The sequence below is a fragment of the Dermacentor silvarum genome, chromosome 1 (assembly GCF_013339745.2).
Source record: "Dermacentor silvarum isolate Dsil-2018 chromosome 1, BIME_Dsil_1.4, whole genome shotgun sequence".
Taxonomy (NCBI): domain Eukaryota; kingdom Metazoa; phylum Arthropoda; class Arachnida; order Ixodida; family Ixodidae; genus Dermacentor; species Dermacentor silvarum.
The window spans coordinates 302,871,166-303,159,523 of NC_051154.1; the positions used below are offsets into that span (position 1 = coordinate 302,871,166).

A 288,358-nucleotide genomic window follows, 5' to 3' on the forward strand; every position below is an offset into this window, starting at 1 on the left:
TCTGCCCAGAATCTTTATCCCCTGAAGCCGCGGACCGGACATGCAAACTCGACAATTCGCAGGGAAACGCGCAATGCCATTGTTTATTATCGAAACATCATGTTGCCTTGCACGATTGTTAACGCAGCGGCCTGTTTGTCCGATATATGACTTCCCACAGGTCAACATAATTTCATAAACATCACCCATCGCGCAATTCGCAAACGCCTGAGCGTGTTTTTTGTGGCAACCAGCAGTTTTTTTCACCATCAGAGGGAATTCTGGGTCACAGGCCAGCAAGGTCGCTCAGGGCTATCTTCTTGATACTGTGGTAAGTCCGATGCGTATAAGGCGCCGCTTTGGGCCGACTCCTGCTTTGGATCAATCCAGGCTGCTTACTACGGGCACCTTTTGATTCGTCCAGAAGCACTTCCGTGACCACTGTCAAGACGTTGCAAGGGAAGCCGGCTGACACCAAACGGCCTACCTGATCACTGAAACTTTTCCGCATAGCATGAGGAGATGACTCCTTGAGAGCACGTCCCAGGCAGAGCTTTGCAGCCCCTCGTTTAGCTAACTTGGACTGCGCAGAATCGCAGAAGAACAATTCCTTTTGAGCTCTGGGGCTATAAAACCAACACACATGAGCAGGAGTTAAAAGGAGGCGCAAATGTTAAAACCTAAGGGAATCATGGGAAGGAAGCTCCTGTGTATATAAAGGACAGGCCTTTCCCATGTTGCCGAAAAGCGGCTAAAATACAATCAACAGTGTGATCAATGATAAAAACAGGGGACTGTTTTTAAATTAGAAAATCGTCTACATACCTAAAAGCTTTGATTGTAAAAGTTTGAGAATGAATTAAAAAAAGTTCTTCACCTTATTGGGTGTATTCAAGGCAGGTAGGAGCATTGGGTCTCAATATCACACGTGAAATGAAGCATGTTGAAAGCATCTGTCTAGCTGTCAGGCCTGTCCTTGCCTATCTGGCTGACGCCAATTTTTGCATGTTGTATAACATACTGCTACTAATAGTGCTATTACTACTTGAAGTTATCGTTTATATTGGCAGCGGCAAACACATTTTCCCTTGTCATGTCTATTTGGATTTGAAGCTGTGTTATGAACCTTCTTTTTTTCTGTCTACATTAAGCCCTTATTGTGCAATATTGTTCTAATTTAATACGTTTTAGCCTTGCTTGTGATCACGGTACAAAGTTCTATTTTTCAGGTACCATAATACACGAGTCTTCGCAGGGAAAACCAAAGGCAGCACAGCAAGTCATAAGTCTGACGACTATATTTTTCTACCTTTTTATTTTAACCCGCATTCATGAGAAATAAATTGGCAAGTACATGGGCCAATTTCTGCGCTATCTTTTATAGTATGTGACCCACTGCAAGTGACAGTCGCACAGTTGGTCATAATGTATTCTACATTGACTCACAAAGGTCTAAATGAGGCCTGTATACAGTGAAAATCCCCTGGGACATCATATAGACGAATCTATTGTGTTTCAAACTGGCAATGAAAGATCTGAATGACAGCTGAGGGTAAAACGGACAGACGTCAGCCTATCATAACTGACAGCATTTGTAATTCATGTTAGCGTGCCAGACGTAAATATGACTGAACCCACCGTCAATTGAAAATGACTACCTGCATTTACACCGGCTGACAAGCAAGGCGTCAAAATGATCAAACAAACTGTATTTAGAAACGACGACCCGCCATCACATTGACGGTTAAGCTTGGAAATAGAACTGCCAATATATTTCCCATTATTTGACGGGTTTTTTGTCACTATAATTAACCGAATAGCATGCGAAGAGATAAGCACCAATCTGCACTCTTACCAATTACCACCGACACATGTACATATGTAAACCAAAGGATAATAGGCGATAAATGTGCGAGTGTTGCTGCCGCAACAGTTTTTAAATCGCCTTTTTTTTTAAGCTTCTTTCTCAGTAAAATACGTGGCCCGAAACCGTGACATTTGCCTCCGTTAACAAGTCAAGTTCCACACAACGCTGAAGTATTACTCTACATCAGCCAGAAGCTCAGTCATGACAAGGTTATATATTGTGCGTTTAAAGTGTTGTACGAGCCTAGCAATGCCTGAATTTTCAATTTCTATTTTTTTTTTTTTACTTTTCGATGTTTCGTTGCTTGCCCATCTATCAAATTTTTATTACGCAATATTATCTGTTATCTGATATGCACCCCACTACACTATTGCCCAATACGCGATTGTAGAACAATAAAAAAGCGTGCAATAAATGATTAAATTAGTAGGTTAAATTGAGTTTCCATTTGCCTCCGATGAGTGTTGCGAGGTGTAGTGAAGATCAGGCACGAGCAGTAGGCACCGGTACTCGGCTTAGCTTTGTAGTAGAGGAAAGATGCTATAGATCCGCACTCGCCGTAGGTGGAACGGAGAGTAAACGAGCTCAAGGTATGGCGATTCCTTAAATTGTCTTCGGACGAGACAAAAGCGTGTACGAACCTCACGTTGCTGCATGCAGACTGATTCCCTCTCAGGCCTAAAGGTCATCTCCTGCCAAAATGAACCAACGAGAACAGCCGATTGTAAATTTCCGAGGCGGCAAGGCGGCTGATTGCCAACCCTGTCGACCCACCGTCCTGAGGTGGGTCAGAGGAAAAAATGGAGGTGAGATGGCAAAACAGGCAAACAGCCGCGCAATGTCTACGGGACCCAACGTGATTCCTACAAACTTCAGACAATAGAACCATCGCGGCACTTATTTTATGGCGTTCATAAATATTCATACACGCATTAAACCATTGCACGGGTTATGCGGTTCTGGCAGGCCAAGTAATTTCAGGCGAAACTTCATCCAATGAAGCCACCTTGGACTGAGTGCTTTTGCAGGCCCAAATATTGTGTTACGAGTGCGTAAATTCCGGAGCGTCATTTCGAGCCACCCATTTCACATAACCGTATATCCTGTTTACGGCTTGGAGCGTCGGCATTTCCATTTCAGCACACGCGCTCACGCCATACTGCTAAGACAAACAACAGTAAACAAAGAATGTTGAAGGCTAAAGTTGTGTTGTTTCATAACTGTACTGTATTACCAGCATAGGTTCCCCTCGGCCACATGGCATATATTCAGTTTAACAGCGAAGCTGTTATTGCGGCTAGAACCGCTCAAAAACCGGCCGCGGCGATGGCTTAGCGGCTTTTGTGTTGCGCTGCTAAGCGCGAGGTCGCGGGATCCAATTCCGGCCGCATCGGCCTCATTTCGATGGTGGCGAAATGCAAAAACACCCGTGTCCCGTGCTTTGGGGGCACGTTAAAGATTCCCTCGGTGGTCAAAATTAATCCGGAGTCCCCCACTACGGCGTGTTTCATAATCAAATCGTGGTTTTGGCACGTGAAACCCCAGAATTCAATTCATTCAGAACCACTCAAAAACGTTATATGCCAGTTTTCATGGATTTATGAAAAAAAAAAAACTAAATCACTCACGAATTTTGTATCTTGAGTAAATGGTGGAATTTTTGAGCGAAACGAGCAGGAAAACTTCGAAATGTCTGTATCAATTAGAGGTTAAATGCAAATTATTAAACCTCCATTTTTGGCCCATACAGAAGCGTTATGTGACGAACAGAAGCATTATGTGACGAACACAAGCGCAAGGAGCGTTTGTGTTCGTGAAATCCCTCTCCTTCGTCTTTCAGTTTGTGCGCAACAACTATTTATTATGGACAGCTACCAACTCGTCAAACCAGTACCCTTTTTGGTTATATGAAACGCGTAAAACGTTTTTTTTTCTTTTCTACGGGCTCACCATCAATAGCTGAGATTGAATATTTTCAAGCAATGGGGGCCATTTTATGGGTTACGTGTGCGCCGAAACTTTGAAGTGTCTTGGGTAATTAGGTGCTTCTCCCAAAGTATCTTATACTGGTCTTCTCCCAAAGTTTTATACTTTATACACGGCATGTAGTGGCTGTTCTCCGGTCTCCTTGGTGAACTAGGTGAAACACAATGATTTGCTGAGCACGAGATCGCGGGATCGAATCCCGGCCGCGGCAGCCGCATTTCAATGGAGGCGAAATGCAAAAACGCCCGTGTGCTTGCGTTGTAGTGCACGTTAAAGAACCCCAGGCGGTCAAAATTAATCCGCAGCCCTCCACTACGGCGTTCATCATAATCAGAACTGGTTTTGGCACGTAAAACTCCAGAAAGAAGAAGAAAGAAGACGGGCTTATATTTCATTGAAGTAGGAAGCGTTTCGTCCGCAACGAATGATAAATGTTCATTTCCTTAGCTAAATTATGCCTTTCTAGGCAATTACTTATTCAAGCACTACCAGAGCGTCATGCTGCCGTAATTTGCTATGTTTTCCAAAGTCCTAAAGAAACTGCACAAGAAACCAACTTCAATTTCGGTGAAACTATTTTGAATGTTAGGTATAATGCATAGCAAAACTGTCGTGTTCCTTGTATGCATAGGAGCGTTTCGAATAATTACTGAACCGCAGTCGGTAATTTCTGAACCCCGGTCTAAAGAATAAAGAACCCTCGTTTTTTCCTTGTTTTCATGTGTCATACTAGGGGCGTAATTCACTAAGTGAACTTACGAACAAATCTTGTCGTAAGAAAAATCTTATGAAAAAAGCGTATTCACAAAGCTATATAAAACTGTTCGTACGATAAGCAAGCTTGCGAGGCCCACCGCTGCAAAGACGAGTGCTTTAGTCGAAAAAAAAGTGTATGTAATGGTAGCGAAGGTGCGAACTTAAGTACTTGCGCCAATAGTAAGCATATCTGTACGACAATTCACAAAATCTAAAGAGCCGTTGCAGCTGCCGACGTAAAAAGAAATTCCTACGATAGGCGATCTTACAAGACTAATTTCTTACAAGACAAGATTCTTGGCAGCAGCGGCAGCAGTGCTCGCGCACAACTCACGCACTCCTTTCTGCTCGTACAGGCTATCTTGTCAAGCAAGATCTTCACAGAAGACCACCAGAAATTGGCGCTTCTGCTGGATCAACCGCACGTGTCATCTAGCAGGCTATCTCGTCAAGCAAGATCTTCACAGAAGACCACCAGGTGGGGCTGGCTTGTCCCGGCATCGCTACTTAAAGGCCGCCTTCACCTACCATCGACCATTCTTGGCAGCAGCGGCAGCAGTGCTCGCGCACAACTCACGCACTCCTTTCTGCTCGTACAGGTTGGTTGCGACATCATCTGTCGTTTTCTTTGTTATCCTGTTACTGCCGCTGCTGCCATTAACTGTTTTTTAGCTACTTGTATCCTGGTATTGAGTTTCTAGTGTCTTTGTATACTTGAGTGTTGTTAGATATGCCCTCCTGTGCTGAGCTCGCTAAAAGAATTGACGAACTGGAATCAAGGCTTCTTAATGAATCTGATCGTATGACTGATCGCATTGTTGACAAGATTGTCGTGCAAATGCAGACTACTGGGGTTGACGTGCTGGAGCTAAAGAAGCACGTGGACAGTCTTGAGTCCAGTCTAAAATTTTTGAATGATCTGGTTGAGAAGCTGCACAGTGAAAAAGCCTCGCTTGTGGCAGAAAACAAAGCCCTGAAATCTGAAAACTGCTCACTTTCCCGCAGGGTGTCCGAACTTGATCAGTACTCTCGCATTAACAACATCGAGGTCAGGGGTATCCCCTGTACACAGGGCGAGGACTGTGTTGCTGTATTGGAGACAATTGGTAGGAAAATTGGATGTCCCGTTACTTCCACTGATCTCGATGTTGTCCATAGAGTGTCTACTAAAGATAAGGCAAAGAACTTAATTGCGAGATTCTGTTCTCGAACAAAAAAGAATGATTTCATCAGCAAGGCACGAAAGGCAAGGCTCTGCCTGAGTGACATCGGCAGATATGACAGTAACTTCCCCATATTTGTTAATGACCACCTGACACCACAAAATAAGGCACTCTTTTCCAAAGCACTGGCGCTGAAAAAGGCCAACAACTGGAAGCACTTGTGGACGGATAATTGTCAGATTAAGGCCAGAAAGACAAATGAGAGCCGCGTTTGTCGCATTGCTGATGAGTCTGACCTATCTGTTTTCAACTAACTCTCTCTATCGGAACCCTTAAATGTCATTACCATCCACCATGGATTCTTACCTGTCAACATCTGCACTGAATAAGTTCATGTCGCGTGACTACCACTCAATCATTCACTTCAATGCTAGAAGTCTCCGAAAGCACTTCGATGATTATCAGAACTTTTTTTCAACACTTACTAACACCTTTTCAATAATATGTGTGTCTGAAACCTGGCTAAGTAATGATGACAAAGACCTATTCTGTTTCAACTCATACGTTTCTGAGTATTCTCACAGAGAGACGAGTAACCATGGTGGTGCAGCTATATTTGTTTCATCTAACATTCCATACAAACGCCGGCATGACTTGGAGTTAAATATTACTAACTGTGAATCAGTATTTGTTGAATTTGACTCACCCGTCTTCGGTATAGACAACAGGAACTTAGTGTTTGGCTGCATTTATCGCTCACCCTGTTCTTTAGTTACTGATTTCTGTAGTGCCCTCGATCGAACCATGGAAAAGATATCGTGCGCTAACTGCAATGGCATAATTATGGGCGATATCAACATTAACCTCTTGGATACCACTTCATCTAATTCTTCTAGATATTCAAGCAACTTTCATAGTTTTGGGTATGAATGTTTAATTTCTCTCCCTACTCGCTGTCCTAACAATGTCGATGGCACCTTGATTGACCACGCATTATCGAACTTAACAGACCCACCGGAAGCAGGCATCGTTAACACCGACTTTACCGATCACTACCCTATCGTTCTTCGCTTTCGCAATCACTCAAGCTTTGGGAACACTTCATATTACAGAATTGTACTTGACAAAGAAATCTTCCTTACTAGTCTAACTAAAACTGATTGGTCGGAAGTTGTATCAACTAATGACCCCCAAACAGCTTTTTCAGTTTATGTCGACACTTTCATCGCTTTTCAACTCCCATTCTCATAAACAAAAATGCCGAAAAAAGGTAGCATCACCGCAAAACCCATGGCTTACAGATAGCCTTCTGAAAGCAATGCGGTCTCGTGAAAATTTGTACAAAAAAAAACAAGAAAACAACCTTTTAATACTAAACTACTTGCCCGTTACAAAAAATTTTCTAACTCACTTTCAGCTCAGCTGAGAATTGCGAAGAGGAATTATAACGAACATAAAATTGCAGAATGTGGTAATAACACTAGGAAAAAGTGGGAAATAGTTAACACCTTTTTAAATCGTAACACCCAGAACGTCATTTCGAGAATCATTCACAATAACAGGGAATACAGTAATCCGCTTGATATTGCTAATGCCTTTTGTGATGCTTTTTTCAATACCACTTCGGATTCCGCTTCATGCTGTAACATGTCCTTTAACCGCCTACCTCATTCATTTTTCCTTTTCCCAACTACGCCTGATGAAGTAATCTCAATAATTAGGACCCTTAAAGCCACTAGCGCTGGACTCGATAATATTAACGCTTACCATATTAAAATGATTACACAACATATTGGTGACGTTCTCTCTGCTATCATTAACCTCATATTTAAATCCGGTGTCTTCCCACGTGAACTTAAACGCGGTCGAGTCATTCCTGTTTTCAAAAAAGGTGATCGCAGGCTCATGCAGAATTATAGACCTATTTGTGTTCTTCCATTTTTTAATAAGGTTATTCAAAAAATTATCGAAAAGCGTCTAACAAAGTATTTAAATAAATTTAGTACTTTTTCCCCCCATCAATTTGGCTTTCGTTCTGGTTTTTCAACTAATCTAGCACTCATAGCTCTTACTGTTTACCTTAAAAAAGCAATTGATGAAGGTAAATTTGCAGCCTCCATATTTGTTGACCTATCTAAGGCCTTCGACACTATTGATCACACAATTCTTTGCACTAAGCTCGAAGCCATTGGAATAACAGGTCCGCCACTACTTCTAATCCGCAGTTACTTACAAGATAGAAAACAAGTCGTTAACATTTCTGGGTACTACTCTAAAGAAGCTACTACTAATATAGGTGTACCGCAGGGGTCCATATTAGGTCCCCTACTTTTTTAAATTTATATTAATGATCTGCCTAGTTGCCTCTCCTCTTCAAAGTGCATTCTGTACGCTGATGACACTACTATATTTAATTCTAACAATTGTGTAAAAACACTAACAAGTAAACTTACCGAAGATATTCTGTCAATCTCCGCGTGGTGTGAACATAATAAGCTGCAGATTAACCATAATAAGACCAATTTTGTCGTCTTTACATCGCATCATAGATCGCCTGAGCACCTTCAATCCATTTCCATCAACAATCGCCTAATCACTGCAGTTCATCATTGCTCCTATTTAGGTGTGGAATTTGATCGCCACCTTAAATTTCACCTTCACATAGCTAACGTAAAAAAGAAAATGGCATATGGAATACGCGTTCTAATTAAAGCACGGCCATATTTCTCATTTTCTACTCTGATGTCGCTGTATTATGCTTTTGTTCATTCTCATATAAACTATAACATTGAATCATGGGGAAACACTTATAGCAGTCACCTAATGTCATTGCAAGTCATTCAAAATCGAGCTATTCGTCTAATAACATTTTCATCTCGTAGCATTAACGCTAGTGAGTTATTACACGCTCATAATATTTTGAATGTGACTGATCTTGTTAAATACAACCTGGCCATTTTCATTTTTAGGGCAATAAACAATAATATTCCAGTAACCATCATACCACCGACGTCTCTTATGAATACAAATAATACTAGATTTGCAGAGAATATGAACTTTATTTTACCCTGCGTTCGCACCAACTACGGCAAGCAGTCATTACACTTTTCAGCTTTATCTCTCTGGAACACATTACCATTTCCTTTAAAATTGTTAAAATCTCACAGGTTTCATACAGAACTTAAGCGCTTTCTTTTAGCTTTATCCGACTCTCATTTTTTAGTGTAGTATGTTTTTTTTCTTCTTTTCTACCTTTTTTTAAAACTTTAATCATGTTTCTCTATTTCCTGCATTCTTTTCATCTTCTCGGAAATGGACCCTCTGTAGTTCTCCCTATTGATGTCTAAACTGCAGCCTTGTTCTTATGCATTAAACTGCTGCATTTTTTTATTTATTTTTTTTTCATTTTATGCCTTGTCTTTTAAAACCTGTATTATCGTAAACTTTACATGTTGCCATTGTTTGTATTAATAACTCTTGTCATCATGCATAGGAGGTCCCATTTCAGTTTTTAACTACGGGACCTCCTTCTGTATATACTTACCATGTAATTAACCCCGTTTTTGTATTGAATAAACTGATTCTGATTCTAATTATTTTAATCTGCGCCGTGCGAGCAGAGGCGGGTAAGCGTTGGAATGCGCTGTAGCGGCCGATTGGCCTGAGGCCACAAATGATAGCCGAGCATGGCGCGTGCATATTTTTTCGTGGCGCGCTCTGATTTGTTACCTAAAAGTGCATTGGGCAGTTTTAGTGCATAAAAATTATATCGCATGCGCTGTTGTGGAAGGCAGTAAAACATTAATGCTGCACAGCGAACTTCTGATAAATGTCCAATAGGCTGCGTTTATGCGCGCAATAGCCGGACTTTTCATACTCGTCATCACATTCTATTGGGTGGTAGCAAATAGAAGTGTAGTGTCCGTCCGTGACAACCGTCAAGTTTGTCATTAATGTGCTTTGAGCACTTCCATCTCTTTTTTTTTTCTATTTTGAGCTTTCTCTCACTCCTAGCGCTACGGATGATTCTTTTTCCCGACGCTTTTGAGGCTATAATTCTCCATGCGAGATGAAACAAAGAACAAAAAAGGCGCCCCGGGACTCATGCAACACCAGTGAAGAACGGGAACGCGATGGGGCCCCTGCTTACCTGCCCACACTCTATGCCATTTCCGGCGACACATTGCGGAACTGGCGGCTATAAAGATGTGATCGAACTGGAAGAACTCCGGTTAGCCGCGCACGTTGGAGGGGTTCACTGCGGAGCCTGGAATTGAGGTTTCTAGGGCTGTCACGCAGTGTGTGAACAGCGGAGCCGACCCATGCGTCGTAGCATTAGTCAGGCAGTCTCGATCCTAGCACGTGTCAATTGATGGACGCATGGACAATGGCGCTCCTCGTGGCGCCATGCACGCGCTGCCGAGTGGGTTAGTCCGCTGCATGTGGACATTAGGTGAATATGGCGCACCAAGGCAGGAGGAGGTTGAGAAAAATTCACCGACGATTACGATACTCCCTAATGCGAAATTTGAGCGCAGCTCTATACGTGTTTTCATTTCGCGATATATTCGCTGGCGCGGTCAATCTGTCTCGTGCGGCCCGTTGCAAACGGAGCAAAGTGTGGCGCAACTGCCTCACTAATCGGGAGATCGCGAGAGCTAAGGCCAAACTACGCGTACGCGTGCCGGCGCGCGAAAGCTCGCGTCCACGCGCCTTGCGTTTGCCGCGCCTCGCGAGTAATGGCGGTTTGAACAATATTCAAGACGCGCGCTAGCGCGCGCCCACTTGGCTCACATTCGCAGAGGTCAAGTCATCATGACGGCATGAAAAAGCCGGCCACATTGACCTGGTATGGCGAAATGAACACTGTGAAGCGTCCACGACGCTAAGCGCGGTCACTAAAACGCGTCGTATCAGCAAGATCGGCACTTGCGTCGTTGGAATGATGCTGCCTTGTGTGCTCTCCCGGTGGTGCACAGTTCGATCACATAATTCAGTGCGCTTGGACGAAGCTACGAGAATTGTGGGTAATTAGCTGTGCAAGAGCATATCGTATGGATTGTACTTCAGGACTGAACGTACTTCACGTCCAGGCCGCGGTAATTGCAGCATTCGGCTGAAGACTCAAAAATTATTTCATTTGTGTGTAACTTCCATATTTACATTCAGCCACAGCGCACGTATCCGCAACTCCTCAGGCTTCGACTCTGCCTCAGTGATAGTTCCGGCTTCACATGTTTTAATTATCCGCGAGAAAAGTGGAATAATACTTATCAAGATAGCGTACCGGCAAAGAGACACCACCTATCCAATGATATTCACTGCATGCTTAGAAGAAAATATATTCAAGCTGTTAGACTGGGAAGGATTAGGAGCGACGATCAACGGCGAATATCTCGACAACCTTCAGCTTGCCGATGACATTGTCCTGTACAGCACGCTGGGGAGACATTGCAACAAATGATTGAGGAGCTTAACCGAGAAAGCGTAAGAGCAGGTTGAAGATTGCTATGCAGAAGACATATGTAATGTTCAATAATCTGTCAAGCGCACAAGAATTCATTATCGGCAGTCAGCCTGTAGAGTGTGTGCAGGAGTAAGTTTATCTAGGTCAGTTACTCGCAATGGACTCTGATCATGAGAAAGAAATTTACTGAAGAATGAAAATGGGTCAGAGCGCATACGGTCGGCATTACAAAATCATGACCAGGAGCTCAGCGCGGTCGTTGATAAAGATAGTCTACAATCATTCCATTCTTCCAGCACTATCATATGTAGCAACAACTTGGAGGTTAACAATGATACTTGAGAACAAGTTGAGAACCGCTCGAACAAGCGATGGAACAAAAAACGTTAGGCTTAACGTTAAGAGACAGGAAGAGAGTGGTATGGATCAGAGAGAAAACGGGGGCAATGTTAGTTGAAGTTAAGAAGAAAAATTGTAGCTGGGCAGGCCATGTAATTCGTAGGGCTGATAATTGGGGGTTCATTAGAAATACAGAGCGGGTATTGTAGGGGAAAGGAAGCGCTGTCGAGGACGGTAGAAAATTAGGTGGGGTAATAAAATAAGGAAATTTGCCGGCCCAACTTGGAATCAGCTAGCGCAGATAAGGGGTAATTAAATATTGCTGGGAGAGGCCTTCGTCCTGTAGTGAACATAAAAATAGGTTGATGACGTTTTACAACATCCAAACTCCGTCCGGAATTTTAACGCATTGTTGCTCTTCAGCCACAGTTCGCTTCGTACTGCGAGTCCGATTTCGCATGTTCGCAGAACTGTGTCTGGCGCCGCTTGGATACCCCCCCCCCCCCCCCCTTATCCTTGTACTATGTGAAGTGAACGCTCCGAACAGAGTTCGTCAGCGTCGCAAGATCGACGACTTGAACCGATCTAATCCGAAACCAGCCAGACTGTTGAACCGTTATGTGCTTCGTGTACGGTTCTGCGCAGTATTCTGACGTGCACTTCAACGTGTGTTCTAATGAGGCTGTTAAAATTATAGAAACGTTGGCGCTGATAATTGGGGTGATGTTGACTGTTTAGCCTTGACCTCTTAGTGGTGCCACTTGGGCTGTGACACTCAACGTAGTTGGGGGCTCCAGACGCTGACGTCATCAACCTATGATTTATTATCGGTCTCCAAAATTGAAATGTACGCGCCTTTGTGCATTTAGCGTCTGTCGGAATGCGACCGCCTGGACCTGCAAAACAAACTCTTGACCTGGTGGATGGCATCATCGTGTTTTATCAGCTGAGAAGAAGTCAAGAAGAAGCGATGAACGCTGATACGGTGTCAAAGTGTGACAGGCAGCGAAACTAGTACGCGAGGATGTTACGAAGTAAAGTTTTCTGTCATAATTTGGGGATAGTGACGGCTTCTTTCTGCATTTCTCTTTTAGGGCTGCTTCCATAGCTCTCCGTGCCTTGGCAACGCCACCTATATAGCACAAGGCCTACGCACTCCGATCCATGACGTCATGCTACCTGGCCCTACTTCCATAGAATCTACTGCCATAGAATGCTCCTGCGTAAGCAACAGTGATTTTGACGTCACCGCTTTCGTCACGGCAACCTTGGCAATGGAAATTTCGGGCCAGGTAGCATGACGTCATAGATCGGAGTGTGTAGGCCTTGTGCTGTCTAGGTGGTGTTGGCCTTGGACAGGGATCCTATGCGAAGGGGGGGGGGGGGGGCGTTTCGTCGTCGGTTGCCGCTCGACGACATCGTCGACCAGCCCCTTAGACGGTACCGGCTACCGAGAGAGCTGATATTGAGCCTATGCGTGGCATTAGAACCGCACCTGCAACCGCGCGCAGCGTTATCACATACCATATACCGATGGAAACAAGGGGTGCTGGTCACCTTGCCTTGAGGCCATATGACCTATATACTATGCAGCTTTGGTTTTCCCCTTTTCCTTAATTAGTATCGAAATAAAGACATTGAGTCACTTTGTAATATGGTGGTCGTGGTGGTGGTGGTGATGATGATGTTGCTACAGGCGAGGTTAGCCTGGCAGACTTGGCCGACAGCTGGTCCGCTGAGCAACATTTTCTGCGCCAAATGTGCCACCATGTGTCCATTGGTCCTGTGTCTCGCAGAAAGGTGAGAGGAATACGCGACACTTCCACTGCCGTCCTTTTGACGTCGGTGCAGTGAATGGGCTAGCGTGAGTGCGCTTTTCGGCGCTGTAGCAGACGCCCGGAAAAGGAAGCTGCCGAATAGGGGTGTGCAGTGATTTACCGTTACAATATAGCTTAAACTACAGATGCATGATGTGCGATAGTGCTATCATAACCATGCTACTTTCAATTACTGTCACTTAATCTGAGCTCCGTATTCTCCTCGCTCTCATACGATGCCGCAAGTTTAATGCGCTGCCACTTCGATTGCACGCTTACCTTACCCCGTTTTGACCAAGAAATGGCGTACGAACAGCGCAGCTTAGTGAATTCCGCCCAAGTGGTTCCACTGGTGCCCCCGGCGAACTAGGCAAGGCACCTTGTTTATATTCAGTTAAAATAAAGGACATGTTATAGCTAATCTTTGCGCAAAGTTCGAAATATATGGGTTAATTACAGAAGTTCCAATAAATTAGGTATGTAGGTGCTCTGGAGATTTATGACTGCGTTTTAGCAGCGACGCAAAATTTGCCCGCTGCCATGACATAGCTGGATATGCCACCAAGATCACACTCAGCAAAAATGGGCAGAGCTCAATAGCAAATATATGTGCCAATTTAAATGCGCGTGGATTCATTGCAGCTTTTGCTAAATATTCCTTAAGCAAGCGTTCGCAAGTGTAACACTGCCGTTATCAACTAGGCTTCACAATGTCCCGAGAAAACTATGCGTTACACAAACGTAATGTTAAGTAGAAATGCGGGGTATCGGAAATGCCATGTGTCCCGAAATTTTAACTTTATTGGCCTAATAAGGAGCGTTACAAACACTTCATGAACCCTATTTTTTTCGGCATTTCCATGCGTTATACGAAGTTCGCCCGGTGTCCTCGGTGAACTTTATGAAGCACCTTGTCTCTGCTTGTTGAAAATAAGGGCCAGGCAATAGGTCATGTGTAGGCAAAGTTGAAAGTGGGTTAGCTTGTTGCGGCTTTTGCAATAAATTACTTATGCAAGCGCTTTGGAGCGTTATGGGTGTATTTTACGAGCGGTGCAAACTTTAGCCCGCTGCCCTGACGTAAGTACAAACGCTACTAAGATCAAATTTGTCAAAGATGTAGGAAAAGCTCGGCCCCAATCAAGGAGGAGTAAGAAGTAAAAGGAATGTGGATGAAATTTACCCTTTTATAGATTTGTGCTCGAAAGTGTTGTGTGAACTTTTTTACGCTATGTTTCCTCGTGTCCCGAGGGAACCCTATGTTACACAAAGATTACATTTGGCGAAAATACGGGGCACACTATGAATAATTGTGCACGCAAAATTTATAGTGTTTCGCTTGAATACGACCTCTGCAATAACTTGCATAAGCAAGTGCTCCCGAGTATGTATAAATAATTTTTACGAACGGCGCAAAATTTTGCAAGCAGCAGTTGCATAACTACAAATGCTACCAAGGTCAAAGTTAGCAACAATAGGCGGACTGCTATTGGAAATCTGTGTGCGAAGATAAATGCGTGTGGGTAACATACATCTTTCGCAGAAAGAAAATTCTGACAAAAGCGTCTTTAAATATCACGCTGCCGTTATAAGCTACGTTTCCCAATTCTCGGAAAGAATTCTGCATTACACAATTGAAGTTCATTCTTCGCTCGCATCAATTAGTACTTTATGAAATGGAATAATTGTCATCCTGCACTAAGCTACAAAGTAAATCTATTCGCGTTTCTCAGAGAAACCCGTAGGGCTGTTTCTGAGAAACCTGTAGGAGTTTCCTTTGTCGCTTCGTGCTACACTCCAGTGGATGACAATTTCTCTCTTTCATGAACCTTCGTCCACCATGAAGGATTCCTCAAAACTGATTGGACGAGTAGCATTTTACATGATTTTGTCACTGCCGTCCTCACAACGCCCACGCCGTTGGTGCAAATGTGACTGGACGTCCGGAGGCATACGCTATGGCTTCGCTTTCGTATTAGAATGATAAAAATTGATTGCTGCGCATACCACCGTGCAAAAATGGTCCTTGTGTGCAAGCATAACTAACTCACAATGATGCCTGCTCAAATTCTTTTCCAATGTGGGGCACTAAACTTTTCGGGTCTGACTGCCTGTGTTTACTATAGAAAATGTCAATGATAGTAGACGGTCAGGTAAACAGTAAATTTCAGAACGGCAGCGGTTCACTGCCAAGAGTGTTTATTGCTAATATGTTTGTACAGACAATATTCTGGCCTGCTTTCAGTTTTTTTAGGTGCGTTGATCAAGTGTCTGTGAAGTATTATCGATTTCTCTTCCACTTGGTAGTCCACGCAAATTTTTCACGCATGGGAAAATACGGCCAAAAGATGCGCTGTCCTTCGTGCTTTGCCCATCCGGTCAGCCTGGCGGACCTTCCGTTTACCCCTATCTCTGTTCCTTGCGGCGCTTGAAAATATTTATATGACAATAATTATGTGAGGGGATTTTTGGCGTTTAAATGTTCACCTGCTGTGGGTCCCTGGACTCATGTGATATTGCTGACTGACTGCTTTTGGGATACTTTTATGGCACATTTTGTTACATATTCTGTGACACATTTTTTTCTTGGCCAAGCGACGAGGAGTAGCCGGTGCCGCCCATAAAGACGCCAACTCATCATATTGCACCACGTCAATAAAAAAAAGAAAGAAGGAGAACGGGGAAAATACTCGTTTTGCACAAGTTGAAGAGGGTAAGGGTTGCAAACAAATGTATTGTGCTTATATGAAGCTTCGGGTTCACCCTCGGCGCTTAGGGAATTTTTTTTAATTACTTTTATCTCAGTTTGCACGGAATGCTGCCAAAGCAAAATCAGTGCTCGGAGAAGTCATGCTTATGCGCAAATACCCATAATGTAATTTAGGTCCTGCCTGGCATGGCAGGACAATGTTCCCTTGGTGTCGAGAATCCCTGATCAGAAAAATTCTTGCGTAAGCCAAACGCTGGTGGTCGAGTAGTACAGTTTGTTTCATTGCAGTAATGTTTGCCAGCCTCTGTGTTTCGAAGCATTACGGTTCCGAGTTCTTGAATCGCGCACATAAACACACACACACGCGCACGTACACACACACACGCTCACGCACACACACACGCACAAACACGCACACACACACACGCGCGCAGACAAACACGCACACACATTCACGCGCGCACGCACGCACACACACACACGCACATTCACAAACACACGTGCTCACACACACACACGTGCGCACGCACACACACATACACAAACACACGCTCACACACACACACGTACACAAACACACACACACACATACTGACACGCGCGCACGTACACACACGCACGCACACAAACACACGCTCACTCACACACACACGCACACAAAGACGCGCTCACACACACACAAACGCGCACGCACACACACACGCACGGACGCACACACACTTACGTACACAAACACACGCACGGACAAACACACACGCACGCAGACAAACACACACACACGCACACGCACGCATACGCACGCACACGCATACAAACACGCGCTCACACACACGCACAAACACGCACGTACTCGAACACACGCGCACACAAACACGCGCGCACATGCACACACACGCACGCACACAAACATGCCCACGCACGCACACACCTATATACAAGACACGTATTCACAAAAAAGCTATTACGCTAGAAACAATCGTTCGTAAGAACAAATTCCAGCCAATCCTAATGCTCGACATATTATTAGCAAAAAGTCACAGGCCTGCGCGGCACACGCAGCACAGTCACAGCGTAAGCTGGTGGAGCTGCTCAAGAGTAGCTCCAATTTGGGCACCACGCACAATATAACCTTCACGGCAGTCAGTTCGCCTCGTTTTGACGAGAACGATCTGAACTGTCCGCCCGGCGTCGACGGCGAGCTGCGGCTTGTAATGCTCGCTCCACAGCAGTCTGCTGAGCCCGATCAAGCCTTAAAACTACAACTTACATGTCGGGCGCGCCGCGTTGGCAGGCACCTTAACTAGATGGCGCCACCATACTGGCGGAGGCTCGGCAGCTCGGAAGCGCGTTGATTGCGCGCCTCGTCTGAATTGCATACCGTTGTCTGCGCCTGCGGAAGCTGCGTTTGCAGGCATCTTACCTAGATGGCGCCACCATACTGGCGAGGCTCGAGTCGTCTCACCCTGCGTTTGCGTTTTAGGGTACTTTCCGCGGCCCGATAGCAAGCGCTTGCGTGGCTCTGTGGTAGAGTATCCGGCTCCCACGCAGCGGGCGCGGGCTCGATCCCGGCGAGAATCGGGTACTTTTTTCGCGTTTCCCGCGACCGCAGTTACGCGGCCGCCGGCGGCGGCATCATCGCGACCCGAAACAGCTATTGGAATGAGCCCATAACAGCTTCCGCTATAAAATGCGCCGGCCATGGCAAAGGCCACTTACGAACGAAAAGCTATGTGAATTCGATCCCAGAGGCCAAATTCCCACAGCTTTTCGTTCGCACGTGCTCCCGGCCATTGGCTGATCGCATTGACTGACCGCCTGACCTGTACTAATATATCCAGCATAGGGATTGGCTGGAATTTCCTCTCACAAACAATTCTCGCGTTAGAGCTTTTTGTTAATACGTACGGGCCCATGTTCCTTAGAGAGTAAGCTTCGTAGCTGAAGAATTCGTCCGTGTTAGTGGATGTAACCCAGGGCTGCTGCCTGCGCTACGACTGTGCCACCCTGAAGGCTATAGCAGATGTCAGGATGAGAGCGAGTTAGTTGACGAATCGAAGCTCAGAAATATTCAGTAAGCATATAAGTTCGGCGAAAATCTAGAAGGAGGAGGAAGTTTCATGAAAAGGAAAAGTATCCTCCACACGAAACTACCATGAACGTACAAAAGTAACGCACTCGTGCTTTTTTTCTTAGCTTTTTATTTTGGGGGGGGGGGGGGGGGAGTGGGGTGGGTTGGTGGAGTGGCTGGTGAAGGTGCCTTATTTTCGAGTGGGCAACACTGTTTCTTTTCATTCGTCGCGTTACATCGCTAGAGTTCTTTTTATGTGTACAACCTGCGTACGAGCATACTTACCTGTATTGCGCCATCCCTGTCGTGACATGTCGATTTGTAGCAGACTTGCCGCGTTTGCATAAAGAAGGGTGCGGCGTGGCCTGAGGAGCTGTCATGCGCGTTCTCAAGTGCGCGCGCAGGCGACACCGGATTGCCACATTTAGAAGGAAACCCTCGGAAGCGGTTTCGAGGCCTCCTTCGCTGCTCGCAATTTGCAAAGCCTTTTTCAAATATGGCGTCAACGTAACTTTCCTAACATCCCTCCAGGGTATACTGTTCGAAAAAGCCATTACAGGAACTCCATGCGTAAAGCAAGAAGTGGTTAAGACACCACGGAAAAATTCTGAGTTATGTGGACCGAACCATCATTTGCGTAATCTTCGTGGCACAGCCTTGAGCGAAGTATGCAGGAGGCGCGAGACTCGTAATGCTCCCTTTGTCATGTGTTAGCATTAGGAGTGTGAAAGTGGAAAAAATATATGTGTGTGAAGCGTGGGAAGTCGGTCACGTGGTAGAGCCAGAATGGAGATCGGAAAACTTGTATATATATATAGTAACTGGATGTTTCAATGGGCCAAGCGTATGTAGAAAAATGAGTAGTACACCTTCGCGGTTATCTTAGGTCTATTTACCCAACAGTTTGTCAAGGGATGAAAAAGGTCGGTCTTTGGTAAATAAATCTAAGAGAACCGCGAAGATGTGCTTCTCATTTGTCTATATATATATATATATATATATATATATATATATATTGTATCGAGGAAGACTGGCGCGCCCTATGGTAGCACTATCATCATCGGCCCGCCGACGAAGATGGGCTCACGCTCTCGGTATCTGACGCTCGACTGAGACGCTCGCGTTTAAGTTGTCCTTAAACTGCAATTACAATATATATATATATATATATATATATATATATATATATATATATAAGCCTCGAGCAGCCAGTCAGGTGGCAATTTTGCGTGTATGCGCGGGCTTCTTTCACGCTCAGAAAAACATCTCTATGTAGCACCTATTGAGCAACAGAAAGCTGTATGGGGAGTTTTTCATGGTGCTCTACAATTTTCTCATTGTTATTTGATTATTTTCATGCCATCTTGGTCCGGTTGTCGTCATACAGTCGTCGTCATCTCATTGTCGTCATGTCGTCGTCGTTATACGCCTTTGTCGTTCCATCGATGTCATTACTTGTGCCTCATTCCATCGCCACTGTGTCAGCGTCATACCGTCATCGACATGCCTGCATGCTCAATTGAAACTTTGCCAGGCGAGTGCCATAGCAAAGTGGGACAGTATCAGAATATATGGCAAATAACCGAAGCGAACAAGGTCTTAGAATTACCACTACACGTGTTAAATAAAGGTGACCAGGAAAATGTTCTGTCGGTACATTGCTCGATTGATATTCGCATTACCGTCGAGTTATCGTGAGATGAGGTCTACTGTCATTTTTTTAAGAGACAAAAAAATTGGGAACATCAAACTTCCTGAACTATTATTGGGATCTTTGTTTTTTTTTACGCCTGCGTTGTTTGTGGTCTCCCTATTTTCCTGTCACCAAACCTCCAATCACCTTTTCCTAATCTCTATTGCGAACATGTTTACTTTGCCCTTGCTATTCCTGAACCCATGCGCTTCAAGAAAGTCATAGTAGCATACACAGTCAGCTGGGTAGATATATACGAATTCGATTCAAACATCGTTTCCCTAGCTTAACTGCAGCAGGCACACGTTTCTTCTTCCTTGGTGTACATCGCTTTATAACTACGCGTTATAAGGCATCCAGATCTCGCTTCGAAAAGTAAAGAGCTTCCCTTCGAATTACCATGAACTATTTCTTTCCTGATATTGTTTTTATTACCTCTTAGGTAGTCGGTTATAGCCGCTTACTTTTCCACTGCCGCCACCCACGTCTCGGCCTTCCCGACTTCAGTGGTACGTGCGCCATCTGGAGCAGCGCAATTCACTTGCCCTGCTCGTCAGTTACCTTCGCAACCGTATGGCGGCGCGAGTGCTCGAGTCGTGAAAGCAGCCTTTTCGAACGCCGTAGGTGGCAGGCGGCGGTAGTAACTGGGTGTCGAAAAAACAGGTGTATACACAAGATGCGGACGTGCGCGGCATTCCGAGGGTTGTTTACCATGTTGAGCAGTTCATCACTCTGATAAACGTTCGTTTCTTCAGCTCAGGTGAAGAAAAAAGAGGTATCGAGCCTTCTGGAAGGCGAGCAGGGCATCCGCTGAGTGTTTTCAGTGCCGTCCCTCGTTGTGTTGAGTAGATTGAAGTCGTGTAGGAGAATTGTAAGAACTCCTATAGCGCCGTCAATAAAGCACAGAGCACGTCCTCCTCTGCATCGGAGACCCTTTTCTAACGCGTTCTTTTCTCATTCCGGTAAATGTGGCTTCCAGAAACTTTGCTTGTTATGGAGGTGCGCGGAAGAAAGAAACCCATCAGGACAGCCGCAACTTTTATTCTTGCTCCGAGTCGTAGATGATCAATACCGCATCAATCTTGCATGTGTGCGCTCTCGGCGTGTTTGAAAATTATCCCTTTTTAAATATATTTCTCCTGTTTTGCACATTTCATAAACTTCAAGCGTCGTGCTACAGTATAACTGCATATATGTTCTGCCATTTACAGTGTGGTTGCTTGAACATTCTTTGGACTATGCGCAATGGTGCTCGGACATTTATAAAGACATTATTTTATGACCCGCCGCTGTGGATCAGCGTCTATGGAATTGTACTGCCGAGCATGAGGTCGTGGGTTGGATTCCCGGCTGCGGCGGCAGCCGCAATACGATAAGGGTGAAATGTCGGAACACTCGTGTGCTTAGACATTGGTGCACGTTAAAGAACCCCGGGTGGTTAAATTTAAACGGGAGCTCTCTTCTACAGCCTGCCTCATAACCCACTGTTGCATGTTTCGGGACGTTAAACCGTTCTATTAAATTTTAATTTATTATTATTTCTTTCTTTTAAGGCCATCTATGTTCCGCATGCATGTTTGACTAAGTCGACAAAAAGCAAGCGGCATCACCCATCATGCTAGCTAGCCTCTCCTACGTGCATATTTACTTAACAAATGAATAGTACCTGATCGCGTAAGAACTCCCAAGCTGACTACCAATACCAGACAAACGTATTTTCGCGCGTTCTCTGCGTGCAATTTTTTTCCTTCCTCCTGTCTTTTTCCCGTTTCTTACCGCTTCTCGCTCCCCCAGTGTAGGTTAGCAATCCAGGTGCGACCTGGTTAAGCCCTCCGCCTTCCTTATTCTTTCTCTTGCTACCGCCACATTCCAGCGAACAGTGTCCACGCTACTGGTTGTGAAAAAGAAACTTCGCTTCAAATTCAGCGTGCTCGAAGGCGCGAGCGAAATGAAATTTTTATTCAGCCTCAATATCAGAAATCACTCGATCTGTCCAACAAACTGACCTAGCCAAATTCAGCGTTGAATACGGTCATAAACGATAGTGAAAGAAAGCTCCTTTTAGAATCACACGGTTAACCGAGCGAGAAATCAACAAAGCAATAAACAAGCTATATAGCTAAATCAGCACCTTCAGCGATTCCAACTTCATTTAGAGAGAGAGATTTAATGGATCCTGGAGAGGTTTGCCTGAGTCAACCATGCTACTCCAGGTGAATAGGATTAAAAATGAAATGATGTGCACAGTTAACAATAAAGATACACAACAGGCACAAAACACAGCACTTGACACTCAACTAAAGTGTCTCATTGACACCACTGTCTCTAAAGGCTGATTCACACTAGGCCGACACGGCACCGATTTTGGTCTGCCGACTGTTGGCGACAGCATTTTCCTTCCTTTAAACCATTGGCCACAGCGTTTTCCGTCCCGTAAGCTGCTCGCGCCATCAGTCGTTAGACCAAAATTGTTCTCGTGTCGATGTATAGATGTGAATCAGCCTTAAGGAAACACAAAAGTGCCTTCGTTTCGTGGCGCGACATTCATAGGCAGTGATAGTCTATGGGCCAAGGACGTTTCTTGGTTCAAAGGATGACAGGTTGCTGATGACAAGTGCGGACATTAAGGCCATTGTTTGTAGTGTATATAACCTTGCAAGCCCAGATTAAGGGGCTATATCTTCCCGCACTTTGCACGTATAGGGTACAGTGGTGACGTTATCCGTTTGATCTTAAATAAGAAATACTTTGTCTTTGCCACGTTTAGACGAATTCGGTGCAGACCTGGCTCTGTCGCCCCTGGTAAGGTCACATGGCACGCGAAACTTGCGCATAGGACCATAAGTGCGAATAGATCCGCAGTGCTTTTGCGAATCAGTCCAGACCGCATGCACGTTGCACGCGCCACGCCAGACACGATACCAGAGCTGATCCATCACTCCTAGAGAAAAGTATCGGTAGTGTCTCTGTAGTGTTGTGTGCTGGAGCAGCAGTGCAGTCTGCGTGTGCATTGCCCGCTACACCGCAGTGAGAAGGCAGCCACTGCAGAGCAACGATGTGCAGCATGTATCACAGGCTTCGGTGTGGAAGCATTTGATGTCGTGGATGATATGGTCGTTGGCACATGGCAATTTCAGGGATATTAGGGCAACACGTGAATCTGTAAAGACCCAGGAGCTCACTGGCTGCTGCAAGATGTAAGGGAAAGCTACTCGCAGTGCTCCTGTGGCCGAGCTTCGCAGAAATAGTGACGCCTGTTGATGGAACTCACTCTGCTAGGGCGGATGAATCAGTCGTCGCAGAACCATCAGTGTAAATATGGCGACGTCGTTCGTTGCCGCACGAGATGTGTTCTGGCGCGAAGTACTTTAATGCTGGCACGGGGATTTTTTGCTTGCATTTTATACCAGGTACGGTTGTAGTGATAGACGAGGTAGGTAACTTCCAAGGAGGCAGTAAAGGCGCAGAAACTTCTTTGAGATGCAACAACAACAACTTCTTCGAGATCCACACAGTATTGTATACTATAATATAGACTGTTCTGACCTGCGGAATTGACCCAAATTCCGCCGCGTCCTTTCGAGTTCGCGTGACGACGCTATTGATCTATGCACAGTGTTTTACATCGAGCATATTTTATTCAAGTGGATGAATAGTTGCTTTCCGCGTATGGTAAAGGTTAAATAATTGATTGTCTCATATCTGACGAGCCTCGCACGCAGTCACATTATTTGATCTTCACAAAGACTTGCTGAAGAATTGAAAATTGTCAATCCGTTCTGCAGCCGCGCGCATATCATGATCCAGAATGTTAAAACAAATGTGGTGAAATTAAATTTTTAGGGGACAGAATTAATTGGGCGCCAAGAAGGGTTTATAATAGCCATTACATATCCCAATTATTTTAATCTTTCGCACTCTTTTGAGGGGCTGGAGCGGTGTTCCGCAAACGTTATACCACCGGGGTCGGCCTGTTGTGAGCAGTTGATGATAAATGATTAGAATCGAGCGAAAGGAATTGCGACATTACGCCGGCCAAGTTTTGAGTCTCTACTGGTGTCGCAGGCAGCCAAATGGGGGCATGCCGGTTACGAGGTAGAACGTGCCTCTTGCTATAGCGCGTGTAACGCGTGTTGCGTGTAAACAGCTATGACGCATCACTATCCCTCGTCCACTTGCGGAATTCGGAATTTTTCACTGGGACACACACCGCGTGGACACAGCTGCAGCTACCACGTTACTGCATGCAGTCACTGCAGTGTCACGTTGCGCTGCTGAGCTCGAGGTCGCGCGTTTGATTTCGGCCGCGGCGGCCGCATTTCGATGAGGGCGAAATGTAAAAATGTTCGTGTACATAGACTTAGGGGCACGTTAAAAAAGCCATGGTGGTCGAAATTAGTCCCGAGTCCCTGACTACAGCGCGCCTCGTAATTAGATCGTGATTTTGGCACGTAAAAAAAACAGAAATTATTATTATTTTTGTTACTGCAGCCTATAGTGTCACTGTCTCTCAGCTTGGTAAACGACACAGGCGCGCATCGCGCACCACCGCGGACATGCGGGCTTTCTATAATGTCCCCAGCATCCGCGTTTCACTATAGCCGCATTGGTGCGAAGGCGACTTTAGCGCACATCTTTAAACAGAGACCGGAAACAGGAATGTTTAGCGGGATTAATAAATTACGCTTCCGGAATACCCAAGAAGTCTCCCTTGCTGCTTCGTTACGCAGAAACCACACAAAAGTGAAAGACAGCTGCATAGCCAAGCCGCGTTGAAGTTTCCGTAGTAGCTCCCCATAACTACTGACTATTATTTGGCAGAATCTGCTCGGAACATGTTAGCCGGTTCTTGATAAAGTAGTATCGCATTATATAGGAACTGAAGTCTCAACCTGGCGACTTCTGAGACCTTTAGTGCCCAGAAACAGCCTAAATACGAAAATTATTTTGAAATCAGTGACCTCTCAAAGCCGTACCGGCACAGCGGTTTGAGCACAAAAAAAAAGAAAAAAAAAAGAAAGAAAAGAAGTTTGGGCTTTCTTTTGCCGACCCTTTTCCTCAACATATTTGCAACTATAGTGCTATGAAAGAATAATTTACCAGTATAACACCTACACCTAGTTGAATACATACAAGCCGCACGAATGCTACATATATATATATATATATATATAGAACAATCACTCGAGCGACTTGAACACACCACGTTCACATTTGGGTATTTCTGCAACCAAATACAGACATTGCATGTTTATGGTAAAAATAGAATAGTGTTTGCCTGAGCTCGTTGAATACAAATTGTAAGAAAAAAAATGCAGCAGCAAGCACTGACATCGACAGAAGGGAAGACGGCACACGACACACCGTTGGATTATCAAGTGAACCTTTAATATCCTTTTTCACATTCAATAGTCAGTCATATCAGCGTTAATGCCAGTGTTTTCTTGTAGAATCCTTTCTCGAGGACAGTACCTGCATGATAGAGCTTTAATTTAAAGTTCATTGCAATAACATGTGCGACTGAAATGCATTTATTTATTTATTTATTTATTTATTTATTTATTTATTTATTTATTTATTTATTTATTTATTTATTATTTATTTATTTATTTATTTAGTACATACTGCAGACCCTTCGGTCCAAGCAGATAGGCAATAGAATACATATAAACAATGGTGAACAAATTAGGAACAAGCAAGTACAATTTTATTAAATTTTTAGTCTCACTGTGTCTGTAAACTGTCGTTCCAGTCTGATATTGTTTGCGGAAAAGAAGAAAATTTAAACGTACCAGCTCGAGCATAATAGGGGGTTAGCGAGTCAGGATGATGCTGTCTTGTGTGCCGTGCAGGCGTTATGTGAGTCGATGGTTTCATTTCAAGCGTGTTGTTGAGAAGGAGCAAAAGGAGTTCCAGCCTCAGTTGCTTTCGGCTAAGGCTTATGATTTACGATTATAGCACCACATAATCATATTTACAATGTGGCGAGAAGATCTATACGGTGAGGCATGAAGAACATATCCATGTCGTTCACACTGTGCTTTGCGAGGATAAAGTTTACGTAATTTGTGTGCCACTATTTGTTTTTCTTACACTTTCTTGTGTCGTGAAATTGAGTAGCTGTAAAGTACTGAAAGTATGGCGAGTTGGTAGCTGTGTGTTACCTTTGCCCTGTGTGCTCGTTTCTTGTGTGCGCGCTGCAGTTTCAAGATGTAGAGTTAGGGTTTCAAGATTTTCAAGTTTTTCAATTTTTGCCTTGTTGTCGAAAGCGAGCGGTGCCAAATAAACGTGCGCGCTCCCAACAACAACCGGGCAGTTCGCCTTTTCCGTTTACGCGCAACGAATTTCCCGGGAATCCTGGAATAACCTCTGCCGCCGCATAATAGTGGCAAATCGGCTTTGCGCCTGTACTATTTAAACAGGAAACCGCTACGGCATCCTTTTCATGTGAATAAAGCTCATGCCGATTTCCGTTCATGCTAAAGTTCGTGTAGCTTTCAATTATCGCCCACCGCTTTTCGTTTCTCTGACCTGAGAGGAAGAAATATTAATACTAAACTGGAGAGGTTGCATAGCTACTGGTTTGTCATGCTACTCCTGGTGTGGTATGTTATGAGGGATGAAAGAGACAGAGTGGCAGTAAAGCGAAAAAAAAAGAGAACAGACGGACATACGGACATACAAAAACGCACGCGAAACGCACTACCACGCAAACTCTAGGAAGTTCGCAGATATAGAAGAAAGTAGAGAGAAAGACAGGGAAGTCGACCAGAACATAAAATCTATTTTGCTACTCTATACACTGGAGGGAGTTTCATCCAAGACAAGTGTCCCGTAGCTATGGTAGAAGCACCTTTGTATAGTGGGCCATGCTCATCGTCTTATGATTGAAGAACGCCCCGCAAATGAAGCCTCGTGTCATGGTGCATAAGAGTTCATTAATTTTATCTTGTCCTATGAAGCCGACACGCTACAGGGTGTTGACTTGGCCGCATGACGCATGCGCAGATTTTTTCAGGAGGTAGAAGGAATAGGCTCCCTGGCCCATGGCCACAGTAGAAATTTACTCTTAAGCTTTCGCTCCCCTTTTCCCTTCCCCCAGTGTAGGGTAGCCAACCGGGCTCAGTCCTGGTTAACCTTCCTGCCTTTCATTGATCATTTTCTCTCTCTCTCTCTCTCTATGGGGGCATTCGACCTGCTGAACTCTAGACCATTTTCCGAAATGAAGATCCTTGAACCATGGCCGTACGCGGCGATGGCACAGAAAGCGACGAAAGCGTTGTTGAAGCACCTGAAGTCGACAGGTCTTGGCGAACGTGTGCAGACTTGGTGCGAACCTTCAAATGTGCGCACAACTGTGCTCTCTCTATCTCCTCTCTCTCTCTTTTTTCATCCCTATACCCCGTTCCTCCAGTGCAGCAAACCGGACGTGTGTCTGGTTAACCTCCCTGCCTTTCCTTTCTTCTATTTCTCTCCCTTTCTATGGGGACGTTTGAATAGTGAAATTTTCTAATCGAATCGAATATGATTCTTCGAGAAAAACGAGCGTTGAATATCGAATCGAATATGGAATACTCACAATATCAAAAAATAAAACAAAAAATAAAAGTGAAATGCAAAGTGTCGGGGAGTCCGTTCGGCAACAAAAAGCTTGTTTGCGTTATTTGATACATGTACACCAGATGGGATACAATACGATCACATCTGGTGCACAATGACAATAAAAATAATGAGAAGGAGGAAGTGCACGTCCCAGATGCATTTAGTACAGTGTAGTGCGCTGTGAAAGAGCTAAAGGCAATACTTCAGCTCCGTGTATCGTTTTTAAGGAGTCCAGACATGTTGAGATGGGTCAAATAACACATTGCTTTGTCTAAATCGAGACAGCGAATCCATAGGCTGCCTAAGACGAGACATGCTTACTCGACGGCTATTTATGTGCATGTTTCAATTTGCATCAATCTTTTCGCTGTAGACTGTAAGAACGGTTGTTGTCCCTGATAGATTTTGAATGAAACTATGAGAGTTGGCCTTGAGGATGCAGCGTAGATTCGGACGTTGAGATGCCAACAACGCGAACAGCGCCTGCGCGGTTCCGTGCGGGATCCCTTTTTTTTTTCTCGTTGTACACTTTTAGTGCGTTTTTCTTTGTTGGAGAGAGCACGACATTCACATCGTATTACATAAACTACAAACTCCAATCTTCTGGTATGTAGCAAAGAAGCTAGCAATTGACATCTCGCTCAGTTTTCAGCTTTTTTTTAAAATAAAAGCAGGTGAGCACGATGTTGCTTCCGAACGATGAACAAGGACAGTTTGTGCTAAATACCGCAACATTATTTCGTACGCAAATGCACGTTGCGCAGTCTTTAGCTGGCTAAGCGCGGACAAAGAAGTCGACATCACACACATTGTGCCCCGGGAAAGATTTGACAACTCTAACAGCGTTGAAATCTGCTTGGAAACGCCAAACCCATGTTGAACCATGGCACACAACAAAAAGACCATTTGCTGTGCCGTTATGCGCCGTTGTAGCCGTGTGCTGAGATGGTGACGGCATTCATATTAGCGACCGCAGTGTTACTGTTAGAAGAAGCCATACTGATGAACTCGTTGGTTTTCTAATTTTACCTTCTTGAGAACACCGTCAGTGTGGCTCTCCGTGTATCCTAATGTATGTGTTTCGCGGTTTATCGAGTAATAGTAGCAAGTTGACATATAACGGCCGAATTGGGAGCTTGAACAGATAAGGTGATCCTGCGGAGCCACTGAAACAAAGTTTCGGCCGTGGGACAGAACTTTTCGCTGTATGCAGATGTTACCTGCGGCCGTAATGTCCTCGTGTGTGCAGTCTTGCAACTTTCCTCGCTTGCTCTTGCGTAGCGGCAACTGAGGAAGAGATATTCGCGCATCCCTCGACAAAAAAAAAAAAAAAGCAAACTAGCTGAGACAGTGAGCAACACAACGCAAGCTTTGCGTATATATGACGTTACCATTTTTATTTCACTCCATTCAGCGCCACTCAAATGACATCTTGAGGTTGCTTTCGATGACATGAAACCTAGTTGTGTGTCTATTAATGGCGACATCATTTTGAACAATCCTTTTTTTTGCAGGTTGCACAGCAAACAGCACAAGGAACGAAGGAACAGTAGACAGTTACACCAGATATGATTTTTGCCCCTGTTACTCACACTCCATAAATCACCAGGACTGAACATAGAAATTTACGCTTTTGGCACTTCTACACAAGAAATTATTTCTAATTTTCCAAATGTTTGAAAACCCATTCCCAGCAATTCAGAAAACGTTTCTTTTTTAAATACTTGCAGCTTCTTTTAAGCATGTCATCATTACCTCTGTTTGGCACTGTCTGAGGTGCCAGTTAAATTTAGATATTCGACGAAAGGAACACTTTCAAATTGTTATTCAAAGCACAAAACAGAGACGATCTTCGCGATTCCATCGTGCAATGCAGGTGTAATCAGCACAGTGGCTGCACAGAATCCGCCGCTACTTATGTGAGAAGTCGCAGAGGGAAAAAATACAGGGGTTTACATTGTGATTTATTCAGCACACAGTCTGAACGACGGTGAACCTACTGAAACGCGTTTAGAGAGAGCAATGATTACACTGGTGACTGATTATATAAGGGTCCAACGGGAAGTCAATATGTGCGTAAGCCTAGCGCACATGCCGCAGGTATTTTTTTTTCTTTTTTTTTTCTTTTTGCTCTTCAGTGAGCGTTGTTAAGACTGTTTTCGCAAGCACCAGTGTAGGCGTAACAGGAAAAGGAGCAACATTAAAGTACGAAATACAAGATAATGTCGCAAGCCTGTGCGCGCTTTAAAAGGAGTAAATACCTTGTATGAAATTTAGCAAAGCGAATGTGAGTAACGCCCAGCGAACGCAGATATGAGTAATCCCATTCTCGGAACTCGCAGTGACGTGGGACTAGCGCCCTGGTCGGCCTCAGTAAGCGAGCAGTCGCTCCCAACAGGAAGAAAACCTCTAAGTCCGTTTCACACATTTGGGGCATGGTCTCAATATTGTAACCTTATTATCGTTTTTTCTATCAACAAGACTGCTGCCGCCTTGTATACGTACGCGTCTCGAATCCCTCAACACGGAGAGCAGGATGTTCCCACTGGATTGCATGGCTAGAGCTGCTCGCCTGCTACCTTTGCGAAACCAACATGGATGATTCATGTGGAAAACTGAGTCACCTTTACATGATGAACTCGCAGTAAGTACACGATGAATCTACTGCTTGCGTGCAAGCTGTCACCAAACGTGGCTTATCAAGCGGCCAGCCCAATCGTCCCCTATTTCCACAGAAGGTGGACATAGCCATGCCACGCCCACCATTTTTTTTTACCGCTAACCGCAATTTTACCACTTATAATTCCTGTCCTTCCTGTCTGTATTTCTCACACGTGCTGCGAACGCCTACGCCATGACCTACTGTGCATTTTCTGTCACCTGCTCGTTCGCGATGGATGTGGTTTGCCGCGCGAACGATTGCAAATATCCAAAGATCAGAAAGGGTAGCAAAACAAAAAGAAAAGAAAAGAAACACATTAAGACAGTCTGGTCCCAAGAAAAAGAAGCGAACTGGTGAATATGATGGCTGAACGCCTACAGGAGTATACTGTCGCATCATGACAACCAATTCCTTTAACCGGGACATTGTCAGCGCTTTTGATGCGCGGAGACGAATGCATGTTGCAGCTACTTAAATCAAAGGTAGTTTTGTCACGGAAAGCCTTATGTAAAGCCAAGGACGTTGCCTATTATTTAGTTTTGACTAGATGAATTTGAGCGTGAGTGGTCATATGTAATAAAATGAGACAAAATAAAAAGGGCAGAGAGAGCACCTGCGACTTCGTGACATCGTCCTTAATACTTTGTCACTCGCACACGCCTCGAGACACCTATGCAGGTATGACTCGAGCTGTAAGTTACGACTAGAGCAAATTGGCAAGAATCGGCCGTCGTTGATGTTATGCAAGCTTACTTGACGCATGTTCCCACCTTGGATTTTTTTTTCTCCCGAACTGACATTAGCGCGTCAGTTACCGCTCAATTCCCCAGCTGCTTTAGTTAGGTAACTCCAAACAAAATTATCTGTTACGATAAGTATCCGCGTGATTAGGGCGCCTTTCTTTTAGGAAATAAAAAGCCTTCTACACAAGCATTTGCCATATACAGGTGGGGTGTATCTTGCAAGTAATCAAGGAAGTGATCATATATCAGCTGTTTCGCCAACAAAACATGATAACTCGTTCCAAAACGTCAAACTCATCGCGCTTACTATCCTAAGCGGAACATGGGGCGTCTTAAGACAGCGCGAAATGAAGGCTATTGTAACATCTACGATATACGTCGTATGTGACTTCTCGTCGGAAATAAATCGAAGATCCGCATGGATCTCTTTTCTGATTTGAAGGGCGATGGTGGAAAAGTTACAATTTAACACCGCGGTAACGTTTTTACAGCGCTAAAACTTAACAGCGCGTGAATTAGTCATTCACTGTCCGGGATCTCTGTGGAGCGATGTGGGTTTAGCGGCATGGTTAGTGACGCTGCATCTACGAGTTGTAGCGATAGATTTACGAAGGCTGAACTTGTCGTAGCTTCAGGATAACGGAACACTTTATCATTGTAACGCGGAAAAGTAATTCGTGCGACATATATTGAACTTATTTTTGCCTATTATTTGCGTTTTGTCACGATGTTTGATAGCACTCGCTCAGGATGATTAAAGCAAACAGGAAAACGCATTGCTATTTAAAGGAAATTTAATGATTAGGAATTTTCCTTGATTCCTCTCAAGTAGGGGTAATCTTTAGTAAGAAACCACAATATACCGGTCAGTAAGCGGAGCTTAAAGCGGTTCTGCGCACGCGCGCGGATACACACACGCACACAAAACAATAACCATGACATAGTACATTGCAATACCAGACAATCGCAGACCTCAAACAAGTCACAAACTATAGCGAGTGCGTGCATGCTTTTTTTTTCATTTCATCACTACAAATATGAGCAACAGCCTTCACCTTGAAAGCTTGCGGAAATATGTTGCGTTATATTTTTTGCATTTTTTTGCACCACACCATTCACAACTGCGGTGTTGTGTTGAACCAAGGTATTTCCGCCCACTGCGGCAGAACAAGCACTGGCGGTACAGGTAAGCTTGCGATTACGAAAAGGCCATCGAACAACACCGTGCATCAGCCTTGTGAAGGCTACCAGCGACAAAAAAAAGTACAACAGAACGCAACAAAGACGCAACGAATGACGCAGGAGCAAAACGTTAACAAGCACAATCACACAACAGTGTCGCATCACATTGAGCTTTTGCGTTTTGTATGTTTCATACCGCATAACTCTTTTGTTATCGGAAACGGTTGAAATATATATGTATTTACAACATATAGCATTCCTCTTATTGAAATGGAATACACGGTAACAGGACTGTATAATACATGTGTGCTAAGCAACCTCAATGTAGGGGTGGCTGCGAAGAAGTAATCATTAAATAACGGGTTTCAAGCTGCTACGCTCGCTATATAAGCTTCCTCGTATTCACATGCACACAGGAGTTGTGTGGACAGAAAAAACGAAAAAAAAAGAACATCAGCAAAAAAGCTGAACTGGAGTGAATGTCTGGTTCTCCTTAAACATTATGTACACTTCAAGCGCAAGGTATATGTACACTGAAAATCGTAGTTAAGCGTCCCAAAATTTATCCCTGGTTACCGAACAAGAAAGCAAGCCCACATTTTCTTTTGTTTGTTTCCTAGTTCATATCCCCCCCCCCCGCCCAAATAATAAAAAAAACTGTCGTGTTTGAACTGAAATATAGACGACTCCCTTGCTACCTCTAGACGGAGCCCATAATTTCACACCGGTTTATTTTCCCAGCAGAGAACACTCAATTATTTATATTATATATATTTATATACCGTAGTTATAATATCTCATATGAATGTCGTAGTTATATCTATGATGCTTAACTCTGCGTCACTATGGAGGTGTATCTCTCTTCACAAAGCCTATATGATACAAGAGATAACAAGAAATTGGATGGACGATAGTGGTATAGTGCGAGTTACTGGAGTCTAGTGCAGCAGAACTTAATGTGCCGCGAGGAGAAAGGATGTCCGCCCTGCGGGCCTTCGCAGGTTCGGCTTGGAACGCCTCGCCATTTCTCGCCCAAATCGAGACGCACGCCAACCTGGAAGTCGCGTGCGTTTTTGGTTCCTCGACGAAGGCAATTAGGCTTCAGGCGCGTTGGCCCTGCAAAGCCCAGAGTGTTTGAATGACGAAGTGTGTATAACGAAGGGGGCCTGACACGGTCCAAAGGGTAAAGCGCAGGCGCGAGACGTTCGAATTGCCGCGTCTGCGGATGAAACGCCATGCGAACCAAACTCTATGCTGCTGAGGGCAGTCAGGCATTGGTCTCGGACAATGCGATGAATGCGTTGGAAGCGAGTCTGTCTCCTGATTATTTTACCGCTCAAGTAAAGAGTGATGAGGAGTGGCGTCACAACACGTCGAAGTAAAAGAAATAAAAAAAAAAGCCCACGAATGATCGTAGAATTTATGTTGACGACTGATAGTACAGAGCACATTTTTCGTAGTTGCGAAAAAAGAGATGTTCGTGATTTTCGTTCCATGGCTGCGCAACTTGCACGCGGTACCACGTCGCGAAGAGCGCTGTTTGCCGACAAAATTGTATCGTTTCGCGCGTAGTGTTCCCGGATCACCATCTGGGTAAAGAGAACATGAAAGTAATAACAGAAAAAAAAGAAAGTCGCAGCTAGAGATATGACTTTCTCTGAAAGTAATATCGCATCTATATATGTATATATTCCTGCTGGTTGCACAACCCACGTGAATGTTTTGCATTATTATGAATTTCAAAAGGAAATGCCGCTATGCACACAGAGATAGATGATTTGTTATCCCTGCTTACAACTGCGCTCTTCTACACTGTATTGTACGCTATCATTAAGTAAGCAGACATGACTATTTTCTGCTGGGTAGGACACTTGAAGGCCCTCGTTATGTTTTCTCTCGCGCATTTAGAAAATCTAGCTGGGCAAGCCTAGAAGATTAGACACTACCCGAAAGACTCAAATTGCAACGCTATACGAAGCCTTGGCGCGAACAAGGGCTCCGGTATACTGGAACGATAATTACCCGCGATGAACTTGTGATAGAAAACGAATACCACGCAGCTGACCGTACTGAAAGAATTAGTTAAGGTGACCCGGTTCTTTCGGACGATTCACTCTCTATTACATGCATTTGTGATGTTTTGTTTTCTTCTGTCTTGAAGCTTCAATAGTATTGCCGTGGAAGGTAAAATAACGAAAGCATATGAGAATAACGTATGGCCCATTTGCATGGTCTAGCAGAGATGTCCCTCAGAGTGGGTAACTGAGCATGCGCGGTATAGGTAATCGACAGACACGCCGCTAGGTTACAAAGTCTGTCAATCGGGCTGCCAAGGATCCACTTCCGACAGCTACAAATAAAGTGGGATATTAAAAGAGAAGTTTAACAGTCAGCTTCGCTTTCTTTTTCTGCAGTGTGCATTCGACTCTTTCCTTTGTGGAAGCTAAAAGTTTCAAAGAGGCAGTGATTAGGGTAATGAACGTTAAAGAGACATTGAATGATCAACGCCATACCAAAGTAAATGGCTGGACTTCACGGGGTGCACGCGCTGCTCTCGCGTCTTCCCTTCCAAAATTTTGTCGGGAAAACGCAATGCATGGCACGGGAAGCGAAAGATACTTGCGCGAAAGCAACATGTTTCTTTTCGCCACTTTCTCACAACCAGTTATGAATTATGCGCTTGAAGATCGTATTTTGCCCTCGTTTTGTTCCGACAAACTAGTGTCGCTTCACATCAAGAAAAGACAACTTGCTTGTGTCGTACGCAATTCCAGGCGCCGACACAGGCATGGCGCACAATCATAATTTACAATCAGGCTGCCATTCGACTGTGAGCTAATAAAGCGAATGCGGCAATCTTGTAGCGTGTCTGTAGTCGCACAAGCATGCCACGAATTAAATGTACCAATGAATTGTTTGTCTCAAGTAGCCAACTTGAATTTCTGGTTGAATACGTTCCCACGGTGAAGTTTGGGGATGCTTTAAGTAGCCTCACATTTAGGTGGCCCATTCCAGGGTACCAACTTTTCGATATGCCTCTTGAAAGTGCGCCTTGTTATAGACAAACAAATAGAAAACGTTTGCAAGCAACACATCATGCAACAAGATGCAACTAAAGCTTATCAGAAACTGGTGTCTCTGAAAAGATAAGATATTGCGAAGCAGTACGCCTTCAGATGTTTTCTCCACCTTCTGAGCCAAATGGAGCACGTTAGGTTACATATCGTAAATGAAATAAATTGGTAAATGAAGTAAGGCAATACTGCTGGAATTGTGTGCTCATCTCTCCGAACGTACAATATATATATATCTGTATCTCTTTTTTACCTCGGTTTTATTTCCGACTTAGCCTGCCTTGCAGTGGACGCGTGTCCATTCCTGCATAGCGTTAGTCGCAGAGTGTGTCTCTCTGGTCCATGTGCCTGCTCTGTTCGCCTCTATGTTCCGCGTACCGCTGTCCTGTGTTTGGCCTGTGCCTCATCGTGGATTTCGCCTTCCTTGGCATGCGCGGCTTCTTCAGAGTGTGAGGGCCACTCAGCGATTAAGACGGTTTCACAGCAAGCTGCGTCGCCGTAAGGTTCTACGCCCTTGCATACGCCCGCCTCGCAAGTGGCTTTTAAGCGCCGTCAGCGGACGCTTGTGACAGACGGATGTAAAGCTTTCAGAACTGTGCGTCCTTCGAAGCGCCCTCAATTCTCTCATGGCACAGCAGCTATGGGAAAAGAAGTGCACCCAACGAGTGCCCATTTGGAACCACGGGTATACGGGGTGTGCACATCCCAAGGCCGACCTAACGTACCAAGCTGCAGCAAAAAATAAATGTTTGAACTAGGTTACACAGCGATAACCCTCAGCTATGACGTACGTCAGCATAACTCCAGATTGTGCACGTTATTGCCAGTCATTAATATGGCTGGGGGAAACGCGAAGGCCGGCATCACCCAACACGTAGAACATTGAGCTGCTTTTCGCACGCATTCAGTGCAGCACCGGAACTTGTCCGCACGGTGACAACGAACAAGACGATCACACAGCGGAAAACGTGCTCACGCAGAAAGGCCGGCAGTGCTTACACGTCGGGCCTTTCTGCGCGCACAGCTCGCAACAAACGCAGCCATAGCAGCCATGTCACCTACTAACCTGTCTTCACACGCCATCGTAAAATAAACAAAAGACATATTTCTCTTTTTTTTCCAGGGCGCTTCAAAGGACGCTACACACACTCTGTTGCAGGTAGGGGAAAGAGGCGGTTTTCCTTTCGCTGGGGCGGCAGTGCAGGAAGAAGAGCCCGGACTGCTCCCTTCCTGCCCTCTTACGTAGTTCACACGCCGTTTCCTCGGAAGTGAAGGAGGGACGTGCGCCGCCCCAGCTCTCGCCCTCTCTCCCGTGTCGTTCAGCCACGATGTTGCACGCACTGCTGGCGCGAGACCACGGACGCGGGTACGCTCTCTTATTTGCCGGGTACGCTCAGGCGCAGCGGCGGAGGCAGGATAAGCGAGAGCCGCCTCTGGCCCGTCCCGCTCCAGAACAGGCTGTTGGAACGGGACTGGCGGGCCCTCTGCTACGCGGAGGCCTCGAGGTCTTTCTTGACGTCGGCTCCTCCTCCGCCGCCGCCGTGGCCGTGACTGCTCGCGCTGTTGATGAAGCCCGAAAAGAGCTCCATGGGGATGGGGAACACGATGGTGGAATTCTTCTCCGCTGCGATGGAGGCCAAGGTCTGTAGGTACCGCAGCTGGAGAGCTGACGGCGTGTCCGCTATCACCTCGGCGGCTTCTTTCAGGGACCGTGAGGCTCGCTGTTCTCCCTCGGCCGCAATAACCTGCGATCACAAGACGGCAACCCCTGAGTACGCCGGTGGCATATCAAATACATTATAGTGGACCAAACAGATCCTGCCGCGCAGAGGATCATTTGTTCATTGCCGTCCACATCAATAAACGACGGCACGTACTCAGTGCTGTTTGCGGCCCTTAGCTGACGATATGCGAGGAACAATTTTGTTTTGAACAGCAACAGACACGCCATGTTAATTAGCACGACCAACTGAGCGTCCATCTCTTCCACTTACAACGAAATAAACAGGGGCCATATTCACAAAAACCTTTCGTTCGTAAGTGCTGCTTGCGATTGGCAGGCCGCCTTTACTAATAGCATGCCGTACACGACGATAGGCTGCCATCTGTACTTACAAAATGATCTTGCGAAATAACTTTTTTACGCGACGCTTTCTCTACCTAGTCGACCACGGTTTTGCGTCCGACGGTCGGTCAGTATGTCACAGCACATGCTTGAGGATATATATTAGCGCAGACCTTTATTATCACTGCATGTTGACCGACAATGTACTGCGAGTGAGCGCGCCTCCAATATGCATTTTCGTATTATAAATGACTACGCAAAACCTGCAAGCATAATGTCGGCTCATAGGTATCGCTAAAGCACACAGATCTCTTAATGAAATACTGTAGCGCACGATTTTTCAATGCCGCCGTTGATTTCCTTACATTTCTTATATGTAGCCTCCCACATTCTTGGGCCACTGCCATTGTGACAGGAGTGGCATCGAAGCCTTAAATGTATGTACGAGTATAGTCAACCACAGAATATTAGGGACCACGGGATCTCAGAAAACGTTCAATTCCAGAGCAACCTGTAGCAGTACCCAGTAAAACTGTATACGACAATGTTGTTAGCATATTCTAGTCGAAGCCCGAAATGCAAATGCCAGGCAGCGCTGTGAGGCTGCGGAGACAGACAGACAGACAAAGAACTTTTATTCAGGTCCTAAGGAACTGCGTTGGGACGCTCCCTTTCAAGGGGAGTTGGTAGCAGTCGCGGGCCACTCCCACGCAGGGACTGGAAGACCCTCCGCCCTCTCTGCGGAGATATTCAGCATTTTCTCATATTTCATGGTCCGTAATATTTCGTGGTTGAGTGTACATATGTGTCGCCACTTCTGTCTGCCTACACTTCTCCTCATCATTCTTCCCTCGACAAAAATCAAACGTCGCCTTCTTCCTCCTGACATTCCTGCGTCGACACCTTACATTGTGCATCCGCACGAAGTGCTGTTTCTATTTCGGCGTCGCTCGTGTAGTTCGTAAACAAGAACATCACATGACAATGCAGTTGGGACCTGTACGGTGCACGAAGATTGCATGATATTACACGCTGCATCTGGTTAAAATAAAGACAACAGTAACCATCGAATTCATTTACATAGCATTTCATTAACCACTTCACGAACGCATCGCTTCACGTAGGCTCCCTCTGGTTCGTTGGTTCCGCATAATGTTTGTGAATATGGGCCCACATGACAATGCGATCTTGCAGCGGCTTGCACATACGGACGTGGCCTTTCAAGGGATGAAAAAAAAACCATAAAGGGCCGAAATGATGAAAAAGCTGAAGCGTAAAACGTAGAAAACATTTTGCTATTTCGAAATAGAATGTAAATGATATCGTGCCACTTACTTTGGCTCGAGCTTCTCGTGCTGCTTCTGCTTCAGCGGCCATAGCTCTCTGTAGTTGCACTGGCAGTCGTACGTCTTTACTGCAATGCAAGATTTGGAAGCAAAAGTTTCACCGCTGCGCAGAGCTCAGTTCTCATGTTCCGTCCAAAAGAAATAAAGAAAATCTAGTTTCTGCGCCTTGCTGCAGGCCTGCTGCGCATCATTGTTTATCTTTGGTGCCTGCATGTGATGCTTTCGATAGACGCAAGATACCCTTAAAGGCGGTAATTGGTTCACGTATGGCGTCTCGTCTTATTAACCGTCTTCTGGTAGTTCGCATGCCCAAAGAGTATCATTACACTTGGGGTGCTGCATGAGGCGTTCTGACCCGTCAGTGATGCTTCGCGTTTTCTCGAATGTAGGCATCCTCGAGGCAAAATACAAGTATCACAAAGTGAGAATTCATGAAATCGTTTAAGCAGCCGAATATTAACAACAGGAAAAGACTAACTCGAGCGTAGTCGGAATTCCGCTAAAGTAAATCATAATTGCCAAGGAGAAAAAAATGAAGAAGCGTTATACACAAGTTTTCATTGACGATAGAGCTTGTCTGTGATTTGTTCTCTATAGCATAGGCTGGACTGCTGTTGATACGAATAACTAAAGTCGAAACTGGGTTAGCACCTTCATCATCCAGCTCACACAGCTAGCAAGTTCTTATAGTTTAATCCTACAAGACTTTTATTAGCAACTACCTCGCGAACCATGACACTCAATAATTTACCGTATTCAGAAGTCACTGTTCAAAAAAGAAGAAAAGAGAAAATGTACATGTTTGTGCTAGTGCACCTCTACGGGCTGGGTGTGTTGACGAGTTTGTTTTTTACGTCACGTGAAACCTACAGAAGGAAAAGCATATGCACAGATTCCCAAGTGAATGGTAAACTTATGGCACATTAGACTGGGCGCTTTCGAGCGCTCTATAGCGCTCTCGCGGCGCGGTTTACATTTGACAGCTCGATATCGAGCGCTCGAAACACATTCGCTTGTTTCATTCAGAGCGCCGTGCGCCAGATCAGAGCGCTCGGAGACGCTCTTGCCTTCGACCTGGGAGCTCGACAAAAACCCGAAAGAAACGCGATCATGTGGCTACTTCGATTGCCCTGGAAACAGCTAGCACGTTCGGCTGGGACAGTCTTCTTCTGGCTCCCATCTCGAGAGAGATCCGCATCGCTGCAAAACGAGCTTGAGCGCGGTAGGAACCAGTCGAATGTACCATTAGAAATTCTAAGAAGTCAATTCCCACAAACCGGTACAAACACTGCCGATCTAAGTTGTTCAACAAAGGTAGTGTAGAGTACGTACATTTCAACTCTTTCCACTTTTACACCCCAGGGGTCAGTGGCTTCGTCTAAGCTTGCCTGAAAGAAGGAGCGGCAAAGGGCATTCGTTTCACTTTTAACACCGTCAAAAGCCAGCGGTCTATCTACCTTATAGTGTCACTAAAAATAACATGCATGCTCAAGTACAGGTCCCAATACCTGCATAACGTGGGAAATAGACTCCCTCTCGGAAAGGATCTCCGACAGATTCTTGGTGCCGAGCACGTTCCGGAGCGTGGTCGCAGCAAGGAGTCGGGTCGAATGTCCGTAGTCCTCCACGTTGGAAACGGCGATGGTGGCGTTACTGATGCGGTAGTATACCACGGCATCCACCGCTACTGTCACCGAGTCCTTGGATAGAATCTGCATGGAGGCCATTTCATAACGCAGTGAGACTCACCCTCAGTTGGAGAACGCCTCGTTGTGATAAGGACATGAACTCCGTGCATGCTTCTCTATTGAGTGCAACTGTCAAGACGGGCTTCCGGCTTCTTGATAATAGTTTATGACTGATCTTGTGCTGAGTAGGCTACGCAACGATAAAAGTAAACATTCGCGTGCTCTCCGTCTGAAAAAAAAAAGTGTTTCTTTCTTTCTCCGCAAGATGGAGAGAGTATCGCGAAAGAGAAACATTTTTTTTAACCTTTTCATGAAACTTTCTCCACCTACCGGACTTCCGCAGAACTTATTTGCTCATTCAATTATCCTGCGCTTCGAGTCCTGGATTAATTCGCTCTTGCCCTAACATCTCTTAGCCTCCTTGTTAGCTCTCTTAGTAGAGCGACTGCTCACCGAAAGGCGGTGGCGTTCGAACCACGGACCAGAGCGAATTTTTCTTCAACTGCGAATCTGTTTCCAAGGGAACCGCATGAACTTTCTTTGTAGCTTCGTAACTATTTTCTCTTTCCTCCTCCTCCTCCTCGTAACTATTTTCGAGTGGATGGCAATCTATTTCCATGCCAGAGTCATAGTCTTTCACATGTTCCCTGTGTTTGTATATTTACCTAATCTATTGTTAGTGATGCACGTAGTTACGCGGTGACGTTAGTCTCAGAAATTTAACGTCTTGATATAGGTGACACGATTTCAGCGCACTCACACGTCACGTGGAGGCATTTACCAACTGCATCAAACGAATGAGCTGTAAGAAAACGTAACTTTGTCTTAAGATGACCGATAACATCGGAACCATTTCGGCTGTGGCCATTATTTCGTGCAACAGTATACAGCTGCCACCTTTGTATTCTTTGTAACTTTCCTAATTATCGTTCTTGGTAACCTCTATAAAGGCTACCAAGAACGTTTATAAAAATCTTGTGCTTTACTGGTCATATTTATAAAGGTTATCAGAACCTTTAGAGAAAAACGACGGCTTAGTGTCAGTAGATGGCTGCTCGACATTTAAGCTACGTTACTTGGGAGCTACTGATCCAACCTGCTGTGAGTTGAGAGAAGTTTGGCGGAATACGCAAATGCTTATTTTACGTGCGATTTCCGCCGAACAGAGGCACCTCGTCACTGCCACTTTTTTTTTTTTCCTGCCCCATGCTGCGTGCTGCGAAACATCTTACCTCCACGGCACAAAATCGGGGAAGTCACAAGGTCGTCATCAAGATACGCGGTGTGCATGATCCAGGGAATGGTATAGAAGTGAAGATAAACAAACGACAGGCCTATTAATTAATAGCGGACGCAGACTCGTTAGCGTTGTATGGCGGTCACAAGTTTCTGCTTCACCCAGGCAAATGAGACGTGAGTATAGGCACGGCTGTGCGGGTGTTCTATCTTTCCTTTCCAGCTGTTTGCCCACGAAGACGCAAAATCGAAGGGGGCGAAAGCAGGCGCCAGCACCCGTGAGCAAGCCCCGCGATCCCGAGAATCTTCATTGAGAACGAGACCCTTCCGGATGGTGACTCGATCGCACGTGACGCTTGTCTAGGTGAACATCGGTGGTCGCGAGTTGCCTCTTCGTCACCAGTCGATCGCGCGCGCACTTTCATTCGCCGGTTTGGGCACACTATAAAATCGGTAAATTAGCCAATTAGGCTAAAGTAGTACTGGTCAATTTATTACATTTCGCAATTTTTACTCAATACAGCTCTTTCACTACCTACCAATAGATGACAGCATGTCCCGTAGGATTAATTAACAACGTGGTATTCTACACTCCTGAAGACCCGGAAACTTTTCTTCGTTACGCTGGTGAAGTAGATTTAAAGACAGCACCCAAGGTCGATCCAAATGGTCGTGAAGCTTCGGGCGAAAAGCGGTTCAGAACGAATTGTCACCGACATCAGCAAGGGTGGTTATGGGAGCAGCGATTGAAGCACGACTATGTTTGGAGGGAACAAACATTGGGAAAGAAAAAGGCGTTTTTTTCAATAAAGCGAGACACAGTCAGATTCATTCAACGAAAATAAAATTCCTAATTAATTTTATATACGCATGGCGAAAAAAGAACAACTCTATTTTACTTGATCATTATCAATAAATACCTTTTTTCAGCGCCCACCGTAAGAGCGCCCACCGATAGCGGCGGGCGTTGACGCCGCTATTACTTGTAATGCAATGCAGCTCTTGAAGTGGACAGAAAGGCGCTCGTAAATTTCATTCCCCCCTCACATGTTGCGTTGCTTTACTTGTCGACGTTTGTCTGAATTTGGTGACGCGGGTAGTTTCATTGTTTCTTAAGCTGTTCAGTCAAACGTGGTGAGTTACGACCACCAGATAGTTGTTTACTTAAGTTGTTTTCGTGGGCAGCGCTGGCCGACGGGCTTGGCGTCCGACGAAAGGACGAGCACTCTACTCCCAAAACGTTCGTCGGCCTCCAAAGAAAGTATGTTCCATGCAGCGATGCGATTTCGACACCCGTATGGCTGAACTTTTCTTGCATCGGTTTCCGCGCTGAAAGCTCGAAACGCTCATCACGTCGAATGGCGGGGCATTTGAATATACTGCTCTAATGGCAGGCCTTCGGAAACAAATTTCGCGCCTTTGAGAACACAATGACGTCACTTCTGTTTTTAACGGATATGACGTCAAATTATTTTTTCTACCGCCGAAAGTGTTCCCTCCACACACAGATGGCGCTAAGCCCCATGAATCGCAGATGAACCGCCATGTTTTGAACGTATGGGCTTCTATGGAAGCTTCGCTACCAGGTATTTACCTTGCAGCACCTTTCGGTTAGAGCTAACTCCGTTTTTTTTTTTTTTGTTAAGAAAATAACCCCTTAGTTTTAGCAAAGTCCTTCAAGACTTTTTTACTAGTGAAGCAACTCCTGCCAAAGTTCGGCTTAGGGACAACAGCAGGCGTTAGGGGCACGACCAGTGATCGACAGGCTATAATACGCGTTATGCAGATGCAAGGCCTCTTTGGAAATTTACACGGATTGGATTAACTTGGATGCAGAAGCAACTATGGCTGCTATTGTCGACACTCCACATTTCAAGAAAAGGTCAAATCACAGTTTTTGAACTGAGAAATAAAAATAGATGCCCTAGCCAAATGCATATTTCCCGTCTTCCGTCGTATGTCTGATTTTTCTCGATATGGAAAATTTCTCCGCGATTCGATCATACTAGAACAACTTCAAAGGCGTTCATTAAGAAACTTATGGCCAGGAGTGTTCTATTGAAAGCCTTAGATTAAGAGGAAGCGTCACCTCGGCGCCAACTTCGATTTTTGCCATTTCTGCACTTAGAAAACGCAGAAAAAGCTCTCATGAGACAGCCAGCGGACTGATTTCTATTAAATTTACAGCATTTGAGAGAGAAAGTAAGTTTGAGCAACTTTAGGAAGCGAAATTATGTTTTAGGACCTCATACTTTTTTTCAAGAATTGTCGAAAATTATTAAGGTTTAAAGAAAACACGTAGCGCTATATTTACAAATCAGTAAAAAATCAGTCAAAAGAGATTTCGCAGTTTCGTAAGAAAGAACGTTAGAGCATCTAAACTGGACAATGGTGATATTATAATTTTAAAGCTTGCATGAAAATGTTTCAACGTTTACGAGAATTTTGAAAAACTCCAATTCAAAATTTAGTAGTATATGTCAGAGTGCTGTATATTACACCAATTTTGTTGGTTTTGGATGTCCTAATAGGTGCAGTGTAGATGATTGTTTTATCGTTATTAATTACCGACTTACAGATTTCAAAGCTTGTCACGTGAGCTTCCTTCAGGTTTGCAATTTTGTAAGAACAATTGGCAGCCTAAATAAAAAAGCTGCTTCCTACAGACGCTAGATTTACAGACACTAGACCATTTATTTTAAATGGAGCACACCTCACGAAATTCGGTGCAGTGGATGCCGAGCAAAACGATTTCTCCCTTCCCATGTATTTAGATATGAACTCCGGAGCTCAAGCTTCCTCTTGAGCACTTACGTGTTTTTTTCCTATTTCTTTCTTTTTTCTTTTTTTCTTTCTCTCCTGTATTTTTTTCTTTGTCAGGTACCAAAGGACACTCAAATTGTATTAAGACAATATGTAGCACAATTTCTCGCAACTGAGCAAGAGACGAAAGTGACGTAATTTTGGCAAGGTTTACATCGTTAAAGCTTTAGTGACGCAAGTTGCTTAAGACACATGAACCCCCTCCTGCCCGACTGGGTAAAGTGAAAGTTCAAAAATTCCAAGGTGCTACATGAAGCCTCGCCGAGCTGGTTGCTGCTGAACTACGAGACGACGTAGTGCTTACGCAACTCACGGTCCGGCATAGGCTGTGCCTCATTTCTCGCAGACGCTATCGCCGATGCGTCGACGTGTGCCTGAGAACGTCATGTGCTTGTGAAAGCCAGGCACCACAAGAAAGGCGTAGAAAAAGAGATGATGATGCGTAGAGATAGAACGAGTGGCGACAGCGGATTACGCCTGTGATATACTTGCCCTTCAGAATACAAACGAGCATCGTTCCAACATTGGTGTGCGCGTTGTGGGTCGCTGGGGAAAACTCATGCCGGCGTGCATGCGTCAGCCGCCCCCCTTCATTTTTCGTACAGTGTAGTGCCGCTGTTGCCGCGGCTTCCCTAATGACTATCCGAAACCCACCGGAGCCGCATAAGAGGGAAAAGGAAAGGGAGGGGGTAGGAGATAGATCACGGGTAAAGGGAAAGAGAGGGGAGAGATAGATGACGGATAAAAGCAAAGAGGGCGAGGGGGGGACGGATGCGGTCAGACGAGACAGACTTTAGACAAAGAGGCCATGACGTCAGCTTTGTCCCCATCTTGCCAACGCCAGAAGATGATGAGAGAGCGACGGCGCAGGCGACGGGGAAGAGGTAACTTCAAAATGCGGCAGCTCAATTCAGTGCGACAATGGTTTGGGCGGCTAACGAGGTAATTAGCATTAGTTAATGAGAAGCGCACGCAAATGGCCCGCCCGGCGCCCGCCGACACGTTGCTTTTCGCTGCTCGGCGCGCCATGCAGCTAGCTCGCGCGGCGGTCCTCTTGCGTGACTTTAATGTTGGCGCGATACACGATCGTGCAAGAGGCTCATCCGTTTAGCATTCTCGCAAGGCCCATCGCTGGGGATGCAGTTAACGGCGGAGAGAGACGAAAGCAACAAAAAAAAAAAAACGGTCTCCAATCCACGCTGTGAAGGTTGTTGGACAGCGCAGCTGTAAACGACAACTAGAACGATTGCCCATTGCAACGTAGGCTGAAATTATTCACGCGGAGACATTCACATGCACTTTACCTAATTATTGGCCTAAGACGTTTCGACGGCCTGCCACTTGGCTTGCGCCGCTACTTCGTGCACCGACAAAGAGTGGACCAGAGAGAAGAGACATTCGCCCCGCCTCGTATCCACGCTGCTCTTCAGGAGTCCTCACTATGCGTGGCCTTCCCATAGCAGTGTCACAACACAAATCAGTTGCTAGGCGGGCTCTTCTTTTGCGTACGAAAGTGTAGTTACGTCCCTCGCTGCTTGGTATGCTAGAGTCAAGCTGCCGTCGCCACGGCAGCTTGCGCAACAGTAATCTTTACCGGGAAAACTATGCGGGGAGAGTTACGTACTTCGCATTGCTTGTAGGCACAGCAGCGCCTTATCATCAATTATGCGGTTGGATCCTTGTTTTGAGTTTGTTCTTAATTGAAACGTATGCTGTTCGGTATGTTGCATGCGTGATTCCAAAGAATTTATGTACTGTTTGCTTCACTTTGCTCAGTGATTGTAGCCTCTGTCTTACGGGGGTATGAACTATTGCATTTGGGGGTATTAGCCATTGATGATGATAGTTTTCTGTCGACGTTACGCCTCGAAGAAATTCTGGGATCCTAGCCATACACAGCTTCGCTGTAATAATAACAACAAATACTTTCCTATTTTAGGCAACTGTTAAAGCATAAAGATTAGTGCACGATGTTTAGTGTATCATGCAGAACCGCATATGGCTTTGACGGAATTCTCGCACCGACATTACGCGCAAAGAACAGTACAACTCCGCTGTGGTGGCAGCGAGCAGCACATCAGCTACACCTAAGGAATGTGCGCTCACGCATGCACGCTCGAATATAGTTTCTGCGTTCCCTTATGTTTTTGCCAATGACGAGCGAACGAAAGAAGCGAAATAACGTTTAGTAAATAAACATGCGAATTAAACAATATTATCGAAGGCGCAAGGGTTTTGTCTCGTTCAAAAGTTTTTGTTCTTTTTTTTATTTCTCGTCCTGAGCTCGATGGAAAGCCTATACATTGCTAAAGTAATTCGAACATGGATTCGAACGGGAGACGTTGGACTGCTGCTTCCTAGGCTAGCAGCGATGCAGATATTTATTTGTAATAAAGAAAAATATAGAAAAATATGTAGCCAGTTCACTGTATTTTTACCATTTTGCTAATGTAAATCCCGTAAAATAAGCTATAGTCGATATTTTTCAAAATCTATTTCTTTAAGCGCAACCAACGAAAGCTTTTCCACCCATGGGCAGAGCTTTATTAAGCATGAAATGCTCTTAGCTCCCGTTGTCGGCGACCTTCAAGTACCTTGAGCCAATTGCCAAAGCCATTATCCGGGCACTCAAACGAGAACATCCTGGCATCGTTGCGAGAACAAAACGAGATTATCCGGGCAACCAGTCAAAAGTTAAGAAAATGCGCTCTCTGGCCGCCAACCCTTTGTACAGGACCGCATTACATGAGCTAGTAGTTACTGCCCAAACAAGTTACAATAAATATTGCTTCCGAGTTCTTCCTAATGTTTGTTCACAATGTCATTCAAGCTGTAACTTCTAGTACGCTGAAGTTTTATTTGTCATTTCCAATAGCGACGTTCAAAAGGCTGGTACAGGGCATTATTCACTTGGTTGTCATCTTTTGGCGGTGAGACAGGGTTGCCTGTGCTTTTTTCAATGCCAGCGGTCCGTGAGTTCCGCGGTGTGGGTTTTGCGCCGGCTCGAGAGATGGCGCCACACTGCGTGACCAAGCTAGCAGCGTGCGGCATGCCGGATATGGCTGTTTTGGCCGAGACGAGACTTGCAATGAGGTTCTGTCGGTGACAGGAAAAATTGCGTCCTTATGGACCAGTGCACAGTATGGCGTGGTGCGGTGTGGTGTAAGGGGGTGTGCTGTTGCGAACATGCACATCCATTTTAACATCATGGCTGGTATCATCCCCAACTGATCTGCTTTTCCGGTAGCCATGTCATGCTTACATCTACTCTCGATTACGGGAGAGCCAGCATTTTCTAAATTTATTTATTTTAATGTCTCAGATGAATGCAGGGGCTGAGGGACGTCGTAGTAGAGTGCTGCTGGATAATTTTGACCTCGCTGGGCTTTTTAAGGTACATACAAAGCTCGACACTCGACCGCGTTTTTTTTTTCTTTCCACCCTTTTTGGAATGTGGCTGCCGTAGAAGGTAATCGAACCAGCGACCTTGCGCTCAACAGCACAATTTCATAGCCACTGAGTCACCGCCGCGAGCAGCTCGAGACACAGACAGTGGCGAATATTTAACTTTGTGTTCCATAAAGTTTTGTTAGAGATACAGAGCCGCACGCTCAAAGAAGTTTGTGTAAGCCTTCCAGAACGATACAAGCTTACGCGTTTTTGCAAATCATATACAGGTCGAATTGAGTATGAATTTGAATGGATGGATAACGAAAGGATTAAAGGTGAATGAGACAAATAGGCAAGAACAATTTTTTCCTTCCCCGAGACTGGCATGCAGTCCTTGTGCCTAACTGGCTCACGTGAGCCGAAGCTACCATGGCACTTCGCAGAATTGATGAGACGCAGTATAAGCCGGGATGGTTTCAGCTCTTCTCGTGGTTTCGGGGTTCTGAAATCTTCTTTCAACAACTGAACTCACTAAAATGATCGTAAAGTCAACATGATTTTCGAACGAGCGAAGACTATTGTTTTCAGCTGATTTTTTGACCGCGAAGACTCGAAGGCTTCCTTAGCACGTCAAGGAACATGCGAAACACAACATACCCATAGCTGATGGTCGGGAGTGTCATCTTACTGAATTACGTATTCGTTACTTTCTATAAGCGCCCTCGCACCCACCCAACGTGCTTGCGTGAACTGTGGTCGCGGCAGTGGGTAACGTTTCTTGCTGTTACCATTAGAATGTCCCCTGATACGCTCGCAGACGGTGCATTCAGTTCGCGTGACTTCTATAATTTGGATACTCCTGGCGCGCCCCTCGTACGCGCCGGAAATCATATGCTAGGAGGTACGGCATGTGTTTTAATGGATAGATTGCCGGTTTAAAAAAACTTAATTCGCCGCTACGCTTTCAAAGAGAACAGCTTCCAACGACAGGTCCTGTACTTCCAAAGCGAACGCCAACGCTAGGTACGCGTACGAACGAGACATGTCTACAACCACAGTCCTTTGCGGTTATTATATCACATAATCAAAATATGAGGATGTTATTCTTAGGGACGCATGATAGGAAGAAAAGGAAATACAAGCTGGGACGCGGAGAGCCCCCGCGACGTTTGCGGTGTATGTGGGGTAATGCTACACTCATTCCTTTCACACGACATCCTCACAGTAGTGGCGTGTCTCTGGTCTCCTTAAATGAACCGATTGCTTTGCGCCTGCTCAAACAGTGCGTTTCGAAGGCTGCTTAGCGTCTCGTTGCACAGGCTCTATCTCGCTGTCTCTCAGGGGATAGCACGCATAGTGAGGGACAAATGTGACGCACGGGCAGCCGGGCTGGGTCAGGCGAGGGTAAGAGGAAGCCAATGGATGGGGCCAGCACGCACCCAAGCGTAGGTGTATTTGAGCGGCGGCGTCCCGTAGAACACGTCCTCCGCGAGCGGCGGTGGGGGCTTCGTCTTGGACGGCACGTAGGCGGACAGGTACGCCGGAGTCCCCTCCGACCGGAAGGCGTCCGCCTGGCCCTGGGAGGGGACAGCACGGGCCCTTGTCAGCGTCCAGCCGAGGAGACCGCGCAAGACTGCCCGCTCGCTGCCACAAAAAACCACCAACTCTGGCTGCCTTAGAGGACGCGACGCGGCGGCGCGCTGCCATCGGCGACATAGAAGCACGCCAACATCACGCCCGCGCACTGGTCGCGAACGTTTCCGAGACCTCTTAGCGCCACTCGGCTTTCGAGAAATCTTCCGGCGTAGGGCACGAGAGCTTGCTCTCGTCTCTGCTGGCGCACCAGAGAACGTGGCAGTGAATGGGACATCTGTTTCAAGAGGAGCATGCGACAGAGCTTATTGAGCGCGAGTTGATGGGCTAGTTGGTTCGACATAGTAAGGACAGCAGCACAGGGAAGACAAGAAACGCAAAACAGACGCCACGAGTGCCACAAGACAGAGCTCACCTCGCGCAGCAAGCAGAGCGAAGCTACGGCCTTTTTCTCGCTGCGTTAAAACCTGACGTTGTTGGAAGCGTTCAAAGCTGAAAAGTGTGAGTGATCCTTATCAACACTCGAAAATATTTCTTTAGCTCTCACTTTAAGCCTTATATCTGTTGTGAGAAGGCTTGAGATTATTCGAAGCTTTGAAGAATGCGGAACTGTCAGTGGTCCTAATCAATACTCAGCAAGTTTTCCTTAACTGTCACTTTCGGCATTATTGCCGCTGCGAGAAAGCTTGGTGTTGTTCGAAGGCCGGGTTTAAGCGTGATAATTGTTGTGATCCTTAACACAGACAGTCACAGATGGTTAAGGGTGAAATCTTTCTGCAGTTCTTATTAATATTCGGACATTATTCTTTAACAGTCAGTCTTGGTCTTAGTCCGGTTAAGGGAAAGCCTGACATTATTTGAAGGCGCATTATTTGAAAACAGTCAGTAATCAATATCGATACTCGGACATCATTCTTTAGCTGTCTCCTTTGGTCCTAGCACCGTTGCATGAAAGCATGACGTTGCTGGAAGCGTATAAGGGTGGAAAGTGTCCAAGAACCTTATCAATACCCTGACATAATTATTCAGCTGTCACTTTTGGCCTTAGACCTGTTGCAAGAAAGTGTCACGTAACTGAAAGCGGCTGAAAGGTGAAAAGTGTCAGTGATCTTATGAATACTCGAACGTTATTCGCTAGCTGTCACTTTCAGCCTTACACTCATTGCGAAAAAGCCTGACATCATTGGAAGCGTTTAGGGTGCAAGCTTGTGCAATCCTTATCAATACTACGGCATCATTCTTTATCGGTTACTTTCGGTCTTATTGAATTCCGGGATTTTACGTGCCTAAACCAACATTTGATTATGAGGCACGCCATATTATTGGACTCGGGATTACTTTTGACCCCCAGTGCGTCTTTAATGCGCCCCCAATGCACGGGACATGAGCGGTTTTGCATTTCGCCCCCATTAAAATGCCGCCGCGGCGGCCGGGATTTGATCCCGCGACCTCGTGCTTAGTAGCGCAACACCATAGCCGCTAAGCCACCGCGGCGGAGGGCGTTATTACCACTGCGAGAAACCTGATGTTGGAAGCGTTTGAGGGGAAAACTGTTTGTGCTTCTTATCAATAATTGGACGTTATTCTTCAGCGCTCACTACGGACGATAAAACGACTGTAAATTGAGTCAATTCGCAGGTGTTCATGGTACGGACAGGTAGGCGTGCAAACACAGATGCAAGTATAAGACAAGAAACACATAGCTGCGATAGTTTGACTGTATGCGGTTGCTTCACTTTACGATAATGCACATCTGGGTACACATCTGCGACAGGTGTGCATCTACCCGTTTCCCCCGATCACTTCAATAAAAAAAGAAAACCCTTAAAATTTTACGCGTGCTGGTCGGAATCGAACCCACCTCACACGTGTTCCGCGAGCGCGGCAACCCGACGCTTTTAGCCAGATGAGTCAACAATACACTGACTATGTGGTCAACGAACCTCTTTTACACCAAAGCTTTAGCGAGCTGCGCCACGAGTGCACTGGGTATGCGTCGCTCTTCAATGAACCTCTTCCTCGCCAACTTGGGTCAATGTAGGCACGTGCCACAGGGTATGCGGCCAACGAGTGAACAATTCCGAGCCTTCCCACGCACCGGCGCGCCACGCATTTCGGAGTCCACGCGTACACTTCTCGGCAGCGCTGCCAGGTGGCACAGCGTGTCCAGAGGAAAGCGCGAGAGAGGTACACGCCTCGTTTGTCAGCGCTCGCACGTGCCAGTATGCCACGTGTTTCGGAGGCCACGCGCGAGCTTCGCGGAGGCGCTGCTAGAGGTCGCAGCGTGTCTAGAGGGAAGTGTGAGAGAGGAGTCCCGCTGCAGCACACGCCTCATACGTGACGCGCCTCGGCGGTACGTGGCAGTATGTTGTGCCGCTACATTGCTTCAGTGCTAATCGCACTACCGTCGAGAGTCATCGTGGGACGGTTTCTGCCGAAATTCTTTTCTGATCTCACTTTCTGTATAAGTGTTTTCAATATTTTCAACTCTTCAGGCCTCACATTATCCTGACTTCATTCTGTGAATGTTCTCCAAATGTACGAGACGAAGATATGGACTTTTGGGGATGTGCGCCTGCCTCCAAATTTCCCGTCTGTTTCCGATGGACCCACCAATCGGCGCGTGCTGGGAGTTGTGTTGCAGAAAGCGATCATTACAAAGTGCAAATCCTCCTCGCGCGCACCCTGGTACAAGCACACTAGTGTTGCGAAATATCTCGCCATTACGTAAAGCCCAGGAACAGAAAGAAAACCAAGTTGACGAGGAACTATAAGAAAAAGAGCGCAAGAAACGGGCGTTGCTAACAACTATGGAGTTAGAGTTCAGCTGTAGAAATGAGCGCAATAAATCACACCATTGTCGTTTTGTACGTAGTTGGTTTTGTGCACAGATGTTTAGGAGGCACGGTAGTTTGCACACGCCGTTCAGTATTTTCTGCGGGCCAACTGTCGCGGAGGCACATTTTGTCTTTCTCTTGCGCACTTTTAAATAATTCAAATAGTAATACCAGAGCCTATTCCATCCACTGCATTTTGCCTTCTGCTTAGTCTGCTTTCTTTCCATTTGAGTCCTTCTGAAGCACACAATAATACTACAACCATGTACGTAAGCTCACATCTGTGTCCTCACTTCCCGGTGTTTTGTTATACCTCATTCGTGTTCATGGTTAATGATTATATCCGTTTTATGTTATTTTTTGTTTTCTTTTTCGTTACACCAAGAGTATAAGGTGTTGACTCAAGCCAAGAACTCGTCGTGTTTCACTCAGTTAAAAAGTGCTCATTGGAGCACCTGCGTTCACATTTCATCTGGCATGATTCTGCGATGTACCCACAAGGGGTATAAATTTTTCATTCAGCCCGTGAGTCGTAGCAGAGGAAGAAGGTCGCCCGCAGGACGTGCATACTACCGCGTTTTATTTGAAAGTGTGATAGGGGAAATTATGGCACACAGATGTGCGTTTCTTTCGGCGCTGCCTGATTACAGACAGATAATCAAAGAAAATAATGACTTCGGGCAGAATATCAGTGAAGAATTTCATTCGGCAGTAAGAAAAATCACCTGTACGTATCCGTCGCATAATGGAATATTCTCAGGGAAGTTGGCTTCTGCAAATGACTTCATGCATACATCACCGCGCGGATGACGACCTCCCTCTCCTCTAGAACGTACGCTCTCCTTCCAGGTCGGTGGACACTCATTGCCCCCCCCCCCCCCCTCCGCCTTCGTGCGAGGCACCGCGACAGCTCCATCTCGTGAGTTATGTCACCGCGGCCGACTTCAATCTGCGTCCCATGCATTTCAATCTTGCTTCCCTTGCCTAGCCAGCCGTACAGAAAGAAAGAAACCCGGTCGGGACCTCTCTCGAGTTTAGACCAGCCTGCGGAGGAGATATTGGGTAGGTGAACGGAGAGGGGGGGGGGGGGGGCAGCTAGCATGGAAGGACGAAAAGCAGCAAGCGCAAAAGCGAGGCACAAAGTCTCCCTGACACGTAATCACCCCGGGCCAAAGTTTTACGAATCCCATCGAGCAGGCTTCGATAAAGAGATGAGCGTGGAAGAGAGCCGTTCCTGGAGCAGGTACCACAAGGTTGGGAGGGGGGGGGGGGGAGGAGCGCAGATTGCGAGGGCGATCAATACTCATCGCTGCCTTCAACTAGGCAGGTAGTATACTAGGCGGACATCCGGGCCCAGCCAGAAAAGACTGGCCGAGTAAGGAACGCGCGCGGGCTCGCGGCGGCCGCTAAAGGAGGAGGCGGAGGAATATATATGTATATAAAAGGGATCGAGGAAGAACGCCCTGCAAAAAAACATGGGCGCATGGCCGCCCCTGAAGAATGGAAGCTTGTCTCTGCTGCGCACAGCGCGCAAGCGGACCGCCGGTCGGCCAGGCGAGCAGGCGGACGAGTGAGCGAGATCGCGGCGGCGAGAGCCGCCTTCTCGACGAATGGGCGCTCCTTTTGTCGGGTTCCCGGGATAAGACCAGCGGGGCCCTCATTCTTGCGATAAGGGCGGGAGAAAAAAAGGAATGTGCGCGATGGGGAACGCCAGGTGTACGGCGCCGTCGCCGAGCGCGAGGCGTCGCTCCCCTTTCGTTCCGCGCGAAAAAAGCGTCGCCTCTGAGAGGGGCTTTGGTCCTGCGCGGTGCGAACAGCGCGGTCGTTAGACCAGCGGCTGCCGGCCAGAACCGCGGGCAGCGATCTAGCGGCCCTCGTCTTTGCTCTCGATTCGCGGCAGCGCTTATTGTGCTCGGTCGGGCCGCGTGCAGATAAAGGCGGCACTCTCGGCGGTTCAAACTCCTGATGCGTTTCGTCGTTGTTTCCTTGTCTCCGTTAAGAAGTGTGAGACCGAAGAGAAAGAAAACTATGGGAAAAGGCACGGCGTATAAGGTACGGCGCCCTGGCATGTTATTATCGCATTCAGTTCCATCTGTACAGGTACTTCGTTGTATATATATATACTTCCTTATATAAAGAACGGAGCACCTCTCCGGCGTGAAGCTATACCAGATATGGTCACTCGCTCAGAAACTGGCTCTACCAATTTAAGAAAATAAACGCTTACTTGGTCGACAAAGGTGCCCCCGTTTCTGGACCAGTAACAGAAATACTTCCTGTTCAGTTTGCTGCTGAGTGCAATATTCTACTTTTTGTGCAACTTTGGCGAAAACCCGCCGCATCTGGCCAGAAAGTACAACGGCATTTCACCTGCGGCTGCTTACTATGTCGCAGAATCAATTCCAGAGCGCGATGGCCGCAGTTCAATTCAGCTGCACTCAGGCGGCGAGTTTTCCGCGCACCTTAAAGAACCACCGGCCAGTCGGTCAGAGCTGGCCCGCAGCTGTCAAGTACGGCGTCTCTCAAAGTCGCAAATTGTTGCACTTGAATTAAAAAAAAACATAATTCAGTCCTAAGTCGAAAGTTATGCGCCTGAGAGGCTCCATATTTTTGAATGAACGCCGTGAAGATTCAGTTTTTTGTCTGGTTGGCTCCTACAAATCAGGCTGCAGGGTAATGATCATATGCTTATACATGTGGCGACACATTTAGCATTTAGTGCGTGACTTACACCATCCAAGATGGATGGTGTAAGTCAGAACGGAGCACCTCTCCGGCGTGAAGCATTACACCATCCATCTTGGATGCTGTAATGCTTTACAGATCTTCAAGCACAGATCACTGCCATAGGAAAATTTCCCCTGCTGTCTGTACGAGCGCTGCCTGCTGCTTTTCAGATGGGTTGTGCTGTCCGGATATCGAGGCACCTGACACCTCTGCTCCCTGTCACGATCTTCACGCAAGCCAGACCCATGTCATGTTGGAAACGAGGCTTTAAATCTTTTCGCACACAGTTTCCCGCCCCGAATTGTGTCGAAGCATGACGTTCGCCATCTTGACTGTGCCGGAAGGGACCCTCCGAGGAGCCAGCTTTCGGTCCTTTGAAGGTCCTTTGAAGAGTTCTTTAACTGTTCGGTGACCTGGGGGCGCATTTATTGTAACAACCTTGCACGAATATTTCTGCTTTTACATATACCACTGGCTCCTTGTAGCCGTCGAACCTCGCCAAGCGATTGCATTTGAGGCTTGAACTTATAAAGCACTTTTGCCATCAGCACTTCTGTGTTTCGCCTGATATAGAAACGAAGAATCGATACCATTTATCTATGACCGCGACAGGTCAAAAGTGAATTCAGGAAGCCGAGTGGCGGGGCAGTGTCATCTACCTGCGGAGCCTGCCGTCTCTAGATTCGCGTAACCTGTTTAGCTTTGTTGACTACAAAATAGTAACACGAAGTAACACAAAGACATGACAGCGTAACAGCGCCGCGTTCGTGTCGAGGCCAGTCAACTCGGAACGCTGAGCTCGTTTTTGTTGGAGTACGGGGCTCACAGATATATATATATATATATATATATATATATATATAACGTCGGTTGTTTGTTCTAGTTAACGAAACGGGAAAGAACCGATGTCAAATGAGCCGCTGTGTAAGCCACACGTAGAAATCTAATCCCCGTGATAGATACGAGCTTAAGCGGGCCAGCGGTAACCTCCGTATTTAAAGTTGTTAGTGTTAGTACGAAGGTAGCCTAGTTCTTTGCCAAGGACACTGCGTAAAGTGTAAAACAAGAAAAAAAATGCTTTCTAGCACACAGCTCTCCTGTCAACTTAGAACAGTATTTTTTTTTTTTTTTGGTTTACGTCTACTACAGCGCATAATAAGGCACTGAGCTCCCCGTGAATTCGTGTCCCCCCATTGCTTGAAACGGTCACGGAGAGGAGCGTGCAGCGAAAAACTTATATCTACAAACGACATGGTACGCGTACTAGCGTCTCTCTCGCTTTTAGTAGCAAATACAGAAAGAAACAAAGAAGGAAAGACAGAAGCAAACAATAAAATCACAATACATGTACTGTAATGCGTACTTGCCAGTATTTTCTAACCAGGTATATGCAAGCCCGTGACTCTGTTGACCGTGCCCCGTGACATAAGCGATTTGATATCGGCATTGAGCACGAGAGAAAAATGCTTGCTCTCAGGCAGATGTTTACCGTGCGTGACACTGTTCTTTCTTTCTTTCCTTTTTTCAATTCGTAATAATAATGGTTGTACGACATCCCTACACTGCTTTTCACACAAACAACTCCGCCGCTGATCGGCGATCGAGCCCCTATAAAGTACTAGCGGCGTAAAAGCAGCTGTCTGCCAGCTTCGCGCCTTTGTGAACGCTGGTGGCACCGATTAGGTGGACCGTTACCGTTATTTATTTTCTTCTTCAGCAAAAAAAGAAAAAAAAAAGCCGGACATGGCCGAAAAGAAGGCAGTCAGTGGATTATGTGTATATTGATCGAGATCGACGAGTTGGAGCCCGCCATACCGATACAGTCGGCGCGGAAGAATTAAGAATTATACGGTGTCACACAATGGAATAGGGAGTTTTAAGACATTTCCCCCGATGACACGAAATTCTAGGGGAAAAAATCAAAGAAAGAAAAACAGGATGGCGTAGGCCTCCATTTAGTAAGCGGACCTCTGCCGAAAGCTCGCGCGATGCAAGGAAGGAAAGGAAGAAAAGGGAAGAGGGGGGTGAGAAATTCGAAATAGTATCCGCTTTTCCATCTAATGGTACTTTACAGTGTATGGGGGAAAACTCGCGGGAGGAAGCGGGCTCGCAAGGAGGCCCGTTAGATTCCTTCAAGTGCAGTGGACGGGAATGGATGCCGCCGCCGCCGCTTCAGGACGACACCGTACAGGGTCTCGCTCGCGCAAGCACTGCAGCCGCTAAAGGATAAGGCGGCATAGTGAGAGCTAGGACACGGGGGGGGGGGGGGGGGGGGAGTCTGCAACGGAGCAAAGGGACGTTGTAAAAGGGGCCACGGTGAGGACGAGAGGGATGGGATGTGTACGAAACGGGAGCCGACGGGAGCGCAGAGGGTGGCGCACGCGCCGGGCGCCGATGCGGCGCTCGTGCGCACGCGTAATGGGATTTCGTGTCCATTAGGCGGCTGCGGCGGCGGCGGCGGTGCGCGCGAGCTGCTAGCGCCGCGTGGAAACGCTGCTGCGCTCCCGCGTTTGCACCCGGCCCCGTCGCCCTCCCGCTACCCCAACCCCTCCTATTTGCGTTTTCAAAACAAACGGGCCAAAGATCGCCGTCGGCGGCGCGGAGGCGAGCGAACACAAAATGCGTGGCGCCCCCGACGCGCGCAGCAGTGCTGCTGAAACAAAAGCCCGAAACAACGGTTCTCTCTTGCTGTCTCGCTCACACACACACACACACACACACGCGCGCGCGCGCAAACACGCGTGAACACACGCACACACACACACGCAGTGTACGGTATATATATATATATATATATATATATATATATATACGCTAAATGAATAGAAAGGAAAGGGGAAAAGGAAACACAAAGCGAGACAGTGCCCTGCATAGCAACTAAAGAAGGAGTGTCGCCCAAGCAGCGCACTGCATATGCGGCTACAGCTACCACATGCACCATGTTTCTGCCAACTAATGGCGCTGAGCCGCGTTGCGAAATTCTGAGAAGCGTGCGCGGGTGTTGCTTGCTTGCACGGCTATATGCTAACGTATTTCCCTGCGTTTTTTGTTCTCCTCTCTCCACCCCCAAGATTCCTTTTTCTTTCGTTTTGCTGATCGTGTAGGTGCGAACGTTAATGCGCAGCAGCTTACCAACTCAAATGTACATGTACACAAACCAAACAAGACAAAGAGTGAAAGAGGCTGCGGCGGGGGAGCTTGATAATACGACTGGTTCCTATACGTGCATGCAAGCGCCATATTGTAAACATACAATTGTTTTCTCGCTTTGTCGGCCGTGCATTCATACCTCGCGCGTGAAGTTTGAGCGCCTCGTTCATTTAATAAAAAATCCGGTCTTCTTTGTTTTTTTAGCACTCCAGAACAACATTTAGTCCGCAGCAAGGTCTTACCAGTTTCTAATCGCGATTGCCGCTCTTTTGTTTGCATGCGCGAAACTGCCGGCTCGACATTCTAGATGTTGGACACGCATGCTTGGTTTTTAAACATCGCTCCCTTTTCCTTCACACTCCATCCACCCCATCGGTACAAACCAGCATAACCGTATACGACACTCAGAGAGTTGCGCGCGTGGTTGGCGCGCTTGCATTCGAGGACAGTTTTAGCGAGCATAAACATTAGCACCAAAGAGAGCAACGTAGCGTATGGAAGAGGGCGACGTCGGCGAGTTTGGAAAGCGCGGAGAATGGAACGAATCCTCTAGGATAAAGTGCCGAAAATATAGAAAAAAAAAAACGATGCGAAGATAAGTTATTATGGCAAACAAACAGCTTAGTGTGGCCGACGAGGCGCGGCTGTTTCAGTGCGCGTTGGTAACTGGTCGGCACGCCGACGCTTGCTGCGGCTAGGAATGCCTGGAATGCGGTGCGCTGCCGTTGTCCTATAGTATGTTTTAGTTAGTCTCTAAGGCACGAAAGGTGCTCCGCTCTTTCCGCGCGACGAGAAGGCAGGAGAAACTATCGTACGTTAAGCGAGGCAGTCGTTAATTACTCATGCAATGGATATATACATATATACTAAAACAGTGTAGGAGAGACAAGGCAGCACTCACCTCCTGTGGAGGAACATCGAATGATACTGTCCTCAAGTCCACCTTGCAATAGGTGTCGATACAGGGTATGATGAAAAAGATGCCTGCGTGTCGGAGGAGAAACACAAGCGTGAATACAGTACAGACACATTTGTGTTTTTTTTTGAAAGCATACTAAACAAATGTTCCTTTTTATTTATCGTGTCGTTCGTCTGTTTGTCTTCGAGCTGTTGCTACAGGCTTTGTTCTCAGCCACACTCGCCATATTTTAACGTTTTGCCGTTTACATGTTTCCTATTGGGAATGGGCTCACCAATGTCTGGCCACCACCACGTACTGGAGAGTAGCAAAGCGTCCTGCAATGAACGCGAACTATACCATACCGTGTGCTCCAGCTAACGTTACCCAAGCTGTTAACGAAAAAAAAAATATTTAAAAAACAAGGTGCATGATACATTTATATGAGCTAGGGGATTCGGTCGTCAGAGGTAGGATGATCGACCACCATATGTCTTAATATCGTGTCTTGGACCATGTTTTTTAAATCATTTCTTTCATTGAACAACCTGGCTAACGTTAGCCGGGACGCCCTACATAGCTGCTATGGCACCGATGCAGCCGCGCATGTGCAAGCTGCTTCTTCTCAGACCAATTTTATGTTCTTTCATTAGCAAAAGAACGCCGACTCCCTGTGCCGCATCGTAGACAATCGCAACGCGGTACTAACTCGTAATGACAATGTCTATTCCAAAACTATTTATGAGCAAAATATATTTGTGAGCGCTATGAAGGTAATATGATATCGGAGCCGGTTGTATGTAGCCGTCGCTGCCAGTAATGCAAACACTGCGGCAAAATTATATCGAGGAAGTTTTCGGGTTTAATATGGTATTAAATATGAGACAGACCGGTAGTTTTACAGGCTACTTCTATATCGACCATTTTCATCTTTTTACTCTTCGTTTTTTTTTTTAATCTCGTCTCTCCTTCCATAATTTTCGTTTCCTTACCTCCTTCATCAACCCACTATCCGGTCTTTGCATTAGATATAACTTGCCTGTTTTTCCCTTCCCGGTTTTTCTCTCTCACTACTCTGTAATTAGAAATTAAGGTATGCTCTGACTCTAGAGAAGACTTCATCGCCAATCTCGATCAAACCATCGATGATATCCCCATCAGTGTAAGCATATCTATACCATGTGAGTCTTAAATGTCAAACACCAAAAGTAAAATCCTGTAAAGCAGAGTAGAAGGGAACCTATGCAAGGTGTATTTAAGCTACTGCGCTAATTGGTGAGCAGCTAATTATTTTATGCAAATGTGTCCCAAAGACATAATTGGTTTCAAACATTTATAGCTTATGTTTGCATGTCGAGGGCGAAAGCAACCATTGCCCGATACTAAGCCATTTAACGGACTAGTGCAGAATGCCTTAGTCCTGGATCTACCGTATTATGTGAATTCGTAGTCTATTACATCTCCGCAGTCTCCACGAGGCCGAATAATACGGCAGCATCACGACCACCTGCGTACTTTCTGTGCATTTGCTTACAAAGACTTGGTCAGTTATTTTTCTGAAAAACCTATAGCCAGTGCAGGCATTTTTGCAAGAGGGATATAACAGCTAACGCAAAGAAAAGAAGAAAAAAGCCAAGCACCTACTGAATAGCATAGTCACGAGAGTATGGGAGCTGTACACGATTGTAATTTGCTAAAATATACGAGTAAGCGGCTAATTCGCACTTGCGAAAAAGCACATCCTTGCGATAAACAATGGGTTGAGGTTCCACGCCATATTATATTAGGCTTCCATATTTGCCTGCTTGGTTGTGGCTAGGCAGCATGCAACATAAATCAAACGGCAAGAGTGCTTTCTTTTTATGCCTCCATATTGTCGCTAGCGATGCCAGTATTTTATGAGCTCAGATCACTTATTATGCACGCAGGACCAAAAAACTGAGAATGCTACCACTCCGAACGAGTTCTTAATGGCAACGCACTCGTCGACGAAGTGAAAAAAAAAGTGTAGAAATAACTGGTGGCAGCAGCAGACTGGCGAGGCTATAGTGCGGCGGGAGAAATTTCCCAGTCCCCAACTGTGAGCACTCTAATTATCGAATGGCACTTCCTGGTTGGAGGCAGTCATATAAAGGTTGTGACCTCACCTGGGCCTTTGGCTCCTCCGCGAAGCAATCGACCGAGGCGGAAGATGACGGCACGCTCGTATTCTTGAACTACCTGCAAGTTGAAACACACTCAGTTCAGCACCGCGCAGAGAAGCAACACCGTCCGAGAACTTGTGTAACCGCGGTCTGGCCAATCACCTTCACCACCCCTCGACATTTGTAAACGGCGAGGCTTGCTTGATACCCGAGAAGTTGAGAGCGTCGATGATAACCGCATCTTAGAGGAGGCATTGGCAGCAGCGGATGGCGTTTACGCGGCGAAAAGTTGAGTAAGAAGTATGTTTCTCGCAGTCTCAGCATAGTTACAGAAGTGGCTCTCGCACCGGTGGCAACGACGTCGGTGTACTTGATAACATATTTGGTACACCAAGACAGACATGAAGACTCCCTGCCAATGAAAGGTACGAAACAACTTGTTCTCGGCTCAGTGTAATGATTTCTGTGGTTTCGGTAATGAGTAGCCGAGTGCAAGCCGCACCTAAACCACTAGGTAGCATGAGCAAGGTGTTCGTACAGAACACATTGTTCACCCAGCGGATTGTGCAACACACGCATATACCTCACGTTCTATTTTCCACCGCCTCCACCATTTCGAAAGGTGCTCTCCAGCACACATGTGTCGCAAGTGCTACTCCAGGTAGGCGGTGGCTTTTGGTCATTTGAAAGGGATTGCTGTTTATGAATATAGTATACAAACCTTTGAACGCTGCATGTACAGTAAAATTTATCACTGCTGGTTAATTTCAGTGGAAAGGCTCATGCCACGATAAATCAAACATTCTACGTTTCATCCAGTCTATAATGAGTATCGGAAAATGTCGATCGAAGATACCGATGTGTAGATGCAAATGGTATTTGCGCTTATTAAGCTCTGAACGTCTGACGAATGGCATCATTATTGCGTAAAACAATGTAACTTTGGAGAACGCTTCTTGGGGGTAATCGTTGGGGCAATGTATCTCGAAAGTTCTCCAGTCATTCGTTTCCGTAAATATCCTCATTTATTCAAGAAAATCGCACATAAAGCGTAGAGTTGTTCTTGGTTTACCAATAATCAGGAGTCCTCCAACAAGGCATTGTGTTAAAGCAAGTGCCTTCTTTCTCACCGCGTATAATTCCTTCAAGTATTGAGGAAACTTGCGGTTTACTTACCTGTCAGAGAGCTCATTCTTTATCCATAATTGAAGTAAATGTTGTGAGTACATTTTCTTTTCGTAAGCAGGGTGAAATATTTATACGAATACTCGGATCAGTGCTGCCAAACGATGATAAAAGGGGCGAGGTAAAGAAAAAAAACATTTAGGAATATTTGTTTTCTGAGCCAAACCAGGTTACCGCCGAAGCTGCGGTCGCTGAGTTCTCTAGAAACTGTGAAAGTAGTCGCAAATGGGTGGGCAAGTATATGACATTCAAATGAGTATTACCCATGAAAGCGGAGTACATTTCGAGAGCATAGACCAGAATGCAAGAAAATATTTACTGCTTGAGAAATGCGACACAGTGCCACCACCGATCGCAGCATCTAAACCTTCAGACGCCACAAAGCTCTCGCGCGACATCACGTGCGTCTCAACGAACTACTTGGCGTTCGACGAAGAAAGCACCCGTTCAACTAAGAAAAGGGATAGAGGAATCAAAGACAGCATTTTGTTTTTCACTCTAAAATAGGTAAAAATAGTCAGATAAATTAATTCGGTTTATTAAAGAAACGATGCGGGTTTGAAGGCGTATATTTGTTGCAGTGGGTATATCTGATCAAAAATTTATAATCTTTTTTTTTGGCAGCAATTTAGTTAGCTTTTTTTGGAAAGCTAGACATATCATATCTTTTCATTCTTGGAAAGGGTGTTTGCAATCAGGTTTTAAAGTATTGAGAGGCTATTTGTGCAGTTTTTAATGCGAATTAGTGATCGAGCCAGTGTGGGTATCCATTCCCTGTGCCAATTTGCAAATCTCTTTGGTAGTTGCACGCCGCCACGCGTAGAATGGCGGATGCCACGTTGAGACCAAACTCTGGAAAAGCTACTCATTAAGCACATGTTTATAGCGAATTGTTCTGGGAAATTTCGCAGATATATATTACTGTCGGCACTCGAATATAATGATTTCGATGAGGGATTCTATCTAAACGAGTAGCGTATTGCGATTATCAATAGGCGTTAGTGCAAAGGAAAATATTTTTTTTTCTTCTATAAAATTTTAATCACATTCTTGACGCGCGCAAAGTCTGCTAAACATAAGCGAACTCTGAATAACGGTGCTGTATTTGTGCTTCCACTCATAGTTTTAACGTATTACAAAGTACAAGCGCTCTATAGACATTCAGCGATGCGCAGTGTCTTTCTTCGTCTTGTTTTCCGTGCTTCTACGCACTGGTTTGCAATGTGATTTAGATATCTTTACCGAGCGCATTTAGTGTGCGCAGCCCAAAAGAACATCCCATCGGTAGTCCATTACACGTTATGCACTAATGGGGACATTTCACCGACGAAGTTCTTTAGTGTTCACAGTGCAGGCTCCGTTATAACTGCATTGTAAGGTTCCTTGTGGTATGTTCTGTTAACCTAAAATATTTGATTATTATTATTATTATTATTATTATTATTATTATTATTATTATTATTATTATTATTATTATTATTATTATTATTATTATTATTATTATTATTATTAAATATACGCATTTACGAATAGTGTCTATTGAACTCGAACACCGAATCGAATAGTACACTATTCGATTCGTTATTCCAAAGTTTCGAATATTCCCACACCCCTATTTCCCAATCAGCTTCGGAGCTAACCTAGAAGATAAATATACAATTTAAGCAAATCAAGCTCCGACACACTGCAGACTTGTTTGTCCACGCTTTATTTTGATGTCCCTGAATCGGCAATGTCACGTTTGGTTTACTGCTTTTTTTTCCCCTCTCCACTCCGACAAAGCTGCACTTCATTCATTATGCCCCGCAAGGGCAAAAACTAGAAACCAAGATAGGCATGTAATAAGAAACGAATGAAGATGAAGCGCACGGGAGTTATATACTATAGAAAAATATCGTAAATCCCCGTTTAGTTCCGATCTTTCTGGAGGCTGGCATTACAAAAAATATTACGCGCTCGTAAAAGTCCGTCTTGGTAAGAACGAATGGCTATCCGCTGCACTGCTTTTAAATATCCCAGCAGCGCCTTCTTCTTTCCTTCTCTTTATTTGAGTCTGACTCCATTTGCAATGGTTCTCTCGAAGCGAGAAACCGATTGTCGAATCTCTACTCCGCGCGATATAGCATAGAACGTGACAGCTACCGAGTATGCGCCTATAGCGGGATGGTGTCGTGAACTCCAAGTAGGGGTGGTGGTTTCTCTTTCGGCGAGGGGAACGAGAGGGGGTCTTTTACTGCGCATAAGAGCGTGCTCTGTAAGACGCCAGTGAACATCAAAATGCACAAGCGGGGGGGACGAGTATGCGTCAATTAAAACCGGGCCCCTTATCGCGCCTGTTCGCTCGGCTGACTTTGTGTCTGCGATGTTGGCCGCTATTGATTGCCACCAGCGGAGGCGGCGGGGGCCAGAGGTCGATCTTTTCCCAGCGCCGTGAACGGCGTATCGTGCGGTGGTCTTTGGCGATAAGGCCCATTGTTCGCGACCACTCGCCCGCTTTGAATCGTGCATTGTTTTGAAAACAAAACAAGTTAAGAATAGCGAGAGCACGGAAGAGAGCACAGCTTCGGGCTGTGTTTGCTTTGCGGGATGCGTTGTGGAAATCTGGAACGCGCGCGAACGCGAGCGCGCGAAGGGTGCCGCAACTTGCTTATCGGGCCTGAAAAACTTTGGCGCTCCAGGGGCGGCAGCAGACACGGCTCAATGAAAAATAAAAAGAAGAAGGAAAAAGCCTGCCGCCATTGCGCAAGCTTCTTAAATGCAGCTCACAGTAAGCGATCATTCATTTCAAACCGAGTAGCCACGCATCTTTAAGGTTACATGCATGACGATTCATGCCCGGCTTGTCGGAGGACACGAGCTCCGACGCGCTCGTACAGGAAAGAATGAAAGAAAGAAAGGAAAACAGTTAATTAAATTGTGGAAATTAACTTCGCGAAACTGCGCAGTGTTTTATGAAGGACATCGTCAGGGGGAGGGCTCCGGATTAATTCTGGCGCGCGCATGTGCTCTCGCGAATCCGTGCTACGCAATGTGACAAATGTTATATTGGCATGCATTTCTTCAGTTTATTCCTATTTATTTTAAATGTCCGACTCCGCCGTTGTGGGTATGTGCCCTAGTATGGAAATTATAATCGTCATTAACACGCGGCAATCGTCTCAAAGAGCTATAGGTGGCGCTGGTACGATATGTACCGCCGGCTTCGGGGCCAATCTCCCGTTGTGAGCATACGTCATTTTACCGCCCGCCTTTTAGCCAATCCCCCCTTGTGGGTACGGGCCAATCTACAGATATCGTCATCATCGTAATCACTACGCGGACGCGTTTCTTAACCGTTCTCCCGTTGTTGGCATGTGTTATATAGCCTGGAAGTCATGATAATCGCCAAAACGCGGAGATCATGTCAAAGAGCTAGTTGGTAGCATGATACATGCACGATACGAGGAAAGTATTGAAGAAAGTGGGCCGGGCCCGGAGATAGAGAAGTCTAACACGGTGCCTCATAGCGCGAGCTGTCACAAAGAAAGAAGACAAAGATTGCAAATCCTTAATTGGCACGGGCCAAGCGTTTGAAAGAGCTAGCTAGCTTGGGAAAGAGCTAAGTGTGCGTGCGATTGTGGCCGGATAATGCCATATTCTTTTGGGATATATTACAGTGAACTTTAGAGATAGACCTACCCCTCAATCCGCATGGCATTCGTTTTTTACCGCCTGAACGGGATTTTAATCAGATGGACGTTATCTTTTTACTCGGGCTGCATGCAATATGGCATAGTTTGTTGGCATATAGAAACTGTGATGTTAAAAGCCGATCTATGCATCAATACTTAGTGGAAATGTATGTGAAAGTACGTGACGTGTATAAGACGATTGACTGCGATGAAAATGTAATGTCAATGTTGGATTAATTTAATTATGGGGTTTTACGTGCCAAAACCAATTCTGATTATGAGGCACGCCGTAGTGGGGGACTCCGGAAATTTTGACCGCCTGGGGTTCTTTAACGTGCACCTAAATCTAAGTACACGGGCGTTTGCGCATTTCGCCCCCATCGAAATGCGGCCGCCGTGGCCGGGATTCGATCGCGCGACCTCGTGCTCAGCAGCCCAACACCATAGCCACTGAGCAACCACGGCGGGTCGTCAATGTTGGATGCTTTAACACATATAAAACCAGTGTGATCTGTGATCACAAAGACCTATTTAGGCTTGTAGCCAAGCTGGAAAAAAAGAAAAGAAAAACTGGCAGCCCTTCCACTGGGGTGGAGATGGAAGACCAGCGAAGCTGTACTATGGTGGGAATTATCTATTTCCAATTATGACTATTAGGATGTCATGGTGTAATTGGTTGTTTGAACTATTAAAGTATGAGAAATATATATGATCCGGTGGTTTTCATTTATTGAGTGACCACTGGGACCATGGCCTTATGGTCGCTACGGTGCACCGCCATAGGGTGTACGGCAAAGGTTTGCACGTTCTTCATAAACACGTCACCAACGCCGCGCGCGTTCGGTACAAACGCGGGCAAAACGCCGCCGCCGTCGACAACAGTTGTGCGCATTGTTTGTGTGACCTCACACAACCGCTGTCAAAACGCTGGCGCAAACAAGCGCGCCAGCATCAGCGGGCGAAGGTTCATGCGGTCTATCGCTTCACCGGAAACTGAGCGGCGAAAGCACAGCGCATACAAAGGTAGGAGCCGTGTTGTGGATCACTTTCAAGTTACGGTGCGCGCGACCGCCCGGCGCCCAGAGAGAGTCGGCGGCAGAGGCCAGCAGGGCTGCGCGCATGCGCCGCAGTGGGAGAGCGGGCACGCACAGTCTATAGGGTGCCTCGGTGTGCTCCTGGCCCACCACTCCCCTTCCACTGGGAAGTCGCGTTAGCTCTCCCAGTGCAATCGCTCCCCGTGAAAGCGCGCGTCCCTCGCCCTCGCGCGCTTTCACTCGCACATACAGCATACGGCCAATGAGAGTTTTTTTTTTCGATTGCCGGACGCGACCATCGAAGAGTGAGCCCTTAACAGCTCCGCTGTAAAAATATTTTGGCTGAATGAATAGGTCATCGGGTAGCTGTGCTGAAGGCTGAAGTGCAATTCCCTCCACTGGACGCTCTGTCAATGAAAAACCTGTCAATGTGGGCATGATATTTGCTTTCAAAGCAAATAAAGGTGACGTCTTATAAACTACGAGATCATTTGGTTGGACTGTTCAAACAACGCTGCGGGATACCTCCAGATATACTCGCGTCGGCGGTTATGTAAATTTGACGTCAGGAGATTGGAAGAAAATCCGAATAGAATAGTTTTACGTTATAATATATACGGGGCTCCTGGAGTGTGATGCACGATGTGCCTACCTTAATGACCTCTCAGTCATATATATAAGACGCGAGAGCATAAAAGGAGCCAGAACGCACGATATATCAATCGAGTCGTTTACGCATTTCGTTAAGAGAGCGGGTGCTTATGGCAAATCAGTTTTGCGGAAATGCAGCAATTCTGATGAAGATAGAAATCCGTGTGGGCTTCCGCATTAGCTTCGCGCTACACTCATTCTCATTCGCCATATATTCACTGCCCCAGCGCTTCGAGTTGTCGATCAATTCGGCCTCGCCCGGCAATCTGCTATAGCCTCTAGCTCAGATGGTAGACCGACCGCCCCAGAAAGGCAATGGTCCCGGCTTCACTCCCCGGATCAGAAAGATTTTTTTTCTCAGCTGCGAAGCTTTATTTTCGATAAACCTGTAAGGGTTTTCTGTGTGGCTCTATGGTAATCTGCGGTAGATGACAAATTGTGACAATCTTACACGCCAGCCGCGGCAGCTTATTGGTTACGGCGTTGCGCTGCTGAGGTCGCTAGTTCGATCCCGGCAATCTTAGCCGCATTTCCATGAGAACGAAATTAAAAAAAAAAACCACTCGTGTGCGTAGATTTAGGTGCACGTTAAAGAACCTCAGGAGGTCAAAATTAATCTGAAGTCTCCCATGGGACTACGAGCGTGCCCCATAACCATATCGTGGGTTTGGCATGTAAAACCCCAGAATGTTTTTTATGCTATATTTAACAATCGTTTCCTTTGGAGAGTAGGTGTTTCTCTGATCTAACAGATGAAATCAAATACAAATGAAAATAAACAATGCACACTGGACGCGTCGTTGTTCAACCAAAAATTCCATATATACAGGGTGTTTCAGCGAACACTTACAAAAATTCTTAAAGGTTGCCTGTGGATGCTAGCACAATTCTAGTTCATGAGCCGGTCTACTCGACGAGGCGGACATTACTTGCACAAGAAATTGAAATGCATAATGCAATAACTATCAAAAATGCACCAATTAGGTTTTTAACTAATTACTTGATGGCCCATATTCCAATTTACAAATTGTAGCCGTGGAGTTCGCAAGGCGGATCCACTTGGAACGAATTCTCGGAATGACACCAGTTTCGAGATATTAATTCCCGAACTTTGCGGAGAAATGCATTGCCGTTCCAGTTAGTTTCTTAACAAAATGTCGCTTTATACATTGAAGCAGACAATTGGCCCATATTGCAATTTACAAATTGTAGCCGTGGAGTTGGCAAGGCGGATCCACTTGAAGTTCATTCTCAGGTTGGCACCAGTTTCGAGATATTAATTCCCGAACGAAGTTAAGTTTGTGCTTCAATGCAGAAAGCGACGTTTTGTTAAGAAACTAACTAGAACACCAATACATTTCTCCGCAAAGTTCAGGAATTAATATCTCGAAACTGGTGTCATCCCGTGAATTCGTTCCAAGTGGATCCGGCTTGCCAACTCCACGGCTACAATTTGTCAATTCCGATATGGGCCATTAGGTAATTAGTTAAAAACTTAATTAGTGAATTTTTGTTAATCATTCGATTATGCATTTCAATTTCTTGTGCAAGTAATGTCCGCCTCTTCGAGTAGACCAACTCATTAACTAGAATTGGGCTATCTGCCACAGGCAACCTTTATGAATTTTTGAAAGTGTTTGCTGAAACAACCTGTATATATATATATATATATATATATATATATATATATATATATATATATATATATTTTATGGAGAACTATCGCGAAGTGTGGAGAGGTGCTTCAGTCTTTCAAGACCAACTCCTTCAGCGAGGGGAACAAGTACGGTATAAGTTTTTTTTTTTTTTTCCCGTACAGAACATACAGTGTAACTCACCTTAATGGAGTGAGTGCTACGCGCAACTCTTCCGCAGTCCTTTAGGTAATTTGCATTCAACAGAGTCTTCTTAACGTCTTTAAAGAATGAAATCAGCGGTGCATTGACCTAGATGAGCACATATGGCAAGACGAGCCCTCCTCCGGAGTTCGTCGGCGGGCGGCAGTTGGGACGTGCGCGAAGTGCCGGCGTGGACCGCGGTGAACCGCTTCCAGCCGAGATGGAAGAGCCTCGTTCGGTGTAGCCCTGCTGGCGCAAGATCGAGCCCGCGACCGTTGAGGCCCTGCAATCCGTTGCGCATGAATAATGCAGCCAGGCAGGCTAAAATGGCGTACTCGGGCGCAGCTTCTACAGTTTCGCCGGGAACGGTAAACAAAATGATCGAAGCGGGGAGGGGAGGGGGGGGGGGCGACACTCGACCCTGCCCCCTCGACCCACAACGACAGCGTGTTATTCGGTCGTACGAGGCACTCAGGAAGTTTGAGTGCTGGCACTCCTCGCTGAAGGCTGCTGGTCCTTCGTTTCCAGCTATACGAGCACACCACACTGTCGTCAGCGGCGCGTGTAATCGAAGCAAAATCTCGCTCGCGCAAACGCAATAAAAAAAAAAAAAAAGGAAGACGACGCCCGACAGCTAACGAAGTGTGCATATATCCTATGTGCACGGAGGCCGCAAGGAATAGTGGAACAAAAAGTTCCTACTTAACAGGAAGCAACGTTTTGGGGAGCAGAGAGCAAATTCACAGAACGCAGTAAACAAAGAAATATGTATGAAGACAACGAAGCGCAAAATGAACTGCAGCGCAAGAAAAAAAAAAAAAAAAAAAAACGTGTGCGCGCTTAGTAAAGGCAGGAAAGAAAGCAATCAATCTGCGGTTACTTTTTTTTTTTTTTTCTTTCACGGGCCGCGCTTACGGCACGAATGTGAACAAAATGGTGCTTACTCGAATGGCATTCCGTCGCATAGTTTCTTGACCGGTATATCGTCCCGCCTAGAAAGTTGCGCTAGTTTTCAGCATTCCTGGTGAATGAACTTGCCTTCAAGACCGACTCGCTTTTATTCCAGAATCGATGCATGCGTCCAAGCGCGCTATTGTTTATGAAGGCTATCGGCGAATGTTTCTAAATTATTTTGATTATTTACACGTGGCAAGCACCTCCTAGAGACCGTCGGCGCTAATTGTGATTTAAAGAAACACTCACCATCTTGTTTTTATTTTTATATTATTAGTATTATTGTTATCTTATTTTTTGCAGTGATTTAAAAAAATAGCGTAGCTTGCACGGGAGGCGCAATGCTAAAGAGACAGCGGATCTGATGGGCACCTAGCTAGTCCTGACTTTTGGGATAGGCTAAGCACTACCAAATAATCCCCAGCATTATCCAGAATATATCAATTATTGATCGATTATCAATTAGCTGTTGATTCGCTATCGATTGGCTATCGCAAGGTATTGGCCATGTATTTCGGCTAGGCTAAGCACTACCAAATCATCTCCAGCATTTTCTGAATTGATTGATTATTGATTGATTATTGATTAGCTATTGATTGGCTATCGATTGGCTATCGCAAGGTATTGGCCACGTATTTGGGCTAGGCTAAGCACTACCAAGTCATCCCCAGCATTTTCGGAATTTATTGATTCTTGATAGATTATCGATTAGCTATTGATTGTCTATCGATTGGCTATCGATGACTGACTAAGCTTAAGTAGTCCCTACCATGCTTATCTAGATTTAGCCAGGCTCAGCTTCGCTAGTTCATAGGGGTATGTGCCATTGCGCTTGGACCCTTTCTGCACAAACGCCAGGAACGGCCCACATTTTTTGTTCGCGAATCACGGACTAACGACCGGCTTAAACAGCTCCGCTGTTAAAATTCTTTTGCGTCAGTTGCGAGGGGCGGTATGTGGAATTTACAAGCTACTTAAGGCGTGTAACTACACTCAATTGCCATAATTAATGAAGGTATTCTGCAACTAAGGCATGAAAGACATGCACAATAAATATGCGCGAAAATGTCTGCAAGAGCAATAGTCACGAAATATGTAGGAGTCCAGATGGGCTTCCAACAGAGATGCATGAATTATTGCGAGTTTTAACAAGAACAGGGCGTGTCAGCTATTCGTAGAAAAGATAGCGGGTGGTCTTCGAGAGTATCGAAATTGGTACCAAGAGAATGAAAACAAAGCGGGGATGACCCAGAATTCGACGGAGAGATGACGTGAGCAGGTTCGCAGAGATAAATATGGGCGTTGCTGGTACATGTAACAAGAGTAACGCGAGAACGACACGAGGAGGCACACCGGAAAACTTAACAGTGGGATAAGCTACCTGCACAGAAACTAGGTTATAGCAACAGTTGCACCGTTTGGTCTTCGAACGCATTCTTTCTGCATAATTGAACCAAACACTGTTAAGATAATTAACTTATTTAAAGGCGTTTACAACAAAAACTAAAAGTTAAGCTGCGGTGCACGTTAGAATGTTGTACATCTTTTATCTTTACTGTCGCTGCTGCCAGCAACGTTATCAGATTTAACAGCTCGTGTATCCGAAATGCCACTGAAGAAAGCAGATCATAATTATTTTAACATCGCCTGTTTCCACATTCAGCACTGCGGCTCATAATCACTGAATGCGTTTATGCAGTTTTTGATGAGCAAAAATTAGCTTAAGCATTCGCGTTTCAATTCATAACAGTTGGTCACGACAGTGTTCTTCTGAATAGCCATAGGATTGGAGCATTTACAGAAATCAATAACTATAGTGACGAAGAATAGCGCGAGTGAACAAGGGACGAGAACGAAACGCGGCACGAGCGCAACTTTGTCAGAAACACCAGTATATATCAGATAGTACATGTGGTGGTGAAGCCGCAATTACAGGTGTATGTGACCTGATTACTAGTACCTTTCATGCTAAATTCCTCAGAAATTCCAAACGACATTCTTATTGCTCAAAACGGCTCACTGCCTTTTGTTAAGTTAAGCACCGAGGTCCCCGTGTGACGTTGGACGTGCCAACAAGGAAATCAAGCTAGTCTTTAAGCGGCCAATGGCTTGCGTTCTTGCTCGCTATAGTAAGAGGTTCAGTAAAGTGGAAGACTGGGCGAGTTCGAATTTGGGTAGTGTGATACAAAGAGTTATATAATGGCGAGGAGGAGGAGGAAATAAGAGAAAGGCAGAAGGCAGGGAGGTTAACCAGGATAACGTCCGGTTGGCTACCCTACACCGGGGGAATGGGAAGAGGGAATACAAAGATGACAGGGAGAGAAAGGACGGAAGGAAAGAAGAGAAATGAGCGGTTAGTTCGCTGACGCGTGTGTTAGTGCACTAATAGTCACAGACGTTGACACAAGCCCGTCGTCCTCAAGAAGCACAAAAGTGCCTTCACCAAAGCTTAGATTGACACTGACTGCAGGCTGCCTTTGGCAGCTTTCTCAGCGTTTTAGTCTTCAGTGCAATCAAGGCTTTCATCTGAGCGCTGTACAACTAAGAAACTCTAGATACCTATCAAATATCCCTAATCAAGGAATGTTCTGGCGGATTCCTACTTCATAGATTAGTAGGAGAGCAAAGAAAGTGCCGCAGTACAAGACTCAGTTCACTATTGCTAATCTGGAACTTTATAAGATACTGTGGTGAAGTGAAAGAACCAAGTCTGTCTTAGTTCTAAGCTTTCCAAAGCGACGATTTTCATTCTGTGTCGTTCCTAGGGGGTTATCCCAGGCTATGCTTTGCACGCAAGATCGGTCACGTGGCAGGGTGGGTGGTAAAACAGAAAATAAGCGTTGCAATGCTTATTCATCATGCCGGTACAATAATAATAATAAAAACATTGCGTTATGTCAGTAGAGGTGCAGAGTTATCGAATGTTTTCATGCCGATTGCGGATATGGTGACAGAGGCCCCGCCAACCCTGCCGCCAACATTTATTATAGCCAGTTTTTTTATGTACATTAGTGACTTTATGGGAAGTCCAAGAGTTTAGAGTTAAGATGTAAGATAAGGGAGCGGGAACAACCTAATAAGGCGTCGAATACGTGAAACCACAGTGACGAGAAAGACATGTGTGTTAAGACACCGCTCGCCGCTAACGAGCCCGCATGTGGTACCTTCAAACCCCTTTGTAGCCTCAGGGTACGTACTTGTCTTTCACCTGTCGGATTGGCGCCGCTGTCAGCCGTTATGCTCCGCGACAGTGCGGTATTAGGACCCCGGGCATCGGTCTTTGTTCTTTTTGTGGGGATATTTCTTTATTCAGTAGAGCGATCTGACGGTATACTACAGAGACCTGTAAGTTTTCCCGTCTCAGCTTTCCCTCAGTTCTGACTTACCGAGGCCCTCGCAGAACTACACTGCAGACGTTACGAATCACATTTTTGTACGAAGACTGTGGCAGACTTGACTATAAGCTTATCGCGTTCTCGTGTATCTTTAAGCGAAACTTTCTTTGCGAACTCCTTCCAGGACTATCCTGACTGCGACTGTTTGGTGCTGCTGCTGTCTTGTCGCATAGCTTATACGTAAAAAAAAAAGGATTATGTGCCTGACTGGGGGGTTGTGCGGTGGGACACACCAGCCCGATGCTCTAACCATTAAGCCACAATCTTCGTTTTCTTCGTTTGCTTATTAACTAGGCCACAATCGCACGTATTCTTTTATCGTGCCAACGCCAACTACCTCTTTGAGATGACCGTCGCGTGTATTATATTGCGTAGCACGGGTTTGCGAGAGCGCATGTGTGCGCGTCAGTTTCCATTACACGCGAAACACGCAGGAATGAAATGGGCAAACTTATAGCGTTTGATTTAACCGCTTTACGCAAGCTTCGCTTCACATGAAGGCGCAGCGGCAGTGTGCTCCAAGTTGATCTTGATTGCTACTGTAAAACAATAGTACTGACAAAATTCGTTATAAGGTAAACTAAGCTGGGCGATGTTAATTGTGCGCAGTTGACACTATACTATGACAGTTGTTCCCGACCGCCATAGTTGTGCAGCTTAGCAACAAGAGGTATATATTTTAACAAGGACTAAGATGAATTCACATGCGTAGGCGCGCTGTCAATTCACCTTTAAATGCCTAGCCACAATTAACTAACAACATACGGTTAACATCACATATGACGATCCGCGCAAAAGGGGAAAAGAAAGATAAAATAATGTATAGGGTGTATGCACTTCACGTCATCCGCGAGGAGCGCTACCGTCGTCCGCAGTTGCCACCATGTTGGCGGTCGCCGTTGGCGGCCTATATATAGGGCCAGGCGCTGGCAGTAGCGCAACCGACGATTCAGCGGAAGGTTGCACTTCAGTATTTATAGTCAATTGGTGTGTTCGGTGACTATAATGCACTTAAGTGCATACGCACACGGTTTTGGTAAACCTGAGCGATTGCGCTTCGAAGAAAAAGTGCGCTTGTGCGGCGGGCCGGCGGCGTCGACCCACTTGAGCTGAAAGACACTGAACTTCACCGCGTTGTCGGGCTGCTGCCTCGAGTGGCTTTCACCGACATCAAGGACTATCTTGTGCACGAAACAAGTTTTGTGTCGCGCGAGCAACTAAAATCATACAAATCCATGGAAGGCCATAATTATTTGACGAGCGGCTGGGTGCAGCAGCCGTTCGTCAAATTGTTGTTGTCGGAAAGGTGAGCAAGCGTCCGTCGTTTATTTTTGTTCGCGTTTTTCTTTTTTATGTGAAATAGCCGTGTGAATTGTGTGTGCATCCCATAACCACGGTAACGGAATGTCGCGATCGGAGAGGGATTAGATGCAGCAGTTGCCAGCGGTTGTTTTCAAATGTTTTTTTAGACCTCTACAACCGCTGCGTGCCGTGAATGTGTTTTAGTGCTGGTTTGAGACGCGCAGCTTTCGAAAGAAACAAGTATATTGTATTTGTAACTTCTTTCCTTCTTAATGACCGTCAGCATTTACGTAGTCCCGTAAATGCCATTCATTGACGTCGTACAAATTAGCGTTAACATTGTTTTACTTTGAAAAGTAGTAAGTGCTCCAACTCAATCTGCAGCCACCACAATTTTCAAATTGAATTCAAATTTTTAGGTCTCGACGCTTAAGTTGTCTGTTACTCGCAGCTTTGTCATTCACAGTCATTCAATTAAAAGTTGCTCGCACCGTGGCTTCTTATAAAAGAAGACTGCGACACCGCGCAGTTCACCATTATGACGCTGCTGTATTGGCGTACAATCGCGGCACGTATGATCTCTCCGTGCACGCAGATACGCTAATTCAAGTACTTTCTACGTAGTAACACGCACTCACGGCTCCGCGCACAAAACACTGCTGTGTGCGAACTCCCCACGACGGCTTGGACGATAGCGATCTTCAATACTTCCGCGGCACACAGACGAACCGACGACCCTGAACATGGCGCAGCTGCCTGGCGATGCTGTCGCCGCCTCGCGAATCAAGGTTCAGTGCATACCCCCTATAGTAGAAAAACAGGGAGCATTATTAAAACAATAAAGATATTAAATAAGGGCGCTAAATGGGGAAAGAATTCTTTGTTTCTATATTTAACTCCAGACAGCGCTATCCTATTCACAAATACATAAGAAAAAAAAAAACGTTGACAGCTAGAAAATCAACATTGTAAAAAGGTTGCTCTAGCAGTACAGGGTCCAACAGGAGCACCTACTGCGTGCACGTCTGTGGCGTGCGCTCGGACTCCGAGCGATAGCAGGCCCGTTCCGGCCCCCGCTTCTAGGTATACCTTCACGAGCTTCCGTTCGCGTTTGTCGATTTCTTCTAATTACAACAGGCGTGAGCCCCCCCCCCCTCCCCCCGCTCGAACCTTTCCCTTCCGCTCTCCGGCGACCCCCCTCCGAACTCCTTGACGCGTCAATAATTGATTTTCACCAAGCTAGCCAGGCGATAATTGATTTCGCACTCCCTACCCCTCCCGCCCCCTATACGCAGTGCTGGTCCTTTCACCTTCCTAAACAAACTTGGTTCGTTGTTCGGCCGGCGTGCGCATATCCGCGCGGCTTCTTGGGGGTGTCGCGCACCGGGACGGAGGGGGCGGCGCTGTCGCCACGGCGCCCGTCTCCGTCGTCGTCTCCGCGCCCCCAGCAGCAGCAGCCGAAAAGAACCTGGCTTCCTGGTGACAGTTATCGACCTACGCCTGGGCGACGTGTGCCGCCGCTTCTCTCAAGCCGCACGCGCGAGCGCACGCGGCTAGGCATCCCGCTATTGCAATATGCGCGCGTGCCCTTTATACGGCCCCTCTACTACTATCGCCCATCTCCTTTCGTCCCACACACACACGCGCTGCCTTTCTTTTCTTATCCCCCCTCCCTTTCTCTCTCTCAAGCGCCTGTCAGAGACGTTCTGCTCGTGCAGCCACGCCTCTTTCTGGCCTGTTCCTTTGAACATCGTTTCCTTTATACTTTTTTTTTTCTTATATACCTCGTCCTTGCAATTCGCCTCGGCTTTCCATAACCGCCGTTCTTGAATATTGCGTTCCCCTGTTACTCTTTCATCTGTCCCCGTTCCCGTCTTCTTAGCTACCACTCTTTTTTTGTTATTTTTTTTCCTTCTTTCTCCCTCTCTCTCTTTAATTTCGCACAGAACCGCTCTGTTTTGCATGTTTGATCATAGACGAACGACTCCGCGCTTGTTTGACACCGCGGCGCGTGTGTGTGAGATAATTTTCCATTATCGCTAACCGCTGCGCGGCGCGTCGTTGTGAAGCCCAACGTTTGATTTCATTTTTTTTAAGAGAATGATTTACCGCAGAATAAGGAATGCATTTTTCTTCGATGGGCGACTGAATGTCGCGCCGCGCGCTTTAAAGGAAGCCCCAATGCGCCGGTGCCTTCATTTCTGCTGAGTGTTTTATAAGGAAGCGTGTTGGACTATTTCTTGCTTTATATTGTCAGGTACATATATGTACGGGAGATACACAAGAAAGCGTTGCGTATATATTGAATTGGAAAGAGCGAGAGAGAGAAAGGAAACAATCCAATTTGGCGACAGATAGCAACAGAACTTCAAATAAGGTGCTTTGGCGTTTACAAAAGTTGTCTAAAGCCGAAATATTCTTAGGAAAATAGAAGCACCAGATGTTTTCAAATCCTTAAAATTTGGAAGCATATAGCAGATACTTCTGCTCTGTTATTATCACTTGCTGCGGAGAGACAAGTTATTAAAACGAGCAAGTTGCACGTCTCGCGCATGGCTCTGAACTAAACTGGCATTTCGTGAATTGAACTTTTGCAGGAGCTGGCGAAACCGAGGTAACAATACGCGCCTAAACTCCGATTGAAATGTTGGATTTTACGGCTCTCAACTGCATTCATCACACCTTCAAGCTGTTTTGTTTTTCTTCATTTATGCACAGTTATGCAGAAGTACACTTTTCATAATTATTTTTATAATTAAGTAATTAATTAGTTAATTAAAATTCTCGCCATTGCTCGTTCAATTTTTCTGCTCCGCCACCAACGCCAGCGCGCCCTGACGAAAGATAAAATCCCAGGCGCGCTTTTTGAAGGAAATAAGAGCTGAGTCATATTATACATTTCACGTCACTCGGTATTTTGCGACTGGTTTTTCTTTCTTATTAAAATTTTGAGATTTTCAATCGTTTCAAATGCTCAAAGTTTGAAGCCGTTCTTGGACGAAAAAAAAAAATCACCGACGATTGCGGTACTCCTTAACGCGAAATTTGAGCGCAGCTGTATACTTGTTTTCATTTCGCGATGTATTATTGGCTGGCGTGGACAATCTGTCTCGTGCGGCACCTTGCAAATGGAGTGAAGTGTGGCGCGACTGCCTCGCTAATCGGCAGATTGCGAGAGGCGGCGCGTGTGTGACGCGTGGGCGCGATTCACTCACAGCAGCCGCCGCAGACAGACCTCCGCTCATGCAGCGCTTTGTTTCCATACAGACGACGCACGTTACTCTGCGCCATCTCGTGGCCATCGTCGCCGCAAAGCCCGTCTTGCGCGGTACTACGCTTTTCTTCTCACGCTTTCGCCATACCCTCCTCCTCCGCTTTCCGCCTCATGGTAGCGCTGCACCCTCGCGCTCTCTTCGCTATCGCCGTTTTTCACCTCCCGCCGCGCTCCACGTTCGCTTTGTTCGCCTGCAGGAACGGGCGCATAAAAGTTGCACTCTAAAATTGGGTCGCCAAATTTATACCACAGTATACTATATATGACACATGATTGAGCGGTAAATAAAATCCCTGTCCTGTCCCAGGCCACCACCGCCAGCACCACCTCCTTCTCCTCCGCTTCCTCCTATTATATCCCCTACTGCAATTCTTTACGTTCAGCCTTTTGAACCCTGCTTTGCCGGATTCCCCTGACTTGTACTATGACATCGGTGCCGGTTTATGACCACCTCGTGTACATATAGCGTACACCGCTACTGGCGCCTCGCGAGTCATTGCTGCTTTATTTCACATACCACTCGTATTATATGTATATGTTGTTCCGAGGCAGTGTGTGTGAGCCTGCCATTAAAGGACCGGCGAAGAGTAAGAAGACGGGACAAGCCTCGTGAGATGCTGTCAGCCATTCTCTGGCAGCAGCAGCCTGTATATATTGTCTCTCCAGTGTACTTGTGAATCCCCGTGACAATATATATAGGTTGATATCATGGTAATGCAGCTAGTGGAAGTGCGTTTATTATTATTTGTAATGAATATTTCAAATTTTTTACTCCTGGTTCTAAATCAATTGTGATCACCACTACATGATGCTGACTGCTAATCTTAACCGAGAAGTTATCACGACGAAAGCGACAACATAAGCGACGCCGCTAATACAGCTGCAGTGCTCTTGTAAAAAAAGAGGAAAGTTAGAAGTCTGAGGCGATAGCCCCAGTAACCATAAATTCAACTCCGCGTGTTTCAGACTGTGTGTGATTTATTCTGATCACATTGGAAATGTTGGCGTGCTTTAGACCAGCTCCCGATTAGCCACACTTCCGTATTATCCGCACTTCCCTCGACAAGATCTGATCGCCGACTGGTTCATCACTCCTTTTTATGCGGCGCTCAGTGACGCAGTCTGCAAACAGGCCCTGTTTTTGTGTACTTTTGCTGCCTATGTCTCGCCCCCATTTGCGCTTCTTCTCCCTTTCCGAAGGTGAGTTTCTCGCTCATCACGGAACATCACGGGACCTGTGTCGTCTAACGGACGCGACATCAGCGGGCATGCAGCGCAGTCCTGTCGACACGCCCTCTCACAAAAGAACTGTGAACGTGACAACGACAGGTTTGGTCGTGGTAACTGAAGCATACTGTCTTTTTTCGCTTCTTTCTCTTTCTTTTTTTTTGCGTTGACAGAGGGGGCTGTGTGGAGAGAGCGTTTATGCCGTGGCGTGATCACGGTGGGCTGGCGTGCGCGAGTGTTCACCGCTAGCCTTAGCGTGCGCCCGCGCGTCGTGGCGTGCATTGCGGCGTCCACGCCGCGGGCCCAGCGCGGAGGCGTCGCCGACAGGGGGTCGCAGAAAGAGCGCCGGACCGCCGTGTAAACGTATTTGTTTCTCGGGTCGGCCGTCGTCCGCCGCGCACTCGGCGACAACAGGGCGTTGACAGATTTTGCTGGGTGTTGCCGTGCAATTCATATACTGTACTGCCGATGCCGCGCCTACAGAGTGGCAAGCAGCACGCCATCGACGCGCGACAAGCGTCGTTTCCGCTCAACGATCATGCGTGTGTGTGTGTGCTCGTTCTATATACCTTTTAGGCTGAGCGCGCCGGGCGCCGTAGTTGCTCGCCATTGTCCGTCGAGCATCAATAATTACAGCGAAGCTAAGCGCGGTCCCTGAGGAGCAGCGCAAACAGCGGGGTCTTAGCAATTACACGGTTTCGCAGTCTACAGATCAATGATGTCTTGAGCGGCGTCGATTGTGCCTATCTTTACGGTTTTTCTTCTTTGTTCATTTACGTAGATTCTTCTACAGTTTACTGCGAGGGCAAAGGAAAAGAGAGGGTGTTCTGCGAAAGTGTTCTGTAAGAATCTGTTTTCTAAGGTGAATTGTTTAAAGGATTTAGAATGGCTGTGTACTGCGCTGAATATTCGAAGAGCGACCACCCATAACGAAACACGCATAACCACATGTACATACAACACGTACATGTATAACATGACGCCTTTTGTTGCAGTGTCCTGTGAATTGCTCTTGTAAATTTTATTCTGACCGATGTTACATTCGGACATGATGAAAAACGAGCAAACATGAACACCAATGCAGGTATGATTATTATTTAAGGCAACAGCAGATGTGAAATAACGATGCGAAGATGTGAAAATAACGATGCAATCGATTCGGCGCCAATCCAAGAATCAGAAGTGCCCGGGATAAATTCGGGCTCAAGTAAGCCTAGTGCATTTGTTTTTGCTTATTATTGCCCACCATCCTTCGGCGATTTTTTTCAGCTGTGATCAATATAGCATACCGCTTTTGCAGCACTTTATTATTATTATTATTATTATTATTATTATTATTATTATTATTATTATTATTAGTATTATTATTATTAGTAGTAGTAGTAGTAGTAGTAGTAGTAGTAGTAGTAGTAGTAGTAGTAGTAGTAGTATTAGAGCAAAAATACCCTCCCTCATTTGCTAGTCGCATTGTGCGAACGATGTCACTACAACAAGAGTTATTTGCGGCTGATATTGTAGTCCTTCAAACATAGGTATTTACTTCAATTGCGTCGACATAAACTTAATGTGCATGGACATAGACTTCAAGTGCGTCCACGTGATAATTCAGCAAATTTTCAAGCTCTGATTGGGCGGGCCTTTAACCAACACACAGTTTCCGCTCTTTTTAGCATTAACGCCCCACCTCATCTTATCCCTAGTCATTAATTATTTCTCTGAGGATATGTGAGGTACCAAGTGTCCTCCTGTTTAAGCTTGATCGAAAACGCCGTTCACGGTTCTCACAGGCCAGAATTGATCATAACATGTGCTTGCACGTGGGAGAGAGTCGAGCTATAGGCTGAACGTACGTGTCGATAAAGGTTGCTAGCATCGAGGGATTGAAACCTAAATATAGGACCTTTGACTTAAGTGTCGTTATCTATGTTAGTTTAAATAGCGTAGGTTTCATTCTGTGCTTTCAACATCTGAATTTTATCGGGGAGATAATTTGTGCTTTGTTATTAGACCAGTGTTCCTCTGTAGTCATACGGTCTTACCAATGCATAAAAAATCTATTGAGTAATCGTAAACGAAATATAAGCTTCGTGAAAAACGACACAGTGCATCGACAAACCAGGCCAAAGCTTTGTGTCAGAAAAATAATTTTGTGGCCTGTAGATATTTCAGATACATCAAATGCCTGCCTTGAGTCCAGCCTTGAATGCATTTTCCCCTGTTTCTCTGAGATCACAGAACAGAGCCCACGGTAGGTGACTACTCTATGAGTGCGTATTACTGTGGCTACAGCAGTCGAATTGATAATCTTGATTTACCACGAACTCACTTAAGCCTGCGAGCAATTGTCAGAATCAGTTTGCCTCAGTGCACAAAGCTGAGACGACCATGATGGCACTCTACATGCGTGGCCGTACGCGAAGGATTAAACCGCCGCGTTGCATTTTTGTCCCCGTAACTGCGAGCGAACTCTCGAGTAGAAGTGAGCTGATGCCAACTTCCTGTTGAGGTCTCCAGGAAGTTAACACAACGCACCGATATTACGAGAAAAAAAAATCAAATAAAACAAAAACACGAGTCAGCAGCAAAATGTGAACTGAGTAAACTGAAATTTCATTGGCAGTGTTTGAAATTTCCGAGAAAGGGACGCGACTGTCTATAGGAGTAATGGCTTGAATAGCGCAGCAGTGAGTTTAAAGCCATCCTTCTTGCACTCCAACTCAATTGATGTGCAAGCTCGGAAGTTTTGCTTCCGCGGACACCAATCACACTTCACAGGGCGATGTCAATATGCAAATATGCATACTAAGCGTAAGTCACTAGTAAGGGAAGTAGAGACAAAACCAAGTCACGCGTAAAGCCTGAAACCTCATTTCTCCAGTTAGCGACAGCTTTTAGTACAAGCAATAATTCGAACCAAGCTGAGCTTAAACTGAGTTTTTGCATCCGTTATTGGTTATGTTCAGAGCGTAAATAGTAGCATGTTTATTTATTTCTTCTTGCCATGGTGGTCATAAACGTACGCTTCCGCGCACAACGACTGTTCCTCGCATCTGAGCATTCTGTCATGGTTATAAGCTTCAGCCTGAGTGAAGAAAGAACTCGGGCAAAAACTGTTCGCTTACCTTGATACAAAAAATGAGTGATACAGGAAACGTGGCGATGATGATGAGTATCGAGATTGTTGTGAGTATGTAGGCACAGATGTCCAGCCCTTCCGACACGGTGGCTGCAAGAGAAAAGAAAGTCAATCAGTTAGGGCGTTATTGTCACTTCTCCTTAAAAAAAAAAAATCCTAACTGTACTACACAGAATACTGAATTTAAACAATTTAAATTTGGCATCGAATCGCAATGAAATGGCCATTGAACATGGCTTACAGTGCAAAGGTAAATGGGTAGAGAGAGAAAAAAATTACGTTTACTACTAATATATATATATATATATATATTAGGCAACCCTTGTGGTTTTAAGCAAGACTTTATACGCCTTCACACATCAGATCTGACATTTCGATTCCTTTGGAACACCCTTCCGCTTTGATAATTTTGTCAATTGGATGTCTGCAGTTCGCGTCACACACACGCAAGAGCTGCCCTTACAGCACGTTGTGCCACCTCGTAACTCCTTAGCTGTGACTAGAGTGCTGGTAGCTGGTTACGTAGCCAGCTACCAGCAATATGCTTCTGATCTGATTGACACAGTGCGCGGGATGAGCATAACGTTTTCTTTAGTAACCAGCGTAATTAAGTAGTCTTAAGTATAGGCTACTGAATGTAGTATTCGCTGACATTGAACCATTAAATAATAATAAAAAAGACAAGCAAGAAGCTGGTCATTTACTGTTTGAGTACGTGAACTTATTTCCAGCGTTCCATACACAAAGGAGACATTTTCAACAGTACAATGGCTGCCTCGGTTTTTTGTATACGTTTGTTGTGACTGTCCCTCATGTATTTTAGCTATTACTTCTAGAAAGTCGACCGAGAGAGAGAGAGAGAGAAAAAAGAAAGAAAAGACGGGAACACGCAGACAAAGACAAGCGTTCACTTACATCCATTTATATTCAGGAGAGAACGCTTAGTATATTGTTGTTTGAACGGGTGCGAAGAGCAGCTAACACTTGCGTCCTAAAAGGGAGCACATGCAAGCATGCTCCTCAACCAAATACTCGGGATGTCTCGGTTCACTACAGACAAAACAAAGTCGAGCTTATGAGTTCTTTTATGATTCTTCTTGATCATAAAGAGGGCACCTATAGAACTAGTAGCGCGCCCCGAAATGCATGGCCTTTACCTTATTCTTCTTTATTTGCGCATGCTCCCCAACGAGCCGCTCACTGAGATGCTCTGCGCACGCGCCCGAAAGTGGACATGTGTGTTTTGTCCCGACAATAAACTCTTCTAACGTAGCGTTCGTCCTCGCCTCCATGATCAACATGCAGTTGCGCACGTTTGCGCTCAATTCCATCGACTAGATATGAACCAACTCGCCTAGGCCAACAGGTTCTTACAAATTATATTTACGTTTATTAAACCACCAGGTTACTATGCTCTCATTGCTGGGAGCAAAGGGCAAGGAACAATCGGTTCCCACAGACAGAAGGTCTGAGGGTGACTCAACAGGGGCTCGGGTTCCGACTAATAGTTGCTGATGATGCACATTTAATATTTCCGAGAAAGAGTAATCGCGCTTTGAGCCGGAGTTGCCTCCCCATTTAATTCCTTTCTTTCATTTTTCGTGTTTGTGCGAGAAGTAATAATCATCAGTTTGATGGAGGCCTTGCAGTTGCGCTCTAATGAAGCCGGAATATTCCGCAGCTGAACGCATGATGCAAACTCAGCCGAAAGCCGGGGATATGAAAGGAGCGATTTAAAATATCCTTGGCGTCGCGCCCACGAAAACGCTGCGCCGCGCAGCCAGCTAGGTCAGAGGCACAACATTAACGAGAGGCCTCACCAGTGAAGAGAAAGGGTAAGTTTTGGTTCCTACATGTTGGTATATAGCGAAAGGACATACAAAAAATGTGCCTCTGACTATCAGTTGCTTACAGTCTTTTATAAGCAATAATTCATGTGATTTGTACACTTGTCTACGGATTATTGCGTCGTTTTATTCCTCGAAGGCATGTATTCGCCGAATGTAACTCACTTCCAAGATCGTGCTTCCCATATCAGGTTTATTATGTTGGCTCATAGTGTGCTTATCGTCACCATTGATAGCACGCAATGAATGCAGGACTATTGAGTTTCCTTCTTTCTTTTTTGTGCCTTTCTTTGCATTCAGAAGCAATACAATGCGCAAAAACACAAAATATTTACATCAGCGAGAAGAAAAGAGGATCCGAGGGAATTGTTTTTTTTTGTTATTTATAACGATATATGAAGAAAACTTAGTAAAACGTGAAAAATTAGTAAAGCCCCGCACGCACAATGCCGAATCTGTAAGTTCAACTTCCACCTGCGGCAAGTTCTACTTACGTTCACTTTGATTTCTCTTTTCCTTAATGTTTCTACATTTCAATAAAACGTAACGATTATTTCCCTTATGCTTTCGCTGACTTCACTGTCTACTTTCTGCATATTGTTGTAAATTTTACCCGCTAGCGCCCACATAGACAGAAGGTACACCAGATTCCTGTGCTTCTTACGTGCTTTGTTGACTTGCCTGCGTAACTTGAGGGTTTGTCATTTCTTCATTGGTGTAAGAGAATGAATCGGTGCGTGTACCAACCTCTTTCTCATTTTGTTTTCGCAACCGATAAGCAGGCAAGGCCTACGCAGAAGCGATAAAATAAGAAAAGAAAAAAAAGTTTCCTTCGCTTATCCCATGCAAACTTTGGTACAAAAAATTTTGAACAAGAGAGAGAAAGAAGAAAAATGGGGGCGGAGAGCCACTCAGCCTATGGTATAGAAGCAACATACGTAAACCTATAGAGCATTGTTAGCGCTCCCTCTAAACGTATACTTTCCTGTCACTTTACCTGCCCCTCCCCTCTCTCCCCAGCGTAGGGTAGCAAACTGGACCTTCCCCTCTGGTTAAACTCCCTGCCTTTCCCCTTTTCTTCTGTCTCTATCTCTCTCCTCTAAACGTTCTTATATATATATATATATATATATATATATATATATATATATATATATATATATATATATATTTGTAAACTTTCGTGACCCTCTGCGTGCGCGTCCGCTTCTTCCACGCTGCGCGCATTGACCCGTTCGGTGAAACTAATTCGCTGCCAAGTCGAGTAGTAGACGATACTCGGTTCTCTGGGCTCGCTTCCACCCTCGAGATTTGCAAGCGCAGAGCGGGGCGAGCGGAAGGGGACAGCCGGAGCAGGTCGGTAAACAAGTGCCGGCGGGAAACGGGGCCAACACTTTCGTGCCCTGCGTACGCAGGAAGCGCCAGGCTTCAGGGACCGCAGCACGAACAGTTTGCGCGCCGCCAGAGATGGCGAGTGGACGCGGAAGGCTTTCACTCTGTCTTGACCCAGCCTGGTGGTCTTCACCCCCATTCAATCTGAGCCGATTTTTATTGTTATCACTATGGCTGCTATTACTTTGTTTTATAGCGTTCTAGTTTGATAACGCTGTTCGGTATACGTAGGGGGGAAAAAGCGTAAAGAAACGGGACAAAGAAAGAAAGCGAAAAACCGAAGGGAACGACGGGGAGGGGTGCTCGCCGTCTTCTACAAGGGCAACCTTTGCGTTCCGGACCGGTGGGCAGCAGGCTGAAGGGCCTCCTCGCGCTGCCACCTAATGAACCGACCAGTACTGCCTTCGAAATGAGCTGCGAGAAGCCTCAGGTCCCGCCCATTCCGTCTTGCTGCCTGGTCGTATATACGGCGTTGCCTCAACGTTTTTCTCTATCCTCTCCACCCACGCATCCCTCTGCAGCGTTAGCCTAAGGGTAGCTCCCGCGTGTTTCCTGGCCCAGTCATCGAACAAGAGAACCGCAACTACGAGTACGAGAGACAAAAAGAGAAAAAAAAAATTGAGGAATAAGTAAGCGCTGGGAGGGGAACTGGATAAGCAGAGGGAAGAAAAAGGAAAAAAAAACGTGGTGGGATTCCAAGGGAGCCCAGTCGTTCCCCAATCCCGCATCGAGTGTCGCGGCCATGTAGGGATAGCCGTTTCTCTCGTCGAATGCCCCAGCGGCACCATGCTCACGCGGCCGAGATCGACTGATTGGTGCCCATTACGGGGCCAGCAGCAGCCGAACTCGTTCCGTGTAGCCACGGGCTCTCTCCTCTGTTCCTCCGACGTTCGCTTTCCGCGAGTTTCTCCCGAAAAGGAAAAGAACGTCCAGTACACGCGCCCAGACCGCGGCGCGCCTAAAGGGCATCGTCAGCAGCCCGGCAGAAAACGTGCGACGAGGTGGGGCCGCACGCGCGCGTTGCTCGCACTGCCCTCCCCGAAGCTCTGAGAGCCTCGAAATTAACTCTTGCTCCATCCCAGCAGCGCGAGCGACCGACGAGCGCGATGTTCCCTGCACCGTTTCATTTCTCTTACCTAGTTTCATTCGCTATGCTCCCTGCCTGCCGCCTTTCTATTGTGTTTTGGTGGAGACGGTTCCGCGCTAAATGAGGATCCGCGTCCGTCAAAGTTGGTTTCCGAAAGTGCACTATTCGCCCCCCTCTCGCATCTCCGTTTCGGCGAATAGGCAGGGACGTCCGTGTGCATTCCGCGCGTTCGTGTCTCTCGGTAATTGGATTTGCATGCGAGTGTGGCCCACCGCCGCTCGCTATTAAGAACAGCGCTGTGACGATCACGGTGTTTCGAGGAAAGAGTGAGATGGGAAGAAGCCCCCCCTAGTGGCAAGTCCTTCGCCTCCTCGCTGTCTCAAGGATCACTTGAAGCGAACTTTATTGTGCAGCTTCTCTTATATGTATGCGCATTACCCGAGAAAAAGAAAAGGTGGAAGAGAGGGGCTGCTTTCTCGAAGGGATGTCGGTCTGATGTGACCAGTCGTTCCATTTCAAATAGAGGCAAAAGAGATGATTGAATGAGCGCAAGGTGTTCCAGCGCGCAGAGCTTAAAGTTGAAGACCGTGTTGCTGTAACCTTGCGAGGAAATGGCGGCGAGGTTTACGACTCAAGTTCCGGTCATCTCAGCCGTCCGGACGTCACGCAAGCGAAACGGGGAACTCGTACGTCTGTTTTTCTTTCCGTTCCTTTCATGTTTGATGTGCCCGAAGAGGGGGAAAAAATACAATAGCGGGAACAACGGGACCGTGATGGGAAACGATAGCCAGAGAGATCAAGGTTTTGGAAAGCAACGAAAGTGTGCGAGTGTGTGCGTCTCGGTCCGACTTCATCTCAAAGCGCGCCAGCCGAATGGGCGCTCGCCTCACCGACCGTGGTTTCCATCTACGTGACGGTCCTGCCAAGGTGCGGCGCTGGGTGTGCTGGCAGGGTTGAGGGGGTATCGAGAGCGAGGGACGAGGTGATGCGACGAGAAGGGCATCGCATCGCCGACGGAAGCGGCAGCTCGACGACGCAAACTTCCAGGAAAGGCGGCGGCCCGTCGCCTTTCCTATCGTGTCCTTGTCGCGGTGACGCGGACGCGGCTGCCACTATAAATCAGTTGGCCTGATCGATTGATCGGCTGCGCTGGGCGATTCTTCTTCACGGCCGCGAACGCCGCGCGCCTGGCGATAAGGCGTGCTGCGCTGCCCACTCTCCCCATTCCAAGCAAACCCCCTTCCCCCGAAAAGCCTTATCTCTCCCCTCTCTGTACTTCTGGCCAGGCTGTCCCGAGCGCACGGCCCATTGAATATTTCGCCGCCCAGTTGTATGCGCTCCTTTCTCAAGATTTTGCATATACGTCCGCCAAGAGAGGCCGGAGTTTGGTCGCAAAAAGGCGACGGAGAAAAGAGTGAAGATGAAATAGATAGAAATGTGGACAAGCGCTTGACTTTGAAGAACGTGCCGAAGCAGGAAAAAGAAAAAGAAAAAAAAAAGAAAGATAGGCGTGACCGCAATCTTTAAAAAGACAGTGATTGAGTCCTGGTAGATAATCTGGCGCCCAGATTCCCCGAGAAAGCGTTTTTTAATCCGATGCTTTCAAATCCTTTGCACAGGAACGTATGGCGCTTTGAAGCATTGCAATGTGTTCTCTGACGCATTCTATGTTTTTAAACGTTCCTACGAAGTTAATGAGCGTTTTAAACGGCGTAATATTCAGACTGCAGGATCAAAGTGACTCTGTCCAAATGCGAGAAACAAGCATACTAACACGGAGCAGTGTTTATGTACCACTTGCTTTCGGTCGAGCAACAAACATTTCTGGGTGCTTATTCTTGCTAATGCATTAGTCATCTACGACAACATGTAACCGGAATGGCAAATTTACAAGCAATAACTAACACCTTTAACTCTTAATATTACGGGTAAAAACAACGCTGTGCAGCACTACAAAGGTGTTTTCTTTCTTTTTTTATTTTTTGAAAGTACTTTCATAGCAAGACGTGGGAGAGAAGACAAGGAAAACGTAGAGATAACGCATGTAAGTCAGCCTTGTAAACTGCAGAGGAGTCGACGTAGGCCTGACGTCATTGTAACAGACTGTTGTGATGTCACCAGCCAAAATTTTGCACAGTTCTCTGGCCAACTTTGCACGTGTTCGATAAAATTCGACGTAATACACACAGAACTCATACAATAAAGCAAGTACTTGCGATGAACTCCGGGGGCGTTACGTTTTTCAGTTGGTTACTCGTATTTTACGAAATAAGGACAAAACTTGCGTTACAGCTGAAAAAGTACTCCTTATTGTGATATACGGGGTGCGCTTCACATTCCTGCGAATGGGAATAGCGATGAGACAAAGGTAGCGACACAAATGCATATACCACATTGGTCAAACATTGAATGAATAGCATAAAAAAGCACAGCTAGGAAGAATAACGTCCATTTAGGAGACCAATGCGCTATTGCTTCTTAGCCTATATATACGCGGATAGCGTCGCCGGTCGGTCGATCATCTCTTACTTCTCTTCCGTTTGCCTACCCTTGCGCCATAACTCGGGCGTTTCGTTGACACGATGTCCGTGATCGGTTCCAAAAGCAAACACCGAAGAGAAAGGCGCATCCCCCCCCCCCCCTTTTTTTTTTTTATCACCACCAGGGCCAGTCTACAGATCGCGAAGAGCGCTGTGGGAAACTGGTCGCGCGCACGCTCTTGCGTCGGTGTCAATTAATTCTATTTTGCCTTCCTTCCGTTTCCTCTCGCGGCAGCGGCGACGAGCAGAGGACATCTTCATTCATCCTAAACTCGGACGACTAGCCTCGTCGGAACTCCTAATTACATCCTGACCGTCAGAACACGAACGAGCCAGATGACTAATGGGACCCTATCAGAATGGCCGCTGCTTCGGAGAGAAGGCGCTGCTGCCTCTCAGTTTACGCCCGGCGTGCCCGTCGCTGCTCCTCCGGCGGCTGCAGCCCAGCGCCCAAACTCTGCGTTGCGATGCTAGCTGCTCAGTGGGCCTTGCCACTGCGGCCGCGCCCATCCCTCAAACTGAGCCGCTGCGGACAGCCGCCGCTGGAATCGACGACATCTCGGCGACACGCTTGTTATAAATATCAGGCCCATTGCAGTTGGCACAGGAAACCATATCCCCGTATGATTGGCCTGCCGCGCGGTTGTATCGTGACGTTCGAGCGACAGCGGGGAAAAAAGAAAAGTTTGGCACAAAACTTTTTTTCCCGTTTATTTCTCGATGTCACCGACCGAACTAAAGATGAAGGGCTGCGTATTTGTGTTTCGGAATACTCAGTATTTAGTTGGTATAGCCTCGCATTCCTTCACCTTCTCTCCCATATTTTGTTAGACCTCGGGCATGGGTGTCGCACATCAATGACGGTCTGCGTGGTCATGCCTCAAACACTATGTGCTTTGCCAAACACTTGAACTATAATGACCAATCTTATCTAGTCGAGAACGTTTTATATAGAAGAATAGCTGCAGCAAACTAATTGTCCATATAAGTACTAAACCCAATCAACACGTCAGATTTTATGACCCTATGCTGTGCAAATAGCCCTTCCCTATTTCAACTATATCATCTGTACCTGCCCCGTAATCCCATACCATCACTCCGGCCGCTCTGTTGGCCGCCGATCCGGTGTAAGCCGCTGGAACTAGACAGGTGCTGTGAGGCCAGCAACAATTTTCTTCCTTCCTATTTCTTACATAGTTTAATGAACAAGCCATTACTACTAGGGTGTGTTAGTCTTGCTTCACACCTCATGGGAGTGACAGAGAGGTATAAAAAGCTAGAATACCACCATTTAAGGAATTTTCGAACGTCTAAAACTAAATATAAGTAGAAAAAGTATTGCGAACCAACAGTTTATACAATGTGTGCCCCTTTGAAAGACGGTATAGTGTCGTTGACGTTAGTTAGGTGGTATAATTTTTATCAGTTATCTTTATGCGATACCATAAATATTTTAGTCCGTAGCAAACTGAAATAGACATCATTATTTGGCCGAACAAAATGAACTGGCGCACTCAACGCAGGCTTTTTATTTTTCAATATATCTTTGCGTGCCATTTTATTTCGCACAAGCTGCAGCAAACAAATTCTCCACATAAGTACTAAACCCAATCAAGGCTTTAGGTCTTATGACACTACGCTGTGTAAGAGAACACTGCTTTCACTTCGTAGTTCTTGGTGTACATAGAGGAACTTTAGTCTACAACGCTCGCGTACAACACCTCTAGTGAAGACACGAAAAAAATCGATGTATTTCCGGACAACGGTAAATGAACAATGGCCTATCGCCCATTGCTCGTTTCACATCTTTAGCGCCTCGTGAGGGAAACTCTGTGCCAAGAGTGAAAGTTACTAAGAGCGAAAGAGCAAAAAGAAAAAAAAAAACCATCGCGGCGACTAGCGTCAACAAACTATCCAAACTTTGAGTTGGATGTCTCTAATTCGTCCTTCACGCTTCCCGATCACCGTAGTCGCACGCGGCTCCGCTGCTGTGCTTTCCGGGGGGCGTGTGGCGATGGGAGTGCGGCAAAAAACTTCCGTTGAGCGGCACCGCGCGTCGTCCCAATTGTGCCGCGGACAGGAAAGAAGAGCGCGCCTTTTGCTCGGTGGCGCCGTGATGGATGGGCCGGCGCAACCTCTCGGCATCCGCACGTTCAAGGGAGCGCGCACGGCGGCAGCGTCGAGGTTCGCATCCCGTTGTCATGCTCCCCTTTTCCGGCCGGCCGAGGATGGATTAAGCGGGCCGGGCGTCAACCGTGTATGCGGGCACAAGTGGCGCGGCGCGGCGCTGATTGATTTCGCTTTAGCGGACTCGAAACGGCGCTCGTTTGGACGCGCGCGCGATGTGATTTATGTATACACGGCGCGGCCGCCGATTGTTTCTTCCTGCGAGGTCGGAGGAGAAAAAAAAAAAAAAAAAAAAAAAAAACTCGCGCGTTCGTTTGCCAAAACGGACTTGCCAGATTTTATGACTAACGAAAAAATAAAACAACGAAAACGTTATTTTTTGTTCTCTCTCTTTGTCTCTCAGTGGCGCGAGAGCGGAAAGAGGGGTACGTTAAAATTTTAAATGAGAGTGTCTGGAGATTGTTGCGGGGTTCGAGGTTAGATAACTTTAGCCGAATTAAAATTTCGAGCGGTAACGCGCGAAATCCCGAGCGTGCAGCTAGGGGCGCGTGATTACTTAAAAAGACTCCGGTCCTTGCCATTGGCCGGCCACCTTCGAGTATAATACGACCAACATTACGATTGGCTGCCACCTGCTCTTACGAACAATTTAAGCGTAAGAATTGTTTATCAATACGGGCCTATAGTTTCTCTCTGCTCAGTCAGAAGGTATCAGCACAACTTGTGGGGCCACAAATTATGTAATTGCTGCCTCAGTACCATACCGAGCACCTCTATGGAGGATTCCGTGTTTTACCTATGCAATATAATCGCTTAGGAGTTCTTGTGCCTCCAATTTCGCAGTCACTGTATCAGAGCGTCACTACAGAGGCTGCGACGAAAAAAAGAAAAAAAGACAAACAGTAGCTTGCGCGCGTGACGGCGGTCATCCGTTAATTAGATATCGGCCCGCATGATGCATGTGCATCATTGACATTGATTCGTTCAATTGATGCAGCGGGGAATAGTGAGGTTAATGACCTAGGGCGCGAATATTACGTAAAAAATTAGGTTCGTGAGCAATTTCAGGTGTAAATGACTACCGCACACTAGCCGCGACGACGGGCATTTCTTTAGCGCATCAAATACTCCACCTAAATTGCGGTTATACTTGACCCGTGCGCCACGGCTGTTTGTCGTGGTTATCTACCAACATTCTGGCGGACGCTGACCAGGTTGTTCACAGTAGACTAACCCTTACAAAGGAGCCACTTGCCGATGGTTTAGCGCCGGTCTATACTCCCTTTCGTATTGTTCTCAGGCTTCGCTAAATCGGCCACTTGCGCTTAAGATATAAAACAAGCTCTTGCATGCAATATAGATAAAGCAAAGCCAATTGCATTAAAGTTGGGCCCACTGGGCGCCTACTGCAAAACATTTGCGTCCGTGCTGGAAGCTTGTGTGGCTGTTGATCGAGTACTGAGCATACAACATGATAATTGGATGTCGCATAACTGTGATTAACGTCACAACCAGTTAAGGGGGTGTGGATATGAATAGTCTTGCTGCCCTTGTTTAAGCTTGGTACGTGGCATCAGTGTTTTCTTCAAGAACACCTCTAAAGCAATCAATTCAAGGTGGCCAAGGAGTCCGCAAGGACCTTTTCTGAATAAGCATGTCTTATTTAACTTAATAAACTATTTAAACTGCAGAAAATGGTTCATTGTATTTTTGGCAGGCAATTTTTGTCATGAAATGTGGTAAAAGTGCTAGCCGCGCCAGCAGTGATAAGTAACTAATGAATTGCTCAATTGAGTAAAGCTCTGGTGTTTATGGAGCTGAGTGGGGGACCTATGCAATGAACAAGGATAAATGCAATGTGATAAATATGAGCAAACTAATGTTCGAAAAACTATGCAGTGAGAAAAATTGCGAATTTGGACAAAATTTATTCGCAAAATGAGCTGCAAATGCAAAAATATTGCTTGAATTATTTTTGTTCTAGTTCATTGCACATATCCCTATGTGAGGAATGAGCATGTAAAATTTCATATCAACATATTAATTCTACAAAAAGTTACCATGGTTTGCATAACATGAGGTGGAGCAAAATCTTGTTTTCAGAAAAACGTTAAAAAAAAGATGTCACAAACAACACAGAGGCCTACAACGCCCCAGCTTCATAGCCGGAGCCACCATGAGATGCCCTAGAGTCTCCTTTTGTTCGTGTGGCTGCTCGACGACAACATAAAATGAAAAATGTATTTTGAAAATTTTTATATAAAATAAGTAGTAATGATTTTCGGTTTCACAATACGAGGGTATGGGTTAGGAAACTCACTGTAACTCCCAAACTATTGGTGATAGGAAGACAGTTTTTTTGCAACATGTTGCTGAATGTTTGGGCATACATAAAATGCATAACATAACATAACTTAACATAAAGCTGGAGAAACTGAGCTATTCGCTCTTTCGTGGCGTAATTCAAACTCAAGGGTCTAGCACAGAATGTACGTATTACCGAGAGTTCGCAACAATGAACGTGGGCTCGCAGCATCCTGCTAACAGCTCAAGGTCAGCTTACTACCTAAACGAAGGGGAAGAGATTGACATCTGTGATAATCGACATCATTTCCGTAGCGTTGTTATATCTTAGAGCATCCCGAAATTCTGAGCGGTAAAAACACGAGAAAGATCACGGACGATGCAAGTGCTCTGAGATAAAAGAACGTTCATTCGTTCGACGTTAAAGTTTACGCGCTCTAAGACAGTACAAATGAGGAAGCCGTACAGCAGAACCAAAAGTGCTGTACGTCAGCGTTGCACGCTACGTCGTATACGGTATAGGGGCGTACACAAACATATTTTGCAGCAGGTGTTTTGACCTGATGGTAATTTCGGGGTTTGTTCTCAGCCTGCGTGTAACACGCTTTCTCCCGTGACTACACATCTGTTTTACGGTGCACAAATCTTTTCTCATTCGTAACGAACGCTCAGTTGTCACACACCACTTGTACACTGCCTACTTGTTCTTGCCATGATCTTTTTTTATTTTTTTGCATCACAAATTACGGATGAACTTTAACAGAATGTACGCGGATCCTACAGTATCGTATCGCATTTCTTAACGCATCACGCTAATACTTAGGCCACAGCGTTTGCACGTGCGGCATCCCTTATCAGAGAGTTTTAGATTAGGAGACGCAAGCGGCTTGCGTATACGCAAGAACTAGGGGCCATGGTATTGCGCACGCGCAGAGTGGTCTGCACATGCGCAGTAGCATGGCCCCTCGTTTTTGCGTACGCAAGCCGCTTGCGTCCCCTAGTCTAAATCTCTCCACTGTCTGAAACAAGCCGGAAACTATTTCCAGCGATTTGCGTTCCACCTGTGAGTGGAGGAGAGCACACGGCGGGAGCCGTCTCGATTTTCTTCTCTCCCTCAGCGCCATACGCCAGAGTTTATAAGCAGCGCGTGATACGCCTTTGCCCTGTCTCGAACACCTGTCGCATTAAGGGATTCGTCTTCCTAATGCGTCACCACCGTTTAGATGGATGCGAAACGCTCGAAATGTGATCCGATGCGCCACTTGTCGCATTTGCGTAAGCGCCGCTTTTGACTCATTCAACTGTTACCTTCATTAGACAGTTTTAGTTTAACGTTAGCGTAATAGCGGGGTTAAGGGAAATAGCGTTACCGTTCCGCAAACGAACTTTGCAGAAAGAGAGTTTTAGTATGGCGTGATAGCGTAGTTTACGTGCGGGACGCTATTTCATTACGCTTTGAATTTCGCATACATAGGGCACCTAAGATATGTGTGTGTGTGCGTCCGGAAAGTGTGAGAGGCAGCGCAATGGAAGCCAGGAGCGCGTTGTATTTTTACTTGCCATGTCCGCCAATCTGCAGCGAAACAGACAAGCAGTACAAGCTATCTACCATAGCATCCGAAATGTTCCGATCTCAGACGCCATATGCCGTCGCCATGCCTATCTCCCGACTTTACCGACAGGTGGCGCTCGCATCTCGGAGAAAATTTCTCTCGTTAGGCTTAGGCGCGTTCGAAACGAGAAGCGATCTCGAAAATTCCTCAAGATTAGCCATAACACTCTCTCGTCGAAGCGGCATGAGACTAAGCAAAATCTGTTTACGCAGTCATTTGCTACGAACGAAGTGAATTCTACAAAAACAACGCCAAATTCAGTTCGAAGCGGGCGACCGGGACCGCCGCCATGTTTTACGTGAACTACGCAAACACGCTAACACGGTAACGTAACTCTGAGAAATAGCGTGCGCACGGTAAACGGTATGGGTCGTTTAGCGTTCTGCGCATACGCATTTCGATCCCGCTATTCCGGTACGCCCGCTATTCCGGTAACCACGCTGAACTAAAACTGTCTATTGACATTAATGCGTTCCGAAGCAAGCATTCGGTGGCGCCCGAGAGGGGCGCATGCACCGCCGTTTACAGAGCTGCCATTCATGCAGAGAGCTCGCGCAGCTGGCTGAATGGTTTGGGGCGCATGGCGCAAAGCAGAGCGCGCGAAAAGCGGGCCGTGGCAAGTGTTACGCACGCAGAATTTCTGGCAGTATGGGCGGGTCGGCCGGTTTGCTCTGGTAGTGCACCGCCGACGGTCCTTGGGGAACCATCGGCGCAGGCTGAGGGTGTGACGGCGGCTGGTGGGGTTCCGTCGGGGCCTCCGTCCCGCCTGGGCGAGCACCAACACATGCGGCCAGCGCTCGAAAATGCCGCTCACAAACCTTCCAATTCAAAGGTGGTCGTCCTTCTGCTCTCGTCATCGGAAGTGCTCCATCGTTTGCGCCGGCCAACTGACACCGTCAGCGTGGCGTCCGAATGTGCGAAGTGTGTTTGATTGTGGCGGGTGGGTTGCGTCAAGGTGTGCTTACGCGTTAATTGCGTGCTCCGGAAGTGTTGGTAGGGAGATGGTAACAGCAGAAGCTTGTGTAGGCGCGAGTTCGGATGAATATGCAACGACACTGTCGATGCCAGTACGGAGCGTACTGGCATCAATATTTTGTATTAACTCTAATTTGTTGAAATAAAATAAATACTTTCCTGTTCTTCCGCAATTCATCTTCCGAAACCATTTGTTTTGTTCGAAAAGCAGAACTTATATGCAGCCTTTTAGTCCTTTTTGTCATTTTTTTTAAATGGAAAGCGAACTTTGCGTGCGTTCGAAGAGAATCGACAACAGAAGCGCTTATTTGAGGGGCTCAGGCTGACAAAGCAGCCTTGCAAATTCGAGGTAAACATTTCAGAGAACACCTGTCAGCTGGGATACGTCTAGCATTTATACACGAATCCGAACGTACAAGCCACTTCTCCATCTACTCCCCTTACTGTTTCCGCGAATCAAATTAATTTCTCTCGCTTCATTATGAGAATGCCAACATTTCGAGATCTGAAGAATGTCTCGACATAGACGCGAGTACCATTGAAAGAAAGAAAGGAAAATAAAAAAAATGATAGAGAAGTAACAGCATGGAAGAAAGGGCCCGTTCTGCTCGGCAAGCCGGACAGGCATAAAGCTCATCGCGAAAGACAAGCGCCGAGTTTCTCGGCGGGCGATATTGCAGGTAACCATCGAATCCCGCATATTTCTGTGACCACGCGAGCCTTTTTTCGTTTTTTTTTTCTCCAGTTCGCTTCCTCCCCATTATACCCTTTTGGACACCGACCTCAGTGGCGCTCTCCCTTTCTTTTATTTTTTCCCCCGCCTTCACCACGGCCCCATCTTAATGCAGGGGACCGATTCACCGCTTACCACGTTTCGGCTTCACGCGAAGGCGGTGCCAGGGATAATACGTTTTGATTATGCCGCCATGTTTCGGCCATTCGTGCAAGGGGGGCGCATCGCCGCTGGCCGGGCCAAACCGCGGCTCATTTGTCTCGGTTAAAGCCGCGGCTCCGGGCGCCCCCGCTTTGCACATGCGGAGCACGCGCCGCTTTCCATCCATGACACACGGGCTTCGCCTCGGAGTGCCTATTTTTTTTTTCTTACCCTCCCCCACCCCCTTTATTTTTTTCTCACGCCAGCTCGTCTGCAGGCACGCTGTCTTTCTGGCGCTTCTCGCGCAACGAGAAAACTGTGAAAAAAGAAAGAAAGAAAAAAAGGTATTCTAAGTCGCCATAGAGCCCGTCCTTCGTTTCCTCAAGTGCCGTCGTACATTACTCTAAATCTATTTGTGTCAAATGCTTGTATTTTTTTTAAAGCTTCCTTCTACTTCTTTCGAATTCCTTCAAGCGGCATGTCGTTCCTTCAGGGGCGTTGTTTCGCCACTGTGCCGTGAAAAGCGCACAGTTCCCAGCTCTCCCTTTTGGCGTGTACAAACTCCTATGCCTTTTCGTATAGCTCTCAATTTCACGTGGTGGTTTTCATTTTGTTCCCCACGCGAAGGCACCTTGCTCTCTAGTCGGTGTAGATAATATAAATGAATGGAGGGATCTTTCTAAGTCGTCCGCAGGAGTTCGCGAAAGAATGAGAGTATATAAACAAGCGCGAAGGAGCGAACGAGTGCATTGAAACTTGCGCTGTCACGTGCAGATATACGTTTTTCGCGAATGAGACAAGCGCGTCACGTCTGCCTATCATAAATTGGACGGCGGGATGCGTGTTATAATGAAAAGTGAGCAAATTTGCTATGCCTCTGGAGTAAAAGAGAAGGCAAGTATAGTATATAGCATGCATATATACGTTTCATATACTGAAAAGTGACAAGTCGAGGCTCAAAGACATTCTGCACCGCTATATATGCAGTACCGCAGCAAGAAATAAAGCGCCGCCTTTCCCATCAGGCTCAAAGCACTGTTTCACTGTAGAGCAGAGCGTCAGATGGTTTAGGGACAACGAGCGCGAACCAGTGTTTTTTTTTTTTTTTTTCTATCTTTTTTTACCTCCGTGAATCCTCTTGTTCATCCCGGTGTATTTTCCTCAAGTTTGAAGAGAACGCAGGGTTATGATCCTTTTTTCAAGTTAGTTCTTCATTACCGAGTGTCGAAGAAGGTCTAACATCGCGTGGTAGGTTGTCACGTATAATGCCGCATCCTGGATTTTCGTGTCAACACAATGTGTTCGAAGCTCGCTTTACGGGGGCTTTTCGCCATCTGTGACGACACGGTGGACTTGGTCGAAGAAGTGTCTATTTACGCGAACACTTACGGCAACACCTAAAAGCCACCTAAAACACGTCTGCACAGCTACAAACGGGATCCGGATGTCTATCTGGGAATAACGTTTTACGAATAATCTCTTCCGAGTTAACGTCGAAGATGATCGCAGGCTATAGGCATATAATGTACAAAAAGCGACACCGAGGATATACAGCCTCGACAAAAAATCGCCAGTTTGCATGGCGTGTAAGTATGCGTTCCAGTTTTAGGCGCCCCAATGTCGTTTATACTGATGGAAAAGTATATCGCAAGACTGATGTCGCAAAAGCGTCGCCAAAGTGTAAATTGTTGATGCGTCGCGGCCCACGAAAACGCGCTCGATTACTCCCGCCTAGAACAACCAGAAAATATTTGAAGAAAAGGATAAAACCGAGGGATGGCGGTGTCACGCAAACAATGGTACCGCTGTCAGTTCGCTGAAAGACGCCGTCGCTTATCTCAGCGCGACATTTCGAAACATCGCCTCAAGCGCACACATGTGCCGCGAGGCAAGCACGTCCAGCTTATTTGTGACAGCTAGCCCGAAGTGTGCCGCTCTGCAACAAAAGAAAAAGAATGAAGCACTCCGTAATTGAGAACCCATAAGAAAGGACGCAACTATTGCTCATGAAATAAAAAAAAAGAGGGGAATCGAACCGCAGAATCTCCAGTGAACCGGACGTAACCGACTTTGCCCTTGCTAGTTTTATTGTTTTCCGAGCATTTTTTTTTTCTTCTTTTCTCCTTCTCAAGTGGACCACAACGGATCGAAGACAAGGCAAACCCTGGCAGAAGCCGCGAATACGCTCAAAATCTTTTGCTCTGGAATTGTTGACAACTAAACAGAACCGAAGAAAAATTGCTGGGTGGCCGGAAGGAGAAAGAAAAAAAAAAGGAAAGAAATGAGAGCAAGAGAAGGTGAATTCTTGAGAATGCGTTTCGCGACGGTACGGCTAAAACCCGATGCGGATCGAAAAGTGTGAACGCAGGAGATGCAGAAGATATTGCCCAGTTGGCAAGGCGTCCAATTCTTCCACATTCTTGAACGAGGATTCCTTGCATAGCAGAATCTCGGGAAGGTGATATGAATCAGTTCTACTGCTTCAGAAGCATTTTATATATCTTTTTTTTTCTTCTTCTTCTTGCGGGTTGCTTCAAGCTGGTATACTTAAATGGGCCAATATAGTAGATGCTTACTTGCCTTCACTTCCGAACGGGATTGTCATTTTTTCATCGCGAATTGCTTTGCGAGTGTTCCCGATATATACCATTTTCTTTTTTGTTCGAGGCAAAGAGAAATTAATGAAAAAAAAAAGATGTACAAGTCCGATTCTGTTCAATCCTTTTCATGAAGTCACTTTCCGCTGCATCTACGTGCGCAGTATGTCGCAGACACCACGGCCAAATTCTTGAGATTTCTCTTTCTGTTTTTTTTTCTACGGACGACTTCTTCGGCAGCGTTCTTCTATCCCTTCCTGTTTGCACGAGCCAAGATCAGGCTAACTTCTCCACTGAGCTGACGTTTTGGCATTTAGGTAATCTTATACACTTCTCACACGCTCTAAGCAAGCTTAGTTTTCGCACCTTAAGTAGGTTTTCGCTTCCTTTATTTTTTTTTCGTCATCCATCTATCGCGCACCCACCCCAGGCCTGTTCTGCTGCCTCCATCGGAAGTGAAACCGCGCGTCCTCGCTGGCCGCCGAAGGACACCGAATCCCGCGGAACATGAATCTATGTATGCCGGAAGGAGAACCGCTTCGGCACGGTTTTTGAGCGTGAAAGCCCAGCGCCCCGCCGTAGGCTATAATACTACGCGCTGCCGCAGTGCCGCCCACTGGCGCCAATGGTCAGCGCTTTTCTTTACATATATATGAACCATGCCACCGGGAAATAACGTCCTCCGATCTCGGTATGGCCTCGTCCGTCTGTCGCGAGCAGCACACTCACCGGAGAGCCGTGCTTCGAGAAGCAAGCAAGGTCTGTTGTTTGTGTCGGCTGCCGACTGTTGTGGGAAAGTGAAGGGAGCGGTGGCGGGCCTACCGCCATTTTTGAGAGCGCAGAAAAAAAAAAAAAGGAAAGAAACCGGACGAAGGGACAGGCCGCGGTCCACTTCCGCCCCGGAGGCAACTGAGGGATGGCGCTGTCAACAGGACCCCGAGGCCCCAAGCACGGCGACCGCGCGCAGTGCTGGAAGCTCTTCTGGCCGACGCCCATTTCGATATTTTCGCAGCCCGGAGAGAAGATCACGAAACTCGTGGAGCACGTCGCCGCCACTGCCTTTTCTTCTCCTCGGGGGCACGGTAGCCCGCAGGGTGGAGGGGTGGGTGTCCGGTTGGGGTGGCCCTGTCCTACCGAGGTGGTTTCATCGCTTTTTTTTTTTTTTTTGCTTCCATTCGACGCACCAGATGCTCATTTCTTACGTGAGCGCACGGCCCTTGATTCTTCGTGCTGTAGACCCCTTTTTTTTTTCGCTTCCACCTTAACCCTCCCTCCCATCCCCACGGGCTGCTTCTCTTTTTGGCAGAGGAGAGAGGAAGAAGAAAAACGAAATTCGGTAGCCCTAGGCAGGAGCGGCGGCAATTCGACACCTGGCAAAGAGTGTCTGCCATATATCTCCGATTCGGCGTTGTTTGTTGCCGTTGCTGGGGCTCACTGTCGGCTCTATTACGTTTTCTTTCTATGTCATTCCGAGGATATTGCGAGCGCGATTTCTTCTTTCTGCTCAGATTATGCTGCGAGGCTCAGCGTTGCTGCCGTCGCCTTCATTTAGGCCGGTGCTGCTTTTTGCCGGCGCCATCGCGCCTTGAGCGAGTATAGGGGGATATCTCTGCGCTGGCTTTTCCAGCACCGCACCGCAGTTTCTCAGGAAAGCGGGAGAGGATGAGGAGGTTGCTTCGTTGCCGACGGCCAACCCAGTTGTACTATTGGGTGTTTGCACCTCGGCCCGATTGTTTTTCTTTGCCTCCGCCACGGGATCCCGCTGATCCCTCGTGCTTCAAGCTGCCATACCTCCGTTTTCGTTCTGTTTTTTCCCTTGCCGTTTGGCCGCGGCCTCCCCATCCTCCCCATACACGCAAAAAAAAAAAAAAAAAATTAAAGAAGTCGCGCTCGCTTCGTTTCTGTCGTCGCGGGCCAAGCCTGGGCCGGAACGAGCGGAAAGACGATCCGCACTATTGTGTTTCTCGACGCCCGCTGAATCTCCCCGAATTTGGAGGGCGGCGCGGCGGGTTGACGGCAGAGCTTCACTCGGATCATACATTGTCTCGCGAGCGCCACCACGGCAGTTCCCTCGCTGGGTTTGTTCTTCTATTTTCTCTCTAAGTTGCTTCCCGTAGACGTTACGTGACCTTTGGTGGGAAAGAAGAAATAAAGAGGTGAAGAAAAAATCCTGGAGGTGCTTGGAGTGCTGGAAAGCGAGGAAGGAGCTCGGTGGAAGCTATATAGAGGAGAATAATGTCGAACTCAGGGAGTCTTCGAAACGCGAGGACGAAACAAAGACGTTCTTAATGGACGCTGCTATTTATCCCTTTTGTTCAAACGGGCTTGAAAGCATTATTTTTGAGAGGATGAGCACTTGAGGTGGTGCGCACGTTGTCAGCGTTTCTTCTTCTTCTGCCATTTTTTTAAAGAAGAAGTCCAAAGACGCTGCAGGTACCTTGGATTCCCCTAGAGTTTACAGCGACATCTGCGAGCTTGGTAGAGTGAGAGCGAATATTCCTAATCTTAAGCTCAAGAGAAGAGCGTTCGCGAGAACAAGAGAGAGAGAGAGAGAGAGATACATTTTGAAATGAAAACAAAAAGCACGAGAGGAATATCAAGTACAGCGAAATAAATGTAGCCCCCCCCCCCCCCCCCCCCTCCTTTCCTACATCTCCACGCAGCACGGCCACAAAGTCAGGTCACCAACTGGTGCATAAAATGCGGATTATTGTTTGCAATATCCCACATAAGTAAATGTGAAGGTCATGCGGCCGGAACAGAAAAAAAAGTAGAGCACTGACGCTTCGCACGCAGTATCAATCATATGAAACAATGCGCAGTAAAAAAAAAAAAAAATACATTTGAAGAAACATACCACCGCTGGCCCCGCATCCCGATTTTCTTAAAGTAATAATCTAAAAGCTACTATACTGAAAATAGAACAGATATGCGACGTCACATGTATGTGTAAAGTATCTTAGGTGCAGAGCGATATCTTGTGCTTGATCCATCGAACGTGAGGCCTAAAAAGGTTTCGTTACTCCGCGCACCATGGACAGGTGAACAATCGGCGCGTGTCCCTGGGAGTACCGTTTATTTAACCACATATCAGGGACCAATGCTCTTCTATACCGTTTATGTGCAGATATTGGCCTTGATATAGAACTTCAAATATGTGACCTTTGCAACGGAAGCTTTTGACACGCCTTCCTTGTGATGCAGGAAACAGCGAAACCAATGCGCTTCTCCCCGCATGTTATCCCGTAAACGGTGAAACCAGCACGAGGTTTAATCAAAAGAGCCAGACTGCTTCACGCATCGACTCTTATGCGCATTCGCTCGTGAACTTGTAGAGCTAATTTACTGGAAGAACGATAAAATAAAGAAGTAACGCATGCACACCGAATCGCTGTTTATGTGCTTCAGCGTCCGGCTCTCCAATCCAGAATGCATGCGAATACAAAGATAAATAGAACGAAGGAAGAAGAAACGACGCACGGGAAAGGGCCTCAAGTTCCTCATAACAGACAAGGGTCTAACGAGAGCCCGCCAGCGATCTTGCGCAGCTGCGCGGACAAGACGCGCCCGTGGCAAGCGAGTCGCGCTCGCTTTTTCCGCGTTCATCTTTTGCTGGCGCGCGTTTCCTTTTAATGCGACGGCAAACATCGGTCCTTAACCTCATTAAGGCCCTCCTGATGGGCGGCCGGAAAACACTGTCCGGCTGCGTTCCCTGCGATGCGGCCCAAGCGCGAGGTTTGTTCACGTATCGAGCGACGGAAACTCCCGCCTCCCCGGTGTTCGCACGCTCGCGCGCACACACACGTACACGGAGTATATAGTGGCGCGCTGGCGGTTTCCTACATGATTAATGAATGAAGCCGTTCGACGTACACATAACGGAGCGGGCTTTAAGAAAAAAAGAAAGGAAGAAAGAGCTTCTGCTCTCCATTATTGGCGGCGACGCCCAAGCGAAGGCCACCGCATTTTCTCGGTGAAGCGAAAGCCGTGCCACCACCGGCAAGGACGCTGCGATCGGCCTACGACATCGTCCAAGGAGACGCAAACTTCGCGACGGAGAGTACGCGCCTGCGCAGCCGCACCGATGGTCGTGCAAACCAAGGCGAACGCGCCCAATACTCGAAGATAATGGTCAGTAGGTTGGCGTGGTGGTATAGTCTATACACTGAATGGTTGCGAGAAGTGTGAGTGAATGGGCCTGCGAGTAGAAAAGAGCCCTAGTCCGGCACTGCCCTCAATTTTAATCAGTGTTAAAGTGAAGCTTTATTTGCCCCTAATCCCACGGGTTTGGCGTGTCTGCTGTTGGGTCGGTCGCGGTACCCCTGCGGATTTATCCCCACTTTATATGTATATACACGAAGTTTATGTGTACGCGAAATGGTTGTATACCATGCAAACGGGTTAATATAACCCTTGTATGCTGACCAAAAATGTAGTGCGAGTATGCGCATCTCTGTTAAGAAATAATAACTTCCTACAAAAAGCCTGAACTATATAATGTCAGCTGACATGTATCTCTAAAGCACACCGACCTCTTAAAAGCATACATACGAGTACATAGCGCATTATATTCAACCAATTCTTACTATGACTTACTCGCTCTAGTTTGATTTAGCCTATCGGTATGTGCCATTGATTTTATTCTTCAATGCATAAAACAGCGTTTTCCTCTAAGAGTTAACTGGAACGCCTATACATTTAGTCGGACACTGAAAATTAATATCTCGAAACTGGTTCAGTCCTGAAAATTCGTCCCAAGTGGATACGCCTTGCGAACTCAGCGCCTCTAATTCGTAGATTGAAAGATGCGCCGTAAAATAATTAATTGAAAAGTTAATTAGCGTAATTATGTTAATTATTCAATCAGGCGTTTTGATTTCTCAGGGAAGTAATTAATGGCCGCCTCACCGAGTAGTTTCGATCAAGGATTATAATTTTACTATCTGCCACATGCAATTTTTAAAAAATTTGGTGCAGCTAAAATGAAACACCCCGTATATGTATGCCGTACTTCTGTATGCGTATGCCTGCCATCACCATTTTCCCCCTCAACAAGCCTCATAGACAGCTTTCTTCCTCGTAACGTTGCGGCGTAGACGTATTACACTGCGCATGCGCTTGATTCAGTGTTTGCACAATAGCTTGTGAGCGGTGCAGTGCGCAAACATAAAAACAACCATAGGATTAAAGTTGTGACCTTTGTGGTGGACACACGTGATTGCACGAGGTTGCATGCCGCATAGTATTAAAGTAAACGTAATTGTACGCATCGCCTTTGGTTGTTCAGCATTTCATACACACCGCTTGACCTAGATTTCATCATGTGCGTTACATGCATAATTGTTTAATACTACAATATGATAGAAAAAAAAATTAGCGTAGCTTGCACTGGAGGTGCAATGCTAAAGAGACAGCGGAGCTGATGGGCACCTAGCTAGTCCTGGCTTTTGGGCTAGACTAAGCACCACCAAGTCATCCCCAGCATTTCCCGGAATTTGTTGATTATTGATCGATTATCGATTAGTCTATTGATTGGCTATCGCAAGGTATTGGCCACGTAGTTGGGCTACGCTGAGCACTACCAAGTCATCCACAGCATTTCCCGGAATTTATTCATTATTGATCAATTGGCTATCGATTGGCTATCGATGACTGACTAAGCTTAAGTTGTCCCAACCATGCTTAGCTAGACTTAGCGAGGCTCAGCTTCCCTAGTTGACATGGGTATGTGCCATTGCGCTTGGACCCTTTCTGCACTACCGCCAGGATCGGCCCACATTTTCTGTTCGCGGTTGACACATTACGCCAGGCTTAAACAGCTCCGCTGTTAATAATAAACATAAAACCAACTCTCAATTTTGTAATGCTTTTGTTCGTAAGCACTGTTCGTAATCACTGGCTGGCCACCGTCGCTAACATTACGTTCACCATACAACGACTGACTAGCGACCTTTCTTATGTGTAGCTCTAGCATACGATGTGATTTATGAATAGGGGCGCAGAATATCTACCAAAAGCAAGAAGGCGCTCCATCGGGGATTAGGAGGTCTACGGGATATGGTCTCTTGCGTGCCATTGGTCGACCACTTTTGCTGATACAATGTCGGATATCACGGTGCCCTGGCATCAGCTGTTCTTACAAACAGTTTCAGCGTAAGAACATTTCTGAGAATAAGGGTCCAGTTTGCCATCTTATACCTTCGTAGAAATTCAGGACCCGTATTCGCAAGAGTTCTTTTACGTAAATGGCGTCCGCAATTGACCATTTTCGCGGTGATTGTCTAGATAATCACACCGATCGCTATTATGAGTTATGGGCGCTAGAACATCGGTCAGTGAGGAAACGATCTAAGTGAATAGCTGTGAATCCCAGAATTACCAGAATTCTGCGCATGTCCACGGTATACGCCTCTTATGCTTGGATCTGACGCTTCTAAGATACTTTATAACTAGTCATCTATGTAGCCTGAATATCTACTAGACGGTCGTTGACTAGTTGGTTTAATTGAAAAAAAAGTAGTTATACAGAGGACAAGGGCCAAGTCGTTTTTGGGAAGCGTTCGTTACACTTCCATCGGAGTATACCTGAACCGTCTTCTCTTTCATTTAGGTGCACCATACGAGTGATTAATGATGTTTATGGTACGTAACAACGAACACAAGAAACATGGAGATTAACGGTTTAAGATTCTCTTGCTTTCGTTTGGCTAGGTAGGAAGCTTCTGTCGTTCGTGCGAGGGAAAAAAAATTAGACAAACGTCTAATTTAGACAAACGCCCAAGTTCGGTGTTACAACAGAAATTATGCGTGTCTTTTCGATCAGGAAGAGCGGGCAGCGTGTGTGCTCGACACGGTGACAGGTCAAATACATCTTATGTATCGTATAATGGAAGCGGGATAAATTGCCTCGTGGTTTCACGATTATGAAATTCGAGAGAGACAACAAACCGTTCAAGTGCGGATACGGAGAAATGCGATTACGGAATGGCGCTTTTTCGGATCCATCAGTGTATTGCGGCTTCTCAAGGCGCCCGTTCTATACGACGACACTAAACTCCTCGCACTGAAAGAACTTGGCGTTCCACAAGCTGAGAGGGGAAAAAAAAAAAGAAAAACGTGGTACATGTTTCTAACAGACACAGATCGCATCAAAATACGTAGCCCTAGTATCTCGGTGGCATTTCTTTCGCTTCATTTTTTTGTAAAAAGAAGAACAAGAAGAAGGAAAAGGTTCGACGACTCTCGGGAAATGCTAACATAAATATATATGCACACGAGAGCCATTAACGAACGTGGAACTTCTGCACAAGCTATACGCGTCAAAAGCGCAAAGGCGAGGCAGGAACGTTAATGGCGCCGGGAACCGCTCTGGTGTCGCATGAAAACTCTTCTCGTGGAGCGGCGCTTGCGGCAAGAAGAGCAAATTTCTCGCGTCTGCTCGTTTTATTCCTCTCGCTCCTGACTCGCTCTTCGCCCTGTTTTTTCCGACGTCCCGCCTTGCGCGGGCGGATCAAGTTGCGTGTTCCTGTCAGCTTCAGACGGTCTCGCCTTTTTATTCGCCGTGAACGAGTTGCACTGGGTTTATCGAGGACGGCGCTCGGGGAGAAACGCGAACGCACGCCCGCCGTGTTGACGTTTAACGTCGGCACTCCTTTTTTTTTTTCCCCTCACCACTTCCACGGCATTGAAAACTATGCTCTTTCTGTTTGAAACTGTCACTTTTTTTAAAATCCTGGCCTCAGCAGGGAACAAACAATGCACTGAAGCCAGGAAGGAAACCAGTGTGCTCCGACAGGAGCCATATAGTGCGTGAACACAGTGTGCATAGCAGTACACATTGCGCGGCTTTGGAGCGTGACGTTGTCAGAAAACGACGAAGTGCCACCTTCAAGCAACTCCGGTAAAATATCTCGCCTTTTTGTACGCCTGAAACGTCTCCGAAAAAAACCGACTTCGTCATTCCTTTTTTCTTCAATGCAAGAGCGACGACTCATCGCGCATGTTTGCGCCATCATTTCGGAGTGCACCGCCCTGAAGAAGTGACGACTGTTTTGAGGCATAGTCCTGCAGCTTTATGCATTCCTAGAACGACATGTTTCTTTTTTTTTTATCAAGCTACATTCACGTCTGAGCCTACAGCGGTGGCCCAGTGGCAATGTCATTCTGCTGCTGAGACCCATATCGCACGTTCAGTTATCACCCACGGAGGCCGCATTTCTATGGAGGCGGAGTGCAAAACTGCTCGGGTACCGTGCCTTGGGTGCACGTCGAAGAACACCGTCTGGCGAAAAACTAATTCGTAGTTCTAGACTGAGGCGTCCGCGACAGGCCACTGTGCTGCTACAGGACGTTAAGCCCAACAATTAAATTTAATTAGCGTCTTTTGTTCGGCCCTCTCGTTAGCTAACGGAATTGGTGTGCGCCTGTCTTCAGGAGACATTCGTAAACAAATGCTCTTGATGAGCTCACAGGCCGCCTGGAAATGAAAAAAAGCTCGTGATGGGAGGGGGGGGGGGGGGGGGGGGCGCCGCCGCTCTGCTGAAACAAAACAGCAACCAAGCCCTTTTTTTTTTTTTCGCTTTCGCGTTCCCGTCTTATAGTTACGACGTGCGAACATGAACAGCCAATGAGTGCCACTGCAAGCATCGGAAGTGTTCGCTATCGCTGCCAATGGAGATACCAATCGTAGGAAGAGATATTCCATATTTGTGAGACGGCAGGGTAGGGTATATAGGACAGTGGACGAAAGGTAAAGGAAGAATAAAAAAAAAACGAGTCTATTCATTTCTCCATTACCGCCGCAAGACGTTCAGTAATCTACTCTAGCCCTAATACTATTTCTATCCGCTGGAACCCCAGCCTGACTTGCCTAAGGGCGAAACAGTCGTGTGGTTCTCTCTATGCAGCTACGGCCGGTATAGAAAGGTCCACACGGGCGCGTGCCCCCGGAGCACTATACTGTCAAGCATCTGGCGCTACGCCAAGGGCCACCGTGGCGGATGTGAGCGACCCGACAAGCGCTGATGGGATAAGGTGGGAAGGGTGCAGTTTCGTAATGGAAGCAGGACCGTGGCGCGCATTGTTTTGATACGGAACAGTCCGCGGCCTGGGTGCGCCGAGCGCGCGCGTCGCAGTCAACTTCGCGGTCCCCCCCCCCCCCCCCCCCCCCCCCCTTTTCGGCCGTCGCTTGCTCACTCCAGCAGTGTTTCCTCTGTTGACTCAGCTGGGACTGTATACCAGCCTGCTTTATATTTGGCGTCTCCGAGCCTGATGCCGACGTTGATAGGCGCGGTACGTCCGTCGCTGCTTCTTCCGTTATCACGCGTGCGCGTGTTTACCGCAGTGCGCAGAATTTGGGACGCGTGAGGTGCGCCTCCGCTTGACTATACGGTGCTATATATACAGAGAGAAGAGTTTTCCTGGCTTCTTTTATTCGCTTCATGTGATTGTACCACACGAAATCAAGCACTCCGTCGGTTCCCTTTATTCTCTTTCAAATCGGGCTTATAGGCTCGCCATAGATATGCTACTGTCTGAGCCGTGTAACACATACAAGGCCTCCAAAGTCCTTTAAGACGCTGATGGGCCTCAGATGGACGCCTGCAGGAGCATCCAACCGGGAGCACACGTCGTGAACTTCACCGAGCCCTCTTGCTTCACCGAAATTTGTTGTGCGGAGGTAAAAGAGAAAAAAGAAAAGAAAAAGAAAGCGACGGGCTGAGACGGACCGCGAACAAATGCTTGATCGCAATGGTGCATTTATGCAATGGTGGCGCGTCGGCCTGCTTGCCACACAGGGTCCATCCGCAATTCGCGCACTTTGCATGCAGCCCGACGGGCGTCCCACGCGAGTGGAGGGTTCGCCGCTGGGAAATCCAAGAGCCCCGAGAGCGAGCCCACGCACGGCGCCAAAAGCGGCCGGCCCTATAGCAGCATGTATATGTCTTCATGGGAGCGCGTCGCTGCAGCCTTCGGTTAGCACGTCTCAATTAGGGTGAAAGCGGGGCCTTTTGTCGCTGGCAATTTTCGTGCTAGCCTGTCGCCTCTCGCGGCGGGTCCCGTATGAAACTTTAACGAGCCAAGCTGAGCGCTCTCTGGCCATTTTAATTTGGGACGCGAGAGGCGGTATTCCCTCCCCAGCTGCTGCGCTTGGGGCGAAACAATTAGAGACTTCCTCGGGCAAGCTGGCAAGGGACGTCGGCGGCCGCTCCTGAAGGGGGTGATGGGCGGTGAGACGCCACGCGAGAATCAAAGAGGAGACAACAAAGGAGGCGGCAGAACGCGGTGGGCCGAGCTAAGGCGGTTCGAAGGAGCCCTGCAGCGACGAGGGCTGCGGCGCAGAAAATGGCCGCACTCCTCGAAGCGCCAACCCTGCTTGGGATGGACGGAAGAGAGGATGGATGGCCCTAGGGTGGCCAGCCTGGATTTCGTCGGCCACCAAATGCCAGGAACAAGCAGAGAGAGAGAGAGAGAGACAGAGAAAAAGAGAGAAAACAAAAAGAGGACAACGAACGGATTAATGCGCGCCTTTGTTATCAGAATTTTTTCGATGCGGATTCCGCGTCAGGCGGGGTGGTCTAACCCGGATTTTGACAGAGAAAAAGCGCCTAAATCTTGCCTAACAAAGGCGAAGGAATCGCGGGAATGCGAAAGTACGGCTAAAGTAAAATCGACCAGAAGAAGGAAGACGAGCGCGAAACGAAGCGAACCCGGCCCCAGAAGCTTCGGGGCGTGCGGATCGGAGACGAGAGAACGAGACCACAGCCTCAAGTGAAACCTGTATCTGACAGTTATTACTGCCCTCTTGTCAAATGAGGAACAATGACTAAATTCATTTGTGCTCTTAGTGTCTATAAATGGTGATTGCCTTTCTTCTCTTTCTCTCTCTCTCTCTCTTTTTTAACGAAGCTTTATTTGCCTACTCTCCAGGGTATGGTGTGGCTGCTAGCTCCTATCTGCTGCTGGGTCGGTCAGCATCTTGGCGGATATATTCGTGTATATATATACATACATTCAAGCTGTATGTCGCAGCTTTTCGCCTGGAGGACCCCGAAAAAAATTTCTTGGAAATAAAGTCATGGTCATTTTCAAATGTGCGCTGAATGCTAGTACCCACAACCAGCATTATATAATCCCTGTGGGCTGACCGACAAAGTAGTGCGAGAAGACGCACCTCCTGTGGAATAATATAAAAAAAAACATTCCTGCATAAAACCTGAAAAAGTAGTGTCGGATCATGGATATGGATGGAAAGCACACAGACTCTCTTAATAGAATAGCTAAATATACTCAAAATATTAATTTATTTACTTGATTTCCTCTGATTGAACCATTCGGTATGCGCCACCGGGTGTGTACCCATTCTTGGCCAATCCTCCAGGATAGCTCTGTCTCTCTCTCTCCAGAATAGCTATGTGCCAGCGTGGCGCCAGAAGTACAGAATCCTTAAATGTAGCTAGATACGCGTCGTACTTTTGTGTGCTCATACTCCTGTCATCGCCATTCTTCCCCCAACCAGCGTCATACACCGTCTTCGTCCTCGTGACGTCGCTGCGTGGCCGTCTCACACCGTGCATCCGCGCCTGATTTGGTGTTTTGATTTCGGTATGGCTTCGGAGTGGTGTGGTGCATAAATAAACACAAAGATGGTATGGCATTAAATGTTGCGATATTCGTGGTGGATCAACAAACACATTGCACGAGGTCGCACGCTGCGTAGCACGAAAGTAAAGACAATCGCACGCATCGCCGTTCGTTCTATGCGATTTATTACGCGCCCATTGACCTCAGGTTTCGCGTCACGTCGATTCCAACATGTGGAATCTTGGAATCTGTGCCACGAGAAGCTTTTGTCAATTAAATGGTGTAAATTTGCCCACTTCTTTCCTGCGCGCCTCGTGTAAAGGAAACGGGCGCGCGCGTGCGCTTTCGTGCAGCCGTGCTACGCAACGTGACAAACCCGGCGATCATCTCAAACCGCTTAGTTGGCGTTGGCACAGTGGTAGTGTACGTACGATTGTGGCCTAATTGTTAGAGAATCGGGCATCTGTACAGGTCGATCGAGGTTCTTTTTTTTAAGTTCGAACTATCCAGAAATACAGTAGTAGCAGTTGGTATCCATGGTCAGAAAAATCCAGGAGGCTTCGCAAAAAGAGCTTCGCTTTAAAACCGTCGCGGCATGAAAGTGGCACCGCGCCTTGTATCGAAGAGCAGTTAAAAAGCAAACTGCGTATGATTACAGCTGGCAACACTAGTGCAATTTTGTACAATTTACCAGACAGAAATGAAAACAAGAAAACTTGAATCCAAGCTAGACTCAGATCTCTTCGGCGAAATTATATAGTTAGCTTTACAATATTATTAACTATTTTCGCTAAGCAGAAAAGGGAAGAATGAGCATGTCGTAGAACATATGCGTACCAAGTTATTTTTCTATCTTGCAGGGCGAAGCCGCGAGAAAAATAATTGAAGCTCTTGCATCAATAAACACATGATGGGAATGTTTCTCTACAGCATTAATAAAAATTAGCTGTAAGATGGTGTCAATTTTTGAAATGTCTGCTCTGAGTTTGTGTGTTTTTGAATGCCTCGCGAAAAGAATTGTGCGCTGGGGAAGAATTGGAACGCACTTTTCGTGCGCTCCTCCGTAGCCGACTAATTTTAGTCGCGCGTATACATGACGTAGTCGCGACGCGCTTCCAAATCTTTCCATGCGCGTGTACTGCCCTATACATTGCATTTGTTAAAGCCGGCTTCTCCACAATAAGATACTTTGTGCGGAGAAGTCAACTTCAGTTGTCCTGCGCCTGTATAATGTACGCTGTAAGTCAGTTCCGGTGCAGAATTCCCCGAAATTTTGTTCGTATAAGTCATCTATGCCATTGGCCGGCCGCTTTCGCTAATAATATGTCCAGCATCACGATTGGCGGGAATTCATTTTTACGAATAATTCTAGCGTAAGAGGTTTTTGTGACTACAAGCCCTGTTCTTTTCTTACCATTATATACGCTCACGGCCGGCCCATCCGTCCCACAACGCAGACGAAGCCCTTCTCGGATCGCTGACAGGGCTCGAGAAGGATAAGAATGGGAATGGAATGATTGTTATCCCGGCCGTGTTCGATTACCGTAGCTTGTATACCTGTTAGAAATATGTGCGCGAGTAAGCGCGCAACTTAACAATGGAACTCGTAAGTGTCGATATGAATAAATTCTAGGTAAAATGAACAAAGCCGCATCATCCTGTATACGAAAGGGAGACCTCAGGGTCCTGAACTGGCACACGACTGATTGCCCCATCAGGGCATTTGGTGTCATCGTGTGCTGAGAGGAACTAACACTTGGCGTTAGTTCCTAGTTAGTTATAGTGCAGCAAGCGAAATGCTTGCTGCGCGTACCAGATACTTCAAACTAATATATATATAGTGCGCGCAATGTCCGACAGAGCGGTAGTCACGGGCAAAGCGGGGCGCGGTGCGAAGAGCACGCGCCAACGTATATATATATATATATATATATATATATATATATAGGCGCTTTAATCACCTGGTAAATCTTACGTTGCGGGCTACGGTAGTGAAGCCTTAAACTCGTCCGGCTTATGAGAAAGTGAGGTGAAATGGGCGTGAAAACAATGCGGTCGAATGCCGATATGCGAGCCTATGAATAAACACCTACCAGTTCTAGCCAGTCATTCAAAAGAATAACCGCGCAAACATTGCAACCGTTTCGAAATTATTACATCATTGAAGTTGAACTGGAATAGGATGAGCATTCCACGACGAAATGTCATCCACATTTTCAACGCCGGTTCCAGGCTCGATAAAGACAACCGAACCCATTATTTAAATATTGCCTTTGTGCCGTAGCAGCGTGCACTTTAAAGAAACGTGAATTTCTCACCCCGTCAACTCCGAGATATATTGGCGTTACCGATGGCCATGTTCGACCTCGGCACGTTATTTATAAGACAGATAACACTTGGGTTGTGTGTGACGAACAGAGTAGCACACGACAGTTAGCGTGACCTTATTTGAGACAAATTTTCTCTATATCCGTCTTCTGCTCTGCACTTGTTCTCCCTTGATTTCTTCTCTCTTGACTCACCTACAATTCGCGCCGTTTAATCAATATCCTGCACCGACGTCTATAAATAACACGTCCTTATTTCTGGGTCGTGAGCCCGCATGAGACGAGAAAATCGATTATCTCTGTTTCGCCATTTTCTGTCAAGATTCTTGGCCAAGTAAGAGACACAGCGAACAGAACCGTCGGTCAAGAAAAGATTAGGAAGAATAAAAAGAAAAGATACGGAACACACGCGGAGGAGCTTCGAGAACGACACGTCGAGCTGGAAAGTAGAAGGAAGAAGCGATACAAAAAAAAAAAGGCCAACTCTTTTCTTGGAAAAAACACGAACTCCATCTTAATGTTCGCGTAGCAAAAATTAAAAGTATAGATAGTCAGGAAAATATATTGCAGAAAAGGAAACACCACGAGAAAAGCGATGGGGGAACAGCGAGGCGTCGTAATCCCTGTGTCTGACATATTCTCTCGGTGTGTGCGAGGCTGCCCAGAAAAGCCCGCCGGTGGCATTCGCTCTTTCCAAATGATGGATCTCTTTCCGAGAGTTGACTTCCTTTCTTTGTGCAGCACGAAACGCGCAACTTCACAGGGTTCCACGGGCTTCTTGTTTTCACGCCCGTCTGTTTCGTATTGCGTATGCACTATGCTTTCATCTTTCCCGTTCCCCAGATCGGTTTTGTATTCTACGCTCCGGCGCCCACGCAGAATTTTCTTTCTTTTTTTTTTTTTTCTAGCCCGAACTTCTTTCGATCATGTACTGCTCGCGAACCTCGCCTGCAACCCCCGCCACGCGCAAACTTTCTCGAAAAGAAGAAAATAGAGCAGAGAATACATCTTAGGCACAGCGGACCACGCAAGGACATCGTCGTTATTGAAAAGTGCGTTTCCTGCGGGGTATAGATTATAAATTGTTCCACCGGTCGGACAACATCCCGAGCCAGCTATGCCGGTTCCACGTCCCCTCTATGACGTCACTCGAGCTTGCGCACTCTTGCAGAGAGCCGCTGGCCTCGGCGATTGATTCCAACGTCGCTGCACACCGCTTTCTCCCTAACAAGCCCGCGCGCGCCCGCGCCGATATCATTAATCATAACCCTTCGAAACTCGCGACACCCGTCATACCAGTGACTCCGGCGACGGAAAAGCGCTTCGCCTTCAAAGGAGATGTGTGTTTCTTGCTAAAATGCAGCAAGTCAGACGCAGCCATCTCCCCCTGCAGCTGAAACACCTTCGCTCGACGACCAAACTGCGGTGAATTTGGCCCCCAGAGACCTACGGAGTTATACGATTGGGTGAAACGCCATTATTAATAGGGCTCTGAACGCAATTATTAAGTAAATACTGTCGCCGCCACTGCTGTTTTTCTACGTGATGGTAGCCGGGCGACGCAAGCGCGGCCGAAAAGTGCTCTTCCTCCACACAGACAAGAAAAGAATGAGAGAGAGGAAGTTGGGGGTGAACAAGCTGGAGATTGTACCCTATGCATGCTCGTATACAGATGTATATAAATAGCTATAGCAATAGATGATGCGTATAATAATCTGAGCCGAGGAGGAGGGGCTAAGGAACGTGCAACGACAAGCAGCTGCTTTCCTCCCGGCGTCATTTGTTTCAGGTCCGGGCTCGGGAAGGAAGTGACTGCCGCGGGTGGGGGGTGCCGCGTACCGCATGCCGGGGGCGGCAGCGAAGCGGAGAGCGGCCGCGCACCCTGCTCGCGCGGCTAGCGTGCTGCACGCTCTCTTATCGGCCGGCGAGCGCAGCTTCTTAATAAACTGTCTCACTTTCGCGCCTTGTCGCCAGGAGGCGGGACGACGGGGGTGTCGTCCATCATCGGCTCCTCGTCGAAGAGGACCGAAGGGGCCGCCGCACACGCCATACACGGCGGCGCGGTGATTGCGATCGCCGATGTCTCCGCCGGCCACTGATCGTCGACGGCAGCGCCGCGGGAGCGCCTGCCGTGCCGCCTCCTCGCTTCAGCCTCTGGCAGACTATACGAGGACGACGACGACCACTTTGTTCTTGACGCGCGCGCACATCTCTTAGCGCCTTTGCCGACGATGCTCCGTGATTACGGGGCGTTCAGCAGCCACTTCAGTGTGGCGGCGCGGCCGCCGTTTCGCCGCCTAGCTAGCCGCCTTTTCGCCTTCCTGTTTCGTTTATGTTTTTTCCCCTCTTTATTCCGTTGCTTCCAGCCACGGTTCCTCGCTTGCCGACCGCTACGAGCCTGCAGCCGTCCCACGAGCCGTCATCTTTCTCCACGCCGCGGTACTCGCCAGCCGCACACTATAGTTGAATGGAACGAAGAGGGAGAAAAGATATTTCGTGCCTCTTGGTTTCGCGCGCAACTATATTTCACGCAATCTGTTTGAACCTCGGCAGCGCAGGGGGAGTGCTCGGCCTGACGGCTATCCCCCATTGATAATGGTGGGGATACGCGGCCTTTGAACTGCGAAGCCTGTGATTCCCCTTTTCCTCTGTATATAAATTACTGCCGCGCGTTGTACAAGCGAAAGGAGCAGCCATCCGACTTTTTCGCAGGGGTGGAAGAAGACGTGCTCTTTGATCCTCATTTATACTCGCATTAAGTAAGAATTGCCCGAAAGTTAAGAGCAGCAGAGGAACCGGCAGCAATAATAACGGGGAATCCTTCAGAGATCCTCTTGGAAAGTTTTGTTTGCTACGTGAAAACAAGCTGATCCAAGAGCAGCAGCAAAGCCGAACTGACGGTGGCAGCTATAGAGCCAACGCTGGGAACCTTGAATGCATGAGATGCCTAATGCGACGTACGACATCGGCTAAGAAATTGTTGGTGACGGGTCCTCACGGCCTGCTGGGTCTCAGCCGACGAAAGTTAAACTTTTTGACACCGAGGCTGCGTGCGCGAAAGATAAGCGCCGTCTATGTGGCGCTCTGCCGACCACTACTGGTCGCAAACTGGCGACGTTCGGTTAAGTGGCGCCTCCGCAGAAAGCTGAGGAAGAGCGCGTCATATCGGGTGCGAGTTGCAATCTAGAAAGTGCAGGCAGATGCATTGCTTTGAATTCATTTCTGTCTCTCGGAGTTTTCGCCGAACATTTTCTCAATGGATTAGCATTTTAACAATCTTAGACTTTTGGCGGCGCGGAAAAATAACGTGACGACAGCTATACCCTATGGGCAACCCTTGCCCAGGCCTGGGGGACATGAATTTGCAGGCTACGAAAGCAAGATATTTTGCAGGAATGAATAAAGTGCACTCTCTATGCCACCTCTTAGCCTTGTATCACTTTTCTTAGTTTTTTTTTTCCTTTTTTTTTCTCCGAGCCGATTTTTTCAATAATGGTCTCTGGCAGATGACCCAGTTCCGCCTGTCTATAGATATAGGTGGCTTAATTGAAGAGGTGGGCCTTACTTTGGGGAGGTATCTGTGGTATCTACCTCAAAACACCACACATCCAAAGCTACACCCTTCACCAGAACCCTCATCACTCCCAGCCATTCCTTCCGCCGAGTCGATGACCGCCACAACCACCATTCACGACCAACAGTTCCTTTCGGACGTTATTGGCCTATCTGAAGCGTGCCGCAAGCGATGCCCTGGAATCTATACCTATCGATACCATACCTATCGATACCATATCGATACCTTTGTTTTTCGTTCAATACAGTGATTTCTCCCGTTCTGCGCCCGTTTGGTGCTTAATTCTTACTGCCATGTTCCTGTCGCTTAAGATTATATACACCTTTAAATTTTTGTTCCCTTGCTCGTTGCACATTCGGTGGTTTGTGCTCAAGTTACTATGTTATCCTACAAGTTTCGGTCCCGTATGTTTAGTACTAGAAGATTGCAGTGATCGCAATATCCGTCCCCAAATGTCCCGTGAAATCCGTTGGTGTATCTATTGGGTATTGTCAAGCAGTGCAGAATTGAGGCTTCCAAGAAACTTTTAACGTCACCGCCATTTAGTTTTGTGGCATATTTTGTGGAGCAAAAATCTCGTAACTGGTGGTTGAATTGAGCGCGTTGCTATCCATACTTGCAGGTTTAACGTGCGCACACCCTAAGTCAGAACGAAAGAAGGCGCTTGTCCTATGCCTGTCTTCTTTCGTTCCATGTTAAGGTGAACGCTTGTTAAAACCTGCTTGAAATGGGTGCTAGTGCGAGGATTTGCGCGAAAGGAACGTCAATTCATTGGGGACAGCCATCAATTATCACAATTGCAACATATACACTAATGTGAACAATTTAGAGGTGAAATGTTTTTATTTTGTCAGTTTTTAGATTGTAGTCGAAATCCGAGCGGTCATGTCCTAATTTGTCGACGTTGTTCTCAAGAAATGCTTTGCTGTTGTCGGTATGTCCTCGCTGGAAGGTCGGAGTCAAGTTCACACGAACAGGAACAAAAGCTATGACCACATTTGCCATTTCAAGAAGACGTGTTATAGTCCACGTCTCCTTGCACTGCTTTGCTTACGAGGTCTTCATTTTGCATTCCATATCTTTCATGGCGCAATTCCAGAATATGGGGTAGTCCCGGTGTCTCTCTCTCTCTCTCTCTCTCTCTCTATATATATATATATATATATATATATATATATATATATAGAGAGAGAGAGAGAGAGAGGGTGTTTCAGTGAACACTTTCAAAAATTCTTAAAGGTTGCCTCATAAAGCCAACCGACAACGAAGCCAAGGAAAGCACCGGGGAAATTAAGTGCACATCGGGGAAATTACGTGCACAAAGGTTGCCTGTGGCAGATAGCACAATTCTAGTTCATGAGCTGGTCTACTCGAAGAGGCGGACATTACTTGCACAAGAAATTGAAATGCATAATCTAATAATAAACGGAAATTCACTAATTAAGTTTTTAACTAATTACCTGATGGCCCATATTGCAATTTACAAATTGTAGCCGTGGAGTTCGCAAGGCGGATCCACTTGAAACGAATTCTCGGGATGACACCAGTTTCGAGATATTAATTCCCCAACTTTGAGGAGAAATGCATTGGCGTTCCAGTTAGGTTCTTAACAAAACGTCGTTTTATACATTGAAGCACAAAATTAACTGGAACACCAATGCATTTCTCCTCAAAGTTCGGGAATTAATATCTCAAAACTGGTGTCATCCCGAGAATTCGTTTCAAGTGGATCCGCCTTGCGAACTCCACGGCTACAATTTGTAAATTGCAATATGGGCCATCAGGTAATTAGTTAAAAACTTAATTAGTGAATTTCCGTTTATTATTAGATTATGCATTTCAATTTCTTGTGCAAGTAATGTCCGCCTCTTCGAGTAGACCAGCTCATGAACTAGAATTGTGCTATCTGCCACAGGCAACCTTAAATAAATTTTGAAAGTGTTCGCTGAGACACCCTGTACATACATACATACGTACACCCGCAGTTTCAGTCCGTAGTGCACTCCCAGTGCGCTCCCAGTGCACTATGGTGTGGTCGGACACAAACCACAATTTTTAATTGCTCGAAACTAAGTCATTCACTCTCGGCAGTTGTAGCCGCATCGAACGACCGTTTATATAGCGACGTGAATGAAAAACAGAGGCCTACAAAACAAAGCGCGTCTTCGTCTCAAGTGTCAAAAATAAGTTCTCCGTACGTGTCTGCAGCGTCAGCCATGATGGTGCTAGCAAGAGAGACGGATCTAAACGGAAGAAACAATATGCAAAACGTGCTCTCGCAAAGCATTTGGCACAAGTTCGCCGAAGAGCAATTATAGACGGGACGTTGTCTTTCTTTTTCCTTTTCTTTTTCCTGGGCCCCCCAAACACAGGCGACTTTATCGCGCGTCCTATACGCAGGTTCGCAAACGACCCGCTAATTTCGCGACGGGCTGCACGAACGCTCTTAGTGTGACGTTTATTAAAGGTTCATAATTACGGCAGAGCTCTCTCGCGTTCGACTGCGCGGACGGGTGCGCGGCGCCGAGTGTGTTGTTGCCAAGAAGAGGGCCGGCCTCTCACGAACTGCCGATGGGTTTGTGAGTACACTGGCGATTACGCCTTTATGGAGCGGTGGCGTGCGGGATCCTGGCCGGCCCGTCATTATTGGGTGCCCCGCGTGTACCGTGAGGCGGACCCCCTCGTTCGCAGACTCTCTCTTGCGAGGCCCAAAAGCGCCCGCCGCGCGTATACATTTGGCGCACTCCGCTGGTCGCGCCCCTTCAAAGCACGCTTCGCGCGATGATAATACGAGTACGCGGCGTGTCTACGTAGAAGTGACGAGGAGGTTGGGGGCGGGGGTGCCCCGTCGGAGGGAGCTGCGGAAGCTGTACGGCAGTGTTTATGGATTGCGACTGTGTACCCCGCGAGCCGCTGTGTCGTTTGTCTAGCGATTGAGTGAACGCGAGAGGCGTTATACGATCGCGGTGGGACACGAGGCTGCACTCGGAGAGTGGAGACGAGCCTTTGGGTGGATCCGGCCAGCGGCTATCTTAATTACTGAACGCATTCGCAACCTCGTGCAACTAGAAGGAGGCTCGGGCTAATTAGCTTGTGAAAATGGCCATGGCTAGGATAATGCGCGCCTGGGCTTGATCTGTGGTGTCGGGAACACAACTGTTTCGTAACACGACTCCAGGAAAAGATGCGCAGAAGCCAAGCAAAAAAGAAGGAATGGGGGCGGGGGGGGGGGGGAAGGATAGAACAGACCAAGAACTTCGCGTGACCTGCTCTTTTCTCGTCTACTTCCCTGTTCCACGCTTGGCTAATTTCTTTGACAATGTTCGTAATGTTTGCGATAAGCATGCGATTTGACTTCACTCTTCCGGCAACCTTCCAACACGTCTTCGCACTAGCTAGTATTTATTCCTGCACGGATTTTCACATCCTCGAGGCGACCAATTCGTCTCATTACGACGCTTCTGTTGGACGCTACTACTACTACTACTACTACTACTCTACTACTACTACTACTACTACTACTACTACTACTACTACTACTACTACTACTACTACTACTACTACTACTACTACTACTACTCTTACTACTACTACTACTACTACTACTACTGCTACTTACTACTCTTACTACTACTAGTAGTAATAACAATAACGATAAAAAAGTCGCAGTTCTGCAAGGCAAAGCATCGATTGCGATAGCAAATTAGTAGAGAGCTATACGAAGCAAGGATAGTAGTTTAATTGGCCGTACAAAGTTGTAAACATTTGCTTACTAACTAAACAGACAAGCACGCTGTCACGCGGGAACAGGTAAACATGAACACATCTCGCTCGATGACCGCGGAAACTAGCTGTGAAAACGCTGGAGTGAGAAAGCGCGCCAGCAGCAGCGGGCAAATTGACCTTCGCGCTGTCTATCGTCTCACTTCAACGCGAACTAAACGTCCAAGCAGAGCGCATACGAAGCTACCGGCACTCGGCGCATGCACTTTGTGTCCCCATCGCAAATCGCTTTGAAGATGAGGCCCGCGCGGGCGCGCACTTCGCTAGCATCGCAGATCGCTTTCAAGGTATGGCGCGGCCGCGCTGTGAGCAGCAGCCGACGGATCAGAACGCACCCCCCCCCCTCTCTCTCTCTCTCTCCAGCGCCTCGCCCCCGTGCCTCGCGCGAACGAAAGACGACCGCGCGTCCGGCCTGCCTTCCTCCCTCGCGTTTGCTACATTGAGCCGCGATTGCCGGCTGCCCTCGTACGCTTTCACTCGCACACATAGCGTACAGCGCGCAGCGACGATTTTATCGCCGTTGGACTTTATACGGAACCTCACGGTGACGGCGACGGCGACGCCGATGGCAGAAATGCGCTTGGAGTGTCCATATAATTGCTATCGCAATAATAACGGAATGCCAGCAGGAGGCTTTTCCGCATAGGGTCCTACGTACTTTATGATATTCTAAAGACCGCACAAAGCTACGAATATTGAGTATACCGCATGTGGAAAGAGAAAACGAGAGAACAAAAAAAAGGGATGTCGTAAATGAAAGCGTGAGCAACAAGCAACTGATTATTATTATTATTATTATTATTATTATTATTATTATTATTATTATTATTATTATTATTATTATTATTATTATTATTATTTCATATGAAAACACACATATAGAGTGGATAGGGAGGGCTGGGCGCAGCCTGCCAAATGCCATCAAAAGGCTCACAACACCTGACTATTCCTTAGGAACGAGGGGATAAAAAAAAGAAGTTGAAAATGGGGACAATGAAAGTAAAGAGGAAAGAAACATCAAGATGACAGGCCACAAAGATTTAAGTAAAGCAACGAGAAAAAATAGAGTGCGCAAGTCCGAACAAAACATACATGCAGAACAGAAAAAAAGAAACGAAATAAAAAAAAGAAAGACATGCAGGTCGCACTTATTACAAAATATTGCAAAAACTAGCAAAGCAATATTACCAAAAAGGTTTTTAACCTCGTAAAGTACCTCACAAATGAAAAGCCAAGCCAATTTCTTGTAGGGAAGTAAGCAGGGCGCGATGGCGGGAAGGCGGGAGCCTGATCGCTCGAGAAGCACAACCACTCGGATGCAGGCAATAATCGAGGCCAACACTACAGGCCAAGTATACCGCAGTCTCTTAGTAGTTCCGTGCATTGCGCAAGGAAAGCAGGACACCCTAATATAAGGTGCTCTAGTGTCTCGCAGGAACCACAAGAAGCACACGATGGACTGTCCACATGTCCTTGCCCGTGTAAGCATTCAGACAACACCCTAGTCTGGTTGCTGCTTGGGGAGGTATCGACGAATCAACTGACGAGCTCCGTCAAGCCTACACAAGATTTTTTGGTAGTCGTATTCATTGTGAGCACAAGCGGTACAGAATCGATCGGCCTCTTCGTTTCCGGCGATACCCACGTGCGAAGGAATCCACTAGCTAACGAGGGATGTAATTGTGCTGGCAGACTCAATGATGCTACGCACAAGTGTACGATCAGCGTCACTTCTCTTCAGTATGCTAAGGGCAGCGCGGTAGTCCGTAAGGATGACAACCTTCGACATCCTTAACTCCTCTTGCACATACTTTGGAGCGATATCAATCGCTGCCAACTCCGCAGTTGTTGATAACGCTGGATGCGGTATTCGAAAACAGCCGTTTGTCTCATTTAAGTCGAAGGGGAGAAGGAAGCGTCCACAAGTACTTTAAGATAATCTCCAAATCTTCCCAATAAAGGTGACTCGGCCAATTCAAATAGCGCCAGAACAGGAGAGTTTAGACGTTTTATGTGTTTAATGAATTAAAAGGTAAACGAGGAATAGACATTGGCTGAATTCTTCCGGAAGTGCAACTGAAGTATCATCTTCAAAACTGAGAGCAGTTGTTTCAAACAATACCACCATTTTTTCCTACGCGAAAGGATGGGCGCTGCATCAGCCGATTAAGAAATGCTTGGTCATCCGATGCGCGGCGCAGACGCTCGATGTGACGTAGTGCTCTGTGGTCTGCTCGCAGCCTCGGGGGCAACTGATGTGCTTCAGTGACTAATGGAACCGATTGCGCCTGACGAGATAAGCGAAGCATAACTCGGAGGGCAACCCGATGGTCACGTTCCAGTTTGGCCATCAAACTAGCCGGCACATTCAGGTAAGGCAACGCATGCCAGAGAGCACAGATGATTGATACACCTGTAGGGATGTCATTCTATCCTCATTAAAAAAGTGAGATAGCCTGCAGCCGAATAACCCTCAGTCCACAAATTAGCATATGTAAGTTTCGTTCGCACTAAACTTGAATATGCGGCATCCATTTGGAGTCCTCATCAAAGCTACCTAATTAAAAAAACTGGAAACAGAGCAAAATCGTGCTGCTTGCTTCATAACGTCTAACTACAACTACCATTCGGGCATCAATAGTATTTGGGAGTCGCTAGAACTGCAATCTCTAGACGTCAGACGCAAACTATCTCGACTCTGCTTATTTCACTGCTTCCCGGACTTGCATGGTTCCTTACTACTACCTCCCGCCCGCTATACACGCCGCCTATTCAACTCTATGAGCATCCAACGACTTCTTGGAAAAACTGCCGCATTTAACAAATCATTTCTTCCTGCAGCCATAGAGGAATGGAACAACTTACCCGAATCAATCGTTGCAGAGCGTGACCCACTAGAATTCAAACAACTAATGACAAACCCTTTTTGGTCATAACCTCGTTAATAGTCCGCCCACGCATTTGCACCCTTTTACGTATGTGTATGTGACTTTTATTATATGTTTATAATTATTGTTACTTGTTAAGCAGCTAGGTAATCAGTATGTTACTTTTCGAGAAGTTCTGTATACATACATTTTCTGTGATATCACTCCCATCGCAAATTGTCATTTCGCTTCACGCTGACCATGCTTTCTTTTGTTTGTTACTGCTGTCCCCCCCCCCCCCCCCCCCACACACACACACACTTAAGTAATGCCTCTCAAGGAGCCTTTAAGGGTCTAATAAATGATGATGGTGATGATGATTACACCGCAGTTAACACTCTGTTAAGGGTAACATCATCCTAACCTGGTTTCGATGTACAACAATGCGTCAGCTACTAGTATCATTACATTTACCACAGACTAGTCGTGCGCACAAGTCCACGCGCTTCCTCTGTATATTTCAAACTACTTAAAGAAAAAAAGAAAAGAAAAGAAGAAAACACACGGCAGGTCGTTGACCCAAAGTCCTCATATGCAAGGGGATCTAAATGGTGGGAGGAAGGGGGGGGGGGGGGGGGGGGAGGCTCTTGTAAATCTGACAGTGCAGTTCGTTACCAATCAAATCGTATCACTTCAGCGAAGCTCGCGATTTACGGCGGGATCGCTGATGTCGTCGGTTTCATTAGGACGTGAGCGCCATCGTCTTCTATACGCGGACATCTTGGTGCGTTGGCGAATATTTCAGGATCGCTTCTGGCCGCCTTCGCCGGGTAGGATCGTATCCTCCTACGCCGAGAACGAGGGCGTTCTCTTCTACTTATTCGGCTCCCCAGTTCGCCTCGTCCCGGCTTAAATTCAATTAGGGCTGAGGCCAAAACTAAATTTCCGGGCCGTTCTGGAAAAAAATCGTTGTCGGACGCGGGCGCTCGCAGTAGCGATGAATCGATAAATCTTTTTCCTCTAATCTTGTTTCTGACATCCGCATACAAAGCAAGTGTATCGCCCATCATTTCGGCGATCTTGTTTTCTTTTTTTTTTTCTCCATTCTTGCCGACTTTCTTTTCCTGAAGATTCAAATCCTCCGTGAACTATTTTCTTTTCCTTTCGACTTTCTCTACTGCTTTAGTCTTACAGATTTTTTTTTCTTTCTTTATTCGCGGGTATTTCTGGCTCAAGGCTCGGAAAAACGCTGCGTGTCGAAGAAGGATGCAAAATGCCGGGATGTTGAGTGTTCGGTGCAACCAGGCACAACAGTACGAAAAAAAAAAAAAGAATCGGTAACGACCGGCTCCTTTCGGCGCGAAAACATATTAGAAAGCGTCTTCGAGCCGTCCGACTACACTTTCCTACGCGTCCTCAAAATCGCTTGCCGGAGAAATTCTTGTAGTTTATATATATATCCACGACGACTACGTTTGCATCGTCGCCGACTCGCGTCTCAGGCACACATTCGTGCAGTACCATTCGTGTCATTCTTTCTTCCTTTTTTTTTTTATTCTTTTTTGCTGTAACTGCCGGCACAACGTCTTCGCTTAGTCAGCAAGTGACGTCCTCTAAGATATGAGGGGGGCGTGTGTTTCGGTTCGAAAGCGCATTTGTCGTCGCAATCGCAAATGTTTCTTCGGGAACCAAAGTTTGCTTTCCTCTCATTTGCTTTGCTCTGCTCATGGGGATATTGGCCCACGCCCGGCCATTTTCGTTCATTTCGCGCTGGGTACATCTTGCGTCAGATGGTTTTGCAGCGTTTCGGGGAAAAAAAAAGGAAAGGAAAAGCTTTCAGCAAAACTCAGCGTTTTGTTTTCTTCTTGCGAGAATTGCGTTGCAGATTTATGCCGCGGCTTTGATGGAAATAAATGTAGGGAAATTTATATCCCGAAATTTAGCTGTTTATGAGAAACACCGTGGGGGTTCTGCGATTAATTCCGGCCACCTGGTCTTTAGTATGAACCTGAATCTAAGTACACGAACGTGTTTGCATTTCGCCCCGATGGTGCACCTGGATGGTGTTCGACATGAGACCGAAGGAAGAAATCCGTCGGCGTTTTTCAGCGCCAAAGAGAGTACGCAGATATGTTTACTTGACGTTTGCTGTTCATGCCGTTCCTGGACCAGTGCATGCACCCAGCTGCTCAGCAGGAGCGCTAATGTGTGTGGGCACAATACTACATATATATAGTTGGTCGATATATCTTTGGTAGCCGCAAAGTTATTGAACGGATGATGACCTCCTTAAAAGCAACTGTTTTTGATGTGAACGTTTCGGCGGGAGCTCGGCCTTTCTCGAGACACATTTTAAGACACACACACACTATATATAATGTTTGAACATACTGCTAGCCTCACATTTGAGGCTGTTGAAAGAAAGGGGCAGGATACGTATTCAAGAGAACACAATTCAAGTAGGCGCGGACATCAATAAGTTTAGGTGAACAAGGCAGTACATATGCACTCTATATTCAGTATACAAACTCTACAAAAGAGGAAAAAAAGGAGTAAACGCCATGTTGAAAGGATTAGCACACGAAAGAAGCACAAAGAAACAAAGTGTAAATATATTAGAGAGAAGACGCAGCTTCTCTCTTGCGCAGGAAAGCTTTTCCTTTTCAGACGTTATAGACTTGGTGACGTACGTCAAACTGGGGGAGTCATGAGCACCACATATATATATATATATATATATATATATATATATATATATATATATATATATATAGCATGTCAGAAAACAAACTGAGAAGTGAATCAGAATGCCATTGTACGACGCAGCGCGCCTGCGTTAAGATTGTAGCTACAAAGGAATGTTTGATCACTTGGCGATAAAATCTTCGAGTGATGTGCAGATGACGACGTCGTCAGGCAAAATGTTCCATTCACGGATTGCATGTGGAAAAAAGGAGTACCTGAATATGTCGTTGTGAAATCTGTATTAAGTGCTTGGTGTGTTTTGTTCGAGAACTACGTGTATCTGTCTGTAATAAGTAGTCACTCGCATTGATTTTCATACTGCCATTAAGAAGAAGGAAAAGAAACTTAAGACGAAGTAGTCGGGCTCGATTTTGTATAGTGGGCAGTTCGGCTTGCTTTGATAGTTCTATACGGGAGTCAAGACGACGATACTTACTAAAAATAAATATAATCGCTTTCTTTTGTACGCTCTCCTATTTTGCTATGTACTGTTTATGGAAATAAACCAACATACTATTCCATAATTCAGAATAGAGCGAACGAGTGACAGGTATGTTAGGCGTTTAGTATCCATTGATGCGGATCTAAGCGAGCGTTTCAACGAGTACAGAACTGCCAGTGCTTTATTAACAATAAATGTTACCTGCTTACCCCATTTAAGATCTGATGAAATTATGACGCCTAAATATTTATACTCTTCTACCTTCTTTAACATCTTCCATTGTAAATAACATACCGCGCGAAAAAAAAAAGTTGCCGCGCGACTGGCCGCTCGAGGCACTTTGCGCGTATTCGCGGGCTTCTTTCAAGCTTGGAAAAACACTTTTATGTAGCACGTATATCAACAGAAATCATGCGAAACAACCTGATCATGAGAAAAAAAATTACAGAAGAATAAAATTGGGTTGGAGTGCATACGGCAGGCATTGCCAAATCCTGACCGGGAGCTTACCACTGTCATTGAAAAGAAAAGTGTACAATCATTGCATTCTACCGGTGCTAACATATGGGGCCGAAACTTGGAGGTTAACAAAGAAGCTCGAGAACAAGTTAAGGACCGCACAAAGAGCGATGGAACGAAAAATATTAGGAGTAACGTTAAGAGACAGGAAGAGAGCGGTGTGGATCAGAGAACAAACGGGATAGCCCATATTGTAGTTGACATTAAGCGGAAGAAATGGAGCTGGGCAGGCCATGTAATGCGTGGGATGGATAACTGGTGGACCATTAGAGTTAGAGAATGGATACCAAGAGAAGGGAAGCGCAGTCGAGGACGGCAGCAAACTAGGTGGGGTGATGAAGTTAGGAAATTTGCAGGCGCAAGTTGGAATACGCTAGCGCAAGACAGGGGTAATTGGAGATCACAGGGAGAGGCCTTCGTCCTGCAGTGGACATAAAATATAGGCTGATGATGATGATGATGATGATGATGATGATGTCAATAGAAAGCTATATCGGGAGTTTTTCATGTTGCTCTACAATTTTCTCATTGACACTTCTCACCTAAATACAATATATCAGAAATTTATTAATTATTTAAGACTAATTAAGTACTTTGGCGGAATGCAAAAAATAATCTCAGTATCTCCAAGCGACGGCAAACAATATTACCTTGGTTCTGTCCAGCTACGTGGCATTTGCATAATTTTAAATCTTGCTGAATGATAGTTGGGACACGCTGTATATATATCCGATGCGAGTCTCGAATCCGGCAACATTGATGCCTTCAGGTATAGCATATGTGGGTTTATTGACCAGTTGCCTTTACCCAAAAAGATCACGTACTCGTGACGCCTGTGGCAGACAGGATGTTCCACATCCGCCGCGTAGGTTTGCGAGTGGTGGCGCTGGCTAACATTCCCAGGGTTAGTTATAGTAGTAAAAAGTAAATACCCTAGAAAGTGGATAGGAAAACGGCGCCGCGGTAGCTCAACTGGTAAGAGCATCGCACGCGTAATGTGAAGACGTGGGATCGTTCCCCACCTGCGACAAGTTGTTTATTCATCCTCTTTATATTTCATTAATTATTCATTACTTTAATTCAATTAATGAGCACAAGTAATTTCCCCTATGTTTCCTTAGTGTCTATGTTTGCTGGGTTCCTATGATATATATATATATATATATATATATATATATATATATATATATATATATAGCGTACTCTTGAGGAAGGCCGCACCCCTGCCGAAACGCCAGTAAATTCCTCTTATGTTTTTCCTACGTGCTTCTATTTTTTGAACTCTCTCTCTCTCTATATATATATATATATATATATATATATATATATATATATATGAGGACAGCGTTCATCACGTGCTCACGTGCGTTCTTGTACATCCAGGAGACCGGCTCCCGTGTGAATCACCGCAAACTGAACCAAAAAATAATTAAGTAAATTAAAAAGAAACAAAGAAAAGGGAGAAAAATCTAGCGCCGGATCACAGCCTTGTCAGCGATGCACGTCACTGCACGCATGTGTGGATGTCTGCAGTTTTCGAAGCGATATTTGACACGCGACTATGTGGCATAGAAGCGCTGCACAATAGTTTTTTTTTTTTTCCACTTCGCCATAGTATTAAACAACCATACCAAACCGCCTATATAGGCAACGCAATCATACACGAGCGTGAGGACTGTCCCAAGCATTCCAGTCGATCGTTTCATCGCACCCGCACTGCACGGGTTAACAGCCGCGTCTTGCGTACATCACCCTGCGGAATGCGTTGTGAAAGAGCGAACGCAATGCGGTGGAAAACGGGGGGAGCGCGAAAACGTACGTTGCGATGCGCTCGAACGAGACGAGAAACGAGTTGCGCAGAGGGGGGGAACACGAAGAGAGAGTTCACTATCGAACATTGTGCGTACTATATAAACGGCGCACTCATGTGTTTTCCAGGCTTATTTCATCTCCCTCGATAGATAAAGTCTGTCGTGCACCCTGCACGGGTTCTCCTCCTTTGTGTAAACGAGGGCCATTCTCCGTCAAACACTCCCGCCGGGCGCGCTCCAGCACGGTGTCGCGATGACGTGCGGGGGGGGGCTACAGAGAAAGAAGAACCCGAACGACAATGAGCAACATCTATGCGAAAAAGGGAGGGGCCTCGCGAATTTGCAAGTCAAAAGCGCTGCCGTGCCACTCACACGCGTGTGCGTGCGTGCGCGTGGCGCATTGTCGCACGCGCTCATCCTCGACGAGTTCGCGATGCGAGCCTATACTATATCGTGGCTGAACGACATCGGCCACTTCCGTCACGCGCGCTGGGTCACACGCGGTATATAGGTGGGCGGACTGGTGGGTGCGCGCGTGTCTAGCAATGAACGCGGCCGCTTTATACAAGGCGAGTTCCGAGCCGCGTGTGTTTTTCGTCGCGGTGAAAACACATCGAAACTTCCCGCAGAAGGAGTGTGCCGTATGCAGCAGAGAGAAATACCGCCATAATTAAAAAAAAAAAAAAAAGAAGAGCGGCGCGCGCGTGTGTGTGAGTGTAGGGTAGGTAAGGGGGGGGGGGGGGGGGGAGTGCATTACTCGTCGCTTTAGGGAAAACCCGCTCGATTGCCTTGCTGTTTGCCTTTCGAGTGGCGAGCACAATTTCCACTCCAGCGCTCTTATTTGAGCCGGGGGCCTCGTGGACGCCCACGTTTTTTTTTTATTTATTTACTTAAAAAATGTTTTCTTTCCCACTTTTTCGCTGTCGCTCCACCGACGACGGCGTCACCTCGCCTTTGTCGCCTCCCTGGCACACGGACGGGAAACCCAGTGTTTCCGCGCCGGGTTGCAGCTTTTATTTCAACTCATGGCCGAGCTTTTTTCCGAGAGGAGCGAAATAAATTATTTCGAGAGGAGGCCGAGAGAAGGAACCGCGACGCACCCGGCCTTGTGCCTCTCCGCCAGCGTGTTCTGCGTAGACACGCGTCGCGTCGCTGTAATAGCGCAGCAAGTACGGTGTGAACGGCGACAACGTGCTCATTTCCGAGCAACGGCAACAACAACGCAACAACAAGAAACCGGATGAAGTTTAACGCGCGTGCATCCGCAGCTCGAACGAATGAGCTCCTTCTCAGGAGGGAGCGCGCAACGCCGGGTTCGCGACGCGAACTATAGCGCATCCCTTGGGGCGAAGAGACGCCGGCAGCAGCGGCTGCTGCTTGTTTCCATTTTTATCGTTCCGTCTTACTGGTTCTTTCATTTCTGTTTTCTTTTCGGCGACAAAAAAAAAAAACTTCCGCAAATGGACTATCGATCGTTCAGCCAGTTGTGCAGCTTTTCCCCGATGGGGGGAAAAAACAAAAACAAAAATTCGGGAGGATTGAGGGCGTTAGACGCAGTTCTGCAAAACAGCGCAGATAATTTCAAATTTCTCGGCGAACGCACTGCGGCAGCTCAAATTTTATGAACTGAGCGATGGCGTTTGACCAGGTGAGTGGGAGAAAGCTAAAAACTAACTTTAACGAGTGAAAAAAATAAATAAATAAATTGTTAAATAAATAAATAAATAAATAAATAAATAAATAAATAAATAAATAAATAAATAAATAAATAAATAAATAAATAAATAAATAAATAAATAAATAAATATTAAAACATAGCCTGTGATGTACTCTAGCGAACCAGGCACGCATGGAGTGGGAAGGCAGGCCGCCCCCATCGGGGCAACAGAGAGGGACTAAAGAGCGATTGAAGCAATTTCGTAAAGGAGAGGGAGAGAGAGAGGAAAAAAAGAGCACGTCCACATCTGCTGAGACTAGTTGTACTCGAATGGAAAACTTCGTTTGGACATTGAGCAAGAGCATTGACTTTGACGCCACAAAAATTGTTTCGCCCCAGTGCGCCTCCTCGTGTTTGTTTTGGAAACCACTTTCCCTTATCCATCCCCTCGAGGTTGTAATGTAAACACCCAAACTGTGAACGTAATGCGCGGCCTTCTAGAACCATAAACACGATTAATGTCCTACAAGCTCATGTGTAAGAAAATGTCCGGAAACGGCCTTATATTAACTTTTAGAAAGCAGCAGTTTTCGTAAAGAAGACAAAAATGAACAGCTGATATCGCACTGACGCGCCCACAAAACAGAAGTTGCTCATTGATGACAGGTAGCAAACGGTCAGCAAGAAATTCGTACAGAAACGTACAACAGTTAAGTAGATGAACCCTGTTCGTGCGCCTACAATAAGTGCGGACGTTTCGCTTTATTGCATGCTGAACAGAAACGTCGCTTAATCCTCACAACGCAACTGAAAAAAAAAAGGAACTAATGTCAGGCAGTTAAATGAATAACGCTAGGAAGAATCTTCCCCCACTGTCTATCACAACAGGAACGTTGGCACGTATAAAGAAAGAACGAGTTCCTTTGGCTGACTTCAGACAGTGCTCAGTGTTCGCTAAAGGGTGTGAACCAGCTTTCACTCTAGGATATTAGGCGCAGGAGGTAACTCAAGCTGCAATAATGCGAGTGAAATATATAATGGGTGATCTTTTGCAGGCTAGTTAGGAATGGGGAGAATGAGCACTTCATGCGGAAAAAAAGGGTAATTTATTCGCAAGGAATATGCATTATCTTCGTGAAGTCTTTTCCAGGGTAAACATTAATAGCGGGAGCTTCCCGAAAGAAAAACCGCTAGGGGGGGGGGGGGGGGGCGGAGGGAGAAGAAACAAGAAAGGGGAATGATGGCTTTAACAGATGTCACCTTGAAAAAAAATTTATAAAGCAAGACATTAGAAACGGGCTAAAAAATGTGAGGCAAACTTCGAAGACAGCACCATAGCTTTGCCCGAAACAAAAGAAATAATGACAAATAGACCCCGTGTTATTGACTCACAGCGCCAGCCACATTCAATACGAAGTTTCGCAGCAACTTCGCCAGCTGCAGACTAGAGACAAAGGCAAAGGAGCGACAACTGCCCAGGAACCATCCATTTAAAGAAACGCAATCTAGGCAGATGCACAAAATTACAAGAAAAAAAAAAACAGTCAAACAACTGCAACCCATCCCTTCGGAAGAAGGCAAAATAAGCGAGACGAAGCAGAGACGAGTAAAAAAGAAGAAAAAAGAGAAAGAAAGCTGTTTTTGTCTTGTACCGCGGCCGATGAAGAAAGAGCAATAATATACATATATTAATAATAAAGAGCGGGAAGAAAAAAGTAAACGAGCGCAGGACTATGGCGCGCAGCCGGACGATGCGACAATAGCCTCATCCTCCACGGAAGGTTCGCGCTGCCCAGCTGTGGGAAAGGGAGAGGCGACGGAGTGCGGGGGGGGGGGGGGGATGCGATGCGCGGGAGCGGTCGTTTTGAGAATAATGGCAGCCACGCGACGAGGTGCTTGCTAATTAAGGCCGGGCCCGAAGCTCGCGGGTCCCCGGCGCCCGAACGGCGGCGCGGAAGGCTTGGCAAGCCGGCAGCCGCTCCTCCGGTGATGTGCCGGCGAGCGCCGCCGCACAGCACCCCAGCGGGACGGCGGACGACGACGACGACGGCAACGAAGGCTCCCGCTGCGCGCGCTCCTCCGCCGCCTCCCAGAAAGCGAGGAGAAGGAGGAGGGCGACCAAGAAAAGAAACGCGCCCGAATCGCGCGAATACACAACGGTAGGTAGCGCACCACGGTTCGTTTATGAAAAGAGGGCATTAGCGCGCCCAAGTAGAGAACAAAGGCTGCCTTCGTAATAAATGACCTTTCATCTCCGTCTGGGATGGAACGGGGGAGCTTCTTCCCCCTAGGGGCGGTCGGCGTTTTGTGCGCTCGCCTCGGCGCCGCCAACATGCTGTGTGCGCGCGCGCGTCACATTCTCAGCAAAAGGGGGAGTGAAGCCGGCCGAGTAATTTCAATAATTAAACGCCAAAGCGCACTGCCCGAAAACGCGCAGGCCCCACTTATCCCCAGAAACGCATGGAGTCTTTTCAAGTCTTCTCCGTGAGGAGAGGAGACGTCATTGGCAGGAGGCGGTGGTTTCGGTGTACACACATTCCTTGCGCACCGTGTATCGACTGAGACGAACGCCGTGCGTGGAAAGGCGTAGCGCATTGAATGAGACACACTTGGTCCCTGCGTGCGCAGTTCCAGTGTGACGTAGCCGCTTCCCCACGTGTCCCCGAACAGGCCAGATAGAAACTCTCTGTTGGAGGGGATCAATGAGAGAGACGAAAAATAAAAGAAAAACAAAAGAAAAAAATGAGAAGTTTCGGGTGCTCTCTCTGGTACGCGCGCAGAGCTTCGCCAGGAGCAGGAAACAAAGTTAAGCTCCACTTATTTTTACTTCACTTAAGCTCCTGGCTATCCGCGTTTCTTTCGTTGTTTTCGTTGTACTCTCTTCTTCTTTATTTTTTTTTTTATTAGCAAGGACAAAGCGGGTAAAAGAAATTTCCTTCTTCTTACAATGAAGGATGAACTAGCCCTGCTGCTTTGCTCAGAAAGCTGTTCGCAGTTTTCAGGACAACACACCCCTTCCATCCTAGCTCCTTCCTTCCTTTCCTTTATTTTTCTTTCCTGCTCGTCCGCAAGAGTGGCGCTTCTTCTCAGGAAATTCAATGTGGTTTCCTGCTTTGCCGTTTTGCGAAATGGACGGCTTGTTCGCAACTCTCTTAAAACGCAATAAAGGCGGTAGGTGTCTTCAGAAACGTGTACAAGTATTTTCGCTTCTAGTTCTGGCAAAAGTAGCTCGCTGGAATCTACGCTACTCAGGTAAAGTTGATGACGCGGTTGCAATGGCCAAGTGTGACATCTGCCACAAATTGTATATTTCACTCCAAGCGGCAGCAGCTTTCTTTCTTGAATCGTTGGAAAACTACGGTTTTCTGCAATACATAATTTGTTTCCTCTCTTGCTCTACTTCTCATTCGCGAAGAAGGCAGCAAGTTTCAATTTTTTTTCCATAGCGGTCAGAACATCACCAACGAAATATTTATAGTGCTCATTCAAGGGTTCGACGAAAGTTCATCAGTTCACATTTCATTGACGTCTTGAGTTGGTGAGTGATTGTAATTTCTGTAGATTTATATTTCACACACACAAGGCTTTTCTTGGCTGGATGCAGTCTTCTCAATTGGTGTGCGGTCGCGCTTAGAGACGATATACTAAGGTATAGCTGGCTGACGTGGTAGTGGCAGTACCAAATCAATAAGTGAGAGAGAGAGGAAGCTATTCGTAAAGAAATGAACTATGGTTACTTGGGAAGATAAGCACATCGACAGGTACCGACAAGAGTTCGATTTGCGACTCTAAGTTCTTTCGAATCAACAACACTTGGTCGCATTATCTTCGCCGATGGCTCGAGGCGGTCGGGGCAGCCTAACTTAAAGGTGTGTCAAATATAAAGTCCCGCTGCCAATGCCCGTCTTCTCCCTTTATCTTGTTTCATATAAATAACAAGACTGGCACTCACATGATTTCATGGCTTGTCAAGCATTTACTTCTCTTCTCCTCCGCATGGTTTTAGAAACCCGTAAAGGCGTGCTTTGAGACGTATTATTCGTTATTCGTGACCTAAGCTTACCTAGATGCTCGTTCTTACTTCGCACAAAACAATATTTTCAGAAACTTGAGCAATACGAGACAGTCTCGAAATATGCGAAACTATGGATAACGAATACTTGTCACGAAACAAAAACAGCCATCTTTATGTTGCGGCCACGATACGATCACTTGACCGCGATTCCAGCGACGTAATAGAGGGATGCGAATACAAAAAGAGGAAGCCTATAATACGCGACGCGTAATCACATCGCGTCGCGCACGATGGATGCGTTCTCACGCACACGCACATAGGCACGTGCACGCACGCGCATGTATATACATAAGGAAGCGAACGAGCACGCAGAAACACGTCAAACAGAGCCGGTTGGGATGCTTGGCTGCTCAGCATGCGAGTCTAGCCGCCTCAGACATGAGAGTTTCTGAAGGACCTCTGTTATTCTTTCAGCTCAAGCGGCTTTCTCTAAGCGCCTTATACACAAACTCCATCCTTTTACTCCCGCCCCCCTGCTTCCCCATTGATGCGCCACGTTTCCTGAATAAGGAGAGACGCTGCCTTTATTTCTCTCCTCACTGGGTATCGTTTCGCGGCACGCAGTGAATGAAGGAAATCCACGGGGCAATAAAAAATGGAAAGTCCACGCAGCGGAGTAGAAAGAAGGAAGACAAGAAAGGGGAAGCAGCTCTTATATACATTTTGGGTAGCAATAGCCGTACACCGAAAAGAAAGCCGGAGGGGGGGGGGTCCTCAAATTCACTAGGCGGAATGTATTTCTGAGGGCTTTCCGACGCCGATGCATTAATAACCTGGGCTGCATGGCGGCGAAAGTTTGGGGCAACATGGGTAGGCGGCATGTGACGCGCGAGGCCGCTTAGTTCTGCAAAAGAAGGCGCACGCTGCTGCTGCTGCGTAGGAGTGATTCATCACGTTGCACGGCTCATTACGGCCAGATAGCCTTATCTCCGGCGGGCTAGAGTGTGCACCAGTGCCGCAGCCACGGCCGCCGATGCGTGCGCAAGCATGCACGCTGTGTTTGCGCAGGCTGTTGCCAGCAGCCTGTCCGCTTGTCTCCTCCACCCCCTGTGCCCCCCCCCTTCGGCGTACACCACTCCTCTAAGTGCATTAATGGGCCTATCATCTATGACTTTTTTCCCCCTAATGCTCTGCCATCGCGTGCGCCGCGGCCGTTTTTTATTTTTATTTTTATTCTCCCCATTTTTTTGTGACGCTGGAAGTGCTCGCCCTCCTCCGGAAATGCATCACGCACAGCTTATGTGCAACAACAGTTGCAGAGTGGTTATAACTCCAGAGTTGGAATGCTTCCGGAATCAATCCACATTTCTCAAACACCCGGAATGGAATGAGAATGGAGTAATGGCACCAGTCAGGCATATGGAATAGGAATTGAATGGGAGTCCGAGATTCCTGAAGGGAGTTCCAATAGAATGGGCACATACTCTTGGAGCGCTAAGGGTTAATATTAGGTGAGACTGCAAAAGGCGCTAAATTTGCCATTTAGACTACGCTAGACTTCGTTAATTGGACATTTCTCAATATTTAGCCTTGGTCAATCACTACTAAATACCGGCCCTTTCAGTATCTACCTTTATAGGTGACTATCTTTTCCGCGGTAATTACGAACAACACGGTGTTCTACGCATGCTAGAATTTGTAAAAAGCAGGAAACTTTTCTGCGTTACAAGGTTGAACTACGTTTAAAAGACCGCAAACTTTAGTTGCTTTTTTTAGCGGTGACGAGGGGACGCCGCTAAGCTTCCGGAAGACAAAGGCACCTCATTTCCCGCTGCGCGCAGGTCCAAAACAATCTTTTTGCAGTTAGTGCAACATCGGGCGATGACAGAGCGCGTCTGTTCTACGACCTCTGTTATCACGAGAGCACGAAAGGTTGTCAGTGCGACACCTCTTTTGAGCAATTAATGGCCATTATTCTACTGGAACTGCTATGAAACCTATACAGGGTGTTTCCCGTAACTTGAGCGAAACATTAAAAAATATGCAAATGCCACGCAGCTGGATAGAACCAAGGTAACGTTGTTTGCCGTCGCTTGGAGATACTCAGATTATTTTTTTGCATTCCGCCTAATTACATAATTAGTCTTAAGATTTAATCAACTTCTCAAATATTATAATTAGATTAAAAGCGTCAATGGGAAAATTGTAGAGCAACATGAAAAACTCCCGATACAGCTTTCTGTAGCTCAATAAGTGCTGCGTAAAAGTGTTTTTCCTAGTGTGAAAGAAGCCCGCCAATACACGCGAAATTGCCGCCCGACTGGCCGCGCGGGGCACTGTGACGCGTGGTGAGTTCTGTGGTGAGTTCTGTGACGTCATGCGACAGAAAGTGGGCGTGGACCAAAATTTTTTTGAACAATCGTGAAAGGCAAGTGGCTGAAATGAAATAGAAACAGATTGGAATAGGTTTACGTTATAGCGCCTCTTCTCTGGAGTCGAAACGTCCCAAATAAAAGAAAAACAATCTAATTCGTGGCATCACTTTATGTGACGGCCAGTGTGGTTGCGACAAAACATTAAGAAGAAAAGGCTTGGTCTTTATTTTTTCAATTATTAACGTTTTTGTTCACAGAATGAATAAAAACAGTTATGAAAAAATGGAACTCTACCATCGTTAACTGGTTTTCAGTGGGCCGCAGTAGAACATTTATTCCTCTGCGAATGTGTTTACAATCACTGACTTTTTATTATTTTCTTCTCTTTCCTTCGTATCTATTCTTCCCCTTTCCCCTCCCCACGTGTAGGGTAGCGAACCGACCACGTCGTTGGTTAACCTCCCTACCCTTCTCTCTTCGTTTCTCTCTCTCTCTCTCTCTACATGCTTATGACTACTCGTTTTCTACCACTGCTATTTTCCCACCAGGCGTTAGTTTTTAACATGGTCACGTGTTACCACATCATGTAACATATGACATTACCGCAAGATGTAACGGACCACGCGGAAACACACTCCATCCACAATATGAAGAACAACAGTTCTGGACACGTGCAGACAGTAAACCGGCCTCCATTCACTGATAGAATAAAAGGGCAGAACTTTATGCCGTAGAACAGAATTCCGAAAGTTACCAAGCATATCCGAGCAAATAAAAAATGGGTTATTAGTTATCGAATGTTCATAATCTGCCAGAACATTCAGAAACACGCCTTTGCATGTGCGCTCGTCTGATCTTATACTTCCGTATTCTAAGAAAGGTTAGAATAATTTTCTAGTGTTCCCGAAATTTCCGAAAAAGAAAAGTTTTTTCTCATGTTTTTTTTTTTACACGGCTTAAAAATTTCCGGAAATTTTACATCGCTACCTTCCGGCAACTCCGCCGATGCTGCGCCGATATGCCGCGAGCTTCTGTGATTGACTGACACCTGTTTCGCTTCTGCTGCTCTCTACTGGATGGCGCTGGCGTCGATGCCTGCTGCTTCTAGCGCGTCGCTGGTCCAGAGGCCAGCGATCGTTCGTCAGTGCTTTCGTAAAAGCTTCTCGTTCGTAAGTGCTCTTTGCCATTGGCCGTCCTCCCTCGCCCAATCATGATGTCCGACATCATGATTGGCTGAAATCTTCTCTTACGAACAATGAACCTTTTTCCAGTAAGCGACCCCTCTAGCGGCCGCTACTTCAACTAAATTTGACGGGCAAGACACACACGCTCCCGCCGCTTCTCGCCTCTACGCAGAGCATGGTAGCGTTTGACCGAGCAGTCTCTCGCGACGGCTGTGCCTGCTTTTTTTTTTTTCCTTCTGTCGCTTGTCTTGCTGAAGTAGCTTCTAATCGTCCTGCTCTAGCGCGCGTGTATTTGTTCACGTGTAGCAATAACACATTTTACATTTACCGACGCAACGGCAGCACACTGATGCGATGTGCAGGCCGTTTGTAACCAAGATTTGAGAGATGCGCCGATTTTGTTCTTCAGCAGCTTCGTCAGTACTTTGATTCAACTGACGAAGGCATGTGTGAGCGTCGAACGCGCCGCGGCAGGACTTTCTTCAGGATAAACTCGACCGTTGTTTGGAGTGCCTCGACTTGAAGGAGGCGGTCAACATACGCATGCACGCACTTACGTGCTTCCCCTCAAGGGCGGGCATGCAAGCAGCTCATCATGATGAACAAATAACGTGCAAAACTTCTGCACACGTATAGCGAGTGTACTGCAGGGCAAGTGTTGTTGTAACTCGATATGTATCGCATATGGCAGGCACTGGGGACTAAGTAGACGCAGCACAGTACGGGGGGGGGGGGGGGGGGGGGGGGGTAAGCAGAAGGTAAGTGGATGCAACACGTTGTTTTGTCAGGCGCGTAAAGCTTAATTTGCCTGCAAAAAGTAAGACTCGCGAGTTTTGTATAATGCGGCACTGCGAGCGTGTCGCTTTGGCCTCGCACGATGCATTCTGATCGGCTGTGTGGCGAGATTCTTCTTTTCGTTTGGCCCCGCGTAACCGTACAGTTATTTCCGCCTGCTTGCGGTAACACGTTCTTCAGCCAATGGTAAAATCCGTGCGGTATCAATACCCGTAGATTAAAACATCGCCGTGACTTCCGAGTCAGTCGTAGGGCGAGAAGCGCAATAATCACAGCGCTAGTACCATGCTGTTACCAGAACAAAGGCTTCCCTCACTCAGCAAGACATGGGGTATTTTTATTTTTAATTTGACCGTGCGCTCCACTCCAGTACAATACGTTCACCATTCCACGCCGGTTTGTGCAATCGACAGTACAGCAAGTGCCCGGCATGAGATTCGTCGCAAATGCTGCGCCTATCGCTTGAGCTTTAGTTCACGCAGTCGTTTTCATCGACAACCAATATTCTCGCCCAGAACACGAGAAAAATTATTGTTCATCCCCTCAAGCTCAGGAAATTGCCGCGCATCCTGCAAAGGTTCACGCACTCACTTCGCACACCTGCCCTGCGATGATGGCAGTACGGCGTGGAATGCAGCTGGGGCGAGAGTACGCGCATGCGCATAGCTGAATTGGAAAAAGGTCCATTCTAGCGCAAGAACGTTTTGTGAATACTGGCCCAGATGGCCGAGGGCATCTTAATTTGTTTTCTTATTCTTATCGATAGAAGACCGCTCGTGTACATCTGCGAATGTTTACTCCAACTGATACCACACAAAACATTGCCAGATTTACGCATAATATCGTGCCGCTAGCTATTGGGTCACCTGGCATTATGGACGACACCACAGTGTTTTCCTTTCTTTCTTTCTTTCTTTCTTTCTTTCTTTCTTTCTTTCTTTCTTTCTTTCTTTCTTTCTTTCTTTCTTTCTTTATTTATTTATTTATTTTTCGCATCTGCCGCCCTATTTAAATCCGGCCGTCGCATATGGCAAAATTAGTGCACAAAATTAGAGTGCACCGAGAAACAATGTATTGCGTGCTCGTTCGAAGGCATCGCAAATGACGCTCCCTCTGACAAAAAGTAAATAAATAAAAACAAAAAAATAATATTAAGACAACCTAGTCGTTTTCAGAACAAGCCACAGTATTGTCGCACATTTTATTCATTGACATTTGGTCCATCAGTTTCGCGTTTCGCAACTTCCGCGAATCTGTAAGAAGCAAGCAGAACACGGCGTAATTTCTATTTGCCGGCTGCTCACATTGCGGCTTCTGCTGAGTTTACAAAGGAGAGAGAGAGAGCGCGCAAGGAGGAAAGAAAACAAGGAAGGCCAACTGGAGATTGCAAGGAATGGAAGAGAACTGAAAGCAGGAGGAAGACAAACAGGCACCACTGCACCGTGGCAGCTCGAATTCGTGTTCAAACTCACCTGTAGGCACCGGTTTTAGTTGGCAAGCTCGGAGGGCCGATCGCACGGCCTGCCCCGAGGTAATAAAAGTCAGCGTGACGTCGCAAATAGCGACCTCCCCCTCCCCGTCTCTCTTTCCCTCCTCAGCTGTCCATCTCCCGAACTTTTCCCCTCAGTGGCGAATCGGGGGCGGGCGTACCGAGTGTTTACTTTGGTGCGGCGAGGCCCCTCCCCTTCTCCACCCCAAGCCCCCAGATGTGGTTCCGTCGTCTCGCTAATGAATCGCCTTGCCCATCTCAATTAGGCGACGTGTCCTCCGCGCAAACCAAACGCAACGAACTCCGCGACCGCCGCGTCGATAAGCCGGTGGTGCGCCGGGAAACGGCGATGTTCGCGTGCCTCGTTCGAATCAGGACGGCGAAATGGCGGCCGCCGCTCTACACACGCCCCGGCTAGCAGCGGCGAAGGGCCTTGTATCGACGGCGCACCCTCCTCCCGGGGCACCCCCAGCTCCCCCGGGAATCAAAGTCCCTGACGGAAGATAGACCTCGCGCGAGTAAAAGGCCGTCGTTAATGGAACGATCGCGCCGCCTCCGCTGAATTGAGTGCCGATAAGGTTTAAAGCAGAGCCAGGGAGAGGGGTGGTATAGCATTCTCCTCCGCCGCACCAAGAAATGAGGGAGAAAGGCAGCCGCAGCAGCAGAGAAAGGATGGCCACAGCGAGGATTTAGCGCCCCCCCCCCCCCCCCCCCTCATATCTTTGTTCTTGGTTTTCCGCCTCTTCGCCATATACCGCGCCCCATAACTGTAAACGGGCTTCGAGAGATGATGATGCCATTTCGGCAGGCTAAACGACGTGGCTCTTTTCTTCCGTCCACGGTTTCAGAGGGAAAAAAAAATAACGCAGCGAGCGGACTCCAAAAGCACACGACTGTGCGCTGCTGAGGTTTTCTCCACGGTCCGACCGCGATTTGCCTTACTTTCTGTTTTTTGCCGGCGCACTACCGTCCGCTCAACAGGAGCGGAGCGGACGACGGTGCCAACAAAGGCGACCACGCGGCAAAGTTTCGCTTTAAGACGCACATTCACGTCATTTCCTTGCGCGAGAGCCTTGGGAAGGACGTAGTTTTGTCGCAGGAGCGAGCGACCGTGCAGCCAGAGCCATTCCACGAGATGAGCTGAAGACGCATAGAGTTAACTGCACCGCTTATATAACTCCACTCCGCTAACCTAACTCGTTTAGCTCTCAACTCACTGATCCCTTCTCTCTCTCTCTCTCTCTCTCCTGTTGCGCTGGATTCTAAACTCATTTGGCGAGAAAGCTGCCAACGCTGGGAAGTGGAGAGTAGATACATTGCCGGCGATGCACAACGGCTCAGTATTATTCTTATTGACTGAATGTGTAGAGTAAAACAGTTCTGCACTTATTCTCAGAAACTACTTTATAATGACTAAAAGGTGCGCAGATCTCGCGTGCTTGATATTTGTCAATATTTCTGACGACACTAATGAAAAAAAAAAAGAAGCAAAAAAAAAGCCCACCCCGCCTGTTAGAGCAGATAGTGAAATTTAAAGCACGTGCTAATTCATAGAATCTCATACAAATTTTACCGCGCCGAGAACGACTGAAAGTTCTTCCTGTCGTAAATAAACTTCAGGCGTTTCAGAATGACTCACGTGTTGAGTAATTGAGAAGTTATTTTCGACAGCACTGCGTTAGTAACAACCTAATTATATCGAATAAATTTGCTGTGTTCATCGCAGGTTTGTACGCTTTATGTATGTATATATAGTTGAACTGTCAGGTCTTCCTTATTCACCTGTCCTCGCAACACTTTTCTTCCATAGTTACTTTTCTTTAGTAGTAGTAGTCGTCGTTGTCGTCGTCGTTGTTGTTTCGCTCATGTTTGGGGGCAGTCAAAGGGACGAAAACGAAGCAAGCGAGACGATAAACACGGCGCTGAGTGTTTGTCGTCACGCTTACTTGGTCTTCGTGTTTGTCGTCTCGCTTGCTTGGTCTTCGTTCCTTTCGCTGCCCGCATCCTTGAATCTCAACCAACTTGCCCAATTCTCTGCTCTTAAGAATGTTGTTTTACTGAATGGATTGGGAGGCGGTGCTGACCAGCTCGGCATTGGAAAACCAGCGAAAGCTGATCGCCAGAGCCAAAAGTGGTGCCACCGCCGCTGGGTCCCTGGATTGTGGTTGCATCCAGCACGGGCAGCCAGCACGGGGAGCGTTCCTGATCAAAATAAAGTTGCTCTCTCTCTCTCTCTCTCTCTCTCTCTCTCTTTATTGAATGGACGTGCGGGCCTTTCGTCCAGTTTGCACGCGAGCCATTTCAATGACGCTCGTGTCGTCAGAGGTGCGCTGCTAAGAGTCAAGGTGATTCCACGGGCTGCGCAAAACGATGCGCAGTGGCAGCATGAGGCGAGTGTGACATGCAGTGATGAAGAGCAGCCCGTGAGCGGATGCCTGCTCTTCAAAAACGTTCAATACTTATTCGAGAATACCTGACAGGAGATGGTGCAGTCGCCGAAGATTGAAGAAAAGTGGAGGTTACGAACTAAGAAAGGGGCTTAACGAAGGATTTTCTCACTGATCGCAGGAATGCCTTTCACCATGGGCAGTCAAAGTGCTTATATATATACTCTGCACTACGGCTGTCTAAGCACCGTAGCCTTGCGCTGTAAAGGAGGAAAACGTAATATCGCAATAATATCTACATATGGCGCTCCTGAGCACAAGAAGTTGCGGGTTCAATTCCGGCCGTGGTGGTCGCACTCCGACGAGGGCGGATTGCAAAAACGCTGGTGTATTGCGCATTGCGTGCGCGCTAAGGAACCCTGAAAGGTCAGAATTAGTCCCAAGTCCGCCACTACGGCTTGCCTCATCATCAGATCGTTGTTTTGGCACCGTAAAGCTTCAGAGTTTATTTAATTAAAAAAAAATTGTCGGGTGACAACAAGTGATAAATGGGCGTTTGTTCTATTCTCTTTTATTTTTATGCTGGCAGATTAATTGACAACGACGACTAAATCGTCACAATAGTCTTTTCGAGTGCTGAGCCGTGGTGCGTTTTCGTCAGTGCAGAGTCTTGCTTCGCTATTGACCCGTTTCAGCTTCTCTATTATTACAGGTTGAACTCCTCTTGGCTCGCCATTCACCGAATCTCTGACACGTGCCCTCGAGCATCGATTACGTAAATTCCAGCGGCCTGTTCATGTGCTCCCCTTATCAAATAGAAGGTCGACGTACTTATGTAAGCGTGCAAGAGGAAGCAGGGGGCGCCACAGCAGACTGAGAGCGCCTTTCGTTGCAGCCAGTGAAGAACGCATGGACGCATTTTGGCGAACGACATATGGACAGCAGTTGTTACGAAACGACGGTTTCCTGAACCCAGCTCTTGATTTGGCTCAATCTGGGCATCGTTGACAACGTACCCGCCAGTGCTCAATGAGTATGCATGTTAGCGTTCATTGCGAGTGGCAGCAATACGAAGGCAGGAAAGTTAAAGAAAATTAAAAGAAAGTATTGAGAACACCGCCTCAGAATGTGATATAAGTTGCTCTTATTATGCTTTTTTTTCAATACCTCTCCATTAGCAAGATTGTAATGCCTGGCGCTGGAACAGTAGGCGATACGTAGCAGAATAGGAGTAGAGAAGCTATGAAAGACGGGTAACAGGGAGCGTGCTACAGAATAACACAATGAATTGAAACACATTCATTCGTTCTTTGCAAATGAGAGATCGAACAAAGAAAAGCCCGTCACAAAGCATTCGTATTTGTTTTCAGAGTCTTGGGAATGGAATATTTTTGAGAAAAAGAAAGCACTCGGTCACTCAAGAACGAAATCTCTATTCGCATCGTCTCTTCTCGAATTCAATTTTCTTAACCTCCCCCTCCTTAGTCTGCACTATACCAACGCACCACTACAGCCGGTGTCCGCAGGTGTGCCTGGCACAGGGGCGGAGCCATTTTTATTTCACCACACAACTCAGCGAGTTCTCTTTGTTCCTCCTCCGGCGAAGTAAAACAGAAACTATGTCTCGCAGACATTGAATTATGCCTTCGCCACACGTCGTCCTCCGTGCCCATTGTCAACCCTCATGATTTCATTTCAGTTCCTCGGCCGAGTAAAGGCAGCGGACGCAGCCCACACGCGCGCGGTGTCGCGAACAGGCCCGTCTTTCTACCGCCGCCGTCCTGCCAACCCTTTGTTCTGGGCCGCTGGTGTGCATCGCAGCGGCAGCAAGAATCGGCCAACCTCGCCTTGTGGCGCGGCTTCCCATCGTCGTCGCAAGGGGGGGGGGGGGGGGGGGGGGGGGGGGGGGAAGGCTCGCCCGCTCAAGCGACTAATAAGCTTCAGGGCAAATCGTTCCTTCGGCCTCCGCGATAACGGCGCCTATAACAGCCATCGGTGGCGGCCGATGCAGCCTCTCAAGTGCTGCTGCCCCCGCTGCCTTGCTTTTCTTGGTGTCTTGCTCTTGCCGATGCGGAACCCGCCTTTTCTCCTTCCCCGTCCTCCTTTTGCGCTATTATTTCTCTTCTACTTCTTTTTTATTTCAATGCGTATGACACTGGGTACCGAGGGGAAGCGAGCGTTCGGCAGCTGGTGACCCCCGTGGTAAGCACAGGTCGCGAAGAAGTCGTCGGGAGCTACTGAAGTCAGTCCCCCGTGCGATCCCTCTAGCCCTCAACTCAATGTGAAAAGGTGAGGCTATCGATTATTATTATTATTATTATTATTATTATTATTATTATTATTATTATTATTATTATTATTATTATTATTATTAATGAGTTGTGTCCATCCATTTCTCTTCTTTCTAAATGGCAGTGAACCATGTACATACTTGATTGGTACGATGGCGGTGAATGGCGTTTTGCTGCTGAGCGCACGGTCACGGGTTCGATTTGCGGACCCGGCGGGAACTGACCGCAAAAGGTGCCTCTTATTAAATTTTCGGTTCACGCTCGAGAAGCCCAACTCGTCGAAAGCAAACCTCCCTTCTCCGCCGCATGGTGACCCTCCTATAGCCTAGGCGTAGTTATGATAAATAAATAAATAAATAAATAAATAAATAAATAAATAAATAAATAAATAAATAAATAAATAAATAAATAAATAAATAAATAAATAAATAAATAAATAAATAAATAAATAAATAAATAAATAAATAAATAAATAAATAAATAAATAAGCAAATCAATCAGCGTAACTGTACGTTGTTTCCTGTAACAAGAAATAGATTGAAGGAGCAACCACTCCGAAATCGCTTAAGGAGAGAGAGAAAAAAAAAGCAAGTGGACTCGCAGGGTCACAAATCATACCTGTGCGATGGTATAGATTGTGTCTAAAAAACATACTCTAGGTTGCAGCTTCATGTATAAATAAAACATCCAGGAAAGGGAAGCCCGGCGTAAGAACAAATTAATAGCGATTTAATATCCCCTTTAATATTGTCGACATTTTGAGCAACTGAAGTTTCCGCGCCTACCGATGCAATATCACTGAAGCATCGCTCATTTCTTGCAATAAATCGAAACCGAAAGCGGTAATCATGCTTTACCGCAAAGCCACCTTTTGAAAGAAAGGTAAGAATAATCAATATTAATAGAGAGACAATTCATCACAGACACAAGTGCAACAACAGCTGCAGAAAAAAACGGATATAAAAGAAAACACATGGTTCCCCAATAACGAAGTTGGGAGGACAGAAATATCGTCATCATTTTTTCATAGCTGCGCCCGACGTTAAAACCCACGCTGCAACTCGAAGCTTGAATATAATTTTGTTCTGTACTAAGGCGGTGTCAAAACTTCAGCAGCCTCCAACTCTGGGGGTGTCGGGGAGCATGAGGGCCTCATAAAATTGAAACCAGAAACCGACACGTTGTCTTCGGTTCGTCTTTCCTTTCTTGCACCATAAGCTATTCTCTTATCCAAGCAAAAGTTCTGAGTCAGCACTGGCCATAGTAATACGATCACTAGTCTTCATAACCTCGATAAATTTTAAATTTTCACACCTTGCAAAATATTGCCTTGAGGGCTGAGAAAATATAGAGCACATCGACGCCGGTCGAGTTTCAACTATAAGTGCGACAACAATTAAAGCATATGCTCAATTTATTCGCAGGAACAGGCTCATCGCAACACGACATCCCGGTGATGTCCCTAGTCAAAAGCGAATGACACGTCTCTGTAAAGCAGAATACGCTAGTGGGATCCACGTTATTAGTGAAATCACCCACTTCTCCGTTTGATGCTGCAAGTATAGTTGACAAGAATTACGCATGGGCACAACACTAAGCTGGGGGTGGACCCAATCCCCGGTTCCGCACCCTCGTCTGATCCATGGGAACGCGGAAGCAAGACTGGTAGTTACCGTGATGTTTCCCAGTGATGTTAACTATTGCGTTAAACGTAATGATGCAACGTTAAGTGCGTGCAGCGCTGAACTTCGGTTGAGTGCATGAACTATGGACAGCTAGAGCGGGCCATGAAAAGCACACGTATACGTATATAGAAGCCTGTATTATTCCTTCCAAGGTGACAATGCACGACTGTTCAGGGTCACACTTGCGGTTATTTCCTTACGACATAATGCGGGTCTCAGGTTCTTTGATTTGTGGGTGTTTGGATAGAAAAACGTTGATTGCGAAAGTAAACGGAAAACGTTGAGACGATTGCGCTGTTACGCAAGCTTGATAGCCGCGACAAACAGCTGCCCTCACCCGCCCCGGTTTCCGGTTTGCGCGTTATTCGATTCGCATGGATCGACCGGCACTGTTTAATTAACCAGCAGCTCTTCCTAAATGGCAGATAGACTTGGATGAAAGAAAAAATATTGTAATTGATGGCGTAATAAGTCGTTGGTTCAACTCTGAAGCAATCCGGCTCGCTCTATAGTAAGGTCCCGAGCGACTTCGCTAATACAGCAAAACGCCCGGTAGAGTGAACATTTATCTGGGTCTCCACTGGTTTTACTGTATCGACCTTTCTCTATATAGCGCCACGACACAGGCGTGTCCCTAGCGGTAAAGAACAAAAAGCAAACACCTCACGTAAGTGAGGTTTCAGCTTGCGCCCCCCCCGGCTCCCGGGTATAGCGCAAGCTTTCGGCGGCCCGTGTGCAACGTAGCCAAAGCCACGATGGGACGGAAAGGAGACAGGGAGAGAGAGAGAGAGAGAAGGAAGAGAATGCGTGGTTCGCAACAGCGACGCTTGCGACACGCCGAAAAGTGCTCGGGCATTTCTGCTGCTACTTGGACCAGCAGAGCAGCAATGCCGCGTGTACGCGCCAGTTGCCACATTCCGGCGGGCGCGCGGACGTCTCCGGGGCGCGCAGATGAGCGGGGCCGAGGCCCCTCGTGGAGAGCCGCCTCTCCTAGGTCGGTGGTCGAAACCAAAAGTAACACCCTTTCCCTCTCGACTACAGCTCTGCCTCCCCGCGCTCCCTTTCGCCAGTGTACGCCGACGCCTCGGAGAAGGTCAAAGGTCCACAATAAGAAAGAGAACGCTTTTGTGCAACGAGTCCGACTGCCTCCTCTCCGTCCCTTCCTTCGATCCCTAGCACGTCGCCCTTGCACTTTTTTTCTCCTTTTTTTCGAGCCACTATTTTCTTTATTTCTTCCGATTTCCGCGTGTTACCGTCTAGTTTCTCTGTTTTTATTGTTTTGTTTTGTTTTCTCCCCCCCTTTTTTTTTGCACTTTTCCTTCCACCCGAATGCTCGCGCTCTACGCTTAGAGAGGATGGAAAGGAAAGTGGGAGCAGGGGGGAAGGGCGGAGGTCCTGCGAGAGCTCCTCTGCCAGGCCAACGTGCTCCCTTTCCCCAACCAAAAAAGAAAGAAGAAAAACATTTATCGACGGCTGCTGCTGCAGCAGACCGGCAGCACGCTTTTTCTTCCTAATGGCGGACTCGCTGCCCAGGAAACAACTCCTCCACCGCCACCCTCGGCTGGCCCATCATGCTTGAAGCTATACCCCCCTCTCGGCATCCGCCACCCCACTTTGCCGCGATAAATAAATCCCTCCAAATTCGCTTATTTTCTACCTTCTTTCTCGCTTCACTCCCGGTACGACCACTTCCGAGTCCTTAGTTATGCGCCCCAGTCTGTATAGGGTTGCGCGAAGAATCTGTTTATTTTTTTTTCTTATTTTCTAATTTTTGCTTACTCTCTCGCTTTCTCCAGAATCCCGTTTTTTATTCATTTTGCGCTTGTCTCCGTTTTCCTCCTTGTTTCAGCGGTGTTCTTACTTGCTGCGAATTACCGTACGAGCCGTGTACTTTCCCCAGCGCTTCTGCCCCTCCCCCCGCCCCCTCGAACCCCCTGCTTGCTTTAGTGTCCCGAAATTAGGCGCCATAAATAATTCCCTTTCCTCCTTGAATGCTCCGGTGCCCTTTCCACGAAAGAAAAGAAGACGAACACACCGTAATCGCGATGGTTCTCGACCGAGGGCATGCAGGTTATAGCATGACAGTGTGAGCCGTTTTATGCCCGAGGGCGCAACCTTTTCCCCTAAGCGGTTTAATAATTGAGCTCCTGGAAGTGCCGGCACTCTGTTAAGTCAGTCTTTTTCCTTACGAACTCTCGGTTATTAAGCGATAAGAAATTGCGAAGCACGAAACGTCTCGTTCCGGAATTCGAGACAATCGAGCGAGAGGCAGCCGAAATTCTCTCGCATGCCGCCGAAGCGCATCGGTTTCTCGACAGTCTCGAAAACGCGAACAGCGTAGCATAGAGCGATGCTTGAAGCGAGCGTGCTGTACACCTCGTGTGGGATATAAACGGCGGCAGAAGAGCCGGTCCCGCGGAGCAAAAGAAAAAAAAAAAAAAAAGAAAACGCGAGCGTGACCGAGAGCACTTTCACAAACTAGCTGGAAATAAATGGCTCCGCGTCACTCGTGTTTGTCATTTAAAGGTCAGGGTCCGCAGTAACGAAGCAGTTCGTATGCACTACAGCGGTTCGTAAGAAGAGACACCGAACAATGGTGCGAGCGAACATATATTGACAATGACATAGAAGCCGTACGCAGTAAAGGTTTTGCACCCTTAGGGGTGCTTGCTGCCGCTTGTCCTTATTATTGCGATAGCAATTATATGGACACTCAAAAGCAGATTTCTGCCGTCGGCGTCGCCGTCGCCGTCGCCGTCGCCGTGAGGTTCCGTATGACGTCAATGGAGATGAAATCGTCGCCGCGCGCCGAACGCTGTATGTGCGAGTGAAAGGGGGCGAGGGGCGCGAGCTTTCACGGGGAGTGAACGCACGGCGGAGAACAAACGCGCGTTCTGCGCCGTGCTCGCTTAAGGGCTGCAGAAGTAGGCGTCTCTTTCCTCCTTTACAATCACCATATATGTAGAGCAAACGCGCCTTCTTCCTACGCGCGAGAGGCCGTGGGGGAGGGGGGCAGGGGGAGGGAAGGGAGGCGACGTTTAGCTGCGGCACCAAGTGCCTATTTATATCAGAGGCTCCGGCAACAGTCACCAACGCCGCACGCATTTTGAGCGAACGCGGGCAAAACGCCGACGCCGTCGACAACAGTTCTGCGTGTTGCCGGTGCTGCTGCATGTCCAAGTTTATACAGCTGATAAAGCTGATATCATTTACTCCGTATAGCTCTCTACAAATTTGCTATCGCAATTGATGCTTCGCCTTTCAGGTGAAACTGCGACAACTTTTTATTCAATAAATTACAACCTTTATTCTTAAGGCTGTAATTTTATTCTTTTTTTTAATGCACACGACAACAATCTCAACCTATACACCTGCAATGAGACAAGCCGTAGTTGAACACCATGTACTAATGTTGACCCCCCGGTGCGTACCAAAATATTTGATAAGAGATTTTGACAGGAATAGCTATGAAAGGTTACGTCACGCAGTTTTCATGTCGGCATGTTTACTTGGCCACAAATGATGGCCAAAAGATAAACTTCCTTTGTCCCCATCAATGATTTGATCTTATCGCTTAAGAATGAGGTTGTCAAAGCAGCGTCCTCAAGGCTGCAAAAATTTTGTTACTATGTACAGACGCAAAGCTTTCGAGGATTCGGACCAAGGGGCCAACAAATGAAATTTTGAAACTTTTTCCTCTGCAAAATTTGTTTTCAGAAATTGTTGTATACGGAGTGTACTAACTGTTTTGTTAATTTGGAACAAGTTTCCGAAAGCGAATATAAATTCAGCGAATGAGGTATAATTTCCCAATCATTAAATCTGCCCTACTTTGAGCTCGAACATATGTAGGTGAGCTTAACTGGGGCCCAGTTGGAGGGGTTGGAAGAAGTACGCCTCCGGATTCTGCATTTAACTTACGCGAAAAATATAAATTGGCTTAAATGAATAAATTAAAATAAAAAAAATTTGTTGGTCCTTCCACTCCGTGAAGATGGTTAACCAGCGAAGCTGAAATGTGCAGCCCCGGTGTTTATCACTGGACTAATCCCGAGAGTTCATTAAAGTATTTCATAATTATGAGGTTACGCACACATTTGGCTGCGACTGGAGAGAACGACATCACTGACGGTAGTCCCGCAGTCCGCCGTTGTCGCTTGCATTCGATTTCTCGAGTTTGCTCGGCGGCGTGGTTAGCACCATTCGCCCGCCATTGCCGCTTGCGATTCTTAGAGATTAAATTGCTTCAAAATTAAATATGTCCGTTACGTAAGACAATGAATGGCTCATACCCCCGTTAACGCGGCCTCCCCACTACGACGACAGAAGAGAAGTGAAATTGTACGCTGGAATGATGAGTGGCAACGCAGACAGCTGTGGAAGCAGACGACGACGACGAACGCGGGAGCAGTGGCACGAGCGCGTGCCGAGCACGAGCACGAGCCAACGAGCCAGCTGCGGAAGAAGACGACGACGCTCGAGTCAATGGTGATGATGATAGTTTTCTTTACACATGTGATTTCACCTAGCCATATAAAGCTTGGCTTTAAAAGAATATTACTTAACATTACACGATAGCACGCCGCAAACACTGACACATGTAAGAGGGGGAAAAACGTAAGATCAAAAATGAACGGAAGTCACCGTGCTCACCTCTATTATATTGATACATATCTGCTAGGAGGGCTCACGAAAATGCTGTGAAGGAACCCATTCCACTTTCAAGAACCGATGCAGCGGCAAAGCTTCGTATACTCGCGCGTGATGCCACTCGATCCATGTGGAACACGCCAGGTTTCTGGTATACTCGACTGCACCGCTTGGATCCATCTCTCCGACTACGTATCCCATCTGGACTTTCCCGAATCGAAACAACTGCTCTCTGCCGACTGTGGCTTGGAGTATCTTTTACGAATGCGTTTGCTTGCCGCATCGGAATGGCTGACAGTGCTACCTGTGATAGTTGCGACAGCGAGGAAACAATCGAACATATCTTGTGTCATTGTCCCCGCTACAGCTCCCAGAGACTGACGCTCGTGACGACGAGGGCGCGCCTCGACGACTGGCCGCTTTCTGAGCAGACGATCTTAGAGTGCCGGCTGACGCGGTCTTCACACCAGACGGCGATGAGTGCGCTGCTGAGGTTCCTCCGGACAAGCGACCTGCTTGAACGACTGTGACACTCCTGAGTTCCTTTGTGTGTGTGCGTGTGTGTGTTTTTTTCTTCTTTTTTTATGATCTCCCTCTCTTTCTATGTGTGTGCATTTTTATTTAATCTTTCTGTCTCCCCTTACCCCTTCCCCAGTGCAGGGTAGCAAACTGGATATCTACCTTCCGGTTAACCTCCCTGCCTTTCCCATCCAATTTATCTCTCTCTCTCTCTCTGTACTAAAAGAAAATCGGGGTAACTTGCACTACAGTGGCGCAAGGTTAAAGATACACCGGAGCTGATCGGTTCCTATAGCTGTTCTTGGCTATACGAAGTGATGCTAAGTTATGCGAAGTAGTGTCAAGTGATGGTAAGTTATACGAAGTGTATAAGTAATTTCCTCGTGGTCCGTGGCATCGAGGAACGCCTCGCGAAGCACTTGCAGTCCGAGCACACGCAGGGGAAGTGGGGCGAAAGCTATGCACAGTGTACAGTCGCGCAACAGAGGACACGTAGGGATGACGTCATGGCGCATGCGCAATAGAGCGCAGCTGTTGGGAGCTCGGCCGAGCCGCTGCCAGATGTGCCTGCTGCAGTTTCAAGTTACAAGTTTATTCAAATAGGCCGCACCTCTGCGTGTTGCCTCGTTGGTGCTGCTACAATTTGTTTATCTCTCTCACTCTCTCTCTCTCGCTCGCTCTCATTTTCTCTTTCTCTCTCCCGAGCATAGCGCGCGACGCTCCGCGAGGTGGTTGTTAGGCAACGCAGTGGCAGGCGGCACACATTACGGCCGGCTTAAACCGCTCCGCTGTTAAAAAGATTATATCCTTGCAATGAAAGCTGTCCTTTCAAGGCCGCTAAGCGGCACGGCCAAAGTATCATCACAATGAATGATTGCCCAGAACCATAAGTTTGCAGCGTGGCTGTCACCTTCGCTCAGCATATAGGGGGTAATCGAGCAAAATGTGGGCTGTCCTCGTCCGCCGCTCCACACTGCACGCACATAACGCAGAGCTTACATGATCAACTTAAAAAAAATGCTTAGTGTAGGCAACGCCAAGGCGACAATGGTGTAACAAGGTTTCCCCACTTCATCGCAACTTCGCGTTATACGCAGAATTTCAGTCTAGGGTGTATACTACGTATAGAAAATTGATATTTTGACCTCTTCATCAAACTATGCCCCAAGTGTTCTCCTCGCTGAGAGGTTTCGTAGTATGCTTCTATCGTCGTGACTGAACAGCGGATTGGTATATTGATCCCAATGTTCCTGTGACACGTCTCGCCTATTCGTCCGGTCGTTCATTTCCAAATATGTGGCTCGTATCGCGCTATGTGACCGTACCAGTTTCTAGATGCAGGTACATCACCATTGGTTTAATAACTGCCATCGCAGACGTGACCAGAAAGAGGGCCATTGTGAATGTGCAATTTTGTATCGTCCGAGGAAGTTACGTAAGATTCGGCGATATGAAAATTGCACTGCATCCTAAAGCGACAGGGCAATCAATCATCACTTAAAACAAAGAGAAGAATAAAATAGCTACATCGATGGCAACGCGTGCGCGCCGATATGGTTCGATAGACACGAAGAACAAGGTTCTAAATATTTCATCCATTGAGTACTGCTGGTTTGTGCGCTTGTATTTTTACTTGTAGGTAGTAATCAAAATCCACACTATGCCGAGTTTAACAACAGTGTTTTTTGCTTCTTTTGACGGGCAGCGTCATTTGTTAGTGCCGGCACTTTATGAAAGGGGGGCGTGAAAGCAGCCTGTTTCATGGCAAGAAGTGCGCAAGCACACGCGCGCTTGTATTTTGCTGAGCGCTGGCTTTGGGAAGGGCCATGGGGTCGAAGGGTGTAATGTAAGAGTGATAGCTCTTTTAGAGCCAAGACCCAGAAAACTTCTTTGCAATAAGCTTTCTAGCGCCAGAAACCAGTGACTGTGTGCAAGGACAAAAGGCAGAAAGAAACGAATCAAGAGCAAAATATTTAAAGGTTGTCGTCCGGACATCTGAGATGGCGCACTTCACCAAAGATCTGTAGGAGGATAAGAAAAGTGTAAGAAAATGGAGCAATCTGAAGAGTAGGAAATCTTGAATGCAGAATAAAGGCCTTCTAAATTAAATGTGCACTCAAGGCAATACCTAAATTGCGCTTTAACGAGGCTGCTGTTCCTCCTGCGCTCCAAAAACTTGAGCACGGAGGTTCGATTTGCGCAAAACCTGAATAAAGACGTTCGTGCTGCAAAAGCCAAACGCTATGTATTGATGAACAAGTTCACCGGTGTTGGATGTCAAGAGGAAAAGAAAGCTATATATATATATATATATATATATATATATACATTCTTCCACGAATTCGATTGCTTTCCCTTGCGAGAATGTCAAAAGGGCAGGCTTCGCTTCCATACTAAAGGGAGTCAGCCGAACAAGCGGTGCCAAGCTTACCATGCATGATATCAAAAATAAATCAAGTGACAGATGAAACTGGGGTAAAACTAGATGGTCTTCGCATGCTTTCTTTCAGAATGGTTATTCTGCGGAAAAGTTATTCTTGTTAATGCTGTCTTGGACACATTAGAGGCATCCTATGGGTTTTTCACATTAACAAGATGTGCTGAATTCAAGGCGTGCTAAACCCATGTACTCAATTTTTCAAATGCGTGCGTACCAAAGTATACCTCATGTCAAAGTATGTAGTGCAACGGTTACTGTTTCACGCTTAACGAGACTGTACTGGCACGAAAATGAGCTCATCGTCCTGGCAAATCACCCTCCCGTCGCGCCCTCATCCTCCCGCAAAGATTTAAAACCTGCCTCATCTATTTGTGACTATCACACTTCTCATGCTGACTTATAGGCTAAGCATACTTGGCTAACGATACAAATTGGATTGTCTCTGGCGGCATGCGTTCATACGAGCAAAATTTATCGTAATGAAGCGCATTCACAATTGCTGTTTGCTCCCAAGTGTCTTGAGCATGTGAAGTGGCCACTAGCCTCAAGGTGACTCTGGAATTAAATAAGCACCTGAGCGTCTGAAAGAAGAGAAGACAAAAAAAGAAAAAACAGAAAGAGGAAAAAAATGTCGCAGTTTCGCCCGAAAGGCGAAAGCATCAATTGCGATAGCAAATTTACTAGTAGAGAGCTATACGGAGTAAGGATAGTAGCTTTATCGGCTGCATAAACTTGGACCCATTCGCTTACTAACTGAATTAACAAGCATGGTGTCAGCGCACACACGCAAACATGAATAGCTCACACTCGATGACCGTACACAAGCGCTGTCAAAACGCTGGCGTTACCAAGCGCGCCAGCAGCAGCGAGCGAAGGTTCGCACGGTCTATCGCTTCAACGGAAACTGAGCGGCGAAAGCACAGCGCACACAAAGGTAAGGGCCGTGTTGCAGATTGCTTTCAAGACACGGTGCGCGCGACCGCCCGCCGCCGCTCAAAGTACAAGTACGCAGTTGCTCGCAGAGCAGAAACCTCCTTCCCGCGCTGCCTTCCCGCTTTCCTCATTTCGCCTGCGAGATTACAGTTCCCCTTGCGTCCGGTCACAAGATACGCATTTGGTGCCGCAGCTAAACGTCGCCTCCCCTCCCTCTCTCCCATCCCCCCACGGCCTTTCGCACGACGGAAGAAGTCGCGTTTGCTCTCCGCCGTGCGTTCGCTCTCCGTGAAAGCGCGCGTCCCTCACGCACTTTCACTCGCACATACAGCATACGGCGCGCGGCGACGATTTTATCGCCCTTGGACTTTATACAGAACCTCACGGCGACGGCAGATATGCGCTTGGAGTGTCCATATAATTGCTATCGCGATAAAAGAAAAAGATCGCGACGGGGTTTGGTGACGAAGTAGGTTGCAAAATGCTTCCCAGGGGCCGTACAGTAATCAGAGCCCCCTCCCACCTGATATATACATGGCCCGTTCTTCGGTGCGCCACCTACGCGTCGCCGACACGCTGCAAGCGCGATGTGCGGTCTCAGTTCTGCCAATCCACTGAGCATACAGCAGCCAGCTTTATATAGAGAGAACCACGGACCTCGCGACGCGCTCTTCGCGCTTCTCACCGAGCAGAAAGACGCGCCACTCCACGTTGCGGCGAACCGCTCTCAATTCGGCGCCAGGAGAGAGTGAGCCAGCGTCCCGCTCAGCGCTGCAGCGTCCGCTTCTGGTGCGTTGCGCGGTTTGGCGGAGGGGCTGACGGCAGCGTTGCCCCGTGCTTGAGCACAGCGTCTTCAGCGCGCCGCGACGTTTGTTTATGTTGTTTATGTGCTTCGACGAACGGGCCAGGGGGGAGGCGAAGGCTGGCCTTTGTTCGTCGGCGAGCGCCAACTCCGGTCGCCGCTCTCTTGTTTCTTGCCTCGAAGCCGCAGTACGTGTCGCGGCCGCATGTTGCGAGAGCCCGTCGGCTTCCCGCCCGAGAGCCGCGCTCTTCTCGGGCGTGATAGAAGATATCGGCGGCCGCCACGCTGTGCGGACAGGAGGCGCAGGAGCGGGTGGCGGTGGTGGGGGAGAGGGGGGTAGACACAAACGCGGCGTGTCCTCCCTTTTGTGCACGGCGGCTGCGCCGAGGTGGTGGACGGAGGGGGGTCTGTGCGCCTGTGCGAGACGTGGCGGCCAAGAGACAAACGGCTCGGCGAGCGGGCCGAAACAGCGCGCACGGCGTTGTTGGCGGACGCCGCACGGTCCTCCCTCGTTAACGCTTCTCCGAAGGTCTCCTAATTTCCTGCCGCCTCGAGGCTCTTCCGGCCGTGTCACGCTGATGTGCAGAGAGAAGCAGCGGCCGAGCAAGAAAGAAAAAAATAAAAGGCGCGCTTCGAACAAGGCGAATAGAGGGGTGGCGGTTATATCCCGAGGGTATACATAATATTCGGCGAAAGTCAAAGTTCGCTTCTCAGGAAAGAGTGGTGCGCGCGCCTATCTGTGGCAGTGCTTAGCGCAGACAGTGAACGTTTCATTCCTTTTTTTTTCGCATTGTGGCAGATACTGTATCGTTTACAATAACGCGAGTTGCGTGATAACGCTTTGTCTGTTCCGTTGAAATACGTATTAAAGGAGATTTCAGCAGGTATATGCCACAGCCGTCTGCTTCTGCAATTTTTTTCTCCGTGCATGGAGCACGGAGTCTTCCATATGCGGCTTCCTTCACAGACCTTCACCCCTTCTTCTTTCCCGTCTCTCTCTGACCCGTTCGCGTTCTATAAGACATCGCCATGCGATAGCGGCACTACAGCTTTCACGTTCCGCTCTTGTCCTTGGAATGGGTCCGTCGCGAGCGGCCAGAGACGCGCCGCGCATAACGGCGCGGCGAAGCAAGCTGCTCGGATCCCACGGGCCGTACAATGGGTGCGCAGTTACTCCGGCGCCAAAGTTTTATCGGGATCCCCCGGGGAGCTTGTAACCGAAACGCGATTTTCTTGTTCGCTCCGGTGGCGAGCTTGCTGTTGACCGTCCCGAGCCTACGAGCACATAGAAAACGGGGGCTGAGCGCCGCTGGCCGCCCCGCTGCTTTGGCGGCGCGTTTTAGAGGCCCGGATTTAGTTGTCGGATGTTTATTATGCTTCTTTACGACCTCGTCCCCTCGCCCTCGCCCTCTCCCCCCCCCCCCCCTGCCCCTCCCAGTTCCTTCCCAGCTGTTTCCTCGCGCTCTTTCGCGCGCGTTTCTATGGGCGGCACCCATTCCGCGCTCCTTTCTTTACAACCAGCGCCGCAGAGACGAGGTTTCTGGCCGTTTCCGAGGCCATCTTCTCTTTGAAAATTTACGCTCATACTGTGCCTCCCGCAGAAGAGGTCCGCGGCAGACATTCGGAGGAGAGGTGTGTGGGCCTTGATCTTTGGCGCAGGCGCACAACAGTGACGCGAAGAGATGCGATAGCGACCGGAGGCAGTTTTGAGACGGCGATCGTATAAGACACGCGCGCGCCACACGCTATAGCCGGGCGCTGTGAGGTCTGCGCCCGGCCAGCCGGTATCGGCGGCAATTTTCTTTCTTTATTCGCGCGCATTCGCTTCATTGCTCCCTTTTCTGCAGCCGTAGATTCCGGCGATGGCCGTATAACGCGTCGCACTTGCGGCTCGTGATATGGACTACTATGCCTTTGTGGTATATGTTATATAGCGTATTATGTCGCTCGCAGACCACACCGCCTCGAAATAGCTGCGCGTTTCGGCCGCTGGATGGGCTATACAGCAACCTCGGGTGCGTATCTAGCGATCGATTATTGCGCACATACGCGCTTCCTTTGTAAACGAGAAGCGGCGGCGGAGATGATAGCGGCGGAAGTCTAAAAATTCCAATAAACCTGCGCGCGCTGGCAGCAGCACGGACTTGCCCAAAGTAGGCGGAACTTAGCTCACTCGCTTCTTTCTGATTTTCTTTTCTCTCTCTCCTCTCTATTATAAGCCACAATGCAATGCGTGTCCAAGCTTCGGCGATAGCGCGGCAGTCTTTACATATGTTTGCCTCAGTGTCGCTTGCCATTATGTCAATTCCCGGCTCTTGGTTGCAGTCAGGGTTACATGCTGAAGAATTCCGCGCGTTGAATGGACGGAATTTTGCCCCCACCTATCGGCATTTGCGGAAAACGAAGGAACGTTGATCACGTCGAACGTTGTTGTGATCATCACTTTGAATGGTGACTTGACTAGTGTTCCTTTATATGGCTCCCTGCAGGAGCCACGCACAAGAACACTAGTCAAGTCGAAAGACAATGCATAGCTAGATGATAGGATAAACGGAAGCGACGATACTTTTGGGCGCTTACATAATCAGACTGGACACACCAATTGTGTCTAGTTCATTTTTGACACACAAATCGTGTCCAGCCAACACCACCTAGATAGCACAAGGCCTGTTCACTCCGATCCATGACGTCACGCGACCTGGCCCGACTGCCACAGAATCTAATGGAGACGCTCCCGAATAAGCAACAGCGATCTTGACGTCACTGGTTTCGTCACGCCAGCCTTGGCAATGAAAACTTCGGGCCAGGTAGCGTGACGTCATGGATCGGAGGGAACAGACCTTGTGCTAGTATCTAGGTGGTGTTGGTACAGCTTGCTGACCTGTGAGCAAAAGCATACGGACCACAGGCTCGCGAAGAAACTGAATATAATCGTAATTAACATGAACAAACTGAGATTGACGAGTGCACTAGAAAATTCACAATACCTTGTTTAGACTGCAGTCCTCTAATTCAAGTTGCATTATTAGGCAAGGAAGAAAATTAGCTTTATCACGGAAGCCCTAGTCCGCATCCTTTTGCTCAAGTGAATGCAAATGGATCATTCACAATACGTTTTTTTTTAAACGATAATCCGTAGATGCTGTGGAGCTATCCCATTTTGTTGTTCCTGTTCAGGTTAAAACACACACACACACACACACACATTTTGGCCATTGATTTTGGTCAGTGATGGAATACGGCACTAGAGTATACGAAGGCGGTTTGACAGCAGCCACTTTCTTTTTTTTTTTCGCCGTTCATGAATGCCCTGTTCGGCAGGCCATTCATTAGAGAATGCGAGAGCCGGCAGGGAGAAAACCGGACGGAAGGTGCCCCTCGCTGCCAGCACGGAAGTTGATTAGCTTAATTACAGAATGAACGTGTCCGCTGTTCGTTTGTTCTCACACTGCATTAACACGCGTTTCTCCTTTCTTTAGTCATTGCAGTCCATAGTTATTGGCCCCTCGTTGCTGTGTCTTTTTATTTAAATGATTGCCTTATATAAGAATCAATGCAAGTAACTTCACGAAACTAAGGAAACAAATCAATGGGGAGCCTGTCTTGTAATTAAGTCAGCGCACAGAACGGTTCAGCTTGAAGGGAAAGCGTGACATGTAATGGCGGAACGAGCGCGGAAGCAGTTCCTATGGCTCTTTATTAGCGTTTTTCAGCTACTATAGCACCATCATAGGGCGCCATTAGGACCGCCTTCTGTCACGCATATTCGCCGCAGTGTGATTGCGTTCTGTTTTGTAACCGCCGTGGTAGATCAGTGGCTATGGCGTTCTGTTGCTCAGTACGAGGTCGCGGCTTCGTTTCTCGGCCATGGCGGCTGCATTTTGAAGTGTGCGATATGCAATAACGCTCGTGTACTTAGACTTATTTGTACGGTAAAGAATTCCAGGCAGTCAAAAGTAATACGGAGCCCTCAACTAGGGGGTCGCTCTTGGCCATATAGTGTTTCTTTGGGATGTTGAAATCAACCAATCAATCAATCAATCGATCGATCAATCAATCAATCTGTTTTGTGGCTCTCAGAAGCAGCTATACGTTTTCATCGACAAGCACACCTTTATCGCGCTGTGTGCGTGCACTCGAAATTATGACTCTGTAGGTGGCGTTTCTGCACTTCTGCATGTTATCGTTACTTCGAGCGTTCATGCAGAGTTTGACTGCCCTGCACAGCAGCGAGTATAAGTGAGCTTTGTTCTTTTGTTAAAGAGAATGAATGAAAGAAAGAAGAAAGAATGTAAGCAAGATTAAAAAGAATGAAAGAAAGGCGTCACCCTCGAAAGTAGCAGCGATGATTCCCTTTTAAAATGTCACCATGTGGGGTGGGTTAAATTGGCGTGAATAAATTGTTTAGCTCCTGGTATTTTGTACCACCAGCAGAATATTGAAGCAGGACATGCTAGCACCTAGGACGCGATATTGTATACCGATGTCTTTTCCCGATGCTAATGCCTTTCGGCGCTTTTCGCCATCGTGAGTGGCATCATGGGCATCGAACATGCTGATTAAACCCCTGAAAAAATTAATCTCCCGTCAAACGGAGCACATTGAAGCGTGCTTGGGGCAATACCGTCAGAGCGCGGCTCCGAGCATGTTCTAAAGATACAAGTATATCGCTCAATGCTGCGCATTAAGAAGTGACTGCACATTTGTGTAGTTGAAACGGGGGCTTCATACATGTTCTGCTGGTCCTATAACGGATCACTGCTGTCTGACAGAGAGGTGCTAGCGCTTCGAGGCACGAGCACGTGCGAGATTTGCGGAAGAATGGTCACGTGACACTAGGATCACTTCCGGTGGCCGCTTAAACAGCGGCATTATATAGGGCTGGTCATTCACGCCCGCGACCACGCCGCGTCGTCGACGTTTTCTTTTTTTTTCCTTCTTTTTTTAACGATCGGTTGGCATCATTTCTGGCTCCTTCTGTGTCGTTCGTGACTTCCAATGTTGAAGTGAAGACGGCTAATGTCGATGGGAGCACCGCCATTATTGACCATGATTCTTCCTCCCTGCTCGCAGCAACAGCGGAGGCGCTGCATTCGAGCTTGGTTGCGCAACCCACCACCCTGTTTCAAAGGGGCCGCTCGTAGGATCCATCCATCCATCCATCCATGCAGTTGCCGCGATGTCTGCATACGGATTTCACCTCTTTTAAAGTAGACGCAGCTTCTGCTGGAACAATCTTACTCCAACTTGGGCCGACAGATCTGCCAACACATCTGTCAGGAAAGGAGCGTCTATATATAGTATAAGACTATAAGAACCTTCTCCGCGCTTTGATTGCACTCGGAAAGTTTACTGCCAACCAAGCACACTAAAGATCGCAACTGCCCGCGTGCCTACGGGTGTTACTTCATACGTCGCGTGAATTTGCCACTAAGGGCCCGTATACCAGTGACGTCAATGCTCCAAGTGTGGCCTGCTTTGGCAGGAGTTTTCAGTACACACTGGCATGCCACACCGTGCGGCAGCGCTGTCGATGGCGTCGTTTATCTCCGCCGGCTTGCACCACCGAACGGCGTCGGCGGCTCGAAAAATCTGAGCTCGCAATCTGCTTGGGCGAACACAGCGCGCAGCTCTGCGCTCGAACGCGCCACCGGGAACCTAATCGAGAAAACCGGGACTCGACTGCGCCCGGTCTAATTAGCTCACCGGGCTGCTAATGATTGCAACATGAAGTCACTGATTTGAACCGAGATCCTGTTTAATCCGCGTTTGCATAGGGTCCTCCGGCGAGCTTCCCTTGGAGTTGGCAGCCCGTTTGCTCGCGCGCGCCCGGCCTCACCGAGCTCCACGTTTGTTTGCGGCGTTTCGAGGCACGTTAGAAATGATGCCCACAAACACACACGCGCGCGTGCCTAATGAGAAAGTTGCCGCGGCTCGCTCGCACAACTTCTCGAAGCGCGTTCTGGGAGCGCGCTGGGTTCGGCGGCTCCCTACAGCACCTAGCCCTAACCTAGCGGTCCATTGCTGGTCGGGAGCTTGATGCCGCAGCTACTGGGAGTTTCATTCTAGGGGTAGAAGAAGTCAGCGTCCCCTCGTGTGACTAGGGTTGACGCTTAGCTAGTTTAAACTTGGAATACGCGAATAGTTGAAAAACGAGGCATAAGCTTGACATACCTGAAATCGAAAGTCTTATCTTTAGTGAGAAAAGAAAAAAAAAAGAATGTCTCGGTAGAGTCATCGAGAATTACACGCGCGTTTGAGCGCCGCGAACATGATTTCGTGGCCATATTGGGCGTTATTTTCGCTCGATCCAGGCGACTTACTACAGGGTACGTTCGGGCCACAGCGCAGTCGTAAGCTCCCGAACCGATGCCTATAGCCCGCGACCAGCCCTAACAAAGGACTTTCCTCTCAAGCCAGCGTCTCGCGGGCAGCTCGAAGGCAGCAGTGATGAAAGGAGAGGGCTGGCTCTAAGAACGCCCGCGGACAATGTTCGTAAGTAGGCGAAGAGCCCACGACGCCCTTCGCTTGGACGGCCTCATTGATTGGCCGCGTGTGGCCCAAGTGGCAGTGCCCAGATCTCGCCTGAGCACACAAGAGAGGCTTCGCTCGGCCGCCGTCGGCTTTGTGCGGTCTTCTTTCTCCCCTTCCAGCGGCAGATTGGTCATATCAGCCGCGCCAAGAGCCAGGGACCGCTCAATTATTCACCCTGGGCTGCACCGGGGGTCTGGGCCCATAACAGCCTTTGCGGCCATGGCGACAGCAACTAGAAAGCCTAATCGGCCGGCTGGCCCAAAGAGCGCAGGACCCGGTCGGCCTGACGGGACCTGCCTGGGTTCTCGTAGCGGTTTGTCGGCCACAGATTTCAGCACGCCGGCTGTCTGCGCAATAGAAGAGGTAGCTTCTCATCGCTGCCGGGGTCACTCCCCTCTGCCTGTCTTCTAGCTCGTCTCGTCTCTGATGGGACCATGTTCGGTGGACTGGTTCAGCTATGAAAAACTGATTGACGAATGAAGGCCGACAGTGCGGCTTGGCGCATCACCCGGATACGAAGTGCTCTGCGTGTTTGCTGCTTCTTCGGCAATGCTAACCAGCGCTAGGCGCCAAGAAAAACAAAAGAAGAGAGAGAATAGCCACACTAATACGTTCAGTCATTCCAATACAAACAAATTCGCTTCGCGCAGACGCTAGCAGCTGCGATACATTGATATATTTGGCTAAGCGCTTAGATTTATTTATTTTTTTTAATTGATTTTTATTTATTTATTTTTTGTTTCGTTGTTTGCCGCGCGACTGGCCGATCAAGACACTACGTGTAATCACGGACTTGTTTCATGCTTAGAAATAATTTTATGTAGCACTCATTGAGCAACAGAAAGCTGTATCGGGAGTTTCTCATGTTGCTCGACAATTTTCTCATTGGGACTTCATCTAATTGTAATAATTGAGAAGTTCAGCAATTATTTAAGACTGTAATTATCTAATTAGGCGGATTGCAAGAAATAATCAGAGTATCTCCAAGCGACGGCAAACAACATTACCTTGGTTCTGTCCAGCTACGTGGAATTTGCATTTTAAAGTTTGGCTCAAGTTACATGGGACACCTGGTATATAAGTACTAAGCTCGGATACAGTAAAGCGTTTGAAAAGGCTGGGGTATAGTGAAAACCTTGCACCAAATATAATGAAGCGTTTGCGTCTAGTCTTGGGTAGATTTCGGCCAGTGGCACACCAGAGCCCTAGTACTTTCGACGAAGGGTGTGAGAGCTCCCTTACAGAGCATCGCTCTCTTTGATGTATTAGTTGCTCGGATTTTCTCACGTATGCGAATTATGTATTTATGCGTTGTAGCTTTTCCATAGAGCCGATTAGGCGCACCACTGACGAGCCGCGCATGTTTTGTTGCGGCAACACACATCACTCTCTGAAGTAAAAGAAGTAAAAAAAAAAGATAGATCGAAACATAAGATTAGGCGCATTTTCTTAAACCCGACAGCATATGTGCGAAACGAGTAGAGCTACGACCAAATGCATGGCGCATTGCGCCTTCGTAAACACGAAGAAAAGTTCGTCTACTATAGGCGTTGGGCGCGCCTCTCACACCCCACGGCTGCGCAGGAGCGAGAGACAAAGGAGATCGGAAGGAGACGGCGCTTCGGATGACAGGCGGAGAAAACTGCATCCAGCCGAAAAAAACGTGAAAGTGCTGGCCTTCCACGGAATTTTGAGCACACCTCGCATGGCAATTGCGTCTTCGCAATGTTACGGTTGCTGTAAAGACGGATGGTCTCTGTTTGCTCTTGGTCCGCGTTTTAAAGTAGAAATGAAGGCATAGCGGAGAAAGAAACCAGAAGAGGGAGAGAGAGAGAGAAATGTAAAGGCTGGTCCACAAAAGAGGAGTGGGCGAAAAGTTGAATGGGGTCACCGGATGGGCAAGCCTTGCTGCCGACAAAGAGCAAAGGCGAGGGCCCGCGCGAGAGGCACAAAACGGGATCCATATTTTGCGGCGCTCCTTCGCCGCTCTCCCTCGCTCTTGGCGGCTTCTCTCCGGTCCGGTTGGCATTTTAGCGTGAACCGTGACGTCACGAAGCACGATTACTTTCTAGTAAAGAAAAGCCTCCGCCGCGGCTGTTTCGTGTTTTGCTTCTGCTCGCGGGTAGCACGCTCCGTGGATCAGTCCGTCCCCCTTCCGACCGGGCGTTTTGTGTGTTGAGTCGCTCGCGCTCCTTTTGGCTGCGTGCCAGCGGATGACGCTGCTGATTTATGCCCGCCCAGTTTCTCGACGGCAGCGCGCCGCGACACTTGGCCGGCTTTCAATGATTGGCGAACACGCAATATCCACGCAAATGGGGGAAGCGAAGAAGAAGAAGAAGAAGAAGAAGAAGAAGAAACGAATCGCGGGACAACAAGCGTGCTCGGAGAGCGCGACGATGCGAAGCGGCGAAAAGAAATCCGAGTTTGACAGAGACGCCCCCGATTCCCGGAAGCGCGGCAGATTCGATACAAAGACTAGAGATGGCGTTGCAACGAACGAAAAAGAAGTGTCGAATAATAAAAAAAAAAAGATAAAGTGAAACAATAAAGCAAACATTTCTAAGCACGCCGTAACTGCTGCCGCCTTTTCCGAGTACAACTACTGCCGCTGTTTGTGCAAGTTCGGTCATAAAAGGCGCCGTGCGCATGCTGGCTTTTACTTCGTTTCCTTCCATTTTCGAAGACGTCTCCCGTTTCAGCCCGGCTTTTGCGAGCGCGCGCGACCCGCTCTCAAATCAGTGTTGCGCCCAAAGACGTCCGAACGACATTTGAAGGAGGAGGAGGAGGAGGAATGGAGGCACGTGAACGACGAATGAGAACATTTCACGCGCGGCAAAGCTTCGCGTCCTCCACTCCAGTGGCTGCCAAAAGGTAATCCTCGGGAAACACTGAGAGTGGCGAGACAGCCGGCGTCTGAAATTCGCGCGACACTCGCAGCTGTGTGTGCGCGCCTGGTGTTGCGTTCCTAAATGACCCGCGGCAATTCAAAGGGACGCGCACGCGCTGCTGTGCATGCGACAGCGGAACTCCTAATACAAAGCCGGCGTGTACCTGCACGTTAAAACTTTTTGACGTTACGCCTAGCTTGCATTATCGGCTCCTCGGGGCAAGTAGGCTCTGTGAAACTTAGGCGGCTGATGAAAGCTCGCGAAAGAAGACGGGAAGTGGCCACCGGTGAATTTGCGTCGGTGCCTTAGAACTTCGAGTTCCCTCGGCGATTATTTCGACACAAATTTTGTTCTTGCACGATGTTCAACCTCACTGTGTCGGTTAACGTGCCAAGAGATGTAGGGGGAGAGAAGAAAAAAAGGAAGGACGTTAGCTAGGCTTAATTTGTCCAGCTTGCTAGTCTAACCTAACCTAGCCTAAAATAGTTTGAACATGCAAGATAAATTGTTGTGTGCTAGTGGGCTTATTAATATTCGCAAGACTAACTACGGGGAACCAACGAGCGAGGTACTCCGTCGTAAGTGTCACTGCCAGTTAGCGTTAGTTTTGCGCATTTCATTTTTCGGCTAGGGGAATTCTATACGAGTAAAAGAGCCAACGTACGTGATACTGAAGATTATACGTGACAGCGCATACAGAAATAAATATCTATCCACTTCTTTGGTATAGGCAAATCATCCACTTGCATTACTGGTAAGCAGTTCAGGAGAGGTTTTTTCTTAGTGGAATTCGTAGAATTTTGCGGAGTTTTTCAGAATGCTTGTTTATTTATCGTGACATGCCTTCTTTTCCATAAAGGTTGAATGTGAGCTGTTGAAAACCGCTCTTTTTACGAGGACAGAATGTCTATAATAGAAAAAAAGGGACCTTAAAAACGAGACGGAGTGCCAGGATGCATTCCAATAAAGCAGACTTTCCGAGTGACCGTGTCTTTCCTTTCCTAAGGTTGACACAAGGTCAGATTGGCAAACGGTGTGATTAGAACAGCGCGAATAGAACATAAATGAAAGCAAAGCTTCGAATGCTCCTTTCAGGAACATCTGAAGCTCACAACCAGACCATGTTATTGTTAGGTAACATGTAGGCACAGAACCATGACTAAAATAGTGACTGGTGAAAAAAAGCAATTCTTCAAGGTACGCTCAATGCACATGGTAGGATGGCCAGTCTGTTAATTTTTAGTGGTTTTTAAGGAATGTAAATGTTATTCGCAGATGAAAAAAAGAGGGTTACTGCCGATTGGCCATAGAGGGACGTAAGCCATTGAACGTTCTAATATGTAGGGACAAGATTAACTACAATTACAAAATATGCTACAAGTAAATATCTTCTGCACACCCCCCAAAATATGGCTATCAATCCTCAGCTTATTTTCGAAAATAACTTGCTTGTGAATATGCTTTGTTGTTTCCCTTATTTGTCATACGTTTCACATGAAACGCTTCCCTTACCCCATAGGAACAGGAGTTCACAATACAACGTAATAATATGCTCATAATCGAGGAAAACATTACAAAAATTGGGAGATAATCACCAAGAAGTCTACAAAAGTATTATATTCACCAAGCGAGACCTGACAAAAGACAACTAAATGGCTTTATATACCTTCTGGCGGAAGGTGGTATTGAAGGTAGGCCTTGGTGGGCAAGTGTGGCTTGCAGCGGGACACAGCAAAAACTCGGGTATCAAAAAAAAAAATGTACACAGGTTCCATTTATGTGGTCTCTGAAGTGAGAGCGACACTGATTAAGACTGATGAGACATGCTCATGCATCTTTGATGCAACAACAAATATTTCTTTTCAGCACATACAGATGGCGTTGTAAATTTCTTTAAAGGTACACCAAACGCAAATACTGCAATATTACTTGGCATGTTAAATATAATTCGTGGAATGTTACGTGAAATGTTAAAGTACCATTCCACGAACCTCTCAGCGCTTGTTTCGTGCCAAGAAAAGACTTAGTTTGGAAGAAAATTGCATCTTAAGGGTCCCAGAACCTTTAGCGCAATGGGGAGTGGTCACATTGCATACGCCATCACTGACCTTTGCTGCTGTCGGTGAGTTAAACGACGCCCGACAAACGGCGGTACGGTTTTCTGCGCAAAACGCAAACGCGCAGTTTGGAGAAACCGAGCCAAGATAGAGCGTTGGATTCGCCGCAGTAGCTGCTCTTGGTCAAGTGGCGTGGACCGTTCGGGAATGCCGCGATTGCACACGGACGTGGTATTCTCTGCTAATTGGCCTTTGTGCAAGTTTCGCGAGTCAGCAGAACCAGCGTAGCACTACGCGATAACGAAACTACAGAAACGTGAAAGCGCGAGCGGCACATGGTGGAGAAAACGAAACCTTTCGACTGCCTGAGTCGTTGTCAAGGGTAACGTCAGTGAGTTCTTTTTATAAAAATCAAATAGAACTGGACAAGCAGCCTTTTATTTTGACTTATAATGCAATACAATTATCTTTCATTACGAATGGTTGAGTACTAGTGACAGAATTATTATGAGGAGTGCCTTCGTCATCGGGCTAGTCCTTGAATGTCCCGGGGAAGTCTCTAATCGTGTCCTGCATTTACCTAAATTTCTCTATTACTAAAGCCTTGTTCACGATAATTGACGCCTTAGACGTTCTTCATCGTTAATCTATCACTTTAGCTTTACCTAATATTTGCCTTTAGTGTGCAATTCACCAAATGGTAGCTACAAATAATGAGCTTACAGAACCGTAAAAATATAATACCGAGACAATTGTGTCGCTGAACATCGCGGCCGAGGGCAAAGCAATCGCAGCTGGCGAGAACAGCACTGTAAGCTGTGTGAATATGTGACTTAAAAAAAACGAGAAATACGAAAAAAAAGCAAACAACCAACATTGTTTGTGAATAAAAGCGAATAGCCGAACACTTGTAGAAATGTATTCGGTTTATTAAAGGAGAGATGTGCTCCAAAGCATATATGTGTTGCAGTGAGCATATTTATGTAGCGTTTGTTGTTTCATTGCATAATTCCGCAGGGAACAGAAGCGTTAACCAGCACATCTGTGGTGGTAGCATAAGTACAAAACAGCACGTGCGTCTCGAAGAGTTCTAATAGTTGGTGTTCGGCGACTAACTCGTACCGCAATTCGGTTGCGCGAGACCACGCGTCCTTTGCATCGGCGCCTTCGTATAGGTGGTGATAGTTCAACCACCACAAAAAACTGGTTGAAGAACTAAATAAAGCTATTTGCTTTAACTTGAGGATTATGGTACGAGTCTTGCTATGGCGTGCCTCATATTCATATTTTGGTTTTTCGCATGCAAAACCCCAGAATATAATTTTAAATAATACCATTCTAATGAAGTTGTTTACGTTGCAATACACATTTGCCCTACAGAGAAGCACGCTCTACAGGAACACCCTACATCGGTAACTTTTCGAAAAAAAGAGATGTTCATCAACATAAAAATAAAAACTTACTTCTGAGCACACATGAAGACAAGCCTGTAGTCACGAAATGGGCATTGACGAGTAATTATAGAACTGGTACATTGCTGACAACGTTTTCCCGGCAGGAGAAGTCTTCCTATCATATAATTAGGCGTTCTGGGAAGGGGGATTACGCAGTTTCCAAGTGCTTTATTTTCTTTTTTTTGCTCTTCAAGTGATGGAATACCTACTAGCTTTCCCTAAAGCCTCACCTCATTCCTCATTGATTGATGGAGTTTAAGACTCACAGCTATGTCTAGGTTATGTGAGACGGCATAGTGGAGGGCCCCCGACCAAATCTGACCAATTAGGCTTGTTTTAACGTCCCTTAATAACCTCAAACAAGAATCACTTTGCAACGTATGCATGTCATAGTTCGGCCACCAGTGCTGGGAGCGGAATCAGGGCTGTCGATATCAGCAGCAGAACGTCCATCGTACATCAGAAATGTTCAGCTTGAATGTAAAGTGCGCCGGCGACGTATAGAAAAACGCTTACAGCTGGATCTTGCCGCCAAAAGTGCGCATTTTGATGTCAGAGTGAGTTGCTCCGAGATCTTGCAGGATTTCCGAGACGTTATGAGGTCCGGCTTGAGGATATTCGTGTAACGATTGAGCATGAGGACACTACTGCACGTAATTGTTTCCCGTTCGTGTTCTTGCTGTCATAGCAATGACGCAATTCTGCCCGGCCTTACAATAACGCGGTCAGAACCAAATCGGCGCTTTTTACGTTGCCAAAGTCAATGCGAATGGTGAACTAAAAAAAAAAACCTTTTTACATTCATATACTTAACAACGCCTAAACTTGCTGAGCACTCCTCGTGCAGAGCCGCTTATCTCGGCTTGTGTTGCTCAAGAACAGGGGGAAAAATTGCGCCTGTCACGCCACGCCATGTTCGTTTCCTTTTCCGTCATTTTTTTTTCTTCACTTTGGTTCCCAACCCTTTCGCCTTTAGTTACCGCCACCGCGCGCCGACTTTCTTCCTGTCGAGGAAGGAAGCGAATGGCTCGAGGCGGAAACTTGCAAAACACAAGACGAAATGTTCCATTTTCGCGCGAGAGGACTGGCCATTGTCTTGTCCCAAGGCTCATTTCCGTTTCCGTTATAAGGATCAAATCGACCAAGCGCCACGAGGAAAGAAAGAGTCTCACAGAGAAAAAAGAAAGGCGGCTCAGTCGTTGCCAGCGTGACGACGGCGCCGGCGCCGCGATGAGCATATGCCGACGCCAAGGCAAGACGGAGACCAAGGCGTCGTCATGCTGAGGGCTGCGGAAAGAGCGCGACAACGCGGATACGGGAGCGACAACGACGACAGGACGTCGTTCCCTAAGTAAGACTGTCGAGGCGCCAGTTCCCGCAGCTCCGGAACGCATACGAGGAAAGGAGCTAGCCTCAGCGGGCCTGATGCTTGCGTTTTTTTCCCGGTCGAAAGTTTTTCGCCTCTAACACGCTCTGACTGCGTCGACGGATACGGAAAAAGTGTTACTCGCGCCGTCTTTGGGTCGCAAATACGATGGCAAACATAAAGACGGCGAGCGCGAAAATTTGGATTAGAGACCTTATCCTGTCTTTTGTTCTTATTTCTTCAGGAGAAAGACATCTTGGCGTGGGGAATGGATGAATACTTCGCGTCGTACCACTCTCTCATTCCCGTTATTTCGGAAACAAGTGTAACTCGGGTTCTGGTGCAGTAGGTGTGTCAGAACGTGTTTTCTTAATACCCGTTTTTCGGATATGTGGATAACGCGCGCACTAGAAAGCATTTATGACACTTTTATGAAAGCCTGCAATATGAGAAAGTCACGTTGCTTTAACTGCAACTGCAATTAGTGGCTTTTCATGCCGTGTCTGGCTTGCTGTTTTAATGGCGCAAACATTTGTCACTCTGACTTTGATGGAAGGGGAGGAGAGAGTGGCAAAAGGAAAATGTCGTGGCTGTCTTGATATGGCTTAAGTGCTTGTTTTCTTTTTTTTCACATTCCATAGGTTTACGTAGACAAACAAAAAGAGGTATATGGTCGGCACTTAACTTTGCGTGTTCCACGCCCTTCTCAGATAATTTTCCACACACATTTTCTATAGTCGTATTTATCAAAGCACCATTCGGATTCAAGTTTAACGCTCTTTATGTTCTATGTTTGCCTTTGTAACGTTTCGAACTCTAAGAAAACCGACCGGAACGTTTCTGTTCGCGCCATGCAGAAGCACGGCTAAACAATTTGCAACAGAAATTATGGCAGTTGACCTCTGGTGAAAACTGCTGCAGTTAGTCTCAAGCTACATCTTTTACATCACGCCCACGAGGACTGAACATTTCGCGATGAAGTTCGAATAGAATAATACAAGTTCGACAAGCTCCCAGGTCGCAGAGGCTGCTGTATTAGTAGATCTTGTCTCTGGACAGAATGAGTAAGTGACGCAAAAAACGCAACAACAACCACAAAAGCTCGTGCGAGCTCATCGAGTGGGTACGCTCACGTTTTCTTTTTTTTTTGCGTGTGTATGTTGGTTTGCACAGAAGATTTTTCTTCCGTTTGCAGCGTGCGCGCATGCGTTCGAATGCGAAATACCGTCTGGAAACGTGGGTCTACTTGCAGATTCGTCCAGAAGGCGCTGCGGCACATTTTCTTTTTTTTTGTCAAACTAATAACGTGCGACGTATTTTGGCTCACCTCGAGCGGGTTGTACTTCTTTCTCAGCTACAGTCGTCCCGATATATTTGTTATCCCAGCCCAACTGACGGTCACGTTTAGACTTCTCCGCAGCACAACTGACTTTTTCGTCTCCTTCTCCCGCTGTCTCCTTCCCTCTACACTCCCGCATTTCTTCTTTCTTTTCATTTTTCTTTAACATCCAGCACCCGTTCTCTACGTGAGGATTTACAAGAGCGCTCACTGTTTACACTGCGCCTGCCTCCAGGGCACCCCGCGCGAACGGCCAAGTGGGCGCGAGCCACGCAGGCAGAGGAAGAAAATCCCCAAGCCAAATATTTCCGCGCAGGGCTTCTTCGCCTACCGCGGTGATATGAGAAAACACGAAAGGCTCGCTGTAGAACCAGGTGTTTGGCAGAGAAAGGGGGAAGAGGGTTAGGCGAGAGTCTGCGCGGTGAGCGCAAAGGGAATAGGGAAAGGAGCAGCACAAAAATCCCCTCCCCGCGTTCGCGATAAATGCGAAAGGAGGGAAGCAGCGCGCGAGGAATCGCACCCGGCGATCGATGCAGTCGGGGGCGGTGGGCGCCCAGAAACGCGGGCGCTGCGCCTCCGCCAACGCGAGTGCTGGCGCGTCCGAGGCCGATAGGAGAGCAGCATTCGTGCTCACCTGCACGGGTACCTCGACGCCCGTGCGCGGCGCAAAGCGTCACCCCCGTTCTGCTTCACCCCCACCCCCCCTCGCGCTTCGCTCGCTTTATTCGGCCCCTTCTTCTCTCTCTCTCTCTTTTGCGCACCCGTCGCATTTATGCGCCTTTCCAAGATCGCGCGTGGCCGTTGGGGCAGAAGCCTAGCCCACGCGCGCCGCGCGTTCCGTTCCGACGAAATGCCCTGGGGGGCACCCAGCCGAGCGTGTCCGTTCGCCGCACCACTTAGGCGCCAGCGCGCGCGGAAGTGGTGCGTGCGCGCGCACGCGTTCTCGCGCCGCGCCACCCCACCGCCGCCTCCCACCTGGATTGCCGGCATTCACGCTCCTTTCCTCCTGGCGCGCCTGATCTCGTTCTCCGCACGAACTCCCTCCTACAACCCACAGCCGCATCTTCCATCCCGCCCGCTGGCACTGGCGCGAAAAAGAGCACGGAAAGGCGCCTAGTTGCTCCACTGGCTCACTTGCCTCGACATGTGCAATTCGCTGCTTCATCCCAAGCTATTCGCTATTCCCACCGGTGCGCGCCAACCCTTCCGTCTCAGCATTTAGACTCCAACCGGATTCTGCGAGAATTGCGAGAGAGAAGCGCCGCCGCGCTATACGAGGGCGCGTCGAGACTGTGGGCGAGGGTTACATCGCCACGTGCCTCACTGGCTTGTTCCACGGAGGAAGACCGACAGTGTGCTTAAGCATATATTTATTGCGATAGTAATTATACGGACGCTCGTTCGCACCGTCGTTGTACTGTCCCGCTATCGACGGTGCATGCACCGTTCACGCGCGAATGGTTAGACGTGGTCTTCAGAAACGCCGACTACGTTTGGCTGCCAAAACGACAAAGCGAAGTGAACGCACCTTCAATGCTCCGTTCAGTCGGCTCGGTCGTGGAGCCAGGTGAGCGTTCTGCCTTCCGCTGCGGGCATAAGCGTTGTTCGCGCGCATTTTAAAAGAACAGTATAGCGTTCCCGCTTAGCTGCTGTGTGTATGCACTGGTCTGAACGGAACGGGCAGCAAACATCAAGATAACGTTATCTAATGTTTCACTCGGAGCTGACTAACGCCGACGGCTTCCCATCGGTCTCATTTCGTGCTCCACCGAAGTGCATCGAGGTCCTCATCACGCCAGCGTCTTGAGACGCCTGGTAGATGCGGAGCTCACAATGGTCACGCAGCCCGACATAACATCATTTACGAGCAGCTGGATAAGATTCTTTTCTATTTGTAATACATTTTGGCTTAGCAAATTACAAATACACAAATATACGGACGGACATGCAAGAAAGGGACGTATTGGATACAATCTGTGGATAATAGACGTGATAATGGACGAAGTGGAATTGAAGTTCAGTCTTATGCTTCCAGGTACTAAATCATTCGGTGCACACTCTGCACGTTTGCAAGTGACGATTGTTACGCGTTAATGCCACGCCCAAATCACCCCAATCAAATTATTAGTAGAACGTTTCTTGCTCAGATTTACGGAGTAAATTCTGTGAACTATGCCATCAGCCTATACTTGTAAGGATGACAAAGTAGAGAGAGACAAGCGCCTTCAGCCTTGAACCATGTCTCTTTGCTCATGAATTTGTAAAATTGTATTGGGTGGTGTTTTGGAATAGGTGCTCTTGACAAAATTAAACTTAACGTGGTTCCTTTTTAACATATTTCGGCAATCTTTAAACCCGCTGTCGTAGCCCAGTGGCAATGAGGTTGCGCTCATGAGCTCGAGGTAGCGGGTTCGATACCGGCTTCGGCGGCCGCATTTTGTTGGGGGCGAAATGCAAAAACGCCCGTGTACTTAAATTTAGGTGCACGTTACATAACTCAATGTGGTCAAAATTAATCAGGAGACCCTCCCTACGGCGTGCCTCACAATCAGATCATGGTTTCGGCACGTAAAATCCCAGAATCTAATTTCATTAATTTATGACAATCAGTGAACGCCTTGGTGATACATGTGCCATGCAACTATGTTTCTTCTGGAGCTATTCTGCTTGCACACTTATACTACGCACGAGACAGGTGTGCGAGTCGACTGGTGACCATTTCCTAGAATATTTCTGGTAGTATTTCTAGTGCACGTAACGTACTAGGTGTTGAATTGCCAAAGCTTTTGGTTCGTTATAACTGTTTGCCATTGGCCCGCAGCCTTCGCTAATAACATCTCCAACATTAATTATAGGCTGGCAGCAGCTCTCGGGAACAATTCAGCTCGAGAACATTTTTTTGTGAATATGGGCCCAGATGCCTAATGGTAACGGTCATTGTTGTCGGGAAGCACACGTAAAGCCTCATTGAGTTCGGTGGCGAAAGAGCTTAAGAATCAATTGAACAATACCGAGTGTTTGAGCGAGATCAAGCTAATCAGTGTTGGAAAACAGTTGTGTTCTGCGCCAGCCTGAAGGCACGCTGCAAGCATTATCTCCGCGAATAAAGTGACTCAACACCTAGACAGTGTATGTTGAAAAATGTTGGATACCTAAGTATATGAGCACCTCATGGGAGAGCAGTGCTAAAGATAGTAATTTCTTCAGTGTGTATTACAGCAAGAACGAAACCAACACGCGACTTTACAAATAAATTTATTGTCTTCTCCCGCGAAAAGTGGTTCGGCCAGTTAGTGTTCCTTTCAGGGCAGATGGCAGAATTTAGGAAACGAAGTATGCGAAAAAGAAAGCGCAGGCAAGCACTTTACCACCACGACGGCAGGCGGCGTCATGCTGAAAGCAAGCCTTGGCTGTCAGCAGCAACCCACTTTCTAACACGGTCAGTTCGGCGACAGCAAACGAGAAAACGACGACCGTGCGTTTCGATCTCTTGGCCGGGTTTCGCTCCCGTACCAGAAACTGTTCGCATTTTTTTGCCTGTTTTCTTATCGCTTGCAGTGAGGTCATTCTTTATTCTGTACTCCTTCGCGTGCTCGGCTTGCTGCTAAAAGGAAACGACGTGTCCTTTTCTTGAAGCGTACACACGACCGACCCGCAACTTCCTTTGGAGCTCGCACCATGCACTACGCTTCTATTTTCCATCATCTTTTTTTCCCCAATCACTGCTTCGGAAAAAAAAAGAAGGGCATTGAAATAAAACAAATACAACTTGCACGGTTCCTTCCAGCGTTATTATTCCGTTCACTTTGAATACAAAAAGTCTTATCAGGAGTCGTGAAGCCGGGTATAAGGACGAATACAAGCAGCGACTGCCACCCTGTCGTTCACCGTGGGGCAGAAAGAGAGTACAGACGAGAAGAACGTTCAATGTGAAGAAAAAAAATACGTGCTTTGAAGACGGTGAAGAGGGAAAATTGCCAAGAGAGAAGTCGTGTTGCGCACGAAAGATTACAAAAACTGCGGCCTTTGTCACCTCCCACCACAAAGGTCGAAGGTCGAGCAGTCAAGCAGCCCGAATTGCCGCCGCCTCTGTCACCAACTTTTTCAGTGCGTTACCGTCTATTTACGCTGCGTGCACTGACAGTGCTTTTTTAGCATTATGTTTTGGGGTTATTCATTTCTTTTCCCTGTCGTCCATGTATGCAAGCATCTCGGTTTCTTTCATTCTACTTGAGCCCTCCGGCTGTTTGACCACAGCCGCTCGGATTTTCACCGAAAACGAAAGTTTTTCTTCCAATCTACGCTTTCTATTCGTCAAACTTTCCTCTGCGGCCTTCGTCCAAGGTACGAAGAGACCTTTCAGTTGTCTTACAAAACGATGCATAGCAGAAATCGTTTGTTTGCATCCGTAGCTGTCGTTCTGTTTTTGCCAGCTGCGATAGAATGACACACACGCGTACTTAAAAACTAAAATGCATCGAAGGATCCAAGACGGGCAAACGTGAAACGCAGTGTCGGGTGAACTACGCTTCCTCGGTATCTCCTAAATTACCGGCGCCCGTTATTAGCCGTATTTGCTGCTAAGATGCAATGTTTGCATGGAGCTTCACACTAACTTTACAAGACGGATGTGTGACGATGCGGTCACGCAACGAGCATGGAGAAAGCACACATTTTGGACGACTTAGCACGCCCTCTATAGTATTCTTAGCATAAATATCTGTGCACCTATTTTAGATTTCCTAAATTGTTATGTTAGACACCCTATTGAGCATACGTCGAACATAAAATCGAACTCTGGCCCAAACTTTTTGAACACCGGGACCCCGGACATGCACGCCGGGGTTCTAAATGACAATGATCATCAGCAGAATCCGGGACAAGACAACGCACGAATATTTAGAAGCTGAGGAAATCTTGAGGCTGCCAGACTCCGGTGACAACGCGGCTTGTCTTGTGCTTTCGGATAAAAAACTGCTATAACTAATTCGCCCATGTGCTGTATTATGCGGCGACTGTTTAGAGATAACAGGCCATATCTTCTTTTTTTGTATGTGTTTGTGATGTTAATTCTTCTCATGATTTCCACACCATCATTCGCTGTCTATATTTTGTCAATCATTGACAAATAAAGAACAGTTGTTAGTTCTGAGCGCTTGCGGCGTCAGTTTTACGTTATTGTGACCATTGCTCCTTTTGCACAGCTGCTTTAGTTTAGTGTACTTGAAGACTTCCTTTCCTAAATAAGAATTCCAGTATTCCTTTTTTGTACCTCTTACTGCTTTCGTATCACAAGTCCCTTACTGCATTGCCAACACTTCATTCTCGTGACAAGAGCTAGGCGAACCGCGTAGGCACATTCCCTACTAATATCAGCTAAAACTAAACGTGGAAATAACGACAACGACAAATGCGTCATACAGTGAGCTTTCATTCGTTGTTTACTATGTCTTTATTACAGTTTTTACGCAAAGTGGACTCAGCAACCAAACTTGGTTCTTCTCCATGATTTGGAATCAGCAGCAGCAGCCGCAACAGCAACAACAACAATAAAAGAAACTACAAATAATCTTTTACTCCATCGGTTGACTGAGGCGTGTGATCCTCATATCCTTATCAAGGAATCAGCTCACCAGGGCACAGAAAGAATTAACTGAAATATTAATAAAAAGTTATGACCAAATTCCGTCCCTGTTGTTCGCCTCGGAGCGCAATTGTTATCCGAGTCTCTTGTGTTTCGAAAGGTTCGCGACCGAGAACGGCACGGATGAGTTCCCGTGAAAGGATGAGGCTATACGCACTTGATTTGCGTCGCGATCCTCCCTTTATTTTGTCGGACCACATAAGCCCGGCTTCGTTTAGGCAGCAGCAGCAGCGTGAATAGCGATGCATCGCTCTATCGGACAGAATCCTTTGCAAAGACCCGAACCAGGTCACGCAGTTCTGAGAGGGCTCTCAATTCTTTCAGTGCCCGCGCTTCAACGGGAGCTTTGACCCCCGGCGTTGCGATGCACAGTGTGTGCTGATAATTGTTGTTTGTTTGGCCTTGTGAGATATTCGTGTCTGTGTGGACAGGTATTCGTTCATTCCAGGAGTAAGATTATTTCAAGCGATACACGGATTCATTTAGCCCATTTGCGTTTCAAACAAGACATTCGGCTATTCTACTGATCATCAATTCGAGCAGCGTCATGCTTTATACGCGCGCGTGCATTTTCCTTTCCATGAGCTCATGAGCACGGAGAGAGCTTAGACGGAACACGCATAAGCTGAGATGTGATGCAAGGAATAACGTTTTTTTTTTCTTTGTCTTATTGCACGTGGTTTCGAACGAGGGAGGTCATATACACGCGAACCGATTAGAGACCTACGTAAGTAATTCGCAATGCAATCGAAACGGAACAAGAATCCACTGATGGTCCTTAGGTTTAGATATAAATTTAGCTCATCAAACTGGAAACACGTGGAAGCTTGTCTCCCGGAATACTATAAGTAAACGTCCATGAAACGATAGGAGAAAAAAAAAACGCTCCTTGGCATCAACAGATGTTGTACGCATATTACGATGTTCAACTGCAGCTAACACCCGCATAAAAAACAAACAAAAAAACATAACCACTGATCTCGATCTATGTTGATAGTCTTTTGCGGAGAGCGCAACGGGGTGCGCAACAACACCAGACATCTAAACTTTTGCGAATTGCTCCAAAAATAGGTTATGAAGGCACCAGCGATTCGACGTATGCGTCTAGACGTCGTTCTATAGGTGTTTGCTACAGTCTCCATGTCGCCAGACTAGCAAGGCAGAAGACGGAAGGCTAGCAAGGCACGGCTAGATGAGTCATTGCTAACGCGGCGATAAAAGCCGAGACATTCTCTGGATTCCTACGGTAATTGTTTCGAAATCAATTAATCCCAGATGCTTCCATGGAAGGCTAACTGTGCGGATTTTATAAAGCACACATAATAAATGGAAAACTTTTGACTAAGAGGTTCGCACATGTCACACAAAACTGCGCGCACGATTACCGTAGTTAGCAACTGCTTTTGTTTTTCATTCTTACTTCTTCTTTAGCGGGACACTACGCGGTAATTTCAAGATTTAATCAGTTGGGATGCGGGCCCTTACAGGAACAAGGCCTGTTACTCTGACCAAGTGATGATCGTTAACGCTGTGCATGACTTAGCAACTATAGCAATCTTGCGACTCGTAACCAGGAAAACAGAAAACGACGTTCACTTCTTTCCAAGCAATTTCAGTCCATCAACATACTCGGCTTTATTGTGCTCTAGTTTCTTAATCCGCGGCACCGATGCGAATGGGCTGCGACAAAAGAAGGAAGGCATGTGCACGTCGCGGAGAAGCGTCGTCAAAATGTCGCGCCCGTATTGTACAAGAGCTAGAACACTTTTGCTCCACAAAAGCGTCACACACACACAGAGAGAGAGAGAGGGACTGCAACGACAACACACCACGCAATTAACAAATAGAAAGATTGGGGAAAAGCGGTCGGGGAGTCAGAAAAGGGAAATTTCGACGGCGATCAAGAAGAGCAAACGCGAACAGCGCCTAACAACCGACGCACTACACAGGCCGGGAACACGACGCCGCGCCGCCAGCGCCGCGCGCAGGAACAGCGCGAGGAAAGCACAAACTCCCCCCACAAAGGCAAAAGGGAAAAAGGACTTTATTCCCATCCGCTACCCTCACTTGTTCCCCCTCTGTCATTTGCCTTGGCAAATATTTCTTTTTTTCTTTAATTCTCGGCGGAGGAGACCCGCGGGTGTGCGTTGTCCTTTCCCGTCCATTACTGCGCACTCTCTCCTATCTTTCCTCCCTGCTTTTGTTTCCAGTTTCCAAAATGCGGCGCGCCCCTCTCCCGCACTGTCGGATCTGATGGGAGAAAACTGCCCGAGCTATTTTTGGAACGGCGCTCCGCTGCTGCGGTGACGCCGCGCAAACGTCACCGTGACGTCAAGGCCTCTGAGTCGATGGCGCTGAGCCTCCTCTCGCGAAGTTCCTTCCAGAGGCGGCTCCCGTTGGCACATTTCGCATTCTCGCCCCCCTCCCCCGCCTCCTTACCCTGCATCTCTCCCACTACACAGGCGCGTCTGATGCGGCTGCGACGCGGCGCGCCTTGACGTCTTGTGACGATCGACGCCGCGAGCGGCATCCGTTCGTTGCAGATGCGATCGCATTACTATTGGCGACTTCGTTTTGTCGCTATCGCGAACCTCCCCTCATCCGGTCGTTCGGCGCTGGCGCTCCTTTCGCTTCAGTGGCCTGATTATAGAGAGAGAATGCGCAGCCATGCTAGCTCGAGCTGCCCTGCGATTCCTTTTTTTTCCCCGTCTTTCTCCTTCTGCATCCCAGATCGCATCAATTTGACATTAAGACATCTATCTAGCGCTGACGTTTGCCTCCCCTGTGACTCTGTCTCCTCGTGATGGCCTAGTTCTACAGTTCTGCTACCGAGTGGTGAATTTCGAAGGCAGTAATGAGAATTTAGCGCCGACATCCTGCTTTCCTTTCTCCCCTTTCTCTGTTCCCTTATTTAGACAGCGTTCACATTACGATGAGAATAGCGTCGACACATAGATGGACCTTGTATTCACCAAAGGATCAGTTATAGCCAGCAAAGAAGCTTCACGTCTTCTTATTGCATTCTGAAGAGAGATTGGTCTACCCGACTCAGTTAGCTAAGGCGTTGCGCTGCTGAGCACGAGGTAGCGGGATCGAATCCCGGCCGCGGCGGCCGCATTTCTATGGAGACTAAATGCAAAAACGCCCGTTTACTTGCGTTGTAGTGCACGTTAAAGAACCCCAGGTGGTCAAAATTAATCCGGAGCCCTACACTTCGGCGTGATTCCTAATCATAACTGCTTTTGGCACGCAAAAACCTCAAAAAGAAGATTGGTTTGATGGATATGTGGTGAAACATCGCGGAGACGCTCGGGCGGTGCAATTACCAGCTTTGATCGCCAGGTTAAACCTGCCTGTAGCTACAACCCACCACCAACCCCCGCCCCCAACCCCCTCCCCCATCACCACCACCACATCAGTTGTGTGTGACTGCATGCGCAAATTTTGCGATGGGAGCACTGGTTGTCAACAAGACTGCCTCGAGACAAAGGTCCTGACGCCAACGGAACTATCGGATTGAAGTTATGAAAACAAGACGAATAAATAAATCGCACGAGGAATATAGATGAAAAGTTAGTGCAGTAACCCAGTGGGCATCTCACCTGCGCGCCTGTACTGCATCGAGATTAAATGCCCGTGCAGCGCGATGTTAATGCCAATTGCATTTTCTCGTTGTGCAAAATTCTTTGCGTTCGGTCTGTGGCGCAATACATCCAAAAGACGTAAGCTTACCTGTAAAGAAAGAACAAGAATGTGAATCTCAAGCCCCGTCCCTTGTCTTGTCGTCTTTGTCCTAGAAAGATAGGATTTAATATCCCTGTAACGCGTCGTTGAACTGGCACTCAGGCAAGCCCTTTCCAAAGGATATTACCTTGGCAAAATTACTTATTTTATTCTTCTGTGGCAATAGATAAGCTGTCGTCGGTATTCCCGGAATGATGTGTAATATCTTAAACTGGCGCAATCCTTTCGATTTTGTAACGAAGAAATGGATGTCCGTCCTCATCCTCAATATTGCCGGTTTCTCCGTTACCATGCTCGTCCTGCGTATTTGTCAAAGGGCGTATGATTTTGTTACTCGTGTCGGATGAATGTAGACGTTCCATTTCGTCAGCTTTAGAAATCGCGAAGGCAGTCACGTGGGAGCAAGCATTAGGAGACACTGACGGGCCCGATACAAAGGATTTACGCAGCTTTCCCTCTATGAATACAGCGAGATCAATTTCTAAACGCGTCGAGTTTATAGGACGCGTCTTTAAAATAGTCAGACGGCATGCCCAAGTTGCTTCTCCATGAGGTTGAGCAATGCGAGAAAACATTCCTCAAAACAGCTCATGTTCTGTTTGAGTATCGCCGGATATTTAACGTATGTCCGCATATGGTGCAGCATCTCGGAAAGTTTGACACGGACTACGTGTGAATAACATCCCGCTTCTAAGTGCCCGCTTGCATGTTTTTGCTATACTTTTTGAGACAGCATCGCTTTATGTTATTGAAAGTGGGTGCTTATTTTATGCGACTACTTGTCAACACTATAGTTTATGATTGCGAACTTGTTTACCGTATTAGTGAGCAATACTGCTGTGACAGATACAAGAGATGTCTCTTTGGAACCTTCTGCCGCATTGCACCTTGGGATGTCAAACAAGATGCATTGTGCGCACCTGATGACGCGTTCACGAAGAAATTTCTTTCGTGACAGCTTGATTTCCATCGTCCAACGCCTTCGCTATCATCTCATTCCTCATAGCGATGGATCGGGGTGCTTTCTTATCAAACGCACTCGTACTTGTGAAAGCAGGCTTACAGGATCACGAAATTCATGGAGGGCAACTCGGAACGACGGATTAGATCCTCATCGAAATTGTTCTGCATTGAAGTTTTCCAATGCGATCGAACCTATGTTAACGAAGTGTTATCGATCAAAGTTACGCTAGTGGGGATAATTGGTACTTCTTTATGGGTCTTTCCTTATAGGGAATGTAGACGTTAAAACAAAAGCAAAAATATTTCACTACGCGAGCACGCACACGCGCGTTTGTGTGTGCTTGTCTGTTCGTGCGGAGGCACAGCACAAAACTTTCTGAGGTGGGCAGATTTCTGTGAATGATACGTAAGGCTCCACTTCAGGTGCTCTTAGCATGACGAGTTATTTGCGAAAAACCTTAAAATTTCATTCTTACGTTTAAAAAAATATCTGAATCTGACTACGACAAACGCCGTAGTGGGGGGCCACAAGATATCTTGACTGCCTAAGCTTCATGGACGTGTACCACCAACAAAGCTCTGCTACACGAGCATGTTTGAATTCTTCCCCGATCAGAATGCGGTTGCTTCAGTCACGAATCAAACACATGCCCCCCGTAACCAGGGGCATAACGCAATCGTCACGGAGCCATCGCGGCTGGTGATTATTATTATTTGATTTGAAAACATATACACAGGAAAGAGAAAGCGAGAAGCAAGGCTGGCAACTGCCACCAGAAGGGGCACAACGCCTGCCTACTCTTCGGAAAGGGCGAGAGAAACATAGAAGGAAAGATAGGAAGGAGGGGAGGAAGGAGGTAAGAAAGAGCGAGATGCCAAATCTCAAAGAATAAAGTACAACATACAGTAGGGCCCGTCCCTGCAGGTCAAGCTACTAAAGAATGTAAAATAAAAGAAATAGTTGCTGGGTTACAAACGTGCCCCTAAGTTCGTTGCTTCTAGAAAGGTAAGGAGAGCACGATGAGCTTGATCACGTCGAGACGCACAACCACTGGGGTATAAACATTCATCTAGAGTCGTACACCGCAGGCAAAGGAGATGGTAGTCCCTCACTAGCGATTTGCGTTGCGCACTGAAAGCGGGACATTCCAATATCAGGTGCTTGAAGTGTCTCGCAGCCACCGCAAGACGTACACGATGGACTAGTCACACGTCCTTGTCTGTGTAAACGTTCGTGCACATTAACACAGCCAACCCTTAGCTTGAGTAGTTGCGCTCTGGCGCGACGAGGCAAGCCTCGACCGCGAACACGCGGCGGGAACGTTCCATTTGCGACGCGCTGGTCTGGATGCTGCTTGAGTAGGTGGCGACGAATCAGCAGGTGAGCGTCATCAAGCTTGCACAAAATTTCAGGGCAAGCACAGTCGTTATGAGTGCAAGTTGAAGCCAGTCGATCAGCCTCTTCATTTCCGGCGATCCCTACGTGCGAAGGTATCCATTGAGCAACGAGAGATACCCCATGTGATAAAATTTTGTTGGCAGAGTCAGTAATGCTGCGCACAATTGGGCAATCAACCTGACTACGTTGTAATCTGCTAAGGGCAGCGCGGGAGTCCGTAAATATGACAATCTTCGGTGTGGTTAACTCCTCTTGCACGTATTTCAGTGCAACATTAATTGCTGCTAGCTCCGCAGTTGTTGACGAGGCTGGATGGGGTATACGAAATATACGTCGTACTTGAGTTGAAGGGCAGAAAAAAGCTGCAGAGGCGCCTTGACCGTCGCTGTGTACAGATGCACCTGTAAATACTTGAAGGCAATCTGTAAATTTCTCGAACATGTCCGACTGAGCCAATTGGAATATGGCCGAAACAGGCATATCAGACTTTTTGTGTATGTCAGGGATTGTAAGGTAAATGGGCAGCACGTGTTTGGTGATATCTTGCGGCGGCGAAGGCGTAACTGAAGCATCATGTTCAGAAATGTCAGTAATGTTCATAAATAATGCCGCCATTTTTCCAATGCGAGAAAACAGGCGGTGAATCAGACGATCAAGGAGCATTTGACCATTCGATGCGCGGTGAAGACGCTCAATATGAAATAGAGCTCTCTGGTCTGCTTGTAGCCTTAGAGGTAAATGATGTGCTTCAGTGAGTAATGGAACTGATTGCGCCTCCCGAGGTAATCCCAGCATTATTCGGAGGGAAACGCGATGATCACGTTCCAGTTGGGCTTTCAAACTAGGTGGGACGTTCAGGAATGGTAACGCATACATCATGCCTGAGAGTACAGATGATTGGTACACCTGCAGAGCCGTTGTTTGGTCACAGCCAGCACCTCTAGCAGTCAAGGCGGCCACATACTTAAGGATGGATTGCGATTTGTGTCGTACGAATTTAATGGCAGGACGCCAAGAGATGCGATCATCCACAATTAAGCCCAAATAACGGTGTTGTCGCACCCAGCTTATCGGCGTTTCGTCAAGGTACAGTCGGCTCATTGTTCGACGAGCGCGTTGTTTAGGGTGGTATGCTATTGCAGCCGACTTAGCAGGTGATATCTGCAGGCCAACTTCACCCAAGTACTCCGAAGTCGCGTTCAGAGCTCTTTGTAAGCTTGCACTAATAGTAATCAGAAGTAAGTCAGAATAGTAAGTCAATAGTAAGTCGGAATAGTAATGTATGCCCATTACTTAAACTGCACATGGAAACGGCTGGAGCGATACAAAACGGCGGCTGGTGAGCCGCTTAGAAAAGAACCCACAGACTGGCACAGCTGTGTTTATTTCCGAACATGGCTCGGGAGAAAAAATTTTTAAAAAACTGTCGAATATGCAATCTCGCCTCTAGGTTCTTCAATTTCACCGGTACTTATCAGTGATGATATTATTTACGATTCTATAGCGCTGTAGCTACAGGCCTTTCAACTTGGTTATAATGCTAGAACAGGTGATACGAGCAACGTACGGCGTAAATATATACATTTTTGGTAAGTGCCTGCCGCGCACAAAAAAAAAAATGTTGAATGACGATAATCACGCGGCGCAGTAGAGTACCTCTAAAGGACAATTGCTGGACTCGTCCCGAGTGGCTCGCAGCTATTTGGGGCTCATTTCTTTCTCGTATGTAGTGCCATCGAGAAGGCAGGAGAAAAAAAAAAACCGGTGGCCTCGTTTCGAATGAAAAACTACAGTGGGACCAGAAGAGAAACAAAGAGAACAGGAAGAAAGAACAGTGACCACGATAAAACACAGGGAAACATCAAACGCAGCTGAGAAAAAAAAAGAAAGAAAGAAAGAAAAGTGCGTGGTGAAAGGAGGCAGCGCAGAGGATAAGGGCGAGAGTGGGCAGCGCTTCAGGATCACGGTAGAGGAAGCTATAGGATGAACCAGGCGCCCTTCTCTCTACTCGGCGTCATTGCGGATCGGAATCCGCTGGTGCGTCCGACCACTCCGACAATTGCATTCCTATCCGCGTTGCTGCGTCCGCGGCCGTCCCTTCACAGCAGGAAGGAGCAGGGGGGAGGCGATCGCTCGCAGCTGCTCGAGGCGGAAATGGGCGCTTCTCCGGTTTCCTCCGACAACCGCCATCTTCCGGGACGTCTGGTGGCTGCGCCCTCCTTCCTCCCCGTCACCCCTGCTCCTTAGCATCAGGGATGCGGCGATGACACTCACAGCAAGTGCGAGCCTGCGGCGCGAATGAAGGGAACCCGACCGCGCGCTTTCTTTCGGCATATAGCAATGGTGGGGGCCAGAGGTGTCTGGCGGCCCAGGTCGCCCGAGAGGAGCTCTCCATAACGTGCGCGGCGCCGCCGTGTGCCCGCAGGTGCGGCGGCGCATTGAAAGCTTGAAATGCCGCCTCATCGCACTGCTTCATCGCGCCTTTCTCGCTCAGCGCAGAGACGAGTCTATACTGACGTTTTTATTAAAGGACCTCCCCCCCCCCCCCCCCCCCCCCTCAATGAGCTCAGGCTGATGCGCCAGCTGCACCACGGTTACAAACGTTTCCTATAGTATAGGCCTCGTATTGCATATAAAACAACGCGCATAAAGAACATTACGGACAGAGCTAATTGAAGTTCGGTTAACACAGTTTTCTTTCTCTTCGCAAATGTGATACGGTTCGGCTGCTCCTCGAGAAATCTGGTATTGATGTCTGAATACGCTCTTCGGTTCGTTTTATATCCGATATGAAGCATTGCCAGACCACCCAAGTCGCAGTTTTATTACAGCTGTAGGTTTCCTGAAGTTTTCATTTGAGATTCTAAAGCGTTGTTAGGGCCGCAGAGGGCTGAAGTCAATTCATCAGAAAGAACCGAAAGTGGCTGCCCATTCAACGGGCCGCGCGATAGCGACGTCATGGCGATATCGTTGACACATACGAACCACCACCATATCCGCTGTTCACCCACCTCTCTTGAAGTTGAGTTTCAGAGGCACTTATGAGGGTTTCGCTTCGGCGCCAGGGTTAGATTATATAGTTATGCATCATCTGGGCCGTTAATTGCTTCTATATACGACCCTCTTTTATTTCTTTATGTCATTCGATGACTGTGTTGCCCTCTGATGTCTCACAAAATTAGATTATGCCATAAATATTACTAGCTTGTCGAAATATGAAAACTCTGTTGAAGACTACCGGTATTGAAAGTGCTGACTAAATGTTTTTTGGGAAGCGGCATTGCTTCTAGTCCATATTTGCACCCATATCTTACTTACCATTTCCTTTCGCCTGTGTTTTAGCGATGCTGAAATACTATCCGAATCGAGCGCCCATGCCAAGGCAGGTCAATTCGGTTTGAACTGCTCATGGTACGTGAACGGTAATGCTGGCGAACAATTCTGTTAAGGAAGAGCCTTATAGCTGCGATTTTAGCGGCGCTCAAGGCTTAAGAAAAATTGTTTTCTTCTATAACACTTTCGTCGCCGTCACTGCTACAGGGGTTGCGCATAAGCGTACGCCCTCTTTTGGAATTTGAATGAAAAGGACAAATCGTACGTAAATCAGCAAACAGAAAATCAGCCGTCTTCAGCTGCTACTGTGGCTATGAGCTCACTTACAGCGTCAGTGGTTACTTCATCCATGCACTGCCGCCCAAACGCCCCCAAACGTCCTCGAATGTTTGTAACGACGATAACACGTTTGACACTTCATTGAATGACATCGATAAGACAGCGAAGCGCCGTCTTGGCGAGAAGAACTTTAAAAAGTACATACAGGTTTCCTGAAAGCTGCGCTGTGAGCGACTGCTGCATCGTGCTCAAGAAACAACGCAATCACAAGCTCTATACAGCGCAAACTAGCTGAGCGACGGATATGACCCGTCGTGGCCTCCGAAAAGCACTTGCTTACAAGTTCGCGATTTATAATTGGTTAAAAAGTGTGATTCTCTACGGCACATCACCGCAGCGAAGTGACTTATGATCTCCAGTGGCGGCACCGAGCGAAATTCGTGTGCTCTTTTGTTTTGTTTTTGCTTTTCTTTCATTGCAACATGATGATGGGTTGATGGTAAGAAGATGGTATAACAATGATGACGACGTGTTAACGACGGCGCGCACCCTGGTGTACAGAAATGGAATGTTGGACGGATGGGGCAAATACCGTTTCAAATTCTTAATTACTGTCGCAGTAATAAACAATTGATTTCCACTAGAGAGAAAATGTCGAGGGTACCTAAATAAGATGCACCATGCGGCCCTCATGGCTCTATTTTGTTGCGCGAACTGCATTTATGTGAGCTTAAAATGTTCCGGTGATGAACTATATAAGCGTTGACGACCTTTACGCGAGCACCAAAGATAGCGTCTGTGGAATAATTCGCGTATAACGTCGGCGTACGCTGCTGTATGAGATAGTCGCAAAGAACGCGAGCGTTTGCGGGGGATGAGACCGAATATTTGACACCGCATTTCGTCTGCCTTCAAAGACACGCGTAACACGCTAGAAATTAAATTATTATGCGTGTTACAAAGCGGCTGAAGAGATAGAAAAAAAATGTTAATTGAACGGGTTTACTTTTCTTGAACTGTACAACGTTTGTGCAGCGCAATTAAAACGGAGAAAGGAAAGAAATATAAAAACGACGTGGACTGGCGCTGACATGGACGGCCGTTTCTGTGTCTCTTTCCTGTCTCCGTATTTATGGCGCTGCACAAACTTCGTACGATTCAAGAAGATGCGCCAACTATGAGCGGATTCTTCGGGCGGTAATTTTTTTTATTAAGGTGCCCACCATCTTTTGTGTTTTAAAAAGGTTCGCTGCTTTTGTCGTCGGCGTCACTTCCGATGCGACACCGCTGATGCAATGCCACCGCTGCCCGGTTACGGATTAACAGAATGGAGTGGACCACATGCCCCCTGCAGTGTCTCGCCCTCCTCTGTATAGGTCGTCGTCTTACGCGCCACTTTGTATTTAAAGCGGCAGTACCGACTCGCCCTATCGATTGCGTAGTTTGGGAAGATCTTTGCAAGACCTTCGTTTAAAGGCGAAATAAAATAATAATAATAATAATAATAATGATGATAATAATAATAATAATAATAATAATAATAATAATAATAATAATAATAATAATAATAATATATAATAATAATAATAATAATAAATAAGTCATCGACGAAAGATTGTTAAGGACCGGCCCCTTTATAGTTACCTATTTCTTTTCGAGAGTTCGAACTCCCCCCCCCCCCCCCTCGGCCCTCCGTCCCACCTCAACCCCACGAAATAAAAATTGAAGAAAAGGATAGCTGACCACGACAAGGCTAATGCGCTTAGCGAAAATTCCAGGCCAATAGCAGCCCACCTTTAAAGAAACGATAGCCCAAGGTAGGAAGAGCCTCGAAGAAAGGTTTCGACTTTTTTCTTTTTAATTTCTTTCTGTCTTCCGCGGAAGACTGTTCTCATGTATAGAAGAGGGCTTCACTGCGGTTGACGTCGCGGCAAATGCCGTGACAGAAACTTGGCTAATTCCGGGAGGAAAGACGTACCACGTGTGGGCTGCGTTGCTGGTGGTTGTGGCGGTGGAGGGAGGTCGGAGGGGGGGGGGGGGGAGAGTAGTGCCATGGCCGCGGAGCTCCTTCTGCTCAAACTTTCCTTCCCCCGCAAGGAGAGCTCCGCCGAATCCTGAAGAGCTCATGCTCCTATCACTGCGTCCGCTGGTGAGGGGGGTCGTGCGCGCATGGCCGCGGCTAATTGGATTTGGATGCGACGAGAAAACCGCGCGCCGATCCGCTTTTCCCAACTGAGACGGAAGTTTCGTAGTTTCCGAAGTGAATTACGCTACCGGCTTAATTAGGTCAGTTTCGCTTCTTTCTTAATGCCGAAAAATAACAGAACGCGCCGCACGAAAGGTCGACATATACAGAAAGCCAGTGTAGCTCAATAAAGTGGGGCGCAAGAAAATGATACGGGAAAGAAATCACGACGCGCAATCCGTGCGCATCCGCATGAAAAGGCGGAACCATGCACACGAGGTACCAATGTTGACATTATTTCTGGATCTGAATAACGAGGCAGAGGGGTAGCAACACCTGACTTGTTGATACGAATTGAATCACGCGATACACGTTGCTTATTACGCGGCCCCTGTAAATCGATATGCTTTCATTCGCATCCACATGTCCACGCCCCTTATTTGTCCAAGCAGGTGTACACCAGGGCCCGTATTAAGAATTTAAAAAATCTTACGCTAGAATGGTTCGTAAGACCAAGTTCCGGTCAATCCTGATGCTGGACATGGCGAAGGTGGTCGAAAAATGGCAAATGTCTCGGTTTCCCTTTAAAGACAACTTACGAACGAAATGCTTCGCGAATCAGGCCATAGGAAACCACGAAAGGAAAATATCATGTATCAGCATCATTGGACCATTCCTGTTGGCCAAAAGTATCCTGCTGCTACAAGTAAAATTTATCGGTGTCTCCAGCAAGAGGATATGTATACAATACACTATTCATTTTATAGCGTGATATGTTTATCTGCCCGATTGTACGCGCGCTTTCAGAGGCGGAATGCACAATACAACCAGGCCCAATGGAAAGTGAGCGTAACCTGTAGCAAACTGATAGATAATCCAGCGCAAGTCGTTTGTTCACCCCATGCGGTGGACGAGAATAAAATTTTGTTAAACATCGGCTGCAGAGGTCCGAATCTGTGCCTCGCGCTGGTGCTGAGAGCTCTGAGCTAGACACCCCTGAGCTGTCATAAAACCATTTCCTCGCGTGCATCGGGCGAAATAAACGAACAAGCGCGCATGAAGAAAAACGAAAGAAAGCCGTAACCGCGATCCACACGCATGTCTTTTTGCACATGGCGGTAACGATTAGCTTGGATTCTAAAGTTTCCCACATTCCCACAAACATCACTAGAGGGAACATTGGCGCTAGTGTCGAAGAGCGCCGCAAGTATGACCTTCAAGCCAGCATGAGAATGATATGGTTAGCATATGGATTTGCCTAAACATCGTTCTTCTGGCTTCAAGCGGCTTTCCGACATCACAAATAGACAACTTTGAACTAAATGTTGCGCTACAAATTAAAGAATTCGCAAGGATTACACACGGAGGCGGAGACTAATTGCCTTGCCGCGTTTAGAAAACTGAATGCTTGGAAATTTAGCAAAAGTAAAGCCCAATAAAAAAGTCGCTGTTTCGCCCGAAAGGCGAAGCATAGGTTACGATAGCAGATTAGTAGACAGCTATACGAAGTAAGGATAGTAGTTTATCAGCCATATAAAGTTGTAAATGTTCACTTACTAACTAAATAAACAAGCACAGTGTCACGCGCGCGCCGGTAAACATGAACACATCTCGCTCGATGACCGCGGAAACTAGTGAAAACGCTGGAGTGAGAATGCGCGCCAGCGGCAGCGAGCCACTTGACCTTCGCGCTTTCTCTCGCTTCAACGCAAACTAAACGTCGAAAGAGCAGCGCATACGAAGCTACCAGCACTCGGCGAATGCACTTTGCCGCCATTGCAGATCGCTTTAAAGATGAGGACCCCGCGGCCGCACACTTCGGCCGCATCGCAGATCGCCTTCAAGATAGCTCCGTGAGCAGCAGCCGCGGAAGCAAAACGCACCCTCCCCCCCCGGCCCCCCCTCCCTTCTCCGTCGCCTCCTCCCCGTGCTTCGCGCCTGAACGAAGACCGTGAGCTTCCGGCCGACTTCCTCTTTCGCGTGCGCGAGATTAGGCTGTGGTTGCCGGCTATACCTCGCATGCTTTCACTCGCACACACAACGCACGGCGCGCGGTGACAATTTTATCACCGTCGACTTTATACGCAACCTCACGGCGACGGCGACGCCATAAATATGCTTGGAGTGTCCATATAGCTGCTATCGCTATAATAATGTAGCAAGAACGTCTGAAGCCACAAGCACGAAAATTAGACAAATATATCCTACCCATCTTTCCCGTGGCAGCTGAACGATCGGAGCTCCATGGTTATCTCTAGTAATCTTTGTCGCTTACTCTATAGATCGGAAAGTGGACGACTAAATTAGTCTCAGCTACAGGCTGAGCAAGGTCGTTCCGTTGAGAGACCATCGCGGCCAGTGAGCTTGTACAATAGTATACTATATAGCAGTTAACGCCGCGGCGAGTGAACGCGCGAATTGTGAAGCGGCAACGGAACTCCCGGCGCGGCGCATTCGCTGCTGCTGCTGTTGTTGCTGAGCTGCGCCCGCCCGTCGCGGGTATGCACGACGAAAGAAAGAATCCGCAGCTGCGTTCTTTACTTTATAGCTCGCCCCGTTTCCCTGGGCGTCGCCGCCTCATACAAAGGAGCTCCTGCGCGCGGGGCAGCACGTAAATGGCTCCGGGACCGTGTCTGTTCTTCGGCGGTGCGAGCTATACTAAGCGTTTACGCTTTCGGGACTGCACGCTCGTCTGCCTTCGCGCAGCATCCTCCGTCCCGAGCCCCGTGCGCAGGGAGATGGTCGTGGCATGATGGGCAGAGCCAGGAACAAGCAGCTAAAGGTTGTGCCGGCGCCGGAAAGACGTACGTGGAGCAAACATAAATAAAAACATAAAAGAAAGAAAGAAAGTGAAATTCTGAGGCATTGCGTGCAACTTGCGGTTGTGCGCGTTGTTGCAAGTGATCAAGAACTCCGGTCGAGCGCCGGCCGGATTTGCTCCCTGGCGTGCGCTGGTGCGCGCCTAGATCCCTGGTACAAAAAGTGCCGTTCTGCGGAAGCCTCCAGAAGACACGCAAGCTCGCTCGCATGTGCTGGTAACGTACTGAGATGGTCTGGTGCGTTCGTGTCCTCTCGAATAAAATGTTTGTTCTTTCATTCGCCTTTTATTCGCCCTAACCTCTGACCTTCAACAACCCTTGGGAGGCATCCTAACATTTCCTTCCTTTTGTCTCGGTCTCTATTTTCTTTAGATTGCTTTGTGATATTTAACTGCACGAAATGCTTCCCCGTGTGCTGGTTGACATTTGACAAATATAGACTTTAGTTAAGGGGCGGTCTAGAGTGTATAAGACGTTACACAGTAGTTTACTCAGGGCTAATGTAAGATCTTGTGATCGGTGCATTCAAGTTCATAAAAAAACACACAAAAAGAAAGAGAAGAAAAAACGACGCCGGCGAACACGGAGGGAAAGGCATGTCACCCAATGTAGAAATAAAATAAAGAGTATAGGAGGGGAACGAGCGGATTTATTGTAGTGGAAAAAAAGGGACGCGATGACAATAAATATGAAGGAATCGACGCAAGCAAAGAGTGTTGACTTACCATTTTGTTCAGGAGAGAGTGAGAGGAAGGGAGAGAGAGAAAGAAAAGGAAATATACAACGGCCCTGATCGGAGCGAGGCCACATCGTCGGTGTGGGCACGAGCTCCAGATAACTGCTTCGGTCAATGGCTGGCTGTCCGAGAGCTTGACTGTCGTTCTATAGCGCAGTGACGTGGAAGCGAAGCGCGAGAACGTTTAACGCGAGCGGTCAGTTTGCAGCTGACGTTTTGCCTTTGTGATCTCGACAGAGGCGGCGACGTCCTGGTGCCGGCTCGAGCGCAGACGCTTCCGCCGCCGGGCACACGAAGAGGAAGTGGACAGCGGCTCTTTTGCCCCACGCGCAAGAGGGCGGGCGTCCCGCCACGCAGGCAGGCAGGCCGCGAAGCAGCAGAAAGTGACACTTTTCCGGAAGGAGTTGTTACATAGGTGTTTTTTTTTTTCCCTTACTTCTTCTTCCAGGATGGCCCTGCACGCTGCTAGTCGAAGCACAATGGCGCGAAGGTCTCGCGCTTCGGAAACCGCTACAATGACAAGGGAAAGGCGACGGAAGTTGTTCTCTTCTGTTGAGGAAGGGGGGGGGGGGGGGATACAAAAATCGGTCGGCCCGATGTGCCGACTCTCGCGTCCTCGATTCGGAACATGTCCTCTCCTGCCGTTTTCCCCTTCGGCCCCTGTTTCTTCAAGTCCCATTCTCGGGTTTCGCCAACCGCTTCCCGATCACTCCTTTCCTATACATCTACCCTCCTCCCTCCACGCAATACCCCATTCTCTTCTTTCCTACCTCCGTGATATTTTCCTGCGCGACCTAGTGGCTTTCCAGAGAAAGCACTGGCGAAGACTCTGACTGCAGTTACAAACAGTTTCTGCATTTCTCTCGGTCGTTGCTGGCGCCGTCGAAACTACCACCAGAAACGCGCGGTGCAAAGTGGGGAGGGGGTTCGCCGAGCGGTGTTTCATAATGCAATTTGCGGAATGGCAAAGGCAGCCTTTGTTTGCCGAACGTGCGCTGCGAACGCTTCGACGCGCTTTTCGAACCGTCGCGCGCCGCGCCGGCGCTGCGGCGGTGATACAGACCGCACACGCCAGCGGAGGCGCCCAGGCCGAAAGTTCGATGCAAAGCACACTGCGGCAGTGGAATAAAATAAAAAGAAAGAGAGAGAGAAGCAAAATAACACAAAAAAAGAAGCGTTTTCCTTCGTGGTTACCTTCTTTCTCTCGCTGCTGGTTCGCCTTCTCTCTCGCGCGCGCATAGCTACTACTCTCTTTCTCGGCTAAAGAGGGGAAATTCTCCATTTCAGCTCACCTGAATGCCCTTCTTTCCTATCTAAAGACGCGTTATGCTACAGCGCAATAATCCATTTAATTTATTTCGCGTCGTTCGCACCCTGCTTGCTTTCCAGAGTGGCAAATCCGAAATGTATACTCGCGCTGTTCTGGCTGCTCTGTCAACAGGCGGCTGCGATAACCAGCAGCACCACGAAGGAAACCTGAGCTGGCCTTGCTTCCGTTTCTCTCCGGTCGTTATTCGTTTGTTCGCTTTTATTTTCATAAACTTTATTGCTTCACCTAAATTATTCCTCTTACCTGCGCCAAGACCTGCGTTCGGAGAAGCTCTCTAGCCTGATTTTCTGTTTTGTGTTTCGTTCACCGAACCGAGGTAAAAGAAATATGGCTCTCCGCTATTTTTCTTTGCCGAGCTGATGATTGGAATAATCCGGTGTGCCGAAGCTTCCATTCGCACGGTGGATTTGTATTCCGTCGAAAATTGAGCACCTCCGCAGCGACAATGTCGCGAGAAAAAGAAAAGAAAGCAACATGGAAGAAGAAGCGCCAAACGATCTTTGAGAAAACCGAATTCACGGCGGGCGCTCGCACTTGTTTCGCCGAGTGCATTGGAAGCAACGCCTTTCTTTTCTGCCTCTCGCCGACACACGCACACACAAAAGCGGTTCAAGTTTGGAAACATGAGGCGGATCTTTCTTCGACACGTTTAGAAATAACATAGCGTGAAACGCTTCCAGTGGGGAAAAAAATACTACAAGAACAAAACGCGCCGGACGCCCTGTTTAGCATGGAACACGATCGTTCGCGAGTGACTCTCGTCCCGAATCCCCGAAACAAGGCCCGCCGACTGAAGACAACAAAGAAAGATGGACGACTATATACTATCTGCCGTTCTCGCTCTCCTGAAAGTCGACCGGCCGCGTCAGACCCCTGGCTTTGATTCCCGCAAGCCGCGCGTGCGGCGAAAGTGAGTGAGAGAGCGAAGATCAACAGCACAGGAGGCTCGACTCGCCATCCTATGGGGCCTTCGGCGGACACACGGGAACTCGAAGTCCGCCGTTCGCAGGGAAAACACTCATCGGGCCGTGTTTGTCTGTGTGTGTTCCATCCGCAAGTAGCTAGCAGCGGCGGCCGGCCCTCGCGCTTATCGGCTTCGTCCGAGTCACGGCGATTCCGGACACGTTCGCACGCGGTAGAACGCGCAACGTGATGCCGGAGCATAATGCCCGACGCAGCCCTTCCGTTTTGGCGTTAATGAAGACACGCCTTGGCGAAATTGGATCTCGTCGCTGAAGGTGCCGCGGGGAGGTGCCTTCCCCGAGCACAGAGCGGGGAGCTCGGGCGCTGACGAGAGCGAGTGAAGAAGGAATGGTTGGGGGGAGGAGGAGAGGTGGCTGGGTGCGCGATGAAGCGGCAGGCACGCTGCCTGCAGGGCTTAATTAAAGCTTCGCCCAGGCAAAGAGACGGGGCGCCAAAAAGAAGAGCGAGAAAAGACAGAGAGAGAGAGAAACGGAAAGGATGCGCGAGAGCCGTAGCATTTATTGTCGCGTTGCGGTTAGACTCGACCTGTAAATCGATTTCGGTCGTCCGGCCTCATATCTTCTCGCGTCTGTCACGAGCGCGCATGCCGCTGCGTCTGCGGGTTTCGCATACGCAAACGATTCAACGGGGCGCAGACACACTTCGCGCCGGTGAGCTCGCGCCACTGAGCAGCGGAGCGTCGTCGACTGTGGGGCGTGCGAGCCCCGGGCCCATGCGAAGACCGGTGTATTGGAAGCGCGAGCGCGCCTACCATATGCCGAGCGAGCAGACTCTGTGCGCACAGAACGCGCGTCGATTGGGGAACCAACGTGCGTCTCTGTATAGAATTATTCGTCGGTTCAACATGAACTCGGAGTGTCAGTGCCGGCACGCATTTACATTTAGTTTACCGACTCTACACGGAACGTTTCTCTGTCTTTTTCTTCATTTTTCTCTTTGTCGCGTTGATGTGAGCTACATGACGACCAGTTTCCAGCCTCCAGTTTCCCTATATCACCGAGAAAGAGAGAGAAGACTGAAGTCAGGGAAGTTATAACCAGTTTGAACTTGGTTTGCTACCCTACAATGGGAGAGAAAGAAGCGAGGAAGAAACGGAAAGTAACAAGGAGATGATGACACGTGCACAGAGAAGAGCGTTCACTGCGCACTTAACTGAGGCGGTCGCACAGCCCAGTCGTTAAAAAAAAAAAAAGCGCGGCAGAGCTTTATGGGTTTCTGTGCGGATGGCCTTTGAGTCCATGTGCCCCAGCACCTTCTCTTCTGTGAACGGCCTGTCGCACAGTCGGCTTTAGCACAACAAACAGACACTGCCCTTTGGTCATCAAAACAAAGGCTGTAACACAGCGTAGGCCGATTGTCTCCAGTGGCAGCCACAAATCGGAGATACCGTATCGGACTTGCCGTGTCTTTCTTTCTTTCTTTCTTTCTTTCTTTCTTTCTTTCTTTCTTTCTTTCTTTCTTTCTTTCTTTCTTTCTTTCTTTCTTTCTTTCTTTCTTTTTTAAATCGAAGTTGAGTTGTGAATAGGATGCAACGCGTGTGAATCATTCAGAAGGCAGAATAAACTTTCGCTGCAAAACGGCTGAGGGAATAGCAAGCTATCAAGCGATGTTCAATACATCAAGGGAAAACGACGTGACACACGGCCCCCGTGGAAAATTCAACGTGTTTTGCCTGCGCTGTCAAAAATTCAAATCAGTCAATGGAAAGCGAGTACTGTAATCGACGACTGTTAATAATTATTCAATATAATTATTCAATGTAATAGCCAGCAAATTGAGTCTACCTTCATTTCAATGATAAAAACCTCACTAATCGCAGTACTCATCCCTTGTATTTTGATGCGGACGTCGCGTGCAGAGACGTTGGCTGCAAAAGCCTATTACGATCTGGTTAACGTTTAAAGCAAAAAGAAGTGCAAATAAATATGTGAACGATATAGAGTAATGTTAAGGTCAAACATTGAGTGAGCCTCCTATATGCACGCATACGACCCACGCAAATTCCCTACGAGTGGGCTCAGTAGTTTATCCTGTTTCACGGTTCCTACAATTCCACGCCTCTTTTCTCTAGAGAGCTGAACAATGCTAGTCTTAGCTCAGCCTTCGAATGCGAGCCGCTCCGGAAACTATGCATTGCTGTGCTACGTTCTGAACGAGCAGCCATTTTCTTTCTTTTTCTTTTTTTCTTTTTCTTTTTCTTACTCAAGAAATTTTGCCATGTGACTTCTCTCGTACTATGCTGAGGCGTGTTCATGCGACAAGAGATCACCGCTTTTAGTAAAGAAAAACTACATTAAGGGTAGAGCATCGCGGTAAAATGTGTCGCTCATCGAACCTCACGAAATGCAAACTGGTCATATAGGAAGCACACTATAGTGACTGTAAATAAACGAAGAATAAACGAACAAAGTTTGGAAATATTTCGGTAATAATGCACATTTTTTTTTTTACTGCATTGATAACTGTGGCTGTTTTTGGAAGTTGTGGCTAGAGCTTGATTATCCAGTTTCGCGGGAATGAATAGGTTACCTATCCGCTGCATGCAATGCGCAACCACAGCATGGCGGGGACCGTTAATGATCATTCGTGTTCTATTAGGATCTAGAAAGCGCAATCTCATTACGCAACTGCTCGAAGAGTTTCTATCCCTGATTGTTAAACGGATCTAGTAGAGAAGGTAATGCAGGGCCGGCTCCTCAACCATGCCATAACATATTCGCTGGTTTTTTTTTTTCTTTTTTTAGCTATCGATGAGCGTGTGCAACAAAGTGACGATGCCTAACCTCACTAATATCACTGCTTAGCGGTGTGCAATACAATCGAAACTTACTGCTCAAACTCAAGCGTTTTTCTATATATTCGACCTCTCCTACTGTGACAGATGAATTTCCTCGACATAAATGTCCTAATAAAAGACCCGTAAAATGCGTCGACTGCTACTGACTATAACGCCACCAATACATATTCCAGCTGAGTAAAAGGCGGCGACGAAGGAAGTGCACCGACAAATGTACTGACGGTTCCACGCTCTTGGACAGGCACGGTGATGAATGGATGATAGTGTTTGTTGCTTCAAGCAGGGCTAGCCGAGCAGCCTGGGTCGGCAATTACTCTGCCTGAGCGTCTCTTTCCGGGACACGAAGATGTGTCACCATGTGTTCATCAGTTCAGTCGCTCGCAGAAATGTGCGCAGAAACCGCGAAATAACCTTTCGCACTATCCGTGGTCACGAGTAATGAAACGCAATTTTTTTTTTTTTGCGTTGACATGCAAAATTTTCTTCTCAAATATAGACGAAGATGTATTGAGTAGCTAGTGTCTTAATACGAGGGTCAAGTAAACATAGGGCTAACTCACGAAGCGTTTCGTTGGTAAGTGATATTTTTTTTGCAATTGGGCTATAATATATCCATGACAAAGATGAGCTGGAAACTTTTCTTAGGAACAGTTCGAGTGGAATAACTTTTTCGTGAATACGGGTTCAGATATTGTATTTACAAAGTGCGTTGCAGTTGTTCGCAAGGGCCACTGTTAGCCAGTCGTTATGTCGGGCATATTATTATTATTGATTAAAAAAACTTCGTAAGAGTACTTTTTGCCATTGACCGCTCACCTTCACTAACAATATGCCCGGTATCATGATTTGCTGACGCCTGCTTCACCGCAAGAACTTTTGTTTGTTTTTTGTTAATGCGGGCCAGAACACGCTGGTCACGTGTGGCTATTTACGACTTATAAAACTGCGTTTAATAAACGCTGTTTGTACGTTTCTATTCTTGGTTTATTGCGCGAAGGTACATAGACGAAGACTAGAAGACAGGACTAGCGCTCGTCCTGTCTTCTTGTAGTCTTCGTCTGCGTCTATTCGTGGTATAAACCAAGAATATGTTTCCGTACCAACTCACCCAACTGTCCATCCTTTTGCATTATACTTCTCTAGCTGGGCGTACTCTGGGTGCAATATTTAGTGAATGCTTATTTTTTTTCTTACAGTTCCTAAACGTGTCATTTGGAAGTAGAAATATTGGACCACCATGTCAATCTAAGCAACAAAGTGTGTCCTCGTAGCTGATACATAGTGGAGCTCTTTGCATGATGAAACTGGAGATATTCCAGCCAGAATGTAGGAACGCGTGCAGTCGAGTGGTTCCTCTAACGACCATCATGCAGACAGCGCTGTTCGAGAAGGCTTGGGGAGTGATTTACGACATGCAGCCGCATCCAGTGCCTCGAAGCAAGGGAGGCGGTTGCGGTGTCTGAAGAAACGAAAGAACGTTTTCTTACGATCTGAATTATCGTAAAGGCTACGTATATTCAGTAAAAGGTGCAATAAAATATTTCCATTTCACGTAAACAGATATATATATATATATATATATATATATATATATATATATATGTAGATGAGCGAGAAGAAAGGAAACCGAGTGGTGGCGCTGACTAACACTCCCAGGGTGAGTTCTAGTAGACAGACATAAATACCTCACAAAGAGGATGTGAAAACGGTGCCGCGGTAGCTCATTTGGTAAGAGCATCGCACGCGTAATACGAAGACATTGGTTCGTATCCCACCTGCGGCCTTTGAGTTCTCGAGCACCTTTAATTTCTTGAAAAGGAATGAGGCATTAGAAGGTGGCTTAAGACTGCGTTACAGTGCCGATATATATCTATCTTGAATGTTCTTGCCTTGTTGATGAACGAATGTGAAGTTTTGCTTTCTCATATAGAAATTCAGTTTAGTCCTTCCGCGTGATTAGACATTCCGTGCCCGCAAAGGTGACAGAAAGTGTACGCTAAGAAATTTCGGTCATTACCACGGCAGTATCCACCTGCAAGGTAACAATATTATATATATATATATATATATATATATATATATATATATATATATATATATACTCCAAGTCTCCCCTTCTGGCGCAATAGGCCTTGTGCATGCCGAATTCCGTGCAACTAAGTTGGCAGAGTTGTCAAAATATTTCCCCCTATTTTAACGTGTTACGCATTCACCAAAGCAGACCGAACTCAGACGAAATATACGGAATCTGTCGCATAATCCATAGCCCTGGTTTACTTAGAGCGTTATGTGTTAAATCTTTATGTCAAAGTCGGGCTTTTTATGATGTCGGATTTGGAGGGCACCGTGACCCAAAAGGCACACGAAACCACAGGCTATCAATCAGACGCTGAGAAACGCATGCAATCTGGAAAAAAGAAGAAAGAAAGGAGCATTTATTTATTTAAAATTACGGACGGAGGCCATGGCTAGTGGGCCCGTACTTTGCAAGGATTTTATTCAGATTGTTCTATTCATTTCTCATCTCTCACACCAGCACGTACAGCCAATCCCAGTGAGAGAAAGCGTACGAGCCAACAAATAACGGTAACGAGAATTTAATAAAAATGAAAAAAAATAGTTAGAAAATACAGACCCAGATAAGAACAATCTAAAAGCCTGCGCCCGTATTGACAAAAAGCTCTTGCGTTAGAATTGTTCGTGTCAGCAAATTACAGGGAATCTGTGAATTCGGTCTCTGTGCAATTCATCCGTCAGGCAAGCTATAGTTAGACGTCGATTTTGTAGTAAACCTAGTGAGCGCGTCGAGGAGCTCCATATTCTGTGACGCTACTGGCTTTGCATCCCTGGGTTATTTCGCAACGAGCTCGCGCAAACTTCAAGGCTTAGTGTGCCTAGTGCGCATTCGTGGTCCCCTCTCGCACGTGAACAACCTGGAAGGGAAGCCAGAAGATGTTAAGTCAAGACTTCTGCTTGTGTGTTCCCTCAGCTTTCTTTAAATTATATTTTGCTGTATTTTTTAAGGTTCTAGACTGACGCTCGGTAGTGTAAGCACCGGAAACAATGTTTAGGGCTTCGCCAGCGTCGGGACATATAAACAAGAAGCCCAGTGTTTGCAAGGTACAGAAAGTTCGCCTAGTTATTTTGCCTCTGCCAGGGCCGTCGACCGACCAGTGAGTAAAGTTAACGTTACTGTTTGGAGAAAGAACGTTCAGCTTCTGCTGTACTACCTAAATATACCAGAGAACGTCAAAAACCTCATCGACAGCCACAGCGCTCATTTGCGTAAGATTTCGAGCAGAGGTATACGGAAAGAATAAAATTTATTCCCTTATTGAATTACTTCCACCACTAAAAATACGCGCAGTTTAAGATTTATTTTACGTACATTGCCGAGAATTCCACTAAAAAAGATTATCAAAGTCATTCAGCTCGCATTTACTAACGCTTTACCATGGTCTGCTTTGGTAACTGTATAGTTGCCGTTAACTAATGAAGGTTATATAGCACTTTTGTAGACGGGATAACGCCTCATATGGACGCAAGAGGACGGTGCCATTGTTTTCCACTCTACAACCACTAATAGAAATTCCTGTGATATATATATATATAAAAGAAAAGTGTACAATCATCGCATTCTGCCGGTGCTAACATATGGGGCAGAAACTTGGAGGCTCACAAAGAAGCTCGAGAACAAGTTAAGGACCGCACAAAGACCGATGGAACGAAAATTGTTAGGCCTAACGTTAAGAGACAGGAAGAGAGCGGTGTGTATCACAGAACAAACGGGGATAGCCGATATTCTAGTTGACATTAAATTGAAAAAAAAATGCAGCTGGGCAGGCCATGTAATGCGTAGGATGGATAACCGGTGGACCATTAGAGTTATAGACTGGATAACAAGAGAAGGGAAGCGCAGTCGAGGACGGCAGAAAACTAGATAGGGTGATGAAGTTAGGAAATTTGCAGGCGCAAGTTGGAATCAGCTAGCGCAAGGCAGGGGTGATTGGAGATCGCAGGGAGAGGCCTTCAGTCCTGCAGTAGACATAAATATCGGTTGATGATATATATATATATATATATATATATATATATATATATGTGTGTGTGTGTGTGTTTGTGTGTGTGTGTGTGTGTGTGTAAATTTACCAAATTGCTTTTTTAATATAGGTTGCGACTGAAGGTGAAGGGGATGGATCGGACGGCTTTGTTAAATTCGTTAACAGTACGAACTTTGGTTCATTTTCCCCCTGACCGCATCAGGAGATACATTCGCCGAATGTTTTAGGCAGGTTAGACGGTCAAGGAGGGTTTACAATGGATGACGTAAGCCTCAGAGGGCATGCCTGCGGCGGCGAGTACGCCCTCTGACGCAACTGGCTTCATTCCCAACGGAAATGGCCATTATGTCGGCAAAGTGGGCCAGCTGGATTGGATTCATGCTAACAAACAAATCTCAGTGCTAAGACTAAGGACAAATATAGGAGTGCACGACACGAGCGCTGTCGCACAACGGCGAATATGCAAATATCAACTGCTACAGTGGTCTTATTTCGTTCTCTTCCATTTTCTCTGTTATGCTTATGCTTTACTCGCAACCGCGCCTATTCCAGTTTGAATTTCGTTGGTGAACACGCGGTCGACGATTTCGCGGTCTGACAATAACGAAGGCCACACTCTGCAGCGTCATCATCGTCGTACGTACAGTGCGGCACCGCCAAGTGGACACGTGAGGAGACGGTGCCGCTACCGCCCGAACGGGTCGCCGAGAGGGCAGATAAGAGGACGCCGAGGATCATTGGCAGGCGGCCGAAAGGCGTAGCTCCTCGCTCGTCCGTGGATTTATAGGGGCCGTTTCCTGTCGCCAGCAGACTAGCCCTCGCCGCCGCTTCGTACCAAGTAGCGCGCCTTCTTCCTCCCTCCCCGCCACTCGTTGGCTAGAACCGTGCACGGGCGCCTTCGGAAAGAGCACTGTATTCTTCTCTTCGCAATCGCCCCCGGTTTTGATGTCGAGCGAGTCAATCACACGCAACTACCGGTAGCTTCTTTTCTCGATCAACGCTCATTGACTGCATTTCTAATACGTACGATATTACATCGTAAGAAGTAAAGCAACGAATTTTTATTTATAGACACCGATAGTCGATGAAACCGAGGTAGCTTTCGACCTTATTGGTGCCATTTCAACAAATTTTTTCCCAAACAAACAAACAACCAAACAAACAAACAAACAAACAAACAAACAAGCTTTCGGTAACAATTAACATATCTCGACACCAAGAGGTCCCTAAAGTCAAGGCAAATACCGAATATGTGTTAAACAGCACATACGACTGAAAAAGTTCCTATGCTATCCTACAGTTAATAGTTTTATCATCCGTATTCTTCCTGTGTCAGCAAGCTCGTTGTTAGTTTCACAGCTGAGCTACGTCATAAGCCAGCCTTCGGTGCAGCAGTTCTTAGCTAAATAATTCCACTACCAATGTCAGCAATAAGTTTGGCTAATAATATGTCCCGTTACTTGCGTTATGGTATCCCGACTCTCGGCGACTGTAAGACGCAGAAGAATAATAAGAAGAAAGAGGTTCTGTGGTCTCCAATCCGCCACTTTCCTGCGTCTACGTCTTATCGTATGTGCTGTTTATGGTGTGGGCCGAGATGCGCCGTATCGCGTTATAAAATATGAAATCGACAATTGGTCTTCATGTCCCAACAACCGAGAGAGACGCGTGCGTAAAAAGGCCAATAAATACACAAGAGAAAGAAGATGCGGCCTGGTTTCATCACTGAAAGATGGGCGAGTTGGTCACTGGCATTATGAAACATGGTTACCAGCGCTGACGAAGACGGAACACTATGTGCCACTCTAGCCAATATTTGTCCTTTGCATTTCGTGTTTCATAACGTTTCATAGTGCAACACGCTGATGGATGAATAACCGAATAGCGTGAGCGCATGTGCCAGAATGGGCCTGCCATCTGGAAGCGCGTTTGGCCATGATTACAGGAGTGGAATGGCGGGGCTGAAAGCAATAAAACAGCTACGACGACAGGACGTTTAGTTTTGTCTTCTGCTCAAGAGGCCAATGGTTGCGGTTGTAAAGAAAAGAAAGCAATGAAAAGAAGAAGTCAATTTTTGCTATTTTCGGCCACACTGACTCCTTCCTTTCTCCCTCCCTCCTTTGTTACCTGTCCTGCATCCTTTCTTTGCATCCCAGCGCGTAACCTCCCGGAAGGTCGCGTCTGTCGGCAATCTTACACGAAAATCGTTAAGACTCCATGTTGGCCGTTGTTAACGACAGATCCTGCTCTTATCTCCGCCAATCAGTCCGCGTGTTGCTGGAAATGGGCAAAGGAAGCTGTGTAGCTATAAATGAAGAGGCCAGTAGTCCCTCGGCGACCTCGGACATTCCTGTCCCGACTGGTGACAACCCAGCTTGTACCTTTGGCTCCCGTAATCACGAACTGTCCCTAGCGAGTTCGCCTTTATTTTTCTTTCTCGCTTATGGACTTCTCTATACTTGTACATTTTTTTTTGTTTGCCTTGAAGCATTTTTCTTTCCCCGTCCAATTCCTCGGAAGCTCGACGCTCCTCTCGTTAACGAGCGTCGGCTAGTGCGAAAGAAATAGAGCGCGACACCGTTCTCTCTGGGGTTTGCCGTGTTCGTGAACTTGTCTCCAACATCAAGAAGATTTGTTCGCTGCTTGTTTCAGAGGACAGCAAGCAGTAGAAAGTAAACATGCTAAAAGAAGCGCGTGAGCAGGATATTTTACGTTGTTTGGCAAAAAACAGTTTCGGTGGTACATATACGGCTGGTTTCGACCTCGCGAGACCTGCGTCACTGCTGTGGTTTCCAGACGCTAGCTTTCTTCGACCATATAATGCCGTCGACATTGCCATAGCTTCATGAACACACTTCTTTTCTTTCAGTGCTTAAACTTGCTGTTTGCAAATGATAGGAGAGGTGCTACATCATTTGATGAGTAGCGCTCGGGCACAACAATTGGCTGCAGCATTTGCAAGGCTAGGTCCGCCTGCAGCAAGCGGCACTCGTCCTCCGTAAGACAGCTTATCTTTTTTTTTTTGGTCAGCCAGGTTATTGTAACCTGGTAATCCAAAGTTAATTTCAATCTGCCGAAATCATATACTGTAAAGTTTGTAAGCTCTCGTGATGTCTGTGTGTGCGTTCTCCAGTATACAAGTCGACTTCCTGTAGATGCACCATACGATCACTGCATTAACATCAAATTGCCTCTTGTATATAGATCATGAATTTTGCACAGAAACCAATGACCATATATAAATTTAACATTGTGTATCTATGTGTGAATATCAATTTACATGTCACTATGAGTGTTCTTTGCGTTCTCATTTGATTGTTCAACTAGCATAACATTTCGAGCAGATTACTTGGTCGTTTCTGTGGACGTGTACGCCAGTTATGTAAATAATGTACGGCTTTCGTTATTGTTTCGTCCTGGTGATATCCTTACGTCATCATGCCTAGTAAATATCCCCCCCCCCCCCTTCCCATCGGGGGCAATGAACCACTCTCACGGTCCGACGCTGCCAGCAGACTTCGAGTGCTTGCCCAGGAGATCACGCTCTCTCTATATATGGTGCACACCCGGCGGCCAGACCAACCGGAGCAATCGTCACTACCACCTGCCCTCTTTGATGCATCTCTGTATGCCATCTGGACTCCGCCGAAGAGAGGCCACTGTGCTTTATCGCTTATGGCTAGGGGTGGCATTCACTAAATCTTATTCATTTCTGATTGGAATGGCCGACAACGCTCTTTGCGATGCCTGTCTTTGCGAGGAGACGCTGGAACACATTCTATGCGACTGTCCTGAATATAATGTTCAGAGACAATCCCTGGCATCCGTTATAGCGCACTTGACAACAGACCAATGCCAGCTGAAGTGATTTTCACATGTCGTCGACAGAAGACATCGCAGCTGAAGGCGACGAAAGGACTACTTCGGTTTTTAAAAGCAACGGGCTTGGACAAGCGGCTGTGACAGTGATGTCAGGTACCACGCAAGAGTGACGGACTGTGACTGACGATGTGTGTGCTGTGCTGTGTGCTCTCTCTCTCTCCTCCCCATCTTTCATTCCCCCTCATCCCGCTCCCATGTGTAGGGTAGCAAACCGGTTGTGCTGAACTGGTTAACCTCCCTGCCTTTCCTTCTCCACTCTTTCCTTCCTATTTTCAGAACGATGACTCGACACGTTGCCTATTGTTATTTTAATTGGAAGTAATATTTACGGAAGTAATCAGGCAAATAGCTCGCCGCCGTCTCATCAGATGGATATCTAGAAGACGCTGGTATTACTATAGCATGACAAATCGCCACGTAAAATTAGTGAATGTTAAAAAGCGCCCAATTAACATTTTTATTTATCTCCATTTCATTTCATTTATCGTTCCTTAAGGGCCCGGGGGGCCTTACTTAAGGTCGGCGTACAATCTTCGCGCATGTTGCAATTTTGAAGTCGAAATCACCCAGTGCTCAAGGGTTGCCTTTGCGCTAGGGATCCTGACAATATAGAACCACTTCCTGCATTGCTTCTATATTGCTGTTAAAATGCGCTTGCTATACATAATTTATTCATACAGTTAATTAGTGTATTTTGTTGATCTTATGATTGCACAATGCGACTTGTCGTGGAAGGTATTGTCCTCATTTGAAAGTTAGCTAGCTAAAGAGGCTGAAATGGGGTCAGAGGTACCGAGTACCTAATTTATTCTTCGCCAGTTCGTCGTTACGAAAGGCAAAAGCATGTTGAGCGCTTGCAGATGACTGACTTTGCATAAATTGCTGCGCGTTCTCTTTCCTTTCTAGCACAACACCGCTTTGCTGGAAATTTGGTTGCTTGCATCAGCATAATTGTAAGAGCCCTCCAGCAAAGCAGGTATCGGCCTTGGTCGCCAGGTGAAACTCATGTACAGCTGTCTTTATCACCATTTATTACACGCGCAGATATAGCGACTCTGACAATATTCTCTACTCTATTACAACTCGTTGACAACATCGTTGCACGCGTGCAACTAGACGTCTTGTTTGAAGGGGTCAGTGGAGAGAAATAAGCTGGATCTTTACACGTTCTTGAAGGGGAAATATAATTCTGACTAACACGAATATTATTGCACAACCTCAAAAGTGCCTATCTCTGCGCATTTTCTGGCGCGGAGCTGTGAATAATATGCTTTCTCAATGAAACCCGCATGCGTACTGCTTGGCGCAGCCACCGCGTACACCAGCTTTGCACATCAACAATCACTGGAGACTGCGACAATAACTTTCCTACAATGAGTTTAGCACGAACCATTGACTCGCAGCACATAAGGTAATACAGTCTTTCTACGAAAAGATGCGGTGCTATACGTTCATGTCGACAGCTTAGTGACGACAATGAACATATTAAATTTTATATGCAGTCGTTTCACTGTTACATAAGCCCCTAACTGACCCGCTCACAACTGCAGAAGTGGAAGATCCATCGAATGAACAAATTAATGGCAGCGGTAATAAGTTTGATCGCCCTAAACGTCCATTAATAAATTTATTACGAAATCTTAGGTTACTTCAGGCTTCGCCGGACACCACGTGTAGCCCTCCATAAGGAGTACCAGAGAACTGTTCTCCTTTCTTCTTGCTTTGTTTTTTTTTTATTTCGAAGCTTAAGCAGGAAGTCCACATTTTGTCATTTTGAAAGCACTAAAGCCAGTTGAGCGCAGTGTCGCCAAATGAGCTGTGCAGTATGAAACACTGCTGTCATCTCAAAAGTATTGTCGGTAAGCCTCACGTTCCACCTGCGTTTCCACAACGAAAACAGCGGCAGTGCCTGTGCAATACGTGGTTATCATATCTATCGAATGGATATTTTCATCTTCCGCGAGCAAAAAGTCACAGTCGAATAAGCAGCACAAATTATGTGATACGCTTGGCATGAACCCCAAATTTTTAAGTCTATATACGCGCAAGTTGCTGCTTGAAGCACATGTCAGTAATCTTCCAAATGTCCACCGTGCGGTCGTCTGTTCTTTTGTTTTTGTTCACAACCCATACGCAGTCAACGGTGCGTTCTCTACGCAATCATCGTTTCTCTACCGCCCCGAGTGAATTTAAAAGTAAATAGAAAACCTTTAAAAGGAACGGGAAGCAGGCGCAGGTTTCGCGACCGAGGTGTTTGCCGTTTGCCCGTTGTTTAAGTGTCATGTGCTTGCAGCAAAAAGAATAATTCTGAAAAAGCATATATAGCATATACCTAATTAACTCAAGCAGGCGAGGTGACAACTTGCCACCGCCCCGTTTCAAAGGGACTGCCAAAACTACGGGTGAAGCTAAGCAATTATTGTGATGTGTAAATGCGTTAGCATGACTTGTCGCTGAGTGTGCCGCAGCCGCTCTCTGTGCCTTTCGCGTTGTCGGGGACTTAAGTTAGAGTTAATTGAAGGTTACGTAACTTGTGTGCCGTTTCTTTGCCACGGCTTTCAGACGACGGCGGGGTCGCCCTCAATGAGCCAAGTAATGCTTCGCATTATATAAAAAATATTACCTAATTACAGTTTTGCTTGTTCGAACAGCTAAGGCCAAGAGTCTCGTTTGCGGCATGTGATACAAGATATGCCGGACGACATGGTTTGATGATCGTGCGAAGTCCGTCTTGATTTTATAACACTGTCTTTCTGCTTCGCCTTTCCGGTAAACATTAAGATCGGCCGCACTCCTAGATGCGCTCCTACACTACTTGCGCCTCGAGGTAGCCTATTCGCCTTACTCCTCGCATCGTATAAAGAAAAGGATAATTGAGTGCCCGCACGGTAGCGCAATGGAAGCTTTTGGTGAGCACGGTCTCGACCAGCTGCGAGATATCTTGCGCAGTCGTCTGAACACTTTAGGCTCCCTTTCTCTGCTCAAGAAGTGCTTGGGACCTCGTCATGCACAAACATATATGAGCTCTCAAAACTATACGCGATTTTCTTGTAGACAATGACTCGAGAAATTCCTTGTGAACATTAGTTTATGTGCATTTTTAATTTATTCTATATTCCCATGACTTGTTCCTGCTTGTTTTGTTCCTGTAGTCTTATAACCTTGTTTTTTTAACCTTAATTTTCTACGTGATTCCCCGACTCGCTTGTGAGTGATTTGCTATTTTAATAAAGACTTTCAACAGGGTTTTCTACTTTCATTATCTTTTTATGTTTTTTTTCTGTTTTTATTAGCTATGGTTTTGGAATATCTGGCCCTTTATATGGCCGAATTTCGCTTATTTCGAATTTAATAAAGAAGATATCATTTTAAAAATCTTGGCAGAAAGAGCAATTTTGTCACACCAGCTGGATTACGTGAAAAGGAGGACACCTCATGCACAACAGATTGTCGTGTGATATCTTTTAAACAAAGTTTCACTAACTAGCGTGTAATTCTTCCCTCTATGACAATTGTCAATTGTGAGAATAAATACGAGCAGTAATAATATCATATTAATTTATCAGAAATCCTGTGCTTAGCCGGAATCTAGAGAATATGGTGATCAATATGAGTGGCGAAATGAGTAAATGTTCCAGTTAGCAGTTATCAGCACTTATTTTTACACCGTGATGATAAGTGTCATCTGAAACATTAATGCATTTCGCGAAGAATTCGATATTTTAGAAGGTGTGCATTTGGAGACGAAGTTTTTCCCGGACGTTATTCCAACTTCTCAGGCAACACTTAATATGGATCAATGAAGGGCCAATTCTTTGTCTACTAGAGTACAATACAGGCTTAATAGTTGCTGGGACTCTCCTACGGTTAACAGGATCTGACGATAAGCAGCGACAAAAGTGAAAGGTAAGCAGAACCCGACAGAAGTGCGAGAACACCGATTTTTCCACGTATAAATGAAATACAAATGGACATGATTCTTTTTTTTATCTGGACGTGCTTGGCTAGTGATGGCTTAAACGAGGCTGGATGATTTAGGCTGTCCGTGAGCAGTTCCAAACAACCACGATGTGTACATGCACAATGGTATTCACCGGCGCTATTCACCCGCAGTTAACGTCATGCCAAAATGACCATCCTCCTCTGTCATTTCATATTCTTGTGATTATTATCGGCGACACAACGTCGCCCAAGTGATGAGGCCGATCAGAAGCTATCCCAATTTTTGAAACAACCGTGAAATAACGGTGCCGCAGGTGCCGCATATATACCATATGAATAACAAGCGAACAGAATAAAAGACTCCTTAAAGGCAATCCTTCGCTGGACCGCTTGAACTTGCGGCGGCCCTGTAGCATGTCAGCGTATTATCGCCTTTGTTTCAGCATGCTAATCGGTGAGACAAAGGTTATTGTCAATTTTTATGATTAAATGCGCAGTCATGTTTACTTGTTGTCATCTACATTATCTGTCTGCGTCGACACAGCTGGTTTCAACGACTGAGCATCGTAGCGCATTCGCGGGCGCATTTTTCTCGCAAGGCTACCTTGTTCACCAAAAGGGGCTTCGGCTAATCTCAAAAGAAGGCAATCGGAAAGACGCCAGTTCATGCGAGTGCATACGCCACCTCCGCGAGTCCTCTTACTTACTTTAACCTTTTTCTGATTCTTTCTTTTTTCAAGTGCCACACTTCCTGTTCACTTCCGGTTGCGACGAGCTTCCGCGATCGGCGTTGTTCCCCTTTGTCGCTTCGAGTGAACCTCCCTCCACACGGGACCGATGCAGCCGAGAAAAGATGCAAACGCCACCGCCCGAGACGATGAAACTCACTGATCTCTGAAGAGAAACATGTTTTGAATGGAAAGTGTTCTGAGTACGGGTAGATGTCACATCAGGAGTCCCACAATGCTCTGTTTTGGGTCCACTTTTATTATTAATTTATGTTGATGACATTTCTGAAGAAATTCGTCTTATTTATGGATGTTTGCAGATGATTGTGTTGTGTACAAAAAATTGCTAATAAAACTGGCACCGCTAACGTTCAGGAAGACTTTACACGTCTTCAGAACTGGTGCACTACATAGAAAACAAATTTATATATAGAAAAGTGTGTGCAGGTTCTATTACCAAAAAAAGGAAAAAACAATTCAATCTCATTACTCTTTAAGTAATGTAACATTAAGACAAGAGTGTACGTATAAATACCTAGGCGTAATAATGTCATACGACTGCTCATGGAAGTCGCATGTAGGTAACGTCATGGCTAAGGCTGGAAAAGCGTTGAACTTCATTCAACGAAACTTGCGATGCTCACATGTGAAACTAAAGAATACGGCTTACGTAACTTGTATTCGGCGAATGGTATTCTGCCAAAGTACGGCTGTGTCGTGTGGGACTCCGACAAAGTTACCCTCATTACCGCTCTTGAACAAATACAAAATGGAACTGCCGGGTTCGTCTTGGGGCGGTACGGAAGGAGAAGGGAGGTTAACCAGACGCACGTCCGGTTGGAGAGCTGCACAATATTGGAAGATGAGCTTTGTTGGGAATAACTGACCGCCAGGCGCAGACAACTGAGACTGAAGCTGTTATATTTAATATACCATAGTAAGAGTGCAATTAACAAAGAAAACTATTAAAAGAAATTCACTATATCTGAAGACGTAGTGATCATGACTCGAAAATTTTAGAATACTAAACCAAACAGAACATGTATGCTAACTTAATTTTTATTTTGTCCCAACAGTAAACCAGTGGAACAGGCTGACTGAACAGCAAGTGCGCTGCATAAATGAAGATGCATTCTATTCGTTGCTGCAAGCCCCCTGCTGTAACGCCATAAGACACTGCGGGGTATTCTTCGAATAAAAAAAAATAATAAAGAATACGCCGCGGGGTGCCGGCTATAGTCACAAAGTACGTAGCTTATAAGCCAGACCTGAAAGAAGTTCATCATGAACCAACTATAGCCTATTCCAAGATTCTCCAGGAGAGGTACCGCTACTTGTGTACATCAGGTTTACTTTTCTACAATTAACTTTCATGGCAAGGAAAACGACTAAGAATCAAATACGTTATGTTGATCGCTACATTTAACGGCTACATTGCGGTGATCGAAAAGTTGTCGTGTGAAGGACACAGGCGTCATGAAAATGCTGATGTTGTCAGCTCGACCACTAAAGAATAATGGCGTCGGCGAGAGAGCGACGTCCTTATTTTCGAATTTGCGGGCTCCACCAAGACGTCCAGCGCTGCAAATTTCGGCATATATTATTACAACTGTGTGGCTCTACTTGCTGAGCTTGCTCCTTAAAACCGGTCGAACCTGCTCAGGTCCGCATTTAATGCTTTTATTTATAGTGTGCCTTCACCAATATACCAATCTTAGTCTCATCGTAGACTTCCGCAAAGGTCGCCCTTGGTTTTGCCGATGTCATCCGTCTCACTGCCCCGAATAGGCTCTCTTGCTCCCATATATTTGAGGTTTCTGCGGTATTGCGCTTGGCGACGAATTTTTTTTCTTTTGTTATGGTCGTTTTTAGAAAGCAGAGCAGCAGAAACTGCTTGCGCCGATCGCGCCATTTTCCCGTTACGCTCGTGCTTAACTACCAAATATGCACAAAACAAAGCATGGCATATAATCAATATCGTAACGCTTCCGTACCTCGCCTAACTAATGCAACCACGCGTCTGGTTTGAGCGTAGAATATCTTTTTTGCATAATTTGTTCGTTGATCGAGGCAAGTGCTGCGAGAATACGTAACTAAGAGTTATATTTTAGGTTCTCGAAACTGTTCTTTCAACTCCTAGTATATCATTCATTGTGCAAGAAGATAGGGTGTGTCCCCGAAAGTATTAGAGGCACTCTCGGGATCCGTTACTGCAGTTGCGCCGTCAGATGTCAAAGCCACTTTACAACGCACCATTGGCTTCCGGTAGTCACTGAAAAGGAGCCTAGCGTCCGCTGTCGGTGGCCGCGCTTTTTCGACGAAGCCGTCCGTCAAACACACTTAATTGGTTGGATCAGCATTATTACTCACATCGAAAATCTGGAGCGCTCCAGCGTGATCCTGTCACGTTTTATCTGGCAAAGTACCCAGACATTCAGTCGTACTTGCGGACGCATAGTGGACAAACAATGAACCTGCCCCGAAAAGATACAAGGGGCCACCGATGGCGGGGTAGGACACTTCTTTTGAGTTTACCACTATTTACGCGTATGAACAGTCTGCCAAAGCTGAGATGCAGTCACTGCGGCTTATGTCAACCATATATATATATGTTATGTCAACCTTACCAGAAGCACCACAGTGGTCTAGATATTAGGTGACAAATGCCAGTTGTTGCGTGCGACTAGGAAATCGCATTTCAATTTTGGGCGATTGAGCCTTTTGCCACTCTATATGAGAAGAATCACAGAGGCGCAAACAATATAGAAGTCATGACTCTATTTAGGCGATGCAGTTGAGCAACTGGGATGACCACCTGAAACGTTAGAAAGGGATGGGCGCAGTCGCTGCGGGATTGTTTAACGACAGCACCCGCACATTTTGGGCGTTCGTGTGCCTGCGTTGGTACTTCCTTCAGAAGCAACCGCGTATTGCGGTAGTGCAGGACATTGAAAGCGCGCATTGTGCAAATGAAAAGTTGAGCGGCGCTCCCAGGAGCGCCATTGCTCTAATGCATTGAGCAAAGTCTTTGATGCTTAATGGTTTCTCTGCTTACCTCCCTAATCCCAATTAAATGCACGATGGTGAGTTTCGTATGGCTATGTTTCTTTTTTTCGTGTGCTACTCGATTTGACTCTCTAATCAAGAGCTTAATTTATCGTAGACAGTACCGTCTATCGATGTCAAAGTATGCATAACGCAAATGATAATTGAAAAAAAAAAACGAAGGCGGACACAGCCGCCTGGAGCGGGGGTTGTGTCCGCCTTTTTCGTCTTTCACCTCATAAGACTTCGCCTCTCGAACAGTGGAACCTATTTTCTGAACACAATTATTCTCTAGTGCAATACCTGTAAGGCCCGTACAAACCTTAAGGGTTATGAATATGGCATGTGAGAGACCGCAGTAGAAATTGCTACCCAAATTGCGCTAGTGTGAAAAAGGTGTCAGACGGCACTTGTTAGGTTTGTTAGCTTCACATTGGCATTATTTTGGCACGGCACCTGTCCATGCAGAAAGTATCGCATTATGGACGAATAAAGCGCGCTTAGTCTCTCAGACTCTTTCTTCGCAACCTACCTTGATATCAGTATACGCTGATATCAGGGTATGGGCGAGGAAAGAGCCAACCTGTACGAAACGCGCAAATGCGCAACTGGAGGAGTTTGCGCGCAAGTATAGCCGTCGTGCGCGCTCGCCGAGGCGCATCGAGGCGCATTTTCGTTGGAGACGCCAGCGCGGTACTAGGGCCTCGTTCGGGTGACACGCGTCCACCGTGCCCGTGTGGGTCCTCGGAAAGGAGAGCGTCGAGCGTGAAACCGAAAGCAGGTGTCCGTCCAGTGGGCGGCCCACGTGCGACACTCTCTGCGCGCGGGCAGAAGGAAAGCGGGGGGGTGTACGGGGTGCGCTCACCGGCCGACGTGGTCTGCGACATCCAGCGGTGCCCCGGCGGGTTCGAGTATCGCGCCTGGTCCTGCACCAGGTGCGGTCCCATGGCCGGGTGGTGGACGGGCACCACGGGCGGCGGCGGCGGTGCCGGTGCCATCATGACGGGCGGCGCGGGAGCCGGCGGCTTCCCGCTGGCCGCCGACACCACCACCACGGGTGGCGGAGGCACCACCACCGGCGGTGGTACGGTGGCGGCTGGCGCCACGGCGGCGCCCGGCACCTGCAGCTGCTGCTGGGCCGGATCGACGGGGTAGCCGCCGCCGCTATCCATGGCCCTCCAGTCGCTTCCCACGGCGAGGGCCTCGGTCGGCCGCCGTCGTGGCTTCCTCCCGGGCTCCCTGCGCTTCGGCTCCTCGGTCCCCTCTCGCGTGCAGCAGAACGTCGTCTTCCCCGGAGAGCACGCTTGCAGGCTCGCGGCAGACCCAGGCGGCTCTGCTGGCCCCCGCGGCGGCGCTCTCGCGCGCAGCGCCGATCGCGCGCCGGCGCACTGCAGGCGGAGCCCTCCTCCTCGTCCCGAGCCTTCGCCCACTTTCCAAGGCGGCGGCGGCGGGCTCGAGCCCGGGGTTTTGCGACCAGTGGCTGCGTCGTCCCGCCTTGACCTTATTTTTTTACTTGCCTCGGGGCATGGCGTCCGAACCGTGGGGGCAGATCCCTCTTCCTCCTCTTCTACCACGTGCAGAAATGCCGTGTTCACTCGTGACGTCACACACGTAGTTATACCCACTGCCGTCACCAGTGGTTTCATTCCCAGCAGATGAACGCTTACGAATGCGCTGTCAGCTTGATTTTCGAGAGGCGATGTCAGCTGTGACTCAAGTCATGGCGAAGACGTAAGTCTTCACAGCGAAATGCCTTTCGCATCCAGATGGAAGCCAACGAGTTTTCTTGCCGCCCGCTTTCCTGACGTTTACGACGCTGAGTCGCCGTGGTTTTGAAAGTCTGGAAATTCTTTTGCCGTATACGGCAGGATGCAAGAAACTAGAAACGAGCCTTTCAGAAGAGGAAATTTATGCATTTTATTATTTAATTTTCCTTATTACCATCTTTCTATATACTTCCTTCAGCAGGCATTCTGGTGACATGTACGGATGAATAGGTTCAGTTTCTTTCATTTGCGTGTGTCGATACCAACTATTGAATCATCGTACAGGGTATGGACAATATAAAAATCTTTCTTATGTGAAATGCTCAGTTCACCATGTCATTAGGAGAATGTAGTTGAGTCAGAAAATTTAGAAGTTGATTTCACCAGTATTCACATAAATACAACTTCCTTGTGAATATATATTTAGTGCGAAAAAAAGAAATAGTGAAGAGGAGAGAAGCTACACACAATCAGGCTCGTCCATCAAAAGAATGCCTAAAAAGAAAAAAGAAAGAAAGAAAAAATCACCGCATATCCACGAAGTGAGTGATGATGAGTGGGCGAAGCCCCGGGGGATCATTCAGGTAACCGTGAATCTCCCGTACATTGCCCACTCGAACATGCAAATGAGTGACAACACATGTGTACAGTATATAGAATGTTATATTGGTCGTATATGGTATTCAGGTGCGGACTTCGTTTTCCCTTCATTAAGACTGCCTTGTGATCAGTGCAGCAGCACGGCGACGCCGGCAAGCGGACCTAGAAGGGGCGAGAGCGCGAGAAGCGTTCTCCGAAAGCCGGAAGCCGGTACATGCATAAATATAGATATATAGATATATATATGTATGTACCGGCTTTATATATATATATATATATATATATATATATGTACCTGCTTCCGGCTTTCGGAGAACGCTTCCCGCGCTCTCGCCCCCTCTAGGTCCGCTTGCCGGCGTCGCCGTGCTGCTGCACTGATCACAAGGCAGTCTTAATGAAGGGAAAACGAAGTCCGCACCTGAATACCATATACGACCAATATAACATTTTATATACTGTACACATGTGTTGTCACTCATTTGCATGTTCCAGTGGGAAATGTACGGGAGATTCACGATTACCTGAATGATCCCCCGGGGCTTCGCCCACTCATCATCTATAATTCACTATATATATATATATATATATATATATACTGTACATGTGTACAGTGTATACAGCGCTTATATAGCCCTTGTGCACCGCCGCGCCCCTAGCGGTCTCCATGCAAACCAGAGCTACGGACGGAAAACGGACGACGAGGGACAAGGCTCGGTCCTAAGGTGCTTCGCCCCTAAAAGAGAACAAAAATAATAAAAGAAACGTTATGAAGATTTACGCAACAGACTACAACATCGGTTTCCTTAAGAAATGGAGATCTCGAAGCCCTCGCGCCAAAAAAATAAAAAAATAAATGAAAACAATCAAAGGAAGTTTTAGAAGCTCAAACAGACGAAAGTTCCGTTTACTATTATATAACGAGGGTAATAGAACGGGGGTAGAACAAAAAAAAGGGGGGGGGGGGTGATGTACGTAATAATACGTATAGCGGCTTTGCTTTATCCCTATGTAGTCTTCGCGTGTTTTTGAATGAACATCATGACGCGTACGTAATTGCTCCAGTTATAAAGCTTGATTTAAAAAAAGTAGGAACCATGTGTGCAGTTTTATTGGTTGAAATGAGCCATTTTACGGAATTTTATAGTCAGAATTGAAGAAAAAAAAAGAAATAACTCAGCCCTGCGTAAATTCTCTCATGGGGTTTTATGAACTAGTGTACCGTTAAGCACATGTGTCATAGATATATCAATATGTGCCATAGAAGAAAGCAACAACATGGATTTCGGAACGTTGTATCCACGGGTGTGCAAGATAGTATACTTCGCAAAGGCAGAAGGTCGAATTTTAGGAATATACGTTGCGTAACAGCTTTTAACGAGGCAAGCCCTGCAACATGCTCGCATCGTCGACACTGCTCGTGATTAGCGGCGAACTAGTATATTTCTTTGCTCACACCGAGCTTGAAACGTTCCTTTTGAGGCTGAAAGTTTATATATCCTGTCACATTAACCATCGAAAATAAAAGACAGGTGTTCACATACTTATTACACAACATGCCATGTCACAAATCTCCCAACTAGACATTTCTGTGTGCCTATAGCGTTACCGGTAAAGTGGCTATAAGCTCGAACTTATGGTCGGCGTGACACAGAAAGCTCGAACACGTGTTGTTTTCCCTCTTTTCGTCACACGGAATATTCGTGCATTGCAATTTGCCACGCTTACGAGGACGTGCTCAGTCATAGAATTGCCGGCCTCCTAAGCACCGGGGAAGTCGGCTCGCAGAATTTTGCACAAATATTTGCTAGGCGAATGGGGCGAATGCACATCGCTAAACGTCAAGATAGTCCATGTCGCGTTTCATTGCCTCCATAAATAAAGTGATACAGTTTTATAAAGTTCAGTGGCTTTTAAATGCTATAGCGTAGGGGCGGGTCATTGATATGATTTTAATGCTACTATATAGCATTTAAAGCCACTAAACTTAATAAAACTACATCACTTTATTTTTTGCGGCTGATACCCGCCGGGGTAGCTCAGTCAGCTAAGGCGTTGCGCTGCTGAGCTCGAGATCGCGGGATCGAATCCCGGCCGCGGCGGCCGCATTTCGATGGAGGCGAAATGCAAAAACGCCCGTGTGCTTGCGTTGTAGTGCACGTTAAAGAACCCCAGGTGGTCGAAATTATTCCGGAGCCCTCCACTACGGCGTGCCTCATAATCAGAACTGGTTTTGGCACGTAAAACCCCAGAAAGAAGAAGAAGAAATTTTTGCGGCTGACAATTTCCCGCTTTCAAAGATACATCTTGGCCGCAGAGACTTCATTTGTCCTTTTTTATCACACCATCCTTTATCGACGCTTTTGTAGAGTGATACCCATGTCTGACGGCTGCGTGGAACTAATCGAATTCTTTGACTAAGTCTTCTCGTGATAAACAATAGGGAGTTTCATAAATAGCGTACTGAAATTTAGCAAACACTGTCTATCCGGCGTGCACATCAGTATGGGTGCTGCACATGCGCATTGCCTCCGATGCAACTTTCTTTTTTTTTTTTCATTTTTGACGGGGGAGGGGGAGGATACGCGTACGCAAACAGGTTGCGTACGCTATTAAACTCTCATTAATGGCGCATATCAGTGGCAGTTTGAGAACCATGGCGCATGACAATGCATGCCAGGGGCGCAACCCTTAGCCCTATTTATAATCGATGACAGCAGAAAGAAGTGTGGGCTGTCTGCCTTGTATTCGTGTGACGGTTTCTCGATGTGCCTGTAGTGCGTTGCTTAGAGTGATAGCTTTTATAGGCACCCTCAAGCGTAATTCAATTGTACTAGTCGAATGTTCGCTCTTTGAAAAGCTTACAGGGCCAAGCATTGCGCACGTGTTAGGACTTCATCGCTGCGTGTCGACACCTGCAACAATCACCCTTGTTAAAGATCATCCCATCCGAACATACGTTTCTGGATTGTCTCAGGGCGCATATCCGTCATCTTTCTCGCGTCCCCGATCATCACTTGGCGTTCTTGCCCTCGCAGAGACCTTGTGCCATGTTTTCTGAAGTTATCATCGCCAATCTAGATTATCTTCCATCAGGATACACACCAGCAGCAAGGCCTTCATTCCCATTGGGGTGTTTCCAACAGCCTCAGGTGCGCTTAAGTATTCCGGTTGTAAAGAAGAAGGCCAATCACCCAAAAATAGCTCTGAAACAGAAGACGCTGCTATTAATGAAGGAGACATGCGGGGATCGAATACACATCTATACCGATGGTTCGGTCTCATCTACCAGCTCTTCAGGCGCCGTTGTCATTCCGGCTACGAAAACTACAATCAAATTTAAACTGTCACACATGACAGCATCAACAGCGGCAGAGCTTGCTGCCCTGCGTGCTGCTGTACAATACCTTCTGCAAGAGACACCCCAGAAATGGGTCATCTTTGCGATTCCAAGGCACCACTTCAGAGTCCGCATTTTGCTCTTTATCACAGGACTCATGAGCAGCTGGCATATTAGATAACAGAAGACCACCATCAAATTGAAATTGTCACATATAACTACATATAAGTCGCCAGAACTTGCAGCCCTTGACCTACGCCACCGAAGAGCCGGCACAGACATGGGTCATATTATGTGACTCTAAAGCAGCTCTTCACAGTATCAAGTCTGCCTTACATCACATAACGTATACGAGAAGATGATATCCGACATCAGGCAAGTACACCACCATGCTCTGGAGACAGGGCACAACCTAATCTTTCAGTGGATTCCTGCTCACTGTGGCATCGTCGGCAACGACTTCGCTGACAGGGCTGCCCGATATACCAACGAAGACATCCAGACGCGTCCAATACCTTTGGCGAGGACGGACATTGCCAGGGAACTTCGTCTGCTTGCACGCAAAAAGTCACAAGCTTTCTGGAGTTCAAGTGCCTTCAATTGCCGATTGTATAGGTTGGACCCCTCGCTACGTCTACAACTACCATCTAGCCTTTCCCGCGGCGAAACAACCTTGCTATGCCGCTTGTGGTTGGGAGTGACGTTCACGAACGCTTACTCATATCGTACGGGAATGGCCGAGAGCCCGATGTGCGACTTCTGTAGGTGCGAGGAAACCATCAAGCACCTATTGTGTACCTGTCGTCGCTACGACGTACAACACCTCTCTCTCTCTCAGGACAACTTTAAACCGACTGGACTCGAGATGGTTCTCTGAGTCAAAGATACTCTGACCGTGGCTATACCCGTCACTGGTACAAAAAGCGATTCGGGCACTAGTACATTACTTGAAGTACACCGGTTTCAGAGACCGCTTGTAGTGTCCGTGTACATCGTCCCAGGTGTACTCAGTACTCACTCTCTCCCTCTTTTACTCTTTCTATTCTCCCTTTGCCTTACCCCTAGTCATCATCATCATCATCATCAGCCTATATTTTATGTTCACTGCAGGACGAAAGCCTCTCCCTGCGATCTCCAATTACCCCTGTCTTGCGCTAGCGTATTCCAGCTTGCGCCTGCAAATTTCCTAACTTCATCATCCCATCTGGTTTTCTGCCGAGCTCGACTGCGCTTCCCTTCTCTTGGTATCCATTCTGTAACCCTAGTGGTCCACCGGTTATCCATCCTACGCATTACATGGCCTGCCCAGCTCCATTTCTTCCGCTTAATGTCAACTAGAATATCGGCTATCCCCGTTTGTTCTCTGATCCACACCGCTCTCTTCCTGTCTCTTAACGTTAGTCCTAAGATTTTTCGTTCCATCGCTCTTTGTGCGGTCCTTAACTTGTTCTCGAGCTTCTTTGTTAACCTCCAAGTTTCTGCCCCATATGTTAGCACCGGTAGAATACAATGATTGTAGACTTTTCTTTTCAACGACAGTGGTAAGCTCCCAGTCAGGATTTGGTAATGCCTGCCGTATGCACTCCAACCCAATTTTATTCTTCTGTAAATTTCTTTCTCGTGATCAGGGTCCCCTGTGAGTAATTGACCTAGATAAACGTACTCCTTTACAGACTCTAGAGGCTGACTGGCGATCCTGAATTCTTGCTCCCTTGCCAGGCTATTGACATTATCTTTGTCTTCTGCATATTCATCTTCAACCCAATTCTTACACTTTATCGATTAAGGTCCTCAATCATTTGTTGTAATTCGTCTCCATTGTTGCTGAATAGGACAATGTCATCTGCAAACCGAAGGTTGCTGAGATATTCGCCGTTGATCCTCACTCCTAAGCCTTCCCAGTCTAAGAGCTTGAATACTTATTCTAAGCATGCAGTGAATAGCATTGGAGAGATTGTGTCTCCTTGCCTGACCCCTTTCTTGATAGGTAACTTTCTACTTTTCTTGTGGAGAACCAAGGTAGCTGTGGAATCCTTGTAGATGTTTGCTAAGATATTCACGTATGCCTCCTGTACTCCTTGATTACGCAATGCCTGTATGACTGCTGGTATCTCTACTGAATCAAATGCCTTTTCATAATCTATGAAAGCCATGTAGAGAGGTTGATTGTACTCCGCAGATTTCTCGATTACCTGATTTATGACATGGATATGATCCATCGTAGAATATCCCTTCCTGAAGCCAGCCTGTTCTCTTGGTTGGCTGCAAGTGTTGCCCTGATTCTATTGGAAATTATCTTGGTGAATATTTTATACAATACTGAAAGCAAGCTAATGGGTCTATAATTCTTCAGTTCTTTAACGTCTCCCTTCTTATGGATTAGTATAATGTTGGCATTCTTCCAGCTCTCTGGTACACATGACGTTGTGAGGCATTGCGTATAAAGGGCCGCAAGCTTTTCAAGCATGATATCTCCCCTTCTTTGATTAAATCTACTGTTATTCCATCTTCTCCAGCAGCTTTCCCCCTGGTCATGTCTTTCAAGGCCCTTCTAACTTCAGCGCTAGTTATAGAAGGAGCCTCTGTATCCGGTTCATCACTATTTTGAATGAAAGTAGCTTGGCTGTTTTGTGCACTGTACAGGTCAGTATAGAATTCTTCCGCTGCTTTTACTATGTCATCGAAATTGCTGCCCTAGTGTAGGGTAGCAAACCGGACGCTCTTCTGGTTGACCTCCCTGCCTTTCCTCTCCTTACACTCTCTCTCTCTCTCTACCACCATCAAGCTATCGCTAAAGGTCATGAAATTATATTTCAATGGCTACCTGGACATACCAGCATTGCTGGTAATGACCTCGCCGACGAAGCCATCCGGTCTGCCCATCTGGAAATCCGACCAGTTCCAATCCCCTTATCCTGAACCGACGATGCAAGAAAGCTTCATATCATGGCTAAAGCTATGACACACAAATATTGGTCTTCTTCTAACCTCCCCAAGTGTCATCTTTATAGACTTGATCCATTCCTAAAGCTACAAGTGCCATCAAAAGTTTCCCGCTCTGAGGCGACAGCATTGTGCCGCCTCTGGCTCGTGGTGGCAATTACAAATGCCTACTTGTTCCACATTGGAATGGGGGATACGCCCATGTGTGACTCTTGTGGAACTGTACAAACGATTCAAACGTCTTATGTTTCTGTCCCCAGTAAGACGTTGAGCGTGAAGTTCTCCGAACAGCATTGAACCGGCTGGAGTTGCTGGACTCTTGACCATTTTCGAAAGATCCTTAGACCATAGCCGTACGCGTTGATTGCAGAGAAAGCCACAAAAGCGTTGTTGCGTTACCTGAACTCCACAGGTCTTGGCGACCGTGTGTAGACTCGGTGCGAACCTTCAAATGTGCGTGAACAGTGCTCTCTCTATCTCCTCTCTCTTCATTTTCATCCCTATACCCCCTCCCCCAGTGCGGGGTAGCAAACCGGAGGTACGTCTGGTTAACCTCCATGCCTTTCCTTTATTTTATTTCTCTCTCTCAAGTGTAATTCGCGACGTTTCCATCGCCATACGTTTCCACCGTCACGGAAACTTCCTAATGCCATTATGAATTCAGAGCTAAAAAAGAACCGCTCTTAAAGGTTTGAGCAGTTTTATGTATTGTTTTATTTTTATTAGTAATAGGGGATGCTAAAAATTAAGGCAAGGAGGCGTTGTTTTGCCCATACAGAAAATAAGTTGGCTTATGCGCTTGTTGAGTTCATACGATCATTTGGTTCATACTCCATTAAGACGCCGTTCTGGTAAGGGGCCTGTGCCGGCGTAGTCACTATAAGATCACTTTAAAGAGAACTGCTACAACAGGCGACATTCAACAAACGCTGATAAGCCTGAAGGGCTTCGCGCTGCGATCGTGGCTAAGAGGCAATTTTCACGCTCTCCGCGATAGCCACCTGGCAGATCCACCAGAAAATGTGTGTCTTGAAAGGGCTATTCGCTTCGTAAGTGCTCCGAGGCATCCACGAGCAGGCCGTGCCGACCGCCAATTCCGCAAGGGGGAGCCTGGATATTCTGTGCCATTCCGGGAAGAACGACCTGATGCTTGCCGCCCATGTCTCCCGCGACCAGGGACGACCAGAGTGCCTGGAAAGGTGTCTTCACATTTGTACATCAATTGGACTGCAAGACCACCTTTCATATAGCGTTGGGAACACTATCATATACCTGTGCATTAGCAAATTCACAGTCCGCTGTTTTTTATTTTACCATTATCACGCTTCCAACAAACCACCATTAATACTGCAGGGGTGAGCCGCATATTCTGACTGTTCTGGGAAGAGCGACTTACGGACTGCCGTCCATTTTACCCAGGACCAGGAGTGAGAGTGCCTGGAGAGGTGTCTCCCATTTTTTTGGTGAACCTGCGCCGCTCTTAACCTCACGTGCTGGGACTGCGCACCCTCTGCTCCACTTTGGACCCAGCTCGCCAACCCCGAAGGTTGCGTCGACGATCTTGAGTAGGTGACTTTCTTCGAAAACTTCGGACCCGCTGATTGGCTCTGCATCCTTTCACCGAACTCCCTGGTTTAGGGACGTATGGAATGCCAACGCTTAAAAAACGGCATCTGGGCGATCTTTGGCGCTCAACTCCTCCGAATCCTCTTCTTTCCTTACTGCTTCTCCTCCCTACCTCTGACTCGTCAACAGCAAATCACTCTCGACATGAACCGACGCTCTGAAGAAGTGGCCAAGCGACCCTTGAGAGCATCCCGACTCTTCTCATCAGAAAACAGTCACCGTGCCACATTTTTCACAAGGCTGAAGCTGCAATTAAAGATGACATAAGCGTGCTATAGTCTTCGTTTTAATAAAGCTCGCTTATGGCCGGCGCGCACGCCAGCACATGCTCGGTTTCATTTGAGAGCCAGTAAGCAATCTGGGTGATAAGTTGGCATTAGGTCACCCGATTCTTGTTTTGCTTGGGTTCAGGCCTAACTCAGAACACAGTACTACTTACAGACTCGCTACGTACAACAGCCGATTTCAGGATGACAGAAATGAGAAGCGTCTTCGCTCAAGGTTGCCAACGCACGGTGCGACACAGTACGACCGTACTGCACGTTATCTTGCACTAGAGATACCATGCCGATTGCTTAGCGCATGGCAAAGGTACAACTTTTTAGGTCATTTAAGTAACAGTTTAAGCCCTACATGCCTGTAGAACGAATGTCTGTTCAGGTTAGGTTTAATAGTTATGAGCAATATACTAGAACAGTAGCCAACACGCAAGATCTTCGCTACAACAGCCGAGTATTTCTCGGTCGTCTTGTTATAGTACCGGAAGGCACACTACATGTTCTGTATTTCTCTCTCGTGTTTTAAGCGTTATGATCCACAATAAGTATGGTTTAGCATTCCTGACATAGCTGACATCTGTTTGTGCAGACGATGCATCAAATGGTTCTTTGTGATGTCTATGACTGCTCAAGCTGTTTGAATTCCGTATTTTTTTACAGGTGCAAGTGCCACTGCCTCATCCGAAGACAGAGAAAAACAAATACTAACTGGAGCGCGCCCCACAGATAATGACTCGGTAATATTCTCTGTTGCTGAGAAGGAAAGGAACAAAGTTCAGGTTTGTTCCGAGAAATTTATGGAGGTGCCGAGAGTTAAGCTTCCAATATTTTCACAAACAATAAAGGCATAGACGCAATGTAAACACCCCATCATTGGCAAATCAGTTCTGGGGAATTCTGCAAGGTGGAGGAAAATTTTTCAACTACGAAGCTTTGTTTCTGAGAAATCCGTGTGGGTTTACTATGCAGTTTTGTTGTACACACTGGTGGATGTCATTTTTTCCTTTCATGAACATCTTTATTGCCGATGGTCTATGTATTAGCATATAAATATTTGCTATGCGGACGCTATTTATTGATAAAAACTTTAGAAAGGTGTCGTAAATTTGCAGAACGCATTAATTTTATAAGCGATAACCTTTGTACTGTATTAGTGCGGTGGTCGGCGCTCTTTGAAAAGGGTTGTTAGCAAAGGATGCGCATGCATCTTCCTCAATTCTCGGTGGATGTGGGTGCAGGCACCGTAGGGAGGGGGAGTGCATACAATCTGTAGCTCTAGTTCTAGTTAAAGGAACACTGAAGAGGACTATGGAGTTATGAGTGGCAGGAGCATCGAGTGACACTCTTGTTCCTCGCGCAGCACTTCCGGTTCACCTCCTCAGACAACCGGGGACGAGATTGAAAATAAATCAGAAAAAAATAGAGAAAAAATAGCAGAGCGGATGTGACGTCCCTCCCTCCTCTCTCGCTTATCCTCTCCCGGTGCGCACCTGCTCGATCGCTTGCTCGCAACAGGTGTGCGCGCGCGCTCGTTACATGCTCTGACGTCGGCACCGGAGAGGGCGCGTAAGGTGTGCTTCATGCGCCGCTCGCTAGGGGGCTACGCGCCACCAAGTGGCAGGCGCTGCGCTTCCTCCTCACCCTCCCTCACTCCGTGCCCACATATCATGCCAGGGGAAGGACGTTCGCTCGCTTGCTCCTCCCGAGTTCGGCTAGTGCGTTGCGTTCGCCATGGAGGTGGTTGACGAGGAAGCCACCGGGACAAGAACAGCCTACCCACAAGAAGAAGACCTACAGACGATGGTTCTCTGTGTCTGTGATGTTCTTCAGAACATACACATACAAAGTTAAACTAAAGAACACCAACGCCGAGGAGCGAGTGCCACTAAGAGGCACCTAAGTCAAAGGTTAGGGTCGCCTACTGTTTTTTCCTGTGTTGAAAAAAAAAAAGCGTTTCTAGATTGCCCAAAGGTCGTTCTCTGTTGCTGGGACTGCGCACCTTAGGTACCGTGAGTGAAGGCTTTATGAGGCAGAAAATGCGCAAAGAACGTTAGATGATTGTCTTCTTCTTTCTGGGGTTTTACATGCCAAAACCAGTTCTGATTATGAGACATGCCATAGTGGAGGGCTCCGGATTAATTTTGACCACCTGGGGTTCTTTAACCTGCACTACAACGCAAGCACACGTGCATTTTTGGATTTCGACTCCATCGAAATGCGGCCGCCGCGGCCGGGATTCGATCCCGCAATCTCGTGATCAGCAGCGCAACAACGCCTTAGCTGACTGAGCCACCGCGGCGGGTGTTAGATGATTGTCGACGCCCCATTGAACCTCCCACGCCAACCTATGAGGTCGCGGATGTTTACGCCTTCTTCAGTTTACTTTAAAGTTTATCTATAAAAGAGTATTGCATATTGCATGGTAAGCGACTCCAAAGCTCAATCTGTGGAGCGTGGATAACTTTTTCGGAATTTGAACGGCCCTAATACGATAAAAATAACTTGAGACTCCGTGACGTCACAACCAAGCCCAATATGCAAGACAGGGAAACTTAAGTTTCATTTTGCCTCCACTAATACTCAACATATTGCTGCCGAAGAACTTCACATTTCGACCCGCCACGGTTGCTTAGCGATTGTGGCGTTGCGCTGCTAAGCACGAGGTCGCGGGATCAAATCCCGGCCACGGCAGCCGCATTTCGATTAGGGCGAAATGCAAAAACGCCCATGTCTCGTGCATTGGGGACATGTTAAAGATCCACACGTGGTCAAAATTATTCCGGAGTCCCCCACTGCGGCGTTTCTTATAACCAGGTAGGGGTTCTGGCGCGTAAAACCCAAGAATTTAATTTTAAATTTCCCGCGAACAGACGTGTAAAGCAACTTCCAGCCTTTTCTTCGCCGGAGACCGCGTAGCCAAATCTTAGGTCATCGCGGTAGCTCAAGAATAATAAGCCCGAGAATAAAAGAGAAAAGAACGCACACACACTTACGCACATACGCACACCACATCCCAAACTACAGAATCTTGTGTCGCGCAGTATTGTGCTGCACTTAACACTCCAAGCAGATTTCTGAACTTTGTTCACTGCTAAAACTTTACCGATGTCACGAACAATGGCGAACCTGGAAGCGATAAGAGGTGTTTTTGATTATCTTTACTGATTCAACCGTTAAACTTATGTTGACTTACACAGGAGCCACTTTCGCAGCAGCATCATTGCGCACACACATATCACACACGAGCTGTTTATGAACCAAAATCTAGTCATTGCCAACAGCCTACAGATGTCAACTACACAGTACAAATGCCACTGCATTTCTCTCATGTCTGTCTATGTGCATTAAAGTAGCATTTTCTTTTTTTTTTTGTATTAACGAATCTCCTAAGAACCGCGCTGGCGGACAGCCGATCACTGGATATCGCGGGCAGCATAGAAAAAAAATTCATAAATGGTTTCAAGTGTCTTCTCAGCAATGAAGACAATAGAACGTGCACAGGGAACCATCCGCAAAGCTACAATCAGGGGCGGCGCCATGGGGCATGGGGGGTGGCCATACTACGGTGGCTAGATGGGTAGGTGTGCCGACCGCCGCTTCTGGAGCGTAGTTCACCGCTTCTCCGCATCATGACGCAAAATTGGCGCTGCGGACAGTAGAAAGGTTCAGCGGCGCGCGTCGTCTGCTTCTGGTGAGAGACGGCGCGCAAAAAAATAAAGCCCGTATTGGAAGCCCGTATGTCGTCTGTTCGTGTCAGTTTCAAAGGTGAAGAACTCCGGGTCTCTCGTACTGCTTCAAGCTCCTAAGCGATGTGGAATGTTTCAGGTCGGAAATATGACCAGCGAGATTAGCGGCGGCCTTGCTCCACCAAAGACCACCAGGGAGACTTACTGCTTCGCTCCGAACTGCAAATCGGGCTCTAAATTTGTGAGAAAGACAACGGAAATGTTCGCCCCGGGCTGCTCCGTAGCTTGCTCATGATCGGCGACGTTAATGAACAAGCCGTACACCGAAAAGCGTACGTCGATGAGCTCCTCGATGTTGGAAATTTGCAAGCCGCACATGAGGTGCTCAGCGCCTGCGACATCGAGCACCGCTGCGCTGCTACAGGGAAAAGCGACTCCAGACTGATATTCTATATAGCAGGCTATGTAGCACGGAAATTCCTGCAAAGGACCAAGTGCCCTGATTGCTCAGGGACATTACTGAATTCCACAGAATCAGCTCCTCCTCCCGAGTCGTCACTTACGCTGCACATGAGTAGGTCAGGGCTGATACTCCCTTCTGAAGCCCTAAACAAACTGGTAGCATCGCTAGAAGACGCCTTCACGCTCTGCTTCAGTTTAAATGCGCTACGAAGGAATAGTATCGCCGACTTTGCATCCTTTCTGCAGATGAATCCTCCAAATTTGATCGGCTGTAAGCGGCACAAGAAAGAGCTCACAAACGATGTTGTGAAGTTCTATTCAATTACACGCCTTTACTTTCTTGTCAAGGGCAATAACATGGCGCGCGAAAGCAACAGGGAGAAGAGGAAGCACCTGAAGATGAGGCGTGTGCTGTGAACAATGCTATGATGTGGTGGACCAACGTTGCGGCCTTGCTGGCGCTAGCTAATTTATGTTGGTGTGTCTGCTGACTCAAGTTACGAGAGCTTTTCTTGTATTTTAAATATATTCACGACTCTAGTCCAAGACATCTTGCTTTATTTTTTATTACAATAAAACAGTGACCCATATGCACTTACCAACACAATTCTTCTCGCACCAATTTAGGTACCGTAACTGACGCAGCAATAAAACAATAGCTGGAATTCTCGTAATTGAAGCATTAGAACTCGCTAAATATCATGTAAACACGGTTCCACATACCGTATAAAACCATTGCAGTATTGTTTTATGCATGGAAAAAAATGCATTTACGTCTTTAATGCAATTGGCTGGAGCGCCGCGTATGTGACCGATTGCCAAGCTAGAAAATTTACTTCAGCATTTCGTTTTTTCTGACTAGACGACAACAACAAGTTCCTCATTCTGGCTTGGCCTACACTGCCCAGAACGGTATTATAACGCGCACTTCAAATATACAATCAGAGGCAAGCGATACTATCAGACACGCAGCTCGTCTACACAGCGCAGCCACCGTTGCGCGCCGCTGAACCTTTCTACTGTCCGCAGCGCCAATTTTGCGTCATGATGCGGAGAAGTGGTGAACTACGCTCGGTCGGCACACCTACCCATCTAGCCACCGTAGCCATACCTCCAAAATTTTCACCTGCAGCCCCCCCCCCCCCCCCCTTTGCCCCTCCACGAGTGCTGAAAAGCTGACCCAAGGTCAGCTTTTGTCAATTGGATGTCCTTATATTAGAGGCAGACGCATGAGAGCAGTGCTGCTTAGAAACGACGGCCTTGTTTAAGCATAACAATATATTATAGAAAATTTCTGATCACAAGCAATTACCCTCTCCCCCTGCGATTTATTAGGCGCTTGAACTACAGCGGGAAGTGCCGCAAAAAAGATAAATATGGTTCCAACGGTTCTAAACATATTTAAAATTCGGCTACGCTTCGTTGTTCGGTTTGCTTGCGTGAACCGGAAAGCTCGTGCATCGGATGTAACAGCCTCTTTTTCAGATGTCTTCCACTCACATGCCTCTTCGGCAGAGAATAAGCTTCACCCTGCTGAGGTCGCATAGCCACGAGTGCTGTGTAACCGAAGGCAGTACACTTGTACCACGCCGGATACACGTGTGGTCTTTATGTCGCGCATAAGTGGCAGAACACAGGCGCGGCAAACAGCGTCACCTCGAAACCCTATACAGAGTGTAAACACTTTCGAAAATTCTTAAAGGTTGTCCGTGGCAGATAGCCCAATTCTGGTTAATTAGCTGGTCTACTTAAAGAGGCGGACATTACTTGCACAAGAAATTGAAATAAATAATCGACTGATTAACAAAAATTCATTCATTAAGTTTTTAACTAATTACCTGATGGCCCATATTGCAATTTACGAATTGTAGCTATGGAGTTCGCAAGGCGGATCCACTTAGAACGAATTCTCAGGATGACACCAGTTTCGAGATATTAATTCCCGATCTTTGCGGAACGCCAAATGCATTGGCGTTCCAGTTACTTGCTTAAGAAAACGTCGCTTTATGCATTGAAGCACGAAAGTAACTGGAACGTTAAATTTTTCTGTTTGAACATTTTTTCTGTTTAGTCGGAAACATCGGAGGCAAACAAATATAGTGTTCTTCACTTCCACGCAAACAGGGAGTTATGATCTCCGTTCGTATAGCAGCATAAAGAATGATTTTACAAGCACACAGGAACAAAAAGTATATATTTATATCTATATAAACGGTGAAGGCTTCTGATCTCACGCAATTAATTTTCATCCTCCTTCTTTTACCAATTAATCTGGCCGACCTAATTGGCAGTGATGATTATGGCGTGCGCGCTCGTTGGGCGAGTTTTGCTAAATAAAGGCTGCCGCGCAGCGGCAATAATCGTATGCGCTGGTGCGTTCGCGCGGCTCTCTCCTCTTGTTTCTCCCTGACTAATGAATCACTGGCACAACGGTCAATCAGGATAAAACGCCAGTTACACGCGCACGTGCCGTCAACCAGAGCTGTGAAAGGATTATCCTGCCTCCGTGCTTCCTTCGTAACCAACGATGAAAAGCAGGCACGGGACGTGAGAGGTATGCCCAGGGGGCGATACTAAAAATTATTCCCTTGACTCATCAAGTCCTCTGTGTACAACCGGCGGTCGGCGCCCAAAGGCGAGAACCCTGCTCTCTTAGTATACAGACGTTCGCCGAAGAAATCAGGCGCAGTAGCGTAATCAAAAGCACCCCCGAAAAAGCAGCAAAAAATCCAAACGAAACCCAAATGCTGAAAGCCGCTAGCGTGAGGACACTGCAGCGCGTCTGTTAGTGCCCCCTCTCCCCTTCGTTATTTCATCTCTCTCTCTTCGGTCTGCGTGTGTTAGCGTGCCCGGGCTGTTCGCGATCTCTTGGCCCGTGCGTGGCCCCCTTTGGTTTGCACCTTTCTGCGAGCCGAACAGGCTGCGGCACGGCTTGGTGCGGCGGTCTGCGTAGCGTCTTCACGTGGCGCTCCGGAGGGCGCGCTTCAAAACTCGATGAGACTAAACAGAGCCCCCCCACACACCCACCGGCGCTCCGTCCCGCGCGCAGCGAGGCCTTTCCGCCTGCTCTCGCCCATCGTCACCCGCAAACAAGACGAAATGTTTACGCCCTGCCACGCGGCCAAGAGATGCGCAGCGCCGGGTCTCACGCTCGGCCCCCGACCGAGCGAGCTCGTCGAACGCCGCGCTTCTCTTCTTCCTCCTCACGCTAGCTTTACCCGGATGCTGCGCGGGATTTGTTTGCGTGCGCGCGTCCAAAGTACAAAACGTTTCTTTGATCCCCGAAGCACTAATGAAGCTCGTCAAAGGCCTTCTCGATAAACAAGCCGCCGCTAGATGTCTTTATGTTTTGCCTTCTTGCGTCATCATCCTGCTCCCCCGCCCCCCTCCTCCCGAACTCCTCCTGAGTCCACTACTCTCCTTTCCCTTTGGTTTTTATGCAGAGAACAAGGGAAGCTTTGTTTAAAGCCCTGTCCGGCGCGTTCAAATTTGTTTTCGCTACCCCTTTGTTTCTACTTCTATTTTCGTGCGCGGCAGCTGCTGTCGGCATGCAGTTTTTGTTTGTTTGGTGCCACGCCACTGCGAAGTGTTACGATGACGGGACCTGTTTTGAATGGTTTGAGCAGTTAAGAAGGAATAGGCTGTCATTGGCTCTAGCGCTCTTGTTACACCGCAAGAGAGAGAGAGGGGGGAGGGGGGGGATGTTCGGCGTGAGAGACGTGCTCGCTCTTTTTGACGCTTGCGCTGCTTCATCTGCTAGCGTAATTTCTGGAAGTGTTGCAAACGGAAGTCTAGCGAACGCTTTCTCAATCTTTACGCAAGAGCTGTAGGGATACTGTAGCATTGAGAACAGCCGTTTTGGTCCTCTCTAAAATTATTCAGCTTCTACTAGCTGTGCACCGCAGGCATTTGGACAACAACAAGAGAAAAACGCTACCCGCAAGTGTGAGATGACTACTGTTTTACGGTCAGCCCAACTCTAGTTAGAGATAAGCGATAAGGAAAAGACAGGGGGCTTCACCATGCTTAGCCAGGTTGGATACTCAACGCTAGGAAAGAAAACAAAAAGACAAGAAGCAGGAGAACAGAAAAGTTCGCAGCAAGCGCGCGCACACACGCCCATGGTGAAGAGTTATCGTTGAAACAGTCACAAGCAGTCACATAGGCTAGTGGACCGTCCTTAAGCGACCATGAAGGCATCTACAGGAACTAGTGGTCACATCAGTTGGTGTAATATGCGCTACGGAAATTTTGGCCATGAATGTATGAATGATTTCTTTATAACCTCACGTTCCCGCCGCGTGTTCGCGGTCGAGGCTTGCCTCGTCGGGCCAGAGCGCAACTACTCAAGCTAAGGGTTGGCTGTGTTAATGTGCACGAACGTTTACAAAGACAAGGACGTGTGACTAGTCCATCGTGCACGTCTTGCGGTGGCTGCGAGACACTTCAGCACCTGATATTGGAATATCCCGCTTTCAGTGCACAACGCATATCACTGGTGGCGGACTATCATTTCCTTGGCCTGCGGTGTACGACTCTAGGTGAATGTTTATACCCCAATGGTTGTGCGTCTCGACGTGATCAAGCTCATCGTGCTCTCCTAACTTTTCTAGAAGCAACGAACTTAGGGGCACGTTTGTAACCCAGCAACAATTTCTTTTATTTTACATTCTTTAGTAGCTTGACCTGCAGGGACGCGCCCTACTGTATGTTGTACTTTATTCTTTGAGATTTGAAATCTCGCTCTTTCTTTCCTCCTTCCTCCCCTCTTTCCTATCTTTCCTTCTATGTTTCTCTCGTCCTTTCCGAAGAGTAGGCAGGCGTTGTGCCCCTTCTGGTGGCAGTTGCCAGCCTTGCTTCTCGCTTTCTCTTTCCTGTGTATATGTTTTCAAATCAAATAATAATAATAGTCCTTCATGCAGATCATGCCGAAGCAAACTGGGTCGAGCCCACCATTCACCGATCTATGGGTGCGTCATGTATAATCTACCTGTTAAGCCCCTATTCAAAGATTGTCTTTCTACTGATCGCTAATAAAGTAACGTTACATATGGAGAGAGATTGAAATGAAAAAGTCACAGTTTCGCCCGAAAGACGAAGCATCAATTGCGATAGCAAATTAGTAGAGAGCTATACGGAGTAAGGATAGTAACTGAGCGGTGAACGCACAGTGCATACAAAGGTAGAAGTGGTGTGAAGATTGCTTTCAAGATACGGTGCGCGCGACAGCCCGAAGCAACGCAAAGTACAAGTATGCAGTTGCTGGCAGAGTAGAAGCAACACCACTTCCCGCCTGCGCTTCCTTCCTGCTTTCCTCCTTTCGCGTGGGAGATTGAGTTGCCAGTTCCCAATCGCAAGATATGCTTTTGGTGCCGCGGCTAAACGTCGGCTCTCCTCCTTCCCTCCCATCCCCCCACGACCTATCGCACGACGGAAGACATCGCGTTTGCTCGCCCCCGGTTGCTCTCCGTGAAAGCACGCGTCCTTCGCGTGCTTTCACTCGCGCATACAGCATACGACGTGCGGCGACAATTTTATCGCCCCTCTCCGTTGTGCATTCCCTCTCCGTGAAAGCTTTCACTCGCACATACAGCATACGGCGCGCGGCGACGATTTTATTGTCCTTGGACTTAATGCACAACCTCACGGCGACGGCGACGACGGTAGAAATTCGCTTGGAGGGTCCATATAATTGCTATCGCAATAAAAGGGAAAGGTAAGGAGGTTAACTAATTACGTGCCCGGTTGGCTACCCTACACTTGGGGAGGTGGAAAGGTGAATAATTGATAAGGAGAGAAAAGGAAAATAATAGTCAGTAATTCGCAGAGTCACTCACAGAGGGATTTCCGCTGTCTTAAGCGTTCGTATAATGTAGTATCCTTCACGAACTGGAGAAGGGCTTTTGTGGTCTTTTTCAAGCTGGAGTGCATAGGCCATGGTCCAAGAATTTTTTCTCCCGAGAGCGCTCTATTATCTAAAATATTGAGTTTAGCTCAGAGAGTACGTCGTTGAGTGTCAAAGAATAGGCAGTGACACAGAAGGTGTTCTAGAGTCTCATCGTACCCGCACAAATTGCACACCGCACTGTTGGCTATTCCTATTAGGAACGAATAGGCGTTGGTAAATGCGACGCCCAACCACATGCGACATAGTAAAGTTGTTTCGCGATGGGAGAGTCCAGGTGGTAGGCGAAGTCGCAAGTTAGGGTCGAGAAAGTGCAAGCGTGAGTTGGTGAAACCCTGTGAATTCCATCGTAGAAGTGTGATGTGACGAGCAAGCGACTGAAGTTGCCGCACAGCATCCGTTCTTGATAGTGTATAGGAACACGCTGATGTTTTTCATGAGCCAGGCGCGCAGCTTCATCTGCGCTGTCTTTGCCGACAATTCCGTAATGGCTCGGCAACCATTGAAATACAATGTCATATTCTTTCTCGAGCGCGTGATGATGAGCGTGCCTTATTTTGTGCACTAGCTGCTCGTGTAACCCATGACGTAGGGTAAACTGCAGAGTTTGTAGGGCTGCTTTGGAATCACAGAAAATGGCCAAACGATTTGGTGGCTGCTGGAGCACGTAATTGAGTGCACCTTGAAGAGCCGCAAGTTCTGCTGCTGTAGACGTGGTATTGTGCAAATATTTAAATTGCAAGGAGACGGCTTCCGATGAAACAACTACGGCCCCGGTAGAGCTGTTGTAATTTGTGGAATCGTCCGTGTAAATGTGTATGCGGTCAAAGTAACACTCGTTGAGGAGAAACAGAGACAACTGCTTCAGGGCTAGTGGTGACAATTATGCCTTTTTTGTTATCCCAGGAACTGAGAGGCACATGTGAATTTGCCGGAGACACCACAATGTCGATGTTGGGTGTTTTGCAGGCTTGAAGCCAGGTGGTGTCGACTCATGTCTCGTCACAATACTACAGAATGTAGCCTGTGGTCGTCCCGCTGGCAAACCGGCTAAATGGTGGGATGGTAGCCGTGAAAGGTGTCGAATGTATGCTCTTAGCGTCTAAACGACGATATGGGTGGTGATCGGATGTTCCTGTGCAATGACAATCGTTGCAGCTGTCAAAGAACATCTCAGGAGGCCAAGACATGTCCGAAGTGCTTGGGCTTGTACGCTCTGCAGTGCCAGGATATTAGCCTTGCATGTGTTGTACAAGACAGGAAGACTGTATCACAGGAATCCGAGAAAAAGTGCCGTGTATAGCTGTAACATGGAGCGCACGGATGGTCCCCACAGTTTTCCAGCTACGAATTTAAACATATTCTCAATACAAATGAGTTTTTCTTCAGGTAGGAGGGATGGGGACTCCAGGTGAAGTCGCGATCCACAATAACGCCTAAGAACCTGTGAGTTTTCTTGTACTCAATAAACTGGCCCTCGATGCAGACCGGGTAGAAAGACATCGGTCGTCGTGTAAATGCCAACAGTGAACATTTTTCTGTGGATATCGTCAGACCCTGTCGGTGAAGGTATGTCGCTGTCAGGGTTGCCACTTTCTGTACTCTGGCGCACACGTGTGGCCTTGTCACACCGGACGCCTAGATGGAGTGCATATTGTTTCGTCCTGAAATGTTCAGTAATCATAGAGCAGTCTTGCTGTAAGACGTATCAGGAGCACTGAACCAGGGGTCAGTAGAAAGCGTTCCATCAAATGTAATGTCAGAAATGACTGAATTACGAAAAAGAATATATATATATATATATATATATATATATACAGGGTGTTTCATGTTAGCTGCAGCAAAATCTTTAAAATTGCCTGTGGCAGATAGCACAATTGTAATCCTTGATCTAAACTAATCGATGAGGCGGCCATTACTTCCACGAGAAATAAAAACGCCGAATTGAGTAATTAACACAATTACGCTAATTACCATTTTAATTATTTGTTTTACGGCACATCTTTCAAACAACGAATTATAGCCGCTGAGTTCGCAAGGCGTATCCACTTGGAACGAATTCTCAGGACTGCATCAGTTTCGAGATATTAATTTTCAAAGTGTCCGACGAAATACACGGGCGTTCCAGTTAACTTTGTGCTTCAATGCATAAAACAGCGTTTTCTTCAAAAAGTTAACTGGAACGCCCATACATTTCATCGGACACTTTAAAAATTAATATCTCGAAAGTGGTTCAGTCCTGAGAATTCGTTCCGAGTGGATACGCCTTGTGAACTCAGCGGCTATAATTCGTAGATTAAAAGACGTGCCGTAAAATCATTAATTAAAAAGTTGACTAGCGCAATTATGTTAATTACTGAATTAGGCGTTTTGATTTCTTGTGGAAGTAATGGCCGCCTCATCGATTAGTTTAGATCAAGGATTATAACTCTGCTATCTGCCACAGGCAATGTTTAAAAATTTGGTGCAGCTAAAATGAAACACCCTGTATATATATATATATATATATATATATATATATATATATATATACAGTGAAACGGCAAGTCGTACATTTATTGCTTGTCGTATTCTGATGTTCTTTTAAGGTGTGGTGAAGATACTAACGGTCAGGCAACGGTCAGTCCACACCTTCAAAGGCCATGTGACCAAATGTACTCTGCTTGGCTTTTGCATCAAGGGTCATCATCTGTTGTACCTGCGCCAAGGCCTCCGACGCGTTCCGCATCGCTACCTGGACGAGTACGCCACCATCCCATGAAACCATTGCACACTATCTCCTCGCTGTATAATCCCTATTCTCACAGCCTACTGATATATACTCATAACAATACGATCGCTCAGCACCGTGTTTGAAAGGACTGATGCCTACGAATACAGTATTTTTTCACCAGAACAGTGAAAAAGTGGAATTCGCTACCACGGGAGATGTTCGCGTCCAGTGACTTTGCGGGAAAACTTCAAAATTATTTCTTCGCTATTCAGTGTTATTGCCCACTGTACTGTTTTTATGTTGGCATTGATTAATTGCATTCTTTGTTGCTCCTCCTGCTTGCTTAAAAGTGTTGGTCCTCACTAACTAACTAACTAAATAACTAACCGACCGACCGACCGACCGACCGACCGACCGACCGACCGACCGACCGACCGACCGACCGACCGACCGACCGACCGACCGACCGACCGACCGACCGACCGACCGACCGACCGACCGACCGACCGACCGACCGACCGACCGACCGACCGACCGACCGACCGACCGACCGACCGACCGACCGACCGACCGACCGACCGACCGACCGACCGACCGACCGACTGACTGACTGACTGAGTGGCTAAACTAAACTTTAAAAAAATGTTGCAGTCGATTCTGGAACGCTCTGCTAAAGATGAATTAACACGACGGATAATGAATTAACTTTCACTGCGCGGACAATCGTCACGTGGCTCAGCGCCATGGAATCGCGCTAAGCAAAAGTGCGTCGTAGGCATCATCCAATACTCAAACGCTGTTTGAGTGATTTGAACTCATGAATGACACAGAAACAAACCTGCGCGTACAGTCTGCCATACAAGTCCACGGGACACGAGATTCGCGAAAAAGCTGAACTCCCAGAAAACTTGGGCAAGTAATGTCGCGTTCACAGTTTCAATCTGTAGTAGTTCTTGCGACAGGCCTACACTGTGGTTCATTAAATTAGAAGCACCATGCCTTAACAGAGCAATAATTCACATTTATCGAGGACTTTATGGCCGTAAACGTTTGCGACCGACATTTATTACAACAATTTATGAGCTGGATAAACTTTAGAATTAAAAAGAAAGAACAGAAATTGCAAGTTCTCCCTCACCGACAGCGTAATTTTTTGTTTTTCAACGACCGCTTCGTATGAAAGCGCATAGGCTGGTCCAGAAGTCCAGCAGGCCTCAATGTTTGATTAAGCAATCTGGCGAGCCGAGAAGACCTTTGAAAAATTCTTGAACGCATAACACATCCGAGAGCGAGGTTAAAACAAAGGAAAATGGAAAAGAACATAGCCCATTTTGCTCAGAGAGGCTCGTCTGTAAACTTACATCCTGTAATCTAACCTTACGATATTTTCTTTAGCAAATACTAACTCACAGCAAACTTTTATTACCGCCTTCACTTGCTCGCCGTGTGGATATATCTTCAATCGCTTACGGAAACCTTGACTATACAGAAAATATTTTGCAGGCAACTGGCTATGCAGCATTGTTGGGTTTCCGCAAAGCGTTACCAAGTCGATCATTGTGTTTGTGTAAATCCACTATTTGTGTGTGTGACGCGAGTACAGTGAACTAGAATTAACGAGTGAGTGCGTGCGTGTGACGACAGCAGCAAGACTACGACGATGACGATGACGATGACTGCATGATTTCTACGAACGATAACATGCATGCGAACCAGCGGCACGGAGGCGAGAGATGGCTAAGAAACGCACAGACCAAATGCTCACTGAAGGCGACATGTGGCATCACTTACAGGACACAAACGGGTCACTTGACGCTGAAATTGCAGCACAACCTGAAGCCTGTGCCCTTGTATAGCCATAAGGACTAGGGAGTTTTGCACAGTCGAAAAGAATCTTCACACACTTTGACGAGCCGAGCCGTCGAGCGCTGATGATTTTGCATAGTGGCGTGCAAACGATCATACGTTTTAAGACGTCGTCTTGAAGTTCTAGGTCAACATCAGATATGACGCCAGCTGTTACATCCGCGCTCTGTGGTATGTAAGCACGCGTCTTGACACCACAGAGTTGAGACAGACCAAGTAGAGTTTGCACCGTCTTCTAATCTGTTGTGTCCACGACAATAATATTTTTCCTTGGGTTCACTCGAACCTCTTGAATAAGTCCCGGTGCCAGTTTGAAGAAAAAATTATGCAGTTTCTGTTTGGAGATGGCATTCAGGCTTACCATCACGTCGACCGGTACGAAGGCTACTGTCGTAGTCACGATGCTGTTGTATATGATTTTTGCCTTGCTTGATGACGATACCGAAGAGTTCCGTCTTGAACGCCGATGCTTACCAGGTATGAAGGCATCCGAGTCATCCGACCTGGCGTCAGACTCGGAATCAGCAGTATCTGATTCCACTGAGTGAGGAGTGTAGGCGCTTCCTTGCGACAGGAGATCTGATTCTGCCGCTAGACGGGTCCACCACCATCTCCTCCATAGCGGGCTTCGCAGGGAGGGCCTCCCAACAAAGCAACAGTTTTGAAGACCCATACAAACAGCGCTGGGTGTTGCTGATGCACGATTAAGCACAAAAAATAGAAAAAAAACTTCAGCATCAAAAGGAACCACCAGACAACCACAACGGCATCATGTCATTCATACCATTTATGTCGTGATATAAATGACATGACATGACATAAATGACATGAAATGACTTGAAATGAAATAAATGACATGAAATATAAATGCCTTGAGAAATGTTAGGCCTAACGTTAAGAGACAGGAAGAGAGCGGTGTGGATCAGAGAACAAACGGGGATAGACGATATTCTAGTTGACATTAAGCGGAAGAAATGGAGCTGGGCAGGCCATGTAATGCGTAGGATGGATAACCGGTGCACCATTAGGGCTACAGAATGGATACCAATAGAAGGGAAGCGCCGTCGAGGACGGCAGACAACCAGGTGGAATGAGGAAGTTAGGAAATTCGCAGGCGCAAGTTGGAATGCGCTAGCGCAAGACAGGGGTAATTGGAGATCGCAGGGAGAGGCCTTCGTCCTGCAGTGGACATAAGTATAGGCTGATGATGATGATGATGATGATGATGATAGTAAATGACATATGATCCATGCCAGCTCATGTATGCATGCCATTCATATCCTGATATAGATATTGACCCTCTTCGCGGAGCAGTTTGTTCTACAGAAACGAGATAGCGCTTTCGGAGGCGCGCCGTAGCTTGGCTCAGCGACCGCGCACGAATACGAGACCATTGCCGCTTCTACCTTGATTCTGTGCAATCAGCTGTCCGAAATGCAACTGAGTTTTCGATAACGCACTGTGCTCCAATCATGCTGGACTGAATCATGTGAATTGAAGACGTGTGTAGTAGTTGGCTGCAAAAATAGTGACTGGCATAATAAGGAATGTAAGTGAATATGTGTGACCAAGTTTGCGGACCGCTGCTGCAACGGTCCGTACGTGTTTCCGTCACTTCGATAGGTATGGTTTCCTCGAGGATACAGAAATTTGCCCACCCACCAGCATTGTATCGTTAACCTTCAAAGGAAGGGCTTCAGCCCCGGCGTCGGCAAAAGTGAGTACAGCTCGTTAAACAATGATAAAGGGAGTAGCGCCACTTTCTGTCATTGTAGGTTTCGCGCACGGCATCTACACACAGCTACCCCAACTGACACGAAAACTTACGCCCATTATTTCGCCGTGTCAAGAAATGTGAATGGGCGAACACGTGAATATATGCGCACTATACACGCACAATAAATGACGGTACTACACCGATATAGTGCACGAATGGTCAAAGGTGAATGTTTCGTGACGATCCACAAGACTAAGCGAGTTACTAGTGATAATAGGTCTTTGCTACAAGGTATTACAATGTACAGAACAGCTACGTTTCAAGCATTGTGCGCAGCAAGAACAAATCTAACGGAACTAAGCACACCCGCGAGCGATTAGGCAGAAAATAATCAGATAGTGACCGCGCCGAGGAACTTTACTGAGTCAGAAATGGGACAAACCGCTGCTTCAAAATATGTGCCAAATAAAAAAATAACGAAGAGCAGGACACACTAACCCTGATTCAATTCATGACAGGAAAGTTTGGATAGCTTGGAATACGTAGTTAGCTCCGCTTTTAGAACATCCAAGCACCATATATACACGCTTCCCGCGCCGTTTGGGCATAGATTAATCAGCGTTGAAAGCGCTGTTGCATGTTCTCTGAAGATGTGGCCAAAGCTTCGTGTCGTCCACCCAGTCACCGTCTGCAATATATCCCGAAACAGAGGTTTGCTAAGCCGCACCGGCGTCATACACATTCATTGTAAACACGGAGGCAATGGAGGCAGTTGAGGCAAGCAATGTGCGCGTCACCAAGTGATCAAACATGGCAGCACCCTTGGTATCGCCGCAAAAAGGTTCAATATCGAGGTAAAGAAATGAGCTCGACGGCATCAGGTGATTTATAATTCATACTATTTATATGCCATACCATGACGCACATGACATGTCATGCAATTCATGGCATACATTTTATTCATATGATAACATTAATGCCATGCCGTTCATGTCATGGCACACATGACGTGTCACGTAATCATTGTCATTCATGTCAGATCGTGCATACCGTTCATATCCTGACATGTATCGAGTTAAAGAGACGACCTCGACGGCACTAGGTCATTCAAACCATTTGTCATGACATACATCCCATGATAATTATATCTCACGTCATTGATGTAACGACATGTCATTAATATTATGTATGCATGCCTGTCATGCCCTCCATGTCTGTTCTGATATATACTCATTTGAAGAAATGAGCACGATGGCATCGCGACGTAGGAGGATAGATAAATTCAAAACGCCTGAAGTTCGTAAAGAATGCCTTGCATTAAAAACTGTCGCAGTTTAGCCCGAAAGGCGAAGCATCAATTGCGATAGCAAATTAGTAGAGAGCGATTCGGAGTAGGGATAGTAGTTTTATCGGCTGCATAAACTTGGACACATTCGCGTACTAACTGAATTAACAAGCGTGGTGTCAGCGCGCACAAGTAAATATGAATAGATCACACTCAATGACTGCAGAGAACGACTGTCAAAACGCTGGCAGCAAGCGCAGCCGCCGCAGCGAGCGACGGTTCGTGCGGTCTATCGCTTCAACGGAAACTGAGCGGCGAATGCACAGCGCATACAAAGGTCAGAGCCGTGTGGCGATCACTTTTAAGAGACGGCGCGGGCGACCGCCACAGCGAGGGAAAGTGCAAGCGCAGTTGTTGGCAGAGTAGAAGCTGCCCCTCCCCTCCCTCCCGCACCGCCTTCCCGCTATCTTGCTTTCGCGTGGGACATTGAGCGGCCAGTTGCCCTTGCACCTGGTTGCAAGATACGCATTTGGTGCCGCAACACAGCGTCGCCCCACCTCCCTCCCTCCCATACCCCCACGGCTTTTCGCGCAACGGAAGTCCCGTTTGCTTTCCGCATGCGTTCGCTCTCCGTGCGCGCGTCGCCCGCGCGCTTTCACTTGCGCATGCGGCGCGCGGCGACGATTTTATCGCCCTTGGACTTTATATGGAACCTCACGGCGACGCCGAGGCTAGAAATTTGGTTGAAGTGTCCATATAATTGCTACTGCAATAAAAGAAAAAAAGAATGCTATATTTTAGACGACTTTCTAGCGTGTTTTTAGAACTACTATAGAAGTATGTTTTATGTACGCACTAATAAAGAAAAGAATCGGCCCAAAACAAACCACATACCTCACCTTGTAACATGCACATGCTTCACACGCAGCAACGTTTCCGAGAGGCTCTGCCTTTTGCTCGCTGCTTACGGAAGCATTAGAGATAGCTGCTCTATTGACTCGGTGACAGTCGAGCGAAGCGCGCCAGAGACGGAAGCCGGGCATACGACGATCGGAAAAGGAGCAACGTACAACACGGCGGGGCTACCACACAGACTAAAAAAACAGCCCAAACACCGCTGCTTGTTTGTTTCGGACACAGCCGCGGCCAGGTCATGTTTCCGAATACGCAGCTCACTTGCACCATCACTGCGACCGATGTAGCTGCTTTGCATTGTATACGCGTCGCAGGCGCGGGGAGATATTTGACTAACGCATGCGCAACGTCAAGAACTTGATGAACACGCGCCTTTTAAGCAGATGAAGAAAAGAAACAAAAAGGGAAACATAGGATGTATAGAAAGGCATAGAGGTTAACAAGAGGTGGTTCTGGTTTGCTAACCTGCACGTGAGGAAGGAGGTATAGGGATAAAAAGAGGAATAGAGCAAAAGGGGAGAGAAGGAGAAACAGAGTTGAGCACAATGTAAATTGCGTACACTATACAGATGTAGCAGGCGGCGTTCTTAAAGTCTGACATGAAAGGATAAATTAAAAGCACGGAGGTTAACTAGTTCTGAACCCCGTTTGGCTAACATGCTTGGGGGAAGAAAAAACGGAACGTAAAGATGGATGAGAAGGACACGAACTGAAGAGTTGACGCCCACTGGAGTTTCCGACATATTGGTACAGTATACACTCAAAATAAAGGACTAGAGTCACTGATGGCGGTAGGATTCACAATGTTAATCAGTGACCCCGATTGTTTCATTTATTTAAACACTACAGACTCGTGTATTCTCGGCTACAGTGGTATATTCGGGCTATCGTGGAGAGTGTCGCCAATTGTGTGGTTGCCTGATTGGCTACTTTCTGAACTTCCTAGTGCGTCAATTGAAATTCTTTCTTTGGCTAATGGGCGAAGTTTGAACAATCAGGTAAGACAACGAAATGCAATTATTATTATTATTATTATTATTATTATTATTATTATTATTATTATTATTATCATCGTCATCATTTGGTGTGACAACATATACACAATTGGAAGAAAGAAATATAAACCAAGGCTGGCAACTGTCACCGGAAGCGGCCCAACGCCTGCCTACTCGTGAGAAAGGAGGGGGCAGAAACATAGAAATAGATGTGAAAAAGGGAAGCTAAGAGGAAAGAACAAGTCGGATCACAAAGTATAAAATAAAACAATGACAAAGAATACAGAGGCATACTTTTCTCAATCACTGAACGGCGTCAATGCTTCACAGTCACCCGCGGTACTGCGTCATTGCTTATAGCAGATTCCTTTAATAGCTTTTGAATGGCTACGCCTGTAGTTAAGGAGGGCACTGCGGACTTGCCTTCAGGCAAGCTCCGATTTTGACTTGAACGTTTTATTTCAATAGGAAGTGGCAGCATGTGACTGTTCTGTCTTTTACCCTCCGCTGCAGGCGCAGATCCGGTTGTTCGTAAGGGCGAAGCTGTACTGGGGCGCGCAGTTTCCAACAATTGGACGTTGAGTCCACCCCACTAGAGATGAAGTGGCGGTTGTAAACATGACGTTATTACGCTCTTCAAAATAGTGCTTAAATTGCTATAGTCGCCCCCTCCCCCTTTCTTTTTTTACGCGCATGGTATAGATAGCTCACCGTGTCGTGTAACATACAAATTACGTCGAAAATAATAATAGTAATAAAATAAATGCCGGAGTTTCCCTTTCTTGGGGTACTCGGCAGATAAAAAGCACACTGTGAACGCTTTCGTGCGGCTTTCCAATAAAAACATAAAATTTGGCCATTCTAAACGAGTGCGTCTTTCATTTTATTCGAAGAGGTCGAATAACGTTGCGCTGTACGTCGTACACCAGCAACATGCTCACGATTACCTTGACAACCTATTGACGCCGTGGCTATCAGTGAAATCATCCCGTACGCTTATTCTACACCGCATAATTCTATACTATATAATTCTATACCGTATAATTAACTGCTCAGTGAACTGAGATATGGTAACCACGAATATCTCTAGCTACGACAAGCTGAATCGAGCACCACATCCGCCAACTATGCGTGCTTAAAGTTTTGCTGACCTGTCGTATCCCGGATTCTTGCCTGGTGCCCACAGCTATTGTAATTAACGGGACTGTATTTAAACCAGCGCTTGGCAGCAGTCCGCTTGAAATATTTGGCTATATTGGTGCTTGGCTACTTTTGGGCACCATTAGAAAGCCGCGTGACGGCGTTGGGGCTCAGCTACCCTGTTACTGTTGTTTTAAGGTTTCTACGATGCGCTAAATCGACGCATTCTTATACAACTTACGCCTACGTTTGCAGGCTACGGAAAAAAATGACTCGCCATCCTAGCCAAGCGAAAGTGGATGTCTGTTGCAAAACCACCACTACAACTGCTGAGTATGCAATGCTTTATTGATGCTTCGGATGCTTGTTTTCAGCTTGTTCTTTATTGAAACTTATGCTGTTCTGCGTGTTGTACGGGCAATTAAATTGAATGTATGCACTGTCCGCTCCACTTTGCTGAGCGCTTGTAACCTCAGCGTTACGGAGGTATGAGGCATTACATTTTTTTGCTTGCTTGGGGGTGTATGAGCCATTACTGATGATGATAGATGCTTGTTTTGAGCTGTTTATTTATTGAAACGTATGCTGCTTGCCTAAGGATGTTTGAGACATTGCTGATGATTATATTTTTGGTTCACGGACAAGACACGAGAAATGCCAACCACCGAGACACTAACGGCGTTGCTGTAAAAATATTTGGCTGCCGTTGTTTTCCTTTAGTTGCAAAGTTATTGAATTAAGTTTTACAAATAAATACTGCCCTGAAACTGGCAGGGAAGTGTGTGTATTTTTCTTCCTGAAAATTTGCAGCCTGTGAAATAGGTCGAAGCACATTGTCAAAAACCAGAAGGACCTCACCATAGAGGACGGCCAAGGAAGCCCGAGCTTTGCTGTCTTGCTGAAACTGTTGTCTATAGTGAAGTATATTGTCCTGTTGAGAAAAACTGGAGATGACTTACAACAAATGGTCGAAAACATTAACCGACAAATTCTTTGATTGGGTTTCAGGATTGCTATGTAGAATAACATGCTCAATAGTCTGAACAACGATTCGTGATAGGTAGTCAGCATCCAGAGGCCGTTTACGACTATATTCATCAAGGCCAAGTAGTCACAGGCGACCGGAGCAACGAGAGATCAATTTCCAGGCGTATAAAAACGAGGTTGGATTGTATATGGCAGGCAATCCCAAGTTATGATCTGCAGCTGACGGTTATCCTTGAATAGAAGAGCGTAGAGTTATCGCATTCTACAGGCACTAACATTTGAGGCGGAAACTCGAGCGGTAACAAAGCGGCTTGTGAAGAAGCTAAGCGTCACGCAAGGAGCGATGGAACTTAAAAGGATTGATGTACAATAGTATAGATTAGACCACAACAGCAAACGCTTGTAGATGATTTTATAGTCGAGAATAAGAGGAAGAAATGCAGTAGGGCAAACCAGGTAACGCGCAGGGCAGATTAACCGGTGGTCTCATAGAGTTGCAGAATGGGTGCCAAGGTAAGGGAAGCGCTGTCTAGGATGGCAGAGAACTAAGTGGCGTGATGAAACGAGGTTATTAGCAGGGATATCGTGAACTCAGCTGATGCAAGACAGGGGTAATTGTAGATCAGTGGGAGAGGCCTTCATCTTGTGGTAGAGGGAGGAGGAGGACGAGCAAGAAGAAAGGAAAGGCAGAGAGGTTAACCAGACATATATTATTATTATTATTATTATTATTATTATTATTATTATTATTATTATTATTATTATTATTATTATTATTATTATTATTATTATTATGCCAGTACGCGAGTTTCGACTCAGTTGCGTAAAAGTTAAACGAATATCCTCCAGCAACATAACACAAACACTCAAAGAGTACCTGCCATATTTTTCACCAGGTATGTAGATAAGACGCCTACATTTGCTTGAGTGTTCTTAGGGTAGGCTAGACAACCGATTGAACCGAACTAAAAACGTGAAACCAAGGGCGCTATAACGTAAAATGATTCCCAACTGTTTTCATTTCAATTTCTGCAATCAGCCTCCACGATTGGTCAAAACATTTTCGGGCCACTCCCAATTTCGCCTGTCTGTCACGTGACGTCACGAAAACCGCAATAGCTCCCCGTCTCATTTAACGTGTGCACACTGATTATGCATGATTAAACCCCACAAAGAAAAATAATCATTCCTGATTCGACGCCTTTTCACCATTACCCTCTGCTATTGGTCCAATGTTTTCTGGCTACGCCCACTTCGCCTGTCTGTGACGCGACCTCACAAAACCGCGAAAACTCTCGACGTCAAAGTGACGTGTACGCGAAAAAAAAATGCAATAATATGCCGAACAAAACTGATTTTTTTTTCTCAATAGCCACAGACTGCCCCGTTCCGAAAGGAATAGAAGATGGCTGCCCGCCAATCGCTCAGGCCCTCGCTTCGCACTTGCCGGTAAGCATGTATTTATTTGCGCATGATAAACCTTTTCGTGTGGCAGTAAAACGTTATCGAGCCCTTTCGGCATGCATGTGACATCGCTCTGCCAACTATTCCTTGCTGAGGACTCGTTTTAGCGGCATTCTTATCCTTCCGTTGCACGCCGCCGCGATTTTCTACCAGCCACCGCAAGCTAAGTAAGGTGAAGTGGACCAATCGGAGTAGCCGGCACCACGCTCTTCCTGCGGTTATCTATTTTCACTGTGCTGGCTCCCCATCAAAGCCCTCTCCACTAGAGCGTGCTCCTCGCCTCTCGTCAGCCAATTAGATAACAAAAACCGCTGAGTGTAGACAATGTTATTGGTTTTGAAAGTGAACGAAGGTGACCTCCTATAAGAGAGAAGAGCATTTGATTGGGCTGTTCAGACAACGCTGCGGGTCAAAGCCGGATGATTGCGTCGGTGGTTACGTAAATTTGACGTCAAGAGTTAGGAATCAAAACAGTTTGGAATCATTTTACGTTATAGCGCCGCAAGGCTGCGATATCATTTCTTATAACGCCAGCAACTGGGCAGGGGGCTTGCTCAAATGAAGATAAACCAACAGCTGATTCAAGTGAACCTGCAGCTTCTACCGAGCCAGAAAACAGCCACTTTTGTTCAACCAGAAGGCGTCAAATTTCACAGAAGTGCTGAATGTTTTGTTGGCACCCTTTCTGAAAAATTAACGTCGCCTTTCTTTTGTTTGGGACGTCAGTTGAGATCCTTAGTTTTCGATGCTCGCGTATTTTCACATCATGCTACTCAATTCTCAGCCTATTTTCCCGCTTCTTGGCTGTGATATCCAGAAGCTCGACAGCACCTTGAGTGTTATCTATTATAAATTTCGCGACCATATATAACATCATGCCCAAGCAGCTTTCATGGAAGTCTACGTCAAAATAGGTTTGCTTTAAACCAATTTGTTTTCTCACTGTTCGCTGGCTGTCGGTTGAAACGGCCCGCAATTCAAACTCCCTGCCACGCTATGCGTCCATATTTCATTTCCAGTCAACAACGGCAACAATAAAATAAATCCATAAAATAAGGGGGATTCGTTGACGAAAGCCTTTTTGTTTTCGAATTGCGGCGCGACTTCATAAAAGAAGACTGCTTCTTTCGCAAGACCGCGTCGTGGCGCGCGTTTTGCCCAGTTACTTGCTCTCGTCTCATAATTCTCTAGGTGTACAAAGTGAAGGTGGGGTAACATCTTGGGACACTAGAGCGTAAAATTCTATCACCGTCTGAGCCACTCATCCGAACTCTACGTCTAAGCCCCGGCTGAAGATATCGCCCAATTTCCTCCGTTGTTTTCTTTCAAGTGGAAGCATAAATGGCAAGTGGGATAGAGCACAGAAATATAGCGATTTAACAAAGGAAGAAAAAAAAAGAAAGGAACGAAGGAAGACAGAAACGACAATCGAGGGCTTAAAGACCAGCATCTTGTAGTTTTTATGCGCTCCAATGCTTTAATCATTTTTTTTTCTTTATACATTAGTCGCGTGAATCATTGGCCTCTCCATCTGCGTTTCACTGCTTCCGAAAACGGTGCTGTTTCATTTATCAATTCTCAGGCGTTCGTACAGTGCAGAAAAGCAGCGAAATAAGCGAGGTTGCGTCGTCCAGAGAGAGGGGGAGAGCGAGTAGCCTCTCTCGTGGTCGTTAAGAGCGGCGAAAAAAAAGTTAAATGCAAAAAAAAAAAAAAAGATAGAAGAAAAGGAAACAAATAGAGACAGCATAAGCATCCGGGCCAAGAAAACGAGCAATGACGCAAGTCGAAGGTGTGCCGCGAACGAGAAAAAGCACCATACGCACGCAAACACACACACACATACAGGCAGGCCGAGAGCAGCAGTATAGCAGAATCAGAGTGCAACGCCGCCAACGCGCTCGGATGCCTCCTCCACTGCCCTGCTGCTCTTGCACTCGCCGAGCCCATCGCGCGCGCAGTCGACGAGGAGTGCTTTAAGGTTGTTTCGGCCCCCAAATGTAACGGCGAGATTTCTCCTCCACTTTCCAGTTTCCGCCGTACATTTTCCCCTCTGGTTTCCTCTTTCTTTTCATCCACTCTGCGCGCTCGGCGGGCGCTTCAGATGACGGCACATTTGGCGTCGCCGTTCTTCGCGCTTTGTCGAGAGCCCCGGCGTCGCTATTCTTCACGGGGCTCATCCAAACGCACTGCCGTTGTTTATGGACACCGCACAACAACAGCGTCGTCGTCGTTGTGCAGGCGGTGCGCTGTCGTCGAGGGATCGCGCACTGCGACGCCGGTCGCGCGACCGAACGATGGCGCTTGCGAAAGAAACCTCTCGTCGCGCGCGCTGGCCACAATCACCGTTGGAGACGTCGAGGAGTTCACAAAAAAAAAGATAAATAAGAAGGACGCAGCAGATTAAAGGGAGTCATCGGACACTTGTACCCTATACAGTCCTTCGTTTTCCGCCTTCTCTGCACCTTACACCACCCTCCAGACGCCACTGGCGCAAGTCGCTCCAAAACCTGGGCTGAGCGTTGCCTCTCCCTTCTGCTACGTATTGAAAACACTTTCCTGCGCGGTCTTGAGTTTGCGAAATTCGCAGCAGCAGTACCAGCAGCTCGACCGCAATCTGGAATCTTAATTGGTATGGAACCTTAATTTCATTCTGGAAGCTTTTCAAATTAAGAGGCGCGATTACATGTGTATCTGTGCACCGTCACTCGCCTTAAGTGAAAAGTATAGTTCGAGACATTGTGGGTCATGCCAACAATAACGTGCAGTTGTTAGTCAAACAATGGTACTGTATACTATTTGTTTCTTGTTTATGCGTTTCTTTCGCTGGTATTTGTCTTAGTTTAGTCTGAGCATTCCTTCAGGAAATGTGTTCTTAAATGCACCCGTTCGACTGAAACAATGCGGCTCCTTACGGACGACTATCAGTTGTTCGAGCTTTGAAACCACGTTTTTCTTATTTGCGTAAATACCAGGGGCAGAGTACGCCAAGCTTTTCGTTCATAAGTCCTGTTCGCCATTGGCCGGCCGCCGTGACTAAAATTATGTCAAACATCACGATTAGCTTACATCTGCTCTTACGCACAGTTCAATAGCTTAAGAATTTTCACAGCGTAAGCTGTTATGGGTTCATTCCAATAGCCGTTCCGGGTCGCGATTATGCCGCCGCCGGCGTGTGCCGCGTAACCGCTCTCGCCGGGATCGAACCCGCACCCGCTGCGTGCGAGCCAGATACTCTACCACTAAGCCACGCAAGCACTTGCCATCGGGCCACGGAAAATACCCATATATAAGGCAAGCACGTAGGGGGAGACGATTCGAGCCTCCGCCAGTGTGGTGGCGCCATCTAGGTAAGATGCCTACAAACACAGCGTCCGCAGGCGCAGACGACGATATGCGATTTAGACGAGGCGCGCATTGAACGCGCTTCCGAGCTGCCGAGCCTCCGCCAGTATGCTGGCATCATCTAGTTAAGGTGCCTGCAAAGGCGGCGCGCCCGACATGTAAGCTGCAGTACTAAGACCTGAGCGGGCTCAGCAGACTGCTGTGCACAGAGCATTACAAGCCGCAGCTCGCCGTCGACGCCGGGCGGACAATCAGATCGTTCTCGTCAAAACGAGGTGAACAGACTGCCGCGAAGACCCTGTTGTGCGTGGTGCCCAAATTGGAGCTACTCTTGAGCCGCTCCACCAGCTTACGCTGTGACTGTGCTGCGTGTGCCGCGCAGGCCTCTGACTTTTTCGTGGATACGAGCCAAGTTTCATTCTTTTTCATGGAAAAAAAAGAGGAATAAAATGTTGACAAAGCGGTCAAATTGAGACAAGGTCTCCACTAAACGCTAATACTTTTCTTTAAAGTGTACGTTCATTGTGTAGAGGCTTCGCCTAAATCAATAAAGGCAGACTGCACGTTGAGATCCTCATAGTAAACACACGCAGCACTATGGAGCACCGAACAGCACGCGTAGTGACCAATGTTCTTCTGCGTAAATGAATAACGGAGCCGTGAGTGCTCCCAGTGAAGTGTTCTGGAGGCTCGCACAAAGGCCATCTCGTTCGGCAAGTCTTCGAGCAGAGAAAATATTAGATTCATTATAAAGGCACATATAATGTTCCTCTCTTTCTTTTCTTACCTGAAGTCAATCTGCCTGCTTTGATAAGGAATAAACTGAATCACGGCTTGACGTTTTCTAATGTTCGGACTACGGCTTCCCGTGTCACCGAGCATGCTCTGGCGACACCCAGGTTTTATGCGGCCCAGATTTCTTCCCTCCTAAAAAAGTAAGGCACCTAAAAAATCCACAAAACAGTGATCGAGCCTTTCACATGCTCTCAATTTTGTGTCACATTGAAACACAGTACAACATAGTCTTTTGCGACATCTTCACAATGTATCAAATGTGAAGAAGAAAGTCTTTGCTTCCGGAATACCAACAGATTTTCTTAGCACGATTCAAGACATCAGAAAACTAACAATTTTGCATTTAACAGGGCATACTTTCATGGCAAAATATACATTTTTAACATACATGACCAACACCTAGCGCTTTAAGCTCAGGTTTTAAATGCAGCTCCATTGAAGCCGCGCAATAGCATGAACATCTCATGCGGCTCGGAGCACATGAGGCGAGACAATTTGACGCGTCACTTCGCGGAGGGCTACAAAGCCTGGCGTTGCAAGCGTTAGAACGCTATGCGCGACAGTGAAAAAAACTAATATGTTGGTGTGTGTTGGTGTGAAGAACATTAAACCAGAAACACTTGCCAGAGACAATGACATTGAATGTGCGGCTCCACCCATCGTAATACGGCGTTAATACGTCGCAAACAACATAAACAAGTCATTAAGTGCTTGTGCAAACGTATTTATCAGCAGAGAGGTGGGTTCCCCTATAGGCTACTGCTATCACATCTCGTTAGTTTTCAAAAGCGGAGGGTCTGGCAATTTAATGGTCATGTTAGAACTCAAGCTATAACGTTAGAACTTAAGTTAGAGCTATATATAGCATATATCTACAGGGTGTTTCACTTAAGTTGGGACAAACTGCAAATATGCAAATTATACGTAGCTCGAAAGAACCACGGCAATGTCGTTTGCCGTCGCTTGGAGGTACTCAGATTATTTCTTGCTTTATGCCTATTTAGATTACATCTCTTAATTAATTAATCAACTTCTCAATTATTATAATTCGATGACAAGTGTCAATGAGAAACTCCACACAGTTTTCTGTTGCTCAATTGATGTACGGGGTACATTCAGATTTTCTCCGAGCGTGAAAGATTCCCGTGAATACATGCAAAGTGCTTCGGGGGGGGGGGGGGGGGGGGACCGTCGGGCGGCAATTTTGCGTGTATTCGCGGGCTTTTTTAACGCTCGAACAAACCCTTTCATGTACTACATATCTCAATTGAGCAACAGAAAACTGTGTCGAGATTTTTTGCATGTTGCTCTGCCATTTTCTCATTAACACTTTTAATTTAACTATAATAATTGAGAAGTTAATTATTTGATTAAGACTAATTATATAATCAGGGGCAATGCAAGAAAACATCTGAGTATCTCCAAGGCAAACAACATTGCCTTGTTTCTGTCCAGCTACGCAGCATTCGCATATTTTTAAAGTTTGGCCCAAGTTAAGTGAAACACTAAAATGCAGCAGCAGCATGGACCTACAGGTGGTATTAAAGACTCACTTTAGAGCCACATTTCACTGGTATCTTAGGCTGGGAAAGTAGCCCTTCTAAATCTCTATTTTCATTCAGTTGGCAAAAACGGTGTGATGACGAATGCAGAAAATGAAAACCAAACAATCACCCCCCCCCCCCCTTTCTTTTTTTCCCGATTAAGCCTCAGCATGGGTACGTTAGGATGATGTCACAGATTCGAACAAATTCTTTTGTATTGAGTAGTTTTGGGAACAAAAAATTTGCACAATTTTGCTAGGGTACAGTGCTTGCTTTCCTTGTAATACATCCTGACCCTACTTCACCGATAAACAGTTTACTAGACTCGAGTAGATGTTGTCGAGATCCATGACGTCACGGCAAGCTGGTGCATAAAGTTGAGGGTGGGATCAGCATATGTCGTTCGGTGTTGTGCCTTTTCTGGCTTACACCATGCCTTTCCTTAGGGTAAGATTGGTCATTTTGCTATTGAAGTAGTTTAATTTACTAATGCAGCCTAACTTCACATTACGATTTAATGTCCCTTTAAGGTCCGTATCACTTCTACTACCTTTCCCGAAATACGCTACGATCAGGAAGCTATAGTATGGCTTGATTATTTTTCTCTAACCGCTATTTACTTATTCCCATCTTAAGCAACGTATGATGGGTCGTAAGTCCCCCATTCGGAGATCCCGTTCACATTTACGCATTTTTCTCTCTTCACTAGTACAGAGCGCGGCGCATATTAACATTGCTAGGCTTAAGGAGAAAGTTTAATGCTTTCAACGTCCGCCTTTTCTTTTTGTCTTTGTTTGATAAAACATAGCCGATGCCCTGTTGCCCCGAGTGTCTCGTGCATCGGAAAGTGCACTCGAGGGTTTGGAGTCGCGCCGAGTTCGGAAGCCCCTGAGAAATGTTTAACGCCGAGTTCAAAAAGTAAGCCACTCCGATTCTCGCGCCCTTCTTTTGCATTGTAAAAGAGGTCCTGCCGGCGGTATTACGATGGGCCATTTCCGGAGCGGATTTCTTACTCTCTCACCCTGCCTGCCTTGAGAGCGAAAAGGGATGGCGAAAGACGGCGGAAAAAGAAACAGAAAGAAAGATAAATGCCGACCCAATATTTCTATGCTTTGTGGGCTCATCGCTCGTCTTAAGCCTTATCTTCGGAAGAGGAGGCTTGTCCTTCCGTGTTGCCATGGGAGGCGCCTGCCGTTTCCTCTCCGCCAGGACGGCGCCTTTCCGAATTGCTAATTGTTGCCGCGTGCAGTTTCACGACGCTTCCTTTATGTGCGCGCGCGAACGCTCCGAGCGTGCTGCGCCAGCAGAGCACAGCGCCACGGAGACCATAAAAAAGGAATCGGAGAGCCTCGCTAAGTAAGAGCAAACAAGACGCGACGCGCGGTTTCAGCAGATTCTGAGTTCGCCTGCGTGCGCCGTCGGCCCCGTTCATTTACGTCTGCGCACGCAGATGACGTTCGTTCGCGCTTTCCAGGCGACAGCGCCAGCATGTTGATTGTCTAGGGGGCCCCGCGTGACTTGCACTTTCGCGGTGAAATTCGGGGAGTTCTCAGGGGACCTTCGCGGAAACGCCTTTACGTGGTTAAGCTTCACAGTGCATGAGCGGAGACATTGTGCGATGCTGACGCGCATTTGCCGCGGAGAATATTCAGCGCACACCTTATAACGGAGTCCCCTTCAAAGGCCAGGTAATTATGTTAATCTAAAATTGAGTTTCATCGCATTTTTAGCATCTTTAATATCATTATAAGTGTACGGGTGCGGAATGGAATAAGGATTTTTTAATACTTGAGCGAGTTTTCTCAAGTGTAAAGGATGTTAAATCCACACGAAAGCTCTCTACAGGAAGGTTAGACATTAGAACATCAACTATTTTATGTCTAGGATACTTAAAGGGAACCTGTCCAGCCACTTGAAAAATATGCCTGATGTAAAACATTGCGAAGAACAATGAAACAAGTGACTCCGCTATACGATGATATAGTGATACCATGAGCGAACATCTAGCCGTCTACCTTCCAAATCGTGTTGCTGGAACACTCCGCACATTTTATTGTGATAGCGATTATATGGACACTCCAGGCGCATTTCTGCCGCCGCCATCGTCGCCGCCGTCGTCGCCATGAGGTTCCGCTTAAAGTCCACGGACGATAAAATCGTCGCCGCGCGCCGTATGCGGTATGTGCGAGTGAAAGCGTGCGAGGGGGAGCCGGCGATCGCGGCTCAATCTCGCGCACGCAAGGGAAGGAAGCGCGCCGTCTTCCGGTCGCGCGCAACGCTCCAGAGGAACGGTAGGAAGGCGGAAGGCCGCGTACGTATACTACGCCGCGCGCTCCCACCCGGGCGGCTGTATCTTGAAAGCCATCTGCGGCGGGGACAGAGTCCTTCCTCCCTGCGCTGTGTTTTCGCGGCTTAGTTCTCGTTGATGCGAGCTGCGGGACGAAGTTCGATCGCTGCTGCTGCCGCGCTTACTCACTACAGTGTATTGACAGCGAGTTCTCGCGGTCATCGAGTGAGATGCATTCATGTTTCCTGGGGAGCGCGTGACAGCATGCTTGTTAATTTAGTTAGTATGCCTATGTTTACAAGTCTATACGGCGATAAAACTACTATCCTTACTTCGTATAGCTGTCCACTAGTCAGCTATCATTTTTTTTTGTAACACTTGTTTCCGAACAAGGGCGCTATAACGTAAAATGATTCCAAACTGTTTTGGTTCCAAACTCCTGACGTCAAATTTACGTAACCACCGACGCAAGCATCGGGCGGTGACCCGCTAGCGTTGTCTGAACAACCCAATCAAACAGTCTCCTTGTTTATAGGAGGTCACGTTCGTTCGCTTTCAAAACTAATAACATTGTCTACTCTCAGCGGTATTTCTTATATAATTGGCTGACAAGAGGCGAGGAGCACGCTCTAGTGGAGAGGGTTTCGATGGGGCTGAGCCAGCACAGTGAAAATAGATAACCGCATGAAGAGGGTGGTGCCAGCTTCTCCGATTGGTCCGCTTCGCCTTACTTAGCTTGCGGTGGCTGGTCGAAAATCGCGGTGGCGTGCAACGGAAGGATAGGAATGCCGCTAAAACGGATCCTCAGCAACGGAAGAGTTGGCAGAGCGATGTCGTATGCATGCCGAAAGGGCTCGATAACGTTTTACTGCCACGCAAAAAGGTTTATCATGCGCAAATAAATACATGCTCACCGGCAGGTGCGAGTAGCGAGGGCCCGAGCGATAGGCGGGTAGCCATCTTCTATTCCTTTCGGAACGGGGCAGTCTGTGGCTATTCAGAAAATTTTTCTGTTCTGTTGGGCATATTAATGCATTTTTTTCGCGTACACGTCACTTTGACGTGGTGAGTTTTCGCGGTTTTGTGAGGTAGCGTGACAGACAGGTGAAGTGGGCGTAGCCAGAAAACATTGGACCAGTAGCAGAGGGCTAATGGTGAAAAGACGTCGAATCGGGAATGATTATTTTTCTTTTGTGCGCTTTAATCATGCATAATTAGTGTGTACACGTTATATCCGATGGGGAGCTATCGCGGTTTTCGTGACGTCGAGTGACAGACAGGCGAAGTTGGGAGTAGCCCGAAAATCTTTTGACCAATAGTGGAGGCTGATTTTAGAAATTGGAATCAAAACAGTTTGGAATTATTTTACGTTATAGCGCCCCAAGTTTCGATTTCGGTGCCCAAAGAAATGGTGCGTCATGATGCCACGATATACTGGCTGTCTTCATTCCTGCGATCTCTGTAGCTGCCACACGCATGCGTAGCCAGAAGGAACACGTGCAGCGCATCTAACGTTATTATTATAAATTACGTCAGCATATTTTGACCTGTGTCATGGTCATCACATCACAATAACGTCGACGATGCCAGGTGCAGAATTACTTTTGAGATCAAATCTAAAGTTAAACTGAGTTACCTTACGTTTCCCGACATTCATACTTGCAAAGCGTACTATCCCTTCACGCAAGAGAAAATACGTGAGAGTTTCAGCAACTTCGAAATTATGTTTCAGTACTCTTTCAAAGGGGCACTAAAGAGCGGCGCCGAATCAGTTCAGACTGGTATAGAATTTCATTTTCATAAGTTTGGCGGAAAAAGCTTATTGTTGTTGGAGAAAACGAAGGCTAAACTCCTCCCTCCTTTGTTCCCTCTTTTATTTCTTGCCGAAACGTCAGCGCCGGGGTGTCAGTGTGTCCTCATGATTCGCAATGGGAGTTGACATATTTGGGACGTTTTGGCGTGAGTATAAAGTTCTCGAATGCTGCCATGTTGAGCCTTGGCTTTCTTAACCTTCCACGCTGGCCGAGTTGTTACGGCGTTCTGCCGCTCAGGTCGCGGGTTCGATTCGCTCCATACCACAGCAGCTACATTCCAACAGAAAACTTTGCAGAAAGGCACGTATTCTGTGCTTTTGGTGCACGGTAAACAACCCCACGTGATCGAAGGTTTACGGAGCCCCCTTCCTTCCGCTAGAGCGTTTGTCATAGATCGTTTGTTGCGTTAGCTCATTAGACTCCTTAATTCCGTCATTCCTTTATAGTGCGAGATATTTTTATTGCGATAGCAATTATATGGACACTTCAACCGGATTTCTGCCGTCGGCGTCGCCGTCGCCGTCGCCGTGAGGTTCCCTATAGATAAAATCTTCGCCGCGCGCCGTATGCCCCGAGCGGAAGCGTGCGGGGACGCGCGCTATCACGGAGAGCGAACGCACTCAATCTCCCACGCGCAAGGAAGGAAGCGGGAAGCCAGCGCCGGAGGGAGCGGGTGGGGGGGGGGGGGGGGGGGGGCGCACTTCCACTCTGCCAACAACCGCGCTCGTCGCTCGCTCGCACCGTCTCTTATCTCCACATGGCTCTGACCTTTCTGCGCCGTGCATTCGCCGCTCAGTTTCCGTTGAAGCGATAGACCGCATGTACCTTCGCCGCTGCGGCGTATGCTTCCTGCCAGCGTTTTGACAGTCGTTGTCTGCAGTCATTCAGTGTGATCTATTCGTGTTTCTTTGTGCGCGCTCACACCACGCTTGTTCATTCAGTTAGTAATAGTCGGGTCACATTTTCCAACGCACGCTACACATGCAATGCTGCCCGGATCGGCAGTGCAGCGCTACAAGTGTGTCCCTTCGCACGCGCTGCCCACGGGAAGCGCTTCTTATCAACACCACCGTTTCACACGCGCCTTCTCGTGGTCATCGAGTCTCTCTTCATATCGGTCTACTTACGCCGCAGCACACCTGCTTACTTAATCAGCTCATGTTTACTACAATTCATATTGCTACCAAAGCCGCTCACCTTACTTCGTATGACATTGCTGTGTTGCTATCGCATTCATTGCTTCGCCCTTAGGGCGAAACTGTGACATTTTTTACCAATAAATAATTAACTAGCCGCAAGTAGAAAACTTTCTAATGAGAGTTTCGTAGCCGTCGTCATAATGCCTCCTGCACTGCTGCGAACACGCGTTGTTCCCCGTCCAAAAGCCTGGTAGAAGTGGGCAGCACCTACGCTTTGTACCTATTAACGATGAACAGTTCAGAGAAGAGGTGCCCTCTCTCTCTCCCTCTCCAAAGGAAATGGCTATACGTGTCAAATTCCATCGCGTCATGGCAAGCTTATGGGCGAGCTTCTAGGTGGCGCTGACAGCATTAGCAATACAAGTACCTCGGCGTACACATAAACGAAGGAAAGAATTACTCAAGCAACCACCAAGATAATCTGAAAATAAAGGGGAAGCGGAATGCAGCATTAATGAAACACAGAGCACTGTGGGGCCACAATAAGTATGAGGTGGTGCGTGGAATCTGGAAAGGAGTAATGGTGCCAGCGCTAACATTCGCAAATGCCATTATATGCTTAAAATCGGATATATTGGCGGGTTTAGAAGTTAACCAACGATCAGTAGGCCGGTTGGCTTTGGGAGCACACGGTAATACGACAAATGAGGCAGTGCATGGAGACATGGGTTGGGCCTCTTTTGAAGTCAGAGAAGCACAAAGCAAAATTAGTTTTGAAGAAAGGCTCAGGAACATGGATGAAAATAAATGGGCGGCTAAAGTGCACAAGTATCTCTACATGAAAAGCGTGGACACAGAATGGAGGAAGAGGTCAAGGAAGTTGGCAACCAAGTACAGGATAATCGAAACTGTAAATAGACAACCAGGGGTCATCAGAAAGAAAGTGAGAGAAATAGAGACCGTGAATTGGATGCAAAGAATGGAAACGAAAGGACAATGGAGATTTACAAGAATGAGAAGAAAGAAATTAGAAGGGAAAATCTGTACGATAACACAAAGGGCAGTGCCTTGCTATTTGAGGCTCGAGCCGGTTGCCTAAGGACGAAAACATATCGGAACAAATATTCGGAACTAGATGAGACATGTGTATGCTGCAGTAAAGATCCAGAGACCACTCAGCACATCCTAATGGAATGCTCTCCAAGGAAATGGCTATACGTGTCAAATTCCATCGCGTCATGGCAAGCTTATGGGCGAGCTTCTAGGTGGCGCTGACAGCATTCTTCCTTTCGAGCATATTTTCTGGCTTATCAAGCCCCTTCTCATGCTAGGAGTGACCACAATTCTATTGCAGAAGCGTACCTTACTAATACAGCCTAGCTTCTTATTCATGTTCCGTATTTCCTTATTACGTCTGTGAGGATCACCATTTTCTTAGGCATAGTGGGGATCGGCATTTTCATTTCGTATGACAGCGTCGCGGCCAAAATGGCTGCTTTTTGCCTAACGTGGAAGTCTGTGCGTGACGTCGCCGCCTTTTGCGTGACCCACTGTTATATTTAATGCAATTTTGCCTGTGTTAGTGCGCAAATTCATGGCTTAGTTTTCTTCATGGGTTTACCATTCGTATTACTGTGATGATTGGCTTTTCTTTTTTTTTGTAACCTATTTTATCACGCTTTCATTCTTTGATAAAGAGCAACAACGAAAACGTCTACGATGCTTAACACACGCTTCTCGCCTACTGCGCGGGTGAATTCAGGTGCCAGTTACCACTCGCGTCACCTTGCGCCGAGCATTGTCGTCTTGCGATTGATAACAATCACTTATAATTTTTAACCACTGTTGTTTGTTATGCCCCTCGAAGGTCACTCTCACTGAGCCAGCTGCGCGTGTAAGGAGCACCGAGCTAAAGAAAAACCATGAAGTTACGAAGAAAGTTATAGACAGAAGTTCCACTTGAAGCTTGATTTAACTGCTTTTATGGCACTTACACGTGTTTAAATAATAGATAGCTTTAGAATAGGGTACAAAGGCCACAGCCAAGCGTTATGGGGCGCGAACTCCATTGTGGGTCTTTCGCGCTCTTTTGTGCTCGCTCTACATACTTTTGCACGCCCGGCGGTTTGCGCCCCCAAGCGCTTGGGCACCCTAATCTAAAGCTTCCTATCGCCTCTGAACTAAAACATGGGGTAAACGTGTCGTTTAGACGCCACGCGCGTCTAACGGCAAGCATGAATTTGTATCAGGGTTTGTCTGCCTTTCTCTCGTTCTTTCTGCCTCGCTTTCTTTGCCTAACCCCCCTATAGGTGTGGCGTGGCTGCTGCTCGGTCGGCATCTCGCCATATATATTTGTGGATATGTGTACGTATAAACATTGCATAAGTGCACCGAATGCAAGCTGGCTGGAATGTAAGCTTCAGCAAACAGGCTTATATCAGCCTTGTATGCTGACTGATAAAGTAGTACCAGTGAGCGCACCTCTGTTCTGCGTAATCAAACTGTAAATCACGACGTAAATCATGTGCCTGTGATGCCACCCGAAATGTGTCCTTAAAACTCAGAGACCTCTTACTGGAATGGCGCATGAACGGCTTCTTTGGTGACCTTCTTTCATTTGGTAATTAATTGTGTTTGTACCAGTGGGTATGTCTTAGCGAAACCTCCGTGGGAATGTGCCGCGGTGGCACAAGAGGTATAAACCCTCACATGTCTTTAGGTATGTGTCGTACTTCTCTGTGCATGCATATGTCATTGCTAAATCGTGGCCAATTAGGCCGCGATTTGTAGAGATGCCTTTTCCCATGCTGTTCCTTTTCGTGGCCTTCGGCATTTGCATTTATACATAGCTTGTGAACAGTGCAAGTCATGATATGAGATTAAAGTTGTGACTATGTGGTGCATAAACAGAAAGATTGCATGCTATTGCAGGTTGCTTATAAAATAAACATCCTCTTGTGAACATGTTGCATTTAGTTGTATAGCACTTAACCCTTTCACTGTAGCTTCGCTTCACATAGATTCAAACATGTGAGCTGGATCTGCATACGGTTTAACCCGATCGGTTCACGGTTATTCTACACGAGCTCGGCGCTTTAGAGTATATCGTGCGGTCTTGCCTGGACGCATCAGCGATAGCTCGGAAAGCATGAGCGCGCCCGAGCTTACTTCATTACGACACGCAAGAATGCATCGCACCACGCAAACTTAGTTAGGATACGGACTTGTTCGAAGCGGTAGCGGGTCATTGTTTTTATGTTTTTGTGTTTCGTTAGTATTGTGTCGCTCGGTGCCCCCTCCGTTCCGCAAATGGGATCTTGCGTGCCGATCCGAAGGCGGTTGCGATGAGGTGCCGCTGCGCATTATGTGCGTAACACAGCGACAGGCCCTGACAACCCCGTTACGTTTATTAATGTGAAAAAGGAAAACAAATTAAATAAACAACAGGAAAAAAGAAATCAAGTGACCCCCCACGCCGTGCTTCGCTTGCCTCGCTCTCGAAGAAAGAGGCGTTCTGTAAATTTGTTCGGGAAATTCTCACTTTATCGCGCAGCACAGGCCGGTCAGCCGAGCCAAATGACCGAACAAGAACGCTGCCATATTTCATTAGAGCAAACAGCCGGTTGGGGTGTCTGTGTGTGGGGGAGGGGGGAACGAAGCGAGCAAGAAAACGCCGTGTTCGAATCTCAGTCAGCAATTTCGAAGCTGACTTCTAGGCGTAGATATATACACCCGGCCTCAACTACACTCTAGCCCTTTTTTCCCGTCCACCTCTGTCCCGAGTGGATCAGACAGCGCAGCGAGATTAAGAGGAAGACGAAGTAAAAAAGTTTACACAAGTTTGGTCACTGAGGAAAAAAAAAAAAGAAAGAACACGTCGCTGCGCGCGCTTCTTGTGTACTGCCTTTTGTTCGTGTTTGTTTTCTGTCGCCTTCCCGCGACGCCTTCTCTCTCACGCTTTGAAACAGCGTTTTCTGCCCCGCAACGCGTTGTTATCAAGAAAAGGTTTCAATGAGAGCGAAACGTGAAGGAGAAGGTACGAAAGGGAACGAGCGAGTCAAATAAGGGTCGAAAGAGAAACTAAAGGAAGCGAGGGAGACAGAAAAGACGAGGCGAATATATATATATATATATCCAGAAAGACGGAACCTTAACCCCACCATTGTGCGGCCGACGACTGCGGCGGCCATTGTTACGGCCGTGATTGATTGCCGGCCGAGTAGAGCAATAGTATCTGCCACCACGCAGTGGCACTCCTGAGCGCGCGCGCGCCTTTGCCTTCCGCTTCTGCTGGCCCTGTGACCCCCGGGGGCCACTTTTCAGAATCCCCGCCCTCCTGACCACCCCAACCCCACATCCCTTTGCAGGCGCGCGAGATACTTTTAGTGCCCCCTGCGTTCCGGTGCAGCGCGGTCACTGAATCCCCCTTTCCTTCCGCTTCATAGGCCGATGATACGGCCGCTCCCTTTTTATCGCTGCCCTCATACAATACATGTGAGCGTCAGCCAGCGCTGGTATGATAGGTCGGCCGATATCATTTGGCTTTCCTCCGGGGTTCTTTCCACTCTGCGTTTGTTGCCCAAGCTTGTTTTCTTGTTTGATGAGCTTTCGCTCGCTCGTTCGCTCCCACGTTACTTCGCTCACTTTGCAACGTCTCAGAGACGTTTCGTGAATGGAAATGTCACGCGGATCTCCTCCAGTCAGCGCTGTATCTTCTGTATCGTTCTTATAGAATTGTCTGTTAATTTGCGCAAGATTATGTGCAGAATAGCTACCCGCTTCTAGATGCGCACAAGCCGCCACATTAATGTCGTGAGATCTTTTGCACGCGCGTTTCGCGCGTCAAGAACAGTTCACGTGGTTTAACGTCTCAAAGCGACGGTGGGTCTATGAGAGACGCCGTAGTGGCGAGCTCCGAATTACGCCTCGCCACTTATGGTCTTTTCGCATGCACGTAAATCTAAGTAGACCAGCGTTTTTGGAGTTTGTGATGAAGACCAACTCTCCGTTCTCCGCGGCAGGAACCGAATCCGTAATCCCGTTAGGTAAGGCAAGAACGTTATACGATACAATTCCGATATTGCTTCGTGGTGTGGTTTGGGTGGTAAGCTGAGCATCCTTGCATGCGGAAAGGCGTAGATGCGCGAGTTTCTGCATCTATGGGACGAGTTCGTTGCCCTCATCATCTGGAAGCCACCATGCAGCCTTGCACCATTTAAATGATTTTATAGAAACAACGAGAACGAAGACTACATTCTGCTCAAAAAAGATACATGCTTCTGCCATCAAAAAAAAAATAACGCACATTTAGGACAATGTTAATCAATTGTTAATCACAAGTTATCACACTCAACAGATTTTAGCCAATAATAATCAATCGTTTATATTGTGAAACAAGTTGACTCGTCAAGTGTGCAATAGATGACATTGGCTCGTATTCACTAAATTTTCAAGGCACATAAAGGGTAGAACGTAATTGTAATTAACATTAAAGCAAGAAAAGGTGTTTATAAATTGTGCCCACCTAGTCTTCCTCTATAACTGCGATAACTGCCGATAAGGGAGCGTTATTATTTACCTCATGACGGCAACGCGAACCGTGTAAGTTTACAGCATGTTCATTTGCTTTGAAAGTGGACCAGGTTTCACGAAGAAGTTTGTAGACAGGGAGTGCTAGTAAGAAGTTGCACCATACATTTGCCATAGCAGCTACGAGAATGGCAGTGACAGTGGCACACAGTCCTTGCCAACAAAACACATTTTGAATTCGGGTAGGATTGTGAACATGAACAACCAGCTCCACTAGTCATCACAAGCTGGAGACAGGCACTAAAACATCGTCTTTCACAAATTTATAATCACACACGCCATTATCTAGTATTCCCGTGTAAGGAAAAGGTTCTGTGCGCCTAGCCGCACATGACGATTGCAGGGGTATTCTTCTCTTTTGCTTCTATATTTCGGATCCATAGGTTTGCGGAGCTTTCGGTATAGGATACTGGGGAAATTGTCAAAACGTTTGCACAGAAAGTAAGGGTTTGCGAAGAATGCAGTTAATGGAGTGGAAGAGACGAATACCAGTACAATAGTTTGGGGACTCTGCGTTCGTCTATTTAAACAGGGCGCCTCTAATGTAGATCGTCGCATTTACTGCATCTCAGTTTTTCAAGTACAGTCACGCCATCCAGCGAACACGCAGATAAGAAGATATATTTGGGAAAGAACAGCTGCGTGTGCGATTACTTCGCCCTTCCGACTATAGTATCGATCTAGTTTGCTGGTAAGGCGAAGGTTCTTCGGTTATATTCTGCAATTGGTTAGTATTTTTTTTTCGCCGCGTCATTACTAAACCAATTGATTTGTCGAACCCAGCAACCTTCTTAAGTGGTTTGCATCTTAGAGAAGCATTAGATATAATAGTGTTGAAGATCGCAGTGCGACCGCTTGGTGGGGAGATGAAGTCGCTATGCCTAATATTGGAGCATTTCAACGTACACCTCCGGCAGCAGTAATAACTTAGTACAATTACTAGTCATCAGCAGTACAATTACTTGTAGTAGTTAGCAGTAGTAGTAGCAGTAGTAGTATTAGTAGTAGCAGCAGCAGTAGCATCAGTAGTAGTAGTAGTAGTAGTAGTAGTAGTAGTAGTAGTTAGTAGTGGTAGTAGTAGTTAGTAGTGGTCGTAGTAGTAGTAGTAGTAGTTAGTAGCAGTAGCAGTAGTAGTAGAATTACTTAGTAATCATACCACATCAAATTTTATCTTGCAATTTGTATTTATGTGAAAGGACGTTTTTTCTGTGCTCCCTCCCACACTGTCGATTCGCGTCCTATTACTGTGAGTAAGTCTGGGAGTTCTCCTCAACCATCAATTTGTAGATGACGTCTCGAACTTAAGACGACAGCACATGGTGTCTGTGCACTTAATAGGACGCGTTTTCTTCCTAAACAGACAATTTTTCATTTATGCTTTGCTGTTTTTACACATTCACTTTAATTAGGAGCTTGTTTCATGGGACACTACTTACCAATGTCACGTTTTTCTATACAACACATCCTCAACAAAGAGATTCGCACGATCACAAGTAGTCGTCATAACTCAAGTGTTTTAGTGCGCGCTCATGATGTCTCATGCGTTGACAACTTGTTTTGTTGCATTTTTGTAATGTTTTTTCAAGCGCTTCGCTAATCAGTTATTATGTCTATTTGTTGATTTCAACTTGATGGTAAATAGTCTTCGCACTGAATTTTGATAAGTAATCAGAAATAAAAATGTCACAGTTTCGCCCTAAGGGCGAAGCAATGAATGCGATAGCAACACAGCAATGTCATACGAAGTAAGGTGAGCGGCCTTGGTAGCAATATGAATTGTAGTAAACATGAGCTGATTAAGTAAGCAGGTGTGCTGCGGCGTAAGTAGACCGACATGAAGAGAGACTCGATGACCACGAGAAGGCGCGTGTGAAACGGTGGTGTTGATGAGAAGCGCTTACCGTGGGCAGCGCGTGCGAAGGGACACACCTGTAGTGCTGCACTGCCGATCTGGGCAGCATTGCATATGTAGCGTGCGTTGGAAAATGTGGCCCGACTATTACTAACTGAATGAACAAGCGTGGTGTGAGCGCGCACAAACAAACATGAGTAGATCACACTGAATGACTGCAGCCAACGACTGTCAAAACGCTGGCAGCGAGCGCATACGCCGCGCAGTGGGCGAAGGTACGTGCGGTCTATCGCTTCAACGGAAACTGAGCGCAGGGGCGGATCCAGTTTTTTCTGAGGGGGGGGGGGGGGGGGCAGCTTTTGTCGAGTATGATGATGATGATGATGATGATGATAGTAGCCTCTCTCATTTACCGAAATTCACCGTTTCTGCTCAGGATAAACCCGCGTTTTATACGGCTGGAGCAACACCTGTAGCCCGCCGTGGTGGCTCAGTCAGCTCAGGCGTTGCGCTGCTGAGCACGAGATCGCGGGATCGAATCTCGGCCGCGGCGGCCGCATTTCGATGGAGGCGAAATGAAATAACGCCCGTGCGCTTACGTTGTAGTGCACGTTATAGAACCCCAGGTCGTCAAAATTAATCCGGAGCCTTCCACTACGGCGTGCCTCATAATCAGAACTGGTTTTGGCACGTAAAACCCCAGAAAGATGAAGAAGCCCTATAGCGAAGCCAGGTATCGGTTTCTCAGAGCTTATAGGAAAATGACATTACCCAATACAGCCATGTGCTTGGCGGCTGTGCCTGATAACACAGGGTGTTCAAAACTAAGCTTGATGCTTTTCTTAAAATTAGGCACTGGGAGGCACGCGAAGACCACATGTGCAATTAAGATATGTGGCCAGGGGGGCACAAAGTGAGATGATAATTGTCGCTGTGAGCAGCCCAATTAACTAAAATTGAACAATTATTTTTTGTCGACTGCAGTAAGTGGGTATGTTTGTATTGAAAACTTAGAGGCAGTCGTGTTTCTACACAGTATCAGTCGGAAGAATTATTCTAGCGTGTTCGTACTTCGAGATATCCGACTCTAAATTTCAATTGTACTGCGCAGAGTTATCGACTCGACGCGAGAGCGGTTTATGCTTTGCGTTGCTGTGGAAGGGATGCATATTGAACATTTTTAGTGCATTGACATCTTGATGGGTGAAGTGTTGTCATGAAATTTGTGCATGACAACACCAAATTTAAAGCGGCAGTATGAAATATTCGTTAGCATAGCTAAAAAAGTTGTCGCAGTTTCACCTGAAAGGCGAAGCATCAATTGCGATAGCAAATTTGTAGAGAGCTATACGGAGTAATGATATTAGCTTTATCAGCTGTATAAACTTGGACATGCAGCAGCACCGGCAACACGCAGAACTGTTGTCGACGCCGTCGGCGTTTTGCCCGCGTTCGCTCAAAATGCGTGCGGCGTTGGGGACTGTTGCCGGAGCCTCTGATATAAATAGGCACTTGGTGCCGCAGCTAAACGTTGCCTCCCTTCCCTCCCCCTCCCCCCCTCCCCCACAGCTTCTCGCGCGTCGGAAGAAGGAGCGTTTGCTCTACATATATGGTGATTGTAAAGGAGGAAAGAGGCGCCTACTTCTGCAGCCCTTAAGGGAGCACGGCGCGAACGCGCGTTTGTTCTCCGCCGTGCGTTCACTCCCCGTGAAAGCGCGCGCCCCTCGCGCCCTTTCACACGCACATACAGCGTTCGGCGCGCGGCGACGATTTCATCTCCATTGACGTCATACGGAACCTCACGGCGATGGCGACGGCGACGGCGACGCCGACGGCAGAAATCTGCTTTTGAGTGTCCATATAATTGCTATCGGAATAATAAAAGCTCCGAGTAATAAACAGAAGTGCTTGAAGTCGATTGCCCGAAATGAACGGCCGTCCCCCTAATCTTGAGGTACCAAGCTTGTGTGCGAGTGATGCGTTTTCTATTCTTATATCTCTTTTCCTTCGCTCAAACATTACCTCTACGCATAGTCGAGCCAATCAAGATGGAGCTGTTGTTAACCATCTTGAACTGGCTCTTATCATCGACCCCCTCTATCTTTGAACAAGTTAATCGCAGCCACAAGAATGTTGAGGATCACATGGCGAAGACTAAACGAACTCAAAGGCCCCTTCGGTATAATTTCCTTTTTTTCATCGTCACATTTGTTGACATTGTTGCTTTGTCCATACGCATAAATAATTTACATCCTTGTATTCATGCTGCTAAAAAAGTCTCAGGCCTGCGCGGCACGCGCAGCACAGTCACAGCGTAAGCTGGTGGAGCGGCTCAAGAGTAGCTCCAATTTCGGCACTACGCACAACAGGGTCTTCGCGGCAAAGTCTCTTCACCTCGTTTTGACGAGAACGATCTGAACTGTCCGCCCGGCGTCGACGGTGAGCTGCGGTTTGTAATGGTCTCTGCACAGCAGTCGGCTGAGCCCGATCAAGCCTGGTTGTAGCCGCGCACGTAGCTCTACGATTCACTTCTTCAGCAGTGATTCGTACCTTGCGAGGGGGCGCCATAACGTGTACCGAAGATGTATCCAGAATACGTGGCGCACATCTCACATCCCTTGACCCGTGGCACGGTACGTTGTTGTTGTTGTTGTTGTGATGATGATGATGATCATGATTGTTCATTGGAATCTTCAAAACGGGCTGGTGACAAATAGTCACCTGCCTGCTTGAGTGAACCAGGTCCAGTTACATGCAGCACGCAAATGCTATATGCAACTTACATGTCGGGCACGCTGCATTTGCAGGCACCTTAACTAGATGGCGCCACCATAATGGCGAGGGCTCGGGCAGCTCGGGATCGCGTTGATTGCGCACTTCGTCTGAATCGCATCTCGTCCTCTGCGTCTGCGCACGCTGCGTTTGCAGGCGCCTTACCTAGACGGCGCCACCATACTGGCGGAGGTTCGGGTCGTCTGCACCTGTGCGCCTGCCTAGGGTGCGTTTATAGGGCATTTTTTCGCTGCCTCATATTAAGCGCTTGCGTGGCTCAGTGGTAAAGTATCTGTCTCCCGCGTAGCGGGCCTGGGTTCAATCCCGGCGGGGACCGGGTACTTTTTTTCGCATTTCCGGCGATGGCGGTTACGGTCACCAGCAGCAGCAGCGTAGGCGGCGGCGGCGGACATCATCGCGAACCGAAACGGCTATTGGAATGAGCCCATAACAGCTTACGCTGTAAAAACTTGTCGTCGAGAGCAGTATTACTGGTTACTGCGCTGTAGACGTATATCAAAGGTGTTCAAGTCTAATACTGGGTGACTGGATTGCAGTTACGTTCCGGTCATTATCTTAAGCGAAAATCCGAAAGGGAAAGCGGCATCTTCCTGCAACCACTGTCTGCCTATCGGCCTCTCTGTCAGCCTTGGCCCTCTGGCTGGGAAGGTACGGCCCTGAGTCCACATTTTGGTTCCCAACGTTGGGCTTGAACCCCAACCCTGAGATTACGAGTCTCATTCTCTAGCGACTGGGTGATAGTGATTGAGCGATATACTGAGAGAAGAAAGGGAAGGGAGAAAGACAGGAGAAAGGAGAAAGGCAGGGAGGTTAACCAGAATAGAAAATTCGGTTTGCTACCCTACACTGAAAAACAGGGAGTTAGAAACATAAGATGAAAAAGTAAACAGAGATACAGAAAGCACAGACACACGATCACAACCGGTCACGATCATTGCACGCTATCGCAGCGCAGTATCGCATGCAGCACAATTAACGCCAATTAAGAGTAAAGCCGTTTGTTGCAGGTCTGCAGCTGTGCCTGCGTCACCCTCTGCTGCGATAACCTATGAGGCCGGCATTCCAAAATACTTTGCTCTAACAGTGGGCTGCACTCAAACCGAGCTTGCACAGTAGCGTGCTATCGTCTCTGTACACTGTAGGGAGAACAGCCACATAGAACATATTGAAGGCCCGACAGGAGTGTGTAAAGAAAATATGTATAAAAGCAATACAAGACACGAAGTTTCTGTCAAATTCTTGTTTTCGCTAGCTGTCGAGCTATTTGGCCGTAGATATTGTATCGAATGCAGAGAATTTCGCCTAGAGGACTCGGCCCTTATGGTGACGTTTGCGTGTTGACAACCGTTTCCAAATAGCGTCTGGCAGCTGAAAAATTGCATCGCTCACATCCTGACGCGTCAGCAAGAACGTTCGTTTCAGCGAAGGTGTACTAACCAGTTGGCACTGCAATACAGTTGATGTAACCCGCCTGTGCTAGAAAGAAGTATGAAACTTCGCTTTTATCCACTGAAATGGTCTTGGACCTTACTCAAGCGACTTCAAAAGCTTCAAAGCGTTCGTCTCAGTGATGTTTCGGCAGTCTCGGCACGTCCCGACGTAATGCCTGACACAGTAGCGGAAACGCTGGGAGTGCTATTTACGTTAGATTAAAAAAAAAGGAAAATGAAGTTCCACAAGATGTTCAAAGCCAGCGCATCCGCTCACCTCAGTTTGGTTCGTCAAGACAATCCTCAAATATTTCTTCCTGAAAGCTTCATTTTCTACACGGGGTTCTGAGCATCACTAGTTGGTTTACGTTCAAGATGGTGAAGGCGGTATACAATGGTACAAGTGAACGAACAGGACAGATCCGTTTGTCTACTATAGTTCATTGGTTATACCTTTTTCTGAAATCTAAAAGTTTGACAGGAAGTGTATTGGAGGGTAAGTTGCTGTAGAAAAGGGTACCGTCAGGCTTCGCACTGCCGAGACGTACTCCACATCGTTGAAGGCTGAAAATGTTTTTTCTGCTCTGTCACAGATGAGCTGGAATGATGGTATGCTACTGTCTGAGAGCAATGGTATTATTACATTCTAGTTAGAAAAATAATAGCTGAAATATTCTATTTTTCAGTCAGCCCGATACCGCTCTCTGACAAAGTAAAATGTGTTACTGAGCCATCGAAGACCCGTCATCATTTTCGTACTAACGCGGCAAGAAAGCATATGTAAATCGCAGTTTCTGGACCTTAACTCTGAACAAGTTTGCATGCTTAATGTACTACTTTCTTTGCTGCGCTCTAAAATAACAAAACATTAACAAGAGCACGAACAGCAAGAACAAATATATATGTGCTTTTTTTTTTGTATTGCGTCATAGAAAAGGAGCGGTGTATCTCCCACTGTTGCTTGTACACAAGTGTGTTAGACTGTCTGAGCCTTTTTCTTATGCTGTCGCACATTTAGACCATTACACTGCCCAGATAAAATTTCGCTTAAGTAAAAGCGCTACCGCACCGGCAGCTTAAGGACACCCGTCACTCACGGTGGCGATCACCGAGATAATGGACCGAAAGCCGTGGCGATAAAAAATCACAAACGTCGCCTAAATAAAATGAGTTTTAAGAATACGGCCTCAGAGATACTGCACCGAGTTAGAACCGTTTCCTAGTTTGGCCAGAGTTTGCGCAACTCCAATTCGGGGAAGAAAAGTCAGTTTCACCCGAAAGGCTAAGCATCGATTGCAATAGCAAATTAGTAGACAGCTATACGAAGCAAGGATAGTAGTTTAATGGGCTGTGTAAAGTTGTAAACATTCGCTTACTAACTAAATAGACAAGCACGGCGTCACGCGCGCGCAGGTGACCGTGGAAACTCGCTGTGAAAACGCCGGAGTGAGAAAGCGCCCCAGCAGCAGCGGAAAAATTGACCTTCGCGCTGTCTCTCGTCTCGCTTCAACGCGAACTACACGTGGAAAGCACAGCGCATACGAAGCTACCGGCACTCGGCGCATGCACTTTGTCCCCATCTTAGATCGCTTTGAAGATGAGGCCCGCGCGGGCACGCACTTCGCCCGCATCGCAGCTAGCTTTTAAGATACGGCGCCCGCGTGGCCGCGCTTTAAGCAGCAGCCAGCGGAGCAGAACGCAACCCCCTCTCTCTCCCTCTCCGTCGCCTCGCCCCTGTGCCTCGCGCGCGATAGAAGAACGCGCGCTTCAGGCCTGCCTTCCTCCCTCGCGTGCGTTACATTGAGCCGCGATTGCCGGCTCACCCTCGTATGCTTTCACTTGCACACATAGCGTACGGCGACAATTTTATCGCCGTTGGACTTTATAATCTTTTTTCGCAGTCATAGTCATTTTTGCTCAGTCATGCTCATGACTATGACAATGGAACCTCACGGTGACGGCGACGGTGATGCCGATGGCCGAAATGTGCTTGGAGTGTCCATATAATTGCTTTCGCCATAAAAAACAAAAAAATAGCGTGTACTGCAGGGAACTGGCAATATTTGAAATGGTAGAGCATGATGAAACCGCAGCTTACGTCACTCATTTTATATTATGCCTTAACGGCTAAGATGGCGCAGCAGTTAGGTCACTGTGGAAGTGTTGTTCACGGGAATGCAATGAACAATAAATCTTCTGGCGACGGTGCGCATTTTTGATAGTGCGCATTCCATTCGCAAGTGTTTTGCATTGCTATCATGAAGGCCCGTGGGCGTCGTCGCAATGCCGAAGCGTCCCCAAGATCGCCGCACTGCAAAAACACCCTAGCGACGCCCTGTGCGTTCGGAAGCTTTGAGGTTGGCGAAGCGCATAAGCACGTATAAAACGAGACGACTGAAGAACGCGTGCCGACTTATCGTGCATGCAACACAGTAACTAAAGATTGCGTACACTTCACAAGATGTCTCTGTGGCATCCCATGTAGCATCTCATTCATGTGGCATCTGAGCGGATGGCCCACGCTGCAATGGGTGGTCCCTCCAGGGGTGCTAGGAGGAGTGAACCATAATGACTGGACATAACATAGACTATCACCACGACAAACAACAGAGTAAAACACAAATGAGTCACACACAGAGACATCAAGAAAGACACTACTCTTGTTTTCGCGCATCTCTGGCTGACGTAAAGCATGCGGAGCCCCTAACGTTTTGTAAGTATCAGGTAAATCGACGATATGGCTGAGAATTAAAGTATTAAGTGCTTTTTAAATCTGCCTGAGCATAAGTACAGGCTACGAGTACTCCCACTGCACTCATCGCGATAGGACGTTCGCCGCTTGCGCTAAACTGTTGGTGCGGTGTACGCCGCAAGGAACGGACGACCATGGTGGCTCCTGACATTCTAGTTTTCTAGAAAATTACAGACCAAGGTACATGTGACTGAGGGTCTCTACAAAAATAGAAGCTGCTCTCCTTTATCACATTTCCACGGGGTCAGCGCAAACTCCAGCATGGCTGTGCAAGACAGGACGTGGCGCGTCATTCTCATGTGTGTATGCATGCTGTTAAGCTCTTGGTGACAAATACCATTATTTGGCGAAGTGTCCTGAATTTCATACAGAAAGCAGTATGTTAATAAATGGTGTGGCCCTACAAAGAAGTGCAAGCGACACTTTGTTCCCACGAGTACGCAGGATATTTATCAGAAAGGTGTTCCTCTTCCTCCTCAACTTCCTCCGCGATACAGAGCTGGAGTGTGAATGGTTAGCCGTGTTGGTGTGATAGCGGGACGACGTCGAAGGGATAGCGCGCAGCATGTATCACCTCGTTAAAATCCATCCTTGCCTGGTAACGCCTTCCCTTGCGTTACCAGAAGTCCTTGCGGTATCAGATTACCTGCGTGACGATATGTATTATTACCAGAGACTACCCCACTTGATAAGTTGCGCTCGAGCGGACCAAATGCCGGCAGCTTTTTCAAGGCTATAGACCATAATTTGCAGCGCTCTTAGGGGGAGCCATCTTTTGGCGGGGACTGTGGGAACTATATCAGAAAGTACGAAGGAATAACCGCGCCATAACCCTCAGCCTGTTCTTATCACATGCTTGCCGTCAGTGTTCACTCGCCAAGGCTTTGTCGTCAGGTGTCCCGTCATCGAACTGGCAGCCCAAAGTAAACTGCGCCGACAGCTGGTGACTGGGGTCTATAGATTAGGTGCGCTTGCTCTAGACGGGTGTGCGAGAGGAAAATATTTTTGTCTGCCTTCAATTCCTCCTGGGCTAAATGGTGTCACATAAATTATCGACACCATTTGTCTCCCAAAGAGACACGTTTATTAAAAAATAAATTATGGCGTTTTACGTGCCAAAACCACGATCTGATTATCAGGCACGCCGTAGTGGGGGACTCTGGAAATTTGGACCACCTGGGGTTCTTGAACGTGCACCTAAATCTAAGTACAGGGGTGTTTTCGCATTTCGCCCCAATAGAGACACGTTTATCAAATTCCGCGCATTACACTGAGCTTATTTCGTTTCAGTATATCGTGGAAAGGAGACTTAAAACTTTATCCAGAGAATTTATTGAGTGGGGTGTTGAAGAAAATAAGAAAAAAAAATCATAAATGCACGGTTATAAAGTTCGGTAGCACTCGACGCGTGGTTGGGAGAAAGATCTTGTGAACGTGGTTATGACAAGTGAAAGGAAAAAAAAAAACACGACGATGAAGACGAGGCTCGAGCCGTTGACCACACAAGTTGATCCGCGCATAGGCGCGTTCCCGGCGACGGTGTACAGTGAGAAAGCCAATCGCGAGAGAGTGGACTTCATTTTATTTGTCCCGGGCCGAGCGGACCTCGATCCTTTCTTCGCGGGTTTTCGATTTCGCCGGGGGTATACGAGACCATACAAAAGCGGGACGCGTGGCGAAGCAGCGATCGTAACCAAGCAACAGTCAAAACTTGTTCGGACAACAACGTCGGAGCAGTGGGATAAAAAAAAAAAACGAAGAAAAGGATTAATGGAAAAGAATAAGCCATGCACCCGCTGTGCATCCGATCCCTTTGGAAAAGCGCGCGCGCGTGGTTTTGCGTCCAAGTTGGGAGGAGGAGCTAGTGGTGTTTTCGGTGCCACGAAGTCACAAGGACCGAGACTTGCGAGTGGGGTGAAACGCGAGAGTGAGGGAAGCACGAAGGACGCGAGCGCGCTTATTTGTTTACTTCTTACTTACTTATTTATTTTTGTAGAAAGCAGGAACACATCTTCTTTAGAAGCTACATAAACAGGGTTTAGGTTTTACGGGCGCTTGGCGTTATTGAGCTAACCCTGTTCGTGGCTTGTTCCAGCTACAGCGCTGCCGCCACGACGACGACGGTCAATCCAATTCCAGAAAGATCCCCGCTGTCGAATAACACACGCCGCGGAGCTCTCCGGCCGCAGAGTGTAGTTTGAAAAAAAAAAAAAGCGAGAAGAGAAAAGTTGAGAGACGCAAATAAGAGGAAGGAAAGGTCGCCGCGCAGGATTTTGACGCAAGCCGAGCGTATAGTTTATACCAAGCGAGCCTCAGAAAGCGACTGGTATACTCAGATAGGGAGTGGCCGAGGCGAAGCCAAGAAGACGAAAGTGAGCCGTAGGCGCATGCCGCTGGGGCGAGCGAGATGCGTGTAAGCCAGATTATGGGGTGCATGCCTTCTGCTCGGGAGACGCTCCGAGCCAAGAGCGCCTTTTGATCGCCCACGGCCGCGGTGGCGGATACAGCGCCTTATTTATGTTTCTTATTTCTCTCGTCTTATGTTGCGGTGTTCGCCCACTCAGCTGAATTCGGCCGCGCACGCTCACTGGCTCTTGTAGCTGCGGACGCTACTAGCTGCGGCCGAAGGCGAGCAGTTGTCGGCAGGCAGTGTATGCCACCTCAACTGGAGAAGCAGTTCGAGAAGCCAGTGCCTGGCGTTGACTCAAGCAATCTTTCAATCTCCGTTCCTCCGAGTATTTTTATTCTTTTTTTTTCCCGGCTCAACGCGCTCCCGGTTCAGTGAATCTACTGTGGCCTTTCGTTGCAGTAAGATAGAAGCGAGCGAAAAAAAAAGAAAGAAAGAAATACGCGAGTTATTCTTAGTCTCGTTTTGTTCAGGACCGAAAAGCGGCATTTGCGGGCAAATTAGAGCTTGCAGCTAGCACCTTGACGCCAGCACTGAAGACTAGATCGAAGGCTCAGACTGTTGGCAACGATCGACTGTTTGTAATGGCAAGCTGAATCGGGTCTATCTCACACTTCACGCACGTTGCTGCACTTGTGTAGCGCTATACAGACTCCATACGCTTTGATAGTTGTACAGCTAGCCCGCGCTGCGAATTGACGAGAAAAGGCGAAATGAAGTGTTCTCCCACTTACATCGTGCCCCGTGCGTAATCAAAGCAGCCGTTGAGCGACAATCTTCTGGCAAACGTGTTCCGCGAGCGATAAATCGATATAGACGCCCGCAACTACTCCGGAACGGGGCGATTAACATAGTCAACGGAAAAGAGGAAGACTCGAGGATATACTAATGTAAGCCCCCTGGCGCGCGCGTGTCGATATCTTGGAAAACAAAACAACAAAATTCCGTCCACATTTATGTTTACTTTTCATTACAAATGCTCACAGCTGGAAGCTTTTTTTCTTCTGGTATTCACACCTATAGAAGGATTGTTGAAAAAGAAAAAAAAAAAAGAACTTCCCATCGTTTCCCGTCCTGCGAACGCCGTAAGCATGAAATGTTTTCTTCCAATATATAGAGGTACGTACCTTCCGCGGCAGCTCAGTGGCTGAGCACAGCTGAGCACGAGGTCGTGGATTGGACCTCCGGTCGCGGCTGCCGCATTCCGATGGAGGCGGACTGCAGAAGCGCTGGTGTACCGTGCTTTGGGTGCACGTTAAAGAACCCCAGGTGGTCAAAATTAATTCGGTGTCCTGCTCCACTACGGCGTCCCTTCTAGCCTCCCTAGGCCAGTTCCGGAACGTTAAACGCAATAATTTAATGTTTTTGAATATGAAGACACATGCCACACACTAGGGCCGCAAGCCGGACTGCGCAGCAGTCTGCCGATCAGTGTGGTCATGCACGATGATTTCAGCGCACCGCAGAGGCTCTCCGTTGTAAAAATCCACTGCTTCTCTACTGCTTAGGTTAGGTAAGAGTGTTTTAGTAAAGCGTAGGCTATAAAATAGCTGGTCCAAAGTTCTCGCGCGCAGAGCCCTATTAATGATATTGAATAAATAAAAGGAACAAAGCGGCTCGCACATCTTTCTTCCACCCTGTGCCGGCAGAAATAGGCTGAGCGTCGCGTCTGCTTTTGCGCAAAAATAAGGAGAAAGAAACACACGCAGATGCAACGCAATGCTTGAATCTAAATGACACGAAAATTGTTTTGAGTTGTCGGTTTAGATGTAGTAGCAGGTCGTCGTCTGTAGCTGTCTTTGCAGCGAGGACGATGCCGATGTATGATGCATGTCGAGGGAAGTTTATTCATGAGAACTGCATGGGGGCACACAGAAGCACGTATCTAAAAGAAGAAACATTTTTTGCAGATACGACACCCATGTCAAGATATATGGGAAGCGAAGCTTTAGTGCAAGCATTGTTTTAATGCTATGCAATTAACGGGTGTAAGTAGAATAGTATTTACTTTCATCCTATGCATGCAACGCGTTATGCCATTCAATGTTCAAGTTCATCCACCGCACTGGTCACAAACCTAATCTCATGCAATGGTTATATTTCTGCATTACATCACTAGGAAGCTATGCCGAAAATAAAACACCAAATTAAGGGGATGCGCAGTGGGAGACTTCTACGCACCCATGTCACGAAGACGAACGCGGTGCATGACGTTTGTCCAGGGAAGAACGTTGATGGTAGGTGTATGCATAAAGAAGTACGGCACATATCTTGGTACATATGAGTTTATATACCTTCTATGCCACATTAGTACATACTCATTCTGGAGGATTCGCCATCAATGGGCACACGCACATACCAAATAGTGAAATAAAACAAAATCAAGTGAAACAAAGAATCTATTGAAAACGATGAGCTATTCGAGAGTTTTAGAATAGGTGCCTCAAACGTTTTGGGGCCCCAAAGAAATAGCGTCGAAACCACTGCGCATGCGCGCGAGACGCAAACTGCGTTTGGGTTTTGCGTCGGGCACGCTTTTTCACTGAGCCCCAAAAGCTGCCCCAAAAGCTTTGCGTCAACAAACATGGCGGCGCCCATCGAAGCGACGGCTCTAACCGAGCACCAAACTGGGCTCGATTCGTGCTGACGCGTGACGTTCGTAAGCTAGGAGAAGTGACTGCGGTTATCGGTTTCTGTCAACTAATGTGTGTATTGAAGATTCATTTATTAGACGCCGCTGATTCCAAATTCAATTGTCGATTTCATGGCTCGTAAGCCTAACGTGGATTAAGTGAAGGCACATAAACTTGGTTACTCATAATTAAGCGCAATAAATCGCTCGCTGCTAATAGAATAACCCCTAACTGTAATTAAACGCAAAAGCACGAAAGTCAAAAGTACTCTTCTTATGATAAAATGGTATAGTTTATTTTAGTATTTGTACTAGTTTTTTCTTTCACACCATGCGAAAACACCCGTGTACTTAGATTTAGGTGCACGTTAAAGAACCCCAGGTGGTAAAAATTTCCGGAGTCCCCCTCTACGGCGTGCCTCATAATCAGATCGTGGTTTTGGCACGTAAAATCCAATAATTTAATTAAATTTTTTTTTCTTTCACACCGTAGTGGCGCTGCAAGCGCAAGACGCTATTCGCAAACGCAAACCCCTATGCTAGAACTCTTCACACCTGCATGCCCCAACGCTAACATCCGCAAAGCTCTTTGGGGCCCCAAACCTTTAGGGCCCCTATTCTACAACTCTCTATTTAAATTAAGAGGTCGGTGTGCGCTAGAGATACCCATGAGTCTACATTGTATGTTCAAGTTTGACGGAGGAATGTATTTTGTTTTTATGGCACAGCAAACATGCGCTTACTCGCACTACTTTGTCGGTCAGCTTAAGGGGGTTATATACCGACCCTTTGCTCGTACTAGCATTCAGCGCACATACAACCTTTATATATATATATATATATATATATATATATATATATATATATATATATATATATATATATAAGAAGACACTGACACTAGAAGACACTGACCGGCCTAGCAGTAGCCAGCAGCAAAAGCGGGGCGCATCGCGAAGCGCATATGTATATATAAATATAAATAAATATATATATATATATATATATATATATATATATATATATATATATATATAATACTCCTTGGGTCACAGTAGGACATGCCAATTCTGTGAGATTTGCGAAGAATGGGGCTCATGCCCAGTGTATACTCGGCAAGAGCGCAGCAGCTAGCACGCATGAAGTGAGGAAGAGACGCGGAAAATATCGTTGAAAGAAAGAAAAAAAAAAACTGAAAGAGCAAGAACAAATTTTAACTCGCAAGCAATCCTTGGTTGCTGGCGAGTCCGCTCCACCTACTAAACCTGTGCCCAAAGGTTGTCGACAGATGTTTGCACTTCATCGACAAATGCATCGGAAACGTCTCTTATTTTTCTTCGTGCATTCCCTTCCATGCACTCTCAGCGTTCTTTTCTCTCCTTCGGGACCTATAGAGATGGTTAGGTTGACCAAGTGAGTTTGCACGTGGTCCGCTTAAAGAACGCTGTGGTCCAGGTATACGTTAGCGAGCTTGGTATGTTCTTCTTTTCCAAGTGCCAACGCAAGTCTGGTCTCGTAGGTGAGTTTTACAGGACACAGTTTCACTATTCCGACCGCAGCCCCTTCTCCCAACAAGGAGTATAGCTTCGCGGGTGCACGATTTCGTTAAATGCTTTATCCTCCCGTTGCCCGCCGACACCCAGCAACGACGTGAACTGAGCTGCGCGGCCTGCCGCATGCGCGAGGCCTCCCCGATGGGGACTCTGCTGAGCGGGGCACCATGCGCGCCAACCAGCCGCGGAACCGACAGCAGCGAGCCGGCGAAGCAGCGAGGCGCTGCCTTGTCGCAGACCGAAGGGGGCGACCATGCAAGCCGGCGGCAGCGTCGTACCCCGAATCTGGCGTCCCACTGTACAAACGAGATTCCGCCGCCGAGAGCGTTCGCTTTTTTGGACGCCCGCCAATGGCGGAGTGCTTTTCTTCTTCGCCAGAGCGTAAGAGTTTTCGCGCGCTCGCGCTCGCTCTTGCGAGCGCGCGAGACGAGACGAACAATGCCGCTCTCGGCCAGCGGCGCTTTCTTCTTGGGCCGCCGCCGCGGTCCCTGGGCCCGGCCCTTGTTTTTGCTTTGCGCATCTTCCAGAATGGGCCACGGGGCCTTTTTTGGGAAACGCTCGTCGCTTGAAAAAGTCCCCCCTTCCCCCCTCCTCGCTTTCCTGAACTCTCTCACCATCGCACCATTTTCTCTGGCGCTATGTCTTCTGAAAAGGGGCGCCTTCGCACCCCTCCCCCCCCCCCCCCGCTCTTCCCCTTCCGCCCCCGTCTCCTTGCTGGAGACATCGGTAACACACACTCCTTCTGCGTCGCTTCTCCCGTAAGCGCCCTGTCTCCCAAGCAAAATAGATGAAATACAATAAAGCAGCTGCAAAGGGACCAGAGCACAACAAGCTTGTTTTGATGATGATGGGCAGTCGCTATTAATTGCTATTCGCTTATGCCGCGCAGGCGTTACACTTACACGCCTATCCGAGAAACAGTTGCCGCTGCTGCTGCCACCGCCGCTATGCTACGGCGCGGCGCACGCTTTTGTTTCGAAGCGGCCGGTCCGTGGGGAAAGTGAACGAAAGAGTTTCGTCCTTTCTCGAGCTCGTTCTCTTCGAAAAAAAGAAATCGTAATACAAATATCCCCAGCCGCCACGACCACCACTGCCGAGACTGCTCCGTCGCGTCTAACGGCTGCAATTATTTGTTCTCGTTTCGTCGAGCTCTGCGTACAAAGTATATCGAGGCGCAGCGCTCGCACGGCTAAAAGCGCGTTCGCGCTCGGCGGAGGCCTGTCGCACCACGATTCCGCTGCCTCGACTGCGTGCTGCTCGCTGCCGCCGACGGCACGACGCGAAGGGAGGGGGGTGCATGGCGGGGCTTAAGCGCGCGGAAAGCGGCGAACGCATAACCGGCGTGTCGGGGCCATCATCACCTTGTAGTTGCAACGCTCTTAACGAGCGCGCTGCGATTGCACGCGCGCAGTCGCGGATTGCTTTGGGCACGGAAAGCAATACCGAGGCGAATGGAGTGCGAAGACGGGGCCACGGTGGATTGCGCGCCGGGGGCACCCGAGAAACTGCGCCTGCCGCATCGGCTCGACTCGTTTGTCGCGGCATTTCTGATTTGCCGGTTTTCGTGCCCATTACCGATGAGAGCCCGCGGAGTGAGGCGCTTGCTGCGCTCGCTTTAGTCGGGAGCGATCTACCTGCTAATATACGCACTCTCTTTTTAAAGTGGCGTGTAGTTGACGTAGCTCAACGAAGGTAAGCATAGGCAAGCATAGGGAACTTGGCGGATGATATTCGCTGCTGATGAAGATAATGGTAATAATGATGATAATTTTTACTAGCATCTAATAGCGTTTCAATAGCGTCAGTGTAACCAAAGAAGAAGACAGCTCAGAATAGACCTTTATGGATAGTATTTCTAGATATTAAGGGAGCCTGCGACAACGTAGACAGGAGAGCGAAGGCATAGATGACAATTTCATGGAGCTACTGAGGGAGATATACAGAGACATCCGAGTACAAATTGTATGGGAAGGTCGAAAACGTAATAAAGTGGTGGAAGTTCAACAAGGGCTAAAGCAAGGATGTCATCTGTCTCCATTGTTCTTCGCGCTTTATGTTAAGGGCATAGGAAGACGACTGGAAAACAGCGATTTAGGGTTTGATTTATCCTACATGCGTAATGGACAAATGGTGCAACAGAAGGTCCCTGGACTGATGTATGCGGACGACATAGTGCTACTAGCGGACAATACAAGAGATTTTCAGACACTTGAGAATATCTGTGGCAACGCAGCGACAAATCTAGGCCTTAAGTTTAGCACAGAGAAATCAGGAATTATCATCTTTAATGAAGAGACGAGTAATTACGTGGTGCCAATTCATCAGCAAGTCACACCTGTAGTCAAGCAATATAAATACCTCGGCGTATACGCAAATGAAGGAGAGACATATACAAGCACCCACCAAGATAATCTGAAAATAAAGGGAAGACGGAATGCAGCAATAATGAAACACAGAGCACTGTGGAGCCACAATAAGTATGAGGTGGTGAGTGGAACCTGGAAAGGAGTATTGGTACCAGCGCTAACGTTCGCAAATGTCATACTGTGCTTGAAATCAGATATCTTGTCGGGGTTGGAAGTTAACCAAGGAATGGCAGGCCGGTTGACTTTCGGAGACCACGGTAAAACCACGAATGAGGCAGTGCAGGGTGGCATGGGTTGGGCCTCTTTTAAGTCATAAAAGCACAGAGCAAAATTAGATTTGAAGAAATACTCAGGAGCATTGATCCACATAAATAGGCGGCTAAAGTGCACAAGTATTTGTACCTGAAAAGCGTGGACACAGAATTAAGAAAGAGGTCAAGAAAGTTGGCAACCAAATACCCTGCAATTGAAAGTGTAAATAGACAACCAGGAGTCATCAAAAAGAAAATGAGAGAAACAGAAACAGCGAACTGGACGCAAAGAATGGAGACAAAAAAGATCATGGAGATTTACAAGAATGACAAGAAAAAAAATTAGAAGGGAAAATCTGTACGGTAACACAAAGGGGGCGGCCTTGCTATTTGAGGCTCGAGCCGCTTGCTTAAATACAAAAACATACCGGAGCAAATATGTGCAACAAGATGAGGCATCTGTATGCTGCAGCAAAGATCCGGAGACCACTCAGCACATTCTAGTGGAATGCGAAGGGATTCATCCAGTGAGACCCATGGGTAACGTACACCTTCCAGAAGCGCTTGGATTTAAAGTGGATGGAAGCACCAATCGGTCAGCAGTGGAGATAAACAAGAGGCGTTTATAGTATTGGTGAAAAAAACAAAAACAGGGAAGAGATTGATACGACTGGATCCATTGCAAGTATAGGTAGCGGTACAAGGTAGATCGAGAAGTTTTGAGGAAGAGAAAGAAAGATTTAGGGAGAGGTATACAGAAATGCTAAAATGAAAAGCATGTATAGCATACCTGATTATATCAACCAGGCTAGGTGACTATTTGTCACCGCGCCGTTTCAAAGGAGATGCCAATAAATCATTCTCGTCATCATCATCACCACGAAGCGCGAGAGGAGAGCCAGGCTGCGTACACGCCTCATACATGACGTGTTTCGGCGTCGGTATTACGGTGTTACGGTGGTTCAATACCAATCGCGTTGACGTCCACATCCATCGTGAAATGAGTTGTGTCAGATTTTTTTTTCCCCACCAATAATGTAAACGTATGTTGCTTATCTCGACCGCTCATAAGTTAACGTTCCCGTTAGCTTTGAAGCCGAGCGCTTCTGGAGGGTGTTATAGCTCGGTGTTATAGCTACGGTTAAAGCTGGGGGACATTATCGTGGCATACCATGAGTCGTCTGTGGATTGTTTGCTGCAGCTGACGCATGCCTCCCTTATTTGCGAATATTTGCTCCTCTTTATTATTGCGTTCCTCAGTCAGCCATTTCGGGCTTCAGTATACAAAGCACTGCCCTCATTAGCGACTTTAACAAATGGCGGCGGCGCCAAGCGGCTATTCTTGAACCACGAATGTGATATTCGGTCTCTTTGGGCGAGTCCTGCGTGTCGAAACAAAGCAATGACGCAGTGAGTGCAGTGTGCTTGCCGTTCACAGTGCAAGAAGTGCCAAGTATTCTCGGTAAAGAAAAGTGACTAGAAAGATGCATTGGTATAGGAACTAGAAAACTAAATAAAATAAAGTTGTCAGTGGTTCAGTGGGATAAGTATTAAATTGGAGCAAGTTGGCACGACATTATTGGGGTTTTCTGCGCTGGTTTCCACACGAAAAGTGGGCGGTTGTTTGCCTTTGTCGTTGATCGTGTTTTTTTTTTCTTGTACGATAATCAGCACATAATGATCCAGTGACATAGAACGAACGTTACCGACACGCGGCAATATCGCCATTCCTGCGACTCGCCACATAATGTGCGCTGGGAAAGTTCCCTTCTCAATGTCCTCATTGTATTATGTGCCGCATTTGAAGAGCACTGAAAGTAATTACATCGTCCTATCGATTCCCGAGCATGTGAGTCACGTTGTCGTCATATCCGCGTATTTTGTCACGATTGCTTGCCACCACTTTTATCGTCCAATCCCGAAAGCAATGCCTTGGTAAAAAAAAAAAAAAAAAAGCACAATCGCAAATTGGCGGGAGCGTAATATTACTTCAACCCTCCATGGGTATTGTTAGGTGCCGGCAATCTTTCTCTTGAGCGGCAGTCTTCTATCGTTTCCTCATTGCAGGAACTCAGCTGAAGACATTCCGTCAAGGCTCAGGAGTCCTGTGCCCCAAAATTGTTTCTCGTATTGTGCCACAGGTCACAAAAATACATGCAATTGATTGTCTTTATTTCGTTTCTTCAGGGGTGTTCGAACAGCGAAATGTCGGAATCAAATAGGCCGTTTTTGAAGAATCGAGTTCTGAAAAAAAAAACAGAAAAAAACGGCTTTTGAATATTGAATTGAATACCGAATATTGTATAGGTTCTAAGCGAAACAGAACATAAAGGTATTGTCGAGTTCGCTTGGTGGAAAAAAAAGCAAAAAATGTCGCAGTTTCACCCGAAATGCGGAGCATCAATTCCGATAGCAAATTAGTAGAGAGTTATACGGAGTAAGGATAGTAGTTTTATCACCTGCATAAACTTTGAAATGCAGCAGCACCAGCAACGCGCACAACTGTTATCGACGCCGTCAGCGTTTTGTCCGCGTTCGCACCGAACGCGCGCGGCGTTGGTGACTGTTGCCGGTGCCTCTGGGGGCGGCTCGGAGGTTTTGGACGAGATCAGAACGGGACACTCGTCGAGCAGCGTCGGAAGTCTTTACCACCTTCTCACCTCGCAACGTTTTTGTATAAATACGCCTTTGGTGCCGCAGCTAAACGTCACCTCCCCTCCCTCCCTCTCGTCCCCCCCCCCCCCCGGCTTTTCGCGCTACGGAAGAAGTCGTGTTTGCTCTCCGTCGTGCGTTCGCTCCCCGCGAAAGCGCGCGTCCCTCGCGCACATATACAGCATACGGCGCACGGCAACGATTTCATCACCGTTGCTCTATACAGAACCTCACGGCGACGGCGACAACGACGGCGACGCCGACGGCAGAAATCCGCTTGGAGTGTCCATATAATTGCTATCGCAATAAAAAGAAAGAAAGAAAGATTGATTTACATTATTTGATATATGCATAATGCCATTGACACATGGACGTCCGGTCAACTGAGGAGCTTGCAAATAATAATAATAATAATAATAATAATAATAATAATAATAATAATAATAATAATAATAATAATAATAATAATAATAATAAAACTGAAACGCGTTCGTATCTGGTACGCCAGGACAATGAGAGTAACAAAACAAAGTAACCACGCAACAGCAGATACACGTCGAGTGTTGTATTCGTCACAGGATCTAAGTATAATACTTGATATTAAAGCAACCCGCACTGGTTTAAAGGGATGCACCCGTTGCGAGCTATTGGGGAAATAATATATTGCTTAGCCCCAATCGAGAAAACAAATTCGTAGGCTGTTTAAGCTCAAAACATCCTTATTGACTGACTTGAAATTATTGAGCAAATTTTGTATGCTTGATGAATTCCCTCGGAAAACTGATGCCTCCGCGCAACAACCACGGCTCTCCTGCCGCAGAATCGATCGGTACAGTCAATACTTTCATCAGTCTTTCTTCATGTAGATTCTAAAAAAAATGTTGGTATACCGGATAGAAACGAACATTCAACAATATTAAATAGTTATGTAAACTTTTTCTTTCCTGCAAAGTGTGCGCCATGTTTCCAGAAAAAAGATAGGAATTTTGAGACATAACGGACACACAGTCACAATTCCTGACTGAAGGAGTTCATTAAGTTGCCCATATTTACTCAGCTTTTACACGGGAGGATGCGGCGCGCAGTGACGAGGGTGCCGCCAGTTTCGACTTCAGCAAAGCTTTGGTGGCGCAAGACACGATAGACGAGGGAGCAAGCCGAACTTGCGGAAACCGCTTCAGAAGTGCAGCATATATCCCCGATCCCCGACCATCGTAGAATTCAGACGTCTCATGAAAAATTTACTTAGCCCGCATCTCTCATGCGATTGCTCAGCAGGAAAGGAGGGAGGTCGACGGCGGCGCTAGCAGCCGTGTCGCGTTCTGCACTTATATATTGTATAGAAAGAAGAAGCGTAGCTTTTCCTATTCGTTAAGAGGCAGTGGCAATATCTGTTCAATGGCTGAACTCCCGTACCGCATTCCAATTGCGAAACTTCATTTTGTGGAGTGTATGGCTTGTTCCCACAAACGAGATGTTTTCCGCTCGCTGCCAACTTCATGAGTTTCAGCGGGGCTGATTATTACACGGGAGTAGCATTTATGGGCGCTCAAGGTGAAGAGGTTATGTAGCGGTGCACTGTGCACATAAAAGCCCCTTTACACTTTGAATGACAAAGCAAAAGAACATGTAAACCGGCTATTTTTCTTCCGGTTGGAAGGGCTCGATAATAACCCCGAACTGGTACAAAGAAGCTTGACGATTTCGACGAGCAGGCATATTCTAAATGAAAGCCGTTCTATATGTCCTACTAAAGGGGGGAGCTGGGCCATTGTAGTATCAAGCTCTATGTGCCGGTCAGAATAATACGTTATTCGATCGCTAATGTACATCAGCATGTGTAGGAGGAGGACGTATCAGAATTTATTTCGCGCTGCCTGCGTGTGATAATCTGAAACAATTACGAGATATCTTTTATGACGTAGTCATGTTACACTTGATTTTATAACACCAAAATAGACTCCTTGTGTGAATTTCGCAGGACATAAACGTTTAGGTTTCTTGTTTTAGGCTTCTTTCTTTCTTTCTTTTATTTCGTCTCTCTCTTTTATTTCATTTCGGGTCTAACCTCTGTTTCTTTCCCTCACTTTTCTCACTCTACCTGTCCAAGAATCGTTGTAGTTATAGATGATACAGGCTCGCTGCTTAATTACACAGTATTCACCCAGAATATTTGCCAGCTTCATGCACTTCGCTTCATTAAGAGAGAATTGTTTAGCGAGCGCACTAATTATTGAATATTTCAAAAAAATTGAGCGCAATGAGCGATTGGTTACTGTAGTAAACTATCGTTAGAGTATAACTGCATCGAGATAACAAGAAGGATATACAAGGAATATGTACTGTAATGCCATGCTGGAGTAATTATGTTAGACGATACAGCGGTAAGCTAAACTAAACAACCTGTATAATAAATTCAAGAAAACTTAATATTCTTACACTCCCTCGGTTTTATGTTTTCAATTTTCTACAGACGTCTGGTTCCGATCCCCTCTGTTGAAGTAAAAGCTCAAAAGAAATATTTCCAGGATTCAGGTTGGAAGTGGCATTAAAATCTTTGACTTAGTGCCGTGCACAAGTGCAAGTACGGGTCGTTCACGCGACAATGCAAACACCACATTGCTGACAGCGGCACATCTCCCAGTATACGCGGACAATTGCCCAATAAATGTGGCAGATTATGTGCCGCTAAACGAAATTGCACATACTGAAAAACGAGCGTTGCCTTCCGATATCCAAGTCTCGCACACCGAGAACTTAGCCGTGGTGAAATATAACTATCCGCGAGGTTTCCGGCCTGCGACATTGGGCTTCCATTGTCCTTGTCAATTCTAAACTAAATTGTGGAGTTTAATGCCCGTAAGTTGCAAAGCGGACTGTCAGGGACGACGCAATGGAGGGATCCGGATAAATTTTGACCAGACCCTGGGGTTCGACCCTCGATTCCTGACAACCGCGGCCGGAAATCGAGCCCGGGAACTCGTGCTCAGCAGTGCAAAGACATAGCCATTGAACCACTGCAGCGGGTATCGTGGTCGATTTATATACGAATAACCTTAACAGGCTTA

At 47.0% G+C, this 288,358-nt stretch overlaps 1 protein-coding gene across 2 annotated transcripts; it reads right to left on the minus strand.

Moving 5' to 3' along the window:
• Window positions 1-32,694: 32,694 nt before the first annotated feature.
• Window positions 32,695-215,729, minus strand: LOC119437263 (band 7 protein AGAP004871). Of its 2 annotated transcripts, XM_037704301.2 has the most exons (9): window positions 215,273-215,729; window positions 82,656-82,759; window positions 61,006-61,078; window positions 58,862-58,944; window positions 49,093-49,230; window positions 40,025-40,228; window positions 39,849-39,904; window positions 38,506-38,584; window positions 32,695-36,850 (listed from the first exon to the last, which is right to left on the minus strand). In XM_037704301.2, exons 1-9 carry the CDS (start codon window positions 215,577-215,579, stop codon window positions 36,593-36,595), a joined length of 1,302 nt encoding a protein of 433 aa, XP_037560229.1. In that variant the 5' UTR covers window positions 215,580-215,729; the 3' UTR covers window positions 32,695-36,592. The 2 variants fall into 2 exon arrangements, with proteins under 2 accessions (XP_037560229.1, XP_037560230.1); XM_037704302.2 differs by lacking the exon at window positions 49,093-49,230.
• Between the last annotated feature and the right edge of the window lie 72,629 nt (window positions 215,730-288,358).

Coding starts and splice junctions, on each gene's coding strand:
- LOC119437263 (XM_037704301.2), bottom strand. CDS start 215,579: ATGGATAGCGGCGGCGGCTACCCCGTCGATCCGGCCCAGCAGCAGCTG. Junction 82,760..215,272: donor GTCGCAGACCACGTCGGCCG/GTGAGCGCACCC, acceptor TTTCTCTTGCAG/CCACCGTGTCGGAAGGGCTG. Junction 58,945..61,005: donor CGGAGGAGCCAAAGGCCCAG/GTGAGGTCACAA, acceptor TCCGACACGCAG/GCATCTTTTTCATCATACCC.